The sequence below is a fragment of the Coloeus monedula genome (assembly GCF_965178545.1).
Source record: "Coloeus monedula genome assembly, chromosome: 30".
Classification (NCBI taxonomy): domain Eukaryota; kingdom Metazoa; phylum Chordata; class Aves; order Passeriformes; family Corvidae; genus Coloeus; species Coloeus monedula.
The window spans coordinates 3776610-4045664 of NC_138810.1; the positions used below are offsets into that span (position 1 = coordinate 3776610).

The following is a 269055-nucleotide window of genomic DNA, read 5'->3' on the forward strand; positions in this document are numbered from 1 at the left end:
CCCCAAAGCCGCGATTTGATTCCATTTTCCTTGGAAAAGGAGGAGAAAGCGGCGGGGAAAAAAGGGAATTTCGGGAATCCGCGCCGGGCTGAGCTCCCCCCGCAGCGGAGCCGCGATTTTTCGGGATGTAATTCCCAAATATCCATAAAAACGAGGTTTCCCCTCTCTTTGAGGCGAGGCGCAGCCAAGGGGGTGAAAATCCAGGGAAGCGGCAGCGCTGGAGGAGCCTCCAGGAAAAATTCCTTGGCAAAGCCTTGGGAAGCTCCCAAAAATAATTTAAAAATCCTCTTTTCCCCCCCTTTTTTCCTTTTTTTTGGTTGGTTTTTTTTTTTTTTTGGCCTTTCAAGGCCAAGTTCTTGTGGAACCGGGAAAATCGGAGTTGCACTCACCTCGCTCTGAAGGGAGAGGAATTCCCGCTCCTGAGGGGGGATGTGATCCTTAAAAAATGGTTTGGGGGGAAAAAATAAATGGGGGAACGTTTGTTTGGGAGGGGAAGTAAAGAAGGGAAAAAATAGGGGGGAAAAGGGAAAAATAGGGAAAAGGAAAGGGAATAAACAGGAAAAAAGAAGGGGAAGTAGAAAAAGAAAGGGGAAAACGGGGAAAAGAAAGGAAATAAAAACGGGGAAAAGAAAGGAAATAAATAGAAAAGAGAAAGGGGAAAATAGAAAAAAGGAAGGGAATATTGGGGGGGAAAAAGGAAGGAAAAAATAGGGAAAAAAGGAAATGGAAGAGAAAAAAGGAAAGAAATAGAAAAAAGTGATGAAAAAATAGAAAAGAGAAAGAAAAATAGGAAGGAAAGGAAATAAATAGGAAAAGAAAGGAAATAATAAGATGAGGAAACGAAAAAATAGAAAAAGGGAAGGAAATGAGAGGAAAAAGAAAGGAAATTAAAAGGAAAAAAAGGGAAAAAAAGAAAAATAAAGGAAAAAAAAAGAAAAAAAAAGGAAAAAAAGGGGGGAAAAAAGGAAAAGGAAAATTCATTTTAAAAGAAAGGAAACAAAGTGGGTGGGGGGGGGGAAAGGGAGAAAAACGAAAACAGGAAGGGAAAAATCCGGGAAGGGCCGCGCCGGGGCCGGGCCGGGAAGCGCCGGGAACAAAGGGAAGGAAAAGCGAAAGTTGGGAATTTCCTGCGGGGTTTTACGGCCCCGCCGCTCGCGCCCGCCTGGATCGAGCCGAGCCCGGCTCAGCCGCGGCCCCGCGGCGAAGATCAAGGCTGAGGGGTCCCCCCGGGTCCCCCCCGTCCCCTCCCCCCCCCCCCCGATGATGTCAAGGTCAAGGGTAACTCGCCCGTGACGTCACAGCCCGCTGACGTCATCCGCTGACCATTCCCCATCCCGATTTTCTGCGGCGCCGGTGGGAAAAATGAAGGGGAAACCCCCGAATTTCTTCGATTTGGGGTCAAATCTCGGCGGGTTTTGCTTCGAAACTGGGGTTAAGGAGGGGTCTGCGGCCGACGTTTGGGTTTAAATTCAGTTTTTCTTCCCATTTTTAATTCCGTTTTCCCTCGTCCCTTCGGGCGCCGTCGCGACCCCGAAAAATTCCATTTTTGCCTTTTTTCCCCCTCCTGAATTCCATTTTTTTTCCCAGCGCTCAGCTCGGCCTGGATTGGGGATTTTTATTCCCGACTTCTCCATCCGCGGCCCTGCCAGAAATCCAAATGAAAAATTTAAAAAAACCAAAAAAAAATTAAATTAAAATTTTAAAAAATCAGTGAAAATCTCCTCATCACGAGAATTCCCATTCCCTCCTTCTCCACCCAAGCGCCTCCTTGGAGAGGATTGGAGTTGGAAGGAAAATTCCCAGGAGCTGGGCGTGTAAGTGAAATTTTCCGCCTTTTCTGGGGAAAAAATGAAGGAAAACGCCCCCAAAAATCCTAAATCAGCAGCGGGAGGAAGAATTGATTGAAGAAAATCATTAAAAAATGAAATTAATAAATGAATAAAGGGATTCTTTTTGTCTTTCCATCCCCAAATTCATGTTTTCCCCACCGGGATTAAAGGGCGGAGGAGGAATCCGTGGATTCGTGAGGGATTAAGGGGAAAATTGGGGATTTTTGGGGCCCTGGAGGTTCCAACCCAAGCCTGGAGCTTCGGGAAAAGCTGAATGCCAAAATTCTGAGTGGAAAATCCAACATTTCCTCAGCTCCTGGAGCGCTGGGGGAGGACGGAAGCTCCGGCGTCTGCGGAAAATCAGGAAAAATTCAAATATTTGGGGAAATTCGGGCGGGAAATCGCTCGAAATTCTCTTTTTTCTCCAATTTTCCCCACCAAAATCCCTAAAAAAATCAAACCCTGAAGAGGAATAAATGAAGGAATTCCTTGGTTTTCCTTCTTTTTGGGAGTTTTATCCCATTTTTTGGATTCCTCCAGCACCAAAGAGCGGCCAAGACACGGAAAAAGGAGGAAGAGCCGGAGCTGGCCCCGTCCGAAAAATTTTAACCCAAAAGGGACAAAAATTAACCCGAAATGGCAAAAAATTAACCCAAAAGGGACAAAAATTAACCCAGAATGGTAAAAAATTAACGCAAAAGTGACAAAAATTAACCTGAAAGGGATAAAAATTAACCCGAAAATGACAAAAAATTGACCCAAAAGTCACCAAAAATTAACCCCAAAGTGATAAAAATTAACCCCAAAGTGACCAAAAATGAAGCCCCAAATTAAACCAGAATTTACCAAAAATTGACCCGAAAGTGACAAAAATTAACCCCCAAATGACCAAACCCTCCCCGATTTGGCTGCTCCGAGAAGAATCCGAGCTCCAGGGGAAGAAAATCGGGAATATTTCTCCCTGTTCCCACATTCCCTCCAAACCCTTTCCCAAGGATCCGTTCTTGCCGCTTTTTAGCCCATTTTTAAATTTATTTCTCATTTTTTCTGCCCCCCAGAATTGCGATTTGGGCATTCCCGGAGCTGCTTTTTGTCTCCGCACGCAAAAATTCCCGGTTTTTTTAGGAATCAGAGCCTTTTTTCCCACCCAAATCCCGATTTTTCCCGGCTGGGGAGAATTTGGGAAGGTTTTCCCAAGGACTCCAAGCGCCCATCCAGATAAATTCTGATATTTCCCGGCTGAGCTGCTCCTGAAATGAACGAAAATCGGAAAAATTCTGGGTCCAAATCGCTGAAACTCCCCCCAAAAAAATCCGGGAAAACCCTTGGGATCATCACCTGGAATTTTTGGGGAGAAATCCCCAAAACCCCCAAATTTTTCGCCTTCCCCACCAAAACCTTGGGAGAGGGGCGGGTCCGGCGGCATTCCCGGGATTTGGGGTCGCCTTGGGAAGGATCCCAAATCCATCGGGGGCGATTTCGGGGGAGGGAATGGAATTTTCTGGATCCCTGGAAAAATTCTGGGAGGAAAAACCCAACGCCGAGGGTCCTTTTGGGGTTTTGGGGGGGGAAATTTTGGGGTTGATTTGGGGAATTTGGGTGCGGATTTGGGGGTTTTGGAGTTGATTTGGGGGTTTTGGGGTTGATTTGGGAATTTTAGGTGCGAGTTTGGGGGTTTTTGAGTTGATTTGGGGGAATTTTGGGTTGATTTGGGGATTTTGGGGTTGATTTGGGGGTTTTGGTGTTGATTTGGGGATTTTGGGGTTGATTTGGGGGTTTTGGGGTTGATTTGGGGAATTTGGGTGCGGATTTGGCGGTTTTGGTGTTGATTTGGGGGTTTTGGGGTTGATTTGGGAATTTTAGGTGCGAGTTTGGGGGTTTTTGAGTTGATTTGGGGGAATTTTGGGTTGATTTGGGGATTTTGGGGTTGATTTGGGGGTTTTGGTGTTGATTTGGGGATTTTGGGGTTGATTTGGGGGTTTTGGGGCTGATTTGGGGATGTTGGGGTTGATTTGGGGGATTTGGGTGCGGATTTGGGGGTTTGGGGTGCGGATTTGGGGGTTTTGGAGTTGATTTGGGGATTTTGGGGTTGATTTGGGGGTTTTGGGGTTGATTTGGGGGTTTTGGGTGCGGATTCATCCATCCCCATCCATCCCCACATTCCAGAGGCGCATCCAGGCGCCCATGAACGGGATTTTCATCCCTTTTTGTGTAAAAATATTGGGAATTCGCTTCCAGATATGGCTAAATCCCCACCAATTTCTAGATTTTTATGACGAATTTGTATGAATTCATATCTTTATCGCCTTCGTTTCTAGAAATCCCTCTGTTTATCCCAAATATTTCTATGAATTTCTAGAAAAACACGGATTTTATCCACCTGCCGCTTCCCAAATCAGTGCAGGGCGCTGCATTTCCCCTTCTACATCTAGAAATGTCTGTATTTTATTATCTATTTCCGTAAATTCCTCTATTTTATTATCTATTTCCAATAAATTCTGTATTTACCTCACGTATTTCTACAACTTCCTATAAAATATCGATGGAAATTCAGACCCAGGACAGGATTTGAGGGGGAATCAACCCAAAAATAAAGACCCGGAGCGCCCCAACCCCCGAATTATTGAAATTCCACCCCCCGAATCTGAATATTTATATCCGCAAAATCCACAAAACATTTAAATATCCACCCCAAAATCCTCGAAACAAGCGAATATTCAGGGTTATATCCCCGGGCCTGGGAGAAATACAGAAATAAATATTAAATAGAGATTCAATAGAGATTCAATAGAGATTCAATAGAGATTCAATAGAGATTCAATATCGAGTAAATGAAATATTTTGCCGCCCGCGCGAGCATTTTTGTGGCCTCTAAAATTCACTTTTTTCCCCCTTTAAATTCCCCCTCTCCCCTCAATTTTTGCCCCACTCGGGGCAAATTTAACCCCGCAAAAATCTCGATTTTAAAGCCTTTTTTTGCCCATTTTTCCCTCCCCTCGGGCGGATTTAAGGAGGGGATTAAACGGCGAAATTCTTTCCTCGCCCGGATCTCTCCGCGGGAGTTGCGCGGCTGCGGAGCCCGAGAGGTTTTGGGGAAATTAAAGCGATTTAAAGAGGTTTTTAAAGCGGTTGAGGAGCGGCCCCGCCGCGTTCTCGGGCGGGGGAAGGGAGGGAGATGAGGGAGGAAAAATAAAGGGAGAGAGAGAAGAAATGAAATAAAATTTAAATTAGATAAGAATTAAGTGAAATAAAAATCTCTTGAATAAAATACATGGAGTAAAAATCTGTGGAATAAAAACCTACGGAACAGGAGCGCAGTGAAATGCTGCATTTTGGCAATATTTATCCCCTGGATATACATTATATGTCGACTAAAAATAGATTAAATTAAAACTAAAGCCGGTAAACAATTTTAAATAGAATTCGAGTCAATAAAAATCAAAGAAATAAAAATATACCAAATGAAAATGAAATAAATCAAAAGAAATTCATCAAAAAATCCATTTTAAATCGCTCGCCTCAACCCCCTCGGATTTCTTTTCTCCCCTTCCCATCCTTCAATTTTCCCGCTTTTATCCCAGTTTTCCCGCATTTCTCCTCTTTTTCCCCATTTTTCCCCTGGAATTCCCGCCGGGGGCTGCAAAAAGGTGCACAAAGCACAAAGAGCATTTTTTTTTTTTTTTTTTTTTTTTTTTTTTTTTTTTTTTTGGTCCTCCAGGCAAAACAACGACGAAAAAAAAGCGATTTATTTCTAAGAAATGATACAAGGCGGACACCACGAGCTCTCGACATTTACAGGACAATTAAAATAAAATTAGAATTTAAAATTTAAAAAAAAAAACAAACAAAAAAACAAAAAAAAAACCAAACCCCAAAAATCGCTTTTACTTCTCCAAGGAACACTGCGGATCATGAAGAGAACCCCAAAAACCCCCAAAATCGGGCATTTCCCGGAAGAAAACTCCACTTTTTCCGGCCCGCACAGAGCAAAACCCGCAGGAGAAAATTCCCCCAAATTCCCCAAAATCAAACAAAATCTTGGGGAGCGGCTCCGATCCCGCCCCGCGCCCAAATCCCGGGATTGGGGAGGGCTCGGAGCGAGCCCCGGGAATTCTTTTCTCCGCTCGGGAGCAGCTTCATTCCTGATTTTTCCATCCTTAAAAAACCGGGAAAACGCGGAGCCAACTTTGCCCGAGGGTTTTTTTTTCCCCTCACATTTTTTACACATCGGGATGAGGGCGGAACGAGCCGAGATAAGAGATAAGAGATAAGAGATAACGGAAGGGGGGAAATGGGAATTCCCATCTTTAACTACACTCTCAGCTTAATATTCCATTTTCTCCTCTGCAAAATATCCACGAATTCCCCAAAATCCTGGGAATTTTTTGCCGGGATTTCACAGTCAGAGCTGGCGGGAGGGAAAAACTCAAAGCCGCGCTGGGTGATTTTGAAGGGACGGGGTTGATTTTTTTTTTTAGGATCATTCTCTTTAAATAACCTGGAATCAGCAGGATCCCATCGCAACGAGCAGATAAATATTCATTTTTACGCTTCTCGCTTCCCTTTTTTTTTTTTTTTTCCTCCTCTTTCCACGATTTTCCCAATCCCAAAGTCCCTCAGGTGGCGTGGAGATGCCCTGGCTTGGATTTGCTGACCACTTTCTTCTCCTTGACCCTTCGGTTTTGGAACCAAATGGTCACTTGGCGCTCGGACAGGTTGGTGGTGGCCGAAATCCTCCTCCGCTTCTCTTTGGTGATGAATTTGCTGGCCGCGTATTCCTTTTCCAGCTCTTTCAGCTGGATTTTGGTGTAAGGGACCCTTTTTTTGCGGCCCCGGCGGTAGCTGCTGACTTCGGGTTGCAAGGGGACCACGTCTGGGTGGGGAAAAACGGGATTAAAGTGAGTGAGAATGGGGGGGGGGGGGAGGGAAATGAAAGAATCAGGGTAAAAAGACATGAAAAGCGAAATAAAGCGGAATAAAATAAGGGGAAGGGGGATTGGTGCGTCCTGGGGGTGTGGGATGAGGATTTTGGGGGAGGGAGAGGGGAAACGAGGATAAAAATGGGGGTGAAAAGGGGGGAAAAGAAGGGGAAAAAGGAAAACGAGGGGGGAAAGAGGGGAAAAGAGCGGGGGAAAAGAGGGAGAATAGAGAAGGGAAAAAAGAGAGGGGGGAAAAGGGGCAAAAGAGGGGGGAAAAGAGGAAAAGGCAGCCAGAGGAGGGGGATAATGGATGATAATATTGCGGATAATGGGAATAAAAACACACCAGGGATAATTCCGGGCTGTTTTTCTTGGCCGCGGATGAAGGAGGAGCCTCAGCCCTCAAAGCCTCACACCGAGGGCTGCGGGGGATCAAAGGCACCTCAAAACCACCATTTTTGCGGCAATTTTTAGCGTTTTCCCCTTTTTTCCTTCTTCCTCTTTCTCCTCCCATCCCCTTTTTTTTCCCCCAGCAGAAAATCTGGGACGAGCAGCCCCAAATCCCAGCCCGGTGCGGACCCAGGAGCCCCCCCAGCCCCAAAAATCCCCTCAGAGAGGGCAAAATAACCCAAATTTTGCCCCCCACGCAGCAGCTTTTTGGGGGCGCTGGGGAAGGGGAAACGCTCCGGGCGTGGGGAATGGGATCGGGGGGATCTGGGGACACCTCGCCCCTATTCCGGCCCTACTGGGAGGGGGGCAAAGCTCCCCCCGATATTTTGGGGCATCCCCGAGCCTTTCCCAGAGCCCTCGCAGGGTTTTGGGGTGACCCGAGCCCCGAAATTCGGCGCTCCAAAGGGACAGGAAGATGGAGGCGAGCGCTCCTCGGCCCTAATTATGGCTGTCGGGCGTTAATTGGGGAGGTTTGGGGGGCAGAATTCTCCTTTTTGGGGTCTCAGCAGGGCCATAAAGCGTTCGGGGGTCCCCCCCAAATCCAGCGCCACCCCAAAAATAAAACCCCACACGCAGCCAAGAACGCGCTGCCGAATTCCCTTTCCTGTGGCCCCAAAAATTCCTGGAAAAGCTCCTTTTTGGTCCCGATAAAGGGGGATGAATAAAGGGATGTGTGCGTTCCCCCCAGAATAACGCGACCCCCTCGCTTCTCTCCATCCCAGACATTTTAGGGTCGCGTCCCCCAATTTTTTTGGTTTTTTTTTTTTTGCTGCGGAGAGGCCCCGGGAGCAGCTCCCGCCCCGCGATTTTCGGGCTTCCAGGATGCTCCAAAGGGAGAATTTTGGGCCTTTTCCCTGCCGGGATGCGCCGGCTCTTCCCCACCCCTCTCTGCCTCCTTCTCTTTCCCCAAACAGCTTCATTTGTCACTTGACACCTCTTCCCCTAATTGCGCGTAATTGGGAGATGATTTACTGTGCCCAGCCCCCGACAGCCCCCAGCCCGCCGAGCCATTCCCGGGTTCGTTTTTATTTATTATTATTATTATTATTATTATTATTATTACTATTTTCATTTCCCCCCTTTTTTCGGAGCTCTCCGCCCGCGGGGGGGAGCGGCGGGCAGGGGGGGAGACGAAGCGCCAGCGCCGAGAAACTCTCCCGAGGTGAGGCAAGAGGGAGGAGAAGGAGAAGAAAGGGGAGAATTAAGGAATTAAACGGCGAAGTTTCTTTCCAGAGCGCGGATTTGGAGTCGGCAGGGATTGCTTCACCCTCGCCGTGCATGTCCGTACACATTGCCCCGCACTGAGGCATTCCTGAGCCGGTTCTTTCCCCTTTAATTACGCAGCCAGGCGCTCACGCATCCCTGCGTGCGCGGGCAGATGGAATATACGGAATATGTGGAATACGCGGGCGGAATAGGGGGAATGTGTATGGAATAGATGGATGGGATATATGGAATAAATTTGATATATGGAATACGTGGAATATATGGAATAAATGGAATAAATGGAATACACGGCATAAATTGAATAAATGGAATACGCGGAATAAATGGAATATATGGAATGCATGTGATAAATGGAATGCATGGAATAAATGGAATTAATGGAATAAATGGAATATATGGGATATATGGAATAGATGGAATTGATGGAATATATGGAGTATACGGAATATATGGAATAAATGTAACATACGGAATAAATGGAATAAATGGGATTAATGGAATATCCGTGCGCGCTCATCCCGGGAAGCCGGAGGAGGGGAACGCGGCCATCCCGCCGCTTCCCAGGGAACAGCCTACCTGGGAAAGGTGATTTCCAGAGGTGCGCGGACTGCGATTGCTCTTTGGAGCAGTAAACTTGCCCGTCCCAGCCGTTGGAAAGAGCCCAGTGCTGGTAGCCTTCCATGGGAAGCAAAGCCTCGTGTCTCGGCTCCGGGTGAGCCCCGAGCGCCGGCACCACCGACACGTCCAAATAGCCCGGCACCGCCTGGTAGGAGCCGGGAAAACCGGGATAAAAGGCGAATTCCTTGGCCCTCGCCGGCAGCTCCTCGCCCGCCAGGGGCCCGCCGGCCTCGGGGTATTTTTCGGGCGGGTGGTACGCGCACGGCTTCTGCTGCAGGTTGACGCCGTGGGACAGGCGGCAGCCGTAGTACCCCGCTCCGAAGGGGTACCCGTAGCCCAGAGCCGCGCCCGACGCCGCCCCCGACGGGCACTGCCGGGGGGGCTCCGCGGCCGCCAGCTCCGCGTACGCGGCTCCCTGCGCGGCCGCCGGCGGTGGCGGCGGAGGAGGCGGCGGCGGCGCGGCCAAGCCGGCGTGCGGCATCATCTCCCGGCAGTGTCCCAAGCTCTCCATGCGGGATTTCTCCCGCGGGGCGTCCTCGCAGCGGCAGCCGAGCGCGTCGGGCCAGCGCGGGGGGAGCCCGAGCGGGGCCGTCATGTCATGCCGCGCTGCCGCCGCCTCCTCCCGTCCTTCCTCTCCCTCCTCCTCCTCCTCCTCCTCCTCCTCCTGCTGCTGCTGCTGCTGCTGCTGCTGCTGCTGCTGCTGGCCTCGCCGCCGCCTCCCGGCCGCCTCCTCCCGCTCCGGTGCTGCCGGCGGGGGCAGCTCCGCGCCGCGCCCCGGCGCCCCGGGACCCCCCCAACATATCGGCCCCTCGCGCGCATGCGCCGCGCGCCCGCCGCCGCCGCGCCATTAAGAAATCCGCCGAGGCCACGCCCCCTTCGCCCCGCCAGGCCACGCCCCTCCGGCTCCCGCGCCTTCTGATTGGCCGCGCGCGCCGGCCACGCCCACTCCGCCCCCCCCCCGTGCCACCGCGCCCCCCCCCCTCCCCCCCAAAGGATCCGGGATGCTCAAACCTCCCCCCCCCCCCACCTCCCCTTCCCGTTTTTTCCACGATATTCCAACGGGAGAGGCTGAACCCCTTCGGGGGGAGGATAAAAATCCAACCCCCCCCCCCCCCCGCCTTGATTTTTAATTTTTTTACTTTTTTTTTTTGACCTGCTGAGGGTTTTGTCCTTCTCCAGGTGCTTCCCAAAAATTCATTAAAAATAGGGAAAACCCATCCCAAACGCCCCCAGCCCCATTTTGCTGCCGGATTCCCCAAACAATTGGGGTTTTCCCCCAAATAATTGGATTTTCTTCCCATTCCGCCCTCAAATTTCGGGGATTTCGGCCGCAGGGGTGAAGCGGGAGGGGGCCCCGGGGGGGCTCCTGGTCCGCGCGGGACGGGGGGGGATTCATGGAAAACCGGGAATGAGCTCCGGGCTGGGGAATTGGGGGGGAAATAGGGAAGATTGGGAGGGGCGTGGGGGAGAAAAGGGGGCTGGGGGGGGCTCGCAACCCCCCGGGAGGGGGGGGGGATATGAAGGACGGAGGGGCCCCAGCACCCCAAAAAAATCCGCGGAAATCGAGGAAAAAATGGGAAAAATGGGATTTTTTTTTTTAGGATTTTTCTCCTCAGCTTGTCCCTATTTCAGACCCCCCCCTCCCCCTCTTCGTGTGTCCCCTTAAATCCCAAAATTCCCCCCGATCCTGCTGCTTTGGGGTCACCGCCCTTCCCGGGATTCTTCTGCTCCCGCCTCATTCCAATGGAAAAAAGCTGGAAAAGGGTAAAAACGCCTAAAACCCCCCAAATTCCGGGGGTGCGGCTGCACAGGGAAGCCCCCAAAGGAGAATTCCCGATTTTCCTGCCCGGCTCCCAGCGCTCGGGGAAGGGAATTGGGGAATTTGGGGCATCCCAAGTCCAAGTTCAAGGGGAAAGGAGGCGTGGGGGAAAATTCCCGGGTTTGGGATAAAAGGGTCGGGATGGGCAGGGAAAAGGGGGATGGGGATGATGGGAATGGCGTGGGGTGGGAGGGAATGGGGGAGAATGGGATGAAATGGGGAAAAAATGGGATGAAATGGGAAAAAATGGCAGGGGATGGAATGAAAGGGAAAAAAATGGGATGAAATGGGGAAAAAAAAAGGCGTGGAATGGAATGAATTGGGAAGAAAAAGCCATGGGATGGAATGGAAGGGGAAAAGAATGGAATGAATCGGGGGGAAATGGAATGGAACAGGGGGGGAAAGGCATGGAATGGAAGGAAACGGAATAAAAGAAATGGAAAAACAACATAAAATCCAGCTGGGAACAAAACCCGTCAATAAACGATCTACAAACAATAAAAAAAAAATTAAAATAAATCCCAAGAAAAGCCGGGAATTCGCCTCCTTTGTGCTCCAGCCGTCCAGGAGAAAGATCCCCATCCCCATCCCAAGATCCACATGGAAAAAATTCCCAAATTAAAGCCAAACGCGACCCTCCCCCAGCCCCCGGCGCTTTTTTTTGCCTTTAATTTTTATGAAGTGCTGAACATCGGGCAGCACGTCCGGGATTTAACGTTAAAATTCCCAAGATTTATGGGAAAAGGCTGCGAGGGAGCGGGAAAAGCCGGGAAGGGCTCGGGGTGGGAGCCCTGAGCAGTTGGGAATGATGGCAAAAATAATTTCAAATGAATCCCGAATTTGGATGGTTTGGGAGAGGAAATTTCTGCTTCGCACTCCGGGGAAATACCGCGGATTTGGGAATTTCGGGGGTTTGGGGCCGGCTGTGGCTCGGGGAAGGGGTGAAAAGAGGGGGAAAAGGGAAGAAAACGAGGGGGAAAAAAGAAGAGAAGGAGAGGAAAACGGGAGGAACCAAAAGGGAAATGGAAGGAAAGGAGAGGAAAAGATGGAAAAGGGGAAGAGAGGGGAAAATGGAAGGAAAGGAGGGGGAAAAGCTCTTTTTTGTGGAGGTGAAAGAGGAGGAAAATCGCATTTAGGGCCAGGATTTCCCGGGAAAGGATCGGGAGCGCTGAACAAAGGAGCCTTTGGGTGTGAAAAAACGAGGAATTCCTTGGGAAATCGGCATTTTTATGGAATTTTTGGGCATTTCGGGGCTCTGAGGGCGGCGGGAGGGTCCGTGCTCCAGGGGTGGGAGCGTTCCCCCCCCAAAAAAATTGGGAAAAGGAGACCCCAAAACCACGCGGGGAGAGAAAAATTGGGAATGGGAGCAGATCCCGGGGTTTTAATTCCATCCCTTCCTGCTCCAAAATCCCCCCGCGAGCGCTTTCTGAGGTCCGAGATTCCCGATTTTGGGGAATTCGTGGGATAAAAGCTGCGGATTTACGGAATTAAAGGGAAAAAAGGTCAAATTCCCAGCGTGCCTTTTTAAAATTGAGGAATTATGGAGAAAATTCCTTTTTTTTCTCATCCAGGGCTCGCAGATTCCTCCTGGAAAAGGTTTTTTTTTTTATGGATATTTCTCCTTCCACAACAACTGAGCAGAAAAAAGGGGAATTTCCCTCTCCTGAATCCCAGGATGGCCCCGGCTGCTTCCCTTTTCCCCCTTTTTTCTGAAGGCAGATCCTGGGGAAAATTCCGATTTTTACAATTTCCTTCCTCGATTTTCATTCCTGCCTGGAAAAAAAAAAAAGAGAGAGAGAGAGAGAAAATCGGATTTATCCCAAATCCACGGGGGGAAAAAATTCCAATTTATCCTCCTGGTTTCCCGCTTTTCTCCATAATTTCTCTCCAGCGCTTCAGCTGCCCGGATTTAAGGAATTTTCCCACCCTTTCCCCTTTATTTTAGATTTTTATTCCCAGTTTTTCCTTTTAAAAAACCCCAAAAATTTCAGGATAGAGCCCAATTTTTGCAGGTGAAGGCGACTGCAGGCGGGGATTTGAGGTTGTCCATAAATCCCCTTTGGGAAAAGCCGATTTGACTCCTAAATATTCCAGGGAAAGTGGCCCAAAAAGGAGAATTCTGCCCCAAATCGCGGCCGAGCGCCTCGAGGGCGCATCCCAGGGAGCTCAAATCCAAGGGCGGCTTTTCCAGGCCGAAAATCCCAACCCGGGAAAAGGAATCAGCTGTGGAATTTTATGGGAAAACAGCTTTTTTTATCCTGAGGGGGAAAAAAAACCTAAAAAAGGCTGGATGGGAACAAAGGAAAAAGGGGAAAACTCCATTTAAATAAAGAATTCCCGGAAAATTCCCTGGAAATCGGCGGCACGTGGATCCCTTTCCCCTTTGTTACCCTTTTCCCTCTTCATTTCTGTCCTAAAATGAAGGAAAAACCCCAAAACTCCTCGATCCAACCTTTCCCTGAGGGAAAAATGGGAATTTCTGGCTCTTCCCACCTCCCATTCCAAGGAAAATCGCCAATTTCAGGGAAGGAAAATCGGCTCCAGCTGCTGCCAGAGCCTCGAAAATCCCAACCTAAACCGGGAAAGAAAAAGATTTCCCGTTCTTTTTTTTTGGGATGGACGGAGGGAAACGCAGCCGGAATTTGGAGGTTTTTTGAGCCCTCAGGGAAATGAAAACCCCGGGATGAGAAACTCCGAGCGGATTTTCCCTCTGGAATCGCAATTTAGCGAGGGAGTTTTCCACCCAATCGCAGCTTCCTGCCAGAGGAATCCAAGCCGAGTTTTCCCAGGCTTTGTCGCAAACATTCGGATAAATAAAACCTCCAAACTCGGCTTTTTCCCCCCCAAATTTTCCCGGGCTGGTTTTGATTTTTTTTAGGGGTTAAAAAAAAGCGGCTCCGCCTCCTCCGCGCTGATTTAATTCCTCTGGCCAAGCCTGAGCCTCACTTTTGCCTCAGCGATTCCAGGAAAAACTCGGGAAAAGAAGGTTAAATTCAATTTTTTCCGCCTGGACGCGCCGCATCCCAAAAAAAACCAGGCAAAAACCACTAAAAATTGAAATTTCCCCTCAATTTCTTGCGTTTTCTTCAATCTTTCAGCCCCTTCCCCTTCAAAGAGCGAAGAAAAACCCAAATTCCACACCCGGAGAAGCAAATTTTGAATTTAAAATGATTTGGAAAACCCAAAAAAGGAGGAAAATCCCAGCCCGGGTGGGCTCGGGCCCTTCCAGCCGGGAATATCCAGGATTTTTCCTTCCCAACCTGTCAGATTCCTGCAACCTGTTTGGCTCAGATCCCCCCTCCAGTTGCTTTTTTTCCCCCAGTTTTTTTCCTGATTTTTGGATATTTTTAAATTCCCAGCCCAGTTTAGGGGGAGCGATCCCGAAATTTTGAGCTTTTTTGGGGGGTTTTGCTTGGATTTTCCCGCATTTTTCCCACCCGAAATGCGGAAAATCCATGAAATTAAAGACCTCAATCTAAGGAGTTATTCCCTAAATCCCTGGATTTTATCCATAAAAATACAGATTACACCCAGACAGAGAAATAAAAATACAAATATTCCATTTATCAACAGAAATTAATCAAACTCCGCTGTTCCAGGCAGCTCCAGAGGGGAATTTCCAACCCCAAACCTCCTTTTTTTCCCAATCCCGCGCCTCAATTCCCTCCCCCCCCGAATTTAAACCCCTCCTGAAGCTGCGAAGCTGAAAAATCGGGATAAATACCTCTTTTAGGGCACTTTGCCAGCAATTCCCAAAACCCCGCATCCTTTTCTTCCTCTTCTCCCATCGGCACCGCTTTTTGAGGCAGAAAATGACTTTTTATTCCCTTTTAATTCCCTTTTTCCCCCCTTTTTCCCCCCTTTTCCCCCCTTTTTCTCCCCCTTTTTTACAACCCCAGCTCCTGGCAATTCCCCGCCGCTAATTATTGTTATTATTTCCCGGGATTTTCCTCGGCTCAGCCAAATTCCAGACAAAGAAAATTCCAGCGGCGCTCCGAGGGCCCCCTTGTCTGCTCGGAAGTCCAAGTTCAATTCCAAGTTAAAACCGGAGGAAATCGGGGCCGTTTGGTCGCTCCAAAGGCGCCTCTGGGATCGGGAATTTGGCCCCGGAATTTTCCTTTTCCCGTGGAATTCCCCGCGGGAGCGGCGGGGGAGGCTCGGGGCGGATTCAAATCGCGCTGAGGTTTCCGTTCCCCCCCAAAATTGAATTTATTTCTCGCTTAAATTGAATTTTCCGCCTTTCCCCGCGTGCTCGGAATCCCGATGTCGTTGTTGTTGTCGTGGTTTTTTGGGATGGAGCCACCCCGGGAATGTTTTCTCCTCCTTCTCCCGGTTTAGGGCAGGGATTGAGCTCAGGCCAGAGTCCAAAAATTCCCGGTTTTTCCACCCAAAATTTTATCCAGAGCCGATCATGAGAGATTGGAATATTCCAGGCGGTTTCTCCCGAAAAAAAAATCCCTTTTTTTCTCCACTTGATGCCCAAATATTTCACTCCATGGAGGGATCGAGAGGGATTTTTTCCCAATTTATTCCCATTTTTAGAGGGAAAACACTGAAAAATTGAATTTCCAGAGGCAGGGAAGGAATGGAAATGATCTTTAATTGCCAATTTTGGGGGTTTGTGAAATATTAAATAAATACAAATGATGAATGGGCAGGGCCGACGGGGAAAAGGGCAGCAAAACCTCAATTTCCAAAGGGATTCTTTGGAATTTCCAAGCGTTCCATCCCTGGAGAGATGGAATTTTCCATGGAAAACCTGGAATTTTTGCCGCATTAGCAAGAAAAGAAATTATTAAAAATAACCCCCAACCCAAAACTCGGTGTTTATCCCTCTCCAAAAAAACCACTTTGGGTTAAAGGGAAATATTCCCAAATTTTTCGCTGGGCTGGATTTTTAAGGAATAAAAACCCTGGGAATGATTCCACCTCTGCAAAGAGGCGGAAATTGGGGTTTGGGGGGGTTTGATGGGAATAAACTTGGTTTTCACGCGGGTTTGGGGCTCTGCCTCCACCTCTGGTGTGGTTTTTTTACCATTAATTAATCACTGATGATAAATCCATATAAAAGCTTGTCCGAAATGCCGAAAATCCTGAGGAAATTTCCTTTTCTCCCGATTTCGGGGGGTTCGGAATGGGATAAAACCGAACCCTGCTCTTCCAACCCTCCCCAAACGCATCCAAAACGTCACCGGGATTTTTTGGTTCCTCGTTTGGCTAAAAAAAAAGGTGGGAAAAAGGGATTTTTGCTCCATTATTATCCAAATAAAAGTGATTTTGCTCCTTGTCCTCCAAAGTTCCCGTGTCCCACGAGTGACCGAGGAGCTTTTCCCTCCTCAAAAAGTGGGAAAAGAAATTCCCTCGTGGTTTTGGAGGGGTTTTCACTCCCTGAGGATGTGCCGGGAAACAAAAAAAAAAAAAGGGGAGGGGGAGGGGGGAGAAGCGGAATCTGCGGGGTCATTTTGGGATTTTCCAGCGTTAAGGGAGGAGTTTGGGAAGAGGAGCCGCCCTCGGGGGCAGCGGGAGAGGGAGCGGGGCTGGAGAGGGACGAGGACACAGCGGGGCCACGGGAGGGACACGGGGGGGGGGCCGGGGACCCCCACAGGGACCCACAAGGGACCCAAAAGGGACACACGAGAGACGGGGACACCCCAGGGACACCCCTGGGACCCACAAGGGACAGGGACACCCCCAGGGACCCAAAAGGGACCCAAAAGGGACACACGAGAGACGGGGACACCCCAGGGACACCCCTGGGACACCCCTGGGACCCCCAAGGGACCCACAAGGGACAGGGACACCCCAGGGACACCCCAGGGACCCACAAGGGACAGGGACACCCCAGGGACACCCCAGGGACCCACAAGGGACAGGGACACCCCCAGGGACACCCCAGGGACCCAAAAGGGACAGGGACACCCCCAGGGACACCCCCAGGGACCCACAAGGGACAGGGGCACCCCCAGGGACACCCCCAGGGACACAGGGGGGACACACGAGAGACAGGGACACCCCCAGGGACACCCCTGGGACCCAAAAGGGACAGGGACACCCCCAGGGACACAGCGGGGCCAGGGACCTCCCCAGGGACACCCCCAGGGACCCACAAGGGACCCAAAAGGGACCCACAAGGGACACACGAGAGACGGGGACAGCCCCAGGGACACCCCTGGGACCCCCCTGGGACCCACAAGGGACCCACAAGGGACAGGGACACCCCCAGGGACACACGAGGGACCCACGAGGGACACGGATGGAGCAGGGACAGGGATCCCCGCAGGGAAAGGAACCCCACAGGGACAAGGGATGTGTGAGGGACAGGGACCCCAGAGGGACCCCAGAGGGACCCCACAGGGACAGGGACCCCACAGGGACAGGGATCCCCCACAAGGACGAGGAGGGACAGGGACACACGAGGGACAAGAGAGACAGAGGCCCACGAGAGGCGGGGACACGAGAGGGACACGGGGGGGACAGGGCCACCCCAGGGCCACCCCAGGGCCACCCCAGGGCCACCCCAGGGCCACCCCAAGGCCACCCCAGGGACACCCCCAGGGCCACCCCCAGGGCCACCCCAAGGCCACCCCAGGGCCACCCCAAGGCCACCCCAGGGACACCCCCAGGGCCACCCCAAGGCCACCCCAAGGCCACCCCAAGGCCACCCCAGGGCCCAAGCGGGTCAAGACAAACCAACCCCCCCCGCCCCCTCCAAGGGCCGCTCCCGAAATTTCCTTGGAAAAAGCCCCAAATCCCGGGAATTTCCCCCTCAGAACGGCCGGGAAGCCGCGGCTTTCCCGTGAGGAGCCCTCAGTTGTTCCCGTTAATTATTCCCGTTAATGAGCGCGCGGGCACCGCGGGATCCGCGCGGGTTTTTTGGGATGGAATTCGCCGTTTATTCCCGGGTTTTCCCGGCAGAGCCGAAGCGGCTCCCGGGCATTTAGCCTGGGGTGGAAGCGCTCCGAAACATTCCCAAAGTCAGGAATTCTGGGGAGAAAAGCCGGGAATTTCGAGCTGGGGTTGGGAATTGTCCCAGGACCTTGAATAATGGCATTTTTCTTCTAGAAAAGCACTTCGGGATCTCCTGGAGCGATTTCCAGGGCGAAAACCCCGAAGTTTCCCATCGGGAATCGGTTTAATCCCATTTCCCCCCGTCCTTTCCCTCAGTTCTGGCATCCCGAAAACTGAGGGGAAACCATGGATTTCGGGAAAATCGAATTTTATCCCCGCAAATCAGCAAAATTTGGGGATCTAAAAACATTCCCAGGAAACAGAGATCACGATCCCGAGTGTCCAAATAAAACCGAGCAGAAATTCCATGGATAAAAGAGATTTTCCATGGAAAAAAAAGGGATTTCCACGATAAAAATGGATTTTTTTTTCCCCCTGGGTGCTGCTTTGGCGTCTTTAATTCCTCCCTGAATTAATTCTCCCTGTAATTAATTCCGCCTTCAAATCCCTCTTTTTCCTCCCTTTCCTTGGGAAATCGCAGCCAAAAATTCCGGGAAAAGCAGGTTCCTTGAATATTATTATTTTTAAGTATTTTAAATTAATTTCAATCCCTTTATTATTATTATTTTTGTTAATTGTTAAAATCATTTAACAGCATTCCCGGCTCCCAAATAAATCCTTGAGCACCGGCCTGGATCCGTTCTCCCAACTCCAAGGTTTTCCCGCTAAAATCCCTTTTTTCCCATTAAAAAAATTCCCTTTTTAAAAAAAAATCCTCCCCAAATCCCACCCAAAGAATTCCCGATATTTTCCAGCCCTGCTCGGAGTTTATTGGGAATTTCGAGGTTGTTCCAAAGGGATTTTTCCGCATTTTGGGGAAGATTTAGGGTTTTTAAAGGAAAAAAACCTTGGAAATCTTGGAAATGGAGGGATTTGAGTGGGAATTATTAATGGTTAATTAATAATAATTAAACTAAAATCAGATTTAAGCCCCTGGAGTGAAGATTTTGGAGGATAAACCCGATAATTGCGATTTTCCCGGGAATTATTTCGCCAGCAGGGCTGGATTAAGGCAGGAGAAATTCGGGATAAAAGCGATTTATTCCCAGAAATCCGCGTTGGAGCTTCCCAAGATCCAAACAAATTCCCAAAGATAAAATCAAGAGAAAATCAAGAGAAAAAAGGCGAAAATTTGACCAAAATTGAAGATTTTGGACCCAAATTCCGCCCTGAAATCCCTCGAATCTCCCAGGTCGCTCCTCTTTCCCATCAGGAATTATTTCCATGCTGGGAATGAGGGAATTTCAAGGCGATTTTTTCCTCTTTTCCCGCTTTTCTGTGTCCTGCGGGAGAATTTTGGGATAAAAAGATCTTTTCCCGCATGGATCTGGGGGGAACTTGGCATTTTTGGTCGCGGGTTTTGTCTTTTTTTTCCCCTGGATTTGGGAATTCTGGGGAGGATTTTGAGGGTGGAGGGCAGGGAAGGGGGAAAAAAAGGGATTTTTGTCCTAAAAAATTAGGGAGGGAAAAGGAAAAGGAGGGAGAAGGGGGAAAATGGGAGAAGGGCGGAATTGGGTGTGGGAAGGGACGGGAAAAAAGGGGAAAAGGGGGAAAAACCGCATCCCAAAAATCGGCTGATTCCCGATTCCGAGGCCGAATTCCAGAACCTTGCCAGGAATTGATGCTTCTTCCCCAAAAATCACGAAATATCTCCCCGGGATCAACCCCTGCGCTCGGGAGTTGACCCAAAACCGGTGGAAAATGTGGGGAAATGTGGGGAAATGTGGGAAAATGTGGGAAAATGGGAAAGCAGAGGCGTCCTGGGTGGTTTCCCCTCTCCTGGTGCTTTTCCCGAGGTTTTTTTTTGCTCCAGAATTTCCCAGATCAGTTCCAAATTTCATCCAAAATCACATCAAAAAAGGAGAAAAGCCAAAAAAAATATCCCATTTTTATCCCGGTTTTCCCTTTTCCCTGACAAAAAAAAGAGATGGGAAAATATCGGAAGGAGGCGAAAAAGCCCCAAAAAGAGGAATTCCGCCCCAAAAAATCCTCGGAAAAGCCTGAAAATTGCGGATTTTCCATGAGGACACAAAAAGCTCCAATTTTAGCTCCAAATTCCTCCTTGATTTTCTTTCCCAGGGCGGATTTTCCTCTGGTTTTTTCCCTCGGGAATTCCAATTCGGGATCCAAACTTGGAAATCTCCGCTCCGGAGTGAACTCCCTTAATTCCCAGCTAATTGAAATCCCAATTAATTTAAGGAACTTCTTTCCTCCTCAGCGCCGGGCGCGGAGCAGGGATCGTTTATTCGGGGATAATTGGATTTCCTTCGGGATAATTGGATTCGTTCAGGGATAATTCAATTTCTCGAGGGATAATTTCTTTTCGGGGTAATTTCTTCAGGGATAATTCATTTAAGGAAGGGAATTTTCCCCTCCAGGCTTCGCTTGGATTTTCCATTTCCGTTCCCAGCGTTTTCCTTTCTTTTTCCCACGCTTTTAAAATCGGGTTTTTTTGGGAAGAGCCGATCCCGGAGCCTTCCGGGGCTTTCCGAGGAGGGAAAATCAGGATCGGAATTCAAAAGTAATGGGGAAAAAATGGGGATAAAAAGGCAGGAAAAGGGCGCGGCGCGGGTGGGAAGGGGAAGAGTTTTCCAGGATAATTCCAGTATTTTCACCCGGGGTCCTGCAGCCCCGAAATTCCTCATTTTTCCTGGGAAAAAGCCGCGTTTTGGTTCCTGGGACGCTCCGGGTCCATCCCCGATCCTTGGATCCCACCCTTCCCGGTTTTAGAGCCTCAATTCCCGGTTTTTCTCTTCCCGGTTTTTCTCTCTTCCCTCCCCGCCTTTCACAGGAAAATTCAGGAGTTTTTCTCCCTTAAAAAAAAACCGGGAAAAGCCCAAAGTCCCTTCTGGGATTCCCACTCGGTTTGGGCTTTTTTGCTCTTTCCCGGTTTTCTGGAATTATTTTAACGCCAAAATTTGGTTTGATCCAGGTGCGGCTTTTCCCTGGATTCCCAAAAATTGCGTCCCCTCTTCCCTCGGACCTGGAATTGTCCCTTGGACACGGATTTGTCCCGCCCCCTCCTCCCATTCCCGTGGCGCTTCTGGGCTTCATCCCCAGATATTTTTGGGATAAACGCATTCCCGGGGGATGTTTTGGGATGGATGTTCAGGATTCGTTGGAACGCTGGAATTTCTCTTCAAGGGGCTTTTGGGATCTCGGGTGCTCTTCCCAAAATCCGGAGACTCCGAAGGGAATTGGGAATAAAAAAGGAGAAAAGGGGAGATCCCTCCATCCCCTCGGATAAACGGGATCAGCTCCATCCCGCTCCTGCTTTTCCCACTCCCTGGAATATTTTCCCGGTGTCTTTCCCAGGTTTTTCATTATTTTCCCAGGATTTCTTTCCCTGTCTCAGGAGCTGGGATCTCTCCAGGCTGAGTCTCCCTGGCAGGAGGAGGAGGAGGAGGATGAGGGGATTTTCCAGGGATCCCGAACCATTCCAGGACCTCCTGGAGACTCATCCGGCCTCGATCCCCTCGGACTCCGCTGCCTCCAAGGATTCCATCCCTTTTCCCTTCTCCCTTTCCCTTTTCCCTTCTCCCTTTCCCTTTTCCCCTTTTCCCTTCTCCCTTCTCCCTTTTCCCGTTTCCTTTTTCCTTTTTCCTTCTCCCTTTTCCTTTCTCCCTTTTCCCTTTTCCCTTTTCCCTTTTCCCTTTTCCCTTTTCCCTTCCCTCCCCAGTCCCATCCAGGACCCTCCAGGCCAATCCCCTTTTCCTGCAGGAATTCCAAACTCAGTTTTCCAAGGCTTCCCCCGCCCCCAGCCCCATCCCAGTGGGAATTAATTGGGAGTGGAAGCAGGAAAAGGACATTGGAGGACCTGAATAAAATCCCTCACTCCCAACTTGTTCCCCTCCTGGGAATCGCGATTCCACCCCGGCATTCCAGAGCTGGGGCTTCCTCCAGGAGAACTCGCATTCCCGGGCGTCCCAGGGAATTTGGGATGGATTTGGGATGAGTGGATCCGGCTGAGGACCGGGATCAATCCCTCATTCCCAACACCCGGAGAGGCTCCGGAACCGGTTCGGCGGCTCCCGGGGATTTGGGCCACGCTTGGCTTCGGGATGTCTGGAGACACCCAGGAGCTTCGGGATGCGGCACCTTCGGCTCAGAGGGAGGGGCTGGAATTTTGGGGCGATCGATCCACGGATTTCTTCTTCCCATCTCTCTCCCACAAAGTTTCTCCCCCTTTATCCACACTCGGCACCTTCCCGGGGCCCGGGAAAGGGTGGAAAATGGGATTTCTGGATGGAAAATGGGATTTCTGGGAGCTCAACCCCTCTGGGGAGGCAAAGCTGGAACTGGGGCTGTAAATCCATGGATCCATCCCAGATTTTGGTCAGCCCAAGGAGCCCCGACGGCACGCTGGAATTTTGGGGGAATAAGTAATTTGGGGTAATAAATCCATGGAAAAGGACGGAAAATGGGATTTCTGGGAGCTCAGCGCCTTTGGGGAGGCAAAGCTGGAATTTTGAGGTGATAAATCCATGGAAAAGGACGGAAAAGGGAATTTCTGGGTAGAAAATGGGATTTCTGGGAGCTCAGCACCTTTGGGAAGGCGAACGCAGCTCATCCCGGCTCCGTCATCCCGGGATGAGGCTCCGAGCCGGGAATTTTCCGTCCGGGCGCCGGCGGCACCGCCCTCATTCCATGACTCAGCTCCAGGGATGAGCCATTCCCTGTTCTCCCGCTGCCAGCCCCTGCTGCTCCATCCGCGCCGGTCCCACTGGGATTACTGGGATGACCTTGGGTGTCCACTCCGTGTATTCCAGCCCCAAAAGGGATTCCTTGGATTCCCAGGCCGTCCCTGGGGACAGGGAGCTCCAGGGCCGCGGCAGCTCCCTCATCCCAGCCCAGGCTCCGGCTCGGACACGGGAATTCCGCCAGCACCGGCCCCGCTGGGATAACTGGGATGGGCTTGGGTGTCCTTCCCGTGAATTCCAGCCCCAAAAGGGATCCCTTGGATTCCCAAACCATCCCTGGGGACCGGGCTGGGGTTGGGTGGAATCTCCCCAGGAAAATTCCCGGGAGCGATTCCTGAACCCTGGGATGGAGGGAAGAAACTTCCAGTGCTGAGAAAAGACCCCAAAACTGGGATTTTCCCGCTCTCCAGCGGATCCTGGGCTCTGTGGGAATTTTCTCGCGGGGTTTTGGGCACTGTTGATGGCACAAAATTCCAGAGGTTTTGGGATCACCCGGAGTGGGCCGAGACTGAAATTCCAACCTCGCCTTCACCCGGTGCCATCGGGATTTGAGTTCCCTCGGAGCCCTTCGGGTCAGGACGGAATTAATTTGGCCAAAAGGTCAGAAAAAAAACACGGGAAAATGGGAATTTCTGCCTCGTGGACACCACGGAGCAGCAGGGAAAAATCCTTCACTAAATCCAGACTCATCCCTGGGTTCAGGAGGGATTTTGGGTGTCAAATCCAGGGGAAAAGGGGATGGAGAGCGAGAGGAGACTCCCACATTTGGGAATGACAGCTCAACCCCCCCCACCCCCCAAGCAGCAGCGAATTCCCAAATCCAGCCGGATTTTTCCCCCTTTTCCCAAACCCCCGGGGAGGAGAGGGTGACGTGGCTGGATTTTCCTTATAAAACAGCTTTTCCCTGGCTCTGCAGGATTGCTGGAAAATTCTGCTGGATGCGAATTCCCGTGATTATGGGGTGGGTAATTACAGCCGCAGCTCCGGCGCTTGGAGGGCTTGGGAGGGGGCGGGGGGAAATCCAATTTTTTTGTTTTGTTTTGTTTTGTTTTGTTTTTCCCTAATTTTTGGAGCCTGTCTGGGAGCCAATCTTAAACCTTTCAACACCCGAGGGGCGGGGGAGGGCGGAGGGGGGACTTTGCCGGGCGTAAATCATTCCCGGGGAATCGTAAATCCATCTTTTCCAGCCCCGGAGTGCAGTGAGGGGTGGTGGAGCTGACGCTCGGCAAGGAAAATTATCCCGGAAAAAAAAAAATCGGGAAGGAGTCTGGAGAGCGGTGAAAGCTCCTCATTCAGAGGGGGCCGGAGCCGGGGGGGCCCCGGCAGCTGGAAGTGTTTGGATAGAGGGGGATTCTCGGGATTTGGGGAGGGATTGGAGCTGGGGAGCTGCTCCCGCTCGGGTTTTGGGGGATCCAGGTGGGAGCGTTGTCCCCTCTGCCCACCCCGAGCTCCCATCCCAAATCCAGGCCCTGGGGAGCCTCTGGAGCACCCAAACCCAGCGGATTCGGATTTGGGGAAGATTTCCTGCCCCCCTGAGAGCAGGAGCTCTGGGATTTGCCAGGGGGGTCCCTGAGGGTCCCGCTGAGCCCTCGGCGCTCCGGGTGGGGAATCCATGGATTCATTGGCAGCGTTATTCCCAAGAAAAGCCATTCCGGCCACCCCATCCCTTGATGTTCCCGTTTGGGATTGACCTGGGGAGCCCGGCAGAGGGAATCCCTCATGGACACCCCATTCCAACCGGGATTCTCCCGCTTTGGGGGGAGGCCGAGATCAGCAGCAGCTCCGGGAGGCTTCTAAGGGAAAGTCGGGAATATTTCGGGAAGAATCCTGGCTCCTTCTGCCTCGACCCCATTGCTCACAGAGCAGGGAAGGGCCGTAAATCCGCTCCCCGCTGGAGCCGCCGGGGCTGGGAAGCTCCAGCCGGATTCCCGGTGGGAATCGGGAGGCTCCAGGTGAGGCCGAGCCCCCCCGCAGGTGCCGCCTCCCCCGGGATGTCCCCGCGTCCCCAAGGTCGTCACCCCATGAGCTCACGGCCCCGGGGAGCTGTGACTCAGCCGGGCCCGGAAAGGAGGAAAAATCCGGCTGGAAAATGGGAAAAAAAAAAGGGATCAGGAGGTCCCGGAGCTCGGCTGTGTCATTTGGCGCCATCGGGGCTTTTTTTTCCCGGTGTTCTGATGGGAATCAATCCCGATTTCCAGCCGCGCCTCAGTTTCCCTGGGCCTAAAGCAGCACAATCCTTGCTCAGGGAATTTTCTGGGAATCCTGGAGTGGACAAATGGGATTTGGGGCTATCGACAGATGAGAGGGATCCCAAAAAGCCCCAAAAGGGATCCCAGGGAGCTCAGCCTGGGACCCAACCCCGTCCCTGCATTCCCCGGTCCTAAAACAGCCCAGGGAACTCTCCAGGAAACCTGGAGGGGGAAATGTTGGACAAATGGGATTTGGGGCGGGATACTGGCAGACAAGAGGGGACAGAGCCAGGCTGGAATTCATGGGAAAAGCCCCAAATCCCACAGATCCAGCCCCAAAACCTCTCCCGGGACGGAGCAGGAGGAGCTGCTGGCTCGGGGTGACCCAATTCCTGCGGGGTTAATTTGGGGCTAAGAGGAAGATGAGCGGCTTTCCCGAAATCTGCTCCACTCCCCGTGGCCTATTTTCCAACCGGGATCCGCCAAACCCCGCTGGTGACCCGGATCCGGCGGCACCGGGAGCCCGAGGAGCCCAAACGGCCCCAAGCGAGGCTCGAAGGGTCCCCTCCGAGCGTCCCCTCCTCGCTGATGGGATTCCATTGGGTTTCTTCCCGTTCCCAAGCAATGTTTTCCATGGATTTCCTTGGCTCTTTCACCTCCAAGGACAAAATTTCGGGGGGGGAATCACCTCGTGCTCGTAACCCGGCGGTTTAACACGGGATCTAATCTGAGTTTTTCCCTTTCCCAAACATTTTCCATGGATTTTCCTGGGGTTTGGCAGCTCCGAGGACAAAAGGTTTGGGGGAATCCCCTCCTAACCCGGCCGTGCTCCGGCCTTTCTTTGTTAGGATTTCATTGGAATTCTCCCCTTTCCCAAGCAACATTTTCCACGGATTTGCCTGACTTTTCATCTCCAAGGACAAAACCTTTTAGGGAATCTCCTCCCGCTCCCTCCTGGTGACTCCGACCTCCCTTCCTTGGCAAAGCCACCGCAAAGTTTGGTGGCACCTTGGTGGCGATTTTGGGGGCATGGCAGGGCTCGGAACGCCTTTAATTCCTTAACAATCCCATTTTTTCGGGACAATTCCGGATCGGCTGCTCCCGGGAGCCGCGGAGCCGCATCAAAGGCGCCCAGGAGGACACATGTACCTACAAGAATTCCGGCTGAAGTTTGGATGCTCGTAAAAAGGGGATTAACACCGGCTTGGGATCACCCAACGCCGCGTGCAGGGCCCGGGGACGCCCCCGGGGACGCCCCCACCCCACGGGGACCCCTGGGATTTTTCCAGCCCCTTTTTCCCCCATCCCACCCCCAGCACGCCGGGAGCTGGCAGCGTTAATCCCCCTGCCCGACCCGCCGGGAGCCGGGATTTGGGGATTGTCCCGGGGATTTAATGGAGCCGGGCCCAGGGCATCAATTAGGACGTGTCGGGATAAGAAGGGCCCGGAGCTGATTCAGCCCCTCGCCACCAGCAGGCGCCGGGAGCTGTTCCAGGCTCTTCCCGGGACGCCTTCCCGACCTTTGGGGTGGCTCTGGGGTGCCCCGGGGCCGGGGGAACCGCACGAGCTCTGCTTTGATTTATTTCTTCATTTCGTTATTTCTTAATTCCTTGTGCAAGAGTTTTATCCTGCGGGGTGGGGGCGCCCAGAAAGGGATTTTAGGGAATTTTGGGATGGATTTGGGCTGGATGGGACCTCAGGAGGTGCTGCTGGAGGCAGGGCCAGCTCTGGGGTCACAGCAGGGCTCCGTCATCCTTTTTATCCTCTTTCTCCGCTTCCTGCCTCGTTTCCCAAATTATTTCACCCCATCCTGGTGTTTCCAACACCCCAAATCCTTTCCTGCTGCCTGGACATGAACCTGGATCGTTTTCCTGCCTGATCCATCCCTGTTGGCCGAGCTCGTGCCTTTGGCCAATTCCCTTTTCCTTCACACCCAGGTGGGAGCAAAGCCGGAGCTTCCTCGGCTCCGGGGCTCCCCGCTGCTCCAGGAACATTCCAGCCGGGATCAGAGGGCCTGGAGATGGGTTTGGGATGTGGATGGGTTTGGGAGCTCCTGGAAAACCCCAAGCCCCCGTTCCCAGGTGGGCATCGCCCTTCCCAACGCGCACAAACTCCGGGAGACGCCGTTTTCCTGAAAAATCCCGAATTTCTCCCTGGCACCAGGGCGAGGATTTGCATCCAGGAAAACCAAAAAGTGCTGGAAAAGCCCCGGAGGAAGCCGGCCCAGCTCGGCCGGTGGTTGCTGACCACGGCCGGTGACTCAGTGTGGGTTTGGGCTCTGGTTTCCCAAATTCCTCCGGGAATATTTCCACCACCACCGGGGAATTCTTCTGGCCTGGAGAAGCCTCCCGGAAAACCACGGAGCCTCCGCCGCGGGCGCTTTGTGGGGACGGAGGGACCAAAAATGCCCCCAAAACTCCGGCAGGGCCAGGGTTTTTGGGATGCGGCTGCCTCCCGCTTTTCCCGAGCTCCGAAGGCTCCCAAGCCAAGGATCTGTCAGAGCCTCGGGGTCGCACATTTGTGGTTTTGCCACCCAAGGGCTTTTCCCGCTGCCATCCCGGGATTTCCGAGGGTTTTCTCTCCCTCTTTTTGAGGAATTTGTTGGAGAAGGAAAATTGAAGCCGAGGGTTCCCTGCTCTCCTGGGCCTGCGGCTGCTCCGGGGCCGGGGGTGTGGAGGGGACATTCCCAAGTGGTTGGGATTTTCCATGGAATTTTGGGTACCAGACTTCCAGGGCTCTCCCAACTCCAAAGCAGCCCAGAAAAGCTCCTGGAGAGGCGGAAAACCCATCCAAGCCTCCTGGGGTTTATTTTATTTTATTTTATTTTATTTTATTTTCATTTCATTTCATTTCATTTCATTTCATTTCATTTCATTTCATTTCATTTCATTTCCAAGATAAAGGCCGGGATTCCAAAAACGGAGGCTGAGATTCCCGAGATAAAAGCTGAGATTCCCAAGATAAATTCTGGGATTCCCAAGGAAAAGGCCAAGATTCCCAAGGCTCCGTTAGATTCCCAGGTGGGGCGGGAGGGATTCACCTGCTCCGGGAATGATTCACCCACGATCGGCTCCGAGATAAGGCCGAGGAATCCTCGCCCTGTGTGTTCCCTGCTCCCGGTGCCAGGAACCCGCTGGAGCGGCTGGAATTGTCCCAGGAATTCCCAGGGACACCGGGTGGCACCGGCTGAGGTGGCTTTTCCCGCTGGGGTCCCTCTGTGCCCCCACTGACTCCACTGGAGGAATTTCCGTGGGAATTCTGGCATTCCCTGGATGCGGAGCCAGGGAGCAGAACCCAGATCCAGCTCCTCCCTTTAGGCTTCTGGTTTTATTCCTGATTTTCCTTTGCTTCTTCCCTTTCTTTTCCTTTTTTTCCCCCTTTCTTCCCCCTTTTCCTCTCTTTCCCTGAGTTTTTCCCCTTTCTTCCCCTTTTATTTCCCCTTCCTTTCCCTTTTCCCTTTCCTCTTTTTTTGTGTTGGATCCCAGGCCGTTCCTCAGACACCTTCCGGGATCAGTGGGAGGTGGAGCAGGCCAGGAGAACCTCAGGGATCCCAGCCGGGATCCACGGGATCCATCCCGCGCTCGGGGAGGCTCCGTGAGCAGATCCCGGGAATTTCGGAGTGACTCAGGCGGAGCTGCTGGGACAGGACCTGTCTGAGCACGCGGCCGGGCAGGGCGAGGATCCACAGGGATGAGAATTCCCTGCTCAGCCGGGAATCGCCTCTGGAAGCGGCAGAAGCAGGAGGATGCTCCAAAGGCAGGGATTGTCCCCTCAGGTGCCACCAAGTGTCACCTCAGGCCCCGCTGGCTTGGGGACAAACACAAAGTCCCTGCCCCTCCCTGCTTGTCCCAACCCTCGGAGAGCCCGAAAATATCCCATAAAATCCCAGCTCTGGGATTCCGGGAGCGGCGGCCCGGAGCGAAGGGAGCTCGGGGCTCGCGGGGGTCCCCAGGGGTGGCTCTGGGGGCTCTGGGGCTCGTCCCGCCTCGGGAAGGTTCCTCCCAGGAGCGTTTGGGGTGAACTGGGCTGGGAGGGAGACCTGGAGATTCCTGGGAAAGCTCTCCCTGGATCACCCAGCCCGCCAGGCTCGGGGGAACCTCTCCTGGCCTCCAAACCGGGGCTGGCGATGCCTTCCAGCCCCTTTTGGGAAGGGTTGGCAGAAGCAGAGGGCGGCTTTGGAGAGTCCCACGAAACCTCTCCTCATCCTTTTGGGTCATCCAGGCCGCCGGCTTTGGGGGAAACTCTCCAGGTCTCCGAACTGGGACTGGCCTCTCCCTTCCAGCCCTTTGGGGGAGGACGGAGGGTTGGGAGAAGCTCGGGAGAAGCCGAGGATGGGCTGGCAAAGGCCACCAGAGCCTCTCCAGCCGAGCACCTGAAGCGGTCCCGGGCCGAGAGGAGCCGTCCCAGGCCCGAGCGCTCCCGGCTCCGGAGGGGCCATTCCCGGGCGGAAAAACTCCTGGCGAAGGGCAGGAACCCCGAGCGCCTCTCGGGGCCCTTCCCTCGCTGAGAGCGACGCGCGGGGATCATCAGAAAGGAAAAAGGGGAGGGAAAGGGGGCAGCGAAAACCCCGGGACCACCGCGGGGCTCCGCGAGCTCCTGGCCGGCTGCGGGCTTCTCCTGGCACGGCTGTCGGGCCGAGCCCGCGGCATCACGCAGCCTCCAAGGCTATAATCAGGGAATTTCAGGGCGTGGAGCCGGGCACTGGATGAGTGCGAGATAAGTGTTTGCGTTGTTCACACGCCAGCACTTCCCAAAAAGCCCCAGACGCAGCTCCAGACACGGCCCGAGCCGCGAAATCGCCGAGCCTGGGGCTTTGGGGTGGTTTGGGGTGCCGGGGACCGCGCCAGGATCTGGGATCGGGTTGGTTTTCCCTCGGGGGGATGACGAGGAGGAGGAGGAGGAGGAGGAGGAGGAGGAGGAGGAGGAGGAGGAGGAGGAGGAGGAGGAGGAGGAGGAGGAGGAGGAGGAGGAGGGAGAAAAAAAAAAGAGGAAAAAGAGCCTGGCTCGCCTTGGCCGCCCCTCCCAAAAAATCGCTGGGTGGGAAGCGGCGGCGGCGTCACGCGGAAAGGCGGCGCTGGCACGGATAAACCAGGCCGTGCCCGTAATTATAAGGTGTCCTAAATATCCCTGGAACTGTCAGGGGGAAATAAATGGGGAGTGAGGAGCCTCGGAGCGGGCTGAGGTGGGAAGGAGCCTCGGCTCCGACAAAGGGAAGCTTGTCTGGCGTTATTTGAGGGGGGGATGATGAAAGGTTGGAGTCAAGTCCGTTCTTGCCTGGCAGGAGACACTCGGGAGGCGGTTGGATAACCCCGGTGGTTGTTTTTAAAAGGGAAAATTAGAGGAGAAGAGGTTTGGGAAGAAACAGGGCAGAGGCCACGTCCTGGTGGATGTGGTAGCCAGGACCCCAAATCTGGGTGGGATATCTGGGAACAACCCCAAATCCAGGTGGGGCATCTGGGAATGACCCCAAATCCAAATGGGGCACCTGGGGACGATGCTGATCCCGGAAAATCCCCACGGGCGAATCCAGGAGTGCAGGACTTTCACCTGCAGCTGCTGATACCATCGGGGATTCCGGAGCTCCCCGCTCTGGGTGTTCTGAGGTGACTCTGCTGCCCGCCCCGGGAGTCCGGCTAGGCTTCTCCAAGGAAAAAGTGGCTTTTCCCAGAGGATTTGTCTGGATTTTCCAGCCCTGGGAGCCGGGCCGGGCGCGGTGCAGCTGTGGCTGTGGCAGTGCAGGAGAAGCCGCGGTGGCACCGAGAGGTTTTGCTTTGGTTTTCCTCCACCCCAGCACAACCAGCAGCCCAAAAATCAAATTTGCCCAAAAAGGCTCCATTTTGCCAAAAAATTCTCCATTTTTCCTGCGTTTCCTTTCCTCTCAGAGCTCCTCTCGGTGAATCCAAGCCCTTCCAGCACGTCTGGTCCAAGGCCTGGCTGCTCCCTCTGCAACGACCCCAAAAACCCCGTGGGGACGGTCCCAACGGCCCCGAGGGGACAAGGGCAGGGGCCAAGGAGCCCCGAACAGATCCCGGCTGCTCCAGAACCTCTGGACACTTCCAAAGCGCCGTTTCCAAGGCAGGGAAACTGAGGCACAGGGCCATGACTTGCTCAAGGCCCCGAGTCCGGGGCCGGCCTCACCCCGGCCGCCCCTGCAGTTCACATTCCGCCCTTTCCCCGGCACCCCATGGCCGGGAGCTGCGATCCCGCGGGAGGATCCCGGGATGCTCGGCTCGGGATGCTGCAAGCTCCCACACGCCGGGCCAGGCTCCTCCCGCCGGGCAGGGCGGCTGCGGGGCCGGAAAGTGGGAATTTGGGGGATCCTGAGGGGAGGGGGGGTCTCGGGGGGGTTCTGCGCGGTCCACAGGCCGTGGGTTTGGGGTCAGCAGCGGTGGGGACACGGCGGCCTCGTCCCTGTGCCCATCCCCGAGGCTCGAGGAGGGGGTCACTCGTGGGGTCACTCGTGGGGTCACTTGTGGGGTAACTCGTGGGGTCACTCAGGGGGTCACTCAGGGGGTCACTCGTGGGGTCACTCGTGGGGTCACTCAGGGGTCACTCATGCAGGCAGGGGCAGCACAGTTGTCCTGCAGGGTCTCCGGCCTGTATCCCACCCCATCTTCCCCATTCCCTCTGGGCATTCCCAGTCCATCCCCACCCTGCATTCCCCAACCATTCCCATTCTGCATCCCCCATCCATCCCCATCCCACATCTCCATCTTCATCCCATCCCCATTCCCATTCCCATCCTGCATCCCTGTCCTCATCCCCATCCCATTCCCATCCCATCTGTATTCCCATCCCATCCCATCCCATCCCATCCCATCCCATCCCATCCCATTCCCATCCTGCATCCCTGTCCTCATCCCCATCGCATTCCCGATCCCGCAGCCCCTCAGCCAATCCCCCTCTGCCATCTGTTCTCCCGATCAATCCCGCGCTGCCACCTCACTCCTCTTCCCACCAATCCCACCCCGATCCCCCCCTCTGCATCCCATAAATCCCACCCCGATCCCCCCTCACATCCCACCAATCCCGCACTCCCACCCCTATTCCCAACCCATCCCAAGCTGCCACCTAACTCCGCTTCCCACCAATCCCGTCCCCCTCCCCAATTCCCACCAAACCCGGCCCCTTCCCAGTCTATGACCCCCCGCCCGCCCCCCGCAGCCACTGTTGCTCCCTCATCTTTTTTTGGGGTTAAAAATGGGGTTTTTTGGTCAGCGACCCCCACCCTCCCTGCTCCACACAAATCCCTCGTCCCGATCCATCCCCAAAGCTCATCAGGGCCTGGCGCTAATGAACCTTTCCCGGCACGGGGGGCTCATTAACCCCCACCCGCTGTCGGGGCTCTGCCGATGCCCCCGCAATTAAAACCTGCAATTAAACCAAAGCTCATTTGCATACGAGCTCTTCCCGATCCCTCCCCATCCCGGTTTTTTCCCCCTTTCCATTCCTCCCGCTCCGATCTCTCCCGGACTCTGCCCCGTCCCTTGCCCTGTTGATTTATGGCTTTTATGGCCGCCGATATTTGCATGGGAAGCGCTTCCCGCTGTTCCCTGTCCCCATTCCCAGCCCTCATCCAGCGGGGCTGCCACATTCCCGTTGCCGTGGCAACGCGCCGGGATGCCCCAGAGGAGCGCGCTGCCCTCAGGTGCGGCTGGAGGAACAAAGAGGGGAGGACAGAAAATTCCCAAACTGATGCGGCCGCGCGGCTCCAGGGCCGCGGGATAAATCCCGGCGGGAAGTGCCGGGTTTGAGGGGTCGCTGCCGAGCTGAAGGTGCCCCAAAAGGTCTCCGTTTTTCCTTAAAACGGGCCCGGGGTGATGGGGAGGGGGCTTTGTACCTGCACCCCAAAACACCCCGGGGTTCCCAAGACCCCGGTGGGTTCCTCCAGCCTGGAAAATCCTTGGAATCTCCATCGGGGGGCACCGGGAGCTGCAGCGCCGCTCCCACCCCATTCCCCAGCCCCGCACGCCCCCGTCCTCCCCCAGCCCTGCCCCATTTCCAGCCGGGATGTCTGGAAATCGTTAATCCCAGGAATGCCGCCGGGGCTCTGGGAAGGGGACGGGGTCGCCCTATAAAACCTGAGCAGCCTGGGAGCGGCTCTGGGGCTTTTCCCGAATCCACCCCGACGCTTCCAGATGTTTGGAGCTCCCTGGTTGGACCCACACCCAACCTCAGCCCCTTCTTCCAGCAGAAAAAATCCTTCCTGGGGTGGCCCCATCGGGCCCAAAGCCCCCAAATTCCCCGGGATGAGGGAGAGGAAGGGATGGGACGTGACTCCGCAGGGATCTCCCTGCTCGGCTCCCCGCGGCCTTTCCTTGGATCCGTGTCCCCAACCTCCCTCGGACATCGGGGACTCCACACCCAACGCCCAGGAAAACCTCGGACATCCCCGGGAAAACCTCGGACATCCCCAGGCGTGGAGCGGTTTGGGAAAGGCGAAATCCGCCCCAAATCCAAGCAGCCCCTTTTAACCTTCCCAAAATGGATGCCGGAGCCTTTGGATCGCTGCCTGCATCCCTGATTTTTGGATTCCATCTCCGCCTTTCCCAGCGCCAGCCGCGGGTACCTCCGGCTGGATTTTGATTTTTATTCCCTTCCCGGCCCATTAAAGGGTCGTAACAGGGGCTGCAAATCAATGGGGTCTGGCTGCTCGCCGGGCTCGGGGTGACCCCGGCACAGCGCTGCTCATCGGCTTTTGTTCCAAAGGAAAAAAACCTCATTTTCTGCAGAATCCAACCAATTCCTGCAACAAAGGAGGGAGCGATTGCCGCAAGAAAAAAAAAAACCAACCCCAAAACCCACCCCAAAAGCTGCTGACAGCGAGCAGGGCACGGCCGCGCTGTCTGTTTCTGCTTATTGGGGTATTTGCCATATGTCGGCCCTCCCTCACTGCGGGCTGGGCTGAAACGCTGAATTACGGCTTCAAAACCACCCCCAAACCCGGGGAAAAACAGAGGGGGATCCTGCAAAAAACCCCCCAAAGCGCTGGAGTTGGAAAACCACCCCAAAAACGCCACACGGGGGTGCGGTGGCTGCCCGAACCACCCCGGATTTCCGCGCGGATTTGGGGTTGGAAAGGGGGAAAATCCTAAAAATCCGGGGCTGAGCTTCCCGGTTTGGGTTCCCCCCTTGGAAGCGGCGGTGGAACGCTCGCAATTCCTGCGGTAATCAGGGAGCTGGGAATTAATGAGGGCTGGGACCGGGACCTGCAGCTGCCGAGCGCCGCCGCGCTTCTTCGGGATGGGCTGCGAGGAAAATCTGGAGCTAACAAGGAAATAAATCTTCTCCTCCCCCTCCTCTTCCCCCCAAGGCTGAACTTCGCCGGGAAAAAAAAAATTAAAAAATGAAATAAAGCAAATGGGATCGTGTGCGGAGAAAGGAATTTTAAACAAGCCGGGCCAAATTCGGCCTCGGCTGGGAGCTTTTTGGGGCGGTTTTGCCGGGTTTTAGCACATCCTGAGGCTGGGGGCTGCTCCCCGGGGCGGGTTTGGGGCATTTCCAGCCCATTTTAGGAGTGTGAGGGGGAAACTGGGACAGAGGGGCCTAGGGGAGGCGAAATCCCTCTGGATTGTGGGGCTGAGGAATTTCAGAGGCTGTGGGGACGCCACGGGGGCTGCCCAGGCTGAGGGAGCTCGTCTGGGCTCCAGGAGGCAAAAACCGCAAGGACGAGGCTGGAAAATGGGGGAAAAAAGAGGTTTTTTGGGAGTGGTTTGGAGAAGCATCTGCAGGGAAAGCTGGATCATGGGAAGCATGGTGTGGAGGGATCCAGGCGGGATCCGGGTGGGATCCAGGTGGGATCCAGGTGGGATCCAGGTGGGATCCAGGTGGGATCCACCGGCACAAGGCTCCTCCTGGGAGCAGGAATCTGAATTCCAGGGGAATGTGACCCCCTTGGGGCATTTTCCAACCTCTCCAGGGATTCTTTTCCCCTCCAGATCCATCTTCCGCAGGGCTCCAGCTCTGCCCTGCTCTCTTTCGGGGTTTGCTGGGTTTTTGTAGGGGTTTGCTGGGTTTGTTGAGTTTTTGGGGTTCTTTTTGGGTTTTTTTGGGGGGGATTTTTTTGGGAACGACAGCTGGGGAGTAAAAAAGAAGAACCTGAGACCTTCTGGCCCCCAGAATTCAGCCCAAAACCCCTCTCAACCCCAAGACCAGCTCTGGTTTCCCCCCAGCCTCCCACCCCAGGCTTGAGCACCCCAAATTTTGCCCATTACGGGGATTTTTGGGTCCAGCTGAGCTCTCAGAAAAGGAGCAGGATGGGACCTCACCCACGAGCTCCAGCCCTGGGGCTGCCCAGTCCCAGCCCAGCGACGATTTGCAGCCCGGCCCCGCTCCCCAAAATCGGCGAGGGGGGAATAAAATCCGGAATAAATTCCGTCTGATCCAGCTCAGGTTCTCGCCAGCACTAATTGATTTCTGCCCTCAGCCGGCTCCTGCCCAGCCCCCCCCGGGGCTCAGTTTCCTTCCAAACCTCTGCTGAGTGTCTGAAGTCGTGTGGATTTCTCATTTTTTCCCTTTCCCCCCCTTTCTCCGGCGTTTCTCGGGTTCCCAGCACCGTTCCTCGTCCCTCCCAGCCACCTGCTCGCGGCCCACGGCGAGAAAAGCCTCGCTTTGCCCTTAAACCCGCCCTAATCCCACCCCGCTCCCGCTTTTCTGCGAGGGACGTGGGAAAGGAGCTCCTGGCCGGGCCAGGACCTCAAAGGAACCCTGGAGGGAAGTTCTGGGGGAGGTTTGGGGGCCGGGATCGTGCCCCGCTCTCCAGGACCCATAAAAAGGAACCTCCCAAACAACTTTTCCTCGTGTCCTTCGCCGGGAGCCGCCGGTGCCTCCTCGGGCTGTGACCGAGGGGCTCGGGGAGGGGGCGGCGGCTCCTTCCCTGCGGATCCCATCCCGCTTTTTCCATCGGCGGCGCTGGATTTACGAGCCGGCGGCTCGCGGTCCCGATTCCGGCGGTCGATGCCGGAATGTGATATTTTCCCAAGCGTCCCCGTAGTGCCGTGAAACGCGGTTATAAAGAAAACAAGGACATGTTTTAACGATAAAACCAACGCGCGTGAGCTAATTAAACGGCGCCGTAAAATTAGGGAATAAACGCACCGAGCATGAAAATCCCGGGAATCGAATCGGCGCCTGGGAATGAGCGATGGCTCCTCGGGAAGGATCCCGGCCTCTCCTTTCCCGGGATGGCTCCAGGTTTTGGGGAGGTTGAGGCGTTCCGGGGTTGAGTTTGGGTTTTTCTCCCGGAGCTGGAGGTGGCCGGGAAAGGGGGAAAAGAAGGGAAAGGGGGAAAAGAAGGAATTCTTTGCCTGGTGGATGTTTTTACCTGCTGGAAAAGCTGCTGGGGAATGAATCCATCCCCCGGCAGCCCAGAGTTGGAGCAGGAAGGGATTTTTGGCCTTTTGGGGCAGAAAAGGTGAAAACCCCCCCCAGAGTGAAAAGAGGAGCAAATCCGGCCCATCCTGAAGCTCCTGCGAAGGGCAAACAATTTGGATTTTTCCTTCTCCGTGGGTCCTCCTGGGACAGGGAGAGGAGCGGGGGAAACTGAGGCAAGGGGGGTCAAAATCAGGAGGTTCCCAGAGTGTGGGAGGAAGAGGAGGAGGAAGAGGAAGAGTTTGGCTCAGCTTGGATCCCTCCAGGCCAGGAAAGAGGGAACGAGGCCAAACCCGAAGGCAGAACTGGGCAAAAACACAACCCTGGGGCTGAGGGGGGTCCGACCCTGAAACCTGGCAGCTCCAAGGCTTGGATTTCGCAGGATTTTGGCCGTTTTTCCATTTTTAAGCAGCGAAAATCCCACCTGGAGCTGGCGAAGCTCGGCATTCCCGAGGAGAGAGCCCCAAGATTTTCAATGCCAACCCCCCAGGAGGTTTTCGGGGAGCTCAGATCAACCCTGGGAGTGTTCCCCCCATCGCTCCCCCTCTCCTGGAGAAAATTCCCTTTTTTTTTCCATCCTGGCACCGGAAATTCCCAGGTTTTTTCCAACCTCCATCCTCCATCCATCACCGAGCTTGGCGCTCTCTCCTCCCCAGCCTCGGTCCCCCCACGGTGTTCAATAATTAAAGGTTGTAAAAAAGGGGGGGGGGAAAAAAAGAGGGATTTGACCAACAGCTGTGGAATAAAAACATTTGGCACCGGCGCCGGGATCAGAGCTCACCCTGGCAGGCAGCAGTGCCAGAAATGGGGCAAATCCATAGAATTTCAGGTGGCCCCAGCGCTGGATTTGACTCCCACGGAAGGAAAAACTCCTTGGATTTTGGGGTATTTCAAGGGAATAGGAAAAAAATCGGATTAAAAACAAATTATTGTCTGGGCACCACAGCCAGACCCTGCTGGGGATGGGGCTGGGGGTTTAAAATGGGTCCAAACCCCCAGAATTTGGGGATATTTTGATTTATTTTGCAGTTTTCACCCACTGAAGAACGTTTGTGATTTATCCTTGGATTTGGCCCCCACAGAAGGAAAAGCTCCTTGGACTTGGGGGCTTTTCAAGGGCTGGGGAATAAAAAATAATTAAAAATTAATTATTGCCTGAGACCAGGGGAAAATGTGGGATGGATCCTCCAAATCTTCCGAGTCTGCGGCTGGAGCTGAGGACACAAAATGGGTCCGACCCCCCAGAATTTGGGGGTATTTCCATTTATTTTGCAATTTTCCCTGCAGAAAGTCGGTGATTTATCCCCGGCCCCCCCTTTCCATGCTTGGAGGCCGCGACACGAATTATCATTCAGCACCTTCGTTTACATGGAGCAACCACGGGGTCAATTTATTCCCAAATCCCCTTTTTTTACGGCTCTATTGAACTATTTGCCACATTATTTATACGTTAATGCGCCGAATCCCTGTGGAGATCGCTCTGGCTAATAAATAACGGGACAAATCATTAAGCAGGGTGATAAAATCAAGCCATTTAAAAATACATCAACCTGTGTTGCTTTCGTGTAAAAAAGAAGCTCCAGGGGCCCATCAGGAGGAGAGAGGAGGCGAGAGAAACACATGGAAAAAAAAAATAGGGAAAAACACCTGCTTTTGCTGATTTCCCTGGAAAATGAGGGATGTGAGGGGGATTAATGGGGCTTTTATGGAAGCGGTGAAGGTGGAAAGGGTGAAATTCAGGGGAGGTGGGGGGGGGTGGGGTTGAAGGCCGGAAAAGGGAATTTATCCCGAAATTCCACCAGACGCAAATCCTGAGGTTGGCACAGCCCAGCTCAGAGTCCCGGAAAAGCCCCGGAGGTGACGCCGAGGCCCTCGCAGCTCCCAGATTTTGGCTGAGGGAGAAGATTCCCGGCGGGAGCAAGGTCCTGCAGCCCCAGCCCAGCCTGGCATTTCCCAGAGGAGCCAAATCCCAAATCCTGGGTGCATCCCAAGCGGGACGAGAGGCGGCATCTCCCTCACCGCGAGGTGGGCGGGATGTGGGATTTTTGGGAATCGCATCCAAAATCCTTGCGGGGATGCGGGAGGCGGCGGCGGGTGGGGGGAAGGGTGGCTCCCACCGCCCTGCCCCGAATTCCACCTCTCGCTGTCCCTGCAGCTCCTCCATCCTCCCCGCCGAGCGTCTCCCCCAGCTCCATGAAATCCCCAAAATCCCAAAATTCGGATTGCTGGGCACCGGCTCCCCCCATCCCGAGGGGAAAATCCTGCTCGGAGCCACGGCCGGCCTCTGGCGCTGCCCAGTGACGCAAGCCCAGTTTATTTGTGTGACAACAGAACGGTGATTACAGTAATCAGCATAATTAGCAGCAGCCAATTACCGTAATAACACCGTGCCCGGTTCCAGGGGACTTTGGGAAAAACAGGTTTATTCGGGATTTTGGAGAAACAAATCAAAAATTGCTCAGCCGGACGCGGCCCTGGGGAACAAAGAGCGGCTCCTCCCGGGGCTTTGGGGTCATCGGCATCTCCAAAAAAACCTTTTCCCAAAAACCTTCTCCAGGCTGGCCCGGAGAAAGGGAAAACGTGCGGGATAACCTGGAAAAAGCATTCCAGCAGCATTTCCTGATGGATGCAGGATGCGCCACGGGCAGGTGATGCTCCTCCAGCAGCCCCCGGCCACCGCGGGGAGGAAAACATTCGGAAAACATTCCTGAAAAGCGATTCCTGAACGCATTCCGGAGGGGTCGGCGCTGGGGAAGATGCTGCAGGAAGCTCCGGCAGCGGCGGCGGCGGCAGCCGGGATTTATGGCAGGATAATGACAGCAGTTAAAAATCTGCTTTGTCTCGTTCCCAACCCACGCCCTTCGTGCTCAGGGAAGCTTCTCCGGGCGGCTCGATCGGCTCCGGAGGCTCCTCAAGGCCGAGCAGCTCTGGAAGGGCTCAGCTCCTCCTCCAGGGGCTTCAGGACGGGTTTTAAACCCAAAACTGGTCTGGGAAGAGGCGCTGGTGCTGCCACTTCTCGTCCCCAACAGCCCCGTTTGGGATGAGAACGTCGCTGGCGCTGGGCCTCGTGTCCCTCCATGGAGCTGCAGGTGGAAAACCTTGGAAACGGCCTCGGCCCCCTTCAGCCACCCCAAAAATCCTCCTCTGCTCGTTCTCAGTCCCAACCCCGCGGCTCTGTGGGATCTGCAGGACAACCCCTCACGTTTCCCTAAATCCACAAAATCTCCAGGCCCAGCCCCGATCCGGAGCCTGTTCCCATCCCATCTCCTGGCCTGGAGCACAACCCCAGCTTGGGCCTTGGGATTTTGGAAGGAATCCTTTTATAAACCCACTTTAGGACCATTTTTCCCCCAGGCCTAAGATTTTCAGCTGCGGGGCAGCGTTGAACGCGCCGCAAGCGCGGCCAACCCCGACCCCTTCCAGCCCGCAGCGGCGGCTTCGCCCTGGATTCCCTGGCGAGGACTCTCTGGAAAGGCCCCAGAACGCCTCCATGAAGGATTTTCCCCTTCCCAAGGCTGGCTCAGCCCGGAGTTTATGGGTGGAGAGGGGATAATGAAAATAACGCGAGCTGGCATCGTAAACGGGCGGGAGCCGAGCGCGGCTTGGAAGCAGCTGCAGGATGGGATCCCTGCGATCCCTGCAGTCCTCCCGGCCAGGCAAGTGCCAGGAATTATCCATAAATAATCCCCAGGCCTCCTCGCAGCAGGTTAATCCCCCATAAACACGGAGCGAGCCGGAGGAATAACCTGAGGATGGAAAACGCTCCGGTGGCCAAGCGAGAAGTTCTGGAGCCGTTGCCAATTTTGAGCTGCTGGGTCGTAAACAGTTCCTTGGATCATCCCAGGGCTGCTTGGCCACGGAGAATTCCTGGTTCCATGTGGAACTGGGGCCGCTCAGGGGCACCTGATGGCTCGTGGGGGTCCCAAAATCCCATGGGATGCAGTGGGGAGGGGAAAGGGGAGCCCTGCTGGGAATGTGTGGCCCAGGACTCGTCCAGATGGACCAAAACTCAGGAATTCACCTCCCTCCAGCCCAGATTCCAGCCTGGGATGAGCCTCAGGAGGCACCAAGTTCATCCTTTGATCTCCAGCCCCCCGAATTACCCAGTAATGGTGAAGGGAGAGCAGCGATGGCTCCAAATTCCCATTTTTTGGCAGCTTTGTGATGGAAACCCAGCCCTGGGTGCCCGGAGGTGCCTGAGGCATCCCCAGGATGAGAATTCCGGTCTCTCGTGTCCCACCTCCCGACGGGGTCACCCAGGACGCTCCAGTTCCTCCTCGTGGGAGCTGCCAAAACCCAGAGCGAGGCCTGTGGGGTCGGGATTCCCATCCAGGCCCTCTCGGCCGCTGGTTTCCCTTCGGAAGAGCCGCTGCCGGTGTCAGAGCCGGGCGGGAGCACGGGGAGGGCTCCGGGGGCCCAGGAAAGGCTGGGATGGGCTCTGGAGGGAGGGAGGGGTTGCAGGGTGAGCCCGGAGCGCTCTGCAGATGTTCAGCCGAGGCCTTCGCTCCCCACTTGTTCTCATCCGCTCCATGGGACTCCTTCTTCTTTTTTCCCCCCCTTTTCCCTTCCCAGCTGCTTTTTTCCCCCCTCCTTCCCTCTCTCTCCCCCTTCCCAGGGATAACCCCCGGGAAAGCCCAGCCCCACCCCAGGACCAAATTCCACCTCTAAATGTCGTGGAGGGGTGGAAAAAAATCCAAACCCCAAAGCCACAGCCCCACAAAATCCCCCAGAGGCCCCTCCCAGTTGTTCCTCCCCCATCCCAGTCCCCCCAGTTTGGGTGGGCTGCTCAGGGCAGGGGAGGCAGCACCAAGAGTTGAATTTTTTAAGGGAAACCCCCCCCTGAATTTCTCCCACTCTGGGGCTGCTTTTCTGATCTAAAGCAAAGAAATTTGTAGGGAAAAAGCTCCGGGAAGGGAATAAAGGGTGGAAAAGCTCCATCCTTGGGATCGAGGGGTTCTCCACAGGCAGGGAAGGGATGTGGGGCTGGAAAAGGGGCCTGGGGGCGGCTGGAAGGTGAGGATGACACCTGGGAAGGTCCCCAAAGCTTCAGCTGCAGCGGTGAGAAGGGGCCAGGCCGTTTTTCTCCTAAAACAAATATTGGGATTCAGCCCTGGTGGGGGGAGCCGGGCAGGGGGGGAGCTGAAAAAAAACCATTTTCTGTCCTGACATAATTCCTCCTTGTCAGCCCCACCAGGAGCCGCATTCCAGCACCGCCAGCTGAGGCAAACTTTCCCAAAATATCCCTTTCCAGAGGAATTATGGCTTTGGGGCTTCCTCTCCTGGGGGCAAAAGCCCCATTCCCTCCCCCGCTCCCTCCATCCCGAGCCAGCGGGGGAACGAAATCCGGGATGTTTTGCCCCAGGTTTCTGGAGTTTCAGCCAAGAACAGCCGCGGCTCCGCGGGAGCCGAGCGTGGCCCCGTTCCAGCTCCCATGAATGGGATGTTTGGAAACCAGGCCGGATTTTTTTTTTGAGGGATTCTGGAAGAGCAGCAGGAGGGGCGGGAGGGTTCAGGGATTGGGGTTTGGGGTTTTTTTAAATTATTTTTTACGGGGCGCCTCTGACGTCGTTTATTTTAACAGGAGAAAAAGGGGGGAACAAAGGGCTGGGGAATGGGGTTTTCACACCGGTTTGTTGTGGCGTCACCCCAAAACTTCCAAGCTGGAGGCCTGGGCTAAGGAACGATGCTCAAACCTCCGAAATTCCATGGATTCGGCAGAGAAAAGGGAGGACCCCCGATGCTTCTGTGACCGCAGAGAACCCACACCCCACAACCACCCCGCCGCCACCGGAGCCTCCTCTTCCAGCCGGGATGGTTCTGCCCTTCCCAGAGAGCTCCCTCGGCCCGATCCCGTCGGGATTAGCCCCAAATCTGCCCCATTTTGCGTCATCTAGGGCTGGGGGATGACGGCAGCGCCAATTAGCGCTCACGCGCTCCCAATTAAACGCGGCGGCCGTTGCGAAACCAAACGAAATAAAACCCCAGATATCAAATTATCCGCGCTAATTGGCCGGCGAGAGGGTGTAAGAACGGGGCTTTTAAGCCGGTGTTAATCTCCGCCGCAGACAAAGTGTTTGTTTTGCCCCTTTTTGGGGGGTTTTATGGCTCCTCCCCGCTCCCGGCGGGTCCTGACGGGCAGAGCGAAGGGCGGGGGCCGTAAAACGGCGGCCGGGAATTGTGGAACCCAGCCCCGGCCTCTGGAGCGCCGGCGGCTGAGGCGGCAGGGCCGGGGATTTATTCAATGCTCCAGGGCCAGCCATCCATCCTTATCAGCGATCCTTATCAGCGATCCTTATCAGCGAGCCTTATCAGCGATCCTTATCAGCGAGCCTTCTCACACCCCGGCCGCTCCTGCTCATGCCCAGGCGCTGTTTTAGCCCTTTAGGCCCCGTTTTGTCCCCTAAACCCACGTGAAACGCCCCATTCTCCGAGGTCAGGGATTTTTGGGGCCGTGCCAAAGCCCCATCGATCCCGCTGGGGTGAGGGATGAGGATGAGGAGCCGGCGGAAGGGACGCGCTGGGACAACCCCTGTGGTGTCCCCAGTGCCACCAAATCCGCGGTGGTGGCTCCTGGTCACCCATCTGAGGGGACACCAGCGCTGGGCAGAGCAGCCGGGGGTGACGCGTGGGGCGATGACCGTGGTGCCACCACATCTGTGCCAGCAACGCCCTCGGCGGTGGCAGGGGGGCCACCCAGAACCGCAGCTCGGCCTCCAGAGCCTCTCCAGGGTTGTTTTTTCTGGGAACAAGAATTTAAAAGGGTGCACGGGGGGAGCTGGAGGGATCGGCGGGGTCCTGGGGGTGCTCGGAGCAGCCGGGATGACCCCACAGCTGACCCCAGCAGGTTCCCCCCCGGCCGCCGGGGGAGCCGGGAGCCGGCAGCAGCTGCCAGGAAAATGAAATCCATCGGCTTGGAGCCGCTCCAAGGCCTTGACAGGGCCAGCAGTGACAAGGCCAGATGGGCCCCGGCCAAGCGGCGAGGGCCGGAGCCCCGCGGGGACACCGCTGCCAGCGGCCCCGGGGGCAGCAGGGGAACGGGGGCGCTGGGAAACACCTCCCCCGCAACGGGATTCGGCTTCCGACGTCCCCCAGGAGCAGGGCTGGTGGCCACCAGCGGGGTGGTGGCACCGTGGCCACCACGGGGTGGAGGTGACAGAGAAAGGCCCCCAGAACTGGTCAGTTTGGGGTCATTGGGGAGGTTCGATCCAGGCTGGGCAGGAAGGGAGATTGTCCAAGCTCCAGGCTGGGTGTCACCTCCCTGACCTTCTCCCTGGTTTCTGGGTAGGGACATCCTCCAGCTTGTCCCCCTGCAGGGGTGACATCGAGGCCACCGGAGCCACCCTGAGGGTCCTTGGTGGCCCCAGTCCAGCTCGAGGCTGGCAGCCCTGGGGCGAGGGGACCGTCCCCATCCTCGGCATCCCCATCCTTGAGGTCTTCATGTCCTGGTCACCTCCAGCAGTCCAGAGAGCGCTCGAGGTCCCCTGCAGCTGTCACTGCTGTCCCTGCCACCCCAGCTGAGCCCTGTCCCACTGGGACACTTGAAAGTGTCACCCAACAGCCCAAATTCGTCTCCAGGTGGGCGTGGAGGACCCAGAGGTCCCTTCCCACCTCCAGCTCATCTCCGTTGGCCTTCGAAGCTCCTGAGGCAGAGCCAGAGCGAGGGGAGACCCTCCCCGCTCCTCTGCCGGAGCCCCGTCCGCGTTCCGGAGCTGCCGCTCCCGGCCCCGATTCCCTTTTTATTGCCCTTTTTATGGGAACTCCCGCCCGGGCAGCGAGCGGAGCCTCCCGGCAGCGGCCGCGGCCGCTCCTTCCCCTGCCGAGCCCCTCCTGGGTGCGTGCGGGGTGAAGCTGGGGGGTGCCCCGTTTCTGGGGGGCTCCCGGCTGGGATTCCCGGCTGGAATCGCTGCTGGGAGCGGCTGCGGAGCCGGCGGAGCCGCGGCCAAGCCGTCCTCATCTCCCCATCTAGTGACCGCGCCGCGCGTAGCAGCGCTGCTCCGCTCGGGATGCTCCCGAGCCCTTCCCGGGGTCAATCAACACCGGGCGGGACGGGAAAGAAATCCCCGTCCTAAATCAAAATCCATCAGCGGAGCCGGAGGGCGGCGGCGGCCTCGGCGCTGCCCCCGGGGAGGCCTCGGCGGCCGCTCCGCTTCTCCTCGGCCTCCCCTGCCCGCTGATTTACGGCTCTCGCCACGCGGCCGAGCTCCCGGGAGGGCCCCGCTGCGGCCCCCGGGATCCCGGGGGGAAGCACAAAGGGGATTTTTTGGTGTTTTCTTTAATCCCTTTTTAATTTTTTATTGCTGCTTTTTTTGGCTTGAAAGAGCGAAAAGGGGAAAAAAGCGCAAACCAAACCAAACAAGAAATTTGCTTGGCTTGCGTGGGATTGTTTGGGATTCCTTGGGATTCCTTGGGATCGGTTTGGGATTGCTTCTGGATCTGAAGGGGGCAGCAGGGCCTGGGGATGCCCCCGCCGATCCTGGGCACCCCAAAAACTGGGTGACTCCTGATTTTAGGCTCTTTCACCCCAATTTTTCCCGTTGAGGACGATTTGGGGATTGAGGAACTGTTTTTGTTGTGTGTTGGTCGATCCTAACCCAACCCTCAGGCCCGGCTTCCCCACCCCAAACCACCAGGGCCTCAAAACCCCTTTTTTCCCCCCAAAACCCATCCTGGTCTCTCTTTCCAGCCCAATCCCATCCTCCCAAACCCCATAGGACATTTCCCCTTTTCCCCCCAGGGGCACGAAGGTTCCGCCTCTCTGGATGATTCACAAATCCCGTTTCTCCCGACACTTCCATAACTTTCCCAACCTTTCCAGAGGCCAAACGCAGCCCATTAATTGTTTTCCGTGCAAATTGCAGCCAATTAAAGCTGAGGCAGAGTTTACTGGGAGGTGAGATGGACTTGCTGAGCGAAACCTGTTTGGGATTTCATCAGGGAATTAATTGCAGGCCGATGTGGGGGCGACTGGGGGCTGATTTTTATTGGGATTTCAGGGATTTTTTTCATTTTACTGCCAAAAAAAAGAGCGAATTCCAGCCCTTCTTTCCCTGCCCAGTCCAAGGGGCTCCATCCCAGCTGCCCCAGAGTTCAGGGAGGATCCAGCTTGGGGCAGGCAGGGAAATTTGGCGCCGCTTTTGGCAGGAATTCTGGAAAAGTGGGAGTGAGGAGGGAGCTCCAAGGGAGGCAGAACCTCCCTGGCACATCCCTGAGCTCCACGTGCTGGGAACAAGCTCCGGCAGAGCCTCCCGGTGCCCGGCACGGAGCGCGAGGAGGAGCCTGCCCTTCCCTTCCCACCATCTTCTCCTGCTTTTTTTTGGCATCCTTTTCCTTTTGGCCTCCCGGTGGAGCTCGGGGAGAGGTTGGGGTGAAGGGGACAGGACTGGGGTGAGGTTTGGGGGGGTCCCGCAGGAGCAAATCCCGAGTGGGAATGTCCAGGGGGGTGGGGTTAAAGCCCAGCCTGGGATGTTCCCCCAGTGGGATCGGGATGTCCTGGAGCAAGGCCAGGGATCCCCCAGGGATTTGGGAGTGGCCGGAGCCACAGGAGCAAGGCCAGGGATCCCCCAGGGATTTGGGAATGGCCGGAGCCACAGGAGCAAGGCCAGGGATCCCCCAGGGATTTGGGAATGGCTGGAGCCACAGGAGCAAGGCCAAGCCTGGGATGCTCCAGGGGCGTGGGATGAAAGCCCATCCTGGGATACTCCCCCGAGGCAAAACCCGAGAGGATCCAGGGGCGTTCCTGCGGTGCCGGAGGAATTCCTGGGCATCTCCTGTGGTGCAAAACCAGGAGAGAAAGGAGGACGCGAAACCCCCCGGGCAGAGCGACCCCGGCCCGGCCCGGCCCCGGCGCTGCTCCCTCGCCCTGGAAGGCGCTCCAAGGAGCCCAACCCCGGCCGGCAACGAGCCGGGACTCGCAGGGAGCCCAGGCAGGAGGCGGCCGCCCAAAAAACGCTCCCTGGAGAGGCAAAAGCCTCCCGGAGGGAGCGAATCCCGCAGCTCCCGCTCCCCCGAGCGCCCTCCCCGCCCACCGCCGCTCGTTTTCCTGGGGATCAGCACATAAAATAGAATTAGTTGGGGTTTTTTTCTGCTCCCTTTCCCTTTTTTGTTCCATTTCCACGCTGTCAGCACCGAGCCCGGCAGGGCCATTTCAATCTTTTTCATTTTTATTCCTCTCTCCCCTCCCCCCTCGCCGCCTTTCTCGTCTCTTCTCCGCCCAAAATGGGCGCTGCTGCTCTGCCAGCAGAGCGAGATTTGGGGGCGAGCAGAGGATTTTGTGGGGTTTGGCTCTTCCTGGCAGGATTTTGGCCCTGGGATTGTCCCCCTGGGTGCCAGCGCCTTTTGGGGCCGTTTCTCCCCCAGCGTGGGATCCCTGCGTCCCCATTCCGGGTCCCATTTGACCCCTAACCACCAATTTTCCCTTTAATCGCTTTTTGGACCCCAAAAAAACCCCAGTGCCCGCCCCGCCACTGCCACCACGCGTGGCCGCGAGTCCCCTTTTCCCACCCCCGGCGGGATAATGCCATTTTCCACCACATTATCCCCAAAACCCCCCCGCCCCCCCTCCCAATTTTCCCGCAGGATCCGCGTTTTCCACGCCCCCGTCTCGTTTCCTGCCGGGATTTATTCACCTGCGGCTCCCGGGGCTATTTATAGCCCGGGATATTTATAAACAGCCCGGCAGTGCTGGGAATGGGTCGAAAATCCCATAAAAAGCGGGAGATTTGCGAGCGGGATGCGGGGATAGGGAGGGGAGAGCCCCCCCGAGGTGGGGGAAAGGGGGAGCGGCACCTCCGGCCCTCGGGGATTTGGGGGCTCCGGCTGGAAAATGAGCGGTTCCCACCCAAAAATGCGCCCGAGGGTCGGGGTGGCTCCTGGGGCTGCTGAAAGCGGCGATGTGGCCACCAAAATGCTCCTTCCTGCAGGGGTCCCAGCCCCAAAAGGACGAATTTCCCCCCAAAAAGGACAATTTTCCCCCAAAAGGACACCCCAGTGAGTGGTGGCCGAGCCTACTCTGGGAATGAGCCCAGAAGGGGCACAAAATGGGGCAATTCCAGGGATTTTGGGGATGGATCCAAGGGTTGGATTTGTGCCTTAATTACCCCTCCCCCAATCATATCAGGGGCATAAAATCCCCCGTGGGGGTCACAAAATGGGGCAAAACCCAGGAATTTTGGGGGGGAAAAATGCAGAGCAGTGCAGGGAGCCACTGGGAATTTCAGAGCAGGAAAAAAAGGGGGGAAATCTGATTTTTTCCCCCATTTCTTTTAAATTTTATTCTTTTCCCCCTAAAGCAGCGGATTTCCAGCAGCTCCTCCCGGGAGGAATAAATAAAGCGGGAATGAAACCTGAGGGAAGGAACATTTCCTGACCTTTTCAAAGGCGATTAAAATCCCGCTGGAAACGGGGTTTTTAAGGAGAAGAATCCAGGCTTTGCATGGAAAAAAATGGAGAAAAAAAATCAGATTATTTTTTATTTTTTCCTTTGCCAGCTGCAGCAGCGCCACTTTATGGGGGAATCAATGGGAATTTGGGGGTGTTTGCACCTGCTGGAAATGGGGTTTTTGAGGAGGATAATCCAAGCTGTGCATGGGAAAAACGGAGAAAAAATCAGATTTTTTTTTTTTAATTTTTTTTTTCCTTTTTCCAGCTGCACTTTATGGGGGAATCAATGGGGTTTTGGGGGTGTTTGCACCTGCCGGTGGTAATTGGAGACAGAGTTTTCCCCAGTGGTTTTTTTGAGGCAATAAAGGGGTTTTTTGGGGGGGAGGAAATTCTGCCCGGTGGTTTTTTCTCTCCCATCCCCGCAGCCCTGCTCGGGTTTATGGAGCCTCTCTGCGGTGCTCATTACCAGCTCTGCTTTTGGGCTATTTTAACTTTTATTTTTTATTTTATTGTTGGGTTTTGTGGCTTTTTTTTTTCCCTTTCCTAGGTAATACCTGAAAAAAAAAAAAAAAAAAGGAAAAAACAAGGGGAAAAAAAAGGAAAAAAATCCCATCCCGCAGCCCCCTTTGCCTGAAGGGATCCGATATAAAATCCGGAACAATTTGTCAGTTACAGCAGGAAATAAAAATGATGGATTGGAGGGCCAGGGCCAACCTCGGCAGAGGCTTTGGGAGGTGCTGGAATGGGGAAAAGATGGAGAAAAATCGCATTTTGGGGGGGATATTTGGGGATTTTGGGGGGATTTTGGGGATTTTGGGGGGATTTTTTCGGGGTTCGGGGGCGTAAAGGTGTTTGGGATGGGGATTTTTTAGGATGGGGAGAAGGAGAGGGAACGGAAGGAAGGGAGGGAGGGAGGGAGGAAGGGGGAAAAAAAGAGGGGGAAAAAAGATTTCTCCCTCCTTGGGCATCTCCTTCCTCCCTGGCCTCCCTCTCCCTGTCCCTGTTCCCATCCCCTTCCTCCCCACCGAGGGGGGCCCTAAATACCGGCGCCGCTCCCCCCGCGCCGTCCCGGTGCTCCGCGGGCTCCGCTCCCGCGTGCAAACGGCGCCGTTATCCCGAACGGACCAACCCAGGCGCGGGGGTTGCAGATTTTTTTTTTTTTTATTATTTCCACCCCCCCCCGTTGCCATGGAAACCTTCCCTCGGCTGCTCTTCCCCTTCCCGAGCATCGTTCCCGCCCGCCCGGGGGCTGCAGGGGACGAACGGGACGTGCCCGGCGCTGGGGGACACCTGGGGACAGCCGCGACACCGCGGGGGCCTCGGGGGTGCCTCGGGGGACAGCGGGGATTTGGTGGGATTTTTGGGGACAGGGGGGATTTGGGGGGATTTTTGGGGACAGGGGGGATTTGGGAGGATTTTTGGGGACGGGGGATTTGGGGGGATTTTTGGGGACAGGGGGGATTTGGGGGATTTGGGGGGATTTTTGGGGACGGGGGGATTTGGGGCCGCGGTGATCCTGCAGCGTCCCGGGAGGATGAACTCCCCCCACCCAGGGACCATTCCCGTCGGAAAGTGGGAGACGGCGGCTCCCTGTTTTCCCTGTTTTTACCCCAAAACGAGTCTCCATTTCCCAGCTCGGCTTCCCGCCCTGCATTGCCCCAAATCCCGGTGTTCAGCCCCAAAAAGCGGCCGCGGAGGAGCTGCGCCGTCACCGGGCTCAGGTGGCCCCTCGGCCCCGTGGCCTCGATTTGGGATTTTTAGGAGCCTTTTCCAGCCCCAGATCGCCCCAAACAGCTCCGCTTTCCCCTTTTCCCCCGGAATCTCACCCGGAAAAGCCGGCAGGGAGCGGGGAGGGCCCGCGGGGAAACTGAGGCACGGCGGGGTCACCGCGGGGCAGAGCTGGTGGCTGAATTTGTCCCCTCCGTGTCCCCTCCGCCCCTCCCGCAGCCGCGCTGGTTTAATGGGCTGGAATGAGAATGAAAACGGAGCCGCTTTTATGGGATTCCTTCTCTTTTCCATATTCATTTTCCAGCGCTTTCCCCCCGTGCTTTTGTGGCCGCCGCGGGTGGAACGAATCCCCTTTCCCAGCTGCTTCCAGAGGCGGCTCCGGGGTGGCCCAGGGACCCCCCCCGGCAGCCGCTGAGCCCCCAAAATCCTGCCCTGGAACCCCAAAACCTGCCCCAAAATCCTGCCCTGGCAGGAACCCCAAAACCTCTGCCCTGGATTTGGGATGCCCCAACAGGGTCCTGGAGGTGGCAGGAGCGGGGGCCCGCCCCACTGCACCCCAAATTTCAGCTTTTTCTCCCCATCACGATCCTTTGCTGAGGGCTGAGCCGGCGATCTTTGGGGTTTTTTTGGGGGTTTGGTGGGATTCGGGAGTTTTTGGGACCCCGGGGAGGCAGGGGGTGGTCCCAGGGCCCTGCGCTCCTGGGCCAGCCCTGCGGGTGGAGCAATTGCCCCGAGAATGGGGATGGCCGGATCCGCCTCCCCCGGCCCCCTGTGGGGACAGAGCCAGGGCCGGGGGTGGCCCCTGCTCGCCCCGGGGTGCCCCGGGTCCCCTGGGCCCTGCCACTTCCCTGGGGGACACCCGGGGGTGGCACAGCCGCGTCCCACGGCCCCGCACTGTCCTGGGGATCCCGGTGCCAGCCTGGAATGTCGCTGCCCACCCCATCCCGGCTCTGGCTCTCCCTGTCCCCACCGCATCCCATCCCATCAATCCCATCAATCCCATCCCTTCTCCCATCCCATCCCCCCCCATTCTCTCCCCCCTTTTCCCACCCCCCTCTTCCGGCGGGGGGGATCCAAAGGGAGTCAAAATCCCCCGCGCGGTTTGGGTGAAAACACTGCAGGAACGGGAAAGGCTCAAATCCCGGGAGCCGCGGGCGCTGCCGCGGCCGGAGAACAAAGGAACGGCGGAAAATATTGGGAGAAAAGAGGCGGAATTGGTTCCCCCCTCCCCCCCCGGGGGTCTTTTGTTGCGGGTTCGTGGCTGGGGGGGGCTGTGGCCATAAATCACAGAGGGGGGATCGGGAATTTGGGATTGGGAATTGGGGCTGCAGGATGGGCGGGTGCGGGAATTGGGGGGTCCCGGTGGAGCCCTCCCCGTGCCGGGGGCAGCCTCTGGCTCCTGACCCCACAGAAGGGGGGAAATTGGGGATTTGGGGTCCTGCACGATCGGGGGCGGGGGTGGCAGCAAGGACACCGCGTGTCCCCACGGGGCTCTGCGGGAGCGGGTGACCTTTCCCGCTGTCCCCCCGCCCTCCCCGCCGCGCTCCCAGGTTTTATTCCCATTTTTTTTATGTTTCCCTGCTCGCGCTGCGGGATTGGATTTTCCCGTCGCAGTGCAGGGGAGGGGGAGCGCCGAGCCCCCGCCCCCTGTCCCTTGTCCCCCCCCCGCTCCGCGGGGACCCCCAAACCTCCGCTGTCCCCAAAAATAAGGGGAGCTGCAGCTGGGATGCAATTTTGGGGGGGAAATACTGGGATTTGGGGTTCAGCGGGAGAAGGGATCGGAAACGGTGAGGGCGGCGCTGGGGACGGAGCCGGGGGGTCCTCACACTTCGCGCCGCGTTGGGGACTGTCCCCGTGTGTCCCCAAAGGGGTGGGGACACCAGTGCGGGGCCCCTGCGAGTCGCCAGGGGCGAGGGACTGTCCCCAGGGGTGTGGGATTGTCCCCAAGGCTGAGGGGCCGTCCCCGTTCTGCAGAAATGTCCCTCACCCGCGGTCCCAGGTCCCAGACACCGTCCCAGCTCTGTGACATTGTCCCCAAGCCCCGCCGCCATCCCCGTGTCCCAGTCGCTGTCCCTCGTGCCAGGACGTGTTCCCAGCTCCAGGTCACCCCCAGCCTGCGGGGTCACCCCAAAGCCCCAGACACAGCCCAGAGATTGTCACAGCTGTGGGACATCCGACCCTGCCCCGCGCCTGGCTGTGTCCCCAAACCCCAGGTGCTGTCCCCAGCCGGGAGCTGGATGGCAGCGAGGGGCTGCAGGGTGACCAAAAAATCCCAAAAATCCCATTTTCCACACCAAAACCTCTCCGGAGAGCGGCAGGGGCAGCTCAGCCTCGCATCCGCCACCGGAAAATCCCATGGGATCAGCCAGGATTTTGTCCCCTTCCTGCCTGCCCCACTCAGGGGGACCAAACCAGGCCCTGAATTCCTAAAAATCCGCTGTCCCCTGGCCCTGGCGCGGCCCCGGCGATCCCGGGCGACATCCACAATCCTGCGGTGCTATCGGAGTAAATCTCCCGGCTCCTCCAGCAGCGCCGAGACCCCAATAAATATCTCCATTTCCCCTGTCCTGGAGGGAAGATCTGATCAGCTTTTAAATGTCAAACGTAAAGTAAAGTTTGTCATAAAAGAGCGTGTAAAAAAAAAATGGGAAAAAAAAAACCCAGGGAAAGAAAATCCCGCGCTGAGGCGGCCGGAGCCGAGCGCGGCCACGGCCAAGGGCACTGCGGGGTTCGGGTAACCCCATCACACCCCAAAAAGACTCCACGGAGCCCCCATTCCTGGGGCGAGAGACCCCCCAATAGAGGGGTGAGAGACCCCCCCCTTCCTGGGATAAGAACCCCCCCCTCCTGGGACGATGAATCCCCCATTCCCGGGATAACAGGAACACCGACCCCTTTTTGGGGGCGTTTAAGGGCTTTTCCCCAGCACAGTTTACTGCACTCCCCACGGATAAATCCCACACATCCCCCCCCTTTCTCCCGCCACCAAAACCCCCTAAATTCCCCCCCCCCACCCCCCCCCGATTTTTCCCCCCTCGCCTCCCGGCTTTCCAGCCCTGATTCCCGGCGCTTCCCAGCCTCCCATGACGCCATCCCGGGCTGAATCATGTCGCTCCGTGTCCTGCTGAAGCCGCGAGACACAACAGGGCCGGATTTATGGCCCGTGATTCACGCGTGGCACCGGCTCCGCACCCCCGGGGGGGCTGCGGCACCCACGGGGACCCCGAGGTCCCGGCGGCCGCCCCGGGCTCGCGGTGGCCACGCGGGAATCCGCTCCAGGCTGGAGCTGGGGGTGGGGGGCACCCCAGGGTGGGGTGTGGGGGGCTCGGGGGCTTTGGGGGCTCCGCTGCCACCGTGTCCCGCGGGCTGGTGCCACCCCGGGGCCCGCGGGCGGGTGACAGTCCCTGCACCGCCTGTCACCGGCCCTGCGGGGGCGGGGGATCCCCCCCGAGACCCCCAAAACCTCCCCCGCCCCTCGGGGGGCTCCGGCGGGAGGCGTCCGGCCCCGTCTCCATCCTGTCCCCATCCTGTCCCGTCCCTATCCCTGTCCCCATCCCTGTCCCCATCCCTGGCCCCATCCCTGTCCCCATCCCTGGCCCCTCTCGTCGCCACCTCATTAAGATGCAGCGCGGGCGGCGACTGCGCCAGAGCCGGGACCGGGACTGGGACCGGGGCCGGGGCCGGTGGGGCGGCCCCCCCACCCCGATACCCCCATCCCGGCAGCCCCCATCCCCTTCGTCCCCCCTCAGGCACGCGCGCGCGTCCTCCCACCTTGAATCCCCCCCCAAATCCACCCCCCCCCCAGCCCCTCCGGACCCTCCCACCCCCCAAATTCCCATCAGTCCTCACGGCTCCCCACTCGTGCCTCAGTTTCCCCAACCCCAAGGCTCCAAAAGTGAGGGACCCCCCCTCAAACCCCCCCCCCCAGCCCCCCCAGCCGCCGTCACGCGGCGGCGGCTCCGCCGCTCCCCCCATTAATCGCAAGGTCAAAGCCATTACGGGGACATTAAACCCATCAGCGCGCGCGGGGGGGGCTGGGGGGGCCGGGGGGATCGGGGGGGGCTCCTCGCGACCCCCCCTCCCCTGCCCAGCTCGGGTTTTGATTCGAGCCGCTCAGGGCAGCAAATGGAGCCGCGGCTGAAATGGGGAACAAAACAATAAAACGGGAAAAGGAGGAAAAAAATAGACGGCAAAGGGGGGAGGGGAAGGGGGGAGGAGAGGCTGCAGGTGGGTTTGGGGGGGATCGGGGGGATTTGGAGGGGCTGAGGGATTCGGGGGGGTTTGGAAGATCTTGGGGGGCTGAGGGATTCGGGGGGGCCGGGGGCGCAAGGGGGGGACCGGAGGGGGTGGCGGGGTTAAAAGGGGGATTGGGGGCGCTGGGAAGGGTGCGCGGCCCCCCTGGGCTTGGGGGCTCCCCACCTGCCCTCCCCCCCCCGCCTCTGCTGGAGCCTCCCCCAGTCCCGGCTCCTCGTTATTGATTTCCCGTTAATGGCAGTTAATTATGGCCCTGATTTAATTAATGGCCCTGACGGCTCCCGCAGCAGCGGCGCTGCCCAGAAAGCCGCGGCCGGGGGGGGGGGCAGCACCCGGGGGGGGGACACTGAGCTCACGGGGGACACAGGAACCGGGGGGGGGACAGAGGATCCGGAGGGGGGACACTGCACCTGGGGGTGACACAGGGCCCTGGGAGGGGGGACACTGCACCTGGGGGTGACACAGGGCCCTGGGGGTGGACACTGCACCTGGGGGTGACACAGGGCCCTGGGAGGGGACACTGCACCTGGGGGTGACACAGGGCACGGAGGGGGGACACTGCACCTGGGGGTGACACAGGGCACGGAGGGGGGACACTGCACCTGGGGGTGACACAGGGCCCTGGGGGTGGACACTGCACCTGGGGGTGACACAGGGCCCTGGGGGTGGACACTGCACCTGGGGGTGACACAGGGCCCTGGGGGGGGACACTGCACCTGGGGGTGACACAGGGCCCTGGGGGTGGACACTGCACCTGGGGGTGACACAGGGCACGGAGGGGGGACACTGCACCTGGGGGTGACACAGGGCCCTGGGGGTGGACACTGTGTCCTCCCTGCACCGGTGGGGACACGGTGGGGACACGGGGGCACAGTGGAGCCCCTGAGCTCGCACACAGGTGCACACACGGGAACACGCGTGCACACTGACAGGCACACACGAACACTCACGCACACGCTCACACACACACACGCTCACTCTCACACGCTCACACACATGCTCACTCACTCTCACTCTCATGCTCACACACATGCTCACTCTCACGCTCACGCTCACTCACTCTCACACTCACTCTCACGCTCACATGCTCACACACTCACACTCCCTCACTTTCACTCACGCTCTCTCACTCACTCTCTTGCTCTCTCACTCTCACGCTCTCATGCTCTCACTCTCACACTCCCTGTCTCACTGTCACTCACTCACTCTCACTCTCACTCTCATTCTCTCACTCTCACTCATTCTCTCACTCTCACTCATACTCTCTCTCTCATTCTCTCACTCTCACTCTCAGTCATTCTCTCACTCATTCTCTCACTCTCACTCTCTCTTATTCTCTCACTCTCACTCTCACTCTCACTCTCACTCTCTCTCATTCTCTCACTCTCACTCTCACGCACTCTCACTCTCACTCTCATTCTCTCACTCACTCTCACTCTCTCACTCACTCTCACTCTCTCTTATTCTCTCACTCTCACTCTCACTCTCACACTCTCACTCTCACTCTCACTCTCTCTCTCATTCTCTCACTCTCATTCTCTCACTCTCACTCTCACTCTCACTCTCATTCTCTCACTCACTCTCACTCTCTCTCATTCTCTCACTCTCACTCTCACTCTCACTCTCACACTCTCACTCTCACTCTCACTCTCACTTTCACTCTCACTCACTCTCACTCTCTCTCATTCTCTCACTCTCACTCTCACTTTCACTCTCACTCTCTCTCTCACTCTCACTCACTCTCACTCTCACTCTCACTCTCACACTCTCACTCACTCTCACACTCTCTCTCTCTCACTCTCACTCTCTCACTCTCACTCTCACTTTCACTCTCACTCTCACTCTCACACTCTCTCACTCTCACTCTCACTCTCACTCTCACACTCTCACTCTCACTCTCACTCTCACACTCTCACACACTCTCACTCTCACTCTCACTCTCACTCTCACTCTCACACTCTCACTCTCACTCTCACTCTCACACTCTCACACTCTCTCACTCTCACTCTCACTCTCACTCACTCTCACTCTCACTTTCACTCTCACTCTCACTCTCACACTCTCTCACTCTCACTTTCACTCTCACTCTCACTCTCACTCTCACTCTCACTCTCACTCTCTCACTCTCACTTTCACTCTCACTCTCACTCTCACTCTCACTTTCACTCTCACTCTCACTTTCACTCTCACTCTCACTCTCACTCTCACTCTCACTCACTCTCACTCTCACACTCTCACTCACTCTCACTCTCACTCTCACTCTCACTCTCACTCTCACTCTCACTTTCACTCTCACTCTCACTCTCACTCTCACTCACTCTCACTCTCACACTCTCACTCTCACTCTCACTCACTCTCACACTCTCACTCTCACTCTCACTCACTCTCACTCTCACTCTCACTCTCACTCTCACACTCTCTCTCACTCTCACTTTCACTCTCACTCTCACTCTCACTTTCACTCTCACTCTCTCGCTCCCACGCGCGCGCACCTCCGCTCCCCCTTTTTCCCGCCAGAGGGCGCGCGCGGCTCCGCCCCGCCCCCGCGCTTTTCCGAGTCCTCCCGGCCGACAGGGGGCGCCGCGCGCAGCCCCGCAGCCTCCCCGGCCGCGCTGCCGGCCGCGCCTGCGCACACGGAGCGGCCGCGACCTGCCCGGCGGAGCCCGGTGAGAGGGGGCGGCCGGAGCGGCCTGGGGCGGGACAGAGCCCCGGGGGACACTGAGAGCCCTGGGGGGGGACAGAACCGCGAGAGAGGGCAGCGAGGGGATCCAGAGCCCTTCGGGACGGGAGGCGAGTGGAGCCCCCCGCGCTGTGGGTGGGGACAAGGCTGGTGCCCCCCCCCTCAGAACCCGGCTGGGGGGATCTCCCTCTTTGGGGGGCACGCGGCCTTTTGGGGTTTCCTCCCCAGTCCCCGCGTCCAGGGCTGGGGGTCCCCAGGCCGTGCCCCACCCCAGGCTGTGCCCGAGACCCCCAGGGCCCGTCTCGGACCAGGGGCCTTGGGAGCTCCTGTCCCTCACTGGGGGGTGACACCCCCAGGACTTGCACCAGCCCCTCGATCCCTGACCCCAAAGTGCCACTGCCGGGAGGTGCCGCCTGGGTGACAGCGACACGTCCTGCCCCTCCCGTGTGTCCCCATGTCCCCTGTGTACCCCCAGGCCCGGGGTCACCCCTGGGGCCGGACCCCTCAGCCCTTCACGCCTGGTGCCTGTGTCCCCTCCAGCCGTGTCCCACGGGTGTCCCTCCAGCCGTGTCCCGCACGTGTCCCTCCGTCCTCGCCATGTTCACCTGTGCAAAGTTCGTCTCCGCTCCTGCGCTTGTGAGTAGTGACAGCCCCTCCCCTGCCCCCCCTGTCCCTTGGCGGGACGGGGGTGGGGGTGACGTGTGGCCCCTCGAGGCCACGGGGAGGTCTGGGGACACCTGGGGCGGGTTTGAGCTCCGGAAGGTGAGTGCTGGCCGGGGCTCGGGTGACAAAGCCTTCAGCACCCGCCGGGGTCACCAATCACCTTGAGGGGGACCCAGCGCTGGCAGTGACACCCCCGGGGGCTCACCGGGGTCCCCTGAATCAGGGGATGCCAGCACAGCCCCCTTGTCCAGGTGCTGCTCAGGGGACAGCCCGAGGGGCTCAGCGTGTCCGGGGGGTGGCAGCGGTGGCCCCGGGGGTGCCCCCCAGGCTGAGCTCTGTGTGTGCCCCACAGGTGAGGAGGAGCTCGCGGGTGCTGGGCCAGCCCCTCTCGGCCGCGGCGCTGAGCAGCCCTGAGGCCCGGCCGGAGCAGGTAACGCGCCTGGGCTGGGGGTCAGCGTCCTGGGGAGTGACCGTGCCCCCCAGGGGGAAAACTGAGGCCCAGGAGGGGCTGGGGTGAGGTTAACTCCACCTTCCCCCTGAACGTTTCCCCAGGTGTGGCCGGGAGCCCCGCGGGCCCTACGGACAAGCGCTGCCCACCGGGACATCGACACGGCCGCCAAGTTCATCGGCGCCGGCGCTGCCACCGTGGGGGTGGCCGGGTCTGGGGCCGGCATTGGCACTGTGTTTGGGAGCCTCATCATCGGCTACGCCAGGTCAGGGAGCTCTGGGGGGCACCAGGGGGCTTGGGGTGGGACCAGCAGGCTCTGAGGGGGGGACAGGGACCAGGGCTGGCCGTGCCCCCCTGACCCCAGCCCTGCTCCCCGCAGGAACCCCTCGCTCAAGCAGCAGCTCTTCTCCTACGCCATCCTGGGATTCGCCCTCTCTGAGGCCATGGGGCTCTTCTGCCTCATGGTGGCCTTCCTCATCCTCTTCGCCATGTGACAGAGCGGCTGGCGGTGACAGCGACGGAGCCGTGACCAGGGACGGTGGCCCCGTGCCTGGCCAGGAATGCCGGGGGAGCCTCGGCCCCACCGCGGCCAGGCAGGGAATAAAGACGGTTTGGTGACAGCTCTGAGCTCCTCGTGTCTCCTTGGTGGCCCTGTCCAGTGCCACCTGTCTGCAGCTGGATTTGTCCCCACAGGGTCACCCCGGGGAGGTGGTGGTGTCGCCTCTGAGCTGACCCCGGCTGCCACTCAGAGCTCAGCCGTGTCCCCAAAGGGATGGGGACATCACTGATCCCCGGGAGCACCTGTGGCTGCCGCCCCGGCTGTCACCTCCATCCATCCATCCATCCAAGCATCCCTCCATCCATCCATCCGTCCATCCGTCCATCCAAGCATCCCTCCATCCATCCCTCCATCCATCTATCCCTCCATCCATCCCTGCCGGGACACCTCAGCCGGGAGGGGCTGCCGGGCTGTCCGGGGCCAGGAGCGGCCTTTGGGGTGTCCCAGGGACAGCTCCAGCCGTGTCCAGGTTTGGGGTGATCCAGGGGACCGGGACCGGCCATGTCCGGAGTGCCGCGGTGTACAGGGTGTCCCGGCCATGCCCCGGGGGTCGCGGTGTCCTGGGGGATGCGGGGTGCCCTGGGGGTCGCGGTACCCCGGGGGTCGCGGTGCCCCGGGGGTCGCGGTGCCCCGGGGGATGTGGGCTGTCCCGGTGGATGTGGGGTGTCCCGGGGGTCGCGGGCTGTCCCGGGGGTCGCGGGCTGTCCCGGGGGATGTGGGCTGTCCCGGGGGATGTGGGCTGTCCCGGGGGTCGCGGGCTGTCCCGGGGGATGTGGGGTGCCCCGGGGTTCGCGGGCTGTCCCGGGCTGTCCCGGGGGATGTGGGCTGTCCCGGGGGTCGCGGTGTCCCGGGGTTCGCGGGCTGTCCCGGGGGTCGCGGTGTCCCGGGGTTCGCGGGCTGTCCCGGGGTTCGCGGGCTGTCCCGGGCTGTCCCGGGCTGTCCCGGGGGTCGCGGTGTCCCGGGCTGTCCCGGGGTTCGCGGGCTGTCCCGGGGTTCGCGGGCTGTCCCGGGGGTCGCGGTGCCCCCGCAGCGCGCGGGGCCTCCTGGGCGGGGCCTTTGTTTGGCCACGCCCCGAGGGCGGTGACGGCCACGCCCCTTCAGCGCCGGGACCCCGCCCCTGGAGCGTCCCATTGGCCGCCGCGCCGTTACCTCTCCGCGGGTCTCGCGAGAGCTTCGCGCGCGGGGCGGGGGGGGGCGGCGGGAGCCCCAGCGTGAGCGGCGCCAGCGCGAGGCCCCGGCCCGGCTCCCTCAGGTAACGGCGGCACCGGGGCGGCGGGAGCGGAGCCTCCCCGAGCGCTTCCGCGGCGGGGGAGCCCCGGGGAGCTCCGGGGGCGGTGGGAGCCCGGGTCGGCCCCTCCCCCCACAACTCTCCCCGAGTTTTCGTGAGGCAGCGGCTCCGCCCGCCCCGCCCTCGCGCTGAGTGACAGCGCGTCTCGGCCAATCGCATCGCTCGCAGCCCCTGAGCGGCGGGCGCGGTGGCCAATGGTGGGCGAGGGGGCGCCGCTATGAGGCCAAGCCCCGCCCCCGGGGGCGGGGCCGAGGAGCAGCGAGGGGCCCGGGCGGTGCCGGGGGGCCCCGGGGGGGAGCCCCGGAATGGGGGGCTGGGGGTGCACGGGGGGCTGGAGGGGGTCAGGGCTGAGAGCCCCTGGGGGGAAGCCCGGAATGGGGGCCTGGGGGTGCACGGGGGGCTGGAGGGGGTCAGGGCTGAGAGCACTGGGCGGGAGAACCCCGGAATTTCGGGGGCAGTCAGCGGGATTGGGGGGCCTGGAGGGAGCTTAAGGCTGGGGGGTTCCTGGGGGATATGAGGGGGTGCAAATAGGGGGGCAGTGACCGTGGGGGGTTGCAAATGTGGGGGGAGTTAAAGGGAGAAGGATTCTGGGGGTAAGCCCTGGAGCGGCAGGAGGAGTCCTGAGGGGCTTGGGGGGGAGGCTTTGGAAGGCGAGAGGGAATTTGGGGGTGGGGAGTGTCTTTGGAGGCCGTGGATGGGCGAGACCCTTCAGTGTGCAGGGCATGGGGGGCCCTGAAGAGATGTGGGGTGGCAGATGCGAGACCTCAGAGGTTGGAGGTGCCTTGGGGGGGTCCTGTGCAGAACCCCTGAGGTGCTGAGGAACCCCATTAGTTGGACTCCGTGCTCTGGGATGGGGAGGGGTCTGTGCTCGTGGCTCTGCTGGGGGGTCCGGAGGGGCTGTGGGTGCCCGGGGGGAGCGTTTGGGGAGCTGGGGGTCGGTGACTCTCCTGGTGCTGCGTGAAGGGAGCAGCAGGAAGGTGCACACCTCAGGAACTGGTGCGTTTAAGGAGTTTGTTCTGAAGTCAGGGGTTAATTCCCGCCGGGAATTGAGGGCTCTGACTCTGAACCTGCACCTGCTCACCTCTCCTGGCACAGTGGGATCCGACTGGGAGCCGTTCCCGCTGCCAGGAGCCCCCCAGCCCTGCTGAGGGCAGGGATTGTCTGGCTGAGGTGTGACCACACGAACTCCTTGTTCACACTCAGTTCTCCCCGTTTGGTTCTTCCTGCCCCTTTCTCTGTCACTCTCCCCTCATTCTGCTGTCATCCCTGTGGAGGTGCCACCTCTTTCCCTGCCCAGGTCCCTCTAAGGACAGTATTCCAGTTTGTTAATGGTGAAAGTGGCACCGACTGCAGTGAACTTCCCAGTTTATTCTGCCTGCTGGGACTTTATGCCTCTGGGGATGATCCAGAGGGGTTCTCCAGCTCTTGGCAAAATGCTGCACAAATAATTGTCCCTAAAGCAGCTCTGGAGAGGAATCCAGCAGCAATTCCAGCTTGGTTGGGGGGTTTTTGTTGCGTTGGGGTTTTCTCAGCAGCGACCAAGAATAGCTGCAGTGTGTAAACGTGGGGGAGAAGCCTGTGGGAGGTGGGCTGAGCAGCCAGATTCCCGTTTGGAGAGCAGGGGCAGGGTTAACATCCTCTTTTCCTTGAAGTCAGTGCCACGTTCAGCTCCTGTCGCAGGAGAGGGGTGAGCCCTGCTCCGGTTCCTCTGTGGGCTGGAAAACCTCGCAGAAAAGGGTTTTAATCCTGGTCCTATAAATTGGTTGGGATTTGAGTTGGGAGTCAGTCTCCCCTCGGCCTGTCTGCTTTGAGAAACTGAAACCAGCCTTTTCCTATGGAAAAATTCCTGGGTTTGGGTGCCAGCCCTGGGTGATCCCGAGCTGTGGGACACTGGACACTTCCCCTGGGGTTGTGTCCACCTTCCTGACTGCTCCACGTGCAGTTATTTCCATCTTTTCCCAGGAAATCAGCCCCTCTCCAGCTGTTATCCGTGTTTTCCTGAATCTCTCCCAATCTGCCGACATCCCAGCTCAGGGCTGGACGGGGTTTGCAGCAGAGCCCTGGGGATCGGGAATTCCTTCCCTCTGCTCGGAGCAGGAGGAGGAAAGGGCTTCACACAAACTTCGGGAATGTGTCAAACCTCCCTCTTGAAATTCCTCTTTCACTCTGACTCAGCCCTGCTCTGCCCAGGGCTCCTTTCTGATGTGAATTTCTGCTTTATTTCTGCTTTCTTGGGGTTCCTTATTTCCCGGTCTTCTCCAGTGATTCCCAGCAGGTCCCTGGGGTGCCCTGGGTTTTGTTGGGGTGAGCTGCAGGTGTCAGGGGCACGTGGAGGTGCTGAGCCCACCTGGGCAGTGCAGGAGCTCTTCCTGCTCGGGGCAGTTCGGGAAGTGCCGTGGGACCCGTGGCACAGCTGGGAGCGACATGGCAAAGTAGAAGGATGTGGCTTAAAACCAATTCCAGCTTCTCACTCACGTCTTTATTCCCGTTTCTTCCAAAATCGCTCGGAGCTGGGCCAGAGGATGGATAACGGGGATTTGGGATGGGAATCCCCTCGCTTTGGAAAATGGGGAAGTTGGAGAGGGGAAGCGCCAGCGGGGGTGGGGGACAGCCAGGGCTTCGGGGTGGTGTCCAGATGACCTTTAGTGTCCATCCTGAGGAAGGGAATCCTCCTTCCCTCCTCCTGGGAGCTGCTCTCAGCATCCCAGGGATGAGGCAGCCGGAGGATTGGGAGCTGCTCCGTGCTGGAGCCGAGCTTGGAAGGGCTCCCTGGAACAGGCTTCGTGCCCATGGGGTGGTTTGTGTGTGCTGGGGAAGGATTCTGGCTTGGATTTGGCTTTGGACTCGTTTTCTGCTGCATCCCACGTGATGCTGCTGCGCCTCTGCTTGGATTTATTTATCCTTTGGACTTTCTTGGGGCCTTCTTTTTCTTTTTTTTTCCTTCTTTTTTTTTTTTCCTCCTTTTTTTTTCTATTCCCCTTCCTGGCACTGAGAATCGAGGCCAGATTTCCCAAACTGCTCTTCCCCCCTCATTCAGCACCGAGCTGTGCTGCAGTCAGGGAGGAAATGCTGCCAGAAAAGAACCTTTTGGTGAGAGGCCTTCAGCAGCGGGGACCTGTTGCTTCCTGGAATTCATCAATTATTTTCTCCGCATTCCAAGTGATCTTGGAATTCACAGTTTGGGCTCTCAGGGATTTTAGGATCGTGGGCGAGAAGGGTGGGTTCACCCAGTGGCCTGGGCTGCCGTGGGCAGCCAGAGGTGGTTTCTCGTTGGGCTTGGGGTGTGGGAGAAGCTGCTTGGAGAGACTAAAAATGGATTCAGTCAGCCCTCCCAGCACAGCATTCCCAGCTTTTGTCTGGATTCCTGCTTGGAATCCTCAGTGGATCTCCTGGTTCTCTCAGTCCTTCACAGTCTCCACTTCTTCAAATCTGCTTGGCCCAGACCCAAAAAGTTTTGGCTTAACCCAGGTTTTGTCTGGAGTTTGAGCCTGGCCCTGCTGTGCCTGTGCCCAGGTGAGCCGGGAGAGCTCCAGCGTTCCAGTGAGGAGCTCCAGTGTTCCCAGTGCCCAGCCCTGGAGGTGCCCACAGAGCTTGGTGCTCGCTCACAGGTTTTCCCCCTCCCCAGAGCTGGGATTTACGGCGTCCTTGGCTGCAGTTAGGCTTGGCTCACGGGAGCTTGGCTCAATTCCTTGCTCTGAAGTTCCATTTCCTCCTTTTCCAGGAGCCTCTTTCCCCTCATCTGGGGCAGAGTCGGCCCTGCTGTGGGTTTGGGAAGCTCCCAAACCTTGTTGGGTTTGGAGCCCCGGGAATTCGGGGCCTGCCCCAGCCCCAGCACAGGGGGCTTCACCTGGGCTAAGCCCAGGTTTAAAGTGTGGGGTTTTTGGCTCATCCCCCTTCCCTCCAAGCTCGGCTCCAAGGATTGGGAATGGCCCAGGACGGAGCTGGGCCTGGGGAGCCTGGAGTGCTGATGGCTGTTCCACCCCGGGGGGGGGCAAACAAAGCTCCTGTGCCCATGCCCAGGGTTTCTCTGAGCTCCCTTTGTGGCCTAAAACCTTTAAAGCACCGAGTCCTCTGACTTTTTCCTCCCCTTCTCCCAAAAAAACGACATTTGAGCTCTTTCAGTGGTGCCTGGAGTTGAGGAGAGAGCGCAGCTGGGAAGGAGCGGGGTCTGCGAGGTCCTTCCCAAGCCAAAGCATTCCAGGATTCCGAGGCCGCCCCTTGGGGGGCTCGGGGTGCCCCTGCCAGCAGAGCCCTGCCCAGCCCTGTGCCACTGGAGAGCGTTCCCAGCCCTGCCTGGCAGCTCCCTGGCTCTGCTTGGAACACCAGTCCCGCTCCGAGAGCTGCCCTTGGCACGGGGGGCTCGGCCGTGCCCCTGCCCCTGTGCTGTGTGTGTTTGTGCCCGTGCCCCCACGCTGCCCCAGCCCCTGCAGCCGCGTCCAGAGGGGCCCCAGAGCCCGGCGTGGCTTTGGGTGGCTGCCCAAGCCCTCGCCTTGGTGCGAGGCAGCAGCGGGGCTTTAATCGCTTGTAGCAATTCATGGTGGTAATTAGCGAGAGTCGATTGCTTCTGGAGGTCCGGTTGGTGCTGGAGAGCCTGAAAAGTTTGGGGAATGAGGGTGAACTTCTGCTGTGAGGAGGGAGAGCTTTGCTAATGAATATAATTAATGTGAAGTTTTCTTCTCCCCTGTTGTGGTGGGATCTGCAGTCAGGCTCGGGAGCCCATCCCGCTCTTCCAGCTGTAGGAATATTCCCTTTTTTTTGTCCTGGTGTTGGTAGAACAGAGCTGGGTGAGGAGCAAAGGCAGATTGTCACTGAGGCGACAGCTGGGTGCCAGGATTCCTGCGGTTGATTAATTAATTAATTAATTTTGGGTCTTAAAAATGTGAGGGCAGAGCTGCAGCAGAGCATGGGGGCAGATGGAAAGTGTGGGAGCAGAGCTGGGGAAATTTATCCACAAATTCCATTGGGTTTTGGAGTTTTTCCATGGCAGAGCTCCCAGTCTCCTACCTGGAGTGTCCAGATCTGGGCTCAGACAGGACCAAATGGGGTTTTTGTCGGGAAGATCCCAAGTGTGGCAGTGGTTTAATGAGCAGGACCTTGTCTGGTGGGGGTGGTGAGGAATTCCCAAGGGATGCTCGCCCTCCCTGGGGATGCCTCTCACCTTCCCAGCCCACTTTGCTTTGTTTTCCCATTTTTTTTTTGGCACCTCCCTGTTCCCAAACCCTGCAGGAGCCCCTTTAGGATGCTTGTCCTTCATCCCATAAAGCTTCACCTGAGTTATGTGAAGTCCTGCCTAGGAAATCACGGCTGTGCTCCCCCCCAAAACACAGCTCCACTTGAACAACTCGCTGCAGCGCCTGGGATTTCTCTGGAAATCCTTCTGCTTGGAACATTTCTTGCTCCCCTCTGAGTTTTAGGGCTCGTGCATCAAACAGTAAAAGCACAGGAGCCTCCGAAAGCTGAATAAAGGAAAGTGCCCGGGCGGGATAATAACAGGTGGGACGGAATATTTTTATTTTATGGGGAGAGCAGTGTGGGGTCCCTGTCCCTCCCTGTCCTGCCCTGGCTCCATTATTTCAATTCATGGGCAGGGTTTTTATCTGTAGGTGCTCCTTTCCATCGAGGCTCTCCCACTCCTCGCTCTGGGCAGCCCTGGCTTTGCTCTTCCCTTCAAACCATCCCCACACGTTTGCAGGGAAGATATGTTCCAGCTCAGCTCAGGGCTCTTATGCCTCGTTTGCAGCAGCTTTCATTGAAACAAGGGCTCTGAAGTGGCGAAATAATTTCAGGAAATGGGACTCCAGTTTCTGGGTCACTCAGGCATTTCCGAGGTAAAATACTGCGCTCTCCCCGGCTCGCCGTGGCTGTCTCGTAATTACCCGGGCTGGGTGAGGAGCAGTGGCTCTCAGAGGCTTTTCCTTCCTTCCTTAAAGCTGAATTATTTCCCCGTGCTGCCGTAGATCTCCGGCACAGCCCCAGCTGGATCTCCCCTAACAAAGGGGCTGCTGGGGCCGTGCGAGTCCCCTGCCTGGGCTTTGCTTCACGTTCCACAGCACTCTGGCAGTGCCCCCTGTCCCAGGGCCGCTCTGGGGCCTCCTCTGTCCCTTCCCAGGAGGTTTGACCCTTTTCCCACAGCCCGTGGAATTACTCTGCAGCCCGTTTGCTCCTGGGGGAGCCGAGGAGGAGCTTTGGGAGTCACTTTGTGGAGTCCCTTTAGGGCCAGACACGAGAGGTCCTGACAGGAGCCGTGCCGCTCCAGGGCTGGTTTAAGGCACTTCCAAGCAAGCAGTGAGGGTTTTGCACGTCTGGCACCCCTGAGGCGATGCTGTCCTGGCTTTTTGGGGATCCTCTCCGAGCTTGAACACCCAGAAAGGTCCAGCCCCGACGGAAATGCTTGGACTTGGCTGAGGTTTCGCTGTAAACGACTCGTTAAATACTCTGTGGCTGGGGGGGGATTCATTTCCAGCGAATTCCCTGCCAATATTCCAGTTTACACAGTTGGGTTTGCTTTGCTGTATCAAGCCCACGAAGCGTGAGGGTGTTGTGCCTCCAGAGCAGGTTTTGTAGCCCGGGCTCTCGGCCTCCTTTCCCACACGACAATTTTAAGCTCTTACAGCTTTTGGTTACAAAGCAAACACTCTCCCTCCTTCCCTCACACCCCAAAATAACTTGAAAGTCCGAGTTTAGGCCTCAGAGCCACCTTGGGGGGGGCCTCTCCCTGCAAAACTGAAAGTCTTTCGCAATTTCCATGGGTGGATCCCAGCTGGGAGAGGCAGGGAGAGCTCTGGGCACCAGAGGGGCAGGACGGGCCCTGTGCCCGGTGGCTGCAGGCTCCAGATTCACCCTGAGCTGCGGCAGCAGTGGGAGTGAGGTGCCAAACGGGCTCTACAAAGCAGGTTCGACCCCCATTCCTGCTTTCCTCCTGGCTTTTTTAAGGAAGAGCTTGACCTGTTTGTTTTTCCCTCACTTGAGGGTGGACCTCGGTGCTCCCAGGCTGGCACAGGGAGGGGATACCGAGCCCTGCCGAGGACAGGGCTCTCCCCACGCGTTCTCCGGGTGACCCTGCTGATCCCAGCCCGTCCAGAGCGTGCTGGACATTCATCCCAAGGCTCAGGGAGCTCAGAGCTGGCCACGGCTGCGCTCAGAAAAACAACAAGGAGCCTTTCCTGGCCCGGCCTCAAAGCGCTCTGCTTCCTTCCTCGCATTTTCAGTGGGAAATCTCGGACTATTTTGGAGAGCCTGGGGGCAGCGCCTCGTGCTTCCTCCTCCCGGGCTGGAAATGGCAGCCAGGGCTGCCTCCCCTCCCCTCCTGCTCGCCCAGGAGCAGTTCTGGGTTGGGATTGCCACCGGCCCCTCTCTCCTGCAGAGCCTGCCAGGGTTTGTGTGTTCTTCTGGAAGCCAGAGGGTTCTCCAGCCCCGATCTGCAGCCATCCATAATAATCTCGTTTATTGTGGCTTTCTCTGCTCTCCCCCTGCCCGTCCTGGGGCTGGGCCGGTGCCTCGAGCACCATTTGTGTTTGAATGGGTTTGTTTGTGCTGGGCTGGGGTTTGTGGAGCTGCTCCTGGCGCAGCTCCCGGGGCTCAGCAGAGTTCCCCAGATGGAGCTGGGATGGCCTGGCCTCTTGTTAGGCTCTGGGAATTAATCCCAGGGAGCTCAGGCTCATCAAGACTTTAACTCCTGCCTCGGTTTTACCTTTTGCATTGAACTGGGTGAGGAAAGCAGCGATGGTTCCGTGGAGGAGGAGAGAAGGAGCTCCACGTGCCGGAGGTGCGGTGGAACCTGGGCTGGGATGAAGGCTGCTTGCTTTTTTGGGGGGAATCTTTGCATAAAACCCCATTTCTGCCTTTGCTCCTGCTGTCAGCCGGGTGCTGCAGTTTTCCTACAGAGCCCCAGCCCTCCCTGGATCCTCCCCCCTCCCCGAGGACTCTCTGCCCTGTTTAGTGGCCTGGCAGGGTTTTGGTGCTGCCTCTTGGCACAGGCACCTCACCTCCAGCTGCACCTTTGCTTGGGCTTGTTGCTGCAGGCCTGAGGGCCGCGGGGTTTGTGTCTGGGCTGTTCCTTTCAGGTGAAGCTGTGGGGATCCGTGCCGTGCCTGTCCTGCCAACATTCGGGGCCGTGGCACTGAACCGTCCCATCCCGGGTGCCTCCCTCACCCCGGAGCCCCTGTAGGGCCCTTTTTGGGGTGCTGGGTGGCACCAATTCCAGCACCAGCAGTTGTTTACCCAGTCCTGTGTCTGCCTTTACCCCACTCTGCTGCCGTGGCACCCAGACACTCGGCACCGTTGTCAAACCGATGCTGAAGTGTCTCCAGTTGTCCCTTTTGCTTCATCCAGGCTTTGGAAGCTGCAGGTCTGAGGGGTGAGGGAGCCACGGGAGCCTTGCCTGGGACCTGAACAGCTCCAGGAGCTCCTGCCCAGAGGCTCGATGGTCGCTGCCTCCCCTCCTGCCCCTCTCTGCCCCTTTCCTGGGCACAGCCTGTCCCTTGGTGTCCCTCTCTCCAGCGATTTCCTTCCTCCTGACTCATTTTGCAGCTCATTCCCCACTCGCCGCTGCCCAGACCTCAGCCCAGGGACTCTGTCAGCAGCGTGCTTTTGTGCCTCTTCAGTCTGAGCCTATTTTTAGGAGGTGGCTCTCGCAGCTCTGCTGGTTTTGGTTCAGGGTTGGTGCAGCCCTCAGCTTTAATTTTGTGGTCACATTAATGTAAAGTTTATCCTCATGATTTACGGGTATAACCCAGAAATGTGGCGGTGCTGGTGGAGGAGAGAGGGCTGGAGAGGGATCAGTGCTGGCAAACCCAACCCAGAACAGTGTCTGCATCTCCCCGAGTGTTTTTTGGGATCCGGAGCATTCCTGCCCATCCTGCAAGGCCCAGATGCAAGAGTTGGGCACCAGCATTCCTGCAGCAGCGAGTCACGTGCCAGGACAACAATAGAGCCTTATTTTTAGAGCATTTTTCACCCCAGCTCTATCCCCAGCATTCAGCAGAGTTAAGGACCAGGAGTTTCTTCCAGCTTCACGCTGAGGTTTAAGGAGAAGGTGATTTTTCAGTTGTTCTTTTTGTTTTTCATGGGGATTTGAGGTGATGTAGAAACCCAAGGGGCTTGCAGCAGGCAGCTGGACACAGGAGCGTGGGAGCCCCCAGGGGACGAGGGCCCAGCTGCTCCTGACTTTGGTACATTGGAAGAGACTCAGATTCCCAAATCCCGGCTTGAGACGCTTCCACCCTCAGGTCCTTCTCTAATCCAGCTGGAACAGCTCCATGGGAGCTTCAGCAACACAAAACCCGATCCCAAAACGTGTGAGGGTGGGCCGGGGCTGGGGTGGTTGTGGTGAAGGTGTGGCAGTGGCTGTGGTGACACAGCTGAGGCCAGCCCAGGGTTGGAGTGTGACCCTTCCCATGTCACCAGGCTGTCACCACCCACAACTCCACCTCCGCAAGGCTCAGTTCGGGGGTGTGTGGAGCATCTTGGCGGAAAAGCTCCAGAAGTGCCAAAGGGGCTTTGGGAATGTCATCCTGCTTCTCCTGCCCCTTCTTCCCAGACTGTTTCCGAGGGGAGTTTTTTCAGCTGGCTTCCAGGAGGTGCCAGCGGGGTGTCCTGGGGCCGCCCGTTCGGGAAGGCTGCTCTGGAGCGTTGTCACGGGGCTCATTCCTTCCCGGGGACTCCCAGGTTCCCCCGTGGAATGTCTGGCCCAGGACCAGGGGCTCTGCTTCTCCTGCGGCTTCGTTAACACGGCTGGGCACCACTCGGGCTTCATGGGCCGAGGCACCGTGGGGACAGCGGCAGCTGGGCTGGCAGGATCCAGCTTGGGAAGGAGGGGGAATTTGGGTTATTGAGGTGGGAAGAGCAGCTCAGGGTAAACAGAGGCTCTGGTGGGCAGCAGGGGAGGGGCTCGGAGGGGGAGGGAAGGTTCTGGTTTTCCTTAGATCCTGGGCAGCCTCTCCCCGGCTCCAGCTCCTGCCCCAAGAGCCCTTTTAGGTGGGTAAAACTAAGATTTTGATTTCAGAGAAGCTGCTGCTGTGGGGAGGAGTTAGAGCTGCTGCAGCTGAAGGTGGGAAGGAGATGCGGAGGGGATCAGAAGGTCCCTTGGGCGTCTGAAACCACAGCAGACACACAGCTCCTGCTCTGGGGAAGGGGCTGCAGGAGAGGGGCTCTGAGGGGGCTGGGACACGCTCTGGGTCATTTCCAGCCAGCTCCAGGTGATCTTTGTGGGTCAGGAGAGGGAAGAATCCCCATCCAGGCCTGCTTTGGGTGAAAATTCCCCTCAGCTCCCCCAACCCTGTCAGGGCCGTGTGACCAATCTGTCGGTGCGTTTCCTCCTTCCCCGGCCGTGTCCAATGCGCTAAAACCCATCAAAACAGTGAAATATCATCCCAGGGCTGCCGGAAGAGGGCCGGGAATGTGCTCCCAGCATCCAATCAGCTCCTCACCCGGCCTCTTCTTAAGGGCGGAATTTATGGACGCAATTTATCCTGGCTAAATGTGACATAAATCTGAGCGCCCGTGTGGACGCACCACTCGTACTCTGCAGCCAGCCAGCAGCTGAACCTCGCTTCAAGGGATGAGAGGATCCTCCTGGCGCTCCAGCTCAAGGAAACCGAGCTTTTTGCCCTGTGTTTTGTCCCGGTTCTGGTTTTTGTCCTGTCTGGGAGGCAGCCGAGGTGCCATGGCTTGCAGGATGGTTTTCCTGCTGCTTGAATTCCTCAGAGGGCTTTGGCAAAAGTGTAAATACGAGGCAGGGAGAGCACGGAGTTCTCATGCTGGTGGTGAGGACAGGTCTGTGCCCTGTGTCACTTTTGGGGCTTTTCTGGGGCCGTTCCTGATGTTTGGGTGCCTTTGTTACCCCTGGCCAGGCAGGGGTTCGGCTGCCAGCCCGTGCCACTGGTGACAGGGACGTTTGTCCCCATTCCTGCTGGTGGCAGGGACGTTTATCCCAGTTCCTGCTGGTGACAGGGACGTTTATCCCCATTCCTGTTTGCATGGGCCCCGGGGTTTGACTCCGTAAATCCAGACACAAACCCAGACCCAGCCCAGCGCCAGGGACGTCTCTGCCTCTGTTCCTGTGGGATCACAGCTCCTCTCTCACCACCCTTTGGGTCTTGCTGCTGGGGCTGAGGGGAGGGAATTCACCTCCTGCAGTAGGAAAATAACCAATTTTTCTCATTCTAAGCAGCTAATTGATCCCTTTTCCCTGGCAGCAGGAGGGGCCGCTCCTGCCGCTCCCCCAGCCGCATTCTTGGAGCTCTTTCTCACAGAGCTCCTAAAAATACCAGCCCTTCCTCCCCACCCTCGGGGCTGCCAGTGCAGAACCCTTCTCCTCCCAGACTCCTCGTCCCTTCCTGGCATTCCAGCATCTCCCAGCATCTCCTAACTGGGAGCAGGAGGTGCTGGAAGCCCCACGGAGCAGCCCCGAGTGTGTTCCCACAGCAACCCCCCGACCAGGGAGCATTTGCTTTATTAGAGCTTCTTAAAATCCTGCTGTAAAAGTATCAGTGGGTGGAGGGAGCCGTTATTTCTTGAATTCGAGATTGGAGAGGGAGGGTTTGCTTTATTTACTCTTATTTTTTATTAATAAGAATGGCTTCACTTGTAGCATAATAGGAGTGAGTGTTTTGTTATCCTTGGCTGTAATCCGTGATAAACTGCCCCTGCCATCAGCCTTGTAGTTTACCCACTGGGGAGCCCGATTATTGCCTTGTAAAACGGAGCACCACTCCTATAATCCCTTAATTAATTAAATGACAAATTTTAGTTCTCTCCCATTGAAAATATAACCGGTGCAGAGAGAGGCCGTGGATTTATTTGACGGCGGCTCGCTCGCACTTTGTTTTCCTGCGGATTGCCACTGTCGCTGCTGATTTGTTTGTGCGCGGGGATCCTCGGCCTTGGCCAGGGGCTGGGGTCGATGATCCTCGTGGATCCCAGGATGTTCCCTGATCCTGTAAATACCCCGGGAGGGCAGATCAGGCCGTGCTGGGGGGGTTTTGCTGCCGCTCCTCCTCAGGGGCTGAGCGTTGTGCCCACCTTGCAGGAGGTGACACCGAGCTGCAGAAGCTCCCGTAACCCTCTGGGCTGTGCTGGGAGCCCAGGGAAGCTCCCACACCTTTCCAGGTTCCCTTCCAGCTGTAAAACCCCCCCAGTCCCTCCCAAATCCTAAACTGGGGCTGGAATAATTCCTATCCCAGGGCTGATAAACGATATCCCAGCAGAGGGGCAGCTCCTGCTGGTGCTGGTGGGGATTTTTGGGCTCGCTTAACAATTTCTCTCCCCTTCTCTGCCCTCCAGGCTGCTGTGAAGGATGGGTGACGACAGGCCCTTCGTGTGCGGCGCCCCGGGCTGCGGACAGGTACGATCCCACGGGATTTGGGCCCTTCTGTCCCGGAGCCAGAGCGCTCCAAGGTGCCATTCTGTGGGGTCCCAGGAGGCAGTCAGATCCCGGGATCTGCAGGGTGTAAATCCTGGTTGTGAGCTCTGAGCTCTCAGCAAACCCTGCGTGGTTTGGGGGCTGATTGTTGTGACTCGACCTCCCCTGGGCCTGCTCCGCTAATTCCGCTCCCAGAGGATGGATCCAAACCCCTCCAGGGCAAGGAGGCTTCAGAGTTGCTCCTCTGGAGCAGCTGGGAATGTGACAGGTGATGGGCTGTGGTAAATGGTCCCCAAAACGCTATTTTGGGATGGGGCTTTTTCCGTACCCGTTGTGACTTTCTCCTCCCTGGAGCCGCTGCGGAGTTCTCTGGATGAGGGAGGTGAAGGAGGCACATCCTCCTCCAGTCACTCCTCCCCATCCTGTTTTCCTCTCATTTCCAGGGAAAACGGTGCCAGCCCAAAACTAAGCTCAGGGGCTCTCTGGCCCTTGGTACTGGGAGGAACTGGGGGATCAGGGAATTCCTGCTGATTTAATGGGATCTGCTGGAAGCTGGGGCTGCCCTGGAAGTGCAGCCCTGTGCAGAGCCCAGCAGGATTTGGGGTTGTTCCCAAATCCCTGTTCTGAAGCACTGGGACCTCAAAATGCCTTTTTTGGGGGGAAATTGTGGCTCTGAGTCAGGTGTTGAGTAATGTGCTCACCCTGCTTTCCTGGCTGCAAAACTGGGATTGATTTGGGAACAATAATCAATCCCAAGGCCCCTGTGTGTGTCCAGTTCTTCAGTTTGTTTAATTCCTCCGTGCCTTCTGTGGGGCTTTAACTGAAATTAAAGAGAATTCTGCATCCCCAGGGAGCATTCTGTGAGGGATCCGTGCTGCTCTTTCTTTTCACAGCACAAAAATGAGTCAAAACCTTCATCTGGGAACTCCTGAGGACTTCAAAACCACATATTTAGGGTTTCCCAGCTTTCTGGTTGTTCTGGCAGGAGCCTCACCCAGATCCTTCCCTCCCCTCTTGCAGGTGAACTTCCTCCTTTTGCCTTTTTTTTTCTTTTTTTTTTGGAGGCTGCTTTTTATCTGAAACTTCTTTGCCTGTGAAATTGTGCAGGCCATTTATAAAATGTATTAGCTGTGTTTGAGCACTTAATGGTGTGAGCCCTTCAATCACACGGCCCTAAAACCGGCTTCAAACAAGCAATTAAGGCAAACAACAATGTATTTAAATTTAATCTCCCACAATCTCCCACAAATGACATCTAAAGGTGGCTGCTTCCTCCTCTGGCTGTTCCAGCCTGCTGCTTATGGGTAATTCTGACAATTCTTCATGTTAATATGGAAATGCTGGAATCCTGGTAATTCCGAGCGGGATGATTCATGGGGATCCAGCCTGACCTCGCAGACGCTTTTCCCGGAACGTCCTTCAGGACAGAGCAGGGATGGGACGGGATGATCCAGCCCGGCTCGATGGGAAACTCTCCCAGGGGTGGAGAATCCGCCACAGCCCTGGCTGAGGTGGTTCTGAGGGTGGTTAATGGGTTTTGCTGGTTGGGGGAAAAGTGGGGCCTGATTTCCAGGCTGGGGATGGAGTTTCTGTTTGTTTGTAGGGCAGAGGATGCCCCCCACGGAATTCCAGGTGTTTCCTGGATCAGGTCATCCTTTAAGAACCCACAGAGCTCCCACTGGAAATCCCAGTGTCCCCCCAGTGTTGGCCTTTCTCCCCTGTGCTGCACCTGAGCCCCACCCCGAAGGTTTCAGAGCCTTGCCAAGCCCTGCTCACCCCTCAGACCCCATCCTAAGCTGATCCTGGCTGAGCTGAGCTTCCTGGGTGTTCCCTGTTTTTGAGGGGTTTTGGTGCCACCTGAGCAAACTGGGACGGGCCCCTGGGTGTCCCTTCGGCGGGGACAGCGGGACAAGGTGCCCAGTCGCTTTTTTGCTCCCTGGAATTTGGGATCAGCCTCCTCCGATGCTCGCTGGGATGGGAGGAGGAGAGGGACTGGCAGAACCAAAGAGAGCTCTGTGAAACCAGCACCGATTCCCCCTTTAGTGTAAAGTATAAAATCAAATTATTTTGCTTCCCATTTAATCCTTTGCTGCAGCAGCTGCTTCCATCCCTCTGTATCCGACACCAGCCCCATCTCTGAGGCCTCAAACCCTTTTTCCTCCCTTTTTTCCCTGTTTCCATGCAGGAAAAGCTGCTGAGGGCAGCAAGGAGGGGGAGAGGGCACCCAGAATAGCCGAGCAGATCTGTGTGCGTGAGCCCCGCATGGCCAGGGGTGCAGCGGGCTGTAAACATGTTTGGGGTTGCCAGGGCTGCAGGGGGGGTTATTTTGGGATTCTCCCAGCTATCGCTTCCCAGCAGCCGGGCCGGGCTGGCGCAGCTGACTCGGAACGTGCCGTGGAAAAAGGCTCCGCGGCCAAGGTCGCGTGTCCGGCGCCTTCCCCGCAAGGACAGGTGGTGAAGTTCCCCTTTTGCAGCCCCCTGAGCGGAGGGAGTGGAGCTGTCCCTGCCCCTGGAAGGGCAGGAGGGAGCTGGAGCAGGCCCTGGAGCTGGAATGCCCCGGGAAGGCGCAGAGGGATGCCTGGAGCGAGGATTCCCTTGAATCCGTGTGCTGAAATCGATCCGGGCTGGCGTGTGCTGCTCATCACCCTCCGGACTGCGGCCGCTCCCGGTGCTGAGGGGCAGGGAGGGCTGGGGCTGGGAGTGTTCCCCAGGTTTGGGCACTGGGACAGCCCTACCTCGTTAATTAGGGAATTAAACTTTCAGCTGGCTCATTAGGGCACCCAGAGCACAGCTCTGGAGCCAGAGGGGGCTCCAGCTGCTGCCTCAGGAGCCACAGGGAAGTTTCTCCACTGGCTCCGTCTCCCCTCTTGGAAAACGGCCTCAAACCCTCTTGGGGACCCAGCAGACACCAGCCCTGAAGGCTTTGGGATGCTCCAGGCTCTCCAAAGCACCCTTGTGGAGGAATATCCTCCTTGATGAAACTGTGTGGCCGCTCCTGCTGCCCAAAGTACCGGCAGGACCGGAATATTGGGTATATTTAACAGGGAGCACCGCTTGCCTGGTCCTCCCCTCCCTCCCTGCGCAGCATTTCCCTTTTACAGGGCACACAAATCATCCCTCCGGCCCTCATTCCAGAGCTCCAGTTATCCAGGCCATTTCCTCAGACAATCGTTTGCTGTTTAAAGCCCCTTCATTTACCAGTTCATCCCCCCGGACCCTCGCACGGAGGTGACGCCTTGAGCAGCATCCAGGAAACGCCGAGCCCAGAACTTTGCACTGGGCCAGAAAATGATTTTTTTTTTTTCCCCTTCTCGCAGGTTTATTGTATCCTCTTATCTTGTCATATAATAGAAATAATGTTTATGGCGTCCAGGCCTCAGCATCACTTGGCATTTAACCAACCTCAGAAGCAGTTTATTGCTGTGTGTACGCTGCTGCCACGACCATTATCCCTTAAATCTCCATTGCCCAGTAATGGATGAGGCCCCAAACGCTCCTGCCATTGGCTGAGCTGGGGTTTGGGGCTTGTATAATCCAAACCAATATGGATTATTCCCTGTGTAGGGCATGGAGGGGGGGGAAGCATGGCCTTTCCCCTTCCCAAGCAGCAGGGAGTTCACCCTGTCACCACTCCAGCTGTGGGACAGCACCGTGTCCCCATGGCCTTGGCTGCTCCGGGGTTTCCAGCCTGGGATTTCCAGTTTGGGATTCCCAGCTGTGGCTCCTGAGCTGTGCCTGTACCTAGTCCAGCTTTGTCCCACTGCCAGCAAGGGCCCAGTTCCCCCAGTGCCAGGGGCAATCCTGGCCCTGGGAGCCGATCAGAGCACCCATGAGGGAGGACCCCACGGTGCTCTTGGCTCCGGGACCCCCAGGTGACCCGGACCCCACTCCACCGTGGGCTGGGTGCTCCGTGTCCCCAGGGACCCAAGCCCAGTGCCCATCCCACCTGCAGCCCTGGCAGGTGCCCCAGGCAGTGCCAAACCTCCCCCCACAAGCCCCGAAGTCCCTCCCGAGCCGCGCTGCTGCCCCTCCCTGTGCCAGCCCAATGTTAACTCAAACCCGGTGGAATTTAACGGTGGAGCAGCGATAAAATCCTCCTTTTTTCTGTGCTGGGCCACAGCTCCCCCTCAGCCGTGCTTGGCATGCGGGGACACGTCGCAGCCGCGTCCCTACAGCACCCAGGTGGGTCTGGAGGCTGATCCATAAACCTCCCGCTCCGTTGTTGAAACCCAGGGAAAACCTGGAGCTCTGTGCTCAGGAATTCCTCGCTGCCCACCCCCGGCTCCTTCCCAGCTGCAGCTTTTTATTGGGAGCTGATGGAAAACCCTGCCAAGGACCATCTCGTGTCCAGGTCTCCCGTGATTTCCCAGGAATGCAGGTTTCGGAGTTAATTATTGATGGCAGCCCAAGGCCCAGGCAGCTGCAGGACCTGCACCGAGTGGCAGATGCTGCACGAAGCTCCCGGCCTTGCAGGGCCGGAATGGCTCCGCGCGGGAGCGGGGCTGGCTCTAGGAACTCTTCAGTTGTTGGCAGGAAAAGGAGGGAATTAATTTGAGCCGTAACTCCTGGACTGTCAGCAGAGCCCAATGATCTCTCCCACCTCTCGCCCAAGGTATTTTTGGAGGTGGGGAGGGGGAAGGCTAATTTTGAATAATAATAAGCTTGAGAAGGCATCTGAAACCAGTAAACGTTTATTTTTTACACTCCTATAACTTAAAAACGGCCAAACCAATTTAAACCAAATTGGATAATAAAAAATATTGCTCCTAGGCTGAGCCCCTGTTTGCCAAGTTCCAGCCTAGAATGAATTTTTATGGCCAAATTATAAACCCCCTAGAAATGAAGGTTTAAAATGGAAATGTTGACAGACCTTTAACTACAAAAGCACCGTAATAGAACTTCTTTTTTTCTAAAATGGCTGGTTTAAAATATAATTAAGACTTAAATATTATTTAATAGCAGCATTTCCTGTAAGTTAAAATCTTTATCATTCCTCTGGCTGGGGTTCCTTGGCAGTTCTTGGAACGCCGGCGCTGCTCTGCAGTGGGAGCACGTGTGGGCCACAGACCCTCGTCTGTCACGCGGAGACGGGGCCGGACAGCTTTCCAAATTCCGACCAGGAGCCCGGGTGCCAGAGGAGCCGCTGGCTTCCCACGGATCCTGCGGCTCTGGAAGGCACCAGACCCGGATTTCAGAGCCCATTCCCTGCAGGAAAAGGGGTCTGGTCCCCCCGGGCTGACCCAGCGGCGATGAGGAGCCGTGGGATCGCTGCCCTGGTGTTCCCAGCACTGCCCCAGCCTTCAGGGCTCTTGGGAAACCGGGATGAGCCGGGAACGAGCCGGGATGAGCTGGGATGAGCCGGGAAGCTCCGCGCCGCAGTGTCCTTGCAGGAAAGGCTTTTCTGCTGCAGAGCCCTCGCTGGGCTTCTCCCTGCTCCCTTCCCGAGGGATGCGCGGCTCCGTCCTGACCCCGTGCTGGCCTCCAGGCAGGGCAGGGTGGCCCTGGCCTCAGGGTGTCTCTGCCCTCGGGCTGGCTCTGCCCTCAGGGTGGCTCAGGATCGCGGGAAGGCGCCGGGCCCTTTGCAGAGCTGCTGGGCTGTTGAGCCCTCTGCTGTGCCAGGGGGACGTGCAGACTCGGCAGCCGTAAATAATCTGGGGAGAGGGGCCGGGAGCCAGCACGGGGCTCCAGAGGAGCAGCCAGGGATGTGAGCGTGGGTCTGTGTGGGTGGGGTGCTCCTGGGCACTTCCCGAGGGCAGCAGGAGGAGCATTCCCTGCCCTGGCTGCAGGAGAGCATCCCAGGCGAGCATCCCAACCCTGCACTCATGGCTGTTACTCAGGGCTTTACTCGGGGCTTACTATTCATCCTTGTACCCCTCGAGCTGGGTTTGGAGCTCCTCAGACCCCGCCAGGTTTCAAATGATTTAAATTTCTGATTTATTTGGGGTTTGTATTTTTCTGCTGAGCCTCGCTGTTCCCAGTTAATGGGATGGTCTCCACTTTCCGCAGCAGCAGGGAATGAGGAGAGAGGGTTCCTCTTTTATTTTGGGAACATGATCAGGGCTGCAAAAATCCCTGCAGAAGGAGCTCGGATGTGCCCTCACAGGGGGTGGCTCCTTGTTTGGCTTTTTTGACACCCACGGAGTCTCTGCTGTGAGCGGAGTGAGCTGGGCCCAGCCCTCACCTGGAGCTCCGTGTCCCAGAAATGCAAATTGTGCTGCCAGGAGCTGAGCCAGGCTCGGGCACTTCTGGTGCTCGTGGGCTCGGGGGGGGGGGGGGGGGGAGCAGAAAACTGCTCTGAACCAAAGCTGGAGCCTGAGCATGGCTTGGAGCTGGGCCTGGGCTGGTTTCTGCCAGGGACTGCAGAACCTGTGTGTTATCCCCCCTAAAACCCATGGAAATGGGGCTCTGAGTGGGGAGGACGGGAGGTTGCTGGGGGAGGGAGGGAGGGGTCTTAAAGTGCAACCAAAGCTGCCACCAAAGCTGCCAAATCCTCAGGGTTGGAGCTTTTCCTCCCTCCTCTGAGCTGGGGGTGTTTTCCTGGCAAGTACAATATTTCCCGATGTTAAACGCGGTATTTTGAAGTCAAGGCTGTTTGGTTTTGAAGCCCCGCTCGCTCCCTGCCCGCTGCTCTGAGACAATTGTAAATCCTTTTTATTTTACTGCGAGAACAAATCACTTATTCCTCGGAGCAGCAGCTCTGACAAAGACCTCGTTATCAGCATCATGGATATCCCAGAATCAGCATCGCAGCAGGGATAAGGCTGGGAAGGAAAAGGATTTATCCAGCCCTCAAAAGGTGCCTGGATTTGCAGGATTTTCTGTAAACTTCTTGTGTAAAACCGGCCAAGCTGTCACTTAAGGATTAAAAAAACCCAAGCTGGAGGTGGGGGAATGTGTCTGGGATTTTATCCCCTTCCCCGGTGGTGTCGAGGGGTTCTGTGAGATGGAGAAGGACTCGAAGGTTTCCCTTTGGACCCCGCCCTGTGCCCTGGTTTTATTTCAACACCCAAATAATCGGGGGTTTAAATCCTGAGCCGCTTCCCTGCTCGGTCTCAGCCCAGCCCGGGCTCGGCGCGGCTCTGGCAGCTGAAATCCTCCCTTTTTCTCCAAAGGATGCTTTGTTGGCTGGCGGAGGCCGCTCCGCCCCTCTGCGGCAGCCGCGGGATCCATGCGGCTCTCCCGGCGCTGGCAGCGGGAATACTGGGAACACTGGGAATGCTGGACCACGGGCAAACAGGACACAGCGTGTCCTGAGCACCCGGAGCCCGGAAATGTTGGGAGCAGGGTGGAAAACCACCTTTAATTCCTGTGTTTCTAGAGAAAGATGCGGGATTCCTACTCAGGCGATTTTTTTACACTTCGGGGCGTTCTGGGCTCACATTTCCCCCCTCAGTTTCTCGCTGCTCTGTGCGAGAACCTTCCTCAGGGTCGGGATTCGGGTCGGGCTGTTGAGGGTCGATACAGGGGGCATGGAAGCACCGGGAGCAGCGGGGTGGATGCTCCGGGCTGGCGATGCTCCTCCACAAAGGGCTGGGCATGGAGGGGTCAACAGAGGGAAAAAAGCACCTTTGGGGCTTTTTCTTAAAGAGCAGACCCGGCGCGTCCCGAAGGCGGCGAGCGGGGTCAGCCCCGCGCGGGTTCGGGTTGAATTTTGGCCGAAGCACGTTCGCGGTGAGCGGCAGAAAAGCGAAACGCGGGGCAGGAGAGGCTGAGCTCGGCTCGGGCTCATCCCGCCCCTCTCAAACCTCCCTAAATCTCGGAGCAGCAGCGCGTGTTTAACACCTGCTCAAGCACCGCGGCTTCCGAGCGCTCGGCCCAGCTGTCGAGCTCAAGTGATTTTTTTTTTTTCTTTTTTTATGCCGGATTAAAACAATAAAAACATTAAAGTCCTAAAATTCCCCCTGGGAATAAAGATGCAGACAATAAAGAATTGTGCGAGCAGGGCTGGGCTGGGCTGGGCTGGGCTGGGCTGGGCTGGGCTGTGCTGGGGGAGCTCTGCGGCAGCGCAGGACGAGCTGCGGGCGCATCTCAGCGCTGCCGAACAAAACCCTCGGGCGGGGGACGGGCTGGGATCGCCCCTGGGGCACCGGCAGAGGGTTTTGGCCGCTTCCCTCCGGGATATTTATAAACGGGGAATGTGTGCGTGGCTGCGGTTTGAGGCGGGAGGCGGGGGCGTGGCGGGGGCCGGGGTGGCCGGGGGGGCGTTTATGGTCACCGGAATAATCGTCGGGAATTCAGAGCGTCAGCCCTGGCTGCTCAGACCCCTTCAGCATCGGCTCCGGACGGGGGTGAGCGGTTCCGTCTCCAAAACCCCTCATTTGTGAGAATAAGCACCCAAAGGAGGGCTCTAAGTGATCCAGGCCAGGCTTGAATGGAAGGAGCCGCCGATCCCGTGCCGGCTCTGCCCTTCCCTTGCCTTCCCTTTTGTTGTGAGGCTCCCGCCTGTCCCCGCTGCTGCTGCTGCCGCCCTGGCAGCGGCAGAGTCACCGCGGGAGGGGTTCCCGGTGCCACGGAGCGCCCGGGACTCGGTGTGGGCCCTTCCCGGTGTCCTGGAGTGCCAGGGATTTGGGAATGAGCCCTTCCCAGCTCCCCGCAGTGCCCAGGGCTCGGCTATGAGCTCTCCCTGCCCCGCAGCACCGCTGCAGTTCCCTTCTAACCCTGCTCCTGAGCCAGCCTGCTCATTCCCCACGGGAATGCGCCCCGGCCCGTGGCTCCGTGGCCGGGGGAGGCGATTCCTGCCCGTGGTTTGGTGTTAGAACCTCTGTGCCTCTCTTGTCTCCTTGTCCGAGGCTCGGCTGCCGTTTGCTGCAAACCGCGACGTTCGCAGAGCTCCGGAGGAGAATTTCAATGCGTTTTGCTCCGTGTGAGATTTTATTACCTGCAGCCCGAAACGTGGGCGGGAAAAATGGCTCAGACCCCTTAAGGATGCGATTTTGGTGACCTTGGCTTTGTGTTTCCACATCACTGAATCCTCACCTCGCCCTGGGATGTGGGGGAAGCTGCTGGGAAAGGTTTTCCGGGCACTTGAGGATTTTATCTGCTCGGTTTTGTCGGGGGCTGCAGGGGGAAGGGTTTGGGGTAGCCAGGGGGGGATTTGGGAGCAAAGTGCAGCTGGGAGGCTCCAGCTTTTGTTCGGAATTTTGTCGGGATCATGTCAGTGTTTGCTCCCCGAGCCTCATCCATCACAGGGTCAGCTCAAACCTCCCGGTGTGAGTCCCCTCATGGAAAAAAATGGGATAAAGGCAAACAGCCTCTGCCACAAAAACCTGACCCCACTGGCTGGGAAAACTCAGTCCCTTCTGCAAACCGATTTTGGGGGAAGAAAGAGCAATCCAGGAGCTGCAGGATGGAGTCGGGCATGGGAGTGTGCTGGGAGAAGTCATAAATCTCCAGGGAGAAGAGGGTCACTGAGAACCTCATCAGGGTGGGAGCAGCAGCTCCGCGTTAATGTGCCCATAAATCCCCATTCCGATAAAACAGGTGGCTCTTCCGAGAGGCAAAAAGAGGCAAACGCCGATTTTTTTCTGCTGCTGCTGCTCCTCTCCTTTTTTAAAAGCTTTAATTACCGCAGTGCTGACGGCTCGGCGCAGGCAGGAGTCGGGAATGCGGCTGGATGTGGGAAGCAGGGGCAGGGAAGGAGGGAAGGGAACTGCAGGTTGGCCAAAATCTCCAGGGGGAGGCACGAAAATGAGTTTTCATACACGGATTGAGGATGGCACTGCCAGAAAATTTTTGGTGCTTTGGAAATGAGGAAAATGAAGGGAACTGCTGCAGGGTGGGAAATGGAGCTCTGGGAAAAGGTCTGGGAGCTCCATAAATAGGGCTGGGTGAGGAGGGGTGTGAGGACAGGACTTGTTCAGGGACAGGGACACTTTCCACCATCCCAGGTTGGCCTGGGACACTTCCAGGGATGGGACAGCCACAGCTCCCCTGGGCAGCCCGGAGGGAATCCCCTGGGATTTCTGCAGCTCCTTTCCAGAATATCCCTGTTGTTCCCAAGGACCCACAAATCTCAGTTTGCACCCCCTGATTTGTCCCTCTCCCCTGGTGATCTCCCACCCTTCAGGAATTCCCTCTCCCCGTTTCTGGGCTGTGTTTAAGCCGTGCCCGGGATCCGTGGGTCGGCACTTCCCTGCAGCTTTTCCCTCCATGCCACCGATTAAAGGGGACAAACCCCAAAGCTCTGAGTGACCTGAATTCTCTTTGCATTTGACCTGCTGCCCTTCCCAGGCAGCTGCTGCTGCTGCTGGAGCTTCCCCGGGAGATAAATCCACAAAAACCCCTTTTCCAGGCGATAAAGCCATCAGCGGCGGCTCGTGCTCCGTGAATGGGTGGGCACATTCCCAATATTGCGCTGAATTGAAGGAAATCACCATTCCAGGGCCCTAAAAAGCTGAATGGGGCCGTGGCATCCTCCGTGTGATTGTGGTGGCGTTCCAAGGTCAAGGCTGAGTCACGCTGGCGCTTCCAGCGCGCACGGGCAGAGCCGGATCCCCTTGGAGCCGAGTTTTGTGTTAGGATTTGTTTTAGGGTCGTTTTTCGGGGAGCTCTGAGACAATGGTGAGTGCGGGGGGGTGGTGTGGGGCCTCTTCCGAGGGGAGAGCCACCAGATGGAACCTCCCCTCCACCAGCCCTGGGGAGATGGGGTTGGGAATGGCCGGGAAGGGGCTGGACTGGAGCTGAGGGAGCGGCTGGAGTCCCTTTGCCTGGCGCGGCAGCTCCCACAGCACCACCCAAGCCCCTTGTCCTGTCACACTGCCCTGGGCATCCCAAATCCAGCCTTTGGCTCTGTCCTGCCTCAGTTTCCCTTTTGTCCTTTTCCCTTTCCATGGCTCAGGTGCCCTGTGGGCTGCAGGGCTCTGCCCTCACCCCGAATTCCCACTGAATTCCAGGATGCCAGCCTGGCAGGGAGCAGGGAATTGGAACAGCTCATCTCAGGGTCCCACCCGCTGCCAAAGCCTCTCCCGGCTGTGCCCCCTTTCCAGAGGCGTTTTCCCATCCCTCCGCAGCCTCCTGGGGCACGGAGATGCGGCAAATTCATGGACTCTGGTTCGGATTTAATTATTTTTACACTTCCATTCTTGTTCCTGGGTTGTGCAGGGACAAGAGTTTCCTGGCATTCTTTCGCTCGCACTCTAAATCCCCCCCGTTTGTTTGTTTGCTGAAGGATAAAACTCTGGGAAAAGCTCCCGGATTATTCCTTCAGGAGCTGTCGGGTGTCCAGGACAGGAGGGTGACACTGAATGAGCAGCAGGGGACAGCAGGAAGAGCTGAAGCCTTAGAGGGGGATTTGATTTTATTTTTATTTTTTTCTCTTTTTTCACCCAGTCTTTTGTACCAGGGGCTCACGAGTCTCTCCCCACATGAGCAGCGTCCCCCGAAAACCCACCAGCAGCTGCATAATTCCCGATAATTCCTAATTTTCCTCCTGCAACGCCACGGAACTACTCGGCCCGGCCGCTCTCTTCCCTAGGGCAGGAATTCCGCTCATCCCGCGCCTTCTCCTCGGTCCCTGTGCCCGGAGCCCGCAGGAGAGCGCCGAGCTGCCGTGCCTTGGTCACTGGGCTGGGGTCGCTCCGCTCGCAGCGGCCCGGGAGGACGGAGGCTCCGCGGGGATCGGTGGCTGCCCAAGGTCACAGCGAGAAGCTGCGGCGCTGCGGGGACTCGAGCGGGGCTGCGGTGGGGATTCACATCCAGAGCCGGCGATCCCGAGGGACGCGCCGGGCTCGGGCTCTGGAGCCGCTGACGCTCCCGCGGCCGCTCCACCCCCTCGCTCACCCCGTTAATTACCGCGGGGCCTCTCCCCTTAATTCCTGTGGCAGCGGTAATTAATGCACGGCTTTTAATCACCCGCGCTCGCATCGAAAGGAAAGCGGCGCTTCAGAATGCTCCACCGTGTGGAAAGCGGGGATCGCTGCATTCCCGGGACCCGGCGCTGCTCGGGCTTTGTCCCCGCCGGCTTTTAGGGATCTGCTCCGTGGGATGAGCTCCGTCCCCCCCGAGCGGGGTCGGTGCCGCAGGAAACCCTCCCTGCTCTCACGCAGTGGAGATTTGGGAACCAGTTCGGGTTTGTATCCCTGTGATTCCAGCCCGGAGGCAATTGGGGCTGCAATTCCCGCAGCCCTCCCGGGGCTCCTGGGCTGTGTGCCCAGGACAAAGCACGGCACCGTTCCCGTCCCAGGTGTTCCATAGCCCAACTCCTCCATCTGCTCCTTCCCTCCCTGCGCCCCTCTCCCGAAGCCCAGACCTCGGGAGGCTCCTTGGCTTTGGTGGTGAATGGTGCCCAATAACCCGGGTCAAAGCCCACCGGGATAACCCCGTTCCTGGCATTTCTGTCCCGGCTCTGCTCCGTGGTGTTCGTGTCTGCTCCCACCTGGGAGATTTGACTGAAATCCAAGGGGAAAATAAAAAAAAGGGACGTGGAATCCGGAGTTTCTGGAGGATTCTGCCCCGGACGTCCTTGGCTCCTCACGTACTCAGCCAGATGGTTCCTTCCCCCCCTGCCCAAACACCTGCATTCCAGGAGGGGCGCGTGCCTCAGAAGCCCTTTGGGATAAGCGAAGCCATAGAAATGTAAATGAAATTATTTACCTACTCCCAGTTAAATGCTCTGCCCTTCTGGCCAAGGAGGATTGGTGGGATGGGATGGGAACCAGAACCCGCTTAACTCTTTGTGTAAATTGCAGGGAAGTTTGGGGAGTATCCTACCAAAAAGAAAAAAATTCTGAGCAAACAAGAAAAAAAGGGGGGAAATCCCAGTTTTGGTGCTTTGCACAATGTTCTGTGGGGCTGCTGGGCCGGAGATTCCTCACCCAGGGCTGCCTAGAGTTTCTGATTATTATTCTTATTCCTCCCTTTTTTTTTAACACAAGGAAGGACCGGGAATCAATCACGGGGCAGCAGGGAGCAGGGTTTTAAAGGGAAAGGCAGAGCCACAGGGTCCCTGGAGTCGCCAGAGCCAAAAATAACATTTCAGGGTTTAAATCTCGCTGCAGTTTTAGCTGGGGGCAGCTGCAGGGGGGGAAATGGCACAAAATGCACCGAGGGCTCCCTCCCTGCAGCTGCCTGGAGCCTTCCAGGTTTCACGGAGCCAGAGGGAATTGGCTTTTCCTGCGGCCCGTGGCTCGGGAAAGGCACGGGATGCTCGGGGTTGTGCATCCCGGTGTGGAGCAGGACCCAGCAGAGCTGCCGGGAGTGTGGGGGGTCACCGCTCCCAGCTTTTCCTCTCCTGCAGCTTTTCCCTGGATTGTGAAAAACGACCCCGCTGTGGAGCCCGAGCTCTCCAAGCGCAATTCCCGGTCTGGTTTTCCTTCCTGAGCTGATCCTTCTAAACCTTCCCCCCTCATCCTTCATCCTCCATCAGGACTGGGGATCGGGAGCCTCTTCCCGTCCCTGCTCCAGCTGCTGCCGGCACCTTCCAGAAGCGCTCGGTGACCTCGGCTGCTGCGTGGAAAACAACCACGAGCTTCCCAAGCAGGCTCCGAGCTCCTCTGGAAGCTGCTGGGCACCACCGGGGACCCTCCGGGGGGAGACGGCTCCCAAATCTGCGCCTCTTGTCTCCCGTGCTGGTGGAAACGAGACAATCTGTCCGTGCGTTGTTGAATTCTCTCAAACCACCAAGTCTTTGCCGTGTTCCCTCCTCATCCCGACACCTCCCTTCCCATGGAAATGGGCCTCGGGTAATTGTGATGTTCCCCCCGGCCTTTCCAGCCGTGAATCACTCCTGAATCGGGGCACTTTAGGCACATTAGCGAATTAATCCGCGCAGCCAGGGAGGGAATTATCCCAGCATTGCTCAGCTGGGAGATGGGGGAGATGGAGCCAGCACCGGGGGTCACATCACTCACCCTGGGACAGCCACCCTGGGGTCCCCGGGGCACCCCGGCCCCGCCTGAGCTACCCCGCGCTTGTGCCGAGCGAGCAGGGGGTGTCTGTACAGCCTGGAAAGGGGCAGGGAATGTCTCTGCAGCCTGGAAATCCATGGAGTCTGAGGGATGGGCCGTGGGCAGCGGGCCGGGAGCAGGGAGGACGGGCCGGGATGGGGCCAGGAGGTCCAACCCCCCCAGGGCCATGGCCTTGCCCTCCTCCCGGCCCCGTGGGTGCCCTGCCCCTCGCCCCGGCTGGGCCAGCAGAGCCAGGCAGACCCCAGGACATCCCCAGACTCTCACCCCTGGCTGTGGGGAGCGCAAGGATGGATTTTGGAAGCGAAACCCGGACCCAGAGGGTGGCTGCTTTTAAAGCCGGTGCCTTTGAGCTCAGCTCGTGCATGCACTGCATCATTTCCCTCCCGCTCCGCAGTGCGGGCTGCTGCTGCTCTTTGTGTCCCTGTGGGCACGGTGACCCCAGTGCTGGCTGCCGCTGGTCCCTTTTGTGTCCCCACCGTGTCAGGAGTGTCCCGGTGGGCACGGTGACTCCAGCCCGGTGGGCACGGTGCCTCCAGTGCTGGAGTTAAGCCGGAGCAGCGGCTCAGGCTCCCCGGTGCTGACAGCTCGTTAATTCCGCCCCGTGATGAGCGTGGGGGAGGCAGCGTTGGCTCCTCGCCCTTCCAGCCCTCCAGGCTGTCCGGCAGGGGACGGGGCACGTTTGCGCTGCTGTAGCTACACCCAGGCTGTTTCACAGGGAGCTCTGGCCAGGGGAGGGGCTCGGTGATGGGCTCCGAGCAGCATCAGCAAGGTTAAAAACCAGCTGGAGCTGCCGGGAGAGCTCCTGCTCCAGGATCCCCCATCCTGTGGCAGCTCCGGCGCTCGCCTGACCCCCCCTCTGCACCAAACACAGATTCTCCAAAAATCAGGACGAACCCCGAGCAATCAACCCCTTGTTCCCCACATTGTGCTTGTTAAACTGCTGGAAAAATCCCCTCCTGTCCGCCTGGGGGTCCGGGCCTCAGCCCCGCTGCGCCGGTGGGTCCAGCTGGAAGCGCTGTGTGCCATTAAATGAGGCCTTTGAGCCGAGCACATTTATCCGCGGAGCTGTCACAGCCCGGCGGGTGCCGAGCGCTGAGGGGCCCTTGGCTCCCAGGAGCCGCGGCACCTTCGGGTGCATCCAGCCCGAGCCCCGACCCCCGACGGCCGCGGCGGCTCCGGCTCCGCAGGGCCCTCGCGCTGGGGAGGGAAAATGCCAAATTTAGGGCTGCAGGAGGCAGTTCCAGCCTTTTTCCCGGGTGGAAAACCCCGAGGGCCGGCTGGCAGCGCATTCACCCTGCTCCTGTCCCTCGCCCCAAAGACTTTACAGCCAACATCTTCTTTTTAATTCCGACACCCGCAAAATAGCAGCTGAAATAACCCTGCTGGATGTCAGCTGCTGATGGAAGGAGATTAAATATTAAAGCCAGTGCTGTGGCTTTAACTCATTCCATTTTTTTTCCCTACTCTTCCCCCCCTCGTCTCCCCCCTCTGCTTCCCCTCTCCGTGTAAAATGACATGATTTAGAACCCAAGTGCCAGACTCAGCCTCTGGGTTTCGGCGTTTGGAAATGTGTGGAGAAAGATATATTGTGTCTGTGAGCATTTCTGCGCAGGGAAGGAGAGAGCTCCCGAGCTGTGAGCCCACATAAAGATGTTAAATAGAGCTGTAACGCGCACCCGATGCACCGAAAGTGCCAGGGAAAAAAAAAAAAAAAAAATTAGGGAAAAAAAAAATCCGGCAATGAAGGAAAATGAAAGATTAAAATAAACCCGGCATTGGCGAGGCTGGGCTGGGGCTGCTGGGAGAGACACGACCCCGCTCTGCACCTCTCACTCTTCCCTGCCTGACCTAAAAATGCCGTTTCTTTAACACAAAACGGAGCGGGAGAATTGGGAATTATCATCTTGTTCATTTTTTCCCCCCCTTGTCTCTGGTGTTCAGGATTTCCGACGCCGCCCGCCTGCTAAATATTCATCCCAACCCCGCCGCTCCGCACAAAACCCGGTTTATTTCCCTCGGTTCACCCCATCCCACTGATGTCCCATCGCGGGCAGCCGAATCCTATAAGAAACAGGGATTTTGGGACAAAACCATGGAAAAATGTGGGTGTTCCTTCCCTTCCAGGGCCCTCCGCCGGCACTTTCCAGGGCGATGCGGAACCGGTGCTGCCCATTCTCCCTCGCTCGCTTTCCCTTTGTTCGGGAGCCTTTCGGGGGTCACCGGGATTTGTAAAAGCTCCTTGGAAAAAAAGAGTTTATGGCGAGGCTGGAGCAGAGCGGAGGGATCGGAAGCTGCGGGGAGGAAAAAAGCCCAGATCAGGCAGATTTTGGCTGAACCGTCGAGAAATTTTATTTCAGGTTTATTTAAGGTTTAGTTACGGAGCGGAGCTGGGAAAGATGGAGCTCAGTCTGTGCCTGGAGTTCCACAGGCAAAAACCTCTTGGCTTTTCTCCCACCAGCTCTGATTTCTTTAAATTCGAACCCAAATTATGAGCGGCGGCCAAAGCACCTTGTGAGCAGTGCTTTGAAGGTCACTTTGTGTGCCCCCCTCGTCCTTGAGCCGAGGGGAGGAGGGGCTGGGTGTGGAGGGGCCCCATGGCTTGGTGTCCCCTGCCACCGAGGCATCGTCCCCTGCCTCCGCTCAGCTCGGAAAACGCAGATTTATTTGCTAAAACAACAGAGCCATAAATAAAGCCGGGAAAAGGCCTGAAGTGGGGTGTCACGCTCGAGCAGCCCCACAGGAACAGGTGGCTCTGGGTGGGTTTGGGTTGGGATGCTCGGGAGAGGGAGGGGAGGAAGGGGAAAAGGGCAGGAATGCGCTGCTGCTGCTGCTGCTGCCGCTGCTGCAGCGCTTTTCTAGAAGCAGCCCGGTGCTGCTGGGTGCATAAAAATGCTGCGGTGCCGTGCCCCGGCCGCCGTTTGTCGCAGTCTATTAGGAGAGACGCAATCCATCCTCGGGCTTTATGGGGCTGTGCTTTAACCCCGTCCCTGCCTCGCTCCCCCTCTCCTCAGCCCTCCCTCCCTCCCTCCCTCCCTCCCTCCCTTTGTCTGCCTTTCTCGTCCCCAAAGCCAGCCCCAAAGCTCTCAAGGGGGATTTTTACCCTCCCCAAATCCTCCCTAAAGGCTGGGGTTTACTCTGCGCATCTCCCCGCAGGTGGAATTTTGGGGTGGGGGAGATGCTCCCCCTCCCACGTGGGGTCGGCTCCGTCCTCACTCTGTAAAAATTCCGGAGTAGTGTTGCCAGGCAGGGGCCAGCTCTGCCTCACCCCACACGGGAAAAGTTGCCCCAATTGCACCAAATTCCCCGGCTCCCCAGCCAGCAACAAAGTGGGAATGTTGGAATTTAGAATTCCGAGCGGCGCGGATCCGCACTTCCATCGCTGCCGCCGCCTCGTTCCATCGCTAAAAAACCCGGATCATTAGAAATCCTCGCCCCCCACCCTCCAGAACCCCCACTGAAGGCCTTTCCCTTGGCACCCTGTGCTCCCACCGCCCTTTCGCAGCCGCCCACCCCCTCCAGCCCCGCGGAGCCCTCGCGGCGGTCGCGCTCCAGCCGCGTCTCCCCCCACGCCCAGCGCAGGACGGGCCCCGTAAAACACAAAATGCATTTATTCCCCATTTTCTAAATTGTTTCATTTCAGAGGTTCACAAACGAGGACCACCTGGCGGTTCATAAACACAAGCATGAGATGACATTGAAATTCGGCCCCGCTCGCACCGACTCCGTCATCATCGCAGGTATGTGCCCGGCCAGCGCCCGGCAAGATTGATGCCAGGGACCAGATGCACTGCAAAACCCATAAAACCTCCTGTGATCTGCATTTAATCAGGGCGAAGGAAAGCCAGAGGCTTCCAAGTTTTTTCTGTTTTTATGGTAGTATCAGGTTTTGTGGGGTTTGGGGGTTTTTTAAATTTCTTTTTTTTTTTTTTTTTTAAGCTCTCGCCCTTTTTTATTAAAGGCTGGAGGATTTATGGCCAGAAGGGCTTTCACGTTTCTGCTTTGAGGACGATGAACCAAACCTGACAAAGCAGCTTCCCCTCTCAGCCCAGGTGTCAATTTTCCTGAGCTTTTAGGAAGCTGCAGTTCATAAATTAAAGCCCCACCGAGCTCTGCCTTTGTAAAGCTGGGGGGGAAGCCCAAACCCCACAGATTTTTGTCCGGCAGGTTCCAGAGTCCCTCCTGTCCCTTTTGTGTCGCTGCTGGGTGAGGAGGCTGTTGCTGAGAGCAAGGAGAGGGGAAACGCTTCCTGAAGGGTTTTTAAGGGAAAACAAAGCTGCTGCAGGAGCCTGGCGCCTTTTTCCCAGTTTGTGTCCAGCCCAAAGGCGGCGTTGAAGCAGGGAGTGGGAATGCAGCTGGTTTCTGGAGGGTTTGCAGTGAGCTGTGGCTGTGGGTAGGAAGCTGCTCCCAGGGAAGGGCTCTCACAGAGGGAGAATTCATTCCCAGTGGGATCATTCCCAGTGGGATCATTCCGTGGGAGCGATGGTGAGGAGCTGGAGCAGGAGCTGACAGAAACTCAGATTCCTGAGGGTCACTTTTGTTTGGGTGCAGCCCTTTGCAGACAGGGAGCACAGCGGGAGGGTCAGTGCTGCTGGATCCGTTCGGGGGCACGTGGGGGTGTGGGACAGAAATGGGGCCAAAATCCCCCGTGAGCCCCACAGCTCCCAGAGCCAGAATTCCTCTCCCTGGTGAGGCATGAGGGGATGGAGCACGTCAGGAACACAAGGAACAGGCTCTGGCCCCTCTCCCAGCTCCCCAGGGCTGGTTCTCAAGGGGCTGCTCTGGGGTGAAACACAAAAAACCCCAAACAAAGCCAATTTAACCATGGCCAGTTCAGGACCAGCTAAACCCCCCCAGCCCAGTGCGGGCCCAGCGTGTCTGGCACAGGGAGGGGGGTGTGAGGGCTATAAACCCCTACCGGCTTTGAGCACTGAGATCCGGGCCCGTTATTGCCTGAAATTCCATCTATCCTGGGGTTGCTTTAAGCCACCATTTTGTCTCTGGGATTTCTTGTCCCTCCCCGCTCCCGAGGCCGTGTGGCCGGAGCAGGACCTGGCCACGGCATAAAGAATCCTTCTTCTGGCAGCAGGGAGAGGGATTTTTGTGGGAACGGGCGCTTGTGGGCGAGGCAGGAGCTGCTGCAGTTCCTGGGGTTCGGCTCGGGGAGGGACAGGACCACAGAGGTTCCAGGCTTTGTTTGTGCCGCCGTGGAAATCTGTGCGGCTCGGAAGGGCATTGCTGAGCAGGGAATGATCCCAAACGAGCCCTGAGAGCTGTTAAACCCCTGGAAAAACAACCTCCTGCAGAGAGATTCGGTTGATGAAGTTCCTGGATTTTATGGATTGGGATCTGGGGGGGAAGAGAAGGATGCCCAGAGGGGGATTTTGCTTCAGTGGCAAACGCAGCAGAGGGAGGGTTTGGAGTCTGGCTGCTTCGTGCAGGTCAGGCTGAATCATCCCAGGGATGCTCCTTGTGCTGGAAAATCCCGGTGTTTTTGTGCGGGATGGATCCTTTGGTGGGATTCCCGGCAGAATTCGAGGCTGGCTGGAGCAGGGAGGTTTCCTTGTGCTTTTATGGGCTGGGTGGTGGCCAGAGATATCCTGACTCACCGCGTTAATGTGGTGAACGGTCCTGCGGGGATGGCTGCGGGGGCTGTGAGCATTCCCAGGGAATCTGCCCGGGATTCTGGAATGGGAGCAAGCACGGGGAGGGAAAAGGCTCTGCCTGGCCCGGGGCTGCTCCCGTCAGTTGCTTTCCCCTCTCATCACTCCCCTTTTCTATGATTTCAGGGAGATCAGACTCCCGGTTTTCCGTCCTTGTCCAGCAGAACCCCGGGCTGGGAGGGACGGGAATTCCACATCCTGGAATTCACAGAAATCCTCGTGCTCCAGTGATTATTTCCATAAACGCCAGAGAAACAAAACCAGCAAGAAGTGACTCTCCCCATTCCAAACTGTCACTTGCTGTCCCCAAGATGACACACATGTGTCCCAGGGCTCACAGTGAAGGGCTGGGGTGGGTAAAGCGGGGTTTTTTGGGCTCTCCCTGAGCAATTCTTGGTGTTCCAACCCAAACCAGATCAGACTCCGACCCCGACTCGGTTCCTGAAGAACTGTGAGGAGGTGGGACTCTTCAACGAGCTGGCGAGTTCCTTCGAGCACGAGTTCAAGAAAGCTGCTGAGGATGATGAAAAAAAGGCAAGAGGCCAAGGCCTGGGGCTGTGACAGCATTGGGAGCAAACTGGGAGGACTGGGAGGGACTGGGGGCTGCTCTCGTGAAAGGCACAGCCCTTGGGTAGAGCTTGCCTGCGTGTGTGGGGCTTTATTTTTGTAACTCGGGTGACTTTGGCTGCTTTTCCCACTGGTCCGAGGCCTGCAGAGAGCAGATTCAATAGTTTATTATTCCTCTGGCTTTTCACTTCAAAAAAAAGGGGGAAAAATAGGGAGGAGAATACCCAAAATACCTCACACCTTGGGAAGGAGCCGCGGGACACTGGGAGCGCTCGGGATGGGAGCAAAATCCCCTTTGGAGCCTCCCCGAGGGCCAAGATCCGAAGGGACGGTGCCTTTGAGGGGCAGCCACAGGGAAAGGAGCGGACCTTGGGCATTTCCAGCACGTCTGGAGCGAGGAGTCTCATGGAAAAGAGCAGCTTTTCCTAACAAAGAGCTCTCTCCTCCGCCAGCGCCATCGATCCCGGCTGCCCCCGCAGCCCGGCGAGCGCCAGGGGCTGAAGGACAACGGGATCTCATCAGAAAGCAGCTAATTAAGGACATTTCCAACCCCCGCGCCCCTCCCCGTGCCGTGCCGGGCTCCGAGCAGCAGCAGATGCGTGCTGGGCTCTCAGCCTGGCACACACATTTACTAAATTGATGTATGTCCGTACATACGCTCGCAGTCAGCGGCGCTGCTCGGAAATAAACTGCGGGAGCCGAGCCGCGTAAATCTTCCCGAGATGGGGAACGGAGGAATTCAGAATTAAAACTGAAACCTGGCTTCCCACCCGCGGCCCCCCCTCGCCAATAACAGGCTCTTTAAACCGAAATTGATCTCTCTCATTGGTATGCGGCGGCTGCTCGCCGCTCCTGCCCTTTGTTCTGGAGGCGCAGGGAACGGGGAAGGGGCTGCAAGGAAGGAGCGGCCGCCGGGGGTTTTCAGACGTGGAATTGCCGAGCAGCCCCGGGGAGACCACCCAGCTCCTGGGCCCTCCTAAGCCGCAGCCGCCGCTGCAGCCCCTGGTGTGCTCCTGGGATTGGCTTTAGAATGGTTCAGCCTAAATATTCCTAAATAATATTCCTAAATATTCCTTGCGCGTGCAGCTCGGGGGGTGTCGGCTGTTAGGGAAAGGATTATCCCTCCTCAAACCCCCTGTGCAGGCGAGATCAGCTGCCCGGCCCTGGCCGGAGCTGAGCTTCCAGCATCCAGTTGTGCGTTTGTCCTCCCTTTTCCAAGGGTGGTCTCGCACCAGCGCCGTTAATTAAAAACACCGGCGCAGCGGGAGCTTCCCCGGAGGCGCTTTAAGCGGTTTGAAACTTTCCTGCATGTTAATCCCGGCTCCTTTGTAATTGCCGGAGCAGCGTCCGTGCTTTAAAAGGGCAGGTAAATGGTTATTGCTGCGCCTACCTCGAGCGGAGCGCCCGCGGAAACCGGGGAAGGGCAGAGCGGCTGCGGCTGCAGCCCCCCCTGGAACACCCCAAACTGAGGGGCTGGAACTTCACCCCATTCTAAAACATCCCAAGTGGAGGCCCTGGAGCTTCAGCCCCATAAGAGACCCCAAACTGAGGGGCTGGGGTCTCACTCTGCTCTAAACCATCCACCTTTACCCTTTTACTGCAGTTTTGCTTCCCTGGGAGGACTCCCAGAGCAGCAGGAGGAGGTTTAGGGGCGATGCCAGGACAGAGCGTCCGTGGCCAGGCAGGGAAGAGGAGCACTGGGATGGATGGATGGATGGATGGATGGATGGATGGATGGATGGAGCAGGGATGGATGGATAGAGCAGGGATGGATGGAGAACAGGCTGGACAAGCAGCTGTCAGGGCTGATTTAGGGACAGTTTCTCCTGGACAGGAGGAGGGACCGGGTGATGTGCAGGGTCTGCTGCAGCATCCTTGCTCTGCCACTCTCCCTGCTCTCTCCCTGCTCTTCCTCCCCCCCGGCCTGGGACGGGGACAGACCCCTCAGTTCAGTTGTCCCCTGGCCTTGTCCCCCTGCCCTTTCCCTGTCCCCTGCAGGTTGCTAACTGGTTCCACTGGGGCACGTGGCGCTGCTGGATCCCAGGGTGGTGGCAAGTGGCCAAGTCCAGGCATATGGTTGGGTTTTATTTTAATGGGGCGCTCATAGATATTTAATAACTTGCATGGCTCTTTGTTTGCTTTTGATAATCGGGTAATAAAATAATTCAGGCTGATTTATACAATGTTTTACAGCTCTTCTGTGAATGAAAGTGCCTCCTGTAACTCGCAGGCATTTGGCTTGGGTACCTGTTCTCCTTAGCAGGGCCCTTTTTATACCAAAAAATCACAGTAACAACCCACGGAGAAGTCGTGTGTGTTACTGAGAACCCACAAACTGCTGCCATCTGGGGCTGCCTGTTGTTCCTGGGCCTCCATCTCCGTTTGCCGGGGCTGGAGCAGCCCCACTCTCTGCCTCGGGCTCCCAGATGCTGCTTCAGTACAAATAAATAGTAATAATTTGGCAAGAGCTCGGAGCCGGAGCCTCTTCCTCGGGGGCAGCAGCCGAACATTTCGCGAACAACGCGAGCTGATTGTCCTTTGCATCCGTGCCCGCTTCCCACAGAGCTCTGGAGCCCTGGACATGTCCCTGCCCTCCACTCCGGACATCAAGATCAAGGAGGAGGAGCCGGTGGAGGTGGACTCGTCCCCGCCGGACAGCCCCGCGTCCCGGCCGCGCTCGCCCCAGCACAGGGACAAGGTGGGGCTGTCCTCAGGGGGGTGGTGGAGCCCCTTTGCCGTGTGGGGCCGAGTGTGGGGCCAGCGCCTGAGCTGGGCTTTTTAGGGGTCTGAGTTGGGCTTTTTTTGAGGCCCGAATTGGGCTTTTTTGGGACCTGAGCTGAGCTCTTTGAGGCCTGAGCTGGGCTCTTTGAGGCCTGATTTTCCCCTGGTTTGAGAAAGAAAGACCAAAGCTGGTTGGCCAAAATCCACCTAAAATCTCCTGGAGGGTTTGACTGGTGCCCAAAGCCTTGCTCTTCCTCCTGGGAATGCTGTCCCACACCAGAACATCTCCCAGCCCAGCTCCCCGCGTCCCTGGGGGCCGGGCATTCACAGCAGCTGAGTCCGGGTGACAATTCCAGCACCTGAGTGACATCCCAGCCCGAAATTCAGAGAGGGGAATTATCCAGAGTGGGAACTCCTGTGCCCTGCTCCCTGCACCGACATCGGGGGAATCAGGGAAGGGCAGAGCGGCTGGAGCTTCATCCTGAGCTGAGGGGCTGGAGCTTCACCCCTCCAAAACCGTGTCGCTTGGGTGACGTGCTCCCGTCAGCTTCCGTGACAGAGATGCCGGAATTTTTTCAGGCTCCAGGAGGAAGAGTCATGGCGGTGATGATGAGCTGGTAATTAACAGCCCCATTTTGTGTTCTGCCCCGCAGGAGGGCCCCTCCAAGCCCGTGATCCTTTCCACGCCCACCCCCACCATCGTGCGGCCCGGCTCGCTGCCACTGCACCTGGGCTACGACCCCCTGCACCCCACGCTGCCGTCCCCCACCTCCGTCATCACCCAGGCTCCCCCCTCCAACCGACAGCTGGGGTGAGTACGGGCAGGGAGCATTCCCTGGGGCAGGAATTTGATCCCTGAACAAATTCCCTGAGCGCCAGAAGCCGAGGAGCCGCCGCGGCTGCAGCAGGGGCTGCTCACGGCTCCTCACGCTCCGTCTGCAGCAGCACCGTGGGGTGGGAGTGCAGGAGGCAGGAACTAATTGTCCTGGAGTAAGGAAACGAGGCAGAACTCAGTGAAACGAAGCAAAACTCACCGTGGGGAGAGATGAAAGCGCTCCCTGAGCTCGGCACGGCGCTGGCTGGCGGCGCCTGGCAGAGCCTGGTGAGCGGCGGCGGCAGCAGGGAATTGTCTGGAGCTGGAATGGCTCCGGGATTGTCTGGGGCAGCTGCGTGGTGCCCCTGAAGTGTCACCTCTGAGCCGCTGGCCTTGCCTCGGGGGCTGTTTGCCCTGGCACGGCTCAGGACCTGCTCCTGGTTGCCCATGGGGCTCCGGAGGCTGCGGTTCTGAGCTGCCAGGACCCTGAACAGAAGGGAAGGGGCCTGAGGATGCAGGATCAGGGATCACATCACCCTGAGCCCTCAGGAGGTGCCTGTTGAGCCCTACATGTGTTTGCTGTCAGGCTGCTCCCCCTCCCTCTCCCCTCTGGCCCCCCCCCTCTTCGTACCCTGCTCAGAAATGGGGAAACAAACCCAAATCCACCAACTGGATTCCGTTCCTGGGGCTGCTGGGCCTCCGTAAACCTGGAAGATAACCCAGGCATTGTTTGTTGCTGCAGGTCTCCCACCGGCTCCCTCCCGCTCGTCGTGCAGCTCGCCAACGGCCAGACCATGCCCGTGCTCCCCGGCCCCCCCGTGCAGATGCCTTCTGTCATTTCGGTGAGAGAAGCTTCCAGAGCTCCCAGCGCGTCCCTGCACGGAGCAGGAACGGGCCATGCCCCCGCCAGGCACACACAGGCACTGCCATTCCGTGAACACTCCAATCTCTCCCCCTCCGAGGGAGATAAGGCTGCAGGAGGAGGAGGAGGAGGAGGAGGAGGAGGGAGAGGAGGGGCAGCTCTGGCAGGGCAGCAATAACGTGCGGATCACACCAGAGGGCAATAAGTTTGGAAAAATCCAGCCCTGTGCCCGGACAGATGGCTGGCACCGCCGGTCCGGGGCTGGAGCTGCAGGATCCCCGATTAGCTGCTTCCATTTGGAACAGGCTGCTCCGAAAGCAGCGGAGCTTGCAGGGAACATGTCCGGCTGTGCCGGCCAGGCCACCTCGGCCAGGGGATGTCAGAGCCCAGCCCCGGGCCGGCCACCTCGGCCAGGGGATGTCAGAGCCCAGCCCCGGGCCGGCCACCCTGGCCAGGGGATGTCAGAGCCCAGCCCCGGGCCGGCCACCCCGGCCAGGGGATGTCAGAGCCCAGCCCCGGGCCGGCCACCTCGGCCAGGGGATGTCAGAGCCCAGCCCCGGGCCGGCCCACCGCACACCACACACTGAGGTTTCCGTGGGCAGAGCTGCTGCTGGGTGCTGGGTGCTGGGTGCTGGGTGCTGGGTGCTGGGTGCTGGGTGCTGGGTGTGTGCTCCCAGCTCTGCAGCTCCTGGGAATCCGTCCTATCCTGTCCTGTCCTGTCCTGTCCTTAGGGTTTTGAGGGAGCAGTGGCCAAAAGCCTTTGCCTCAGGCACAGGAGTGCTGGCTCAAAGCACAGCCCTATGGGCGCAGGAACTTTGCACCCCTTCCCTCCCAGTTTGTAGGGTTTTGCCACCTGAGGGGGGTTAAAAACGTCCAAATTCTCCAAATTATAGTTTTCCCTCCCTTTTCTGAGGGAGAAGGCTCAAGAGGGGACACAGTGGCAGCTTTGCCATAGAACCAGAGGGGATTTGGTGCCTTTCCTCTCATCCATGGCTTGGACTGGTGGGGAAGAGGGGAAGGGAAGGGAAGGGAAGGGAAGGGAAGGGAAGGGAAGGGAAGGGAAGGGAAGGGAAGGGAAGGGAAGGGAAGGGAAGGGAAGGGAAGGGAAGGGAAGGGAAGGGAAGGGAAGGGAAGGGAAGGGAAGGGAAGGGAAGGGAAGGGAAGGGAAGGGAAGGGAAGGGAAGGGAAGGGAAGGGAAGGGAAGGGAAGGGAAGGGAAGGGAAGGGAAGGGAAGGGAAGGGAAGGGAAGGGAAGGGAAGGGAAGGGAAGGGAAGGGAAGGGAAGGGAAGGGAAGGAAAGGGAAGGGAAGGGAAGGGAAGGGAAGGGAAGGGAAGGGAAGGGAAGGGAAGGGAAGGGAAGGGAAGGGAAGGGAAGGGAAGGGAAGGGGCTGCCCCTTCCCTGTGCTCCGTGCTGGGCGATTCCAGCACAGCTGCCGTGGCCACCACCGTGGCCGCCGGCCGTGGGCGACAGCAGGAATAACGGATGGCCGCAGTTGAAACATTTGTCAGGATTTACAGAGCTGCTCTGTCAGGGAGTTCCTGCAGAGCTGCTCCGCTTCCCAACCCTCCTGTCCCTCCTCCCCTCGCAGCTGGCCCGGCCGATGTCCATGGTGCCGAACATTCCCGGCATTCCTGGGCCTCCCATCAACAGCAGCGGGTCCATCTCGCCCTCAGGGCTCCCGGTGCACTCCGAAGCCAAAATGGTGAGTGGCAGGGAGGGGGTCATGGCCTCGGGGTTGTCCCTCAGCCTTCAGCACCTCCCGGCTGGAGGCTTTTCCCCCTTCCCAAGGTGCCAGGGCTCCTGCAGAATCCTCCAAGCTGGAGATGCCACCAGGAACGTCAGAGCACCCGAGCTCTGTGCCCAGCCCAGTGTGGGGCTCCGATTCCCTGGGATGGAGCTGGGACTGGGGCAGGCAGAGCCCGGGGAGGAGAGGCTGGGCTGTAATTCAGAGATCCTGGGCCTGGCTCTCCTGTCGAATCCTTTAACTGGGACTTTGCAGGATTTTTTGCCTCGTGGCTCCTCACGGTTCAGGCAGAGGGCGAAGCAGCCCCTGATGGATGTGGCACTCGGGGACACGGCTCAGTGGTGGCCACGGTGGTGCTGGGGGATGGATGGACTCGATGCTCTCAGAGGGCTTTTCCAGCCTCAGCAAGGCTCTGATTCCATGAACTCCCCGTTTTTTTGGTGTTTGCCCCCCCACCTTCCCCGGCAGTGTTGTCCGCACTCCCCTCATGCCCTGGTTTGGGGTCTGCAGGGTTCCTGGGCAGATCAGAGCCTCAGAATGGGGAGAGAAATTGTAAAGTAAGGCCCGAACATCTATTCTGGGTCTGCCTGCTGAGGGAAGGGATTCACCAGGCACCCGTGGCTCCCTCTCCACCCCAGGATCCCTCTGCAGGTGCTCGGGGACACTTGGGCTCTGCAGCCTGCTTGGTCCCTGGAGCTGCCAGCTGGGCAGGGAGTGGCCAGTGCCAGCAGCAGTTCTGGGCTGTGACAGCGGCCTGCTGGGCTGGACACTGCTGTCCCTTTGGCAGCCCAGCTGAGGACGGCTTTGGCTGGACTCGAGTCAGCTGCAGTCCCCGCAGAGCCCACTGCCAGCAGGGTGGCTCCAGGGTGACGGGAGCTGCTGAGAGTCCTGGCAGCTCCCCTGATGTCCCTTTTGCTCCCCTGGCAGAGGCTGAAGGCCAGCCTGACGGCATCATCCTCGCTGAACGGCGGCAGCCTCGTGGTGGGCTCAGCCAGCACCATGGTGACCGCGCGGCCGGAGCAGAGCCAGATCCTCGTCCAGCACCCTGACGCCCCCTCCCCGGCTCAGCCACAGGTCTGCTGCTGCTGCTGCTGCTGCTGCCCCTCCGTGCTGGGCTGGGGTGCTGGGGGTGCTGGGGGTTTCCAGGGCTTGGCAAAGAGGAGGAAAATCTCCCAGCGTCCTTCCTGCTTCGCAGAATGGGTTAAAACCTTGTTTTTCTGGTGCTGCTCCAGCACTGAGGCGCTCCCAGCCCACCAGGCACGAACTCCAGCCCCTCGTTCATCTGCCTGACGAGCTCTGCAGTTTGGAAGGAACATTTTCCCTCTCCTCTCCCCGCTCAGCTACGGGGGTTAAGCACTCCCCTCTCAGGCAATCAGCTCGGCTGGCTCGTGCCAGCCAGCCACACGCCAGCCCTCCATCAGGACGGCCACCTGCTCCGGCACTCGGATGGGCTTCCAGGAGTTTAATCTCCATATGCGGCCCCACAGCCAGAGCTGCCGTGGGGCTGCCGCAGGGCCGGGGCTGCGACCGCCCCTGCAGTTTGTGGGGCCGGGGCTGCCTCGCTCTCAGCCCTTGCTGCTTTTCCTTTGTTCTCCCGAATAAAACTGGGAGGTGTGCGGCCCTACAAAACCTTGTGGTCCCTGTTACCTCCAAGAGCGTGTTTGGCTGAAGGTTTTGAGGGGAAAATTAATTTTTAAAGCAAATTGCCTGCTTAAAATCCGAGGTTTGCTGCGGGAGCTCCTGCCCCGAGAGGTGACGGTGCCTCGTGGTGGCACCGAGCTCTGCTCTGCTCTGCAGTGCCACCGCTGTGTCCTGCCTGTCCCCAGAGCTGCTGCTGAGCCTGTCCCCCCCATCCCCTCCCCAGGTGTCCCCTGCCCAGCCCACGCCCAGCACGGGCGGGCGCCGCAAGCGGGCGGTGGACGAGGACCCGGACGAGCGGCGGCAGCGATTCCTGGAGCGGAACCGCGCGGCCGCCTCGCGCTGCCGCCAGAAACGCAAGCTCTGGGTGTCCTCCCTGGAGAAGAAAGCCGAGGAGCTCACGAGCCAGAACATCCAGCTGAGCGTGAGTATGTAACTGGGGCTGAGCGCAGCCCTTGGCACGGCCCTTGGCCCTTGGCCCGGCGCTGGCAGCGCGGCTGTGCCGGGATCAGCCGCTCCCCGCAGCACCCGCTGCTCCCTGCCCGGGGCTCAGTGCTGCCTTCCCATCCCGAGGGCTCCAGAAGTTTCCATTTGTCTCCGTGCCGCCCCTGGAGAGGCCGTGAACCCCGGGAGTTTTTCCAGAGTGGGATTTCTTCTCCCTGCTCTCCTCCCTTTGCGCTGGGCCTGGCTGGGGGAGCAGGGAGGCTCTGCAGCTGCAGCTCGTGGCCACACTGGTTTTTCCCTGGAGAACTGGGTTTCCCTGACTCTCCAGGCATCCCGAGAGGTGCAGCACACCTGGAAATCCAGATTTCACTCCCAGTTCTCCCATTACTGCTCCTGGCACTAGCCAGGGTGGTGACTCAGTCCCTGGAGCTCTGCTGCAGCTCTGACCGTGGTGTTTTCATTCCCTTCCCAGGGCAGTTACAGAAACTGCTTCCTTGGGCAGTTCTGGGATGCAGCTCTCTGGGTTTCAGCTGCTTCCCCACACATTTCAGAGGGATAATCCAATCAGTTTCTTGGGAAGCAATCCTGGCTCATGGGAGCTCACAGAGCGTGGAAGAGCTGTGATGTCCCCACAGCCTGGGCTGGGCTGGGCTGGCTGGACACTCCCTGTATCCCACCAGAGCCAGCAGCACTCCAGGTGTCCCTGGGGCAGGTGGCACTGGCAGGACAGCTCAGGAAAAGCTCAGTGACCACAGCCAGGCGCTGCTGCCACTTCCCCAAATCCCCCAAACCCAGGAACTTGGCTGGATATTCCTGGGCCAGGGGCTCCTCGGGTCAGGCACCAGAGTGGGAGCTTGCTGGAAGTGTGAGCGTGGGGCTGCTGTGGGTGACGGGCTCGTGTGTTTGTCCCGTCAGAATGAGGTGACGCTGCTGAGGAACGAGGTGGCCCAGCTGAAGCAGCTGCTGCTGGCCCACAAGGACTGTCCGGTCACGGCCCTGCAGAAGAAGACTCAGGGCTACTTGGGTGAGTGAGGGCTCTGCTGCTCCCTGGAGCCTGGGGCCACTCTGGGAGGGAGGGAGGGAGGGAATTGTCGCCTCAGACCGTGTCACCTCCTGGCTGGCGGCAGGGCTGCCACAGATGCAGGGACAGAGCAGGAGTGCACAGCCCCTGGCTTGGGAGGGACCCACAAGGCCCTCTCAGGACACCCCAAAAACCCCACACATCCCCGAGGGCATTTCTGCCCATCCCCTGCTGAGGAGGATCCCCCACATTGTCCTTTTAACCTCAGGGGTGACACTTGCAGTGTGGGCAGCGCCCAGGGCAGAGGGTTTGTGTCCCTCTGCCTCTCCAGGGTGGGATATTGGATGGGGATCCACCTCTCCCTGCTCCCGGCAGCGAGCCAAGCCCTCCCTGATCCCTGTGAAATTCAAAATTTGCTGCTCCACGGCAGAGCCAGAGTCAGGAAAGGCCAGACTCTCTCAGTGACATCACAGACCTCCACAGCTCATCCTCTGCAATTCCCATCGAGCTGCCTCGGCTCGGAAGTAAAAAAGAAAAAAAAAAATCCTCTTTTTTATCTTCTTTTCTTCCCTTCTTTTTTTTTAATGCTCCCGATTTCATTTTAATCAGCCCAGGAGCTGAACTTGATCTGGGTCCTCCTGCCCTCCCTGCAGTACCAATTCCAGGCTGTGCTGAGGCTTTGGGAGGACGCTGGAGTCCTCTAGTGTTCCTTGGAATAATGGGAGGAGAGGCAGGGACAGATGAGCTGTGAGAAGGGAAGGGCAAATAGCAAAAAACAAGGGAGAAAAACAAAAAAAAAATTTAAAAAATGAAAATTCAGCGTCCCTGGGGGGCTGTGCCTTGATCCCATCTCCGGGCCTCTGGAGTTCTGCCCTGCCTGGTCAGGCATAGGGATGTGCCACTGTCACCCCCTGCAGTGACCTGGAGCCTGGGTGAGGAGCTCCTGGCTGTCCCCACGTCCCCGTGTCCCAGCCCCGCAGTGGCTCCCAGGTTTTCCCTGCTCATCCCAAAGTTCACGATTCCTCTCCCTGTTCCCCACACCGGCAGGAATTCACCACGCATCTGAACGCTGGAAATGAGATTTGCCCCCTCCCCTCCGCCCCTTTTTATGGCCAAGATTTGTGGCCGGGCAGGTCCCTGACACAGCCCCAGGGTCCCTGATGGAATTGCAGCAGCCTCCTGGACACTCGGGAGGTTTATTTGCAGCACCTTGTAAATCTCCTGGCTTTGGGCTGCCACAGGAGGATATTGCTCTGCTCGACCTTCTCCAAGCCCAGGCCAAGGTTTTCCCAGGGAAAGGCAGAAGGAAAATGGAGCCTGAGCCCATTTTCCAGTGAGGTGTTAAACCCCAAATCTGATTTTTTTCCCAGTATTAGGGGTTTTATGTGGAAGAAATATCCTAGCTCCTGCTTTATTTTGCTCTTTCAAAGGGAGGTGACCCCGTCCCACCTGGAATTTCCTCCTGGCACCTGTGGGTGCAGAGAGCTCTGGGTGCCCTCACCAGGTGTTTGAGAGCTCCCAAACTGTCCCCTGGGAGAGGAGCTCTGCCTGGACCTCGGGGGTTGTTTGGGGCAGAAAATCCAAAGCTCTGGAAGCCCCTGAACAAAGGGAGGAGGGGCTCTGCCTTCGTTTGCCCCCTTCAAATTCCCAAAAACACGGAGCCAGCAAAGGGTTGTGATGGGCTCTGACTGATTTTAGTATCTTGGGGAGTAATAAAGATCAGAGCAGGTGATTTAGATAAAAAATGCCCCCACAAGCCCAGCCCTGGGGCCTGCTGAGGGGATCCTGCTCCCCCTGGCAGGTGGGGAAGGGGCTGCTCAGGCTCGGGGCTCGATGGCCTGGGGGGAAATTAATTCCAGTTAACGAGGAATGGACGGTCTGGGAATGGAGGGTTGGGATGAAGGTTATGGCAGTGCTGCCCTCCTCGGGAAGCTGTGCTGCTTCCTGCTTGGAATTTGGGAGGATTCCACGGCCTGGAATTCAGGAAGATTCGAGGCTGCTTCTCCACGGGATGGGGCCAGCCAGGGTGTCGTTATCTCCCAGCTTTTAATTAGTTCTGTCCCAGTCCTCGCTCGCCTCTGCCAAAGGGGGAGGGGGGGTCTGATGGGAGCAGTGGGGTTCCATATTCCGTGCCCCAGGCTGGAAAGGTGAGTGTCCAGCCCATTCCTGAGGTGTCCCTGATCCCATCTGGGGCCAGCAGTGTTCCCACCCCAAACCAGCAGCATTCCCACCCCTGCTCTTGCCACCACCCCACACCCTGAGCTGTCCCTAACGCGCTTCTCCTCTCTCCTGTTCCCGGAGCAGAGAGCCCGAAGGAGAGCTCGGAGCCCACGGGCTCGCCCGCGCCGGTCATCCAGCACAGCTCCGCCTCGGCCGCGCCCAACGGGCTCAGCGCGCGCTCGGCCGCCGAGGCCGTGGCCACCTCGGTGCTGGCCCAGATGGCCGGGCAAAGGACAGAGCTGGCCGTGCCCGTGGCCTCCCACGTCATCATGGCCCCACAGTCGCAGTCTGCCGGCAGATGATGGCCCCGGGGCCGAGGAGCGCCCGCTGCGGCCGCACGGACTGACCATGGCCCCGGCGCTGACCGGCGGGGGCCCGCCAGGATTTTTCCTTTCTTTTTTTTGGGTTTTCTTCTTTTTTTTTTTTTGAGTTAAGGGCAGCTCTGGCGCTTCCCCACTGCACAGTCCGTGGAGCTCTTGGGCCCTCGGCCCCCAGAGCCCCTGGAAAAGGCGGGTTCGGGGATCTGTGTGGTTAACACTAAAGCTCCGTGCGTGGGCACTGCTCCAGGCCTGTCCCCCTCGGCAGGAGGCTGTGACGCTCCGTGCTGTCCCCGTGCTGCTCCCAGTGCTCGTCCCCGCTCCCGCCCCTGAATCGTTGCACCTTCACCAGGAGCCTCCCGGAGCTCTGAGGTCACAGGGATCGAGGTCTCCTCCCTCCCCGATCCCAGCGATGGAGTTCAGACACCATGGGAAGCGGGCAGCTCTGGATTTGTGCCCCGGTGGCCGGGACAAGGGGCAGCGTGGGGCTCTGGGGACAGAGTGACCCCGGGGCTGCTCCCGTGCCAGGGGCTGGGAAAGGTACGGCCTGGCCAGGGCTGCTCCCGCCTTCCCGACGGGAAAGGGGCTGCGAGTGGGACCCCGGGATGGGGTGCGGGGCAGGGCCCAGCTGGCAGTGACACCGTGAGTCCCCAAACCCACCCGAGCAAACCTGGGATCACCTCCCGCTCAGGTGACCTCGATGACCTCAACAATGGTGGCCTTAAATCATGGAATTGTTGCCTGTTCCGAGGGGAGGGCACAGGGAATGGGGCCGGTGTTCACCCAGGGTTTTGCCTCTCCCTCACAGCTCTGGCGCTTCCCAGCTGGGGCAAACAAAGGATCCATGGAGCTCCCAGCTCCAGGGTCCGATCCCGTCCTCCTCAGCGAGGAACTCTTGGAATCGGGTCCCTTTTCCTGCTGGGTGGACACTGGGCTCCCCTGTGTCCGTGTGTGCCTGCCCGAGGTGCCACGGTCGGAGCCAGCAGCTGGGAATTGGGAAAGGTTGTGCCTGGTTTTGGGATGGGGAAGGAATCTTGGCCTCCTCCATGGAGCTGCTCCAGCCCCTGGAATCCCTGCCCCTCCCAGGTCCCTCCTCAGCCAAGCCCTCCCCCCTCAGGTCGCACTTTGCCACTTTGGAGCCAGGCTGGTTTGTCCAGGTGATTTTGTTTGGCTTCTCCACGCTTGGAAGGTTCCCAGGGACAGCAAAACCCAAAGCGAAGGCTGAGCAGGAGGCAGGGATCCCGGCATGGACGGGAAAGTCCAGAGATTTGGGGTTTTTCCAGGGATGGGATCCAGCTTCTCCCCTCCCTCTTTAGCAGCTCTTCCTCAAGTGGGATCAGGATCGGGATTGGGATCGGGATTGGGGTGGGTTTGTGTTGCTGCTCCTGCACTCCCCTTTTTCCTCTTGCTCATCTCAGCTCCTCCCCGTGCTCGGGGTCACATCCAGCCTCGGGAACCTCTTGTTGGGATCCCACACGTCCCCCAAATGTCGCTTTTCCTCCCTTTAAGCTGTTCCTGAAGCACAGTCTGTGGGTTCCCAGCTGTTTCCAGCATTCCCTATCCTGACCTGGGCTGTGTTTCTGCTGCAGGACGTGGCCAGGAGGGTCCGGGTGAGGCACAGGGAGGGCTCAGGCTGGTTTGGGGGATCCTGGGAGGGTTTGCAGGAGGTGCAGGATCTTTGCCCTGTCCAGCAGCTCATCCCGTGGTGTGGTGTGAGCCCTGGCGTCTGTCAGAGGCCATCCCAGCGTTCGGCTCTGCGGGAAATCCCGAATCTCCGGGAAAAGTGCCGGTGGGAAGGGGAAGGGAAGGAGGAATTGAGCTCTGGACTGGTTCTCTGTTTGCTGCAGAGTCTGGGGCTGGGAGAACCAGGAGCGAGCGAAGGGTGGAGGGGCGGAAAATCCGGGATAGGTTTGGATTGAGGGCAGCACTTTCCTCAGCCTCTCGTTTTACCCTCGGGGCACTGACAGCGGCTGGGTTTTGTGTGACGGGGTTTTCCTGCCTCACTGCTCTTCCCGGGAATCCTCGTGGCCCCCTCGTCTCTCCGTTCCCATCCCTCCACATCCCGAAGCTCCCCATTCCCACATCCCCATCGCCAGTGCCTTGAAAATCCTGCAAATCCGGGAAAAGACGGTGGGAACGCTGCAGACGTGGGCAGGGACAGGCAGGGGACGAGCTGAGTCCACGTTCGGCTGTACCTGGATCTGTTGTTGCTTCACTCGCAGGGTTGGAGCTTCCCGTGCCCATTCCAGGTGTGTTTTACCCCAAAAGCAGCCACTTCCCACTTCGTGACCACCTTTGGGGCAAAAAACCCTGATTTCTGCTCCGTGGTGATTCCTCTCGCTTTTCCGATGTTTTCTCCCGCTTTTCCGAGGCTCCCGGGGGTGGCAGCCCCTGGCCCCGCTCGGCAGCGCCGGGCACCTGCACTTTGCTCTGCCAGCCCCGGTTCCCGGGATCCCAGCGGGTCCCGAGCCTTCCTCCCGTCCCTTCCTCAGTCCCGTCCGTGCCGGGTTCGGATCGCCGGGATCTCCCTCTCTGGAATCGGGGGAGATACAGGAGCTCCTCACAGGAGCTCTGCGGGCTTGAAGGGGCTCCTTTAGGGTCGGGTTGGGGGAACAGGGAGAGCGGGATCAGCTGGGTTTGGGGTTTATGGATTTTATCCGAACTGTAACTTTGAATAGGAACAAGTGGCTGCAAACCGGCTCCCGGGGAGCCCCGCGGTGGGGGAGCTCCTTCCCTCCTCCTCCTCCCTTTTCAGCCTCCAAACCCCTCAGGATGGGGCGGGCTGGGGAGGGTTGGTGCCGCTTTCCCGCCCCAGACTGCTCTTGTGTCCGGGATTCTTTGGCTCAGGTGGGAAATGTCATGTTGGGACTCGTGGACCCGTTCCTGCTCTGTTCGCCCCAGTCCCGCGCACACGGGGCCCCCAAAACGAGCCCGGGAGGTGCCGGAGGGATGCGGATCCTGGGCGTGCTCCCCACCCCCCCCAGCTGCTTTGTGCCACGAGCTTTGACGATCAATAATGGAAGAAGCCAAAAAAGGACCCCCCCCGAGTACCTGTGTAGTATCTATCAGTCCATATCGACGCCTATACGCACCCATGTATCGTAGATCGGCCGCCGCCGCGGGTCTGCCCCCACCCCCGCAGCCCCCGAGGGACCCCCAGCTCCGCCCGGGCTCCTGTGAGCCGGTCCTCACAGTCCCCGCGGGGGCCCGGGGCCGCGGGGGGACCCGGGGGACACGTCCCAGCCTCCCCCAGCCCCCGGCCGTGTCATACCAAACATGTAACGTGCCTTTATTTATGCTGCAAATATAACATTAAAATATTACCCAGGAGCCGCTGGCTGCTGCCCTCTGCTTTGGGGGGGGCGGGCTGGGGACAACCCCGGTGTCACTTTGTCCCACGGACACCCCTGGGTGTCCCCGGGGGTTCACGGGGTGGGTGGCACCGGATGGAGGGTGGCACCGTCTGGACTCGGGACGGCGTGGGACTGTCACCCCTCCCAGGTGGCGCAGCGGGCGAGCTGCTTGTGGGGACACCGCAGTGGCCCTGGGTCACGCACCCTCGGATGCGTTTTTTGGGGCGATTTCCGCTGGTTTGGGGTCGGGGGGAGCCGCGGCCGCGCCGTCGGTGCTGCAGGAGCGCGGAGCGGCCACCGGGCGGCGGCAGCGAGACGCGGCCGAGTGGGGAGGGGGCGCGGGGGTCCCGGGGGACCGAGGAGGGGTCCCTGGCTCAGGGGGTCCCGGGGAGGGGGGCTGGGGCAGGGAAGGGGTGCGGGGCTCGGGAGGTTCTGGGCAGGTCGGGGGGCGGGGAGGGGTCCCGGTCTCGAGGGGCCCTGGTTTCGGGAGGTCCCGGTGCAGGCCGGGGGTCCCGGGGCCGGGCTGGGGATCCCGCTCCGCAGCGGTGCCGGTTGCGGGGCCCGGGTGGGGCGGGGGATGCGGGGCCTTCCCGTCCATCCGTCCGGCCGTCCCCGGGGGCGGCTGTCGCGGCTGCTAAATGTGTTTCATTAACGGCGGCGGGGCCGGGGCTGATCCCGCCGCCCCCCGCTCCCCCGGGACCCCCGGCCCGGCCCGGCCCGGCTATAAGAGGCGGCAGCGGCGGCGGGGCGGGGGCGATGGCGGGGGCGATGGCAGGGCGCCCGGTGCTGCTCCTGCTGCTGCTGCTGGCGGGGACCCCGCGCTCCGCCCGCGCCTGTCCCGGGACCCCCAGCTCGGCCCCGGTGAGCCCCGGCCCGGCCGCGCCGTCGGAACGGGGGGTTCGGTTTGTGGGGAGATGCTCGGGCTTGGGGTCGGGGGGTCGCACTCCGGTCCTCTCCCGCCGTGACCCCCGGTCCTCTCCCGCCTCAGGCCGCCGCCGCCGCTCCGGGGCCGCCCCCCGCCGCCGCCGCCGCCGCCCTGGGAGCGCTGCTCCGGTCCCTGCAGCGCCCCGGCCGCGCCCCCGGGCCCCCCCTGCAGCCGCAGAGGTGAGCGGGGATGGGGGTCCCGGGTGCTGTGGGGGCATTGAGGGATGGGGTCGGGGGGTTTGGGGACACCAGGGGGACACAGGAGATGGGGCGGGACGGGGGTGGTTTGGGGGTGCCTGAGGGAGTGGTCAGTGGTGGGATGGGATCCCCGTTGTCCGTGCGTGTCCCTCAGCCCATTCCATCCCTCCCTGTCTGTCCATTCCCATCCCATCCCACCCATCCCTGTCCATCTCATCTGTCTCCATCCTGTCCCCGCTGGGGATCAACGCTGCCCTGTCCCCCGGCAGGTCGGGCTGGGGGCCGCAGGGGGGGGCCCAGGCCCGGCTCAGCGCCCGCAGCTGGGACCCCCCGGTGGCCCCGTTCTGGACAATGGCGACTCCGCAGCGCTTTGGCCGCCGCCGCTGAGCGTCCGGCCCCGAGCCCGGCCCGGAGCCCATCCCGAGCCTGTCCGTGTGTCCGTCCGTCCCCCAATAAAGTGGTGCCCCCACCCCCAGCCCTTGCTCTGCTTTTGCTCCTGGGTGGGGGGGGATGTGGGTCCTGCCCCTTTTCTGCTCCCCAGACCCCAAGCAGACGCCGACACGGGGAGTACAAACCCCCCCAGATTTATTCCTGGGGGGCCGATGGCACCTGGGGACTCCCCAGCATGGGGGGGCCAGGCCAGAGGGAGACCCGGGGCCCTGAGGTCTGTCTGTCCATCCACCATCCAGGGCAGCCGTGGGTGGGGGCCGTGTCCAGAGGTCCGAGCATTGGTCAGCGAGTCCTGGGGCGCATCCTGGTGCCCGGGCGGGGGGTCACTTGCCCCCGGCCATGATGCGCAGGTACTGCAGGGCGTTGCGGGCGGCCTGGGCGCGGGCGCCGTCGCGGGACGGGGCAGCCCCGTGGCACACCGTGGTCGGCTGCGTGGACAGCTCCACCAGGCACTGGTGCAGCCCGCTGAGGCTCAGGGCATCTGAGGGGCACAGCGGGGTCACCCCCACGCCCCACCGCACCCTGAGGGCGGGTTGGGGATCTGGGGGGTGCCCGGGGTGGGGCTGAGGGGTGCCCGGCGCTCACCAATGTCGAGGTAGCTGATGGCGAAGCTCTGCTCCTCCGAGAGCTCCTGCAGGAGGGCGCAGGCCCCCCCCGGCGCGGGGGCCCCCCCCCGGCTCCGCAGCTGGCCCAGCTTCTCGCCCGCCGAGTTCCGCAGCGAGTCCCAGGTGCAGCCGGGGGCGCGGCCCCGCAGCCCCTCCAGCCGGGGGCACGTCTGGGGAGGGGGCACGGGGCGCTCGGGGTCCTGCCGAGCCCCTGGGGGACCGTCCCGACCCCCCCGAGGCACGGGAATCCCCCCGGGAATATGGGAACAGCAGGACACCCACGGGGCCACGCTCAGCCACTCACGGCCTCAAACCCAGAGGGGGCCCTCCCTACACCCCTGGAGAGGGGCACTCTGGGGTGACTCCGGGGTGGCTTTGGGGTGCCCGTGTCCGCCCCAGTGTCCCCAGTACCATGTTGAACTGGTCCTCCTCGCCCTCGGCCTCGCTGCCGTCCCGCGGCTCCATGGGGACGTTGTGGATCCGCACGAGCATCTTGGCGGCTGCGTTGCGCTTCGCCAGCTTCTTGGAGGTGCCACTGCCTGCGGAGGGGGCTGGGGGTGAGCCGGGACCCCCCAAAACCCCCCCCAGTAGCCCCCGGGGGTCCCTTCCCCCCTCACCGATCTCCACGAATCTCTCCACGCGGCAGGTCATGGTGAACTCCTTGCGGTGCGCCGGCCCCGACTCCTGCGTCACCGTGTACTCGGGCAGGCGCCAGCCCTTCTGCACCACCAGCTCCTGGGCACGGGGACAGGGCCACCCCCGCGCAGGGACAGCCCCACAACAGCCATCAGCGGCCCCACAAGGGGGGTAACGGGCCACAAAATGGAGATAACTGGCCCAAAATGGGCATAACTGGCCCAAGATGGGGATAACCAGCCCCAAAAGGGCCATAACTGTCCCCAAAATAGTGATAACCAGCCCAAAGCAGGAATAACTGTCCCTTAAATGGGGATAACCGGCCCCAAAAGGGGAATAACTGTCCCTAAATGGGGATATTCAGCCCCAAAACGGGTAACGGGCCTGAAATGGGGATAACCATCCTCAAAATGGAGGTAACTGACCCCAAAAGGAGGCAACTGACCCCAAAACAAGAATAACTGTCCCAAAAAGGAGGAAGAGACCCCATAGGCCATTGTCCCCTCCCCCCCAAATAGGTGAGGTCACCTCCCCAAGGGCCATGTCCCCTCCTGGCCAGGTCATCACCCCAAAATGGGAACGGCTCCCAAACCAGGGGAGGGAGGAGGGTTGGTGTTCCCTTGTGTTCCCTCCCTGGGGTCACCCACCTGCAGAGCCCCCACAGGGTTACACTCGGACTGGGGGGGGGACACCGGCGTCTTCATCTCCAGGGGGGGGCCCCTGCGGGGACACAGGGGTTGGGGACACTCCACGGCCCCCCTTGGGGGGCACAGAGGGGCCGAGGGGGATTTGGGGTGGGGACACGGTGGCCCCCCTTACCTGGGCGAGGTGGGGGGCACGGCGGGGGCTGGGGGGGGCGCGGCGGGACCGGGCTCAGCCGGGGGCTCCGGGGGGAAAGGAGAGCTGGGGGGAGGGGGAGGCGTCAACAGCTGAGCACCCCCTCAGGCCTTACGGGGACCCCAGACCCCCCTGGGCACCCACAGACCCCCCCCTGCTACCTTCACCCACCCTGGGCACCCTCAGACCCGCCCTGGATAGCCCCAGACCCCTTGGGTACCCCCAGCCCCCCCCAGGCACCTCCAAACCCACCTGAGCTCACCAGACCCCCCCCCCCCCGCCAAATCCCACGGGATCACCAAGCCCCCTTTGGGTATCCCCAAACTCCTCTGAATGCCCCCCTCCCCTCCCAAACCTGAGTGTCCCCCACTCCTGGGTACCCCCAGCCCGCCCAGCACCCCCCCAGATGCTCTCGGTGCCCCCCCCCAGCCCCCCACCTGTGCTCCAGGGGCTCCAGCATGGCACCCCCCCCTCTGAGCAGCCGCAGGGCCACCTCGGCCGCCTTGTGCTTCGCCGCCTTCTTGCTGGGACCCTGCCCTGGGGGACACCAGGGGGTCAGGAGACACCCAGGGGACACCCTGGGGACCCCTCCCCACCACCCACCTCCCACAGGCCCCAGGGACCCCCAGCAGCATCCAGGATTTTGGGGATCCCCCTCTGTGCCCCCCTCCTGCAGCATGGGGGGGACCCTTGGGGGTGACAAGGGGTTCCCAGCGTGGGGACGGGGCTTCGGGGTCCCACCGGTGCAGCCGATGTCCCCAAGGGGACACGGGGCACACGGGTGGCCCAGGCTGGTTGTGGGGGTTCCCCAAGGGGACGAGGGGTCCCCGGGGGCTCTGGGGTCCCACCGGTGCAGCTGATGTCCCCGAGGGTGACGCGGAAGGTGAAGTTGGGCTGGTGGGCCTGGCCCTCGGCCTTGAGCAGGTCGTAGCCGGGGGTCCGTCCTAAGCGTGTCCCATACTCCTGCAGGAGGCTGATGGGCGTCTTCCCGGGGCTGGCGGCCACCATCTGCTCCAGGCTGGGGACACGGGGACACGGCTGTCACCAACCCCGGCTCAGAGAGGACATGGCAACAGGGGTGGCACTGCCACGTACTGCAGGGACATGGGGACAGGGCTGCCATCTGCTCCAGGCTGCGGACAGGACTGTCCCCAGGGCTCAGAGGGGACACAGGGACACGGGTGGCAGTGCCACAGGGCATTAGGACAGGAGGATGGAGGTGGCACCACTGGGGACACAGGGACATGGGGACGGGGTGGCACTGCCATGGAGTGTGGGAACACAGGGTGGCATTGGTGTGTAACGTGGTGACACGGGGACAGGGATGGAGTCCCCGCACCGCGTGGGGACAGCGGTGGCAGTGCCACACAGCGTGGGGACCCGGGGACAGCGGTGGCAGTGCCACTTGGGGACACGAGTGGCGCCACCGGGGATACGGACACAGGGATGCCACCGCCGCACCCCACAGGGACACCCCTGTCCCCCCTCCCCCGCCGCCACACGGGGACAACCCCGCGTCCCCCCCGCCCCCTCCCCCGCCCCCCGCGCCGAGGCCCGGCCTAGGCCGCCCCCTCCCCCTGCCCACCGCCGCCGCGGCACGGGGGGGGGGGGGCTGTGGCGGTGCCAGGGGAGCCCCGGGGAGCCCCGGGCGGTGCCGGGGGGTGCCGGGGGGCGCCGGGGGTCCCGGTACCTGGGGAAGGCGCCGCCGCTCCGCCGGGCCCCGCCCGCCCCCTCCTCGCTCATCCCCGCCGCTCCGGCCGCCGCCCGCGCCGCCAGGGGGCGCGCGGCATCACGGGAGCGCCGCGCCGCGCGGCGGGTTCCGGGACGTGTAGTCCGCCGAGCGCCGCCCGCAGCGCGCGCAGCCGCCGTTACGTGCCCCCGGCGGACTACGCTTCCCACAAACCCCCGCGCGGAAGGGGGGGGCGGGAGCGTGGAGGAGGCGGGAAGCGGAGTCACGTGGTGCTGGAGGGGCGAGGGGGGCCCTGCCTCAGTTTCCCCCGATGGAGGGTTAGGGGACAATGGGGACAATGGGGACAATGGGGACAATGGGGACAATGGGGACGGGGCAGAGGTGGCACTGGTCAGAGTGGGAGCGCTGGGATCACACCGGGAGCACTGGGGACAGAGGGACACCTGTACTGGGAGCGCTGGGCTGAGACTGGGAGCGCTGGGATGTATGGGACACCCGCACTGGGATTGCACTGGGATTGCACTGGGAGCACTGCAGACAGCGGGACACCCATACTGGGAGCAGTGGGATCGCACCGGTGCCCCGTGTGCTGCTCGGCCGGGCGGTGCCGGCGGGGTCATGGGGGCACCGGTAGGGCCGGTCCTGGAGGTGCCGGTGCTGGTGCCGGGTGGTCCCGGTCCGGTGCCGATCCGGGAAGGGGTCCCGGTGCTGGTGCCGGAGGGGCTCCGGTGCCTGTGCCGGTCTCTCCAGTACCGGGGGTGGTCCCAGTGCAGGATCGGGATCCCGGTACGGAACCGGGGGGGTCCCGGTGCCTGTGCCGGCCTCTCCCGGTGCCAGAGGGGTCCCGGTGCCGTATCGGGGTCCCGGTGCCGGTGCCGGTCCCTGCCGGTGCCGTGGAGGGGGGGGGGGGGGATCCTGATGCAGTATCGGGGTCCCGGTGCAGTTTCGGGGTCCCGGAGCACTGTCGGGGGGGTTCCGGCTGCCGGTGCCGGTCTCTCCCGGTGCCGAGGAGGGTCCCCATGTAGTATTTGGGTCCCGGTGCTGTTTCGGGGTCCCGGTGCAATTTCAGGGGGGCTCCCGGTGCCGGGGAGGGTCCCCGCACGGTACCGGGGTCCCGGTGCAGTGTCTGGGTTCCGCTGCGGTACCGGGGGGGTCCCGGTGCATTTTCGGGGTCCCGGGGCGCTGTAAGGGGGGGTCCCCGGTGCCGGTCTCTCCCGGTGCCGGGGGAGGGGTTCCGATGCAGTATCTGGGTCCCGGTCCCGGTCTCTCCGGTGCGGGGGTTCTCGGTGCAGTTTCGGGGTCCCGGTGCGGTATCGGGGGGGGGTCCCGGTGCAGTATCGGGGTCCCGGAGCGCTGCCGGGGGGGCTCCCGGTGCCCGTGTCGGTCTCTCCGGTGCGCGGGGCGGGGCCGGGGCGGGGCCGTTCCTGTCGGGCGGGGCCGTTCTCGCCGCTCGCCCCGACCGCGGCCCCGGCCCCGGTACCGGCCCCGCCCGCCGGGCCCAGCCCCACCAGCACCGGCACCGCCGGGACCCCCGGCACCGGAACCCCCCCGGAACCCCCCCGGCATCACCCGCATCCCCGGGCGAGGGCCCCGGAGCCCCGTCAGGTACCGGCACCGGCGCGGGGAGGCCGAGGCGGGGGGGGGGGATGCACCGGGATGGGGATGAGGGCGGGGGCAGGACCGGGGATGCGCCGGGATGGGGAGGGGGTAGCGGGGCTGCGGCGGGGGATGGGGGGGGCTCACGGCCCCCCCCCCCCTCCATCGCCGGGTCCCCCCGAGGCCCGGGGGGCCGCGCCCTCCCCTCCCCCCCCTCGGACGCGGGGTCCCCGCGGGGGGGCGAGGGGGGAGGGGAGGGGACACGAGCGGCCCCTTGAACGCGCGCGGGCACAGCCGTGACCCCCCCGGCCCCCCCCCCGCAGCCGTGCCCGCGCCCCGGGCACGCGCTCGTGACCTCTTGCACACGCGCGTGCAAGCGGCGGCAGGTGCGTGTGGCGTGTCCGTGCGCGTGTCCGTGCGCGTGTCCGTGCGCGTGTCCGTGTGTCCCCCCCCCCCCCCAGTGTGTCCCTGTGTCCCCCCCATGTGTGCGACACCCCCCCCCCCTTTGCACGCGCGCGCCCCTCCCGTGGGTGCGGACCCCCCCCCTTTGCACGCGCGTGTGCCCCCCCCCCCCCCGCGCCTCTGCACCTCCCTCCCCCCGTCACGCAACGTCCCCCGCACCCTCCCTATGTCGCGACAGGGCGCCTTGTCCCGACATGACGCGCCGGCGGGGGCGCTGTGTCGCCCCCGCTCCCCTCCTCCAGCACTGCGCTGTCGCGACATGGGGCCCGCGCTGTCGCATGTCGCAAATGTCACCTCCGTCCCCCCTTTGTCCCAAGCCCCCCCCGGGTCGCTGCTCCCCCGCTCCTGCCTCAGTTTCCCTGGGGGAGGGGAGGGGGGGGGAGTCTCCATCCCTTACCGGGATGACGTCACCGTGTGACGTGATGTCACCACGGGGGGACACACGCGACACCTGGAGGGGCGGGTCGTGCCCCCCTCCCCCGCGGGTCCCTCGGGGTGACGTTAAGCCCCTCCCCCGCCCCCCCCGTGACTCACCCCCCCCAATTTTAGTGATGACATCATCGCCGGGCGCGCTGTTGCCATGGTGACTATCCCCCCCCCCCCGGGGACCCCTCGTGCCTCAGTTTACCCTGACACGTTTGCGCGTGGCCGTGCGGGGCCTGGCACACGCGCAGGAGGGATTTCCACACTCGTGGGCACTCTGGGGGCACCCGGGGGGAGGGGGCGAGGGTGCGGGGGGGGCTCACCCGTGTGCAAAGGGGTCACAGCCGTGTCCGGGGGTGCCCGAGGGTGCTGGGGGTCACCCCCAAGTCCGGGGGTGCCCGAGGGCCCCGCTGACCGCTCGCCCCGCAGAGCTGTGGCCATGGCCTGCCTGCACGAGACCCGCACGCCGTCCCCCTCGCTGGCGCTGCCGTCGGACGGGACCCCCGAGCAGGAGCTGACCCCCACCCAGTGCGTCCTGCGCGATGTCCTGCCCGCCCCCAGCGCCCCCCCCGAGGCCTGGCCCCGCCGGGGGGGGGCCCGGCCCCCAGAGCTCGGCCCCGAGGCCGCGGGGCCGCTGGCAGCCGATGCCGCCCACCTGCGCTGCCAGGCCGGGGGGGGGTTCCTGGAGGGGCTCTTCGGGTGCCTGAAGCCCGTGTGGACCATGATTGGCAAAGCCTACGCGGCCGAGCACAAACATCCCCCCGAGGGTGAGCGGGGGTCGGGGAGAGGGGGAAACAGGGGGCGAGTGGGGCAGAGAATGGGCTGAAGGGGGCAGGGAATGGGGTGAGGGGGTAAAGAAGGGGGTGAAGGGCAAAGGAGGGGGCAAGGGAGCAAAAGGGAGTGAAGGGGGCAAAGGGCGATGCTTGTGGGTTTGTGGGTGTAGCAGGGGTACCATGGGGATGGGGGTGCTGGGGGTGTTCTGGGGGTGCTGGGGTTGCTGGGGGGTGCCGGTGCCATGTCCATGGGTGCCCGCAGACCCCTGGGAGGTGCCGTTCGAGGAGATCCTGGACCTGCAGTGGGTGGGCAGCGGGGCGCAGGGCGCCGTGTTCCTGGGCCGCTTCCACGGCGAGGAGGTGGCCGTGAAGAAGGTGCGGGACCTCAAGGAGACCGACATCAAACACCTGCGCAAGCTCAAGCACCCCAACATCATCACCTTCAAGTGAGCAGGGGGCTGCTGGCACCGGCGGGGGCACAGGGACACCGCGGGCACAGGGACGCCGCGGGCATGGGGCATGGACACGGTGTGGGGCACGGAACATGCTAGAACATGGACATGGCAGGGGGCATGGACGATGCTAGAACATGGATGGGGGCATGGAGCATGCTGGAACATGGACACAGCATGGGCATGGACACAGCATGGGCCTGGCATGGGCACGGACACAGCATGGGCATGGACACGCCACGGGCATGGTGACCCCCAGCATGGCACGGACCAAGGTGGGCAGGACACAGCGAGGACTCCGGGCATGGACACGCCGAGGGCTCGGGGCACCCTGGGGGTGTCCTGGAGGCAGCGATGGCCCCGGCGGGCGCTGAGGTGCCGCTGTGCCCGCAGGGGCGTGTGCACCCAGGCCCCCTGTTACTGCATCATCATGGAGTTCTGCGCCCAGGGGCAGCTCTACGAGGTGCTGCGCGCCGGCCGCAAGGTCACCCCCTCGCTGCTGGTCGACTGGTCCATGGGCATCGCCGGCGGCATGAACTACCTGCACCTGCACAAGATCATCCACCGGGACCTCAAGTCGCCCAAGTGAGCCGGGGACGGGGCTCGGAGCACCCCTTGGTGCCCCCGGGCGTGGGGATGTGCATGGGGTGGGTGCCTGAGCGCGGCGGTGCCGTGCCAGGACGGTGGCGTGTCCTCGGTGGTGCCGTGCCCCTGCCGGTGCTGTGCCCGTGGTGCTGTCTGTGAGTTGTGTGACCGTGGCAGTGCCACACCTGGTGGCTTCATGCCCGTGGCAGTGCCGTGCTCGTGGTGGTGGCCGAGCTGTGCACGTGGTCCCCTCAACAGGACCACACTCATGGCATTGCATGTCCGTGGCAGGGCCATGCCCATGTTGGTGTCCCACGCCGGTGCCGTGTCCATGTCAGTGTTGTCCCCTGCCCTGTGTGGTGTTGTCCCATGTGGGTGACACGTCCGTGTCAGTGCCCTGTCCGTGTGGCTGTTGTCCCCTGCCCTGTCCGTGTCCACGTTGTCCCCACCGGTGCCGTGCTGTGACCCGATGGTGCTCGCAGCAGTTGCATGCCCGTGGCGGTGCCGTGCCCGTGCCGGTGGCGTGTCATTGGCGTGGCGCTGAGCGCGTGTCCCCAGCATGCTCATCACCTACGACGATGTGGTGAAGATCTCGGACTTCGGCACCTCCAAGGAACTCATCGACAAGAGCACCAAGATGTCCTTTGCCGGCACCGTGGCCTGGATGGCCCCCGAGGTCATCCGCAACGAGCCTGTGTCTGAGAAGGTGGACATCTGGTGAGGCCACAGGGACATCGGGGACGTCGGGGACACTGGGCAGCTGTGGTGGCACTGCAGACCCAGCAGCAGCAGGCTATGGGGACAGGAGACGTTGTGGGGACACCAGGGATACTGGGAGTGACATTGGGACTGGGGGACATCAGGGACCACAGGAGCGGGGGACACTGGGGACACCGGAGCGGGGAGGGTGAGGGGACAGCAGGAGGCCACAGGGGTGCCCCGCCGTGGGTGATGGGGGCTGCGGGTGCCCGTAGGTCCTTCGGGGTGGTGCTGTGGGAGCTGCTGACGGGCGAGATCCCCTACAAGGACGTGGACTCGTCGGCCATAATCTGGGGCGTGGGCAGCAACAGCCTCCACCTGCCCGTCCCCTCCAGCTGCCCCGACGGCTTCAAGGTGCTGCTGCGCCAGTGCTGGTGAGTGCCCGCGGGGACACCCCAAGGGACACCTTGGGGACACACTGTGGGCACCCGCGGCACGCGGGACCCCACCATGGAGGGTGCTGTGGGACCAGCACGAGGGACCTCCCCCTGTGGGCAGGGCAGGGGGGACCCCTGGTTGTAGCGGTGCCCCCCGTGTGTCCTGTGCACCCTTCTCTGGCCTGGTCCCCAAAGCCCTCAGGACCCCCCAGCACTCCCAGACCCCTCCAGCACCCCCAGGACTCCCCCAACCCCTCCCAGTTCCCCCCAGCCTGCCCTCAGTGCTGTGTCCTTTCTCCCAGGAACAGCAAACCCCGGAACCGGCCGTCCTTCCGCCAGATCCTGCTGCACCTCGACATCGCCTCGGCCGATGTACTCTCCACCCCCCAGGAGACCTACTTCAAATCCCAGGTACCCAGATCCCAGCACCCCAGGATCCCATTTTTCCAGCACCACAGGGCCCCAGCACCCAGTGCCTGCAGTGGGCAGTAGCCCAGTGCCCAGTACCGCTGGTGCCCTGGATGCCCAGGCTGACCATTGCCTGTGCTGGCCGGAGCCCGGTGGCAGTGACAGCGCTGTCCCTGTGCCGCAGGCCGAGTGGCGAGAGGAGGTGAAGCTGCACTTCGAGAAGATCAAGTCGGAGGGGACGTGTCTGCACCGGCTGGAGGAGGAGCTGATCAACCGCCGGCGCGAGGAGCTGCGGTGGGGCCCTGCTGGGGGGCACTGGGAGCACTGGGAAGGGACAGGGGGAACCAGGGGAGAGGGCACCAGGGGGTGGTGGGGCACAGGGAGGGTCTCTGTCCCTGGTGCGGGGCCGTGGGTGCCTGTCCCTGTTCCTGGCGGGTGCCGTGGGTGTCCCCGGGCTCCGTGTTCGACGCCACGTGTGTCGCCGTCGCCAGGCACGCACTGGACATCCGGGAGCACTACGAGCGGAAGCTGGAGCGCGCCAACAACCTCTACATGGAGCTCAGCGCGCTCATGCTGCAGCTGGAGCTCAAGGAGAAGGAGCTGCTCAGGTGGGTGGGCAGCACCCCCAAGTAACACCCCCAAAAGCACCCAGACGGCACCCCCAGCACCCTGTGTGCCCATCCCATGGCCACCCCTGGCCATGGCCAGCCCTTTGTCCACCCCATGGTCATCCCTTACCCCGTGGCCACTCCCCCCCGGCCATGGGCACCCGCCAGGCCCCGCTTGGCACGGGCAGGGTGCGGGTGCCCACGCGTGGCCCGTGGCAGGCGGGAGCAGGCGCTGGAGAAGCGCTACCCCGGGCTCTTCAAGCCGCGGGTGCCGCGGGGGCTCCTGCACGGCAACGCTGTCGAGACCCTCATCAAGAAACGCAACGTCCCCCAGAAGCTCTCGCCCCATGGCAAGCGGTGAGCGGGGGCTGGGGTCCCTCGGGGGGGTCACCTTGGGGCGTTTGGGGTGGGGCACATGGGGGGAAAATGGGGGTGCTGGTGATTTGGGTTGCGGGGGGGGCACGGATGTGGGGGTCCAGCACGGTGGGGCGGTCTGGGGACCTGAATTTGGGGTCCTTTAGAGCCCTGGGGGCATCTGGGTTCCTGGGGGCGGGGAGAAAATATCTGGGTGTGCAGATGTTTGGGGACCTCGGGGTGGGAGTCCGGGGTCCTTTGTGGGAATTTTGGGGCTGCAGACACCGGTGTCCCTTGGAGGGGGGGGTGGTTCTTTGGGGCCGTGGATATTCCAGGGGTCCCGGTGCCTGGATCCCCACCCACAGCCCTTCCCCGTGTCCCTCCGTGTCCAGCCCCGACATCCTGAAGCCGGAGGTGCTGCTGCCCAAGCTGGACGCGGCCATGGCGCAGGTGGCCCTGCCGGGGTGTCCCAAGGGCCCCCCGTCCCCCGGGCGCAGCCGCCGGGCCAAGGGCCGCCACCGCAAAGCGGGACCCCGGGGGGGCTGCGGGGAGCCGGGACCCGAGGCCGGAACCCCCCGGGGTCCCCCTGCCACCGCCGCCAGCCCCGACATCCTCGGGGGCACCCTGGAGGCCGCGGGTGCCCCCCCGGCCACGGTACCTGATGCGGGACCCGAGGGGGCAACGGGCACCCAAGGGTCCCCCCCGCCGCAGCCCCCCGCTCCCGGGGAGCCTGAACGGGAGAGCGGGGCCGGCCGGGGGGGGAAAGGGGGGGCCGGGCAGCACCTCACCCCCGCGGCTCTGCTGTACCGGGCGGCCGTCACCCGCGGGCAGGTGAGACCCCCAGACCCCCGGCGCCTTTTGGGGGGGGGGTGGCGAGGACACGGGGAGACCCCAGGGCCGCCCAGAAGTGGGAGAGGGGATGGATTCCTTCCGGGGAGGGGTTTGGGGAGGGGGCTCAGGACTCCTGGGTCCCTCGCGGGGTGGGGGGGCGGGTCAGGACCGAGGGTCCCTCGCAAGGGGCATCAGGAGGACCCCAACACCCCCTGCCCTCTACCCCCAGAAACGGGGGGTCTCGTCGGAGGAGGAGGAGGGTGAAGTGGACAGCGAGGTGGAGCTGCCGCTGCGGCAGAGGTGGGTACTGACCCCTCCATGGGTGCCTGGGGACACCTGGGAGGGGTCCAGGTGTGCTCGGACCCCCGTGTCCTCACCCCCTGCCCCCCTTGCCCCCTGCCCAGGTGGCCCCCGGGGATGAGCAAGCGCCAGTCGCTGTCGACCTTCAGCTCGGAGAACTTCTCGGACGGGGACGGCGACGAGGGCCACACGAGCGAGCCGTCGCACAGTGCCACCCCCGACGTGGGCAGCACCAACACGGACGAGCGTCCCGATGACCGCTCCGAGGACCTGCTGTCCCAGGGCTCTGAGATCCCGCTGGACGCGGCCCCGCCCGAGGGGCCCGGCCGCCGGCACGGGGGACTCAGCCCCACCAAGGTGATGCCCCCACCCAGGGGCAGTCACTGCAGGGTGGGGGTCCCCATGTGCCCCCAGCTTGGGCTGGCAAAGGAAAGGGGGTCCCCAAGGATATCCCAGGGATGCTCACGGTGGGGTGGGGGTCTCTGATGGGGTTGGCCAAGGGAAGGGGGTCGCCAGGTCGCCCCAGATTAAGGGTGGCAGGGGATGTTTCACCCCCATTTGTGTTCCCCCCCAGGTCTCCGAGGACTCGGACTGTGACAGTGCAGAGCTCGACCACTCAGGCAGCGGCGAGGGGCCCCCCCGGCCCACAGCCCCCCCGGGCCTGTGACCTGTGTGCCCCCCACACCCCCCCTGCACCCCCTCACTTGTACAGCCCCAAATATTTATATAAATATCTATCGCTCTCTACTGCTGCTGCTGGCTCGGGGCAAGGGGGGAAAGGGGAGGGGGGCAGCGCCCTTCGGGGTTTATGTAGGTCCTACTGAAACCACTCCAGCGGGCAGAAGGGACCTCACCCCCTCATTCAGAGCAGGGGATAATGGGGGGTTGAGGGGCCGAGCCCCCCCTTTACTGGTGGCACTGGGAGGGGGGTGCATCACTCAGGGGCCAGGGAGGGGAACTTCTGTCACCCCCAGATGTCCCAGGGGGATTGTAGGGGGAAAAGGGGGGAAAGCAGAGAGGGAACAGAACCAACAGTGGTTCCATTAAAGACCAGTTTGGAGGCAAATGGGAAAGACCCTCTGAAAATTCATCTGGAGGGTCCAAGTTCCTGCCCCAGGACTGGCTTATCCCATTCCAGTGGGACTCCAAGACCCAACTGGGCCATACTGGGAGCACTGGGTTGGTTCTCCACCCTCTGGAAGGATCCCAAACACCAGCTGAGGGGGTTAATCCCTCTCCAGAACCAAACTGGGTCATACTGGGAGCACTAGGAAGAGCCAGGGGCGGTTCAAATAAAGACTGAGACAGGCAGATCCATTAACCAAAATATCCTGCAGGTTCTATTCACAAGGAAAAGCTCCAGTCCATCTTTTTATTCAGTTTTTTTTTGAAAAATTTCCTGACGTTACAGAACTAAACTGAAATATTTTTTTGTTGTTTTTTTTTGCTTTTTTTTCGTTTTTCTTCCACTCTTACATTTAATGACAAAAACAGAAACTTCATGAGCCGAAAAAACGGGGAGAGGAGGGGAGAAGGTGCTGGGGAGGGTGGGGAGAGGAGAGAGAAGCTTTATAAAACTAAGATTTGGGGTTCAGCAGTTTTAAGAGCTGAACGAAGGAATTAAAATGCTTTTAATTCAAGAGGAGAAAAAAAAAAAAATATAACCCCGAAAAACAGAACAAAAACAAAAAAACCAAAAAAAAAAAAATTGTTTTGAAACAAACTGAACCTGGTGAGTGGCGCGAGGCTGGAGGAACCGAAAATGTACAAACTAGTTTAAAACCTGGGTCGGTGCTAAGGGGCCGCAGATGGATGGCGAGGCGGGGGGGTCCGGGGCCCCCCTAACTGCTGCCCATGCCCCCGGTCTCCGAGGAGAGCCTGCAACGAGAAAAGGGCGTCAGAGGGACCCCCACGGTGGGAAGGGCGGCACAGGGACCCCCCAGCACCGCAACGGGGACGGGGCGCGCCCTCGGAGAGGCGACGGCCCCTTGGGGAGCGGCCCCGCAGGGGACCCCCCTCAGGACGGGTTTGGGGGTTTGCACAAGCAGCCAGGAAAGGGAGGTGCCCTCCCGCCCCAAAACGGCGCTGGAAGGGTCCAGGGGGGGTCTGGGCTGAGCGTGGCGGACGCTGCTCCCAGGGTTTGGGGAGGGGGAGTCCCTGGGGTCTCCCAGGCGGGGCAGGGAGGAGGCAGCAGAGGAAGGGGAGCGCGGGGAAAGGGGGGACCGCAGCAGGGCCCTCCGGGGTGGCAGGGGGTGCAGGGGACACACAGACACTGCACAGGGGCCCTGAGCCAGCAGGGACCCCCCAGGGGCAGCCCACCCTCCAGCCCCGCCGGCCACGCCCGTGGTGGCTCCGGGCTCGTCCCTCACTGCGGGTTTGGGGGCTGTGGGTGGCGGGAGAGACCCCCCTCAGGCAGGGGGACCCCCGGGCCGGGCCCCCGCTGTGGCACAGATCTACCAGATCAGATTCTCACCGTGGCAACTTTATTACAGGTACAGACAGTTAAGAGAGGACAGGTGAGGCCCCCAGGGCACCGGGGATGCAGTTCCCCCTCCCCCCAAAAAAATCAGAGTCCCTTCCCTCCCTCCACCCCCCCATCCCACCCCACAACTGCGCCCCAACTACTCAAAAAAAAAAAATGGGAAAAGGAGGAGAAATGGAAAAAAAAAAAAAAAAAAAGTAACAAGCAACAACTACAGGCAGGCAGAGAAGGAGTTGTGACCATCACAGGACAAAGGGACACAGTCTCTCGGCCGGCAAGAAAAACTCTGCTGCTGCCAGGGCAGCATGAGCTGAGTAAAAAGGAAAACTTAAAAAACCCAAAAAAATAATTAAAAAAAAAAAAAAAAAAAAAAGGAAAAAATAGAGAAAAAAATTGCTGTTCCAAGTCTCCTCTACGGGGTCCCGGTGCTGCCACCCCCTGGAGCAGCCTCAGTACGGGGAAAACCTTTGCTTCTCCGCTTTGAGTTTGTTAGTGACACAGGGCACGGCGGGCGCCGCGGCGCCTTTGGCCGCAGACACGACATTTAGCGCCAGGAGAGGGACAGGTTTCATGCCAAGCAGACTGGAGACACAAGGGGCGGTCGGAAGAGGGTTGGGGAGGCTGGAGGGTGCGTCGGAGGCCCCCGCGGTGGCGAGCGAGGGGGTGGTGGTGGAGGAGGAAGAAGAAGAAGGGGTGGAGGGTTGAGAGAGGTTGATGCTGAGGTGGTCAGGGATCGTGACGGAGGCTGCCTGGGAGGAGGGTTTAGCGCTTTCTAAACTGTAACAGAGGAGAAAAGGAAAACAACAACAAAAAAAAAAAAAAAAAAAAAAAAAGAAAAAAAGGGAAAAAAAAAACACGGGTGTGGGTGGGAGGGAAGGAACAGCACAAAATGCGAAAAAAAAGCACAGGACAAACAGCGAAAAACGGCGCAGGAGCCGAGCTGGGGGAGAAGGAGGAGGGAGGGAGGGAGGGAAGGAGTAGGGAGGGAGGGAGGGAAGGGATGGTGCTGCCAGGCCTGGCCCAGCCACACATGGGACCCCCACACCCCCCAGGAGGAGCCCGGCTTGGCCCCCAAGGTCCCCCCTTGTGCCAGAAGGAGCCAAAATCCAGAGAAAACCATGGGCAGCTGCTGCTCTGCCGAGCAGGGACACAGCCCCAGGACCTCCAGCCCCTCTCAGCCAGGGGATGCACTCCCCGCTGCAGGCAGGGAACAGGGGACACAGGGATACCAACGGGGCAGCCCGAGCCATGCCAGGCCCCCCACGGCCCCAGGGCAGAGTCAGGTGCTGCCAGCAGCACCGGCAGCTCTCTGGGATGGCAGCATCCCACCGGGACAGGGCTGGGCAGCCCCTCCTGCCACCCCTCAGGAGGTTCTGCAGGGCTGGGCTCCCCCCAGCCCCATCCATCACCCTGCAGCGTTCCTGGAGGCGATGGCAGCGGGGACACCGGGACAGCAGGCACGGGGAGGGGACAGGGGACGGGGGACACACGGGGGAGAGGAAACCCCTTCCCCTCATGCAGGGCACGGGGAGGGAGGGGACCCCAGGAGGTCGTCAGCGGGGACTCACCTGACATTAATTAGATACTGGGCCAGGCTGATGCTCGCTGCAGATCCAGTTATGGTCACCTGCCTGTCAGTAGAGCCTTCCACGGGGTTGGCAATCTTGATCTGAGCCCCGGACATCTGGCGGATCTCGTTGATCTTGGCACCCTGACGTCCGATGATGCAGCCAATCAGCTGGGAAGAGACACAAAGGGGTTAACTCGGCCTCATCCCTGCCCTGGCACCTCCCTCAGGGTGGGATATGGGGGGGGGGAAAGGGCTGTGCCAACCCCACAGGCTGCCCAGGGCAGGAGGGGAGGGAGGGCACGTTCTTGGAGGCGTCCAAAATGGTGTGGATGTGGCCCTTGGGGACAGTTCAGTGGGAGGGACAGTTGGACTTGGTGACCTTAAAGGCCTTTCCCAGCCTTAATAGTTCCATGATTGTGGGACTCCTGGGGCTGTGGCATTAAGGAGCTGGAAAAGGGGAGTTTAAGGGATTGAGAAAGGGCTTTTTTTGCCTTGAAGATCACTGGAACAGGGACCAGGGATGTGGCAGCAGCCAGAGCGGCCCCAGGAGGTGGTTTGGGATGCAGCCACGAGCCCAGCACAGCCTTAAAGCCAAGGACAGGCACCCCACAGCCCCTGTGAGAGGGGCAGACCCCAGGGACCCTCAGAGCTGAGGAACAGCCGCCCCCCACCCCCAAACCCCACAGGATACTCACATCATTTGGAATGGTGAGTTCATGGGAGGTGGTTTGGGCAGAGGCATCCAAACCTGCTCGGAGACAGAGAGGGGGCCCAGGTGAGGGCAGGGGCAGGCAGGGGGTGCAGCACCCCAAGTGCTGCCAGGTTCAGGCTGCCTGGGAGGGCTCCGAGCAGGCAGGGAGGGCACAGCAGGCTGGGAGGTTACTCTGAATCCTGCTGCTCCCCACCCCAGCTTCCTTCTCTCCTTGCTCACCCAGGAGTTCTCCTCTCTTTGTCCCCTCCCCGTGTGGATTCTCCATCAAGGTGGGACAATCCCAGAGCAGGGGGCTGCACTGGGGGGCTCCAGCCAGACACTCGGCTCCACTCCCGCTCTGGCTTCCAAAGGCTACATTACCCCAACTCCTCCTCCTCCTCCTCCCTGCAGCCCGGCAGGGCCGTGCTATGCCAGCGGGCGCTGGGAGGCTGCTCACACCCCACACAGGGCTGAGCTCGTGTGCCAGGGGCGTTTTGAACACATTTTTCCACTTTTCCCCCCCTTCCCAGCTCACTCCCTGTGAGAGGGAGCGGCGGCAGCCTCGAGGCCTTGCGCCAGGGCTGTGCAGGGGGACACAGCAGGTGACACCCGGTGCTGTCCCCCCACTCCCGGGGCAGCTCCGGCTCCTGACAGCTCCAGCACCTCCTCAGCTGGGGGTTGCTCCCCTCTGTGTGTTTTTTGGGGTGGGGAGGTTAAAGCTCAGGGCCCACAGCTCGCTGGGACAGCCGAGCCTCCACCCAGACCTGCTGCTCTCCACTATCCAGCTGTGCTCCAGGGCCTGACCAGCCGAGCCAGGCTGCACCTCCAGCCCTTCTGGGGCTCCCCTCGACCCCCTCTCCCCCCCCATCCAGGCAGCATCTATCAGAGAGAACGAGACCCCGGGCAGCATCAATACACAACAGAGTAACTACAGATCGTGTGTTTGGATCATTACCCCAATAGCCTTTCACCTCTGGAGAGCTGGAGTCAATGCCTGTTAAGATACAAGTCACAATGAGTTTGGCTGTCTTAAGTTTAGAGCCCCAAATGGGTAACTTTTTTCTTTTTTTAGGTGGTTTTGTGTTTTTTAGCCATCTTAGCAAATCTACAGCGAATTTGGTACAACTCAGCAGTTGCCTGCTTTAGGCCTGGAGTAGCCAGAGGGGAGAGAGCGGGTGCTGCGGGCCGGGGGTCTCCCAGTGCACTGGCAGAGCTGCGGAGGACGAGGGGCATGAGGGAGGGAGGGAAGCAGCGTGGATGGATGGAGGCCCTACCCCTGCGGCCCCCAGACACATCACAACAGCAGCAGTTACCTGGCCGGGCCCGGGGCAGCGTTTGGGTTTGGGTTTTTGTGAGCACAGCCCCACACAGGAGCCGGGAGCGGCCCGGGCTGGGCTCCGGCCCCACGCGAACGCACACAGAGAGAAGGAGTTTCCATACCACTGAATCCAGTGTTGCCATGAGACATTGGAAAGTGTGACTGTTGCATTGCCAACTGGTGCAGCTTGGTCAGCTAAAGGAGGGAGAAGGGAGAGAGAGGGAGAGAGAAAGAGAGAGGCTGGCGTTAGCCATTTCCCAAGGCCAGGGCCCAGAACTCGCCGCGCGCGCCCACACGGACACGGCCCCGCCGCCCGCCCTGGCCCCTCCGTGCTGCCCTGGCCCGGCTACGGTGAGCTGGGGGCTGTGCCCACCCCCCTCGGTGCAGCAGGGGCTGGAGGAGCGCAGGAACAGAAGCAGAGAGGAGCAGGAGGAGGGAGCAGGTGCCGGTGGCACCATGGGGAGCGCAGGGAACGGGCACGGAGCGCTCGGCTCGGCTCTGCCGTGCCAGCCCGGCTTCCTCAGAGCCCCTGTCCCCCCAGCCTGGTGCGTCAGACTCCCCTCGCTGCCCTACAGGTGCCAGGAGCAGAGATCAGCCCCTACGGGATGAGGATGGGTGCCAGAGGATGGAGGTGTCCGACAGCGCCGGCCGCTGCCGGGATGGTCCCTCCGCTCCCGACCGGCCCCGCCGGGCTGGGCCGGGTCCAACCCCCCACCCCGACTGCCACCTGCGCCTGCTCGCTGGGCCAGCTGTCCCCTGCCCCGGGAGAGCCACCGTGACAGAGCCACCGTGTGCTGGCTGGGGGGGGGGGGGGTTCTCGTGCCGAATTGAGGGAGGAGGAGGAGGGGGGGGCAAAGGAAAAGCCAGAGCTGGTGTGAAATGCCAAGCCAGGGAGAGGTGGGTTTGGAAAAAAAATATAATAAGGAGGAGGGAAGTGTCAGAGAGGAGGTGGGGGAGGATCCAAGGAGAGATCTGAGGCCGGCTGAAGCTGGCTGCAGGAGGGCCAACTGAGGGGGGGCGAGTTTTTTTGGGGGGGGGAGGTGCTGGGGAGCTCAGATCAGATCGAGTATTCAGCCCCAAGCTGAGCCAGCTTGAGTGGAGAAAGCACGGAGAAAATTTTGGAAGGTGGGGGAGGAAAAGGGTGGATTTCAAGACAAGAAGTTGTAAATAAAAACTTACATCTGGCTGTGGAATGGCATACTGTCCTTGAATGGTATAGGCCTACAAAAGGAGGAAAACAGTCCTATTAACAACCATCGGACAGCCACCCAGGGACAGACAGATTTCAACTAGCCAGGAAGTCAGAGAGCCAAGGTGGAGAGTTCTCCGGGGCGAGGGAAGTGGGGCAGGAGAGGCGGGGACGGATAAATGCTGTCACAAGCAGTTTCTAGGCTGGCGGTTACTCGAATTGGCCTGACGTGGCGGGTACGGGGAGGGGGTGGGCAGAATCGGTGCCGTCCCCCCCCCAAAAAAAAGGTGGCAGACAAAAAAAAAAAAAGGAAAAAAAAAAAAAAGAAAAAGTAAAAAACCAAAAAAAAAAAAAAAACCAACAAGAGAACGGCTGGGATCTTGATGAAGATGTTATGGTGTGGTGAGTCCGACAATGCTGCTATCCCTGCGCCCCCGCGCAGGCAGGGAGGATCCAACGCCCCCGCCGGCCCTGCTGCTGCTCCTGGCCCCTCTCTGCCCCGGCCCGGCAGCTCCCCCGCCTCCCCTCCCACCCCCAAAAAAAAAGTTTGCCCCGTTCCGAGTCCTCTCGTCACTCCGCACGCCTAGGACAACGTCGCCGGGCAAGCTACAGGTCAGTGCTGGCGCTGGCTACCACTGCTCGACACGGCCCAGTGCTCGGAGGGGAACGAGGCGAGGGCCTGACCTGCCACAACTCCGTGTCCCCGAGGTTACAAGGGACAGCCACAGACTTCAGATTCCTCCTGAAGCTACCCAGAAAGGGCGAGGCACTGGCTGGGGCCTGGCTGGCTAAGGTTTGGGGAGGTCTGGGGGGGCCGGGCAGGTGGGGTGGGTGGGAGAGGAAGGGGAGAGGGGGGTACACAGCCTCACTTCCAGGTCACCGGAAGAACTGCAGCCCAGGCTGGAATTGGCCCAAGTTCGTTGCCATGCAGTGGCTGCCGGGTGGCCTGCGTGAGGAGAGGTTGGTGGGCTCAGAGTCCAGTTCCCAGTGGACAGGAGTCCACAGCACAAAAAGCCACCGTTGTCGGTTTTGGGGGACGGGGACGGGGATGCCACCCTTGTTGGCAGTCTCAGAGAGGCCAAGGATTGAACGGGCCGTGGAGACTGAACTCCCCTCTCACCTCCTGAGGTGGTCCCTCCAAGTCAGAGTTGAGGCACATGGATGGGGCGGTGTGGGGGTAGCTCGCACTGCCGCTGCTGTACCTGTCCTGTGGATAAATTAGAGGACTTCAGTCTCCAGGGCTGTCAATCCGAAACCTTTCGCTAACACCAAACTCAACATCCACATTAGCTCAGTGCTGATCGAGGGCTCGCCCTGCTCTACGCACGACTCTGAGCTGCGAAGACAGAGAGCGCAAGGCCCACCAGGAGCGGGGCCCGGGCGGCTGCTGCGGGCCTGGGCCAGGGAGAGGGGCGGAAAGAAGGAAGGGGGAGAAGAAGGGCAAGGGGAGGGAAGAGATGCGTGGCTGTGGGCAGCCTGCTCCTCACTGCTCTAACGGGGAAGGCGGCCGGCTCCCGCCTCGGGGGTCCGCACGCTGCGGCCCCACTGCTGGCCAGGGGCGCGGGGGCTCCGCGCCGGCCAGGCCGGGCTCTTCCCCCGGGGTGCAGAGCGGCGGGAGAAGCTGTCGGAGAGGCGGGAGGGGGGGGCTGACCGGGTTCAGGTGGGGAGGAAGAGGCAGGGAGAGGGGCAGGGGTGGGGAGGAAGGGGATGGCGGCAGGTCCGTCCCCAAAACAAGCGTGGCAGGGTTGGGAGGGGGGGGAGAGCAGAGTCAGACCTGGCTCTCGGGGAGGCCGGCGGCAGCTACACCCCTTCCCTGACCCCCTTTCCCTGCCTACCGAGGCCCCCACTGACAAAGCCAGGCCCTGCCCACCCCGAGGGGCTCCCTGGCAGCAGGAAGGCAGCGGATGCGTTGTCGCCGTGGTTTCTCCGAGCGTTGGGGCAGCCCCGGGGGCCGCAGGGTGGGAGCAGCTGACCCGCACCTGGGCCCCGCCAGCCCGGGGGCTCTGGGCGTTACAGCGGACAGAGTCCCATGGGAGACCTGTCCCCTGTAAGGGGGCTCAGGCCAGGGCTCGGGCCACTCCCCAGCTCAGCGCAAGAGGGAGTAAAGCCTGGTCACCTGACACTACTCCTATCTGACACCCTCCCCTCGTGCGAGACGAAGCCTTTGCGCACCCCAACCCTACCCACGGCACAGGCTGAGCCTTTGCACCCCGAGAACCAGTGGCAGAGAACAGAGAACCCCCAACCTCCGGGCCAGTCACCCACAGGAGGTCACAGCGAGTCCTTGGAGCCAGCCTGAGGCAGAGGGGCAGAGCCTGGGTTTGGCAGCTCAGCCCGATTCAAAGCCCTACTGCCGCCACCACGCTGGCAAACATTTTTTGGCTGGTTAATTCCAGAAGTGTTTTCCAGTACCCTCTCCTCCCAAATTGGCCCTTTCCCCTGCTGCCATCCCTCAGCAGGGATGGCTGGAGCTAGCTCTGGGAGGGCGAGGCCCAGCAGAGCTGCTTGAGGCCGAGGGCCCAGTGTGGGTGACGGGCACGTGGAGCGGCCGGGGCGCGCTGGCAGCTTGGTACGACACCCCCCGCCCCTCCCCACCCCACACCCCAGGAGCAGAGGAGAGGCCTTACCTGGCCGCCTGCAAAGATGACGGGAGAGCTGGATGGCTTGGGTCGGTACGGGATGGTGACACCCTTCGGGGGAGACTGGGTGACAGGCAGAGAGGGCAGGTCAGACACTGAGCGCCGCTAGCACCAGGCCCCCTCCCTGCACCCCACACCCCCAGGGCTCTGCTCTGCATGTCCAGCTAGCCCTTTGGGGGACCCAGGGCAGGGCCATTTCTTCCCCATCTCAAGCACAGGGCCGAGGGAGGACACCCAGGAGAATGGCAGGGCCATGGGTGACACCGTGAGCAGCTCTCAAGGCCCCGCATGACCCTGGTTTTAAGCGGCTCCAAGCCTCACCTGGATGAGGCTGTAATCCCCAGCTATCCCTTTGTCCACCAGCAGCTGTGTTTTTTTCTCCCCCCTCAGCATTTCCACCCCTCCAAGGGCAGCGGGATCCCCTGCAGCACCGGCCTCCCCAGGGCACGGGCCCGAGGAGGGGCCCTACCTCAAGCATGACGACGCAGATCTGTTTGACGCACTCGATGATGGACTGTGGGATCCCAGCGATGGTGATGGCTCGCTCAGTCGAGTTGGGCAGCATGTCCCCTGCCACCTGGACCTGTGCCCCCGTGCTCTGCCAAGCCGAGGGTTAAAAATAGCCCATCAGACCCCGGGCAGGGCTGAGACCTCAGCGACGAACCCTGCGCATGGTTATACATAGCCAAAACTGCCCCCCCTCCACTCCTCCTTTCCCCCAAAATAAAGTCCTTTAATCCCAGCTGGATACAATTCGGTCACCAGGAGCCTGAGGCAGCAGAGGGGAACCTGGACTTAGCCTGCCCCTGTAACCCAAGCCAAGCCAGTCCCCATGCCACCAGAGCCGGGCAGAGTTAATCCAACAGCCCCCAGTGCTAAATGACACGGCCGAGGGCAGCGCTGCCAGCGCATCTCCCTCTCCAAAATCTCGGAAAAGGCCGGTGAGGAGGCAGTCAGGAGCCATGGGAAGGGGGGAGCAAGAACCCAGGCATCCAGCTGTGAGGGACAGCACCAGGCAGAGAAGGGTCTGCCCAGAGTCTCAGCCTGCCAAGCACTAAAAATACAGGGAGCTCCAAAAAAATCCCAGTGATGTCACATCCCTGGGGCAGGGACAGCGCAGGGATTTGCCCTTGGGGACACCTGAACCCCACCGTGGGCCCCCCCAGGCTGGGCACCACGCACCTCTCGGATCTCCTTGATCTTGCAGCCTCCTTTGCCAATGAGGGACCCGCACTGGCTGGCGGGGACCACAAGCCGGAGGGTGACCGGGGGCCGGCTGGCAGCTGTGCTGTTGGTCATGGAGCTGCTGATGTCCTGCGAGGAAGAGGAGGTGTTGAGGGCTCGGCCCTGCTGGGACGGCACGCGCTGGGGACGTGCCCGGCACAGGGACGGGGAGGTGACGCTGGCACCAGTGGCCCAGGCCAAGGTGACCTCGGGGCTTTCCCAGTCCCGTTTCCCAGGAGTTCCTCAGCAGCCCAGAAAAAACAGAGCCGTATTTTGGGGAAGCAGCAGCCAAACTCTCTGCCTCACTGGAAATGGGTGTAAGCACTGCCCCCAGGCCGGGTCCCACCTCAGCCAAGCAGGAATCGGTGCTGGAGGGGGACAAGGGACTGAGGGGGGGCCCAGGGACTCCGCAGCTCCAGGGTCAGCACGGAGCCTCCCACTGCACCAGGGATCAAGGCAGCAGCTCTGGGAAAAACAATCCCGGCGCCGATTACAGCGGTCATGTGCTGGCAGGGGGAGGGGAGGCACAAGGCCAGGGCTCAACTGACCTACTAAAAGCAAAGCTTCAGCTCCAAGGCCGGTGCCCAGAGCGCTGCAGAGCCATGCAGCCCTTGAAGGACTCTGGCTCCCAGCACACGGCACTAACAGCTCCAAGCTCTGCAGCCTTTAAGGCTGTGGTGAGAGCAGGGGGATTTGGGGACAGAGCTGCCAGCACAAGATTGTTTTTCCCATGGTAGTGTCCCAAATCCAAAGGGCAACAGGATTTGTACCCCCACAGGTGAGGTGGGGGCCACAGAGCTCTGTCCCATACCAGGTGAGGAACACTCTCAACTCCTGCTCTCTCCAAAGTGGAGCAGGATGAAAATGTCGACATCACAGCCCTGAGGAGGCTCTAACACCTGCAGGACACACGTTATCCAGCAGCAAAATCCCCCCTGGAAGTCCCTGATTTAACAGGACCAGGGACACGAGGCAGCCCCTCCAGCCCCACATGGCTGCACCTCCAGCTCCTCCTTGGCAGGGCTGGGACAGAGCTGAGCCCTGGGCTGTGCTGCGGGAAGTGGCATCAGCACGACCAGAGCCAGGGGGATTCCAAGCCCTGTCCTGTCCCACGCTGTGGGCGGGAAGTCCCTGCGGGGCTCTGGCTCCAGAGCTGCCTGGACCTTGCCCCAGCGCAGGTGCCGGGCAAAGATCGGGGGCCAGGCAGGGAAATGCTGGCTGCCCGTGCGGAACGACAGCCCTGGGCCCCCCGGGGCTCATCCCGGGGTCAGCTCATCCAGAGAGAAGGGATAAACAGAGGCAGTGGCTGCAGGGGGCCGCGGACACACCTCTTCCAGTTTGTCAATGATCATCGCAAAGGCTTTGAAGATGGCGTTGGTGGGTCCCGCGAGGGTGATGATCCGCTCAGGGCAGTTCCCTTCCGAGATGTTGATGCGAGCTCCGCTCTGCGGGGAGGCAAACGCCACCTCAGTGCTCCGGCTGCCTGGAGTTCCTCGGGATTTCTCCGGATCCCCCGCTGCCACCGCCAGGGACAGAGCCCTCCCTCCTCCTCCTCCTCCTCCTCCCCTCCCTCGGCTCGGGCAGCCATCTTCTCCTCCTCGGCTTCCTGCCGCGCCTGCCCACACCTCCCGGCATTCCCCGCGCCGCCGCTCCGGCCGCCGCCGCCGCGCTGCCTGCGGAGCCCTCGCAAGGCCCCACGGAGCCTCCCCCTCCTCCCGCAGCCCCCCAGGACTCACCTCCTCACGCATCTTCTTCACGGACTCCCCTTTCTGTGAGGGAGGAGAGAAGGGAAAGAGGCGTCAGCACGGCTGCGGGAGGCAGGGGGATGAGGGGAGAAGGGGAAGGTAGGGCTAGGGGAGTTTGTTCCTCACTTACCTTCCCAATGATGCTTCCCACCTCCTGGGATGGAAACAAAAGCACCATTAGTCAGCGTTTTAAAAACTCCTGGAGCCCCAAGCCTACACTCGGCTCTTTTCACAGTCAAAACAAGCTTCTGAGTGCTTGAGATCTGCCCCTCAGATAACTGGGGTTTACCCCAGTTGTGCTGGTCTTGCTCCCACCTGAGCTCCTATCAGGTCCTTCCCCCCACCCCATAATTATTTTCTTCGCTAGCTGCACCCCAGGATCTGTCTGGGCACCAGCAGCACATTTCTGACCCCACGGCAGCGCCAGGGGATCCCGCGGCCATGGAAGCACCCAGCCCACCCTGTGCCAGGCCGGGGGTCAGCACAGAGGACTGGGGACACGAACCTTTCCGTGCATGAGTAGCCGGATGGTGAGTGTGACATTGAGACCCCCTTCGATGACTCCGGTGTCCATGGTGGGCAGCGCGGGGTCGGCTCAGGCTGCGGCAGCGCTCGGGCCTCGACTAGGGGCGAGAGGGGCTGGGTGAGTGAGGGGCTCTGCCACCCCCCAGCCCATCCAGGCAGGATTCCAGCCTCCCTGCGCTGCTTCTCCCCTCAAATCACCCCCGGAAGCACTGGGCTGATCCACGGTGGTTTGGTTACTCCTCCTATGAACTTCCAGGGCCGCACTGGCCTGATCCCACCTGGATCCCGCAACTCTTGGGGCCATGAGGGTCCTGCTCAGCCCCTGCCTCCTCCCAGCCCCAATTCTCGCAGGGGCTTCCCTGAGGAACAACTGAGAACTATAGGGTGACCCCCAGGTAGCACTGGGGACACAAACGGTCCCTGGACACAACCAGGGATCCCAAGGGGGCACTGAGAACTAATTGTGGTCCCTACAGGTCCGGGGAACCTGCCTCTCCCTGCGAGCCCCACACTTTCCCCAGCCCAAGTCTTCTCAAAGCTGCCCAATGGGAGCGGGCGCCCCAATCCCAGGGCTTTGACCCACTGGGAAGCCAGGATTAGGGAGAAAATAAAGCCCACCCGCTTCCCTGAGCCCTGTGCCCGCGCGGGGCCTCCCGGAGCAGGTTCCGAGGCGATTCCCTCAGACCCAGATAAGGCCACATGAGCGCACGATCAGGTTTCAAACCACCTGAGTCGGCAGCGGTTGCAAAACAGCCCAGCCGGCCCCAGCCGAACGTTTCATGCGAATCCGGTAAATAAAACTCCCATTTCGGCCAGCGCTTCTGCCCCATCAAAGTTTAACCGCGGCGGGGCAGGGCCGGGGCCGCGCTGCCTCGCTGGCACCGGAGAGTATTGCCGCAGCCTCCATGAGCTCAGGCCGACATCTCCCCCGCATCCAACCCGGTTCGGGGAGCAGAGCTCGGGATCGGAGCCCCGGCAGCGGGGCGAGGGCAGAGCCGGCCCCGAGCCCGCCCGGCCGCGCCTGGGCCCGTCCCGGGGACAAAAGGGGCCAAGGGGCCCCGCCGGGGGTGACGCGGGCCCGGGCCGGGCTCCCGGCGACGCTCTTCGCAGGGAAACTTCCCCCAGCTGCCGCTCGGCCCCGTGCCGGATCCCCCCCGCCTAACGCTGGGGACGCGGCTACCGGGCTTGGGACGTGGCTCCGAATCGAGCCCGTCCCTGAGGCGGGGACGCGGCTCCAGAGCCAGCTCAGCCCCGCGCGGTGGGGGGGGGAACCAGGCCGGGGCCGCGGGAGCGGAGCGGCTGTCACGGAGCGACCCCCGGAGCCGCGATGGAGCCCCCGGATGGGGCCCGATCACAAAGCGGGTGAGGGGGATCCCCGGCCGGCGGCTCCGAACAGGACCCGGAGCCCGGCGAGGGGGGGAACCGGCCGAGTGCTGGGAGAGCGGGGGGGCGCCGCGGGGAAGAAGGGGCCTCTGGATCCCGGACCGGGCGGCACCGGCCCCGGTGCTCCGAGCCCCCCCTGGACCGGGGGGGACGATACCCCCGGGCGGGAATCGCGCCTCCCCTCCGGGCATCCCCGGGTGGGTTCCCGGATCGCCCGGGGGGGGGCGGCGGCTCCGCGCGGGCCCGTCCGTGCCCTCCCTTCCCGCTTCGGCGGGGGGAAAACAACAGCGCGGGATGGCGGAAAAACCGGGCCCGGGCGGGAAAAAAAAAACCTCCTCAAATAAAAAAAAAAAAAACTAAAACAACGACAAAAAAAATTAAAAAATAAACTCCAAGAAAACGGAGTAGAAAGAAAGAAAGAAAAAAAAAAAAATCTCCCCACGCCCCTCGGGGCCCCCCCGCACCCGGCCCGGGCGGGGGGCGGCGGCGCCATGTGACGCACGCGGCGCCCCGAACCCCCCCGGGCCGGTTCCGGGGGGGGGAGGAGCGGGGGGGGGACGGCGGGAGGGGGCAGCGGCGGCCCCCGGTCGCCCCAAGCCCGTTTCTCCCCCCCGGCCGGCGGCGCGGGGCGCGCGGGCCGCACAGGCCGCACAGGCCGCGCAGGCCGCGGGCGCCGTGAGGGCGCGGCCGGCGGGGGGGCGGCGGGGGGGCCGCGCGAGGGCCCGGCCCGGGGGGGGTCGGACCCGGATGGCGGCCGGGGGGGGGGCGCGGGGGGGCCCGCGAGGAGGGCCGGGGGGCGGCGGTGGGGGGGCGATGGGGGGGGGGGGGCGGGGGTCGGGCCTACCTGTGTCGGCGCCGGTAACGGCGTTGGGCGAAGGGCGCTCCGGGCGGAGCGGGAGGAGGGAGGGCGGGAGGGAGGGGGGGGGAGGCGGGGAGGGAGCGCGGCGGGCGGGCGCGCGGGATGGCGGCGGCGGCGGCGCGGGCGCGGCTGCTCCGGCTGCGGCGGCCGCGGGTCTGGGAGGGGGCGGCGGGCGCGGCCCGATTTACACCCGCCCCGACCCGGAAACGCACCGCGCGCGCGGGGCGGGACAGAGCGGCCGCCGCCCTGCAGTGCGCCCCCAGGCGGCGCGGAGGTCCGAGAGGGGAATGGGGGCGGGATGGGGGCGAGGGGCGAAGGGAGAGTGGGGAGAACTGGGGGGGGGGGGGACTGAGAGGAATGGGGGGCATTGGGGGGTAAGGAGGTGTAATGAGGAGTAATGGGGGGCACTGAGGGAGCTCTGGGGGAAATTGGGGGTAAATGGGCGAATGGGGGCAATGGTGTGTAATGGGGGGCACAGCAGGGGCTAATGGGGGCAATGGAGGGGAATGGGGGGTAAATGGGGGGCCCTGGGGGGGAACTGGGGAGTGATTAATGGTGTGGTAGAATTGTGTATGGGGAGCCATGGGGCACTGGGGGCAATAGGGGCACGGGGAGCAGCCCCCTCTCTCAAGGAGCTTTGGGGGTTTGGGTACCCCCCAACCCCAGCCCCCCATCGGCGCGAAGGAGGCGCTGACACACATTGGGGTGTCCCAGGGCTTTATTGGGGGACAGCAGGAGCACTCTTGGGACCCCCCCGGGACCACGGGGACAGGATGGGAGCCTGGCTGCTCCCAGGTGGGTCCTGGTTGTCCTGGGGGGTCCCGAGTGGTCCTGGGGGTCCCAGGGGTTCCAGGAGGTCCTCGGGGGTCCCAGGTGATTCTGGGGGGTCTGGGAGGTCCCAGGAGCCTCAGTCGGAGCTGCTGGAGGAGGACGAGGACGAGGACGACGAAGAGCGCTGGGGGGGGACAGCAGAGCCATGAGCCCCCGAGGGGGGGCTGGGGGTCACCCCCTGTGCCCCCCCCCCCGCGTCCCCCCCACCTTGTGCCTCTTCTGAGCCTTCTTCATCCTCTTCTTCATCTTCTTCGCCGCCTTCTTGTCCAGCCCGGGGGGGAACGAGGGGAGCACCCCCGGCTGGGGGAGCACCCCCGGGTGGGGGGGCTGCGGCAGGGGGGGGCCCAAGGGGGGGCCCAAGGGGGGGCCCAAGGGGGGGACCAGAGGCGGCCCCGGGGGGTACGGGGGAGCGCCAGCGGGGTACGGGGGCTGTCCGGGCCCCACCAGCGGGCTGGGGGGTGCCGCGGGGGGGGGGTACACGGGGTTGGGCGGTGGGACCTGGGGGGGGTACGTGGGGTTCGGGGGGTACGCGGGGTTGGGGGGGGGCGGCTGTCCTGAGGGGGAGAAAAGAGGAGATTGAGGGGGGGGAGGGGCTGACCCCGGGGGTGTCAAGGCAGCCCCCCCAGTCTGGGGTGTCCCCCTGTACCTGCACCAGGATTCCACATGGTGGGAGACTCCAGGACCTGGGGGGGGGGGGGGGGCACAGGGCGTGAACGGGGACCCCCCCCAAACCCCCCCACTGCCGTGGGGATCCCCCCGCTGCACCCAGAGGAAACTGAGTCACGGAAGCTTTGGGGGGTCCCCCCGGGACTGGATCGAGGGAGCAGAGCAATAGGGAGGGTACGGGGGGGCTGTGGGGGAGTCGGAGTGTTTGGGGGTGAAGAGGATTTGGGGTTTGGGGTGCAGAAGAGGCTGCAGGCTGAGTTTGGCGCCCAGGGGGGATTTGGGGGTGCGCGGGGATTGCAGGGGAGCTCTGGGGGTGCGCAGGGGGGTTCTGCGGTGAGGGGGGTGCTGGGGCTCCGCTCCCACCTTCGCTCCGGCCGCGGCCCCTCCGGGCAGGAAGCGGGGCCGGGGCCCCACCCCAGGGGAGGGCCCTGAGCGTGGCCCCTCCCCCGCCCGGTTCCCGTTGTTTCCCCGCCTGCCCCGTGCCTCAGTTTCCCCGCACGCACCTGGCGGGGGGGGGCCCCCGGGCCGGGGTCCCCCGGGGTCGGTGCGGGCCCCGCGGCCAAGCGCTGGAGCCGCTGCAGCGCCCGCTCGGCCGAGAGCCGCGCCTCGGGGTCCGGGTCCCAGCAATCCTCCAGCAGCTCCGGCAGAGCCCCCCCGGGCTGTGGGACCCCCCCCCCCCCCCCGGGCTCAGCGGGAGCCCCCGGGCGGGGGAAACACCCGGGGACACCCCTGAACGGGGACACCCCTGAACGGGGACACCCCTGAATGGGGACACCCCTGAACGGGGACACCTCCCGGTACCCTCAGCGGCATCGCTGGGCAGCTGCGAGGGGACCCCTGGGCAGCGATGCCCCTCCAAACACCCCCGGGCACCCAGGCAGGGACCTCCCCTCGGGCCCCCTGAGTCACCCGGCACCCCCTGAGACCCTCTGGGGACCCCCGGGGTAACACCCCAGAACAGGGACAACCCCCGGGCAAGGGTCAGCATCTTTGGGCAGCTGGGAGGTGACACCGCGGGCACCCCAAACACCCCGGGGCACCCAGGCGGGGATCCCCCCCTCGGACCCCCTGCACCCCCCTGGGACCCCCGCGGGTCACGCCCGGCCACCCTCGGCCCCCCGGTCAGGGGTCCCCGGGGGTCTGACCTGGGGCGCGCAGTGCCAGGCCGGGGGGATGAGCGGCCGCCGCCTCTCGTCCGCAGCCAAGCGCCGGAGCTGAGCCCCGGTGGGGCTGGAGCCCAGCTCGGCCTCGTACGCCAGCCGGAACGGCGGCACCGGGGCTCCTGCAGGGCGGCCGGGGGTCAGCGGGGCCGGGGCGCCGCAGGTAGTGCGGGAGGACCCCCGGGACTCACCGGGGCTCAGGGCCTGGCAGCGGGACAGGATCTCCCAGAGCAGCAGGGCCAGGGCGTAGACGTCGGCCTGGCGCAGGGCCCGGCCCCAGGCCCGCAGGTCCAGGCTCTCGTCCAGAATCTCGGGTGCCAGGTACCGCTGGGTGCCCGCCTGTACCCAGTGGGGTCCTGAGCTCGGGGGACAGGGCCACCAGGGCCACCAGGGCCCTCCGTGCCAGGGATGGGCTCGTGCAGGAGTGAGGGCTCAGCTGGCACCCACAGCCCACACTGCCAGTGGCGTCTGGGGTGCCATCCCCATCCCAGGGCTGTCACCTCTCCTTCCCATGCCATTCCCATTCCTGTCACATCTCACTCCATCCCCATTCCCATTCCCATCCAAATCCCATCCTATCCCCATCCCATTCCATCCTCTCCACTCCCCCATCCCACCTCCTATCCTCTCTCCATCCCAATCCTATCTCCATCCCACTCCACCCCGTCACCTTCCGGATGGTCACAGCGTGCCGGGCGCCGGTGCTGTCCTGGGCGCGGGGTGGCAGCGCCAGCGCCAGCCCGAAGTCGCCGATGGCGCAGGTGCCATCCTCCCGCACCAGCACATTCTGGCTGCTCAGGTCCCGGTGCACCACGCTGGGCTTGTACAGCCCTGGGGGCACCGGGAGTCACGGGGGGACAGGGCAGGGGAGCCCAGGCTAGGGGACAGGGCAAAGGGGACCCCCGGGCAGAGTTCAGGGAGGGGGGGAACAGGGCAGGGGACACTCCAGGGGTGCCACCCTCACCGTCACGCCACAGCTCCTGGTGCAGGAAGGCCAGGCCGCGGGCCAGGGACAGCGCCAGGCGCACGCTGCCCGCCCAGGTCCCCACGTGCTGCCCCAGGAAGTGGCGCAGGGAGCCCTGGGGACACGCAAGGGACACGGGAGGGGATGTGGGGAGCCCAGCCAGTATCTCCCACACATCTCCGCCCCCAGCCCCCCGTCCCCACCCCTGTGCTCCCCGAGTGTCCCACGCACCTCCCGAGCCCCCTTAACCCCCAGTACCCCCTGAGCCCCTGGAGCCTCCCGAGCCCCCCATTGCCCCCCATTGCCCCCCTTACCTCCTGCACACCCTGAGCCCCACAATCCCCCGAGCCCCCCCAGCCCCTCGCACCCCTCGAGCCCCCAGAGCCTTCATGCTCCCCTGTACCCTCCGAGTCCCCCAAGTCCCCCCAGCCCCTGTTACCCCCCAAGCCCCCGTTACCCCCCGGCCCCCCTGAGCCCCCCGAGGTGACCCACGGCCGGGTAGAGCTGCAGGACCAGGAGCCCCCCTCGGGCGCGGGGTCCGGCTGCCCTGGTGTCCAGCAGCCTGGCCACGTTCTCGTGCTCCATCAGCGGCAGCGCGTGCACGGCGCGTTCGGCCGCGAACCGCCGGCCAGCCCCGGCCGCGAACGCCTTGATGGCCACGGGCCGCTGGCGCAGCGTCCCCCGCCACACGGCCGAGAACCGCCCCGACTGCAGCACCTGCCCGCGTGGACAACGGGACACAGCTGGCACCGGGTGTCCCCAGCCCCCGGCACCCCCGCGCACAGGAACCCCCATGGCCGGGCACCTTTGCGGTGTCCCCGGGTAGCGCTGCTGTGCCACCCCTGGACTGATGCCCACTCTGTCGTGGGTGTCCCCTCATCCCCCCCCCCCAGCATCACCTCCTTATCTGCCCTCCCACTTGGGTGCCCCCCGTGGGTGTACCCCCCTTGTGTGCCCCTTGTCCCGCGGGTGCCCCGCACCTGCAGGAAGCGCAGCGCAGGCAGGTCCGGGCTGGGGGGCTCCGGGGGGACCCCGATTCTCCGGCCCCCCCGCGGTGGCTGCCCCGTGTGGGCCCTTGTCCGTCGCAGTGCTGGATGGGGGACACGGGGGACGCCCCCATCCAGGGACCCCCCCCGCAGGAAGCCCCCCAAATCAGGGACACGGGACCTGGGGACACCAGGGACCACCAGCCCCCCCTCACCAAGCAGGGGACATGGGGAATGTGGCAGCCCGGGATCCCCGGGACACTGGGGACACCCCACCCGGGACACCCCACGTGAGGGTCACTAGGACACCAGGGACCCCCCCGCCCCAGGGACAGAGTGACACAACACTTGGGGACTCCCCCCCTCCATTCCGGGAGACCCGCACTCTGGGAACACCAGGAATGTGGCATTTGGGGACACCCAGTGGACATCGGGTTGGGAGTGGCTGTGCCCGCCGGTCCCCCCGACCCCGCCGTGTCCCTGTCCCTACCGAGGATGCCCAGACAGGTGAGGAGGATGAGGAGGAGGGGGCCGGCACCCCACAGCCACAGGGTCCCCGCCCGGCCGGGCACTGGGGACAGAGACTGCGGTGACACGGGGCCCCCTGGCCCTCCAGGTCTCCGGGGTGGTGATGGGGGACCCTTTTGGGGATCCCATGGCTTCCCCAGCCCCCCGTGAGTCCCGGGTCCCCCTCACGGACCCCCCAGTCCCCCACGGGTCCCCTCTGGGTCCCACCCTCCCCACTTGGGGGTCCATCCCCCGTGGGTCCCCTCTGTGTGCCCATCCCCGAGTGTCCCCCAAAACGGGCCCGCCCGGCCCCCCCGTACCTGGGCCCTGGCGGGCCCCCCCCAGCCCCACGGCCGTGCCTGTCCCCGTCGCCGTCGCTGTCCCCGTGGCGTTGCCGTTGCAGAGGTGGCCGTGGCACAGGCACAGGAGCACGGAGCCACCGGGGATCCCCGCGGGGCTGGGGGAGCAGGTGGCCGAGGGGCAGGCGTCCCCCTCGCCTCCCCAGCAGCCTGGGGACAGCGGGACGGTCACCCCGGGGTGCTGGGTGACCGGGAGGGGGCAGCGGGACAGGTGGGGCCCCCCGTGCGGGTCCCCCCCGCAGCTGCTCCTCCCCAGCACTGCCGCAGCCGCTGCTCAAGGCCAAGGTCAAGTGCAGCCGCTGGGAGGGACCAGAACTTCCCCAAACCTCCCCAGACAGGACCAGCCCCCACTCCCTGACCCCCCCGGCCAGGATCAGGCCCCTTTTGCCTCCCCAAGACCCCCCAGGGCAGAACCAACCTCTCCATCCTGCCCCAAACCCCCCCCCGGGGCAGGACCAAACCTCTCCATCCTCCCCCATCCCCTTCTGGCCCTCCAAAATCCTCCCGGGGTAGGCTCAGACCGCAGCCCCCCTTTCCCCCTCCCTAAACCCCCCCGGTCCCGGGGGTCTCACCCTGCACCAGAGCGTGGCTGCGGTTCCAGATGCCGATGCAGCACTGGCCGGGGGGGCAGCGAACGGCGCCTGCCGCCGCCCCCCCCGCGTCCCCAAGCTCGCCCCGCACGCTCGGGTGCTTGTTGGACACGCAGGTCAGGTTGTGGGGGCCTGGGGGGGGGGACACACACACGCACCAGAGGGTGGCTGTTAACCCCCCCAAAATGCCCCCCAAGCCCCGTCTGGGCCCCCCCAGCACCCACCTGGGCGCCCCATGGAAGCCTCCGCGGGGCCGGTGGGAGTGGAGCCGAGCGAGAGCAGGACAAGGAAGAAGAGGAGGAGGAGGAGGAGGAGGAGGAGGAAGGTGCTGCCCCCGCATCAGGGAGGAGAGAGCTGGGGTATCCGGGGGGGCAGCCAGGCCTGGCCCCCTGCCCTGCGTCACCCGGAGGGAGCTCAGTGTCCCCTGTCCCTGCTGGTGCCACTCTGGGACCAACTGCACCCCCCAAAAGCGGCCCGTGAACCCCCAAATGGAGCTCAGTGTCCCCGGGCCCCACTCTGCGACCGACTGCCCCCCTGCCACTCCCCCAAAACCCGTCCGTGCCCCCCTCAAAGGGACCCCCCCGCAGACTTCCAGACAACGCCAGCGACTCGTGTTTATTACAAAAAGAACTCGTCGTTCCCCATTTACAAAGGAGCCCCCCAAAACTAACAGTTTCATCTAAGTCTTTTTGTACAAAAAAATAGCACTTTGGGACCCAAAAAAAAAAAAACCATCCACCCCCTTCCCCCCCAAAAAAATCGCCTTTGGGGGGGGTTTATGACATCAGCCACTGGATTTGTAAAAACCACCCCCCCCTCCCCTCCCCTTCCCCAAATTAAAACAGAACAGAGACAGGACGAGATCAAACAGGGAGAGAATTATTGCCAGTTTGGGGGGACTGGACCCCCCAGGACCCCCCCCGCTGCATAGAGAACTGGCCCCGGCCCCCCCAGAATGAAGGGGTGACAGTGGATTAAAGCTGGGAGGTGGGGGCAGCCTCGGGGACAGCCCCAAGAGCCCCCCCAGACCCTCTGCGGGCTGTGGGGGGCGGGAGGGGAGCAGGGGGGGCTCATGCCCAGCCCGTCACCCCCTTGTCAAGGCACGTTCGTGTTTTGTGTCCCGGGAATGGCTGGGGGGGTTTGGAGTGGGGACCCTGGTGCCAACAGAGCCAAAATGGGGGTGACGGGATCCAGCTGCCCCCCCGGCACTGGGAGCAGCGCTGGTGGTGTGAACCCCCCCAAAATGCTCTGATTTCACCCCAAATCTTCTGTCGTCTCCCCCCCCCCAAAAAAAAAACTGCAGGGGAGCAGCCCAGGCTCTGAACAGGACCCCCCCCGGGGGTCCCCCTCCCTCCTGTCTGCGCTTCCTTAGGAAAGGCAAGCTCCTTCATCCATGGGGACATCCTGGGGAAGAGGACACCGGGGACATCCCAACACCGGATCCGGGATCGGGTTTGGCACTTGATCCCCGCTGGGGATGGAGTTGGGCTTGGGGGGATTCGGGGTGGGGGCAAAATCATCCAATTGACCATTAAATTAAGAAACCTCCTGTTTTTTGTCCCAATCCTTTGTGGGTTTGGGGCTGGGGGGGGTTGGGGGGAGCTCATAGTGCTTCACAGGGTTATTAAAATACAAACGCTTAAAGTTTCCTATATAAAAATATACAAATGCAAAAATAGATATCGAGAGAGAGAGCCGGGGCTTGGGGGGGCCGGGCCCTGCGCCCCCTCCCCGGGGAGCTTCTGACGCCTTTCCTTTTTTTTTTGTGTGTTTTTTACAAAAGAAAACCCCAAATAAAAACAAGATTCCCGCTTCCTGCTGGCTCCCGGAGCTCCCGAGCGTGGAAGAACTCGGGGATGGAGGTGGGGCAGCTGGTTTAGTTCCTCTCCAGAGGCTTTTCCGAGGGGTTTTGGCACCTCCCCAGCGCCTGCCCCGCGGTCTCGGCTCTGCCGGAGCTTCTCCCGGGAAAAAGGGAGCGGGAAAGGCTGGGGGGTCTCCAGACTGGGAAGCACTGGGGGGTGGCGGTGGGGTGGCCGCTCTCCACATGCCCTGGCAGGGAAAACGTCCCATCCATTTGTGGGACCGGCCCAGGGCAGGTGGGATTCGTGGCTCAGCGGCAATCCTGGGGGGCCTCCCCTCTGCACCCCTGGAGAGGGGGGGTCCCGCCCCGACCCCAAAACTGGGAGCAGGTAAGTTCTCGGTCCGCCCCCTCCCTGAGCTCAACTCCTCCTTCCCCTGCTCAGTTCCACACCCTGAGGTCATTGCAGGACCCCACCCCAGTCAGACCCCGCTGGGCTCACCCCGAAGCTGCTGCCTGGGAACAATCCCAGATTTGCCCCTTTTGGGGGGATCCACACCCCACACCCCCGTTTTGGGATGGAAGCAGGGCAGCCCGGATGTGTCTGGGGCAGGAAGAGGAGGGTGTGGGAGGAAGAACGGAAAGGACCGAGCCCTCCCACGGCGGGAAGAGCAGGATCCTGGAAAACCCTTTCTGGGTATTTTTTTCCAAGCTGTCCCTATTTCCAACAAACTTTTTTTTGTCTTTTTCAGGAGCCACCTCCAGAGGTGCCACAACAAAACCCTCGAGTGTTCCTCGTGTCCCTGCGGTGCTTCCCCCTCGCTCCAGGCCGGCTGAGCTCCGCAGATTCTCCTTTTTCCCAATTATTATTATTATTATTATTTCCAACGCTGGCTGTAATAAAAAAAAATCAACTTTTCCCCCCCAAGGAGGCTTCAGTTGTCCCCCCAGGGCTGTGTCCCTCTGTCCATGACCTTCCCACGGAGCAACTCCACTCCCACGGGACAGGGAGCCTTGCCAAGAAAATGGCTGGGAAAAACCAAGATCAAAGGAAAAAAAAAACCAACACCTGCCAAGGTCCAGTGGCAGCAGGGAGGGCAGTGGGAGTCCAAGGGTGAAAATCCAGCGGGATCTTCCCCCAAGAATGCCAAAGGAATTACAGAATCACCTCAAAGCAAAACGTCCGACAGCCCGGGGAGGATGGGGGTTTTTAGGGATTCTGGTGGAAAATGGGATCCAGGAAGGGAGGGAAGAGTTCGGGCATCGTCCGACCCGCCCCAGAGGGGCCGACCTGCTCCGGGATAAGGCATCAAAGGGACCACGCCATGGTCGCAGCAACATCTCTCCTCTCTCAAACGAACACATTTTATATTTTTATATATATAATAATAATATAGAATCTTTCCTCTTTCTTTTTTTTGTGTTTTTTTTCTTTTTTGTTTTTTTGTGTTTGGTTTTTTTTTTTTTTTTGCGTTGTTTTCTTGGTATTTCTGTCGTTGGGGTGTGTTTTGTTTGGTTTTTTTTTTTTTTTTTTTTTTTTTGGTTTTTTGTTGGGCTTTTTTTTCCTAAAAGGACCAAGGCATGATGATGCCGAGGGACCTCGGGCAGGGAGGGAGACGGGAGGGGGGTGGGGGGAGGAAAAAGGGACAGAAAGGGACCAAAAAAAAAAAAAAAAAAAAAAAAAAAGAATCAAGCCGAAATTAAAAAATATATATATATAGCTCTGGCCTTCGAATGGAGGTGGCAGCGGTGCCGGGCTGGGTTAGTGCTGGAGGTGCCGACGCCGCGGCGCCGTCGCCGTCTCCGTGCTGGCCGCGGGCTCAGAAGCCGTTGCCGCTGATGTTGATGGACTGCAGGTCGGCCACCTGCATGACGTTGATGCCGCTGCTGGCCAGGCGGGCGATGCCCTCGGGGCAGATGGCCTCCATGGCCACCATGTTGGTGGCGATGAGCGCTGAGGGCGTGGCGCCGCCGTTGCCCTCGGCCGCGGCCGCCGTGTCCATGGGGACGGCTGAGACGTTCATGGCCACGTTGGTGGCACCTCCCTTCTTGTTCTGGTGGGTCTTGATGTGCTTGGAGAGGTGGTCGCTGCGCATGAAGCGTTTGGGACACTCCGGGCAGGCAAACTTCTTCTCTCCTGGAGGACAGGGAGACGGGCGTGAGGGATGGCGGAACGGGGTGGAGATGGGGAGGTGGGATTGGGGGAAAAGCTTGGGATTTGGGGAAAAGGTTCCTTTGGAGAGGCTCCCCTGGGATGCGGTTTTGGCCCCAAGAGCTCAAGGACAAGGACAATGCTCCAGCGTGTTGGATTTTGGGAAAATGTTCCTCCTCCTGAGAATGATCAGGCTCTGGAGAGGCTCTCAGCCCCAAGAGCTCAAGGCCAACGCTCCAACACGTTGGCACTTCAGACTCGGGGGAATCCCCGGCGCTGCCCTGTGCAGCACCACGAGTCAGACCGGACATCCCCGTGAATTCCCAAACTTCCCGGGATGCCAGGACCCTCATCCCTACCTGTGTGTGTGCGCTTGTGCCGCTGCAGCTCGTCGGAGCGGGTGAAGCGCTTCCCGCACAGCACCCAGGTGCAGATGAAGGGCCTCTCCCCCGTGTGCCACCGCAGGTGCGCCCGCAGGTGCGAGGTCTTCCCGTACACCTTTCCACAGCCTGGCACGTGGCAGATATGCTGCTTTTTTTTCCCTGGATCCCCAGAGCTCCTGCGAGAAGGGAAGGGTTAAACCCCAAGGGAATCTCGGTGTGCAGGTGACGCAGCCCGGGGGGGTGTGGATACGCGGGACTGAGATTGGCTGGACCTGTGGCGTTGGTGGGTTTAGGGTTCGGGGTGAGGTGAGGTTCAGCTAGGCTGAGAGCCAGGTCCTGCCCCTGGGTCACAACACTCCCATGGGACATTCCAGGCACGGGGAACTGGGGCTGGAAAGCTGGGAAAGGACCTAGGGGTACTCAGGTGGCCACGTGGATGTGGCCGCTGGGGACATGGGCAGTGGTGGCCTGGGCAGCACTGGGACTCGATGACCCTCAGAGGGACCCTTTCCAACCCAAATAATCCCATAAAATGAGGCGCTTTGGGGGTGCCAGAGCGTTCCCAGTGCTGGGTCCGTGGGGAGCAGCCTCACCTGCCCTCTCCTTCCTTGCAGTAGGGACAGGTGCAGGCTTCCCTCCGTGTTTTCCGGCCCTGCTGGGGCTGGGGGTCGGGGCTGGTCTCCCCCTCCTCCACGGCCGCACTCTCGTCCCCCAGCCCGTCCCCACTGCCGCTGTGCAGCCCCAGCTGGGCCCCGTGGTCACCTGGAACAGAACACGCAGGTTATGGAAGGTTCCTCACCTGGAGGGGAGGGTCTCTGCTGGATGGAGTTGTGAATCCCACCCTTCTCCCTTGGCTTTCCTGACATTCCCCACCCTGGGGCTCTCCCTGCCCTCCCAGCGATGGGAAGGTCAGCGGGGGTGTCCAGGGGGTGCTGGTCACTCACTGCATCCCCTCTGCCCGGCACTTTGGAAGCTGCACTTTCCGAAGCTGGCATTCCCAAACCCCAGCCCATGATTCTTCTGGGAAGCCCTGCTGGGACCAGCACCTCGGCCAAGCTGGGAAATTTCCTTTGCAATCCCGGTTTTCCGTAGGAGCTCCGAGGCAGGAGCCAGAGGCGGCTGGAGGAGGAGAAATTTCAAATCCCCCAAGAGGTGCCGGCTGGGCTCTCCTGGAGGTGCCAGGAGGGATTTCACAACCCAGGGACGGCATTGGGAATGAGGAAGAATTCCTGGCAGGAACAACCTCCCTGGTCCCTGGCGGTGCCAGTGCCAGCAGGCGTCAGTGGTGCCCGGACAAAGCTGCACCGAGGAGCCAGGCCCATGCTCAGGAGAGACAGGAGCCACCAGGAATGGATCCCTATCACTCAGGAAAGGACAAAAACCACCAGAAAAGTGAAGAAATCTTCCCAAAAATCCAAGCTTAAGCTTCCCAGCACAGCCTGAGGCCGTTTCCCCTGGTCCTGTCACTTGGGACAGCAGTGTCCCTGTCACATGGCGGTACATGGCAGGAGCAGCCAGGATGTCACCTGGGGCTGTCACCTGGCACACAAACACCAGATATCCCTGAGCATGGTCCCTTCATCCAGCCTGGGACCAACCCCCATCGTCCTGGGAGCACGGGAATGTTGTCCCAGCCAGGCCCAGAGGAAATTACCCCCTCCAAAGGTGACACAATTTGAAGCTGGCCCTCGGCTGCCACATTCCCGAGCTCCCTGTGAAATGGAGCGACTTCAGGAGTGTCCCAGTCCCTCCCTGCAGCTCCAGTGACGTGAGCGCAGTCACAGCCCCGCACGGAGAGAGCCAGGGAGGGGTTTTTAAGCTTCCTAAGCCAGCACCGACAGCTTTGTGCTCCAGCCATGGATTAGAGATTTCCCCGGATGGGAAGAGCTGCTGGAAAAAAAAAAGCCAGAAGAAAACACAGCTTCTCTCCCCCCCCCCAAAAAAACCCCAAACCAGGAGGAAACACAAGTTTTCTCCCCAAAAATACTCCAGGGAGGGGGAGAATCCAGCCAGGATGCCTCAGAATGGCTTCAATCCTCCAAGAGGCAAAAGCCCACGCGGCATTCTCCAGCCTTTTGGCACGGGGGGAAACAAACCCAAATCCTGCTGCTGGAGATCTGTGGCTGCCTCTCAGCAAGGTAGAAATCCTGGACCTGCAGGCATCATCTCACCCCAAGCAGGAGCTCTGAAATCCCTGGGATATGACAGGTTCAGGGGAAAAGTGGGCAGAGAAGATAATTCACATTTATTATCCCTGCTAACGCATGTCCCTGCTACGACTAAAACTTCCCTGGAGGCTCCGCACTCGGGTCAGCAAAGCCCTGGAAAAATATATTATTAATAGAGCAAGAGGGGGTTTAATCCTTGGAAAAAGCCTGGGGAGAAAGAGGGATTTGGGGAAAGCAGGGGAGGGGAGCTGCCCCTGGCCCTGCTCCACCAGCAGGGACCTCTGAGACCCCCCAGGAACGGGGCAGTTTCTGGTGTCCCACTAAAAACGCCAAGCCCCAGAATCTTGGCTTGGGAATTCTCTGCAGACAAGGTGCTCCTTGTGCAGGAAGAAGCTTGGGTTTGTTTGCTTTATTTAGCAAACGAACAGGAGGTGAGAAATGCCCGGCAGGGAGGAGAGAGGAGCTCTCACACCCACCCCGGCCGACCTCGGGATGGGGGAACAGACCCCGTGTTCATTTTTAGGGGAAGAGCTGGAAATAAAACCCAAAACAAACAAACCGGGGCTGCTTGTGCAAACTCTGCACCTCTGGCAGCAGAGGGTGAGGGGGGAGAGCTGGCACTAGGCACATGTGGCTTCCAGGCAGAGGAAGTTTTAAAGGTGAAAAGAAAGAAAAGCAAAACCCGGGGACACGCAGCCCCGATCTCTCAAGGTGTGTTCCTGAAAAAACCTCCAAAATCCACATTTTCCAGCTCACAACTCGAGCTCTCCCCATTTCCTGCCCGTTTTTTGGGGTCACTGCCCTGCCCAGAACAAACCCCAGCTGCTCCAGACACACCAAAGCGCTGCACAAAGGGACAAAGTGGCTTTGGAACCACATCCCCTTGGTTTTTTCTGTCTGATTCCCTCCCTGATTTGCAAAATGAGTTAATCTGCACCAGGAGCTCATCCATGTAAATGAGCCAAGCTCTGGCTCAGCAATTCCTTGGGGATCGGGGTGGCAGAGAGGGAACCAGGGGATGGGGCAGGCTGGAGGTCTGCAGCCCAGCGAGTAATTGTGCTTTAATTTGGACCCTGATGGCTCCAGAAGCCACTCCTTGGGCAGCTCCTGTAATTGCTGGAGGTTTCTGTGCGTCAGGATGAGCACAGAAACCTTTGGACAGGGATAAATTGGGATGCAGCTGACGGAATGAGTGAGGTGGGCTGCGATGGGGGACACAGCTGAGGCAGGGAATCACCTCATCATCTGCTCTGCCAGATCCCTGCATCCCCCAGGATTTGCCAAACACCTCAGTCGTGCTGCAGACGGACAGACAGAGCCCCTTTGCCCTGTATATTCCCATCTGGATTGTCACAAAACCGGGATGAAGCCTCCGGTCCTGCCTTGCTTTTGTTGGGGTGAAAGCACCTAGAGCACCTCACCCTGCAGCAAGGCAGGTCCCACCACATCACCCCGTAACATCCAGGCAGAAATCCCTGAGCAAGGGCTGTGGAAGGAGGAAAATGCTTGGATGAGACAGGGAAGGGCAATTCCCAAGGTGGGGAACCCCAGCAGGCATCTCCCACGTCACCCAAACCTCCGTGTGCCTCTTGCCCACCGCAGCCAAGGGTGGCTGCTTTCCCAAGCCACAAATCCCAAGTTTTCAATCCCAGAGGAGGAATTTCTGCCTGTATCACTCCCAGGATCTAACCCAGGCGTCTTGGGATGGGGTGGGAAGGGATGAGGAGCCGTCTGGATGCTACCAGCTGCGCTAAGGTGGGAGCCAATGCTCTGGAAGGGAGCCACGCGGAAACTCCCCCAACCCTGGGAGCTGGGATGTGTCTCCTGTGTGGGGTGATAAGGACGGTGCTGCAGCAGGGCTGGGGCCAGCCCAGATAAAAGGGAGAGGCAGATCAGGGCCAGGCAGACGGGTCTGGAGCCGGGACCTGTCCTGGGAGGAGTCACGGGGTGGGTGCCGCATGCCCGACCCGTCCGACTGGCGCGGCTGCCAACCCACTCCCAGCCCTGCCGAGCCCTGGCCTGGAGCAGCAGCAGGGAGAGGAGAAGGAGGAGGAGCAGGGCTGCCCCACAGAGCCCAGGAGCCACAGGGTTGTGCCCCACAGGGACTCGGTGTGGGCACAATCTCACCCAGACAAAGCTGTGCTCACGCAGGCTCTGCTGGGGTCACTCCCTTTCTTCCCAAGCGAAGCCCAGGGTCTCTAAAGATTTGTGTCAGTCCCCAGCGAAGGGCACAGACAGAGGTCAGCCAAGGAATCCAGAGGGGATGTAAAGTCCAGCCTGGCTGGGGTTCAGAGCAGGAAGTTTCACAATGTGCTGTTTTCTGCCGTGATGTCACGGGCGCAGCGAGACAAACAAGGGCCGCATCACGGGCGGGTCCTGCCGAGGCTGATCCCTGTCCTGCTCTCCCCGCCACACTCAGTGCCGTGGGGATGGCTCATCCAGGCCCTGCTACAAAGCTGCCCTTAAAAACCAGCAAACAGGACACAATCGGGGCTTTGTGCCGCTGCCCCAGCGCCGGGAAGGGCCCTGGAAGGAGAAGTGGGAGCAGGGGGCCAGGAGAGGTTTGCTGAACGCATCTCCAAGGGTTCCTGCACCCACCAGGGGTTTTTTCCTTTCAGGATGGTCCTGAGGTCCCACTGCTCCATTCCCCCTCATCCTCCATCCAAGGAGCTGGAAGGGAGCTCGTACTGCCGAGAAAATCCCAATCCCACCAGTGTTCCCAACAGCTCTATCCAGCCCCGCAATCAAACACCCCAAAACAAGGAGGGGTTTAACTCCAGTGCTGACCTCCCTGCTGGTCACCTGTTTACACAGCACATTCCTCAGCCAGGTAGGGCTGGGACACGGACATGGCGACAGCAGGGCTCTGCCAGGGACAGGGACATGGGGACAGAGCCACTCTAAGGACACCGAGCTCAGAACAGTCCCTCTCCTCCTCCCTACGGCAGAAGAGGAAGAGAAACCCTGATGTCACAAAATCCCTGCCATCACCCCCCTCACACAGGATGTCCCCTCCCTGGGCGGGCTGGGGTGACACCGAGGTGACTCTCAGACCCCACGGAAGTGTCACAGGCCCCACCTGAGCCCCCTGTCCCTCACGTCACAGCCCCGGGAGGGTTTTGGGGCACTGTCAGCTGAGGAAATCCCCCCTCCCTGGCTCTGGGGGTGCCCTCCCCGGGGGCAGAGCTGGCGGCAGGGCCTGTTTGCCCACATGCCACCCCTGGTGGTCACAGACCTGCCCCTGCCTCGGCTCCTTCCCAGCCCGGCTGAGGAGGAGGAGGGAACAGCCTTCGAGCCATCCCATTAACAGAGACACTGAGTTAAACCTGTACATGGCACTAGGCTCTGCCTCACACCCAGCAGCAAAAAAATCCGAGTTTTAAACACCTTTTCAGGCGTTGTTTTCTCCCCAGGGGATTTTTCCCCTGCCAAAAAAAGGGAGAAAACCTCACTGGCAACGGGCCCGAAGGGCAGGAGCCACAGCCCCCTGTCCATGGGGGTCAGGAGGGGACACAGAACCCCCCAGGAGGCCGAGCTGAGCTCTGGAAGGGGCAGGACATGCAGCGCTGTCAGCCCAGGTGGCAGCTGGGGCCACCACACCCCTGGCTGCTAGGCACCTCCTTCTCCTTCCCCACCACGCTGGAACACGCAGCAGGATCCAAGGAAAACCAGCTGCAGTCTCCTCCTCACCAAGGGTTTGTTTTCCATTCACCTCTCTGGGAAGCAGAGGAGCTTTCTCAGCTCCAAAAATCCCTCCCAACTCCTTGCCTGGAGCAGAAAGTTCCAGCACACGTGGAGGCATGGAAAATGCTCAGGGATTTGGGCAGCGTTGGGAACAAACCCCTCCCTCAAATTCCCATCGGAGAGCTCAGATCTGGAGGGACGCAGGTCTGGGGGGGCTCAGCACCCCCTGGAGAGGGGCTGGTGGGGGACAAAGGGACTCATTGCCACGTCTGAGGGACATGGCTGGAGAAAAACTCCTCCAGCCTGGAGTCAAATCCTGACACTGGATCGGTGCCAGGAAGCTCTGTCCTGGCCACAGCTTTCCCCATTTCATCCCAGGAGCCTCCCGGACCATCCCACGGAGCTGGGGCTCCCCAAAAAAGCTGCTCTGAACCCTGCTTTGGCTTTTCAAATGCCACCGTGTCACGGCGACAGTGCCAGCGTCACATCCTGGGGCTGGGGACAGAGTGAGGAGGCCCCGCTGCTGCCGCTGCCACCGCTCGCGGGGAATTCGTCACCGTGAATCAAGGGCTGAGAGCTGCTGAGCTAAAAAAAAGGAGAGGAGGAGGAGAAAGAGGAGGAGGAGGAGGCGGCGGCTTCGCAGCGTGAGCGTGGTGGATGGGTGGGCTCTAGAATGTTCCTCCCTGTCCCACCTCCAAGGGCAGAGCCAGGCATGAATACAGGAACTAGGGCTCGCCCATGCCTTTCTCCAGCGCCTTCAAAACAAGGAACGAGCCAGGGAACACACAGGGAACGAGCCCCGGCCCTGGCGGGAGTGGCCCCAGGCACAGGGATCGCAGCGAGGGGACCCCGCATGTCCCCCCCTCCAGGTGCAAACCCCAGCCTGTGGGAGCCCCTGCGGGTCCCTGTGCTCGGGGAAATCCAAGGATCAGGCTAATCCCGAGGATGGAGTGACCTGTGGCTCGCCTGAGAGCCAAGCTGCTGTAGCAACAGCCCAAAATAATGCTGCAAAACAAGCCCGGGGGAGCGGCCGCCGCCTCTCGCGAGAGGGAAGCTCGGGGTGGATTGAGCAACATTTTCTGCTGCCTCTCAACTGTGACTAAATCCAGCAACAGCCCCTTTTAGCCAGAGCCAGAACACAAAAAAAAAAAAAACAACAAAATAAAAACCACCAAAAAAAGCCCAAAAAACCCCCCGAGGAAAACAGTGGAAAAGCAAGTGCAGAGCATTCCCACAACCGATCCCTTCCGAGGCGGAAGCTGAGCAGGCTCCAGCTCAGCTCCCACATCCACGTATCCCGCTGTTCTCAGGCTGTGGAGACGGCGGGATGGATCCAGGGGAGCTGAGCAGGGTGCCCCATGCCCACGGGACTGTCTGGGCCACGCTGAGGTCACGCTGTCCTGTGCCAGCACCCAGACACTTAATGAGCCCTTTCTTCCGCCCCTGTGAGGAACTCCCCGCGGCTCCGTGACTGTGTTTGTTTTCATGGGGTTTTCAGTTAATCCCTGTGTTTTATGGCTGTGACTCTTTACAGACTCAGCCAAGGAGCTGAGCTGGACTTGGCTCCTCACCCCAGCCCTGACCTGAGACCCCTGGGTGCCCACCAGGGCAGGACAGTGGTACAAAACCAGGTGTCCCCCTTCTTCTCCACTTTCCCCCCACAGTCATCTCCTCCCTTTCTTTCTAAGATTTAAAACCCCCCCAAAAGACTTTTTTGTGTCTTCTGGTGACCAACACAGGTTCCACACTCCCTCCCCAGGGCCAGCACAAGCCCCACCCCACTCGCCAACACCACTTGACACCAACCACGCCCAGCACAGCCCCGGCCCGGCCCTGCAGGGTCCAGCGTTTCTCCTTCCCGCGCCTGGCTACGAAACGGGAACTGGACCCGAGCACTCACCGGGGGCGTTGGCGATGGCCAGGGGCAGCCCCTGCAGCTGGTGCACCTGGATCCCGGACGCTCCCAAGGCACTGAGGTTAATAGTCTGGAGGCCCGGCACGGAGGAGAGCTGGGCAGCGTTGACGGTGACGGTGCCACTGGGCAGGGAGGCGATGGGGGTCAGCGTGGTGCTGGTGCTGCCCGTCTGGCCCAGCGACACGCCCTGCATGGGGGCCAGCGTGATTGTCTGCGCCTGGGGGTTCTGCACCTGCAGGTTCTGCAGCTGGATGGTCTGCCAGCTCACCTGCCCGTTGGGACCCACTGTGGGCGTGCGGATGATGATGGGACCCGAGTTGGGCACGGCTTGGAGCTGCAGGTTCTGCAAGGTGTCTTGGGAGATGGCTTGAGTGGCAAAGGTCTGGCCAGACAGCGGGGTGGTCTGGAGGGCTTGGATCGTCTGCCCTCCTTGGACCAGCTGGGGCTGGATCAGGATCTGCTGCTGCTGCTGCGACTGCTGACTCTGATCCCCCTCCTTCTGCTGCCCCGGCTGCAGGGCCACCCCGGACACTGGGGTCTGCAGAGAGTCCGAGCTGGGGACACTGCTGGCCCTCTGGGGGGTCTGCGCCTGCACGTTGGTGCCCACAGTGGCGCTGGTGGAGAAATTCATGACGCCCACGTTACTGGTGGTGGTGGTGGTGGAGTAGCTGTTGGCATTGGTGAAGAAGGCGCCCGAGCTAGCTTGGGATGTGGCCGTGCTGCCCGAGCTGCTGGCAGCCCCCGAGGTGGCCGGCTGGGAGCTGCTGTCTGGTGAGCCCGAGCTGCTCAGGGTGCCCGTCTGGGATGTGGGGGCCAGGCTGGCAGCCACGCTGTTGACCGGCAGCAGGGTGATGTTGCCGTTCAGGGCCACGGGCACATTGGCCACGTACTGGGTCTGCCCGGAGAGACTGTTGTTGGCCAGTCCCACGCCCTGGATGGGCACAGCCTGCTGCAGCAGGTTGGGCATGGCGATGAGGTTGCTGCCGCCCGCGCGGCTCGTGATGATCTGCTGGTTGGAGCCGGGGATGATCTGCAGCTGCCCTGACGCATCCTGCTGCACGTTCACCTGCGCTGGGGTGGTGGCAAACTGCAGCTGCTGCCCGTCGATGGTCTGGAACTGGGGGATCACCTGGTACTGGATGTTGGGGATGACGCCCGGCAGGCCCGTGAGCACCTGCTGGTTCTGCAGGCCGGACGCTGAGGTGACCACGTAGGGCCCAGCACTGACCGGGCGGCTCTTGGAGGCGTCGCCGCCGTTGCTGCCATTGCTGCCCGGCTCCTTGGAGCCCGTGGGTGTGCTGGAGCCCGCCGAGATGATCTGCCAGCCGTTGGCTGACTGGGTGAGCTGGGCGGCAGCCGCGTTCAGGTCCAGCTCGCCGCTCCCGCCCTGCTGGCCCTGGGAACTGTTGGAGTTCTCATTGGGAGACTCGATGCGACTACAGGTGGCTGCCAGCAGGGCCAGCGGGGACGGCTGTGACTCCTGGGGATGAGAGGAGGAGTTATGGGGTGGGAGGAGACCCGAGGGGCAGGCCCAGAGTGAAAAAAAAACAACGGGGAAACAAAAAAAAACTTAAAAAGAGAAAACAGGGAGGAGCGTACTCGGAAAAGATAAACACTCCTTCCTGAACAAACCCACCCACAGCCGGAAAAATACAACTGCCAGGCACAGGGCTGTCAGACCAGGACAGCCTGAACCCACAGGGAAAAGCCCTTTGGGAGGGAGGAAAGGGGAGGGAGCCTGCCTGGGAAAGCCGAGGGGAGAGGGCTCCTCCACCCCAAAGCCGGGGAATCCCCCTGTGGCACAACGAACCCCCAGGAAGGAGGGTCATTCCTGGGCACCCCGAGCTGGAGAAGGGCCAGTGGGGGCCGTGGTGTCACTGGGAGCAGGGGAACTGCGCATTTCCGAGGAGAGCCGGGGAGGAGGGGAAGCCACAGGCGCTGCTTGGCAGTGCTCACCCTCCTCTTCCTGCCTGGGCTGAAATGCTCGCCTGGGCCCAGCAAACAGCTCGGCCCGGCCCTGGACTTTGCCACGAGTTCCCCGGGGCCAGCGGGGCCGGGTGGGGGCCGATCCTCCCACCACTCACCTGGGCCTCCCCACCGCCGGCGCTGCTGGTGCTGCTGGCGTCGCCTTCGCCCTTGTCGGGCTTCACAGCCGACATCTCCTCGGGGCTCTCCTGGTCTGCGCGGGAGGGAAGCAACAGCCCCGGTTAGGGACATTTTGGGGCAGGACAGCGGCACGAGGCTCGGGAAGGCCGGGCAGGGCCCTAAGGGGACACGGCGGGCTGGCTCCGGGGGGACCATGTGCTCCTGGCGCAGCCGGGAAGGGGCTGGGAAGCGCAGGGAGCTGCCAAAGGGGCGCTGGCAGCGGGACAGGGGGGGAGGACCCGGCCCTGCTCCAGGCTCCAGCTCCTCCCCGCCCGCTCGGGACACTCCCTGGCCCCCGCCGAGGTCCTCCCCGGGCCTCCCCCTTGCCTTGCCCGCCGGTCCGGGCACACACCTCCCGCCCCGGGCCCGCGGATCCACCCCGGGATTCCCCCCCTTGGTCCGGCCCGCGGGATCCCCTGCCCGGGGCTGCCCCACCCGCGACCCCCCCAGCGCGGAGTCCCCGCTCCCACCAAATCCTTCCTCTCCCAGCGCTCGGCAGCCTTCTCATCCTCCGCCGGCCACGGGGCTGCGGCTCCCGGTCCTGCCCTCATCCCCAGCACCCCTCACCAGGGTTCGCATGGGGGTGGGGGGGACGCTGAACACCCCCCCGAGCCCCCCCGGCCGCTCGCACCTTCCCACGGCCCTCCCGCACGGCCCCCCCGCGCTCGGCTCCCGCATCCGCCCCCGCAGGGCGCCTTGCCCGGGAATGGGGGAAAGCCCCCCGGTCCCTGCGCTCGCAGCCGCCCACCCCCACGGCCCCCCCCGCCATCTCCGCGCGCGATCCCCCGGGATCCCTTCCTCCCTCGCCCCCCCCCCCCGCCCCCAGCCCCGATGCCCGGGGCCTCCCCATCATTCCCCGCCGCCCCCTCCTCCGCTCCAGCCCTGCCAAGCGCGGCCGCCGGTCCCTCCCCCGAGGCCTTCCCCCCTCCCCCGGGTCCCTCCCCCGGCAGGTCCCCCCGGCGCGGCGCGGCGAGGCCCGGCCCGGCGGGGCCCGGCCCGGCCCGGCGGGGCGGGGCCGCCTCTGGCCCCTCCGAGCGGGCGGGCGCCACCGCCTCTGCGTGTGCCCGGAGCCCCGCGCGGCGCTCGGCCCCGGCCCCGTCCTTACCGCTCATGGTGCCGGGGCCGGGCCGTGCGCGCGGGGCGGGGCGGGGGCGCGGGCGGGCGAGCGGCCGAACCCGCCGGTGCCGCCGAGGGGCTGCCGAGGGAGGGGCCGCGCGCCGCGGCCGCAGCCCCGCGCCCCGCCCCCGCCGCCCCCGCAGCCAATGGGCGCCGCGCGGGCGGCGGAACGACGGGCGGCGCGGCCAATGGGGAGCGAGGGCGCCGCGGCGCGGGGGGGGAGGAGGGCGGGCGGGCCCCGCCCCCGCCGCCCCGCCCCGTGGGGGAGGGGGAGCGCGGCGGGGCGGCGGCCAATGGGGGCGCGGGGGGGAGGGGGCGGGCGGCGGCACAGCCAATCAGCGCCCGCGCGGGCTCGCAGGGAGACCCCGTATGGGCGCGGCCGCGGCGGCGCGGGCAGCGGAGTGACGGGCGTGCGCCGCGGCCAACGGGGCGCGGGAGGCGGGGCGCGGGGGTAGCTGGCAGCGGGGGCCGCCAACCGGCCCCGCCGGCCGCGCTGCGGGGAGGGCGGGGCGCAGCTATTGACGGGACTGCTGACCAATCCAAAGGCGGAGGCGGCTGCCGCGGCGCGCCGCGGAGCCAGTCAGAGTGCCGGTCGCTCTCAAACGGGCCAATGGGCGCCGCGGAGGGGCGGGGCAAGCGGCCCGGCTGCGCCCTTGGGGGGACGGCGCGGCGAATGGCGGAGCCGGCGCCATGTTGTGTTCGGGCTCGACCGGGCTCCGCTGGCAGCGCCGAGGCCCCCTCCGCCGGCGGTACCGCGGGTTACGTGCGGCTCTTCCCTCCCTGAGTCCCTGTTCCGCGCCACGAGCTTGCTCAGCCCTGTCGCGACAGCCGCCATGGCGCTGCGACACCACGGGCCCGCGGCGCTGTGTGAACACCCCCAGCGCCCTGTCACGACATAGCTCATCCCTGTCCCGACACAGCGGGCGCCACAGCGGGGAGCCCGGGCTGCCCTTGCACTGGGAACGCAGCTTGGGGAGTTTTGGGGGCTTAGGGGTTGTTTATTTTACAGAAAAGCGAGCGGTTTGGTGGCAAAAGGGGCGGGCGGGGCGCGGCGGGAGGAGATCGCAGCCAGCGACACAGCGGCGAGGGGACAACAAGGGACATGGAATGGCTTTGGCTTCGCTTTCCAGTATCAAAACCGCCCTCCGTCCGTGACCTTCCCATTTCCCGGTGTTTTCGGCCCAATTCCCGCCCCGCAGCCCGGGAAGGCCCCGCGGCCTCGCCCCCGCACCCGGTGGGGCTTGGGGACGACCTGTCCCTGCTCCACCCGCCCAGAGCACTGGGGCCGCTCAGTGTCCGCTCCTGGCCCGCAGTGGTGGCACCTGGGGCCAAAAGGTCCCGCCAGGCCCTGCCCCAGTGTTTTGGGGAGGGACACCGGGACTGTCCCCATCCGGACCTGAGCCCCGGGGGGCTGGGGATGGGATGGGCTGGGGGGCTCGAGGGAGCCACGGCAGGACCTGCCCCCGTTACACCCCCCCTTTAATGCCCCTAATTAGCCCCTCATTTCCCCCCATCGAGCCTCCCCCCCAATTAACTCCTCAGTGCCCGCCATTGGGACCCCCCTCAATTAATCCCTCATTGCCCCCCATGAGGACCCCCCTCAATTAATCCCTCATTGCCCCCCATGAGGACCCCCCTCAATTAACCCCTCATTGCCCCCCATGAGGACCCCGCCCGTGTCCCCAGGGCCCCCACGCCCCCTGGTGGTCGCGGCCAGGCGGTGCCACCCCCGAGCCCGAGGCTTTGCTGCCGCCTGGCGGGGGCGCCACAGCGGGACCCGGGCACCGACTGTCACCGACAGTGTCACCGACTGCCACCGACAGTGTCCTGTCACCCGCCACAGCGGGACCCGGCCACCGACTGTCACCGACAGTGTCACCGACTGTCACCGACAGTGTCACCGACAGTGTCACCGACAGTGTCCTGTCACCCGCCACAGCGGGACCCGGGCACCGACTGTCACCGACTGTCACCGACTGTCACCGACAGTGTCACCGACAGTGTCACCGACAGTGTCCTGTCACCCGCCACAGCGGGACCCGGCCACCGACTGTCACCGACAGTGTCACCGACAATGGGGCCAAGAAACAGTGTCACAAACCCTGCCCTGTCACCGACAGTGCCCCCAACCCTGTCCTGTCCCCAGTGGGGTTCTCAAACCAGGGTCCTGTCCTGTCCCCAACCCTGTCACTGTCCCTGCGCTCCCTCTGCTTCTGTCCCCACGCCTGTCCTGTCCCCATCCGTGTCCTTGTCCCCACCTCCCACTGGCCACGTGAGCTCAGGGGACACGGGACGGGGACAGAGGAACCCTCAGTCTTGGACTGGGGGCAAACTGGGAGCACTGGGGCGAGCCGGGGGGGGGCGGCGGGAGCAGCCTGGGGTGCCCCGCCCCCCCCGCCCCCCCCCCGATTGTCCCCCCGGGTCCCCCCCCGCAGGTCGCGGCCGCGGAGGAATCAGGGCGACGCCGGGCGACTCCCAGCAATTTTGGGTTGGGAACCGCAGAAATGCAGCGCGGCGCGAGCCAGGGCAGCCCGGCCCGGGGACAGCGACGGGCGGGGGCGCCGGGGGGGTCACAGGCCCCGGGGCGACCGGGGGGGGGGGGGAAGGATACACCCAGGCCAGTTTGGGGGGCTCAGAAATGGGGAGGGGTCGCTGGCAGCTGGGGGGTCCCTGGGCCAGGGGGGTCCCTGGCAGCTTGGGGGTGGGTATCTTAGGACAACTTGCGGCGGTCCCAGGGCTTGGGGGACACGTAGTGTACCCCAGATTTGCATGGGAGGGTGTCTTTGGCAACTTGGGGGGGACACGGGGCACGGTGGCAGCTTGGGGGGGTCCTCTCGGCAACCTGGGGGGGTCCTTCGGCAGCGGAGGAAGGGTCAGGCCCCCGGTGCCGCCCCCGCGGCTGCTGCCGCCACCGCTCTGATGTGGCTTCGGCACCGCAGTGCGATGGGAACCACATGGCGGGGGGGGGACACACACGGAGAAGGGGGGCACGCTTGGGGTCCCCGCAGCGCTGGGGGCCACCCCTGAACCCCCAGGGGTCACCTCTGTCCCCTCAGGGGCCACTGCTGTCTCCCCGGGGTCTGTCCGGCTGTCCCAGGCTCTGTCTGTCCCTGCCGGGGATCCGTCTCTGCCCCCCCCGGCTCGGTGCCCCCCCCGCGGCCCCCGCAGTTATTTCCAGGGATAATTCCCGGGATAATTGAAGGGTGGGAGGTAACATCGGGGCCGTGGGCACCGCTCAGCCCCGGGGCCGCCCTGCTCCGGCTTCCCTGTGGGTGGGAACCCCCCAGCCCCACTCCGGGTCCCCCTCTGTCCCTGCAGGTCCCTCCTCATCCCCAGTGTCCCCTTGGGTCCCTCCAGATGCTCCCAGGTCCCCCTGGGTTCCCCGATGTCCCCCTGAGCGCCTCATGATCCCATGGAATCCCCCAGCTCCCCCAGGGTCCCATGGGACCCCCAACCTCCTCCATGACCCCCTGCACCTCCCTTCACACTCCCATGTCCCCACATGTCCCGTGGCTCCTCCTGGCCCCCCCACATTCCCCCTACTCTCCTCTTGTCCCCCAGACCCTCCCTGTCCCCCACCTCGCGGGGATCACTGGGATGCCGGCGGGGCTGCGAACACCGGGGTGCCCCCCGTGGCTGGTGCTGGGGGGGGCCCAGCCCCGTTTCGGGCCCTCGGAGCCTCCCCTGGCCCCCCCGGTCCCGCAGGGCCCGTGGGCGGCCGTGGCCGGCGCACCCAGCGCGGGGGCTGTGCTATTTCGGGGCCTCCGACCGCAAGGGAAACATCCGGGGGCCGGAGAGGGCGGACGGGGCCGGGCCGGGCTGGGGGGCACACGGGGGGGCACCGCGCCGGGGGGGGTGGGGGACGCGCGGGTCACCCCCGGTGTCCTCCGGGTGGGGGCAGAACGGAGGGGGGGCTTGGGAACACCGGGGTGGCGGGACACGGCGCTGTGTGTGCGCATTCCCGGTGCCCTCAGTGCCACATTCCCAGTGCCCATTCCCACTCTCTCCCCTCCCAGTGCCCGCAGTGCCCCCCGCACACACATGGAAGTGATTCGGGGCTGGTTCCGCTTCCCCCCGCCCCGGCCCAACCCCCAGCGACACCGAGGGAAGCGGGGGGGGGGACGACACTGCCGGCACCCCCGCACTGGGGAACGGGATGGGGACAGGGACAACCTCTGTCCTGCTGAGAACCCCCAAACTCATCTCAGGGGGCTGAGACCCCCCGAACTCGTGTCATGATGGGGCTGAGACCCCCCACGTTTGGGGCAGGGGGACTGAGCCCCCTCAAACTCGTGTCAGTTCCTGAGCCAAGGCTGATAAGTGGGGGTGAAAGAGGCAGAGGAGGGAAGGAGAGATGGGAAGGAGAGATGGAGAGGAGGAGGGATGGATGGACGGACAGACGGACGGTGGCTGGGTGGCTGGCCGGCTGCCCGGGAACGGAGCCCCCCCCGCTCCGTGTCCCCCCCGCCCCGGCGAGCTCCCGGCGTCCGGCCGGGGTATAAATACCGGGTAATTGCGGGGGCCCGGCGCGGCCGCGGGGCCGTGGGCGGCCGAGCCCGGCGCCGCCCTGTAATCAGCCCCCGCCGCCGCCCCCCCGCGCGGCCGCCGCGCTTTGAAGGGTCCCGGGGCACACGGGGGGGGTCCCCACCGCCCCCGAGCCGGGGAGAGACCCCCACCCCAACTGACACCCCCATTGCAGCCCCGGCCGCTCGGGCAGTGCCGGACCCCTCCCCCAATGAACCAGACCCTGGTGGGCGATGCTGGTGGGAGTGAACCCCCCCAAAAATCCATGAGGTGGCCCCCCCCCCCCCCCATCCCTGGCTGAGGAGGAGGAGGGCTGGAGTGGCCGTCCCAGTTTGCTCCCAGTTTGTGGGCAGTGGAAGCCCCAGCGAGGGGGGGGGCGGTGGTTGTGGCCTTCGGCGGCGCCGACGGCTGCGGAGTGGAAAGCCCTGAGTCAGGGCTGGGAAAGGGCCCCGCTGGCTCCCGACCGGCCCCGCGGGGGAAAACAGGGAAGGGGAGAAGCGAAAAGAAAATGGGAAGGACGGAGGAGTAAAACAATAAAAAAAAAAGAGGAAAAAAGAGCGGTTGGAACAATTCCTCTACGGGGGAAACCGAGGCACAGGGGGGTTCCCAGCCCCATCTCCAGAGGCACGTGTGTCCCTGTCGTCCTGCACATGTCCCCTGTCCTTTTCCCCAGCTCTGTCCCTGACCCCCATCCCCGTTCCCTCCAGCCCTATCTCCTCTCCATCCCCAGCCCATCCCTGACTCCTGTCCCCATCCCCAGACCTCTGACCCCATCCCTGGTACCTGAAGCTCCAACCCAGCTCCCTCTCATCCCCATCCTTTGTCCCTTGCTGTCCCCATCCCTGATCCCATCCCCATCTCTTGTCCACCCATCCCCATTCCTGGTGCAGTTTTATCCCCATCTCTGCTCCATTCCCATCCCTGGTACCTCCAAGTCCATCCTTGGTCCCCATCCCTGCTTGGTCCCCATCCCTGGTCTCTTCCAGCCCCATCCCAGCCCCTCATCCCCCTCCCTGCATCATCCTGGCACCTTTTGGGGTGACAAGCCCCAGGGTGCCCCAGCTGTCCCCTCTTCCTTTGTCCCTTTCTCCCCTTTCCCCTCCCCATCCATCTATTTCTTCTTTCCTTTGCTCCTTTCCAGCACTTTTCCCATTCATCCACTTCCCCTTCCTCCTTTTCCTGCTGTCCACCCCTTTCTCCTCCTCTCCTTCCTTTCCCTCCCCATTTTCCTCCCCTTATTTCCTCTCTCTTCTCCTTTCCTTTTCCCTCCTTTCCCTTCCTTCCCTCTCCCCACTCTTCTCCTTTCCTTCTCCCCACACTGGTCCCCATCTCCCATCTCCCCTCCTTCCTCCAGCTCTCAGCCTCCTCATCTTCCTCCCTTCACAACTTTTTCTGTCTCCTTTCATTTTCCGTCCATTTCCTCATACATTTTTTCTTTATTCTTCCGTCTCATTTTTAATTTCCTTTTTACCTTTTCCTTTCCCTTTTCCTTTCCCCTTTTTTCCTTTTTTCCTCGTCTCTTTTCTTTCTCTCCTTTTCTCCCTAACTTCTTTTCCTCTTTTAATTCCTCGTGCTTTTCCTCTTTCTTCTTTCCCTTCTTTTCCCCTTTCCCTTCTTCCCCCCCCCCCCCCCGCCCTTTCTCTTCTTTTCCCCTCTCTCTTCTTTTCCTTCCTCTTTTCCTCTTCCCCTTCCCCTGCCCCCTTCCCGCGGTCCCCCCGAGCCCCCCCGGCGGGGGCGGTTCGGGGCCGGGCTCCCGCTCCCGGCCCCGGTCCCGGCCCGGCCCAGCCCCGCCGCAGCGGCACAGCGGGGCGGGCGGTGGCCACGGTGCTCCCTCCCTCCCTCTCCCTCCCTCTCCCTCCGTCCCTCCCTCCGCACCGAGCCCCGGCATCCCGGGACACCGGCATCCCGGGACACCGGCACCGCGACACCGCGGGCGGGAGCGGGACCCACCCCTGGCATCCCCGGACCCCAGAGCGCGGTAAGGACCCCCGGGACCAGCACCCTTCGGGACGAGGGACACTGCCCCGGGACAGGGACCCCAGGATAAAGGACTACGGGGTGGGGGGTTCCCTTCTGGGGATGGGGGGTCCCCCCTTGGGGACAGGGACCCCAGGATTTGGGACCCGCGGGGTGGGGGATATGCTCCAGGATGGGGGAGATCCCCGGAATATGGGACCCCCCAGGGACAGGGACCTACGCGGGCCCTGAGCATCCCCCGCAGTCCCTGTGCCGTTGTGTCCCCTGCCCCAGCAGGAGCTGCGCCCAGGGAGGGAACAGGGACGGGAGGACGGTGCCGAGTGCCACTGTCACCCTGAACTGTCCCTCTGGCTGGGGACAGCGCCACTGCACCGGAGGAGCCAGGCCCGGGTGTCCTCCGGTTCAGGGGACAGAGTGTGGCACTGGCAGGGTGGGGGAAACTGAGGCAAGGGCTGTGGGGACACTGGGGGCCAGAGACCGGGAACTGCGGACCAGGGACGGGGATTGGGACTGGGAACAAGGACTCGGTTTAGGGGACCAAGAAACTGTGGATTTAGGGGACCAGGGACTGGGGGATGAGGGGTCAGGGAATGGGGAACTGGAACTGGGGACCAAGGACTGGACACTGGTGATCAAGGGACAAGGGACTAGGAATTCAGGACCGGGAATTTGGGACCGGGGACCCCCAGTCCAGACCCCCGGCTGGACCCCTCCCACACCAGGAGGGGACACAGGAGGGGTCAGGATCCCTGACCCAGCAGGAGCCCCCGAGGGACTGTCACCCCCAGCAGTGGCCACTCGTGCAGCGAGCTCATGCCGTGCTCAGCCCGCAGCTCCCGGGGCTCCTTCCCTGCTCCTTAATTTCCCGGCGCAAGCGGAGCTGATTTATGGGAGTTTGACACTATTTTAAGCGTGCGCCTCCGTTTGCCGCTCGCCCTGGTTTTAATTACCTCGGCTCTCGCGGCAGGGCAGCGTTCCCGGGGCACAGGCCTGGCCCTTGTTATACTTGGAAAACCGGGAGCGCGCTTGTGGCCACGGCCGGGGCCGGCATAAAAATAGGCGCAAAAACCACGAAAAAAAAAAGAAAGGGGAGTGTCGGGGGGGACACCCTAAAAACAAACCAACCAAAAAAAAAAATCCCAACGTGGAAATGCCCCAAAGTGGGTGAAGAGATTAATAAAAAAAAATTAAAATTAAAGGAACGCTGGGGGTGATGGAGGCGAGGGACAACTTGTGACACCCCGGCCCAGCCGGCGCAGCTGAAAGCCATGACGGGCATAAAAGCAGAGGAAGTCGCCCGGGGAGGGGGGAGGCCACAGCATAATTCGATTAAAAGGCCATAAAGGCAGAAGGAGCCGAGATTGGGGGTGGGGGGAAGCCCTGCCACCAGCTCAACCCCACAGCAGCCCCCAGAGAAGCCCCTTGCGGGGGATGCTGGGCTGGGGGTGTGATGGGGTGGCCTCAGCTCTGTGGGGCGAAACTGAGGCAAAAGGGATGGGGAGTGTTGGGGGGTGGGTGGGTGGCACCGTGGGGCTGGGGGTGCTGCTGGGTGCCCCTACAAGGGGTGTCCAGCGGGGCTGACACCCCAATACAGCTGCCCTCAGTGCTGGGGGTTCCCTGGCACTGGGTGACCCCCAGGACCGGTCACCCCGTGGCACACGGTGCCCCTCATGCCCCGTCCCCCTTTTCCACAGGCTGCCGAGTGCCATGGCCGCAAGCCCCCGCTGACATCGCCCCACACCTCGGGGTGCCCCCGCCGCCGCCGCAGCCATGGGTGACTCCTATGCCGCCGCCTTCCCCAGCGCCCCGGGGCTGCTGTCGCCGTCCGCCAGTCCCCAGGCCTCCCCCGGCCCCTACGGCCCCGACTACGGCCCCTTCGGCCACCCATTCCCAGCCCCGTCCGGCGCCCAGGAGGTGCTGGGGGCCCCCGTGGTGGTGGCGGCCAAGGGCCATCCCCCGAGCGAGTGCCTGCCGGGGGTGTACCCCTCGCTGGAGATGCCGCACCCCTACGGCTCCTGGTACAAGGGCGGCATCGGCGGGGGGCTGCCGGGGGGCTCGGGGCCCGCGGCCCCGTCCTGGTGGGATGTGCACCCCAACGGGGGCTGGCTGGGGGGGCCGGCGGGCGCCGAGGGGCTGCAGGGCTCGCTGCAGGGCCAGCCCACCCTCAGCCCCCCTCTGCCCACCTACGGCTCCGATTTCGGCGCTCTGAACCCCCCTCCGTACACCAACACCCCCGCGGCGCCCCCCACCCCGAAACCCACGCCGGGCGAGACCCCGAAGGGTCCCCGCGGCGGCTCCTTGGGGGGACGCCCGGCGTGCGATTGTCCCAACTGCCAGGAGCTGGAGCGGCTCGGGGGCCCGGGCGGGTCGCGGCGGAAGCCGGTGCACAGCTGCCACATCCCGGGCTGCGGGAAGGTGTACGGCAAAGCCTCGCACCTGAAGGCGCACCTGCGCTGGCACACGGGGGAGCGACCCTTCGTGTGCAACTGGCTCTTCTGCGGGAAGCGCTTCACCCGCTCCGACGAGCTGGAGCGCCACGTCCGGACCCACACGCGCGAGAAGAAGTTCACCTGCCTGCTGTGCAGCAAGCGCTTCACCCGCAGCGACCACCTCAGCAAGCACCAGAAGACCCACGCCGACCCCGGTCCCCCCAAGCCGACCCCCGGCTCCGAGCAGCCCCCCGCGTCCCCCCGGCCGCCGCCCGCCTCGCCCGGCAAGGACGGCGGCAGTCCTGAAGCCGGGAGTTTGTTGGAGATTTGAGCCTTTCAAGTCTTCGTCTTCATCCTCCTCCTCCTCCACGCCGCTGGGGATATTTATTACGGGGTGCTGCCCCCCCCCCCCCCCCCCCCAATTCCCCAGCTCCTCGTTAGCCATTCTAATTTATGTCTTAAATTATGGGGGGGGCTCTCCAAGCGCTCTGGGGCTCACAGGGGGGTGTCAAGGTGATACCCCCCCTTTTCTGTCTTCCCCTCCACCCTCTCAAACCTTCTTGCCCCCCAAGCCTCGCCCCCCGCACTCAGGGACAGGGTTTGCCCCCCTCCCCCAGCCTGGTTCATCAGTGCTATTGTAACGTGTGTCCCCCCCCCCCCCTCTTTAGCTGCCTGCCCCTCCTGGAAAAAAAGCAATAAAAGGATTGAGAGTGGAGCTGGGCCCCCCTTCTGCAGCTGAGGCCGGGGGGCTTCATCACAGGGATGGGCTCAGCTTCCCCCTCCCTGCAGGGCTCCGAGGGAAACTGAGGCACAGAGGGAGGACGGACGTGGCCCTGCTCGGGGCTGCTGTGTCCCCCCTCTCTGGGGGTAGTGGGAGCTGAGCGGGGTTGGGGACAAGCTGTGCTGTCCCCTTGTCCTCAACCGCTAGGGCGCCGTATCCCCATGGTCCCCTGTCCCTCTCCCCTTTCCCAGGACCCCAGCCGTGTCCCCAGGACCCTGTAGGGACATGTCCTGTGGTCCCCACAGTCCCACATCTCCCTGTCCCCCATGTCCCCCCGGTCCCATACTGCTCTGTCCCCCATGTCCCCAACCTCAGGGACCCTCAGACCGCTTTTGGGGAGCCCGATGGGACTTGTCCCCCTGCCAGCCTCATCCTGCACATGTGTGTCCCCAACAGCTGCGTCCCCACTCCCAGGGACATCAGACACACATGTGCATGGGAACACGTGTGTGCATGGGAACATGTGTGTGCACAGCCCTGTGCCTCAGTTTCCCCCCGGCCACATCCCAGGGCCCACGTGGCAGCACTGGGCACGCAGCGGGGCCACGTGTCCCCGAGGACACCCCAATTTTGGGCGCTGTGGGCTGGCGGGGACCCCGCTCCGCTCCCCCCGAGCTCCCCCTCCCCATGCCCTGGGCTCCTGCCAGCCCTTTGATGTGCTCAGCCCTGGTTTGGGGCTTTTCCTGAAAAAAAAACCCCAAAAAGCCACGGAAAAAGGCAAAAGGAGGCGGAAACGAGCTCCGGTGCCAGCACGAAGCAGGGGGGCAGCTGCTGGCACCCATGGCCCCGGAGGGGACAGGGATGGCAGAAGGTTCCCGTGCCAGCCCCGCGTGAGTCACCGTGGCCACGACCTGGCTGGGACCTAGCTGTCCCCAGGAAAAGGGGGGGACACAGGGTGGGGAAACTGAGGCACGGAGGCATCAATGGAGTGGCCGGAGCTCAGTGCCACCACACAGAGCGTGGCAGAGCTGTCCCCAGGGTGGCTCCTGGGGGAATTTAGAGTAGCAGTGCCACCATTTCTCGTAGCCCCCAAGCCAGCCACACTCTCCCCGACACGAATTTGCCCGTTTTGGGGGTTTTTCCCCCCAAACAGCCAGCCGTGCTGCCGCTCGCCGTGGGTGGGCCGGTGCCAAGCAGGGCACCGAGCCACGTCCCCGAGCCAAACCCCGGCCCGGCGGCCACCGAGGGCTCGACCGCCCGGAGCCTCCCAAACCACAGAGCCCAGCCCCATCCAGCAACCCCCCCCAACCCCACCGGGGACCCCCCCCTCCGCCACCATCGGCTTTTTTCCTGTCTCGCTGCCCCACCAGGGCCGGGTTTGGGGCGGTCCGGGGGACGCCACGAGGCCACGCCAGCCCTGCGGTGCCTCTGATGTCGGCGCAGTCCCAAATCGTCGTCTCCTATCGAACCCCGCTCGCTCCGTAACGGGCGAGGAATGTGGGGCCCCCCGCCGCAGCTCCCCCCGCCGCCTTTATTTAATATCCTGAGAAAATTAAAATAACTCTTGCGGCCGCTAAGGAAAACACGGAGATAAACACCAGAAAAGCGGGAGCCCCTGGAGAGGGGCTGGGGGCGAGCCAAGGAGGGGGCACACGGCGGGAGCGGCACCCAGGGGACACGGGGAGAAGGGGCACGGGCACCCGCGAGAGGGGACACCGGGGGAGGCAACACTGCGGCCACGGCAGCGCAGGACACCGGGATGCCCCGGGAACCCGCGAGGGGGTGCAGGACCGGGGGTACCCGCAGGACAGCGGGGTGCGGGACACGGGGGGTGCCCGCAGGACCCGGGGGTGTCGCGGGGCTCCCGCTCCCGGTCCCGGAGCAGCCCCGCTCGGCCACCACGTGACCCGCCGGCCGCACGGGCCGCCGCCCCGCCCCTCCAGGGGAGAGGCCCCGCCTTTCTTAAAGGAGCAACGACAGCAAAGTGGCCCTCACTTTTATCAGTCCCCATTACAACCGGAGAGCCACTAAGGCACCGGAGGAGAGCATATTTTCAGGGCACGCTAAGATTCCCTCTCCCCCGCGGAGGAAAATCGCGGAGGGCGGCGCCTTCCCCTAGTGAGGGCCCCGCGCTTTTCCTCCGCGAGCCTCGGCCCTTTTAATTCCCCCCCCCCCCCCCACTCTCCCAAGGCCACGAGGGTGACGCGCGGCGGCGATTGGCGCGAACCGGGAGCGGGTCGGGGTGAGGGGAACCAAGATGGCGGCGCCGGGGGCTCAGGGCGGGGAGCGGGTGAGGGGGAGCCAGGGTCACCGGGGGGATACCGCGGGGCACCGGGGGCTGTGAGCGGGTGAGGGGGAGCCAGGGTCACCGGGGGGATACCGCGGGGCACCGGGGGCTGTGAGCGGGTGAGGGGGAGCCAGGGTCACCGGGGGGATACCGCGGGGCACCGGGGGCTGTGAGCGGGTGAGGGTCGGCGAGGCCAGCGGAGAGGCCGCCGGCCTGGAGCCGGCGCATCCCGAGGACACTGGAGATTTCAGCTGTCGTCCCCCACCGCGGTCTCGCCCCCAGGCTCGGCACCGTCATGTGCTCCTTGGGGCTGTTCCCGCCGCCGCCTCCCCCTGGGGATGTCACTCTGTACGAGTTCAACAACGCCCTGGTCTGCGGCCGCCTCAGCGAGCAGCTCCCGCTGGCCTTCCAGAGCCAGGTGAGACCCCCAGGGCCAGGCGAGCCCCTCCTTCCCATCCATCCCCTCCTCAGAGCCAGCTGAGATCCCCAAGCCAGGGAAGTCCCCTTGCTACCAGAGCCGTGCCAGCCTTGGGGGTGCCACATTTGTCCCCCGCAGCTGTGTCTGGAGCTCGGTCCCCTCTGCCGGGGTCTCTCCTCCTCCAGGCACCCTCAGGCTGTTACTTCGCCCCTCCTTGTGCCCCTTCTTTCCTCCCATCGCCGTTTGCCCCTTGCCCTGGGGCAGGGGTCCCTTTGTCCCTGGGGCTCAGGGGTGCTGTGGGTGCTGCAGGTGCCTGACCTGCCCGTGCTGAGCCTGCCCAAGGAGCCCCTCAAGGCTCACGGCCGCCTGGAGCCCAGCGCCCGCCCGCCATTCATCCACCACCGCGAGTCCCTCTGGAAGCGCTGCCTCAGCGCCTGGTGAGTCCCCCGCTGTCCCCAGATCTGCCCCCAAAACGGGCAGGGGGACAGGAGGTGATCACGCTCTCACCACAGGCGCGATGCCGGGCTCTGTGGGCTGCTCAGGGAGCTCGCCAGTGCCGAGGAGGAGGGTGAGTGTGGGCTGCCTGGAGATCTCCCAGGTCTTGCTGGGGTGCTTTGGCTGTGCTATGCTGTCCCTGCCCGTGTCGCCTGTAGTGCTGGCAGGGACTCTGAGGGTCCTTTGTCCCCCCAGGGCTGCAGTGGCTGCGGACGGGCTCGAGCCACGCGCTGGCCGTGTGCCGCTGGCTGTCCTCGCTGCACGGATCCCTGTTCCCACACCTCTCCGTGAGTCCTTCCAGCCTGATGCCTGCTGCTGGGGGAGGCAGGGGCAAGGGGAGCAGCGTTTTGGGGTGGATGGTGGTCCCTTCCCCACTGAAAACCCTCCCACGATGCTCCTCCTGGTGATGCCCAGCTCCAGATGCTACTCCTTCCTCCACCGGTGGAAAATGGACACTGGGAAGGTGTTTGAGCAGCAAAGTGCTCCAAGAGGGGCCCAAATCCAGGTGGGGGGAGAGGGAAAAAGGGCTGGACACTGGGGATGCTTGCTGCCAGCTCAGTGTTGTCTCCCCTGCAGCTGACCAGTGAGGACATGATCGCAGCCTTCTCCCAGGCCGTGGACTGGTGAGTCCTGGGTGTCCAAAAATCACCGTGCTAGGGTCTGAGACCCCCCCCTGGGGATGGGGGTACAAGGACAGGATGGCCCCATTTGGGTGGGCTCAGCCATTAAAGGCAAATACTTCCCCACTGGCTCTGGCTGCCCTGGTTTGTGTGCCCTGGTCAGAGAGAGATCAGATCCTGGAAAATTCCTTCCAATTCCAGCCCCAGGCTGTGGTCACTATCCCCTCAGCAGAGCCCTGTAAAGAATTCCCAGAAGTGGGGAATTTCTCAAAGAAAATGGTCCTGTCGAGCAGCAAAAAAGAAGTTTTATTTCTCTGGGGACTCTGAGAAGGGTCTTTGCCAGCCCAGGGGGTGCTGGGGGGTCTCACCCTGCCCTGTCCCCCCTCCAGGGCCGGCTGCACCGTCCGGGCCTTCGCCTGGCACCCCCACACCAACAAGTTCGCTGTAGCTCTTCTGGACGATTCCATCCGTGTCTACAACTCCAACAGGTGGGGTTTTGTCCCGGGGTTTGGGTAGCCCGGGGTGGGCACTGCCGTGGTCCTGCTGCCCGTGGCCTCCTGGCACACCTGGGCTCCCGTCCAGCCCTCCCTGCTCCTTCCCCGCTCTCCCCCAAGCATGAAGAGCTTTGCCTTTCCTTTCCCTGCCTACTCTGTAGCTCTGGGGACATCCTGGGGGTCACCCAGCCTTGGGGGTGGTGACAGAGCTGGGGGGACACGGGCTGAGTGTCCTCTCTCCCCCAGGTCTCCCTGCTCCCCCAGGGAATGCCAGTCCCTGCTCAGGAGAAGACTCTGCCGGCTGCTCCTGCAGCCCCCCCAGGTGTCCCCAAGCTGGGATTTCCGGCCAGCCCGGGCCCTGTCCGGGCTGGGGACAGCTCGGCTCAGTCACACCAGGTGTGCCCTGGCTCGCTCCGGTGTCACCTGGCTGGGAATTCCTGTCCCCTCCTTGAGAAGTAGGGCACAGCAGGGCACCCTCCTCCTCACCCTGCTGTCCCCCCTCACTGTGGTCAGAGCTGGCAGGGGACACTGTGGCTGCACCAGGGCTGTCACCCCCACATGTCCCTCTGTGCCACCTGTCCCCTCTCGGCAGTGCCACCGTGCCCTCGCTGAAGCACCGCCTGCAGAGGAATGTGGCCGCCATGGCCTGGAAGCCGCTCTGTGCCTCCATCCTGGCTGTGGCCTGCCAGAGCTGCGTCCTCGTGTGGCACCTGGACCCCACCTCCCTCTCCACAAGGTGACAGCCCCCCACCACCCCTTCCTGGCTGTTGTCACCTCGCCAGGTGGCTTTGGGACACCACCACCCATCCTGCCAGCAAATCCCAAATCCTGGTGGCTTCTCCCTCTTTTCCAGACCCTCCTCTGGCTGTGCCCAGGTGCTGTCCTACCCCGGGCACAGCCCTGTCACCAGCCTGGCCTGGGCGCCCAGCGGGGAGCGGCTGCTCTCGGCATCACCGGTGGACACGGCCATGCTGGTAAGGGCTCTCCTGGGGACACCAAGGGACACTCGGGCTGGACGTCAGTGGTGTTCCCCAGAGGCAGCTCTGGGATTTCACCTGGACCTGAAATCATCACACTGTGTTCCCTAATCCCTGTGTCACCACTGTCCTCCTTGTTCCCTCTTCCAGGTGTGGGATGTGTCCACCGAGAGCTGTGTCCAGCTGCAGTGGTTTGGGGGTGGTGGTGTCACCTACTTGGCCTGGTCCCCCGATGGCAGCAAGGTGCTGGCAGCCACCCCCTCAGCTGTGTTCCGGTGAGCTTCTCATCCTCACTCCAAAAAATCTGGATCGGGATCCCAAATCTCCTCCCTGCTCCCGTTCCTGTTGTGGGGACAGAGCGGGGAGTTGGGTGGGTGATGGGGTTGGACATCGTGGATTCCCAGAGCAGCAGGATTGGAGCAAGTTCCCAGGAATTCTGCTCCCTAAATCCCGTCTCCTGCAGGGTGTGGGAGGCCCAGATGTGGACGTGTGAGCGCTGGCCCACGATCAGGGGACGCTGCCAGGTAGGATGGGATGTTCCCCACCCAGGGAATCGTTTAGGCTGGAAAAGCCCTCTGGGACCACCCAGTCCAACCCCTGGCCCTGCCAAGGCCTCCACTGACCTGTGTCCCCAAGTGCCACATCCTCGTGGCTTTTAAATCCCTCCAGGAGCGGGGACTCCACTTCAGCCCAAGGAAATTGTGGAAATTTTCCCTAATTATGTGGAAATCTTCCCAATATCCAACCTGAACCTCACTGTGCAGAGCAGATGTCACCTCCTGGGGACACCTTGGGGTCTTTATTAAAATCCTCCATTCCCAGCTGGTTCCAGGAGATGGCATGGCAGCTGTGCCCTCCCTGGGCTGGCTGTGGGGGCTGGGCTGACAGGGGTGACACTGTCCCACAGACTGGGTGCTGGAGCCCCGATGGCAGCCGGCTGCTCTTCACTGTGCTGGGCGAGTCCGTCATCTACTCCTTGTCCTTCTCCGAGTACCGGGGTGAGTTTGTCCACCTGGAGCTTCCCAAGGGCTGGGAGGGGGTTCCCAAATGACCCCACAGCTCTGGGGTGAGGAGTTGGGACAGTGGCAGAGAGCTGGGACACGGTGGGGGTGTTTTGGGGGTCTCCAAGCATGGGATCTGGAATTCAGGTTTTTTTACTCCTCATGTTGCTCCTCACTCTCAGTCACAGTTGTGGGGTCTTGAAGGGATTTCAGGGAGACTCCACTGGGTCCAGGGCCAGCTTGGGGGTCTCGGTGCTTGCTGTCCCTTGTCCTCCATCCCAGCCACTCCTGGGACACCAGCACAGCTGCTCTGAGGAATGGATAAATTAACGACAACCTGGGAAATCCAGTGGGATTTATGGAGTGTGGATTTATCCCTTTCAGGGGAGATGCAGGGCCAAGTGGGAGGCTCCAAAACGGCCTCAATCGTGGCAGACCTGTCCGAGACCACCTTCGAGACCCTCTACGGGGAGGAGAGGTGGGTCTGGCTGGGGCACCCGGGGGGCACAGGGGGGTCCCTGCACCTCCTGGCAGCTGCCCCTTGCTGCTGGGGACACCCTGGGGGTCTCTGCCCCCTGATTTTGGGGACATGTGCTGTTCCAGGATTGGAGGAGAGGTCCATTCCATGGTGTGGGACCCCACTGGGGAGAGGCTGGCAGTGATCATCAGAGGTCAGTCCTGCCCCATTCCCGGGTTGTGCCTGGGAATCCTGCTGCCAGCAGGGAAAAGGGACACAGGAACAAGGGAGAGCCTCCCTGCTGCTGTCCCCCCCACAGGACACCCCGAGGGTCCAGGCAGCCAGACGGCCATCGCCGTGTTCCGCACCCGCAACAGCCCCGTCTTCGAGCTCCTGCCCTGGTGCGCTGGGTGGGGCTCGGGGTGGGTTTGGGTTCATTGCAGGGGGTTTTGGGCGGGTTTTGGTTCAGTGCAGGGGGGGTTGGGTTCATTGCGATGTATTTGGGGTGGGTTTGGGGCTCACTGCAGCAGATCTGGGATAGGTTTGGGTTCACTGAATCCCAGTAACCCCCAGGATGTGATGGGGAGCAGCTCTTCCGCCTTGCTCCTCCTTCAGTCCCAGTCACTGCTTCACCCCCAAATGTGCTTTGGCCACACTGTCCCCTCCCCGCCTCACCCCCTTGGCTTTGGGTTCTCCTTTCCCAGTGCATCCTATTAGATCCCAAACATCCCCAGTTCCCTGGGAATGTGGTGTTTTCCCATCCATAACCCCGGCTGTTCCCTCACCCCACAGCGGCTTCGTGCGGGGCGAGCGCGGTGCCCGGCCCCAACTCATCTCCTTCCACCCCTGCTTCCCTCGGGGCGCCCTCCTGACTGTGGTGAGTCCCTCCCAGTCCCGGGGGACACTGGTGGCACTGGGAAGGGGCTGGGATCGGGGTGAGCCATGGGAGGGTTCCAAGGATTGGGTCCCGACTTTGGGAACAACAACCCCCTGCAGCACCCCAGGGTGGGGACAGAGGGGCTGAACAGTGGCCAGGCAGAAAGGGACCTGGAGGGACTGAGGGACAGCAGCTGGACATGAGCCAGGAGTGCCCAGGTGGCCAAGAAGTCCAGTAGGATCCTGGCCTGGCTTAGGGATGGTGTGGTCAGTAGGACAGGAGATTGTTTCTCTCCCTCACCACACCTCGAGTGCTGTGTCCAGGTCTGGATCCCCCAATTTAGGAAGGATTTTGGGATCTAGGGCATGTCCAGGGAAAGGAACAGAACTGGGGAAGGGTCTGGAGCTCAGGGGGGCTGAGGGAGCTGGGGAAGGGGCTCAGCCTGGGGAAAAGGAGCCTCAGGAGCTCCCTGACAGGAGGGAGCAGCCTGGGGAGGTCTCTGCTCCCAGTAGCAGGACAAGGGGACACAGCCAGGGGAGGTTTGGGGCGGGTTTATAGGAAGAATTTCTTCCCAGAAAGGGGGACTGGACATTGCAATGGGCTGGCAGGGGAGTCCCCATCGCTGGGGGCATTAAAGCAGAGCCTGGACGTGGCAGCACTTGGTGACAAGGCCTGGGTGACTCGATCCCAAAGGATTTTTCCCATTTCTGTGCTGTTTGGACACTCACCCCTGCCCTGCCCTCTCTCCCCTGCAGTGCTGGTCCTCGGGGAGGATCTCCCACATCCCCTTTTTCTTCGTCAGCGCCCTGGAGCCCCATGGCAGCCCCCGCCGCAGCCCCGTGCCCGTGGTGGGCAGTGTGAGGGAGCAGCCACTCTTCTCTGAGCTCTGACCCCGGCCTGGGGCCTCCTCTCCCTCCAGGAGCCCCCACATCTGCTCGGGGTCTCATGGTGCTGCTCCTGCCCTGATTAAAGGTGAATTTTCCCTCTGTCTCCTCTCCTCGCCCCAATGGGGCTGGAAGATTTTTGGGGGTGAATTCAGGAAGTCCTGTGGGTCTGGGGGGGCTCCAGAGTTGGTTTTTGGGGTCACAAACAGGTCAGAGTGAACTCGCAGAACCTATTGGTGTGATCCCAACTGCAGCCCATGGGCCAGGGCTACTCTTTTGGGGTCAAAGAGCCCTGTTTTGGGGAATGGTGTTGGCTGAAGGGGTTGGGGGGGTTTTTGGCCACACATCCAATTCCCACGCTTTGCCCTGAGGCTGGACAAAAGCAAACTAAAACTCCCCAAAGTGAACCAAACCCTCTGTGGGTCCCCAAACCCCCAGCCCTGGGGGCCCCGGGGTGCTTGTGCTGCCCCACGTGAGCCCCCCCCAGCCCCGCAGGGTGGGGGCAGCAGCCGGTCCCCCCCGAGAGAGGATTAATGGGAATGCTGGGGTGGCAGCACATAAATCCTGGGATTACACACCCTTAATCCCAGGATTACGCTGTTCTGGCAGGGAGGATGGGCAATGTGTGGGGTCGCTGCTCCCCCCCACCCCAACAGCCCCAGGACCCCCAAAATCCTCCCCTGAGCAAGGGGGAGACCCTCCCCTCCCCCAGCAGCGTCTAGCCCCTCCCTGGGGCCGGGCAGGATCCCGGAGTGACCCTGGGGAAATCCAGGGGGGTCCAGGGTGACTCAGGGGGATCCAGGGACGATCCAGGGGTCCCGCGGGTTCCAAACCCACCGCAGCTGCTGGGGCATGCCTGGGGGGCTTCACCCCTCGGGCCGGCCCGGTTGGCTCCCGGTGCCACCTCCGGGGCCGCTGCTGAGCGGCTCCTCCTCCTCCTCCTCGTGTCGCCGTTCCCCGGGGCGGGGCAGTGCCCGCAGGTACCGCAGGTGCAGCCGCGTCTCCTCCCGGCTCCGCCGCACGAAGCGGCGCACGCAGAGAAGAAGAGCCCCCAGCCACCCCCCCACGGCCACCAGCACGGCCACGTCGGGGGCCCGCGCGGTCCCCACGCCCCTCCCCAGCGTCTCGTTGCGGCCGCCGGGGGGGGCCGGCGCCGGCAGAGCCTCCCCGGGGCACCGGGAACCCCCCCGGAGGTGCTGGGGCAGCCCCAGCAGCAGCAGGAGCAGCCCGGCCGCCCGCATGGCCCCGGGAATAACGGGAGTGGGAGGGGACGCGCCGTGACCCTCCCTCGGTGCTGGTGACAAGAGGGATCATGGTGGTGGCAGCGGGGAGGTGGCACTGCTGCTGTCCCCGTGCTGCGGGGGGGGGGGGGGGTCGCGGCTGTCCCTGACTCACAGCAACCCCTCAGTGTCACATGCAGACCCCCCCGGGACCCCCCTGAATCCCCCCAACAGCGAATCCACTGGGCACGCACTGGATTTTACTGGTGCTGGCAGCGCCTCGGCGCAGGGATGTGACAGAACGGGGAGAAACTCCCGAGAAACAGAGCCAAAAAGTCTCTGGCTGGGCTGGCACCTGCTCAGCACGGGCAGTGGGGGCTCTGAGACCCCCGGGAGGGGCTGCTCCCCCCCACCAGCACAGCAGATCCCTCGGACAGTCCGGGATCCAAGTGGGAATGGTCCCTGCAGCATCCCTGGGACCCCATACTGGGCCAGGAGGTCCCTTTCGGGGTGACCCCACTGGGGAGGGGGCTCATGTGCTCTCTGTGCCCCCCCCAAGCTCCAGTGCCCTCCGGGCCATCTCCAAGGCCCCCTCCCGGGTGCAGTTCCCCCCGATGAAGCCACTGGCATGGACAAAGACGCAGCCGGGAATTCCGGCCAGCTCGGACAGCGCCTTGTCCCGGAGTCCCCGCCAGGCCTCGGGCAAGGGGAGCCTGTGGGGGAACAGGGCGGGTTGAGAGTGACCCCAGCCCCACGGGGGGCAGTGGCAGGGTCAGGGGAGGAGTCTCACCGGCTCTGGAAGCTGTGGGGGGCTGTGGGGACACTCTGCACCCGCCACTGCCCGCCCCGGTCAAGGAACAGCACGAGCTGGAGTGGCCTGGGCAGCGCCAGCTCCCGCTCCAGCTGGAAGAGGTGCTCCTTCCAGGGACAGCCACCCTGGGACAGCTCCAGGATCTGCCCGCTGGCGTCCACCTGTGGGGGGGGACACGCTGGGGACATGGGGGGTGACTCCCAAAACCACCCTGGACTCGGTGTCCCCAAAAGCTCAGAGTCCCCTCCTGTGGGGACACAGGGGCCACGCAGGGTATGGGGTGCAAAGGCCCCCCGGGAGGTTTCCACCGCGGGGATTTGGCCTCCCCACACCCCAATTTCCCCCAAAATTCCAGACTCCCCCCGGACTGGCTCAGCATTACCTCAAAGCGGCGACAGATGGCCTCTTCCACCAGTGCCCGTGCAGGCAGCCAGGCCTGGTGGTAGAAGTCCAGCCGCTCCAGGAACTCACTGCCCACCAGCTCCATGGCTCGCCTGAACCCTGCCTGGGGACACTGGGGGTCAGCGCTGTCCCTGAGTGGGGTGTTCCCAAGCTGGGTGTCCCCAGGGGCCGCAGGGGCTGTACCCACCTCGGTGTCCTGGTCGGGGTCATTCCAGCGGGGGTTCAGGTGCCCCACGCGCACGCTCAGGGTGGTGCTCAGGGCGTAGCGCGGCTCCCCCGCTGCCGGCGCGATCCCGTTGTCTATGGCATCAATCTCCTCCACGAAGTTCTCGTATAGCTGGGGACAACAGTGACAGTGAGGGGACAGCAGAGCTCAGCCTGGCTGAAAGCCCAACTGCTCCAGCATCTACCACAAACTGTCCCCTTTCCCCACCGAGGACAAGCTCTGGGCAGAGCTGTGACCCTGGCAGGGTGACAGACCCGCTGTCACCTTGTCATAGAGCGCCGTGACCACGGGCCCGTCCTCGGGCTGCCCCAGGAGCCCCGCGAGGATCTGCGACCCGAAGTGACAATAGACGAGCCCGGCGCTGCTCAGCTTCGTGCTCCAGGGCTTGTCCGGCCGCAGGCTCCGCATGGACTCTGTGAAGGACCTGCGGGGGTCACGCCGTCACCCCAGGGACCCCCAGGGACGCCGCTGTCCTCGGGGGGGGGGGCTCACCTCTGATGGTGGTCATAGCGGTGCCGCCCCGGGTCGTACTCGCCCCCCACGTCCACCACCACGTCACAGCGGGCCAGGAGCTGCGGGTCCCGCGTCCGCACGATCTCCGCGTCCTGCGGGGGACAGCGGGGTGAAGGTCCCCAGAGCCACCGGGGACCCGCCGGGAGCGGCTCCTGGTGACGAGGGACCCCGAGGAGGGGGTGGGGAAGATAAGGGTGACCCCCCCCAGGTGGGACCCCGAGAGGGGACTGAGGACAGAACAGTGACCCCGAGATGGGACCGGGGACAGAAGGGCGGCCGCTGGGTGGGCTCGAGTGTCCCCAGATGGCTCCGGGGTCTCAAAGGTGGCCCCATGTGGGACAGTGCCCCTGTCCCGTCCATGCCCCAGGCGGGATCCCGAGCCGGGCGCACTCCCGGTGCCGCCGCACGCGGGGCGCGGCGGAGCCGTACCCGGTAGCGGGGCAGGAGGCGCAGCAGGAAGCACGCCAGCGCCTCGTCGCAGTGGAAGGTGCCGTCGTGGGTGCCGATGCGGGCGGCGGGCTCGGGGTGCGGCCGCTTGTGCCCGGTCCCTGTCCCGGTTCCTGTCCCGGTCCCGGTAGCGGCCATGGCCACGAGCCGGGCGGCGCGCGCCGCACTGCGCATGGCGGCGGGGAGGCCACGCCCCCACGGGGCCACGCCCACGTCAGCCCACGCCCTTCCCGCCAAGTTCTTCCCGCGCTTGCCCGGATTCGGCCCCGCCCCCCGCGGTTGGGTGTGGCGAACGCCCCCTGGCGGCCGGGACCGGGACAGCGGGACGGGGACACGGACACACGGACACACGGACACACGGACACACGGACACACGGACACACGGACACACGGACACACGGACACACGGACACCTCCCCCCACCTCTGGGACAGACACACACGGGCTTGCACAGCCCCCCTGGGGCGCGATGGATGGACAGAGACACAGGGATGGGCACACGGATGGACGGACACATGAGTCTGCGGCTGAGTTGATTTGCCCAAGCAGGAGTTTATTAGCCAGAGCCAGGGACCTTCTGGACACTGATGATGGCCCGGGGGGTCTGTGACGGTTCTTCCCGGGGGTCCGGAGCCCCCCAGCTCTCAACTCCCCCTTCCCAGGGTTTTCTCCGGGTGGGGACAGGGGCCTGGAGCTGCCTCCAGAACACGGCAGGAGGAGGAAGCCAAGCTGGAATTGGGGTCCCTGCCCCAGCCCAGGGGTCATCACCCCATCCCTCAGAGGGGTCCAGCTCCAAAGTGGGGGTGCCTCCTGGAGATCCCCCTGCTCCCCAGGGAATGCAAACAAAGTTTGTCCTGCTCTTCCCTTTGAGGTTCGAGGACAAAATTTCCCCTTTTGGGGCTTTCTCGGCTGCCTCTGGCTCATCCCAGTCCAGCAGCAGCAGCACCCGGGACGTGTTGGAGCTGTGGGGACACTGTCCGTGGCAGCTCCTGGCTGGGATTTGGGGTGTCCAAGCCCATGGGCCCTGTGGCGATTCAGGGGGAGCAGAACACGGCACCCACAGCAGCGCCCTGAGTTCATCTCGTGCTGCTTCCCCTTCCCAGCGTTCGAAGAAAGAAGGGATTTGAGGCAGCCTGGCCCCAAACCATCCACAGAGAGATCAACCAGCTCACAGGGAAGCGGGGAAGTTGCTCCTGGAAGGGGAAGAACCCGAGCAGCGATGCCAAAACCCAACCCCTGCTCGGGCTCAGTCCCCTCCTCGTCCTGCCACAACCAAGGCTGGCTTCTCCCTTTTTCCCGAGGCACGCAGGGCGGATTTTCCCCTTTCCCAGGCCGTCAGGAGATCTCGTTGCCGAACACCTCGAGCACCAGCGGCGTGAGCTGCATGCTGTGCTCGGGCTGGAAGGAGAGGCAGCGGTACTGCCGCGAGTGCTCCTCGTTGAGGCTGCGCAGGTCCGCGAGCTTCTGGATCATCTTGGCATAGAGCAGGCGGCTCCCGGGCGCGGCGTGCCGGGCACGGATGTAGCTCTGCAGCACCTCCGAGAGCCGCTCCTGCAGGGCCTCCACCCGCGCCGGCTCCCGCACGCCCGGCCGGTCTGGGGAAGAGACGGCACTGAGGGGATCCCCTGCTTTTGGGGCTTTTTAGGGCTTGGGGTGATTCACTCCCTTTTCTCCCAATCCCTCCCTTTTTGTCCCTTTTTAGGGCCAGCCGTGCTCGGGGGTTTTTTCCCTCCCTTTTGTGGGATTTCAGGGCTCACGGTTTCTTCCCTCGCTTCTGTGGGTTTTTAGGGTTCAGGGTGGGTTTGTCCCTACCTGGGGACAGGATACAGATGGCCATGAGCAGCACGTGCTCCTCCTCATGCAGGTTCAGCTTCTTCAGCCCCACCTGGAATTTCACCAGCGGCTCCAGCAGGTCCATGCTGTGCCCAGCTGCGGAGAGAACAGAACCTTAGAAGGCTCTGGAAAAGGATCTTTTCCTCTGGGAGGGGATTTTTTTCCTGTGGGAGAGGCTTTATTCCTCTGGAAGACGATTTTTTCCCGAGATACTGAGGTGGCACTGGAGACATTGAAGGACCACTTGTTGCCCCCAAGCCCCCCAAACTCGGAGCAGAACCCACTCCCTTTCCCAGCACAAAACCGGGCACAGAGGGAAGCCACAACAGTGGGAAAACCCACGGAATTTCTGGATTTGGGGCTGGGATTCCCTTACCTTGAGTGACATCGCTGACCCTGTACTTGAAGTCGCTGCTGCCGCAGGTCCAGGACATGTCCTCGAGGGTGAAGGACTGGTTGGAGCGCAGCATGATCACCTCGATGGCGCTGCACTTGAGCAGAACGATCTGGTCCTCGGCCGACAGGTCCCTGCAAGAGGAATTTCCCTCAGGAGGGGATCAGGATGCTCAGGGGACAGAGGGGATGTGGGACAGGGCCAGGAGGAGCAGCCACCCTCCAGGGTGGTCACCAGGCCCTCAGCTGGGGCTCCCTCCCCAGAAATTCCCATTCCAGGTTTTTTTTCAGGTGGGTTTTTGCCCCAAATCTGGAGTGAACAGGGCCTGAGGCCCCTCACGAACCCCTCGAGTGCTGCAGCAGCTCCAGGTGTTTCCCTGATGGAATTTGGGTGCATTTTCCAAGGTTTTGGGAAAAGAGGAGAACCCCAGGAAGGGGGAAGAGACAGAAAAATGGAGTTGGGAAGGGAACAGAGCCAAGGGACACCTGGGAAGAGGAAACAGGGAAGGCTGTGAAGGGCAGGATGGGATTCCTGGGAGTGGGAGATGCTGGATTTGGGATCCAAGGCCTCACCTGAATCCCGGGATCATCTTGGCAAAGCCGATCACCTTCTGGATGCTGTAGCTGACCAGGTCAGCCAGGTGTGGGAGCATGGAGAGCTGCGAGAACTCCAGGTTCATGGAGGAGCTCTCGTCCTGCTCCTCCGACAGCACCAGGCTGGAAAACGGCGGCGGCTCCACGGAATCTGTGCAGAGGGAAATGCTCTGAGGGGACCCCAGAGGGGTTTGCACCTGGATGAGTCCCCACAGGGAGTAATAAAAAGGTCTGGGATGGCAAATTCGGGTGAAACTGCTGCAATTCTGTCCCTGTCTCCTCTGGAGGGGTGAGAGAAGGGAACTGGGAAGGTTTTGAGGCCCTGTTTTCCCATGGGATCCAGGGCCAGTTTGGGATTCAGGCCTGGGGATGGGGATGAAGAGGAGGAGGAGAAACAGGGCTCTGGTGGTGGGGTTAATCTGGGCTCTGGCCAGCCCCAGAATTTGGGGTTTGGGGTGGTTTGAGGCATCACCTCCAGCCCAAACGGAGCCCTGGGGTCCCTCCCCACGCTCCCAATCCTGTTTTAGGGCCGGGAGGAGCCAGGGCACACCTGGGAATGTGCTGAAGGCCTCAGAGCTGAAGAGATCCGAGGAATCCTCGGACGACAGGTCCTGGGTGAGGAGGGACGAGGATTTTGCGGCCCCTCTGCTGCTGGGCTGGCTCCTCACGGGGGGCTGGAGAAGACAGAGAAAACTCCCTGAGGAGCCTGGCCGGCAGAGGGATTTGGGGGTTTTGCAGGGGGAATTTGAGGGATAAAAGGGATTTTTTGGGGTTGTACCCGGAATTTGGTGAAGTCAGCATAGGTGGGGTCGTAGGTTTTGCGATGGGCCTCGAGCAGGACATCGATGACTTTTTGCTGCTCCTCCGAGAGTTTGGGTTTGAGGCTTTCCCTGAGCGCTTCCTCCTCCTTCCTCTTCAGGATCATCTCCCGCTTCCTCTGCACCTCCTCGTCCGTCAGGATGACTGGGAAAAGGAAAAGGGGAGGAATTAGGGATTGAAATGACCCCTGGGTGCCACGCCCAGCACCTGAAAAATCACTTTTTCCACCTGCAACCCCTTGGCCCCGGTTTCCTGCTGTGCCCAGGAGGTTTCTGGTGCTTTTAGGGAAGGATTTGGGGGCACCGAGGCCATGGCAGCCATGCCCCGTGCCCACTCTGCTCCCTCCCTGTTTGCTCTGTGCTCCCAAATCCCAATTCTGAAACCCTCGGGGCCGCCAGGTTCACCCAGCTCCAGCTCCTCTCGGCTCCCAGCTGCCACCCAGGGGTGTCCAGCACTGCTTCAGGGCACTCTTAATCTGATTTTTAAGGTCAAGGCACAGCTGAGCCTCCCCCGCCCGCAGGGTTGGGGATTTATGACTTTTATTGGGGTGGCGGTGCTCGGCAGCGGCCAAAGGTCGGGCTCCACGCAAGGCTGGGCCTGTTTATTTAGGGAAAAGGAGCAGCCAGGGGCAATTTGGGCTCAAATCGTCACTTTTTTATCAAGAACTCCAAGCCCTAAGTAGCCTTAGAGGGGCTGGAAGAGAAGAAAAAGCTATTTTTTTGCAACCAGGGAGCTGCACAAATCTCTGGGGATCACAGTTCCCGAGAGCGCCAGGTGGGACAGATCCCCCCCAAAAGCAGGAATTCCCTTCCTCAGCCTTTTCTCCAGGGATTGGAGACCCTCCCCCTCGCCCCCAAGGGTTGTTTTTAAATTCCTTGGGTGCAGAGATTGGGTTCTGGGAGAGTCAAGGTGGAATTTAGGGCGAGAGGTCAGCAGGAGGAGCTCAAGGTGAGGAGCCCTCGGCCTCCCCCGCTCCTTTGGCCAAGGGCGATTTTCCATTTTCCATTCTCCATTTTCCAGCCTTGCACAATCTCAGAGGGGCCTGGCAGAGCTCTGAAGGTTTGGTTGGGGCTGAAAACTCACTCCTGCCTCCCCCATTGGCAGCTCCATGGCTGCCAGAGCCCAAATTACCCCCGGCACGAGGGTCTGCCCTGCTCATCTTCCTCCTCCTCGTGCCCATCCCACACTCCCAGACCTGAATCCCAAACTGGCCCTGGATCCCAACACCTTGTGGAAAACAGGGCCTCAAAACCTCCCAGATTCCCTTTTTCCACCTAAAAATAACCCCAACCCCTGGTTCTCCCTCATTTTTCCAGTGGCAAAGTCCATTTTTAGCTATTTTTAGCCTCTCTGGGTCAGTTTTGGTTAATCCAGGCAGGAGTTGCTAACGGGGCTGTTTACATGTTAACTCCTGTGGGGAAAACATGGAGAAAACCTGGAGAAAACCCCCTGGAATTGCTGCCCAGGAACTTCCCAGCCTTTCCTGCGTAATTAATTGGCTGCTGGTGCAAATTAAAGCATTTCCCTCATTAGGGGCTCCCCAAAAAACAGGGACAGCCCCCAAAATCTGGGGACAGCCAGTGTGGGGTGTGGCCTTTTCTGCCCTCACCAAGCTGCCAATCCCAAAGAATAAAATCCAGGGATTTCCATCAGGATCGTTGAAAATCTGAGCATTTTTTTTTCCCACAAACACCTCCAAATTTTGATTTTACGGAAGCCCCGGGGTGACATCAGGCTCTGTTTGCTCCCTGTGCAGCACATCAGGGAAAGGGCCTTGCTTCCATATCCCAAGTTTCCAGCTCCATGGACACCCTGGCCACAATCTCCCAGCAGAAAATGTTTGGTTGGAGCTCTCCAGGAGGCCTTGCACACCTCAAACACATTTATTTTTAAAAGCCACTTATCTCTAAATACACCTGGAGAAAACAAACATTTGGGCCACATTTGTGTGTTTGGACTGGGCTTAAAAACTGCTTTAATTCCCTCTGCTGTTGACTTAAGTCCCAGCTTTATCCCACATGGAAAAAAGGCTCGGAAAAAAAAAATCCCAGAAGGAGAGGAGGAAAACCCAACCCAGCTCCACAGGGATGGGAAAGCTCCTCCAGCTCTCCCTGTAGAGCATGGAAAATACTGGAAAAGAGGATTTTCAGAGCTGCTGGGAGCCATGGAGCTGATTTTCACAAAAAACCCAGGAAAATCCATGCGAAAACAACTCCAGAGTGGGAAGGAATCATTAAACCAGCTCCTCTCAATCATTACCCGCTGCTTCCCCTGCCCTTTGCATCCCCCTGGGATGTTCCAAATCCCAGCCCTGGCACGAGGCACATGGAAAAGGGACCGGACACGGCCCCTGGAGCATTCCCAGGGGTCATTCCCGGGAGCTGGACACTCACATTCCTTCATCATCCCGATGTCCACGCAGCGCTTGAGCCGGCAGGCCTGGCAGTGCCGCCGGTTGTCCTTGGTGATGTGGCAGTCCCCGCTGAAGGGACAGGTGAACATGGCCTTCCTCTTCATGCTCCTCCTGGAAAAAAGCAGGAAAAGGGGAAAAACCCACCTTTTTGGGCTGAATTCCCACTGGTTTGGCTGACACTGTAAACATCAGTTGAGTTGGGAGCTGCAGGCACTGCTGGAAAAAGGAAATTTCCCCCAGGGAAACCTCCGAGGGGTTCAGCCATGGGTTAATCCTAAAATGATTTGGGGGAAAATGACCTTAAACCTGGCTTGAGCTCCTTCCACTAAACCAGGCTGCTCTAAGCCCAGCCCAACCTGCTGGGTTTAAGCAGATTTTTGGGTCTTAAACCAAAAGGGTTTAGGATTAGGGATTTTTAAGGCCAGGAGGGTGGAAGGGTGGAAGGATTGCAGAGAAACCCCTCCGGCAGCAAATAAACCCGAGCTGGGGCCGTGTGGTTTAAACTGAGCTGCCCTAAGCCCGGCTTTGCTGGCAGAACTGGCCTGAGCACATTTTGGGTGTGCAGGGAGAGGAATTCTCGCTGCAGGACATGAGAGGAAGGAGCCCGAAATGACAGCCCTGAGCTGCAGCGAAACCACAGCCGGAACGGGAACGCGGAGCCTCGGGACAAAGCTGGCCAAGGGTAAAGGGTCAGAGCCAGACTCGTCCAAAGGAAAAGGGTCTGAGCCAGAATATTCCAAGGCTAAAGGGGTTGGATGGGATTTTGGGAAGGAATTGCTCCCTGTGAGGCCCTGGAATGGAATTCCCAGGGAAGCTGTGGCTAAAAATACGGGTAAAAAAAAAATCTCCAGTATGGATAAAAATCCCCAATATTTCCTCAGGCTGCAGCCCCAGGAATCAAAAGCTGGTTTTAGGAATGGAGATATCAACAAAGCAGCTTCACTCTGCCCTTACTTGCCAGGAATTTGGGATTTTTTGGGAATTCATCCTGGAAAAATGGATGGCAGGGTCCTGTTTTCCCCCATTCCTCCAAAACCTTTGGAATTTTGCTGTCCCCAATGGGGACAAACAATCCCAGCACTCGGAATTCAGCCATGGACACCCCAAAATTCACAATTTTGGTGCACAAAAAGCTCCTTGTTTCCCAAAAAAACCCAGGGAAAGGCTGGGAATGTGCAAACAACGGAGCCTTGGAGCAGGGAAAAACACTCCGGGGGCTCGGGGCAGGCCAAAATTCCAGGTTGGGAATGAAAATTGCAGCTTGGGTGGCTCCAGAGGCTCCCAGGGTGACACTGGAGCCGAGCTTGGCTGGAATTCCATGGAAACCTTCCCAAGTCGCCCATTCCCAGGAGGATTTGGGATCCCAGGGGCTAAAAATAGTGGATTCCAGGCCTCATTCCTGGCCTGGAATGCGGGAATTGGGTTGGGAGGTTGGGAGGGCTCCAGGTGAAAGTGGGAATGGGGCAGGATTCCCAAGGGACAGAATTCCCAAGGGGGGTCGGCAGAATTCCCTGGAAACACCGGATTTTGGGAAGAGCCGCTCCAGGGGATCCCCTGCCCATCCACATCCCCCAATCCCAGAGTTTTTGAGGAGATTTTAGGACTTTTTGGCTTGGGAAAAACCCCAATTCGTGACACCAGAGTTTTCCCACACTCCCCCCTTTCCCTGGAGCTCTGCAAGGCTCCCAGCTCCATGAAAAACCCTGGAAAAACAGGGAAAAACCCATCCCAAGGTTCCAAAACCACCAAAAAACCGAAACATTTCCCCCCCTTAAACCCTGGGAACGCAGAATCGCCTGGAATTCCAGGCCTGTTCCGGGATCCCATTGGATTCCCATTGGGAATCCCAAGTTTTTTCTGGGATGGGGACATTCCTGAGGATCCAGGCCCACCTGAAGAAGCCCTTGCAGCCCTCGCAGGTCATGGCGTTGAAGTGGAAGCCGGTGGCTCTGTCCCCGCAGACCCCGCAGATCCTGGGAATGTTCCGCTCGGAGTCTCCAGCGGGATCGGGCAGGGAGGTGCTGGAAGCGCCCGGATCCATGGCTGGGAGGGGGAAAAAGCTGGGATTTGTCACAAAAATTCGGGATTTTTCTTTTAATTCCCTCTGATTTGGGGCAAAACCAGGTGTTTATTCCTAAAATTATTTCTAAAATTTAGGATTTTTCCTTGGATTCCCACTGATTTGGGCAAGGAATTTTTATTCCCATTGGCTCTGGGCATTAAAACCTCCCAAAAAAATCCAATTTTTGGGATTCTGGAATGCCGGGAAAGCTCTGGGAGAGGCTCAATTAACGCCTCACTAATGAGGCAAAACAACCCCGAGGCTCCTTAAAAATTCCCGGTGCCTCTGGCAAGGAATTTGCCTTTTTTCCATTCCAAACCCACCCGTTCCCAAATTCCAGCGGCAGCAAGTGCTGGAATCCTTTAAATCCATTCAAATCCCATTAAATCCCAATTCAATAATATCCTCTGCTTTGGGACTGTTTTCCAGGGATTCCTGAGGGGGATTTTGAGAGGGAGTTTTGGGATTCCTGAGGGAGATTTTGGGTCAAGAGCCAGATTTTGGGGCTTTCCCTGGAATTCCCTGGGACAGCATTCCCAGCTCTCCTCTCCCGCCATTCCCAACCAAAGCCTGGAGTTTCACCTTCATTCCTTTAATTCCTTCAGAATTTTGCTTTCATTTGGATTTTCCCAGCCGGGCCTTGGGGGTGGGGGTGGGGTGAAAGATCCCTGGGGATCCCTTCCTGTATTTTGTGAAGGTCCCATGGAATCCTCTCCCAAAACCGATCCCAAACAAAGAACTCCCGAAATCCCACAGGAGCTGCTCCATGAGGACGTTCCAGATAAACAAAATCCCGAGGAAAACCGGGACAGGGAAGGGGTGAAAGTTTCCCAACGGAATCGGAGCAAAGAGCAGGGGCAGATGCAACGCCCCGGGAATTCCAGCTGGGAAAAACGAGCCTGGCAACTCCAGAGCTCCTGGCCCTGACACGGGAGGGAACTCTGGGATCCATAGATCCCAGTTTTCTCTGTATCCCATAAAAAATTTGGAATATTCCACTTTCACAGGTTCCCCCTGGAGCTGGCACTTCTGGTCCCATAAAAATGTGGGAATGAATATTCCAGGTTAAACCCTCGGAGTGACATTCCCTGTGTCCCAAATGCATCCCACTGCTCCTTTTAAGTGGGAAAATCCAGGGAAGACTGTCAGGGAGAAGCTGCTCCTGCTTGTGGCAAATTCCAAAACTCCTCCAGAGCTTCTCCCTGGATTTCGAAATATTCCCAAACAGGTTCTGGCTCCGTCACCCTCCAGAGGGAGAAAACCACCCTGGTAAAATGCAATTCCCAGGAATTTTCATCTGGGATTCTTTTTTTTTTATAATTTCCAGCCTCCCTTGGGCTTTTTTTTTTTTTTTTTTTTTTTTTTGCTCCAGAGGGAGGGAAAATTCCAGCAAAATGCTCCTGAAATCTGCCCCAAAAACAGGGACTGGGGAGAGGAGCTGGAATTTGGGGAATTCCAGCCTTAATTCCCTGGATTGGAGCAAAGATTGTCTGATCTTCCTGGTACAGGAACCCTGGGAATGGCCAGGGGAGGTTTAGGGTGGATATTAGGGAAAATTCATCATCCAGAGGGTGGTCAAGCACTGGAAAAATCTTCTCAGGGAAAGGGCACGGCCCTGAGGCTGCCAGAGCCCAAGGAATTTTTGGAAAATACTCTTGGATATTTGGGATTTTTGCGTCCAGTGCAGGGCCAGGAGTGGGACTGGATGATCCCAAGTTGGAATTTTCCAGGATTCCAGCTCCTTCCTGCAAAGGAGAGTCAGGAACCCGCGGCCTTGGGATCCCACGTGGGATCGGGCCCTGCCCCACAGGAAACTCATTTCCCAACTTTCCCAGTGGGTAAAGGCCAATACCCAACCCCATTCCCAGCAGGAGAAACCCCATGGATTTGGCTGAGGGGGATTTTTGGTGTGGGATGTCCAAAATCCACCCCAAATCCACCTCAAACCCTCTCTTTCCAGAGGCCCAACAACTCCTAAATCACCGAAATCCCTGCACCTGCTCCACTTCCGACTTTTCCAGCTGCTTCAATTGCTAATTAATGGATTATTTAATCCATGAAGGTGGGGAAATACCCATGTGGAGAAAGGAGCAGCAGGAAGAGGGAGAAGGGGACAAGGACGAGCTGGATCCCAAATCCTGGCTTTTCCCACCTGTCTGGACAAGCCAGGAAGAAAATTCCAACTGATCCCAGCACGTGACAAGGCCAGGCCCTGCCCTGCTCCTTCCCTGGCAATTTTCCTGCTGCTGGAGTTGCTCAGAAATTGAGAGGGAATTCCGCTTTTCCCCTTCCTGAGAGGAGCTGCAGCATTCCCAGTCCAGCTGCAGTGGGAATTGCTCTTCCCAGCTGTTCCTGGGCTGCAAAAAGACCCTAAAATGACATTTTTTTGTGCTGGAAAAGGACCCTAAAATGACATTTTTTTGTGCTGTGAGCAAAGCCCTGCCCTGGACCTGCTCCCCCTCCTTCAAGGATCTCAAATCCCCCTTGGATTTGGGAATCAGATCCCACCTCAGCCTTTTCCCTGCCAGCTTTGGGACATAGCCATTCCCAGACATTTTGTCCCCAACTCCCCTGGTTGGAATTGTCACCCCTGGGGAGCAGCAGGAAGAGTTTCTGGGAGTGGGAATTTCTCACAAATGAAACAGCCCCAAAATCCCAATTTTTGGGTAGGGCAGGGGCCACCCTGGGCAGCAGCAGGACACAAATCCAGGTTTTTCCCATGGAATTCTTGGAGTGTCCCAGCCCCTCAGGAAGGGATTGTGGAGCTCAGGACTCCTCCAGACACAGGAATTGCACCACAAGGCCAGGAGAAAATGGGGGGAAAAGCAAAATTCCAGGAAAACTGTGCTGGGAAGGGCTCTCCGTACGGAAAAATTCCCAAAGCAGAAGTGGAAGGGCAGCACCAGCCCTGTGCTGTGGAATAAAATCTCCTTTTGTGCTGGAAACAGCCCCAGAAGAGCCCCGGGAAGGTGTGGAGGGACACAAGTGGTTCCCAGCTGTGGCGATTCCCAGGAAATCTGGGATTTGCTGTCCCCTCCCAGGTGAGCCAGGGGACACATCCTGGTCTTACAATAGAGCTGGGCCTTGTCAGACTCTGGAGCAGGGGATTTATGGAGCTGGGAGGGATTTTTTGGGAGGAGGGGTCGTTTTTAGGGAGCTCTCTGGGGCAGCAGGGACAGGAGACCCCAAATTCCTGTCCCTCCCCTGGGATATGCCTGGAGGAAAAGGGAATTCTCACTGCAGCTTCTCCTCCTTACAGCTGGGAGCCTTTAGAGACCCCAAAATCCTGTCTTTTCCCCGGATAAAGGTGGAACCAGGATGTGCCTGGACGGCCGGATTCCTGTCCCTTCCCTGGGATGTGCCTGAGGGAAAAGGGAATTTTCACTTCGGGAGACCCCCAAATCTCTGTCCATTCCCTGTACCTGGGATATGCCAGGTGAAAAAGGGAATTCTCATTCCCCAGAGCCTCATCTTGCCCAAGGAAAGAGGAGGAGGAGTGGGAATGATGAAGCAGCCGGAGCTGTTGCAGCCTGGAATTGGGAAATTGGAGCAGCAGCCACGCCTGGGGCATGGAGAAGGTGGGAAAACCCTCAGGAAGCGGCTCAAACTTTTCCAGAGAAAAATCAGGAAGGCCTCATGTGCCAAAAATCTCCTTTTCCAGCCCACTTGCCTCCAGCAAAACTCTCTGGGAGTTACAAAACCGCTCAGGAATCGCTCCAGGAAAGGAGAATCCCTCCCCAGCATTGCTGTTCCATTGCCCAGGAGAACCTGGAGCAGCTCCCTGGGATTCCCGGGAATGAGGAAACGCCTTTGGATGCCCGGATAAAGATTCCAGGTATTGTTTTCCACCCTTTTCCCATTTATTAGCGGCAGAAAAGGGCGAGGGTTGAGCTGATAAGAGCCGAGATAAGAGAAATGGGCCCGAGGAGGAGCTGAATCAGCAGCGGCTGGAGATGAAGTGGCACCACCGGGGGTGGCACCGGGGACATCCGGGCAGTGCCACCCCAGGCCCTGGCACGAGGAGGAGGAGGAGGCGCCGTCCCCATCAGCTCCCTCCGTTTCAGAGCCTCGGAGAGTCCTGGACCTTCCTCGGCCTTTCCCGGGATTTTTGTTCCATTCTCACCTCGGTTCAATCGTCATTTCCCTGGATTTTTGCTGCCCTGGTTTCCCTGGATTTTTGCCCCCCTCACTTTCCCCATCATCTCCCTGATTTATTTTTAATTCCCAGAACCGTTCCCCTTCCCATTTCTCTCCTTTTTAGGTTCCTATTTCCATCCCAGCCCACCTTGAACTGGGATTTTCCCTGTGTGAATCCCTGACAATTCCAGAATTTCCCCTCTGAGAGCTCGGGCCAGGCTGGCTCTGCTTTGGCTCGGCCACAGGAGGTTAAAAATTATTCCTGGTGCAGGGTTAGCCATTAAATGGGGAAAAAAACCCCTGGATTTTCTATTTATTCCATTTATTTCTCCCTAAACACAGCAGGATTCAGGGAAACAACCCCCAGCAACGACCCCAGGGGTATTTCCAGCGTGGGAAAATTCTGATTTTGGGGATTTTTGTTATTGCTGGGACATCTCAGCTCTGATCTGGTCACGCCCTGGAGATCTGGGGCAGACATCTCCCATCATCATCATCGTCGTCATATCCCAGACTTTCCTTGCTCCAGGATTCCAGAGAGAACCCAACCTCACCCTGGCATTTTCCCCCCTTTATTTCACCCCATTTCCACCAGATCCAGCCCGATCCCGGGGCTTTTTAAACTTTATTTAACTTCATTTATGCCATTTTTAGTCCCCTTGGTTTCAATCTTCAGTTCCCTGGATTTTTGATGCCCTCGAGAATTGGTTTAACCCCAATTTCCCTCGATTTTGGCTCCCCTCATTTCCCTGGAGTTTTGCTCCATTCACACCTTGGTTTAATCTTAATTTCCCTGGATTTTTCTCCCCTCACCCCGGCTTGAATCTTAATTTCCGTGGATTTTTGCTGCCCTCACTCCTGGGTTTAACCCAAACTTCCCCGGATTTAATCCCAGTCTCCCGGGATTTTCGCTCCCCCCGCGTGTCCCGCCGCGGCCGCGGCTCCTTCCCCGAGCCGGAGGAAGATGAGTCACGGGCTGCTCCGGGGGAGGAGGAGACGCCGCAAAAACGTCGCTTCTCCCGAAAACCTCTTTCCGAGAAAAAAAAAAAAAAAACCACCCCAACTTTTCTCAAAGCTCCAGCCTTGAAAACGAGAGGAAGGAGCGGCTCAGCCGCCTCTGCCGGCCCCAAACCACCCCAAAAACGTTTAGAGTGCCATGGGGAGGATCCCCCAATTGTGGTGCAGAAAATCCCCCCCGTACCTTTATTTTCCTGGTCCTGGCACGGCTCGGGATCGCTCCAAAATATAGGAAGGCGCTGGGGAATTCAAAAGGAGGGGGATTAATGCCGTGCCGGGGGCTCAGCTCCCGAAAAACCCCGCTTTGGGACCTTGAACGTGGGTTTGAATCGGACGCTGAATCAAGAGAGCAGACAGAAACCCTAAAATCAGCTTACAGGAAACCCTAAAATCACATCAATACCCCCAACAGCACCCAGGTACCCCAAAATAACATTACAAGAGAGCCTAAAATCTCATGAACACCCCCACAGCCCCCAGAAATTCTCCGGTTTCGAAGTCCCCCCCAGAAAGGGGGAACCCCAGAGAGAGGGGAGGGACAGCGGTGCCTTTCCGGGATGTGGGGACTCCCCGGAGCACCCCAAAACTCCGGGGTGAACTCAAATTTCTGGGGGTAGTCAGGGCTGAGACTGGGTAGTCCATGACCACCCCAAAACCAGGAGCCACCCCCAGAGAGGCTGAGAGGGACCGGGACACCCCCAACCCTAAGGGGGATCCTAATTTTCGCAGGGAAAGCTCCGAGAGCCTCCAGCTGAGGGGGGACGCGGGGGTGAGGGGGTCTCACCGGGGACCCCCAAGCGCTCCCAGGGCACCGGGGGGTTCAAACTCACACGGGAAAGAAACCCAAACCAGAACGGGAACACCGCGAGCCCAAACCAGGAAGCACCGGGAGCACCGGGCAGCCTCCACGCCCTCCTCCCCGTGCCCCTCCTGCCGGCGGGGACATCCTGGGAGTACCCCGTGCCCGCGTCCCTTCACCCCCACGGTACCCCACGGCCCCCGCACCCCCCGGTGCCCACGGGAACGGCCGTCCCCGGTTTGCCGCAGCGGGCACCCCCTGTATCCCGAGGAGCGCCAGAGCCCCGGCGAGCACTAAGAGGGTGTTGACCTGGTCCCGCTGTCCCCAGCCCGGTATCCCGGTGCTCGCCGTGTTCCGGTACCTGCGCTCCGACCCCGCCACCCCCCCCCGCCCCGGCCGCTGCCGCCTTTTGACGGGAACCGGCGCCCCCGGCCCCGCCCCCTCGGCTCGGACCACGCCCCCCGCAGGCTCCACCCGCCAATGCCAGCGCGGCACCGCCTCGGACCCGCCCACCCGCGCCATATAAGGGCAGCTGTGGGCGTGTCCACGCCCACGGGGGCGTGGCGGGAAAATCGCACGTGGTTCCCCCCGGTAGCGCGGGGGCTCCCCCGAGGGTCTCCGGCCCGCCCGGTGCCCACCGGACCTCTGCTGCCCACCCGGTTCCCGCTGCCCGCCCGGTGCCCACCGGTTCTCTGCTGCCTGCACGGCCTTCGCTGCCCACCCTCTCTTTGCTGCTCACTCGATCCCGCTGCCCAGTCGGGAGCACCCAGGTGGGCAGGGGACTCTTGGGGTGCCAGAGCCCAGCGCTTCGTGGGCTGCCACCCCTCCAGAAAGCCCAGTGGGTTCGGGCAGCCGATCCAGCTCCCAGTGAGTGCCCAGTGCTGTACTGAGACAGGAAAAACGCCACCAGCGCCAGAGTGCCACCCCCAGCACCCCTGGCTCTTTGCAAACTACAGCTGCTCCCCACAGAGCCCCGGCCTCCACATCAGGAGCCTGAACCGAGCCCGGGGAACCGCAGGACACCTGGATTTGGCTGCTCCTAAAGCATCTGATGGTGTTTGGGACAAAGCAAGAACCAACCCTGACCACCCAAAATCCCATTATTGGGGTCTTGGAATGTGGGGATTTCGGCAGAGCCAGTTCAGCCCAGTCTGGGCACGCTGCACCCCAGTCTAAAAAAATCGGCATATTCGGCAATTTTCCACTTTCCAAATTTCCATCCTCATCCTTTTCTCGCCCTCCCCCCGCCCCCCCCCCCTCGCCTCCGGAATGCAGCCACCCGCAACACCGAACAGAGCAGCGAGAAAGGCTCCCAGAAAACCGCTCCTGCTGCTCCCAGGGTTTATTGGATGTCCCCTAAACCCAAAATCCCGAGAGCAAACGAGCCCGCGGTGCAGAGGAGCCCCCGCAGCCGCGGGCACCGGGTTCAGCCGCCGCGATTTGCGTGGGGAAAACGCTTCGAAATCGCCTTTAAATTGATTTAATGAGACTGTTGAGGGGAAAACAACGTCTGGGAAGAAATGGGAGCTCATCAGAGGCAATTTCGTGGCGCGGAAGGATTTCGGGAGGGTGCGGAGTGGTGGAAGCTGCTCATCCCCATCCCGGCGTTTCTGGGATCGCAGCTCTTTCCATGCCCAAAAAATGTCCCAAAATCTCCCAAGGCTTTTCCCCACTGACCCGGCCGCGCCCAGAGCAGCGTGACACCTTTTCCATAAGAATTTGCCGCCATTCCCACCTCTGTCCCACCGGGAATTTGTGCCCCCCGAGCTCTGGGGAAAGTTTGTGGCCGATGAAGGTTTGAATTCCCTGCCTTTCTCCCGATTTCCTGCTGCTCTTCCACCCTCAATCCAAAGGAAGGGTTTGGCCAAATCCCGGCTCTGTTCCGCATCCCTGGGACAGCCAGGGATGTGCAGGGATTCGGGAGGATTTAATTCCTGCACGGAAATTCCGAGAGCTGTGAGCCGGAGCCGCAGTTTTTGTGCTGCTCCAGCCTGGAAAAAGGGATCGGCGGGGCTGGGAGAGGAGGATGAGGGCTCAGGGATGTGGAGCGGCAGGAATTGGGAATTACGAGACCTCCCCAGATCATCGTGGAATGGTTTGGGGTGGGAAGGGACCTTAAGGATCGTCATTCTCACCCCTGGAATTGTCCCTGGACGGGGCTTGGAGCCACCCGGGAGAGCGGCAGGTGTGGGACAAACGGGGCTGGATGAGCTCGAAAGTCCCTCCCAAAAAGTCCCGCGATTCCATGATCCCGTTCCAGGGCTCAGAAATCCCTGAGGGATGCACGGAAAAGCGGGGAAAAAAGTCCAAATCCGATATTTCGCGTGTAGCAGTGATCTCTCATCCCGGAGCCCCTCCCAGGACGGATTCGGACTCCCCCCATCCCAGGGGAGCGGAGATTTCCCGAGAAATGCTTTCACAATCCCACCTGGCGGCTGCAAAAGGGGCTTTCCCCCCCTTTCCGCCCATTTCACCTGGATTTGGGGGCAGAAAAAACTGGGGGAAAAAAATGGGATTAAACCCAAGACGCGACAGGAGCCGAGTGGAGGCTGGGGGGGAATTTTGGGTTCTCTCCCTGCTGTGGGAATTCTCTGCAGGGTTGAGCTCATCCCAAGGGATTGGCAGGGATTCTCCCTTTCCCAATCCCTCTCCATGCTCCTTTTCCCGGGATGCCACAACCCCCGGGAAGGCGCAGGAATGAGCCAGGGGAAGGAAAGAGAGCCAGGAATTCTCCTCCCCGCCTGGAATTTCGCTCCTGGGAAGGAGAGGAGAAATGATCCATAAAATTTCCTTGGGATACAGCTCCCGCGGCCGGGCAGGAGGTGCCTCTGGAGCTCACAAATAGTTTAATGTTTTTCCGTGAATTTTATTTTGATGGTTTGGGTTTTGATGATGGGGAGAGGGAGGAATTTAATTTTCCATCGGTTTTCCCGTCGGAAAAAATCTCACGGGAGCGAATTTATTGAAGGAAAATGGGCCCGGGAGCGGGAGAGGAAGGAAAGGCTGAGGGGGGGGGATTTTTCCCAAAAAATTGAGAGGTGCTGGCGGTGATGCTGGGCTGAACCGGGACGGGTGGGACTAGTCCTTACTGGGACAGACGCCTTCAAACTGGTGTGGGACTGCTCCTTACTGGGAGTGGAGCCCTCAGACTGGTGTGGGACCGCTCCGTACTGGGAGGGCTCTCACCAGTCTGTGCTGCTGTGAGGGGATCCCTACTGGGACACGGCTCTCCAAACTGGGGGGTGTGGGCTCCGTACTGGTCCCACCCCACCCCCCACGCATGCGCGCTCCGGCCGGGGCGCCCCCTCTGTGCGCACGCGCGATTGCGTCACGCCGCGCCCTGCCACGCCCTGCCACGCCCACCGGAAACAACGCGTGGGTTCTACGCGTGCGCGGCTCTGACCACGCCCATCACATGCAAATGAAGGGCGTGGTCACCCGCTCCACCCCCGGGGATTGGCGCGTGCGCTTTAGGAGAACGACGGGGCGTGGCTCACCGACCCCGCCCACCCTTATGACGTAACACCGCATAAGGGAGGCGTGGTCTGGGTAACCACGCCCACCGCCGCTGAGGGCCATTGGGCGGGGCGATGGCGAGGCCACGCCCACCTCCAGCTGGCGCCGTTGCTACGGCGACGGCGGCTGCGCGCGGGATCGGGGGGCGGGGCTGCGGCCGTGCCGAGCCCGGGGCGCGCGCTCGTGGCGGGAACGTGGCGCCCCCTGCCGGAGGGCGCTGAGGGAAGGGATCCTTGCGGCAAGGGGTCCGTGGGGGCGGGGGGGGGTCTCCAAAGGAGGAGGTTTGTGAGGAAGGGGGTCTGTGAGGGATGGGGTCTCTGAGGGAGGGAGTTTCTGAGGGGAGGGGGTCTTAAAAGGGGGTTTCTTGAGGGGAGAGGGTCGCTGAGGATGAGGGGGCGTCTCTGAGGTGGGGGTCTGGGGGGTCCATAGCGGGGCCTATTCCTCTCGTGGGGTCTCAGGGGCTTTGGGGGTGGTTCTGAGGGGTTGTGGACAAGCCTGGGACCTGTTTTTTGGGGTGGAGGCCGCCTGAGGAGATGCTGCTCTCAGTGGAGGGGAGGGGCTGGAGACGAACCCCATCAAGGCGTCCCTTTCTCCAGGGAAGCCCCTTGGGGATGGGGACACTTTGTGGTGGGTTTGGGACCCCTGAGAGGGGCCCGGAGCTTAGAAATGGCTCCAAAACCCCTTTAACTCCCCTGAGCTGCTCGTGCCACCTCTCGCAGGTGACAGAACTGTCCCCATCAGCCGCCACCATGGGCTCTGTGCTGTCCCTGTCTGCTGCCAGCGCTGCCTCGAGCCAGAGGAAGGCTGAGGATGAGGAGGATGAGGATTTATCGGACAGCCAGGAGCCCGTGGAGGACGTGGCCAAGATTCCCTACATGGAATTCACGGGCCAGGACAGTGTCACCTGTCCCACCTGCCAAGGCACTGGCCGCATCCCCACAGGTGGCTGCTCCTCTGGGGCCTAAACATCCCAAAAACCAGCTTTAAACAGCAAAAAAAGGTCACTTTTTTTTATGTGTTGTTCCCATTTTGCCTCCCAGAGCAGGTGAACGAGTTGGTGGCTCTGATCCCCTACAGTGACCAACGGCTTCGTCCTCAGAGAACGTAAGAGAGGAGCTCTTAAATCACTTATTGCTGCATTTAGGGGTTGTTTTCACCCCAAAAAACAGGATTTAAAGCATGATTTTAAATATTTCCACTGTGGGCACAACGATCCCACTCCCACCTTCCATCCCCATGCTGGAGTTTTGGGAGCAACTCCAAAAAAACCCCAAAATGCTGCTTTGGTTGCTCATTACCCAACTCCAAATGTGTAAAAAGGGAGGATTTTGAGCATTTCTGATGTTAAAAATGTGAGAGCAGCTCTTGGGTGCCTCTTCCAATGAAACCAAATATGAGGTGGGATTTTTTAGGTTTTTTAGGATCCGAATCTTGCAGAGGAGGTCAAGAATTCCCTGTTTTTTTCCCAGGAAACTCTATGTCCTGCTCTCAGTGCTGCTCTGCCTGCTGCTGTCTGGCCTGGGCGTTTTCTTCCTCTTCCCCCACTCAGTCCTGGTGGATGATGATGGCATTAAGGTGGTCCAGGTGTGGTTTGACAGGAAAAACTCTGCTGTCCTCCTGGCCATCACGGTAAATTTTCCATGGATTTGGGAAAATAAATCAGCAGGGGAATGAGCCAGCAAGGTCAGGGTTGTTTTTGTCCCCTCCAGGCCACCCTGAGGATCAGGAATTCCAACTTCTACTCGGTGGCAGTGAGCAGCCTGAGCAGCCAGGTGCAGTACATGAACACTGTGGTGGGCAGCCAGCAGCTCACCAACGTCTCCAGCATCCAGCCCCTGAGGGACAAACTGGTACTGACTGGGAGTTCTGGGAGCTGCACCTTGGGATTTCAGTGTCCGGTGGCCACAGCAGCTTTTGCTCTGTCCACTCCTTCCAAAAATGGGGTTGAAGGGTGATCAAATTGCACTGAAATCTGGTTTTTTTTGCTCTGTTCCAGGTGAATTTCACTGTGAAGGCAGAGCTGGGTGGATCCCTGTCCTATGTGTAGTAAGGATTTACTGCTCCTTGTAGATACCTGGGGGGCAGAGAGGGTTGAAGCCACTTTGATTAAAATTTGGGAAATTAATCTGGAAATCACTCACTTTTCCTGCTCAATTACTTTGCCAGGAATTTTCTTGAGCTGCTGTGAGATGGTTTTGTTAACACCAAAGTGAAAAATACCAGCAGGAGCTGCCAAAAAACCCCAAATTCCTCAAGTTTTCCCCCCTGCTGACTGATTTCCTTGATCTTTTCCAGTTTTTTCTGCACTTTGCCCAAGGTGAAGGTCCACAACATCGTGATCCTCATGAGGTAGGTGCTGCTCCTGCTTTGGGTTCTTGGGCCTCTTTTCCCACCTCAAAGATTCTGTTCTGGGGTTCCTGAATCCCAAGGGAATTGCAGCCACGGGTTTGGGCTCCAGGGAGAAAATCCTGCTTGGATTTCCCCCAAATTCACCCCAAATCCTCCTCAGGGCCAGGTTTTAATCCAGCCCAGGAGTGTGAAACATGGGCTAGAGCACACAACTCCCTCCAGGTGCTGCAATTCCCACTTTTTCACCAAAACCCTCAGGAATTTGGGGGGTTTCTTTTGGGAAAAGAGGAATTGTGTGATGAATACCGACCTGCTGGGTTGTTCCTTTGTCCTGCCAGGACCTCGGTGAAGCTCTCCTACATTGGCCACAGCACCCAGAGCTCTCTGGAGACCTTCCACTACCTGGACTGCAGCTCCAACTCCACGGCCCCGCTGCTCCCCCTGGCACGAGGGGCACCCTGACGGCGCCCGGGGGCACAGAGGGGCCTGAAGCCACCTCAGACTGGCAGCAGAGGGACCGTGAGTGGCTCTGCAGGGACAAACCTGGCAGCTCTGGGGCCTTTTGGAGCCCTGCTGGGGGTTGTTCCTTCCCTTCCTTTTTGGGAAGGAGTCTGGAGCTTTCCCTCCTGAATTAGGGGCTGAAATCCCGAAGGTTTCCAGTGGTTTGCACCTGTTTTGGAAGCTGGGCACTGTCAGGGTGTTTTGGGGGAAATGAATTTATTTTTTTTTTCAGGGTAAATAAATTTATTTTCTTGTTCTTGAGTGGTGGCAGCACCTCAGGACCTCAAAAAGGGACAATTCCCACTGGGAATGTGCCTCTGTCACACCCTGGAAGGAGGCAGAGGAACCCAAATCTTCGGAATGAGCTTTTTCCTCCTTTTCTCCCGTGGCTCTGACCCGTCTGGCATCCAGAGGCTCTTCCCTGGGGTTTGAGATCTGGGAATTGGCTGCTTTTTGTGCTCCACTTCCCAAATCAGCAGGGATTTGAGGGGGTTCTGTGGGAGGCTGGGATTCCAAGGCCTCCCTGCCGGGAGCTGGACATTCCTGCCGGCTGCTATCCTGAGGAAAATCCAGCTGGCAGCTCGGCCCCCGCAGCCCTTTGGCATTTTGCCCCTTTTTGGGAGGTTTCTGCTGGAATTTCAGCCCTCGTTTCCCATGGGATTCGAGAGCCAGGCACAGCCACAGGTGAGGGAATCCTTCCTCAGTGGAAAAATCCCCTGATTTTTGGGTGACAGTGACATAAAATCCACACTTTGCTCCCTTTTCCAATGAGAGATTCCTGCCCCAGGAATCAGCGTTTTTAGGGCTGAATTATTCATTAAACCTGATTTGGATCTTTCAGTGTGCTGTCCCTCGTTTCTTTTTAAGGAAAAGCTCTGGATTTGTCCTAAATCCAATGCTCTGTTGGGGTTGTTCCTTTGGTGGTTTTTTTCCCAAAAATCCTTGTTTTGCTGATGGGTTTCCGTGGAATCCCAGAATGGGTTGGGAGGGACCCTAAAGCTCATCCCATTTCACCTCTCACCATCCCAGGGATGGGGAATCCTCTGGGAATTCCATCCCGGGGCCTCCCCGCCCTCACAGGGAGGAATTCCTTCCCAAAATCCCACCTAAACCTCCAAATTCCAGTGGGAAGCCACTCCCTGTGTCCTGTCCCTTGTCCCAAATCCATTCCCAGCTCTCCTGAAAGGTCTTCCCTTCTCCAGGCTGAAAAATCCCAATTTTCACAGCTTTTCCCAGGATTTCTGGGGGAAAAAAACTCAACCAGGTGCCCATTCCCAGCTGGGACCAGTGCCCAGAATCCCAATCCCAACCTCCTTCCCTGGTGACCCCAAACTTCTCCCACAAATCCCCCAATTCCCGCTGAGTTTTCCTTTCATTTTTTTAAGGAAAAAGAAGAAATCCCAAACTTAGCTTTTCCTCCATTTTCTTCCCCTCCTGGCTGGGTTCAATCCTGATTTTTTGTGGCTCTCCCCACATTCCCTTTCCCCCTCTTTACCCCCAGCCCTATCCCACTTTTCCAAGAATCCTGGAGGATTTTTTTTGGGGGGGAAGGGGGGCTGCCCACAGCAGGGACCCCCAAATTTGCTGCTTGGCTGAGCCAGGAGGGGAAAGGTTTGACCCGAAATCCTTTGTGCAGAGCCCTCATCATTAGGAGAGCCTTTTAAAGGGCACTTTTAGGTGGAAAATCCTCTTTAATCCCCCAATCCTCCTTAATTAATGTCCCCTGCCAGTGTTTTGGTGCTTGGCCACAGTTGGCAGCTGCTGTGCTCAAGGCTGGGGAAGGTTTAAAACATAAATTGTGCCCCAAAATGGCTTTTTAAAAGTTGTTTCTTAAAATCTTTTCCAGTTATAATTTCTCCAAGCAAAGTTTTGCCATCCTCAGAGGCAAAAAGAGGAGATTTGACCCAAAAGAATTGGGATGAAACTCAGGAATTCCTCACTTAGGAGCTGCCTGGGGCCTCCTGCATGTGAAATCCAAGCAGGTTTGGGGCTCTTCGGGGTCACTGGGCTGATTTTCTTCAAGATCATTAAAAAAAATCCCATTTCTGAGCTTTTCCCCTCTAATGAACAGTCTGGGGAGGAGAGGAATTTCCATACGGGATTTTTTATGGCAGGACAAGAGGTGAGGGCCACGGAGTCTCCCACTTCCAGTGCTGCAAAACAGCCCAAAATTGAGCTTTTGCAGGTAAAAAATAGGATAAAATCCGTGGGGAGGAGGGGACAGCCACCCCCTGCCCTGGTGACATCAGGATTGTCCCCATCCTAATTATGGGACAAGAGTTCCACAATTAAACCTCTTGCTTTTCCAAGATTTTCCACTTCAAAATTTTCACTTTCAAAATTTTCCCTTCTTTGGCTTTTTTGGAATTTATTTCTTCCCCTTTTCCCCCTTAGTTTGAAGTATCTCAACCAAAAAAATTTGCAGTTTTAACCCAAACTGAGGATTTAAAAGGGATTTTTTCCTAACCTAAGCAATTTTACAATAGTTGAAATGGGGGGGAAAGATTTTAATTGCTGCAAACACACCCGAAAAGAAAAACCAACTCAACTTTTACTTTCCACCAAAAGTTTTTTTTTTAGATTTTTTTTCCTTTTATACCAACGGATGTTAAAAAATACAGACTTGTTTTACAAGAATAGCACCATTTTTTGAATTTTTTTGTGTGTTTTTTAAACTCATATTATACATGAACACTCCTGCTTGGGGGAAGGGGAAAATTTGGGACAGGGAGGGGATTTTTGATACCTGGACTGGCGAAATCCCATTTTTTTCCAGGAAAAAGGGATCACTGACATTCCCACCTCCACCTGACCTCAAAAACAGGTCTTCCAGGAAGAGAATAAATAAATATTAATGGGTTTTTCCTTCTATTCTGGTGTTGGCACGAGGTGGTTGCTCCCTGATTCGGGGTGAGCCCTTTCAGTGCAGAACTTCTCAGCTCCTTTTTGGGGTGGATCCCATTTCTTGTGGTTTTTTTTTTTTAAGGAATCAGGCTGGGCTTTTTAAAAAAAAAACAAAAACCAAACCAACAACAAACAAAAACCACGACAACCAAAACCAAACAACCACACCAAAAAAATCCTTTTTTTTTACAAGAAGCAGACGGGGCCGAGGTCGACCCCAAACTCCTGCTCGGGTCCCCCAATGTCCATAGGTGCAATGTCCACGATGGGCAGGCGCGAGGTCTTCTGCGAGCGGTACTCGATGACTGTCTTGCCCCACTTCCCGGTGTGTTTCTGAGGGAAAAACGGGCAAAAACGGTGTTATTTAACTTTCTAAAACCTTCTAAATCTCAATTTGAACCCCAATTTATTGTCAAGCACAGAGGGGCCCCACTTCCCGGTGTGTTTCTGACGGGAAAAACATCGGAAAATGGGGTTTGGAGTCACGATCCCTGGCATGCCATCGCCAGCTGGGGGGTGTTTAAGCAAAGCCTGGAGTGGTAGCACTTGGTGACAAGGTGGCATCGGCTCACAAACTGCCCTTGCTGACCTCAGAGGTCTCTTCCAACCTCGTTAATCCCACGATTTAAGGATTCTGCCCCAATTTCCTCCCTCCTGCCCCGGCACGCACCGTGCAGCCGTCCTCCAGCACGCTGTAGGTGAACCTGCTGTTGCCCTCGGCGCGGATCTCAACGTCGTTGGAGCCCTGGATGAGCAGGGCCTTCCTCAGGCTGCCCGACTCCTCGTCCAGGTAGGCCACGCTGTTGCGGCAGTGGTAGGTGACGTTCTGGGAGCCCTCGGTGGACAGCAGCCTCAGGAAGGTCATCTGGATGTTGGCCGTGTTGGGCGCCAGGTCCTCGGCACCGTAGCTGAACTGCAAGGGGGAAGGGAGGCTTTCAGCCAGCTTTTTTTTGGGGAATTTTGGGGGGATTCCCAGAGTTTGCTTTCCCAGAGGGGTGTAGGTGTCACGGCCTGATGCCAAGATTTCCATAAAAGCCTATAAATCAACCAGTTCTGATCCGACGGCCACCAATTCCACCCCAAGGACGGACATCAACTCCAAGATTTCCATATAATCCTCAAGATCACCCACTATCTGAGAGAACCACCAAAAATTTCACCCCAAAGAAGGACGTAACTCCAAACTTTACATAAAATCCTCAAGATCACCCAATAGCTGATCCAACCACCACCAATTCCACCCCAAGGAAGGACATCAACCCCAAACTTCCAATATAAACTTCTAAATCAACCAGTTCTGATCCAACAACCATGAATTTGACCCTAAGGAAGGTCATAACTCCAAGTTTTCCCATAAAATTCTCTGGACCAACCAGTTCTGGTACAAAACCCATCAAGCCCACCCCAAAGAAGGACATCAACTCCAAACTTTCTATAAAATCTCTAAATCAGCCAATATGTGATCCAAAACCCATCAATTCCACCCCAAGGATGGACATCAACTCCAAGATTTCCTTAAAATCCTCAAATCACCCAGTATCTGATAGAACAGCCAAAAATTTCACCCCAAAGAAGGACATAACTCCAACTTTTCCATAAAACTCCACCGCCAGCCCTCTCCCTGACCCCATCTCGGCTGGACACCCACGTGGAAGCCACCATTGATGGTGTCGGCGAACCAGACGTGCTTCTTCTCCTTGGCCTTGCTGCTCCACCAGTTCTTCCTGGGGATGCTGCCGGGGCTGGGGTACACGCACGTCTCCCCCGTGGCCATGTTGCAGAAGACCTTGATGGCGTCCAGGGTGCAGCCCTGGTTGGGGTCGATCCAGTAATCGCCTGCGGCCGGAGGGCACCGAGTGAGTGACCGCCAGGTGGTGGGGGTCAGTGAGAAGGTCAGCACCGTCCTGGGTGTCCACTTGGGTGGTGGAGGGGAGGAGGAGGAAGGGGTGGAGGCGGGGATAGAGGTAGGGATGGACACGGACGGCCAAAGGGGTGGACACAAGGATGGAGGAGGGATGGAGACAGGGGTGGACAGAGGGACGGAGGCAGGGATTGGCCGCAGGGATGGACACAGGGCCGGAGCCTCTCTCTCACCACTCTTCCAGTCGGGGTGGCAGAGTTTGATGTCGCGGCAGGTCCTGGCTGGGTTCTTGCGGGAGCCCTCGGGGCTGCGGATGCTCTCGATCTGGTTGTTGAGGGCCTTGAGGGTGGCGTCCACCTCAGCGTCGTGCGGCCGCAGCCCTGGCGCCGCCTCGTCCGCCCGCATGTAGCGCCCGGGGTCGGGGCCCTTCTCGGGCTGCCCCAGCCCCGCGAACGCCGACATGTCGATGCCAGTGCCGGGGGGCCCGGGGGGGCCGGGCGGGCCGGGGTTCCCGGGGGGGCCCTGCGGGAGGGAGGGGGTGAGGTCATGGCAGGGAGGGCTGGGGGTTGGATCCCTTTGTCCAGCTGGATCCCCCTGCCCAGCTGGATCCCCCTGCCCCTAATCCTGACCATAACCCGCTGCCCTGCTGGATCCCTTTGTTCTCTGGATCCCCCTATCCTACTGGATCCCTCTGCCCCGCTGGATCCCCTGCCCCTAATTCTAACCCTAATCCCCTCTCCTCGTGGATCCCCCTGCTCTTCTGGATCCCTTCATCCTTCTGGATCCTTCTCCTCTGCTGGATCCCTTCGTTCTGCTGGATCCCCCTCCCCTCATCCTAACCCTGACCCCTTGGCCACCTGGATCTGCCTCCTCTGCTGGATCACCCTGCCCTACCGGATCCCTGCCCCGCTGGATCCGCTCCCGCGCGGTTCCCCACTCACCGCTGGGCCGGGCTCGCCGCTCCTCCCGCGGGGCCCGGGGGGGCCGATGGGCCCGGGCATCCCATTGGAGCCATCCTTGCCCGAGGGGCCCACAGGGCCGGGGGGACCCTGAAAAACACCAAAAGGGGCTCGGGGTGTGTCAGGGACGGAGCTGCCTCCCCTGGGCGTGGCACCGAGCCAGGGGGTGCCGCCTTTTCCGCTTTTCCCCAAAATTCCAGGATTTACCCTGCACCCGGGGGGGCTTAGAGGTGCCCCTTTTTCTGCTTTTCCCTCCTTTTCTGTTTTCCCCCCAAAATTCCAGGATTTACCCTGGGCCCAAGCGGGGCTCAGAGGTGGCTCCTTTTATGTTTTCCCCCACTTTTTTCTGTTTTTCCCCCAAAATCCCAGGATTTACCCTGGGCCCAAGCGGGGCTCAGAGGTGGCTCCTTTTATGTTTTCCCCCACTTTTTTCTGTTTTTCCCCCAAAATCCCAGGACTTACCCTGGGCCCGGAGGGACCCGCAGGCCCGGCAGCGCCTTGGTCTCCAGAAGGACCCTGGGAAGGACGGGAAGGTGGAAGGTTTTGGATCCCATGGGAGATGTGGGATTTGGGGTGTGGGAATGTAGGATTTGGGATGTGAGATTCAGGATTTGGGGTGCTGGGATGTGAGATGTGGGGTTTGGGGTGTAGAATGGGGGATTTGGGGTGTGGAATGGGGGATTTGGGATCCATGGGAGGCTGTGATCCCAAATCCTGGGACTTACGGGGGGCCCGGGCAGCCCCTGGAGCCCGGTGAAGCCCCGGTGCCCCTTCAGGCCACGCTCACCGGCCTCGCCCGCCTCGCCTTTATCACCGCGCGGGCCCTGGGGACCCTGCAAGGGGGACACAGCGGCTCAGGAGCAGGGCCGATCCCAAACTGGGACCCCAAACCGGCATCCCAAGTGGGAATTCCGGGCGGGATGTGCGGGAATCACTCACCGGCATCCCCCGAGCGCCAGCGGGGCCGGAGGGACCCATGGGACCCTGAGCACCCTGTGGGAGAAAGGAGCAGAGTTCTCTCTGGGATTCCCAGGCACTGCAGATATTCCCAGATTTAATTCCTGGGATTCCCGGCTCATTCACAGTTTTATCTCCTGGGATTCCCAGGCACTGCAGATATTCCAATTTCCAACTCCTGGAGCTCCCAGTTCATTCCAAGTTTTATCTCCTGGAGCTCCCAGGCAGATCCCAAACCAGGATCCCGGGAATCCTCGGGAATCCTCAGGAGCTGTTCCCGGTGCCATTCCCGGATGATCTCGAACGGCTCCATGCCCTGGATTCGGGATGATTCCCGATAATTCCCTCTCCCCCGATCCCGTCATGTCCCGCTCACCGTCTCTCCTCTGTCTCCCTGTTTTCCAGTGGGTCCCACGGGGCCGGGAGCTCCTGGAGCGCCGGGAGCGCCGGGAGCACCCACGGGGCCGGTCTCGCCACGATCGCCCTGGGAACAGGGAATGGGATCAGGAATCCCGGGAATCCCGGCTCTGGGATTGGGGAACACACGGATAACGGGAGAGATCCGGGACCAGGGTCAGGAATCCCGGGAATTCGGGCTCTTGAGAAATCGGGGATGAGCTCACCTTCACTCCGGCCGCCCCATCCCTGCCCGGGGGTCCGTCAGAGCCGGGACTTCCCTGGGAAAAGGGGAGAAATTCAGCTTTTGCCTTTGGGATGGGGGAAAACTGTTTTTTCCAAGCAAAATCCCACGGCAAAAACGCGCCGGCAATTTCCGGGAGCACCCTTAGGGCTGTCCCCGCCCCAGGATCAGCCAGGGATCCATCCTGGATATTCCAGACATTCCCGATTTTCCTACCTCCCGTCCGGGCTCTCCGGCCGGCCCGGTCAGCCCGGGGGGTCCCACAGGGCCGGGGGGTCCGCGGTCTCCAGCAGATCCAGGCGCTCCCTGTTTTCCAGGCTCTCCCTAAAAATAACCGGGAAAACCCCCGCGGGAATGAGTCCGGGATGAGAGATCACTGCTCAAGGGGCTGGGAAATATCGGATTTGGACTTTTATTCCGCTTTTCCGTGCATCCCTCAGGGATTTCTGAGCCCTGGAACGGGATCATGGAATCGCGGGACTTTTTGGGAGGGACTTTCGAGCTCATCCAGCCCCGTTTATCCCACACCTGCCGCTCTCCCGGGTGGCTCCAAGCCCCGTCCAGGGACAATTCCAGGGGTGAGAATGACGATCCTTAAGGTCCCTTCCCACCCCAAACCATTCCACGATGATCTGGGGAGGTCTCGTAATTCCCAATTCCTGCCGCTCCACATCCCTGAGCCCTCATCCTCCTCTCCCAGCCCCGCCGATCCCTTTTTCCAGGCTGGAGCAGCACAAAAACTGCGGCTCCGGCTCACAGCTCTCGGAATTTCCGTGCAGGAATTAAATCCTCCCGAATCCCTGCACATCCCTGGCTGTCCCAGGGATGCGGAACAGAGCCGGGATTTGGCCAAACCCTTCCTTTGGACTGAGGGTGGAAGAGCAGCAGGAAATCGGGAGAAAGGCAGGGAATTCAAACCTTCATCGGCCACAAACTTTCCCCAGAGCTCGGGGGGCACAAATTCCCGGTGGGACAGAGGTGGGAATGGCGGCAAATTCTTATGGAAAAGGTGTCACGCTGCTCTGGGCGCGGCCGGGTCAGTGGGGAAAAGCCTTGGGAGATTTTGGGACATTTTTTGGGCATGGAAAGAGCTGCGATCCCAGAAACGCCGGGATGGGGATGAGCAGCTTCCACCACTCCGCACCCTCCCGAAATCCTTCCGCGCCACGAAATTGCCTCTGATGAGCTCCCATTTCTTCCTGGACTGTGGGGTTTTTTGGGGTTCCGCTCACCGAGGGCCCGGGCAGCCCCGGGAATCCACGCTCGCCACGCTGCCCCGGCAGCCCCACGATGCCGCGCTGTCCTGCCAGCCCTTGGGGACCGGGGGGGCCGTCCGGACCCTGCGAGGACACAGAGAGGGGTCAGCGCCACTCGGGGGGGTGGCAGAGGGTCCGGGAGGGTGTCCCCAAATCCCAAATACCGCGGGGCCGTCCTCGCCGGGCTCGCCCTTCTCGCCGGGGGGGCCAGCGGGGCCCTGCAGCCCCGGGTCCCCCGCCCGGCCCGGGGGTCCTGCGTCGCCCCGTGCGCCCTTGGGGCCCTCCTTGCCCGCGGAGCCGGGGGGGCCAGGGGGGCCGGGGTTACCCTGGGGGGAGAGATCAGGGTTAGAGCGAACACAGGAGAGGTTTCCATGTTCCTGATCCATCCCTGAGACATTCCTGATCCCAGTCCTGATCCATCCCTGAGACATTCCTGATCCCAGTCCTGGCGCTGCCCAGGGGTTGGAGAGCGCTGGGAACGTCCCTTTGGAAGGTGGGTGGCACCCGGGGGTGGCTTTGGTTCGGGGACATGGTGGGGAGTGGCGGCTGCCCAGCCCCAGAGCTGGGGGTCGGCGATCCCGGCTGATCCCAACTGTCCCGAGTGATCCCAGAGCTTCCTGAGGGATCCTGGCTGCCCCCAGATGATCCCAACTGTCCCCAAATGAGCTGTTCCCAAACGATCCCAGTTTCCCCCCAGTGATCCCAACTGTCCTGAGTGATCCCAGATCTTCCCAAGCGATCTTGGCTGCTTCGAGTGATCCCAGCTTCCCCTCAGTGATCCCAGTTTCCCCCACACTCACATTAGGGCCAGGGGGTCCAACGCGTCCGGCAGCTCCGGGGAATCCGGTGGCTCCCTGGGGATGGAGGCGAGAGCGGCTCAGATCCCGCCCATCCCCCATCCCCTAATTCCCACCCCCATCCCCTCCCCCATCCCCCCACACTCACCGGGGGTCCCTGAGCGCCCCGGGCTCCTTTGGGGCCAGTGACACCAGTGGGACCCTGGGAAGAAGCAGAAAAAGGATGAGGACAGTCAGGATGCGGCGATTCCTGGAACTCCTGGGATGAGGGACCCCCGGAAGGGCTCAGCCCCAATTTGAGGGGTCCCAGCTGGACCCACCTGCGGGCCTGGAGCCCCGGAGGGACCCTGGGGCCCGGGGGCGCCAGCGTCGCCCTTCTGGCCGGGCTCCCCCTGCTCGCCCTTGGCTCCGGGTTGTCCATCAGCACCCTGGGAAAGGGTCAGCAGTCAGCAGCTGGAGCCAGACTGAGGTCACAGGGATGGACCGGGGACACGGACAGAGCGGGGACAGAACTCACCGGGGGTCCGGCGAATCCAGCGGGGCCAGGGGCCCCGGGCTCTCCACGCTCTCCCTGTGGGGGTAATGGGGGGAAAATTGAGGGAATGGGGCAAATGTTGCACTGTCAGCACCGGAGTGGGGACAGGTGGCACCGGCAGCACCGGGGGGGGAGACAGGTGGCACTTACAGGGGCACCGCGGGCACCCGCGGCTCCAGATGGGCCGGGGGGGCCGGACTCGCCCTGGAAAAGAAGGAGGGATAGTTGTGGGGTCAGGGCGGGATCTGCCCCAGGGATCTGGTGGGGTCTATCCAGGCGGGAGCAGCGTGGGGCTACCCCGGTCTCACCTTCTCGCCGTTGGGGCCAGCAGGGCCGGGGGGGCCGATGGGACCGGTCAGACCCTGTGGGGACAGGGGGGATGGTGATGCCACCGGGAAGGGCCCTGGGTGGCCACCATGAGGATGAGGCCACTAAGAGTGTTCCTCACTGGCCACCATGAACATCCCTGACTGGCCACCATGAGTGTCCCAGGCTGGCCACCATGAGTGTCCCTGCCCGGCCCCCTCCTCCCTCTGTCCCCGTCTCACTCACGCGAGCTCCGTCCTTTCCGGGGGCTCCCTCAGGTCCCTTCTCTCCGACGTCTCCCTGCGGGGCACAACAGGGCCAGCGTGAGCCCAGCTGAGCCCTGGTGGCCCTGGTGACACCTTGTGACCCCCATGTCACCTTCACTCACCCTGTCCCCCTTGGGACCGGCGATTCCGGCTGCTCCTCTCTCCCCGGGCATCCCCTGCAGCCCTGGGGGTCCCTGGGCGCCGTTGGGGCCGGCGGGGCCAGTGGCGCCCTAAAGCAGCAAAGGGACATTATTGGGGTGCCACCCCCACCGTGCTGGCACTGAGCCCCCTGGCGCTGCCCCATCGGTTCACCCACCTTGGGTCCGTCGGTGCCGGGGGTGCCGGGGAGGCCGCGGGGCCCCTGCAGGCCCTGGGCGCCGGGAGAGCCGCGCTCACCGGGGAAGCCGCGCTCGCCCTGGGGACAGCGGGGACAGCTCAGGAGGGGACACCGGGATGGGTGGCACCGGGGGGTGGGATGGGGACAGAACCAGCATGGAGCTGGTGGCCCTGGGTGGGGACAACCATGCCCTGGGACCCCCCTGCACCCCTCACAGGTGACACTGTGGGACCCCTGCAGCCCTCACTTACCCTGGGACCCACGAGCCCGGGGGCTCCAGCTTCTCCAGGAACACCCTGTGGGAAGGGGACAAACGGGTTTGGGGTCAGGCCTGGGAGATTTGGGGGTCCCGACCCCACCTGGAGGGGGAAAGGGGGGGGGTCTCACCTGATCTCCAGGTTTGCCGCTCTCGCCGGGGGGACCTGGTGGCCCTGGCAGCCCCTGGGAGGGGACAGGAGCCACGTGAAGGCAGTGACAGTGAGACTCCGGGGTTGGGGTGGCACCACCCCCACCCCAAACCCCAAATAATCCTGAATCCCAAACCCCAAATACCAAATCCCAGTGCTCACCTGGAAGCCAGAGGGGCCGGGGGCTCCTTGCTCTCCCCTCTCCCCTGCGGGGCCCTGTGGGATGGATGCTGCTCAAGGACCCCAAAAACCTTTTCAGGCTTCTCCCACCCCAAAGTTTTGGGGACTCCAAAATCCACAAGAGACAGAGCTCAAGGACCACCAAACCTTTGGGATTTCAGGCTTCCCACCTTCCCCCTACCCCCAGGATTTTGGGGATCCCAAAAGCCCCAGGACCATGTGGGCCGGGGATTTGTGGGTTTTGGGATCCCCCAGCAGATCTGGGGGGTGTTTAGCCCAAATTTGGGATTTTTAGCCCCAATCCCGCGCTTGCCCTGTTTCACTCACAGCAGGTCCTGGGGGTCCAGCAGCTCCAGTCTCTCCGTCCTTGCCAGGAAGTCCCTACAGAGAAGGGAAACCCTGCTGAGCCCCAAATCCCATAAATCCCATTTCCCCCCTTCCCACACCTCAGTTTCCCCCTCGGGGGCTTTTAGGGTGGAGCAGCACCAAAATGGGACTTTTTGGGGTTTGTGGGGACAGAAAACCTCACCCTCAGCCCCGGCGCTCCAGGAAGTCCTTTTTCCCCGGCTTTTCCAGGCTCACCCTAAAAAAGGATGGAGGATTTGGGGTTCCAGGCGCCGGGGAGAATTCCAGGGTTTTTTTTTTTAGGGGTAAAAAAGGGCCCATACTCACGTTGGCACCTTTGGGACCGGGGAACCCCATAACGCCAGGCTGGCCCCGAGCCCCCTGCGGGCCGGGGGGTCCGGGGCGCCCATCCTCACCGGGGGCACCCTGTGGGGACAACAGGGTCAGGACCCCACCCCAAACCCCAAAAAACCTCAAACAACCCCAAACCCCTTATGGGGTGTCACTCACCGTGGGGCCGACTTTGCCTTGGGGTCCGGCATCCCCAGGGCGGCCAGTGAGACCCTGTGGGGACAAAAAGGGTTTGGGGACATCCCTTGGTGTGGGGGGCCTGACCCCATGGCCATGGGGTGACCCCAAAGGGCAGCTGTGCTCTGCACAAGGAGTGGGGAATCCCAGAGGGGATTTTTGGAAACTCCAAATACACCTTGGGAATCCCAAGGAGCGTTGGAATTAGCAGAGAGCGTCTTAAATAACCGCAAATGGTCTTAATTAATGCCAAAGAGCACCAGAAGAAACCCCAAAAAAGGTCTTGATGCCAAAGGGTGTCTTGGTTACCCCCAAAAGGACCTTAGTGACCCAAAAGTACCTTATCGACCCCAAAATCACCTTTACCAACCTCAAAATCACCTTAAACCAACCCCAAAATCGCTTTATTGACCTGAAAAACACCCTAACCAACCCCAAAACCCCCTCACCGACCCCAAAACCCCCTCATTGACCCCAAAGTCACATTTAGCCCCCCCAAAACCACCTTACCAACCTCAAGCCCCCTCACCCACCCTCCAGACCCCACAGGTGCCACCCCGTCCCTGTTTGTGGGGTCACTGCTGTCCCTCACCCTGGCTCCGGGCAGGCCGGGCTCTCCGGGGCGTCCGGGGTCGCCGGTGGCTCCTTTGGGGCCGGCCAGGCCAGCGGGGCCACGCTCACCTGGGGCCCCCTGCGGGATGGGGGGATTTGGGGTCAGTCTGGGGGGATTTGGGGGCATTTGGGGTGGATTCGGGGTTGTCACCCCCGGGACACCCCTGGTGTCCCCAAAGTCCCACCTTGGGGCCGGCCAGCCCGTCCTGCCCGGGGAAGCCGCGGTTGCCGGGAGCACCCTGTGGGGGAAGATGAGGATTTGTGGGGTCAAGGGAGTTGTTTTGGGATCTGCGGAATATTTTTGGGATCCGGGGTTGGTTTTTGGGGTCTGGGAAGGTTTTTTGGGGTTGCCAGGAGTGCCCTGAGGAGGAAGAGGAGGGTTTTGGTGTCAGGGGAGTTTTTTTGGGATTGGGGTCAGTTTTTGGGGATCGGGGTCCATGTTTTGGGATCAGGACGACCACAGACCCTCTCTCCAGGTGGCCCCAAAGGTCCGGCAGCTCCGGGCTCTCCGCGGGCTCCTCTCTTCCCTTCCTCCCCGGCCGGTCCAGGGGCACCTTGGGGTCCTGCGGGGCCCTGAGGACAAGGAGGAAAACGGGTCACGAGGAGCCTTCGTCCCCTCCCCAACCCCTCCGGGGACAAATCCCATAAACCCGAGTCCCCCTCCTGTCCCCCCTCATGTCCCTGCTGGCGCCGGGCTCGGCGGGGCCCCATTGAGGGTGGTTAATGAGGCGAGGGGAAAATGTCCCCAAGGCGGAGGGATGTCCCCAAGGGGGGACACTCGAACACTGCGGCCATTGTCCTGTCACCCCCCCGCCACTGTCCCCCCGCGGGGAGGGGGACGCTGCCCCTCGAGGGGCCTCGTTAGGGGAATGAGCTCATTAGGGCCGAGGCGGTGACGGTGGGGACAGAGGGGCTGAGGATGGACACGGGGCTGAGGATGGACACTGGGATGGGGAGTGAGGGGTCAGGGATGGACACTCGAGTGGGCAATGAGGGGCTGGACCTCCGGGTGGGCAGCGAGGGGTCAGGGATGGACCTCGGGTGGGGGCTGGACCCTTGGATGAGCAGTGATGGGGCTGGGACTGGACACTCGGGTGGTCAGTGAGGGGTCAGGGCTGGACCCTGGCCGGGGGCTCTGGGTGCCCCCCCCACACTCACCGTCTCTCCCTTGGGTCCCTGCTCGCCTTTGAAGCCCGCGATGCCGGGTTCGCCCTGGGGAGGGGGACAACAAAGTCACAGCGTCCCTAGGGCTGTCCCCACCCCACCCCTGGCCTGGCCTGGCCTCCAGGTCCTCGTCCCCATTCCCATCCCATCCATGTCCCCACTCCTGATCCCATTCCTGTCCCCATTCCCACGCCTTCCCCCCGCCCCCCCCCCCCCCCCAGTGTCCCCTCAGGGGTCAGGGCCGGGTGCCCGGGGAGTGACCCGGGAGTGACCCTGGAGTGACCCGGGTGTGACTTTGGGGAGCGGACACCCAAAAGGGGAAGGTGTTAAGGGGGCGTGGCCTGGGGCAGAAGGGGCGTGCTCATCCCCTGGCTGGGGTGTGGTCAATGGGCGTGGCGTGGGCGGTGCCCGGGGCGCGGTCACTGGGCGTGGTCAGTGTCCGGGGTGCGGTCAGCGGGCGTGCTCGGGTCCCCGAGGGCCATCGGGGGTCTCTCACCGTCTGTCCCTTAGGGCCCAGCGGGCCGGTGGCTCCCTGAGGTCCGGGCGGGCCGCGGGGGCCGGGGAATCCTGGAGCGCCAGCGATGCCCGGGGCGCCCTGCGGACACCGGGGGACATCAGGGACCCAGAACCGTCCCCATGCTCCCCTCAGTGTCCCCAGTGTCCCCCCCTCCGCCAGCAGCTCCTGTCCCCCAGCAGCTCAAATCCCACCTTGTCCCTGCAGCCCCAGTGTCCCCCAGCGTCCCACTGGTGTCTCCGCACATTTCCATGTCACCCAGTGTCCCCACTGTCCCCTTGGTGTCCCCCAGCGTCCCCCCAATATGCCCCCTCATCTCCGTGTCCCCCAGTGTCCCTCAGCACTCTCAGTGTCCCCCAATACTCCCCAGTGTCCCCCATCCCCCATCCCTCAGTGCCCCCCCAGGGGACTCAAATGTCTCCAAATCCCAGCGCAGCTGCTCCTCACCCTGGGCCAGTCCCCTCCCAGTCCCAGGGACTCGCTGGGACACCCCATCCCTGTCTCTGTCCCTGTCCCCATCCCCGTCCTCATCCCCGTCCCCATTCCCATCCCTGTTCCCAGCCCCATTCCCACGCCTGTCCCCATCCCTGTCCCCGTCCCTGCTCACCGCCGATCCCTTCGCTCCGGGGATGCCATCGGTACCTGGGTTCCCCTACGAGCAGACCCCGCTGAGCTCCGTGCCTCAGTTTCCCCGGATCCGGCCCCGTCCCCGCCTCTCCCAGCTCAGGGGACAACACGGCGGGGACAGAGCCACCAGGGCGAGGGGACACAGGGACTTACGGGGGCGCCGGCGGGGCCGGGCGAGCCGGGGGTCCCGGATTCTCCGCGGGGCCCCTGGGCACCCTCGGGTCCCCGCGCTCCTGTGGGACCTGCTTCACCCTAGGGGGAGGCGACAAAGAGGGTCAGGGTGACACCGCGACCCTCTTGTCCCCACCGGGATCGTCCCTCTCCCCTCACCTTGGAGCCAGGGGCACCGGGGAAGCCGGGGGCTCCTGCTGGGCCGACGGGACCCTGGGGGCGAGAGGAGCGTGAGGGTCCCCCCGGGCTCGGGGGTGTCCTGGGGGACCCCGCTGTCTCCTCGTGGGGGTGACGCAAGGTCTGGGGATGTGCCAACCCCCCCTGGACTTACGGGGGGTCCGGCTGGGCCAGGGAGGCCGTCGTTGCCACGAGCGCCCTGCAGGGAGAGGGTGACAGCGGTCACAGGGGGTCCCCACGGGGGGGAACAGGTCCCCCCTGCCACCCCCAGGTGCCACCAGGGCCGCGGGTGACACCGCACTTACCGCAGCGCCCGAGGGGCCGGGGCGTCCTCGCTCTCCAGGCAGCCCTCGGGGACCCTGCGGGGACAGAGGGTGACAGGTGAGGCCCGGGGGTGCTGCCCCTTCCCGAGCACTCCCCGGGCGTGCCTCAGTTTCCCTCTCCCAGCGCCGGACTCACCATGGGGCCGGGGGAGCCGTTCTCACCCGGGGAGCCGGACTCGCCCTGCGGGGAGGAGCAGCGGTGAGCGCGGCACGGGGACGGTCCCCTGGTGTCACTGGGACGGTCACCAGAGCCAGGGGACGGTCACTGGGTGTCACAGGGATGCTCACCGGGCCATGGGGACGGTCACCAGAGCCGGGGAATTGTCCCCAGCCCCAGGAACTGTCACCCCTTCTCACCTTGGCTCCAGGCGCTCCCGCCTCTCCTTTGGCACCGTCCAGGCCCGGGTAGCCCTGGGGACAGGGACACAGCAGGGGTGGGACAGTGACAGAGCCACTCCGGGGGTGACACGGGGGACACAGGGAGGGGACACGCACTCACCCGGTGGCCTTTGACTCCAGGCAGGCCGGGGGTCCCGGGGAAGCCACGAGCGCCCTGCGGGCAGGAGAGGGGCGAGTTGGGCACAGGGAGAGGACAGCGAGGGGACAGCGGTGGCTTTGTCGCAGGGCCACCGGTGCCACGCTCACCTGGGGGCCGGGGGGGCCGCGCTCGCCGGATTTCCCGGGTTTGCCGGTCTCACCCTGCGGGAAAATGGGATTTGTGAGGGTTGGGGACACAAAAATGTCACTTTTTGTCCCTTCTCAGCTCAGCTTCGGCAGCTGCCACCACAGCTGAATGTCACAAATGTCACTCACGTCGTCACCGGGTTTTCCAGGAGGTCCTGGAGGTCCCCGGGGACCCATCGGACCCTAAAGGGGACAGAGAGGTGGCGATGAGTGGCGCTGAGGGGTGGCAGTGCCCTGATTTGAGGGGTTTTGGGGACATTTGGGGACACTCACAGCAGCGCCAGGCTCGCCGGGTTCGCCGGGGTTGCCTTGGAATCCTTGGGGACCCTGTGGGGACAAGGTGACATCAGTGGGGGTGGCACCAGCCAGCCTGGACGCCCCAAAATTTGGGGGGGGTGGGCAATACTCACAGGGGAGCCGGAGGGCCCGGGGGGGCCGCGGGGTCCCATGGGGCCCTGGGAGGACACAGCGATGTCACACGGGGGGGACACCCCCAAAGCCACCAAAATTGGGGAGACCCCCCCAAAACTGGGGATCCTGGAGTGGGGTCCCGAATGGGATCAGTCTGCACAGGGGTGGGGAGGGGTTTGGAGGGGGATTTGGGGGCAATTGAGGGGAATTTGGGGAGGTTTTGTGGGGATTTGGGGGGGATTGAGGGGGTCTGGGGGGATTTTGAGGGGAGTTGGGGGAAATTGAGGGGGATTTTGGGGGGATGTTACCATGGGTCCCTGCATGACGCCCATCTGAGCCCCTCCGGCCTTCTCGTCGAAGCCCCCGGCCATCTGAGCCGCAAAGTTCTGCCACGGAAAGGGGGCTCAGCACCCCAGACACCCCCAAAAAACCCCTGAATTCCCCTCAAAGAAACCCAATTACCATCAAAACCTCCGCAACTGCGCTCAAAACCCACCCGAATTCCCTCAAAACCACACCAAATTCCCTCAAGTCCCCCAAATCCCCCTCAAAACTCTTCAAAATCCCCCCAATACGCCTCAAATCATCCCAAAACCCCCCTCAGAACCTCCCTAGGTCTCCTCAATCCCCCCCAAATCATCTCAAAACCTCCCAAAACCCCCTCAAGTTTCCCCAAATTTCCATGAAACACCCTCAAATTCCCCTCAACCCCCCCCAATTCCCCCCCCCCAATCCCATCTACCCCCCAACCTAACCCCTCCCACAAATACTCACCCCCCCCAGGCCAGGAGGTCCCGGGGGTCCGGGGGGGCCGGGGGGGCCGGGATTTCCTGGAGTTCCGGGTTCCCCATCCCTGCCCCGGGGACCGGGGGCACCCTGGGGTGGGGGGCACAAAAAAAAAGGGATTTTTGGGTATTTTGGGTGGGACAAAAGAAGGGATTTTTTTGGATTTTGGGGAGGTCACAGGGAGTTTTGAGGTGTTCCCAGCGGATTTTTAGGGATTTTTGGGGGGTCGCAGAGGATTTTTGGGGGTTTCACAGAGGATTTTTAGGGATTTGGGGGGAGTCCCTCTCACCTTCTCCCCCTTCTCGCCGCGGTCTCCTCGCTGTCCCTGCTCACCTGCGGGGCCCTGCAGGGGGAGGGGAGGAGCAGGATGGGAGGGGGGGTCAGGAATCCCCTCCCCCCCCCCCCCGCCCCAGATCCCCCCTCCCCCAAAAATTCCAGAAATTTCCCGGCCCGGAGCCACTCCCACCTGCGGGCCCGGGGGTCCTCGGGGTCCTACGACCTGTGGGGACACAAAGCGGGGACGACATCAGGGCTGGGAGGGTCCCAGCCCCTTTTTGGGATGTCTCAACCCCGCCCCCCCCCGGCCCAGCCCTTTTTTGGGGTGTCCCCCCCACTCACATCTTTGATGTCACCGGGTTCACCTTTTTGTCCCTGCGGGGCAAAGCAAAGGGTGAGACCCCAAAACCGCCCCAAAATTCCTTTCTCTGACCCCTCCCCCCCCCAAGGCCCCAAAACTGTCCCAAAATTCCTTTCTCTGACCCCCCCTCCCCCCCAAGGCCCCAAAACCACCCCAAAATTCCTCTTGCTGACTCCCCCAGGAATGAACCCAGAGACGCCAAAACCGCCCCAAAATTCTCCCCGAAACCCCGCAAAGCCCCAAAATCACCCACCCCAAAATTCAGGACAAACCCCCCCCAAAATTTGCTCACCTTGGGGCCGGGCTGCCCTGCAGGGTACCCCAAAGAAATGAAAAACAAAGAGAAATTAATGAGGGGAGGAGACACGAATTTGGGGCAGGGGCGACACAAGGTGGCTCCATCCTGGGGGGCTGTGGGGCCAAACTGGGGGGCACCGGGGGCTCCCCCAAAGCGGGGCCAGCAGCGAGGGGGCTTTTTTGGGGTGGTTTGGAGGCTTTTGGGGGGTGCTCAACCCTTTAATCTCCCCCTGGCTGGGGCAGGGAAGGGTTTAAAAAAGGCAACTTTCGGGGTTTTGGAGGAAGTGGGGTAGGGGTTTTCCTTCATTCTGGGGTGAAATCCCACAATTTCAGGGGATTTCCACCAAACCCCTTTGCCGGGGGTGTAAATCCCCTCCTGCCTCTCCCCCATTTTTTCTGTCTAAAATCCCCAAACCCTCCATATTCTCAACCAGGGCTAAAAACCTCAATGATTTTTTTCCCCGGGGGCCGATTTTTTCAGTTTTTTGGGGGGTGAAGTTTCCTTTTCCACGTGTTGCCGCATGGATGCTGCCATCCATGTCTAGGTAATTAATTAAGGAATTAAGGGGAAATAAATAAATTACAACTACCGGGCTGCCCCCGGGGCCGATTTCCCCCCATTTTTTCTATCTAAAAAACCTCAAAACCTTCAAATTTTCAACCCCACCTTCTCCAGGGGGTAAAAACTGATTTTTTTCCCCCTGGGGACGATTTTCCCCCAGTTTTTTTGGGTGAAGTTGCCTTTTCCCTGGGTTGCCGCATGGATGCCGCCATCCATGGCCGCGTAATTTATTTATTAATTAACTAATTAGGGGGAATAAATAAATTACAACCGCTGGGCTGCTCGCTGGGGCAAATGGGGCAGCACTCTCCGAAGGGGATCTCGGGGCTGGGGCAGTCCCGCAGCTCCTCGCAGGTGATTTCGTCGCACAGAACTGTCCCCGTGTCGCACACGCAGATCCGGCACGGCTCCGGCTTCCACACGTCCTTGTCGCTGTAGCGATGCCCGTCCTGCAGGCAGCTGCCAGCCTCGGCTGCGGGGACAGCGCGGGGACAGCGCGGGGACAGCGCGGGGTAAGGGGGGTGGCAGTGCCAGCCCCGTCCTGCGGGCAGCTGCCAGCCTCGGCTGCGGGGACAGCGCGGGGACAGCCAGGAGGGGGGTGGTGGCAGTGCCAGCCCTGCCTGAGCACGGGGAGCAGGAGGAAGGGGACGCCAGTGGGGCCCCAAGCCTCGGTGAGTGGGACAGCGCGGGCACAGCGCGGGCACAGCGCGGGCACAGCCAGGAGGGAGGTGGTGGCAGTGCCAGCCCCGTCCTGCAGGCAGCTGCCAGCCTCGGCTGCGGGGACAGCGCGGGGACAGCGCGGGGACAGCGCGGGGACAGCCAGCAGGGGGGTGGTGGCAGTGCCAGCCCCGCTCTGAGCCCCCGAGGAGGCCCCGAAGCAGCGAAGGGGACGCAGCCTCGAGCAGCAGCCACCCCCCCCGCCCCTTCCCCGGGTCCCCCCGGGTGTCCCCGAGGTCCCCGCGGCTCTGGTGGCACACGGGCCGTGGCACCGGTGTCCCCACAGGTTCGGGGACAAGGGGGGTTGATGTCCCCAGGCTGAACTCACAGGTGGCCCAGAGGTACCCGGGTACTCCTGGGGGGTCGCCAGGAGGTGCCTTGGTGTTCCCAGGCTGCACACCGGGGTCCCCAGGTGTCCCCAGGGTCTGTGGAATGTCCCCCAGGTGTCCCCGGGTATCCAAAGGGTCCCCGGAGTGCCCCTCAGGGTCCCTGGGATGTGTCCCAGTGTCCCCGGAGGTGCCCCAGGGTCCCCAGGTGTCCCCTGGGACCCCAGGTTGTACCTCAGTGTCCCACGGGATGTCCCCAGGACACAGCCTAGGGCTGACCCTCAGTGCACCCCCTGTCCCAGCCGGACCCTGTGACCCCAACCAGACCCTGCTGTCCCCAGGCTGTCCCCCCACTATCCCAGGGAGTCCCCCATGCCCCCAGCCTGTCCCCCACTGTCTTTGCCAATCCCCCTGCCCCAGCTCATCTCCTACACCCCTGGCTGTCCCTCTGTCCCCTCACTGTCACCTGCTGTCCTCATGTCCCACCTGTGCCCCCCCGGCCATCCCAGGCTGTCCCTGTCCCTCCCCACCGTCCCTAAACTCCATCCACGCCACACACCTGGATCCCAGACAGTCCCCCAGCGTTCCCACGGTGTCCTCACCTGCCTTGTGCCATCCTCCAGTGTCCCACTCTGTCTGTCCCTCCCTGCCCCACCTTGTCCTCCCACTGTCCCCCAGGCTGTCCCTCCCTGTTCCACTTCATTTCCCATTGTCCCCAACTCTCCTCGTGCTGTCCCCCCGTGTCCCTCCCTGTCCCCCACTGCCCCCCCGCGCCCACAGTCCCCTGGCACTTTCCCCGATGTCCCCACAGTGTCCCCCACTCTCCTCCCGCTGTCCCCTGGTGTCCCCACGCTCCGAGCTGTCCTCCCCTGCCACTCTGAAACTCTCCCCGTCCATCCCACACCGTCCTATGCTGTCCCACGATATCCCCATGGTGTCCCCCGCTGTCCCCCGTCCCCTTTCCGCTCCCTGTCCCCTCTGTCCCCATTGTTCCCCGGTGTCCCCGCGCTGTCCCCCTCTCCCCTCCTCCAGCTTTCCCTCAACGTGTCCCCCTCGCCCCCCCCGGCGCTGCCCCAAAACTTTCTCCTGTTCACCCCTTTCTGTCCCCGCTCCGTCCCCTCCCTGTCCCCATCCCCGGCCACTCACGGAGGTCCCGGTCCTGCGCGGCGGCGGCGGCGGCGAGGCAGAGGAGGAGGAGGAGCAGGAGGGGCGGCCGGGGGGCGGCCCCGGTGGCTGCGGGGACCCGGCCGGTGGCGACGGGCTCCGAGCGGCGGCCGCCTGGGGCCGGGCGGTGTCCGGGCATGGCGAGGCGGCTGCGCCCGATCCGCGCCCGGGGCCGGCAGTGCCCGCTCGGCCCCGCGGCCCCGTTTAAGTCCCGGCCCCGCCGCCCCCCGGGCGCTGTAACCCGAGCCGGGACGGCCCTCCCCGCGAGCCCCCCGAGCCCTCCCCCGGGCCCCCCGGACCCTCCCCCGGCCCCTCCGGACCCTCCCCCGGTGGCCCCGAGCCCTCCCCCGTCCACTCCGGACCCCCCCGCCCGGCCGCCACCGGGGCCAGCGCGGGCGGAGGGACCGGGCCGGGCCCCCGCGGGGACACCCCCGGTACGGTCCCGCAGCGGAGGGGGGGATGCAGGGTTTGGGGCATGCAGGGTTTGGGGGATGCAGGGTTTGGGGGATGCAGGGTTTGGGGCATGCAGGGTTTGGGGGATGCGAGGGGTGAGGCGGCGCAGCCCAGCCCATTCTAGCCCACCCCATTCTTCACCACATCCCACCCCATCCCACTCCATTTTTACCCCATCCCACCCATCCTACCCCATTTTTACCCCATCCTACCCCATTCCCATTCCCATTCCCATTCCCATTCCCATTCCCATTCCCATCCCATCCCATCCCATCCCATCCCATCCCATCCCCATCACCATCACCATCCCCACCCCGGCTCCTGGCAACATCGGAATACCCCCGACACCCCCCCTCCCCTCCCCCCGCGGTGTGAGACGCCCCAAATCCATGCTGGGGCGTCCTGGAAAAACTGGGATATCCCCGGGATGAGACACTTCCCCCCCCCCCAAATCCATCCCGGGGGTCACTCTGTCCTCCCCCCTGTGCTGTCCCCAAATCCCCGCCCCCCTCTGGGGCCCCCTGGGGCCCAGCCCGACCCCTCCCCCCTTTCGTTGTCCCCATTCCCGGCGGAATTCCCGGCAGGAATTGTGGGATCAGGGCGGGGGACACGGGGAGCATCCCCCCCGACCCCAAACCCAGCGCAGTCCCCTCCCCAAATTGCCCTGCCTGGATCGGGGCCCGGGACCACCCCCTCCCCAACCCTCCCCCCCCCAAATTCCCCCAAATGCCCTCAAAACTCCCCCGAATTTGTGGGAGTTTGGAGGGGTTTTGGGGAGGATTCGAGGGAATTTTGCGGGGGATTTGAAGGGGGATTTAAGGGGGTTTGGGGGGATTTGATGGCTTTTTTTGGGAGGGATCTGGGTGAGTTTTTGGGGGATTTAGGGGGTTTTGAGGGGAATTTGGGGGGATTTAAGGGTGATTTGAGGGAGTTTTTGGGGGCATTTTGGAGGCGATTTGGGGGGATTTTTTGGGGGGATTTTGAGGGGTTTGCGGGGAGTCTTGGGGGTGATTTGAGCGTGATTTGGGGGATTTCAGGGTTCCCACCCCCAGCAGGTGGAAGAGCGCTCGGCGTGGCCGGATCTAGCTGGGATCGGGGCCAGGCCTTGGCTACGGCTGCCGCTTTCCGATGGAACAGAAAATTTGGGAATAAATCAAACGGCCAAGCAGGCGCTGCCCGACCCTTCCCCAGTTTTTGGGGGGCTCCGCCGCTGTCCCCGGGGTGACAGAGCCGGGACGGGGACTGCTCAAATCCCCCTCAAATCCTCCACAAATCCCCCTAAAAACTCCTCTCAAATTCACCCCAAATCTCCAGCAAAGCCCCTCAATTCCCCTCAAAAACTCCCTCAAAGCCAAGGTGGGGACAACCGAGAGCTGGAGGGGACAGCGGGTGGGGACAGCCCGGCCACGGGGTGGGGACATCGCTCCCCGTTCTCCGCGGAGCGCGGACAGGCAGGTGGCACCGGTGCCACTGGTGCCAGTGATGGCAGATACTGGTGCCACTGGTGGCACCGGTGCCACTGGTGCCAGTGATGGCAGATACTGGTGCCACTGGTGGCATCGGTGCCAGTGATGACAGATACTGGTGCCACTGGTGCCAGTGATGGCAGATACTGGTGCCACTGGTGGCATCGGTGCCAGTGATGGCAGATACTGGTGCCACTGGTGGCACCGGTGCCACTGGTGCCAGTGATGGCAGATACTGGTGCCACTGGTGCCACTGGTGCCACTGGTGCCAGTGATGGCAGATACTGGTGCCACTGGTGCCACTGGTGCCAGTGATGACAGATACTGGTGCCACTGGTGCCACTGGTGCCACTGGTGGCAGTGATGGCAGATACTGGTGCCACTGGTGCCAGTGATGGCAGATACTGGTGCCACTGGTGGCACCGGTGCCACTGGTGCCAGTGATGGCAGATACTGGTGCCACTGGTGGCATCGGTGCCAGTGATGGCAGATACTGGTGCCACTGGTGGCACCGGTGCCACTGGTGCCAGTGATGGCAGATACTGGTGCCACTGGTGGCATCGGTGCCACTGGTGCCAGTGATGACAGATACTGGTGCCACTGGTGCCAGTGATGACAGATACTGGTGCCACTGGTGCCACTGGTGCCAGTGGCGATGACAGAGTTTAGGCCGGGCCCCCCCGGTTCTGTCCCTTGGCCCCGCTCCCTGATGGCCTCTCCAGAGCCCGGGGACAGGAGGGGACAGGGAGGGGGTGGCACGGCCGGGAGGTTGGGATTGAACAAACCCAGTTTGGGGTCAAATCATCCCAAAAGGGGCCGGTTCCATCCCGACCTGGGACGGGGACAGCGAAGGGACGCCGGGATGGGGGAGGGGGCGTGGTTTGGGATCGAACCGCCCCAGTGGGTGGGACCAGCCCTTCGGGGTCCCCGCGGCATCTTGGCTGTCCCGGCCCCATGGCTTTGGGACCAAATTTTCCCACCCCAAATCTCCCAGTTTAGGCTCAAAACTGCTCTGAAAGCAGAGAGGGAATTCAGTTTTTCTCATTTCCCCCATTTTCCCCCCATTCTCCCCCCCATTTTTGTCCTATTTTTATCCCATTGTCCCCATTTTTTCCTCATTTTTATCCCATTTTTGCCCCATTCTTACTCCAATTTCGCCCGATTTTTGTCCCATTTTTGCTCCATTTTTCCTCCGTTTCTGCTCAAATTTTGCCTCCGTTTTCACCCAATTTAAGCCTCATTCGTGCCCCATTTTTAACCCAATTTGCCGTATTTTAATCCCATTTTTCCCCATTTCTGCTCCATCTCTGCCCCATTCCCCCCATTTTTACCCAAATTTCACCCAATTTTAACCCCCTTCCCTCCCCACTTTTACCCCAATTTTTCCCCCATTTCAGCACCATTATTCCTCCACTTCTGCCCTATTTTTACTCAAATTTTTCCTCATTTCCCCCCAATTTCCCTCGATTTCCCCCCCATTTTTTTCCCATTTCTCCACATTTTCCCCCATTTTTTTCCCATTTTCCCCCTTCCCTCCCAATTTTTCCCACTCTCCCAAACCCCCCAATCCCACAAAAATCCCCAAATCCCATAAAACTCCCAAACCCAGAGAGGGAATTCCTCACTGGGGGGGAGCCAGGAGTTTGTTTTTCCCTTCAAAAAGGGCTTTTTTTCAACCCAAACACTCCCCAGATTCCGTTTTTTCCCTCTGGCACCTCTCAATAACCTCAGATCTGGCCCCAAATATTTCCCGGGATCCTTTTGGGATTGTGGAGCACAAAAAGGATCTTTGCTCCCCCCCCCCCCAGTTTTTACTTTTTCCTCCTCATTTTGCAGCCACTTCGCTCCATATTTTTAATTATCCCATAAAATTTCGTATTAAAAATTAATATTTAATAATATAAAAACGAAATTATTTTTTGAGCCCCAAACTGATTATTTTAGGGGACGAAAAACTCCAATAATCCCCAATTTTGGGGCGAATTCATGTGAAAAAAGCGAATTCGAAGGCCCCAAACCCCACAGAAATCCCAATTTTGAGGCGAATTTACCCCCTAAAAATTTTAGGGACGTAAAATCTGCTTCTAATCCCTATAAAAATCCCAAACTCCCAAATCCAGGACCTAAATCCCATTTTTCCATTTAGGATTTTTCCTTCTCCTCCTTTTCCTGGTGGGGAAAATCCCCCAAATTCCCGGTTTTTCCCCATTTTTGGGGGGTTTGGTGGCACAGAGCCCCTTTGTCCCTTTTTCCCCCCTGGAAAGGTGGGAAGGGGCCCGAAATGGGGAAAAAAACCGGGAATTTTTGCGGGATGAGGTCAAACCCTTCCCCTCCCCGAGCGCGGCCTCTTCCTCCTCCTCCTCCTTACCCTCCTCCCCCTTTTTTGGGATGAAAAGGCGATTTTTAGGGAAAGGTACAAAGGGATCCTTTCAGGCAGCAGGGGGGGAGCTCAGGGCCCTGCCGGCGAATTTTTTGGGGCTTTTATTTTGATTTATTTTGATTTCTTTTAAAATTGTTTATGGTTTATTTTTATTTTTTTGACTTTTTGGATATTTTTTAGATATTTTTTGTTGTTTTCTCTCTATTTTTGGGGTATTTTTTTGCATGATTTTAATTTTTGGGGGGGTTGTATTTTTTTAATGTTTTAGGGGTACATTTTTTGTCTTTTTAATTTTTTTGGGGGTATTTTTAATATATTTTTCGTGTATTCTTTTATATTTTTGTGTATCTTTTAATTTAAAAAAAAATTTAATATTTTTTGGAGGCAAGACCATGGGAATTTGAGGTGAAACCCCAGGAATTTGGGGAGAAATTCTGGGATTTTGGGGTGAAATGTTGGGAATTCAGTGAATGGGTTTGGGGGATTCTTTGGGATTTTTTTGGGTCTTTTTAGGGATTTTTCCCCTGGAATTCCCGAATTTTTTCCCCCAGGGTCGCTCTGAGCAGGGCGGAGTTGCTTCACCCTTTAATTTTTTAGGATCCTTCCCCAAAATTTGGGATTTTTTGCCTGAAATTCAGGATTTTCATCCGGCTCCAAACCCTAAAAGTTCCTTTATTTTTTTTCCCCGGCTGGAGTGAGGAAGAGGTGAAAAAAAAAGGGATTTAGGATCCTTTGATGGCGAATTCTCCCATCCCCCCATCCCAAAAAAAAACCTATTTGGGGTGGCACTGAGCCAGGGCCCCAAAAGCCACGGGGACAAAGCCACCCCTGTGTCCCAGAACCGGAAAAATCCCAAAAAATAAATAAATCCAGGGAAAAAAAATAAAAAAAAATCAAAACCACCAAAAATCCCAAAAAACCCTTGACCCTAGAAGGGATTTTTTGATGGGGGCTGGGCTGAGGGTCCCAAGGTTTGAAGGGAGATTGGGTTCAGGGATTTTTTTAAAATTATTTTTGGGGTTTTTTGGGCTTTTTTTTTTGGGAAAAAGCAGAAAAAAGCCCAGCGGGGCTGCAGGTTAATTAATTAATTAATGAAGGCTCAGGCCTGCAGGGGATTAATGGGGTCAGGGGGAGTCATTAGGAGCAATTAGGATCAGGAGGCTCCTGGAGTGTGAGGACCCTGCCCCTGCTTGGGGTTAAAAATGACCCCAAATGACCCCAAAATAGGGGTTTTGAGGAGCAGCCCCGACCTGGAGGGTTTGGGGTTAAAAATGACCCAAAATTACCTGAAAGTTCCCCCAAAATGACCCCAAAGTTACTCCAACGAGTTAAAAAGGACCCAAAATTACCCCAAAATTGGGCTTTGGATGGTTAAAAATGACCCCAAAATGACCCAAATTGAGGTTTGGAGGGGTAGCTCTGCCCCAAGCCTGGTTTGGGGTTAAAATTGACCCAGAATTACCCAAAACTATGCCAAAAATTACCCCAAACTGGGGGTTTGAAGGGGCAGCTCTGAATTTTGGGGTGTCCCAGCTCAGAATTTGGGCTCCCAACCCTGAATTTCAGGGAATCTGATTTTTTGGGGGCATCTTTCCAGGTTTTGATGCACCTCTCCCAGATTTTGGGGCATCTTTCCGGGATTTGGGGCATCTTTGTCTGATTTTGGGGAAGGTATCCCTGGGTTTGGGGCATCTTTTTGTCTTCTGGGGCACTTTCCTGCTTTTCAGGCAGCACAAGGGGCTCCGTGGCCCGGATTTTTTGGGATCTTGAGGATTCCCAGGAGAGCTGGAGTTTACCTGACGTGGCCGCTGCCAAGCCCAGCTGCAGCCCCACAAAGGGCTCCTTCATCCCAAATCCTGGCTTTTTCTGGGAATTTTTGTAAAAATAGCAACGGATCCGGAGGGGGGAGAGGACAAGAAGGGACTTTTGTCACCTGGTGGGGGGGGGGAAGAGGGAATACCTGCCAGGATTTTGGGGATTCCTGTGGAATTTGGGCTCATTTGCTGATGGAATTTGGGGCATCTTCTTGGGTTTTGGGGCATTTTTCCCGGGTTTCGGGACATCTTGCCTGGATTTTGGGGTGTTTTTCCCGGATTTTGGGCATCATTCCCAGGTTTTGGGGCATTTTTCCCAAGTTCCCCCCATCCCGGGTGATTCCTGCCTTCCCAAAAATGCCCAGGAGCGGCTGAAGGGGGCACTGAGAGCCAGGAGGTTTTTAAGGAGTTCCAGAGACTTTTTTGGGACAAACCGGGCCAAAATCCAGGAATGAGGATCCGGAAAAGAGGAAAAAAAGCCAAGGTGACCTGAAAATCCCTGGAATAGGGCGACTGATCCCAAAAATTGGGTGGCAATAAATGATCCCTGGAATTTTCTGGTGGCCACGGAGCCACTTGCCAGGATTTTGGGGCATTTTTCCTGAATTTTGAGTCACTTTTTCTGGATTTTGGAGCATTCTTCTGAAATGTTGGGGCACTTTCCCTGATTTCTCTGGCTGAGGATGAACGACCCCAACCCCTTTTCCCGGGATTCCCACCCAAGGAGAACAAAAAGCAGGAAAATTCCACAATTCTAGGGTTTTTTTTCCCAGAGCTTTAATTCCAATAAAAGATAAAAAAAGTAGGAAACGAATCCGGTATAAAACGGGAGGGAATTTAGGATCTGTCCTGGTTTGAGACAAAGGGACACAAAGGGCCAGGAAAAACCAGGAAAAAGGGCTCCAAAAATTTGGGAATTCAGTACAAAACTTCGGCTCCCAGCTTGGGAAAAATAGAAAAAATTCCCTGCTCCCATGGGAGAGGGAAAATACAAAAATTTGGGATTTTTTCCCACTTTTCTTCTTAAAAATCTTCTTTTCCACCAGGAACAGCAGATCCAGAGGCTTGGGAAGCTCCAAAAAAAAATCAGGAATAAATTAATCCAGGGAAAGGCCTCAAAATCCCCTTTTTTTTTTTTTTGGAAAAGCTCCCCAGATAAATCCTGGTTTTTGGGGGAAAAATTGAAGGAATTCCCAGGATTTTGGAGCTTTTCCTGTCGTTGCTGCAGTTCCTGGGATTTGGGAGGGTTTTTTTCCAGGAAAAAGTGGGAAAAGCAGCTGGAAAAAGCAACGGGAGCTGTGGGGATGAAGCAGCTCCAAAGGGAGGCGAAAATTCTCAAAAATTCCCCAAAAATCCAGGATTTAGCTCAGGTTTTGGGGTTTATCCCTTGGAAATGCGAAGTTTGGGAATTCCGGCATTCCGGAGCTTCATCCCAGAAAAAACTGTGCTGAAAAGAGGGAATTTGGGAAGAAAAATTGGGAAAAAATGGGATTTAAGCAGGACTTATTCCCAGGGTTCCCAATCCAGGTTTTCCCATGGATAAAATCCCCAAACTTTGGGAATGAGGTGGAAAAAAATGGGAATGATTTCCAGAAGTTCCCTTCAGAACCAAAGCCTTCCCTCGCTTTTCCCAAATCTGGATTTTCCCAACCCAAATCCACGGAAGCGCCTCCCTTTTCCCAAAAATCCAGCTCCAAAAAGCCCAAAATTCCCAAATCTCCCCCATCCCAGCAGCCAGAAAGGTGGGAAAATCCATCCTGGAATCGCAAAAAAGAGGGAAAAAACCTCCAAAAAATCCCAACTGTGCTTCCAAACTTTTCTATTCCCCCCAAACCCAGGGGGTTTTTTTGGGAAGAGCAGGACCCGGAGTTCCTTGGCTGCGTCCCGAGGAGAATCCCGGGATTTTTCTGATCCAAATCCGTGGAATTTCAGGATTTTTCCAGCATCAGAGGAGCTTCCTGTGCAGGATTTCCCAGGCCATCCTCTTCCGGAAGTAGGGCATGTGTTGCTTCGGGAATTTGGGGAGGAAAAATGGGAATTTCAGTCAGGGTTTGCTCAGCTAGGGACAGATTCCTGCTCTTTTTCCATGGAAAACTGGGGAAAATGGGGGGAATTTGGGGCTTAGGGGTTGTGAGAATGGGGGGAAAAAGTGGGAATTTCTTGGGATTCAGGTAAAACATGGTGGAATGTATCCCAGATTTTGCTGGGATTTTAGGGTTTTCCTGGCCCTGGGGGGTGGGAGTGGAGGGAATTTGGGAATGTTGGGATCTGGGAATGCTGTCCCACAATCAGGAGCCATTTGGGATCTTCCTGGGGGAAAGACCACAGGAAATGGGGGAGAAATTTCAGATTTCCCCGAAATCTTGCTGGAATTTCAGGGGTTTGGGGGATTTTCCTGGCGCTGGGGGGGGGCCTGGGAGCAGCGGGAATTTGGGGCTGTGGGAAGGGGCAGCCCCTGGAATGCGGTACCTGGGTGAAGTTGATGGGTTTGTCCTTGGAGATGCACTCGGCGTATCTGCAGGCGAACATCCCGCAGTCGCTGCCGTTCATCTGCTGCGGGATCTCCTGCGGGCAACGGGACTCAGCATTCCCAAATTCCCACAGCGCCCCGGCTGCCAGGCCCCCAGGGCTGGGAGAATCCCCATAATCCCCGAAATTCCAGCGGAATCTGGGGAAAACTCAGCCAAATTTATCCCATTTCTCTCCCCCCTCCCCCTCCCCAAGGAATTCCCGCTTTTTTTCGGATTCCCAGCCTCCAGGAATAACCTCGATTATGGGACAGCATTCCCAACATTCCCAACATTCCCAAGTTCTTGCAGCTCCCAAACCCCCAGGGCCAGGGCAATCCCAAAAATCCCTGAAATTCCAGTGAAATCTGAGGGAAATTCCAGTGGAATCTCCTGCTGGAAAAACTGGAAAGGTCCCAGAATTCCAGGATTTTTTGTGTTCCAACCTTCCCCAAATCCCACCTAAACCCTTCCTTCCCCTTGATCCCATCCCTGTGGAAAATACCCTCTCCCAAGATTTGGGATTTGCTGCCTCCTTTTCTCCCCAGGAATCCCTGAATTAAAAAGGGCCCAGAAAGGGTGGGGAATCCAAGGAAATCCCACGTTTTTTTGGGAATTTTGGGGTGTCCAAACCTGGCTCTTCTTGCTTAGCAGGGCCCATCCATTGGTGTCGAATTCCTTCCTTTTCTTATCCAAACTTTCCTGTTTCAGGTACTGCCTGCAGGAAAGGGAGCAGGAAAAGCTGGAATTCATGGAAAACCAGGAATTCTGAGGTTTTTTCTCTGTCTGGCCCATTCCCAAAGATTCCGGGTTGGGATTTACAGATTAATCCCCAAAGAATCTGAAATTGTATCAGGAGAGGCCAAATCTCATGGAAAAAAAAAAAAAAAAGGGAGAGAATTCCTGGGATTTGTGGGTCAGAATTCCAGGGAAGAGCAGGAATTTTCCAGGTCCTGGAAGGGGAGAATGAGCCTGAAAAAGGGAGCAAAAATGGCCCTAAAAGGGGCCAAAAATGACCCCAATGGGAGCCAAAGCTGGGCCCAGTGGTTCCTTCCAAGGCCAGGGAAGCAGGACTGGGATTTTCTCTGGGAACAGCCCCGAGGGGAGGATTCCACTCACAGCAGGATCCTGCAGGCCTCGCTGTTGATCCCCCCCATGGAATCGTAGTAGGTGATGGTTTTTTTCCTGAAGTCCACCACCTGCACAGAGAAAAACTCCTGAAAAAGGGCAAAAAAATTTCCAGAGTTCTCCCTGCCAGCAAAAAAAAATTCAGATAATTTCCCACCAGAGGATTTCCCCCCAAAAATCCCCGTTTCCTGCTGTGTTTTTTACCCCCTCAATGTCTCAATCAGCCTCCAATATTATTTTTCTGTTATTTATAGTTATTATTATCCATTAAGTACTATTTTTTTCACAAAGTTTTGCCCACCTCTGAAGGCCCCAAACCTGGGTGGTTTTTGGTGTTTTCCTTCCCCATTCCCACCCCATTTCTGGTGGGAATTAACTCTTTTCCATGGAACTCACTAATAATTTCAGCAGCAATTCATAAAGCGAGGAGGTTTTTGCTAAAGGAGCTGAAAATCCCCGCAGGATCCCAGGAGCCAGGGGGAGGGGAGGGGACAAAGGAGGGGGGAAAAGTGAAATATCTGTGGCCTAAATCTTTTTAAAAAGATCCTGTGGCAGCAGGAGTTGGTGGGAACGGGGAAATCAGATCTTCCCAAGGGAATCAATTCCCTAAAATGACCTTCAAGCTGAATTTAAGGTCTAAAAGCCCCACACAAAACTGCTCCCACCTTTGTATTTCACTTCAGGGCTTTGATTTGAGCCACAAGTTCAAATTTTTCCCCTCAGCATCCCTCAAAACCAAGAAATTTTGGGCCTCAAATCCCGAAGCGAGGATTTTCAGGGATAATCCAAGCACTCACGGCCAGGCACCAGTGCACTCCCAGGTGGATGGGCACCAGGAGAAGATCCACGGAGAAGATATCCACTTTTTTTGTCCATCTTTTCACAGCCTGGTACCCTGCAGTCTTTAATTTGGTGAAGAAAAAGGTGTTGAAGGCGTGGACTGCAGGCAAATCCTTCTCCTTGCTCCTCTCCATCAGCAAATTCATGTAGAAATTGATGATCTGGGACAAAAAAAGGGAAAAACAGCCAGGATTTTAAATTTTTTCTAGATATTTTTGAATTTTTTTTATGGGAAGTTGGGATTTGTGGCCCTGTGTAAAATTAGGGAATAAACCCCCCAAAAAAGGGGGATTTGCAGTAAAACCTTCAAAAATTTCAGCTCTAAGGCATTAAAACCTTCCAAAAATCCAAGGATTTTTAGGAATCTGCCTTTGTTTAAGTCTGCATTTAAGATTCACTTGTTGTTTTCCCTGCTCACATCAATCCCATCCTCCCACCAGCATTCATTCCCCACAGAAATATCAATTCTTTACATTTTTCAGAGCTTTCCCCTCTGAAATGGAGTTTTTGCTCCGGGGTGGGAATACCAACCCACAAATCCACTCCCAGCACCAAACCCATCCATTTTCCTGCTCCAAGCTGCCGGAAATGGGTGGAAAATGGGAATTTTGGGGGTTTTTACCTCATCGTTGAGCCAGTTGAGGTTGTTGAGGGTCTGGATGTCCTTCCTGGTGATGGTGAGCCGGAAAGCCTCGCTCAGCACCTCGTCCTGGTTCCCTCCTCGGAAAAGGCTCTTGATTTCCTTCTCCATTTCCTGCCCGAAGGGGAAGGAAAATTCCTGCTTTTCCTGACCCCAAATCCCCAAGGGTTTAACCCCCAAATTCATCCTTTCCTCCTTAAAAATCAACTCCCTACAAAAGGATAGGACAGGTTGATCCTTTGCCCCTTGAAGGATAAATTCCCAACAAAAATTGAATGGGAAGAGGGAGCGGAGCTCGATTTCCTTCTCCACTTCCTGCAGGAAGGGCAAAGAAAATTCCTGCTCTTCCTCATCCCCAAATCCCCCAAGGATGTAACCCCAAATCCCCAAGGATGTAACCCCAAATCCCTCAGGATGTAACCCCCAAATCCCCAAGGATGTAACCCCCAAATCCCTAAGGATGTAACCCCAAATCCCCAAGGATGTAACCCCCAAATCCCTAAGGATGTAACCCCAAATTCCTCAGGATGTAACCCCCAAATCCCTAAGGATGTAACCCCAAATCCCTCAGGATGTAACCCCAAATCCCCAAGGATGTAACCCCAAATTCCTCAGGATGTAACCCCAAATCCCCAAGGATGTAACCCCAAATCCCCAAGGATGTAACCCCCAAATCCCTCAGGATGTAACCCCAAATTCCTCAGGATGTAACCCCCAAATCCCCAAGGACGTAACCCCAAATCCCTCAGGATGTAACCCCCAAATCCCTCAGGATGTAACCCCCAAATCCCTAAGGATGTAACCCCAAATCCCCAAGGATGTAACCCCCAAATCCCCAAGGATGTAACCCCAAATTCCTCAGGATGTAACCCCCAAATCCCTCAGGATGTAACCCCAAATCCCCAAGGATGTAACCCCAAATTCCCTTTTTGCCCCTTGCACCATGAATTCCCTACAAGAACCCAGTGGGAAGAAGGAGCACAGCCCTGCTCCCACGCCCCGACCCCAGGAATTCCCGGAACGCTCCGGTTTCTCCGGGATCCCAGCCCCACCTCGGTGATCTCCGGGAATTCCTCGTCGCCCTCGGGCTCCCGGCCGCGCTCGGGCCCCTGCGGCGCCGCCGTCACCGGGATCTCCTTCTCCAGGGGCACCCGCAGCTGCAGCTCCACCAGCTCCTGCCCCGAGCGCTGCCGCTCCTGGAGGCGCTGGGGGACAGCACATTTGGGATTGGGGATTGGGATCAGAGCCCAGCCATCCTCCTCACAGGCTCATTTCGGATCGGGGGAAAAAAAAGCATTTAGGAGCAATAGGGTTTTTGGGGTTCTGGCAGGTTTGGAGACTTGAGCAGGTCTTTGGGGATTTTCTGGGGTTTGGGCAGGGATTTGGGGAGATGTTTGCAGGGATTTGGGAAGAGCTTCTGGAGAGTTTCTGGGGGTTTGGGATTTGTACAGGGATTTGGGGATTCTTTGGGACTCGGGGATTGTTTTGGGACGTTCTGGACTCACAGGTGGAAGGGGAGCAGGGGGGAGGGTTTGGAGCTGGAGAATCTCTTCCCGGTCACCATCTCCAGGATCAGCTAATTAATCCTTCCAGAGCCACGTGACCCTGTCCCCAAGGGCCACATCCCCCTTTTTTCCCCATTTCCATGGATTCTGAGCCCTTTTCCAAGCCCTCACCACCCTCCCGGTGCCAAGATTTTCCATCATTTCCAATCTGGAACATTTCCTCCCTTTCCTGGTTGCTTATCCCAAGAAATTTCCATGGAATTCCCACCTGGCTCTGGAGCTGCAGGGCCAGAGCTTTCTGCTCCTCGATTTGCCTCCACCTCTCCCTGGCTCGGGAATCGTAGACGCTGGTCCTGGGAAAAGCCAGAATTTTTATGGGAAAAAATCGATTAAAAAAAAATAAAGATTTTCATTTTTCCACCCCCAAAATTCCCAGGAAAAGGCAGCAGGGAATATTGACTCACAGCTCTTTGATCCATAGCTCAGCCTGGAAAAAGGGGAGGCTGGAAAAAGGGGAGAAAGGAGGGTTGGAAGCGACCAAAAATCCCAGAATTTCCCCAGAATTCCCTCACGTCCCAAATTCTCACCCCATCCTTCTCCATTGTCACCTCCCCAAAAATCTGCAAAATCCCCAAATTCCCGCCAAAATCCCCCCATTTCCTGCCCCTCACCTCGGGGCTGGAGTCCTGGAATCCTTGACCTTGAGCAAAATGACGGAATCCGACCCTAAAAGTGGGAAAAATTCCTGGAATTTTGTCCCCCTCGATTCCCACCCCAAATCCTGCCCGATCCCGAATAAAAACCTTGGATTGGCTGTGAAATTTAAATCCCTTTCCCAAAGGTTTGGGTTATTTGGGATTTGTTTTTTTTCTCTTTGGGATTTGGGGGATCTTTGGGGGGTTTTATTTGGGATTTTGGGAATTTTGGGGGTTTTTGGGGACTTTCTGGGATTTTTCTGGTGGTGTGGGAATTTTTACCTTCAGTGTGTGCACTGGATGCCGCCTGCTCCTCCTGCTGCTCTTGGACTGTGGAATTTTGGGGCTGGAACCCCCCGGGATACCCCGGAGAGGGGCCCAGGGGGGGATTTTGGGAATTCCGGGGTGGCTCTGGGGGACGTGGGAGTGGACCTGAAATTTTGGGAATTTCCAGCGCCTCGGGATCATCCCTGGGAGCCTCCTGGGGCAAGGAGGGGCCGGAACGGGGACAGCGGGAGCTGCAAAACAAAAACCCAGTCAGGGAAATTCCTGAGGAAAAAAATGGGAGATTTGGGGAGAGGTTTTGGGGGACTGGGAAGGGTTTTTGGGATTAGGGAGGAGTTTTTGGGATTTGGGCAGGGGGTTTTAGGAGTTTTTAGGATTTGGGAAGGGTTTCTGGGGTTCTGGCAGGGATTTGGGGATTTGGGGAGATGTTTGCAGGGATCTGGGAAGAGCTTCTGGAGAGTTTCTGGGGGTTTGGGCAGGGATTTTGGGATTTGTACAGGGATTTGGGGATTCTTTGGGACTTGGGGATTGTTTTGGGACGTTCTGGACTCACAGGTGGAAGGGGAGCAGGGGGGAGGGTTTGGAGCTGGAGAATCTCTTGCCGGTCACCATCTGCAGCAGCTGCCGGTAAATCTCCCGCTCCTCTTCCCGCACCGTCTGGGGGGAAAAAACCATGGAAAAAACTCCACTCAAAACCTTGGAATTTGCTGATCCCGAGGGATTTCCCCCAAATTCAGGGATCTGGTGGGACCCCACGAAGGCAACGCTGAGAAAAATCGCAAAAAAATCGGGATTTAGGGGTGGGAAAGGCCTGGAATTTTGAGTTTAACCCCACCCGAGCACCCAGAGCTGCCTCAATCTCTCCTGTTCCCAAAAAATTAGGATTTAGGCCTGTAGAAACCCAGGAATTTTCAGTTTAACCCCAGCAAGATCCCAAATATTTGGGATCTAAGGGTGAAAATCGGGATTTAGGGCTGGAAAATGCCAGGAATTTCCCGTTTAACCCCAGCAGTGCCCCCAGCTCCGCCTCCCCCCGCCCCCATCCCACAAATCCCTGGGGTTTTCCCGGATTTTCCCGGATTCTCCCCATTCTCAGCCCTGTCACCTCCTCGGCTGCGCTCAGGAAGCGCCGCGGGGCCTTCTTGGGGCTGCGGCGGCTCCAGGAGGGGCTTGGGGCCGGTTTGAGGGGAAAAGAGGCTCCATGGAGGGCAGATTTTCCCACAAAAGTGCCGGAATTCCCGCTGAAAGGAGGGAGAAACACCTCAGATTTGTTGTAAATCTTGAAAATCGGCTTCAAATCCCAAATGAAATCACAAAAAACTGCAAAAGGAGAGATGAAATGCCCAAAATTCCAACTAAAACCCCCCAAAGCTCCCAAATAAATCCCCAAAAAAAGAAAAATAATCCCCAAGAATCCCAGCCCCCCCCCCGAAAAATATCCAAAATCCTCGCCAAAGAAACCAAAATCCCAAATAAAACCCAAAAACCCCACCAAACTCTCCAAAAAATCCCAAAGTAAAACCCCCCAAAAATCCCCAAATCCCAAAGAAAACCCCAAAATCCCAAATACGCCCCCCCCCCAATCCCCCAAATCCCCCAAAATATAAAATAAAACATGGAAATTTGGGCATCTGCCACACGCACCTGGAAGTTTTCCGGGTTTCCAGGAAGGAGGCTCGGCTCCCCCGGGGCTTGGAGCTCCTCCACTGCCCGTTGGCTCCTGGGAATCTCTCACCAGGAGTTTCTGAGGGGAAACCACCGGGAATTCCCAAAAAACCCCAGATTTTCCCTCTCCAGGGGTTGTTTTTAGGGAAAACAGCCCCAAATCCCAAATTCCAAAGGGAAAACTCACCTGGGGCGTAGCTGAGAGAGCAGGAGGAGTTCCCAGCCGGGCAGGAGAAGCTGCTGAGTTTGGGGGGGAAAAACTGGGGAAAAAAGATGGGAAAAATTCTCATTTTTCGGTTGGAAGTGGGAAAATGTCATGGAGGAATCCAGGAAAATTACTGGGAAAAGGGGAGGGTGCTCCCAGGGTTGGGTTGGGAATGGTGGCAGGAATTCACAATTCCTAAAGTTCATACTTCCCAAAATTCACAATTCCTAAAATTAATAATTCCCCAAATTCCCAGCTCCCTAAAACTCACCGTTCCCGAAGTTCATCATTTCTAAAATTCACAATTCCCAAAATTCACAATTCCCAAAGTTTACAGCTCCCTAAGGTCACAATTCCTGAAACTCATAACTCCCAAATCCGCAATTGCTGAAGTTCACAACTCCCAGAACTCACAACTCCCAAATTTTACGGAAGGAATTAATGGAGCAGGAAGAACCCAAAAACCGTTGGGCAAATCCTGAATTTCCCAGCTCTGCCGGCAGCTCCGGGCCCGGGCTGGATCCTCCACTTGGGCTCCCCATTCCCGGCAAATTCCAGGCGCAATTCCCACGCCAGAAACCGGGAAAGCTCAAAAACGGGTTTAGGATTTGACTTTTGGGGTCTTCAGGCTGAGTTTTCCCAGAGAAACCGCGGCTGCGAGTGTCCGAGGAGCGCCCTGGGGCGGGCAATCGTCCCAGACACTCCGAAAATATTCTCGCCCAAAACCTCCTTCTGCAATTCCGTGAGGAAAGGAGCCGAGGCAGCTCCAGCCCCGCTGGAAAAGGGAGCAGGGAGCCCCCGGAGCCCCCAGCCCCAGAACCGCTCCGCACCTTGCTCGGGAAGGCCGGGCCGGGCCGGGCCCGCGCCGCCTCCCGGGCCTCCATCCTCATCGGGGGCTTCGCCTCCGGGCACCGGCACGACCGGCGGCAATGGGCACCGGGAAAGGCCCGGCGGCGGCGGGGTCCGGCGGGAGGGCAACGGGAAGGAGAGGAGCAGGGTCCGGGAGCGGAGCAGGGTCCGGGAGCCTTTCAGGCCCCGGAGCCGCCGCCGCTGCCCTCAGCCGGCCCCGGGCTCGGTCCAGGTCCCGGAGCCGCCGCCGCCGCTTCGCTCCCCTCAGCCGGCCCCGGCTGCCCCACCGGAAGCGGAAGTGGGGCCGGAAGCGTCCCGAGCGCGCGCCGTTTTCCCGGCCTCGGCGGCGGCAGCGAAAAAGAGACGCCGGAAGCGGAAATGAGCGGCTGGGGTGAGGCGCCGCCGGAAGTGGAGCAGAGACCAGGGGAGGAAGAAAAGCGTTCCGGGAGAAGAGAGTGCCCCCTAGCGGGGAGGAGGTCCACGGTGGCCGCGCAGAGAGGAGGGGTCACCGTGGACGGGGGTGTGACCCTACAGGGGGTCACCCTGTGTGTGGGGTCACCCTTTGGGAGGGTGCCACCCCAGAGGGCATCACCCTGTGAGGATGTCATCCTGTAGGGCGTCACTCTGTGTGTGTGTATCCCATTACAGCGGATCCCACTACAGCCGATCCCATTCCAGTTTATCCCATCATGGTTTATCCCTATAGTCGATCCCATTCCAGTTTCTCCTTATAGTCAGTCCTGTTATAGCTGGTCCCTACATCCAATCCCATTACAGCCGATCCCATAATACCTGATCCTATTAGAGCCGATCCCGTTACAGTCGATCCCATAATAGCCGGACCCTACAGCCGATCCTATTACCCCGATCCCATTACAGTCAATTCCATCAGAGCCGATCCCGTAATAGCTGATCCCATAATAGCCGGTCCCTGCCGCCGATCCCATTACCCCGATCCCATTACACCGCTCCCCGCGGCCAATCCCGGCTCCCAGCCCGTGTCCCGGAGCGGTCCCGGAGCGGTCCCGGAGCGGTCCCGGCGCTGTCCCCGCGCCATCCCCGGGCCATGGCGGCGGTGCCGGTGCCGGGACTGTCCCGGTTCCTGGCCTCGGCCGCGCTCTCCTTGGCCGCGCTCCTCCTCCTCCTCTTGTCCTTCCTTCCCCCCGCTCCGAGCCGGGGGCGCCCCGCAGGTCAGTGCTCCCAGCGGGCAGTGGGGACTGGCACCAGTAACGGCCCCGCACTGGCACCAGTAACGGCCCCGCAGCGGGGCCGGCGCTGAACTGGAGCCGGGAGCGGCACCGGCAGGGAACGGGAACTGGGACCAGTAAGGAAAGCAGAGCAGATCCCTCTGGGAACAGCGACCGGGACCAGTAACGGCCCCGGACTGGCACCAGTAACTCCCCCGCACCGGGACCGGCGATGTACTGGAACCGGTCAGGGAGAGGTACTGGAATCAGCAGGGAACAGACTGGGACCAGCAAGGAAAGCAGAGCAGATCCCACTGGGAACACAGACTGGGACCAGTAAGGAGGGCAGAGCAAGTCCCACAGGGAATGGGGACTGGGACTAATAAGGAAAGCAGACTGGGACCAGTAATGCCCCCGTACCGGGGGCGGCAGCCAGCCGGAACCGGGAGAGGCACCGGCAGGGAATGGGGATGGGGACCAGTAAGGAAAGGAGACTGGAACCAGTGAGGAGTGCAGAGCAGATCCCACAGGGAACAGCGACTGGGACTGGTAAGGACGGACTGGGACCAGTAAGGAGGATAAACTGGCACCAGTAAGGCACGCAGACCAGTAACCACAGGGAATGCAGACTGGGACCAGTAAGGACGGACTGGGACCAGAAAGGAGGACAGAGCAGCTCCCACTGGGAACAGGGGACTGAGACCAGAGAGGACAGACTGGCCTTACAGACCAGTAAGGACACAAAACTGGCACCAGTAAGGAGAGCAGAGTAGCTCGCACAGGGAGAACAAACTGGGACCGGTAGGGACAGACTGGAACCTGTAAGGACAGATGGCACCAGTAGGGAATAGAGACCGGCACCAGTAAAGAGAACAAACGGGCCCCAGTAAGGAGCCCCCGGGGGGGAGTGTCCCGGCGGTGGCAGCGGGGCTGTCCCGGTATCCCCGTGTCTCTGTCCCTGTCCCTCCCCCAGCGGTGCCACTCTGCGCTGGCAGCGCCGCCCGGGGGGACAGAGCCGTCTTTCCGCCCTTCCCGCCTTGGGATCTGCCCGAATTTCCCGTTTTTCCCGATTTTTTCCAGGCAGGAAAATGCCCCAGAGCCCCGCGGGACCCCGGCACCCCGAGACCCTGGGGGTCGGCAAAGCCATCGCCGTCCTCACCTCTGGGGGGGACGCGCAGGGTAAGGGACCCCAAAACCCCAAACCCCGGGATCCCAAAGCCCACGACCCCAAGACCTCCGGAATCCAAAGCCACGCCCCAAATTCCCCCAAATTCCTAAAAATCCCCCCAAGTCCCCTGCAAATTCCCCCCAAAACTCCCCAAATCCCCCGGGATCCCAAAACCCCCGCCACCCCAAATCCCCCCAAATCCCTAAAAATCCCCCTTCAAATCCCCTCAAAACTCCCCAAATCCCCCAGGATCCCAAATCCCCTGCCATACCAAAACCCCGCGGACCACAAAATTTGGGGGCGGGTGAGAGGCGGGAGGCTTCTCTTGGGGTAAAAATCGGGATTCTGATCCCACAACCATCGAGGTTTTCCCTGGATTGGGGTTTTGGGAATGACCTTGGGGGGATTTTGGGGTCGGGCGCAGCTCGGGGGGAGTTTTAGGGTGCCGGGGGGGGGGGGGGGGGAACGACGGTGATAAAATTTGGGGAGGGGACTCCAAGGGGACACCGGTGGCGCTTTGGCACAGAGGCAAAAAAATCGGGATTGCCCAAAATTCCAAGGATTCATCCCAAAATTTGGGGTTTTCCCGGGGGTCCCATGGGTGGGGGGGCGGGGGGGGGGACAGACATGGGGGGGGTGCCACGCCAGGGGGGCCCCCCCGGAGTGTCCCCTCCCCCCCGTGTTTGTCAGCCGGGCGCTGCCACCAAAGGTCACCGGGGCAAAAATAACCCGGGGGATGGCAGCTGCGAGGGGGGGAGCCGGGGGGGGGCGGGGGGGGACGGATTTGGGGTGTCCCCAAGGGAGGGGCAGCTGGGGGGGTCGGTGACAGGAGGTGACAGCTTTGGGGGTGTCTGGGGGGTGCCAGGTGTCGGGGGGGGGGTGGCAGAGTGCCTGTGGCGTCCCGCAGGGATGAACGCGGCTGTGCGCGCTGTGGTGCGTGTGGGCATCTACACTGGGGCCAAGGTGTTCTTTGTGTATGAGGTCAGTGCCATCCCCAGTCCCAAAATCCCACATTCTCACCCCAAAATGTGGGAAAAGGTGTCATTTAACCATTGTCCCCTCTGCCCCCCAGGGCTACCAGGGGCTGGTGGATGGTGGTGACCACATCAAGGAGGCCACGTGGGAGAGCGTGTCCATGATGCTGCAGCTGGTGAGGGACACGGACAGGGACAGGGGGACACTGGGGGTCCCCTCCTGGCCTCATCCCAGTTTGTCCCTTACTGGTCCCAGTCTGAGCTGAGACTCAGTTGAAAATGACCCAAAACCAGAGCTGGGATGGGGGGGGGGAGGGAAGGAGGGAGGGAAGGGTGGACGGAGGGATGGACGGAGGGACGGACGGAGGGACGGACGGAGGGGTGGACGGACAGAGGGGTGGATGGACGGGACCAAGGCCACCCGCTCCCTTTGTCCCCAGGGCGGCACGGTGATCGGCAGCGCGCGCTGCCAGGATTTCCGCACGCGCGAGGGGCGGCTCCGCGCCGCGCGGAACTTGGCCAAGCACGGCATCACCAACCTGTGCGTGATCGGCGGCGACGGCAGCCTCACCGGCGCTGACACCTTCCGGGCTGAGTGGAGCGGGCTCGTGGCAGAGCTGGTCAAAACTGGTACGGGGGAACACCGGGGGAGCCGTGAAATCACCTGGGGTGGGGGAGAGGGTGGGGGGCAAGAGGGAAAGGGTTGGGCTCGAAAGCACACAAAAATTTGGGGTTTTGGCACACAAAAACGTAAGTTTTTTCCCTAATACGGGAGGCTTGGGGCACTGTTGGAGATGGCTTAAGGGGGCACACAGAGGGAAAAGGGGGTGTGGTTCGAAAAATCACGGTGTGGCCACCCAAAAATTCCGGGTTTTCCCCCAAAACGGAGCTTTGGGGAACCTCTGCTGCCAAAGGGGACATTTCGGGGGGGGGGCCTGACATTGGGAACAGGGGGTCTGTAAAGGTTTGATTCCAAAAGAGAAAGGTTTGGTTCCAAAATCCAGGCGTCCTACACAAAATGTGGGGTTTTGTCACCCACAACCGCGCTTTTGATCACCCAAAGCCATGTCTTTTCCCCCCTAACAACCTCTGTGACACCTCTACCCCCAAGTGACCACTGGGGGTGATGTGCCCCTCCTGCCCACCGTTCCCCAGGTGGCATCACGGCAGAGGAGGCGCAGCGCTCGAGCCACCTGAATATTGTGGGCATGGTGGGTTCCATCGACAACGACTTCTGCGGCACCGACATGACCATCGGCACCGACTCGGCGCTGCACCGCATCATGGAGATCGTGGATGCCATCACCACCACGGCCCAGAGGTGACGGGGTGGAGACCCTAAACCTTACCCTAATACTAACCCTAAATTGCCACCACCACCAGAGTGCAGAGCTGACAAGGAGGTGACCCTAAATCCTAAACCTAACCCTGACCCTGACCCTAACCCTAACACTGACCATTACTCTGACCCTGACCCTAACCCAAACACAAACCCTAACAGAGATTGTGGGCACCATCACCACCACGGCACAGAGGTGGCAGGGACACGCTCGTTGTCCCCAAGCCCCTGGTGTCCCCATTTTGGGTGGGTGATGCTTTCTTGTCCCCACAGCCACCAGAGGACTTTCGTGCTGGAGGTGATGGGGCGGCACTGCGGGTACGTCCTGGTGGCACCTGGGGGGCTTTTGTCACCCCAAAAATTGGGGGAAGTGGCTCAAAAGGTGTTTTTGGCCCCGTTTCAGGTACCTGGCGCTGATCACGGCCCTGGCCTCCGGTGCCGATTGGGTTTTCATCCCCGAGTCACCCCCTGAGGACGACTGGGAGGAGCACCTGTGCAGGAGGCTGGCCGAGGTGGGACGGAGGGATGGACATGGGGTGGACACAGGGATGCACAGTGGACACAGGGAGGGATGGAGGGATGGCTGCAGGGATGTCCCCCGGTGCCCATCCCCGTTGTCACCCCAGACCCGTGACGGCGGCTCCAGGCTCAACATCATCATCGTGGCCGAGGGTGCAATCGACAAGCACGGCAAGGCCATCACCTCGGACAACATCAAGGATGTGAGTGGGAAGGGGGGGCACAGGGGACAGGAGGGACACAGGGGACAATCCCCTTCTCCCCCCTTTTGGGGCCGGTCACAGGGCTCTCCTGGTGTCCCCACAGCTGGTGGTGAAACGTCTGGGGTACGACACCAGAGTGACCATCCTGGGCCACGTCCAGCGCGGGGGGACCCCCTCGGCCTTCGACCGCATCCTGGTGGGCACCTCCTTCCTCACCCCGACCCCAAACGAGGGGACCCCAGAGGTGACACCCCTCCTTCCATATCCCCTCAGGGCAGCAGGATGGGCGTGGAAGCCGTGATGGCGCTGCTGGAGGGGACGCCAGACACGCCTGCCTGTGTGGTCAGTCTGTCCGGCAACCAGGCTGTGCGCCTGCCCCTCATGGAGTGCGTGCAGGTGGTGAGTGCGGACGGGGGGACACCGGGAGTGGCCCCAGACCCAGCCCAGGGATGGATCCCATACCAGGACACCCCAATCTCACCCGAGGGACAGATCCCACCTCATTCCACCCCGATCCCACCCTAATCCCACCCAGGACACCCTGATCCCACCCCAGGACACCCCAATCCCACCCCAACCCCCCTCTGTGCCCCTAGACGAAGGACGTCACCACGGCCATGAATGAGGGACGTTTCGAGGACGCGCTGAAGCTGCGGGGCCGGTGGGTGGCACCTCCCTGTCCCCATCCCTGCACCCCAATGTCCCCAAAATGTCCCCAAACCCTAATTTCCCCAATTTTTAGGAGCTTCCAGAACAACTGGGACGTCTACAAGCTGCTGGCTCACATCCGCCCGCCCGCCACCAAAGTAGGGGACACTGGGGAGGGCACGGGGAGGGGCCCAACCAGGGACACCCTGATCCCACCCCAATCCCAGGACACCCCAGTTCCATCCCAGGACACCCCAGGGACAGATCCCAGCCCAGGACACCCCAATCTCAGCCAGGGATGCATCCCACTCCCATCCCATCCCATCCCAATCCAAACCCAATCCCTCCCCAGGACACCCCAATCCCACCGAGGACACCCCAATCCTGCCACTGTCCCCAAGGCCACCTCAGCTGTGTCTGCTGTCCCCGCAGAGCGGTCACACCGTTGTCCCCAAAGTCACTCCAGGCCACCCCAATCCCATCACTGTCCCTGAGGCCACCTGACCTGTGTCCGCAATCCCCAAGGCCACCCAAGACACGTCCCCTGTCCCCAGGGCCCCCTGTCCCCAACCCTGTCCCTGTCCCCAGAGCGGGTACACGTTGGCCGTGCTGAACGTGGGCGCTCCGGCCGCGGGGATGAACGCGGCCGTTCGGGCAACCGTCCGGATCGGCCTCATCCACGGCCACCGCGTGCTCGCCGTGCACGACGGCTTCGAGGGGCTGGCATTCGGCATGGTGAGGGTCTGCAGGGGAATGGGGGTGGGATGCAGTTTGGGATGGATTCGAGGGGCTGGTGTTTGGCATGGTGAGGGTCCAGAGGAGAACGGGGTGGGAAAAGGGTGGGGAAAGTGTTTGGGATGGTGAGATTCCTATAGGGAATGGGGTTTGGGATGGGTTTGAGGGGCTGGCATTTGGGATGGTGAGAATCCTATGGGAGAGAGGGGTTGGGATGAGGAGATCCCTGTGGGATAAAGGAGTGCCCAGGGCATTTGGAGGGTTTGATTTTGGGGAGAGGGAGATACCTATACAGAAAAGGGGTGGGAAAAGGGGGTGGTAAGTGCTGGATGGGTTTGAGGGGTTGGAGATGGATTTGAAGGGTTGGGTTTTTGAATGGGAAGATCCCAGCGGGAAAATAGGGTGGGTAAAGAGTTTGGGAAGTGCAGGATGGATTTGAGGGGTTGGATTTTGGGATGGGGAGATCCCTGTGGGAAAAGGGTGTGAGAAAAAGGCCTAGAACAAGCAGCTGTGCCCTGCAGGGATGGGGATGCCTCGGGAATTCCTCAGGATGGGGGTGTTTAACCCCTGTCCAAACCCCAGCCCCACTGTGGGTCTGATCTGCTGCTGTCCCCATGCCAGGGGACATCATGTAACCCCCCTGAGAGGGCTGAGGGGACATTTTGTGACCCCAAACCCTTCTCCCACCCCATTAACCCCTTGTTTCTCTTCCCCCCCCCCCCCCCCCAGGTGGAGGAGATCAGCTGGAACGCCGTGGGCAGCTGGACGGGGCTGGGAGGATCCAAACTGGGCACCAAGAGGTGACTCCCCCCCCCGTGTGGGGTCATTTGGAGTCCCCACCCTGGCCGGGCTCATCCAGGGGGGTTTTCCCTTCCCAGGACTCTGCCCAAGAAATATTTCGAGGAGATCAGCGCCAACATCAGCAAATTCGGGATCCACGCGCTCATTATCATCGGCGGCTTCGAGGTCAGTGGGGCGTGGTCAGGGCGTGGTCAGGATGTGGCCGGGGGTGTGGTCAGGGCGTGGTCAGTGTCCCCTGCTGTCCCCCAGGCGTTCACGGGCGGGCTGGAGCTGGTGGAGGGCCGTGCACGCTTTGAGGAGCTCTGCATCCCCCTGTGCATCATCCCCGCCACCGTCTCCAACAACGTCCCTGGCTCCGACTTCAGCATTGGCGCCGACACCGCCCTCAACACCATCACCACGGTCAGACCCCGATCCTATAGCCCAATCCCACATCCCCAACACCATCACCATGGTCAGACCCCGATCCTATAGCCCAATCCCACATCCCCAACACCATCACCATGGTCAGACCCCGATCCTATAGCCCAATCCCACATCCCCAACACCATCACCATGGTCAGACCCCGATCCTATAGCCCAATCCCACATCCCCAACACCATCACCATGGTCAGACCCTGATCCTATAGCCCAATCCCACATCCCCAACACCATCACCATGGTCAGACCCCGATCCTATAGCCCAATCCCACATCCCCAACACCATCACCATGGTCAGACCCCGATCCTATAGCCCAATCCCACATCCCCAACACCATCACCATGGTCAGACCCCGATCCTATAGCCCAATCCCACATCCCCAACACCATCACCATGGTCAGACCCTGATCCTATAGCCCAATCCCACATCCCCAACACCATCACCATGGTCAGACCCTGATCCTATAGCCCAATACCACATCCCCAACACCATCACCATGGTCAGACCCTGATCCTATAGCCCAATCCCACATCCCCAACACCATCACCACGGTCAGACCCCGATCCTATAGCCCAATCCCACATCCCCAGCACCATCACCATGGTCAGACCCCGATCCTATAGCCCAATCCCACATCCCCAGCACCATCACCATGGTCAGACCCCGATCCTATAGCCCAATCCCACATCCCCAACACCATCACCATGGTCAGACCCTGATCCTATAGCCCAATCCCACATCCCCAACACCATCACCATGGTCAGACCCCGATCCTATAGCCCAATCCCACATCCCAAACACCATCACCACGGTCAGACCCTGATCCTATAGCCCAATCCCACATCCCCAACACCATCACCATGGTCAGACCCCAAACCCTGCCCCATTCCAGACTTGTGACCTGATCAAATGGTTGGGGTGGGCACCCCAAATCCCCTGACCCCAAACCCTGCCCCATTCCAGACTTGTGACCTGATCAAGCAGTCGGCCGCAGGCACCAAGCGCCGTGTGTTCATCATTGAGACCATGGGCGGCTTCTGTGGCTACCTGGCCACCATGGCCGGGCTGGCGGCCGGCGCTGATGCCGCCTATATCTACGAGGAGCCCTTCAGCAGCCGCGACCTGCAGGTGGGGACAGCCCTGTCCCTGGTGCCACCAGGGTGGTATGGGATGAGTGGGTTCCATTCCCGACCCCATTCCCAACTCCACTCCTCACCCCACTCCCACCCCCATTCCCAAACCTGTTCCAGCCTCCATTCCTACTCCATTCGTGACCCCATTCCCCACCCCACTCCCGACCCTGCAGGCCAACGTGGATCACCTGATCGAGAAGATGAAGACCACGGTGAAGAGGGGGCTCGTGCTCAGGTGGGCCCTGGTTAGGGGTGGGGATACCTGGGGGGGACCTCATGTCACTCCCGTGGGGGTTGGGTTTGGGATCAGGGGAATTGGGGTGTTTGGGGTCAGCGGAACCGGGGGTCTCACTGTGGTGATGGGGTTGGGAAAAGGGTTTTGGGATCAGGGAAATGGGGAACTCCCATCGGGGTCTCACTACAGTGATGTGGTTTGGGATCTGAGGAGTTGCATTTGGGGTTGGGAGAACTGTGTTTGGGATCTAGGGAACTGGAGGATTTGGGGTCTCACCATGGTGACTGCGTTTGGGATCAGGGAATTTTTTGGGATGGGGTGAATTGTGGGATTTGGCCCCGATCCCACCCCCGCTGTAGGAACGAGCGCTGCAATGAGAACTACACCACGGATTTCATCTACAACCTCTACTCCGAGGAGGGCAAAGGGGTCTTCGACTGCCGGAAGAACATCCTGGGGCACATGCAGCAGGTTGGAATTCCCTGGGAATGGGGTGAGGGTTTGGGAATTCCCCCGGGGGCGGGATTGGGGTTTGGGAGATTTCCCTGGGAATGGGATCGGGGTTTGGGGGATCCCCCTGGAAACGGGATCAGGTTCAGGGGATGTCCCCAGCTCATCTCAGACTCTCCTGGCACAGGGAGGCAGCCCCACCCCCTTCGACCGGAATTTCGGCACCAAGATGGGCGCCAAGGCCGTGGCCTGGATCACTGGGAAGATCAAGGAGTGCTCCCGGCACGGTGGGTGCTGCCGGAGGGGGGATTCCCAAAGGGATACCAGAGTGACCCCACATTCCCAAACGTTCCCAAAAGGGCCCTCACGCAGATTTTGGCAGGAGTTCCCCGCTTTTGGAAGGTCCCAAACATCCTCCACCTCCCTTCCTGCGGGTTTTCCCCTCCTGGAGGACCCTAAACATTCCCAACTTCCCCTCTCACGTCCCTGAAGGTTCCCCAAACATTCCTAACTCGCCTCCAGGAGGTTCCCAAACATTCCAACCCCCTCCCAGGGCGGATCTTCGCCAACACGGCTGACTCGGCGTGCCTGCTGGGGATGCGCAAGCGCAGCCTGGTGTTCCAGCCCATCACCGAGCTGCGGCAGCAGACGGATTTCGAGTGCGTGCCCCTCCCTTCCCTCCCTTTCTCACCAAAAGTGGGAAAGTGGGACCAAGCCTGGGATCCTCCCTGGAGATGTCCCCAGCTGTCCCTGTCCCCATGTCCCCTCAGGCACCGCATCCCCAAGGAGCAGTGGTGGCTGAGGCTGCGGCCCATCCTCAAAATCCTGGCCAAGTACAACATCGAGCTGGACACGTCGGAGACGGCGCACCTGGAGCACCTGACCCGCAAGGTCCTGGTCCCCGAGGCCACCCTGTGACAGGGACAGCAGCCACCCCCAGGGAACCCCAAAAACCCTCTTCTCCTGCAGGCTTTTGGGGCTGGTTTGGCAATTTTAGGGGATTTTGAGAGGCGATGTTGTCATGAGTTGAGGGTGGGTGGTGGAGGTTGAGGGTTTTAGGGTTAAAAGTCACAAAATGGAGATGTTTGAATAAATTCAGCATTCATCCAAGTGCTCCAGGTCTCTGTGAATCCGTGGAAAGGCAAACCTGGATCCCACTGACCCCAAATCCCTCCTGATCCTCAGGATTCCACTGCCCAGCACAACAGGGAGGGATAAAAGAGGCAAAATTTGAGTTTTCATCCCCACGTTCCTTGCAGAAAACAATGGTGGTTTTTAGCTGCTTGGTTTCACCTTGGAGAGCTGCTCTTCCACTGCATCCTGGAACAGATTCCAAAAAAAACCCCAAGACCAACACCAAAGAGTGAATTCCTGGTGGGAAACCTCAGGAAGAGCTTGGGGAGATGGGAGGGAAGCCCTCAGCTCCACATGGAGCTCTCTGGGAATTTCCTTGGCCTACAAGAAATCCAGCCCTGCAAAACTTTGGTTTTTGAGGTGGTTTCACCTTTGATGCAGCATAAAAATTATGGATAAACAGGGAAAACTTCACTCTCCATGCTGGAGAAACACCTGGACCTTTTGATTTCCAGCCAATACTTCCCACAGGATTTCTCTGCATCCCAGCCCTTCATTTCCTGCCTCAGGCCCTTCCTAAAAGGTGAATTTTCCTCAAAATCCTTCCTTTCTCAAGGCAAAAAAAAAACCCTAAAAAAGGGGAAAGACCAGATTAATCCAACAGCTGGGATATAATTTACCATCAGAGGGTGATTGTTCATTGCAGGAGGGTGAATGGGGGGGAGAGGGGAAGGAATGGAGAGGACAAAATGGACGGGATGGGAGAGAAAGGGAGGGGACAGGGAGAAAGTGGAGGGAGCGTGAGGGGACAGGGGAAAGAAGTGGAGGGGACAGAGGCAGGAAATGGAGGGAACAGAGAGGAAAAAATGGAGGCAGCGTGAGGGGCCAGCAGGGTCCCAAGTGGCCAAGGAGAACAAAAACCACAGAGAGGAACCCGGCGGGTCCCGAAGTGAGTGGGGAACCTCTCCCAGGAGCGAGAAGCGATCTGGGGAAGGGCTCCCTCCCTCAGGTGAGCAGCAGCAGGTACTCCTTGAGGCAGGCGGGCAGCGGCAGCTGCTGCACGGCCTGGGGCAGGAAGCGCAGGCCGAGCGAGCGGCGCACGGCGTAGCGCGACAGCGCCTGCAGCGTGCCCGGCGCCGAGCACAGCCGCGTCAGCCGCTGGCACAGCTGCGGGTCCCGGGCCACCTCCCAGGGCAGGCTCCCGTTCTTGCGCAGCTCGAAGTGTCCCGTGGCCCTGTGCAGCAGATCCAAGCAGGAATCCTCGCGCTCCGTGCCCAGGCCTCGCACCAGCAACGCCACCAGGCGCGAGATGGGGCTCTGGCCCTTCAGGTTGACCACGCGCACCTCGGCGCCGAAGTCCAGCAGGACGCTGACGCTCTCCAGGTTGCCCTTCATGGCCGCCCAGCTCAGGGGGGTGTCGTTGTTGTAGTCCAGGGCGTTGACCAGGGCGCCGTTGGCCAGCAGGGCCCGCACGCACTCGGCGTTGTTCTTGAAGGCCGCCCAGTGCAGCGGCGTGTCCTTGTTGCCGTCCAGGGCATTGGGGTTGGCTCCGTACTCCAATAAAATCTCAACGCACGTTTCGTCCTTTTCTGCTGCGTAGTGAAGGGCTGTGCGGTTGTAGCCGTCCAGGGCGTTCACCTGGGGGGAAAAATAAAGATTTCGGGGTCAGGGAGCTGCCCCAGCTCAGCCTGGCAACAAGGGAAGAGCCACAGGTCCCAAATCCCAAATTTAGGGGAAAATGAGGGGTTTGGGGTGGGAGCTGCCCAGCAGCCAGAGGAAAGTGGGGAAAAAACCCCAGCAAATTTAGGGTCTAATTCTTGCTTCCCATCCTCCAAAATTTTAGCATGAAAATTTAGTTTCAATCCTTCCTCCACTCCCAAAATCTCAGCCGAAAAATTCCCTCCCTGCTGGGACAATGAACTTTCCCCTGGTGCCACTTTGTGAACGGACACAAACCCACGGAGTATCCTGAGCTGGAAAACATCCACAAAAGTCATCCAATCCAAGCCCTGGCCCTGCACAGAACACTCAAAAATCCTGCCCTGTGCTGGGAGCGTTGTCCAAACCCCAATCCCTGGGGCTTGTGCCCCGTGACCCTCTGGAGGAAGAACTTTTTCCCAAAATCCAACTTAAACCCATCAGCTCAAACCCCAGCTGTTTATCAGCTCCTCCCTACTTCTCAGCCCCTTTTCTCGGCGTTTTTCACCGGTTTTTGCTTTTTCCAAAGCTTTACCTCGGCTCCTTTTTGCAGCAGCAGCTCCACGCAGTCGGCATCAGCCACCATGCAGGCGCAGTGCAGGGGTTTGAGGGTGCCGTGCAGGCAGTTCACATCGGCGCCCTGGGGAGCACAGGAACCCCCCCGGGGTTAGAAATTCACCCCTCCCATCCCTTCAGAAAGGGTCAATCCACACAAATCCCGGCGGTTTGTTTGCAGAAACTGCCGAGGGCAGGAACCGCATCGGGGTCAGGAATTCCCCCTTCCCATCCCTTCAGAAAGGGTTAATTCAGAGAAATCCCGGGGATTCGTTCGCAGGAACGCTCCCGATCTCAGTCCCACCTCCCGGCTGCGTTTCACCAATTCATTCTCACCAAACGGTGCCCGCAGACCCCCGAAGACCGCCCCCCCCCCAGTCCCAGGGGTCCGGAGGGGAGAAGGAAAAGCCTGGAGTCCCTAAACCAACCGGAGGTGCCCCAATCTTCCCGTATCGGGACCCAGAACTCCTCCAGGGAATCCTCACGGAGGATCCGCAGGGACCGGAGCACCCGGGAGCAGCTCGGCAGTGCCCGTCAGAGGGACCCGCAGCCCTTGGGGGAGTTAAGCGGCACGGCCCGGCCGCGGAACGTGTTCGGCGTCCCGACCCCGGGGCTCACCCGGCCGATCAGATCCTCTACGTTGTCCCGGGGGAAAGAGCGGATGGCGGCGATGGTGCGGATGAGGCGCTCGGACAGCGAGTACTTGCTCTGGATGCTCTGCATGATGTACCACATGGCGCGGGCCGCGCCGCGGCATCCCCGGCCGGCCCCGGGGCGGGGCGGGGAGCGGCCCGGGCCGGGCCGAGGCGCAGGAGAGTCCGCGGGTGGAGCCGCGGCGGTTCCGGAGGAATCCGGAGCGGTTGCGGAGCGGTTCCGAGGCGCCTCTGGGGGTCCCGGGCCGCTCCCGGAGCGTTCCTGGAACCGCAGCGCCCGCGGGCCCGGCGCGACGCGGAAATGGCGCTACCGGAATGACGTCATTGCCAGTGACGCCGCGTCCGCACCAATCCGGGTCCGGCGCCCCCGCTGGTCCCGACCCCTCCGTTCCTTCCGTCCAATCGCCAGCGCCGGCCGCCCTTGAGCCACGCCCCCGGGCGGATTCCCGCCAATCCGCGCTCTCCCGAATCACGAAGCCCCTCCTCCATAGACTCTCCCGTGACCCCACCCCCTCTTTTTCCCCAATTTCCCCCCTTTTCCCCCAATTTCCCCCATTTTTCCCCAATTTTCCCCACTTCCCTCCCTTTCCTCCCACACCCCGCCTTCCCCTCGGGCCACGCCCCCACCGCCCCACCAACCAATAGGAACGCAGCACCGCAACACGGGGCGGGGCTACGCGGGAGAGGCCACGCCCCCGCCCCAGAAACGGACTCCAAATGGCCCCAAAATTGGCATTTTTTTTACTAATTTTAAACTTCTCCTCCCCCCGGCCATCTCCAGGGCCAGTGGGAAGCCCCGGAGCTCCTGTCCGGGAGCCGCGGGTCCCTTCTTTTGTCATTTATGGCCGTGGGTTGGGATCCCACTGGGAGCGCTCGCCCCTCGCCGGCCGCAGAGCAGAGCCCTAAATAAAGGAAAATGGTCCCTGGCTACCGAATTTTGGGGGTGGCTACCGAATTTGGGGGTCTTGTCTTGATTTAGGGAGAAAAGAGGCGGGATAAGGGAGGGGGTGGAGCTGGGGTCCTCCCAGTGCTCCCAGTAACCCCAACCTTCCCTCCCAGTAACCCACCCCCCTTCCAGTCTCTCCCAGTAACCCCCTCCCAGTGCCCCCAAGTCCCTCCTAGGGCTCCCCATATCCCCTCCCAGTCCCTCCCAGTTTATCCCAGTCCCCCCAAATCCCCCTCTCTGCGTCTCCCAGTTTATCCCAAAGCCCCCAGTCCCCTCCCAATCCCTCCCAGTTTATCCCAGTCCCCCCAAATCCCCCTCTCCGCATCTCCCAGTTTATCCCAAAGCCCCCAGTCCCCTCCCAATCCCTCCCAGTTTATCCCAGTCCCCCCAAATCCCCCTCTCCGCATCTCCCAGTTTATCCCAAAGCCCCCAGTCCCCTCCCTGTCACCTCCCAGTGTCCCCAGTACCTGCCCCTCTCTTCTCCCAGCCAGGGGGGGCACTAAGGGGAGAAAGGGGCGTTAGGGGGAGTTTGGGGTCACCCCATAGATGGCGGTCAGCTCTGAGGGGCTTCTTGGGGGGGGGGCTTGGGGTGCTGCGGGAGGTTAGGGGGGCTCTGGGCTCCTTCCGCGGGGCTTGGGGTTCGTATAGGGGGAGATCGGGGGTTGGGAATCCCACCCTGGGGCTTTGGGGTCGCTGTGAGGAGAGATCAGTGGTTTGGGGTCCCTATAGGGACAGATCAGGAGTTTGGGGTCCCACCGGGGGGTTTTGGGGTTCCTATAGGGAGGGATCAGGGGTTTTGGGGTCACACCGTGGTCCTGTATGAGCTTTCGGGGTGCCTCCTTGGAGGTAAAGAAAGGGGGTGGGGCTTGGGGCAGTATTTTGGGGTAAATCCTGTAGGATTTGGGTCACTCACCCACGCTGGAGGCCAGAGGGGTCCCTGCATCCCTGTAGGCTACACCCACCTGTGTGGGGGGGAAAAGCATTACAGGAAACACTCCCAAGTTTTGGGGTGCCCCCAATTTCGGGAGAGGTCTCACCTGCCATCTTGGGGTGCTGCGAGACCGGGGGGCCTCCAGTGGGGCAGAGCGGCTGCAAAAAGAGGGGTGGGAGGTTTTGGGGCCCCCCCCTGTGCAATTGGGGGACCCCCACCCCAAATTTAGGGCACCCACCCCTTACCTGACCACTTGGCTGCTGAGCTGCTGGCGGGGCTGGGGGGTGACTGGAAGGGAGAGGGGAAAATTTGGGGGGACCCCATGAGCAAGGAGGGGATGGGGAGGGGCTTTAAGGTTTGGAAGACCCCCCCTAATAATTTGGGGGAGCCCTTACCTGACTGTGTGGGGGAGGGACGGGGAGTGCTGCTGTGGCTGCTCCAGCGCCAGCCCGGGGAGAGCTGTGGGGAGATTTGGGGGGCAGTTTTGGGGCTTGGGAGGGCAGTTTGGGGGTGAGGGAAGGGGAAGAGGGCTTTGGGGGTCACCTGAATGCGGCGCAGCTCCGCGTTCTCCTGACGAAGTGACTCCAGCTCCCTGGGAAGGGAGAGGATTTTATGGGGGGTGGGAATTCCCCCCTTTTGGAGTGGGGGTCCCCCAAAAGGGCAGCTGAGGGGGCCAGAGCAAAGGGGTGGAAGCTCACCAAGATGGCAGCGAATGGCAGAACATGCTGTCACCAACCTGGCAGCCAAGGGGGGGTAAGACCCTCCCAAGAAAGTGGCCAGAAAGACGAGGATTCTCACCAAGATGTTGCCCAAGGATGTGCTGCCTCACCCACATGCCCAGAGGAGCCCAAGAGGGAGGAGCGAACCCCCTCCCATGGCATCCCCCTCACCTCCTCCTCTCCCCCAGCTCCTCTCTGGCCTTCTCCAGCTCCGCCTGCGCCCACCGAGCTCGGTCCCGGTGCGAGTCCAGCAGCAGCTGCGCCTGTGCCAGCTGGAACCGCCACACCTGGAAGACATGGGTCACCCCCTTGTCCCTCTCACCTGCACGTGGGGCCGGGGCCAGCGGTGGAACCTCATCCCCTGTCACCTGCGTCCTCCTCACCTGCGTGATGTGGGCAAGGTGCTTGAGGGCGATGGCCACCGGGCTCTTGAAGAAAACCTTCTCCTGCGGGCGCATCTGTTGGGGACGGGGGCTTCAAAATGATGGGAAGAGGGTTGGGAAGTGGGAGAGGAAAAGGGTGGGAAGGGGTGAGGGTGAGGGGACACAGGGCACAACATGGCGGGCACTGGCCTGCTGGGATAGGGGCAGGTAGCGGCAGGCGGTGGCACAGACGGGGCAGGGACCTGTGGGAGGGGGAGAAAAAAGTGAGAAAAGTGAGAGAAAAAGATGTCCAAAAGTCCCAAAAATGGTGTTCCTTGAGGGAAATGGACCATTTCCCCTCATTTTAGGGTTTCAAATTGAGGCAGGGTCCTCCATTTTCACCATTGTAAGAGGGAAAATCCTCCTTTTTCCATCATTTGAGAGAGAAAAATTGAGGGGAAACCCTCTTTTCCCGATATTTTAGGGGTTTAAATAGAGGGCAGAGCCCATTTTATTTGCTTAAGTTGAGGTGACCCCTCCTTTTCCCCTCATTTTAAGGGGTTAAATTGAAGGAAATTCTCCCTTTCTCAGCATTTTAAAAGGGCTTAAACTGGGGGTTTGCCTCAATTTTACCTGTGCCCCCGCAGCCCTCGCACAGGATGTGGCCGCAGTCGGTGATGGCGAACCGGGCGCCATCCTGGCGGAAGCAGCGGCTGCAGTGGAACCAGTCCATGGCGGGGGTGAGGAGCCGCCTACGATGCCTCCACACGCGAGGGCCTGGCAGAGAACGAGGGGGAAAGGTGAGAGGAAAAGGGTGGGAAAAGGTGAGGGGGGAAAAAAGGGAGGGAAATGTGAGGGGGAAAGGGCCGGCAATGCGAGAGAAGCAGGGCTGGGAGCGTGAGGTGAAAAAGGGCGGGAAAGTTGAAGGGGGGGAAAAAGGGCGGTAAAAGAGAGAAAAAAGGCGGGAAATGTGAGGGGAAAAGGGTGGGAAAAGGGAGGGGAAAAAGGGAGGGAAATGTGAGGGGGAAAGGGTGGGAAAAGGGAGGGGAAAAAGGGAGGGAAATGTGAGGGGGAAAGGGTGGGAAAAGGGAGGGGAAAAAGGGAGGGAAATGTGAGGGGGAAAGGGTGGGAAAAGGGAGGGGAAAAAGGGAGGGAAATGTGAGGGGGACAGGGTGGGAAAAGGGAGGGGAAAAAGGACCACATGGATGGGGACAGGGAAACCAGAATGGGGACACCAGAATGGGGACAGCAACACCTGGGCCTGTGGGGACTCTTATGAGGATGGGGAAATTGGGATGGGACACCAAAATGGAGATGCCATGAGGGGACAGGGCCACCAGGATGGGTACGTTTGGGGTGGGGACACTGATGGGGACACTGTGATGGGGATGGGGACATTGGGATGAACATGCTGGGATAGGGACCCCAGGGTGGGGACAGGAACTCCAGGACAGAGATGGGGAGCCCAGGATGGGAACCCTGGGAGTTGGGCACACAATCTGCCGATGCCATCAATAAAAGGTCCCCGAGCAGTGTCATCCCACCATGCGGATTTGGGGACACCACCCGGGGGGGTGACAACGACATTGTCCCACTGTGAGACTTTGGGGTCACCCCCAGTGATCCCAGTGTGGCCACAGGGAGCTTTTCCCATCCTCCAGGATCCAGTGCCTGGGGTGGCAGAAGGAGATGGGGACCCCCCACTCTGACCCCAGCACCCCCAAACCCTCCGGGGGGATCTGGAGGTGTGGGGTGCAGGAGGAGCACCCCAAAACCCCAATCCCGCAATCCCAAAATCTCGCGATCCTCTGGCCTCGTTGTGTAACTCCAACCATTTTTAATTCTTGGGGGGGGGGGGGGGGTCAGGAAAAGCACCCCCAGAACACTGGGGGAGATCAGACATTTGAGGGGGTCCAGGGGGAGACCCCAAAACCCTGATCCTGCTATTCCATGCTCCCAGACTCCCAAAATCCCGCTAAATCTTTGGCCTGGTTGCATAATTCCAACAGTTTTTAATTTGTGGGGGGCAGGAAAAGCACCCCTAGAATATCGGATGAGGGGCTCAGGGTTTGGAGGGTGCAAGAGGCACCCCAAAACCTCAATCCTACTATTACCTGATCCCAAAATTCCTCGATCCCACTGTTGAACCCCCCGGCCTCATTGTGTAATTCCGACTACTTGTAATTCTCGGGGTGGGGGAAAGCAGGAAACGCCCCAATAAAACCCTAAGCGGGGAAACTCAGTGAGGTGGGGGGTACAGGGGGCACCCCAACCCCACAATCCCGGAATCCGTGATCTCTCGTTGTGCAATTCCAGCCATTTTTAATTCGGGGGGCGGGGGCAGAAATGCACTCCCACACCGTCGTGAGGGGGAATCTGGGGGGGCACGGGGGCCACCCCAAAACCCCGATCCCGCTACCCACCGATCCCGCTATCCCGGGATCCCGTGATCCCTCACTGTGTAATTCCAACCATTTTTAATCCCTGGGGGCGGGGGGCAGGAAACGCCCCAATAAATCCCTCTGGGGGGGGGGCCAATAAGGGATTTGGAGGGGACGCAGGGGACACCCCGAAGCCCGCCCGGATTCCGCCTTTCCCGGAATCCCTGGATGCCGCTGCCGAACCCTCCGCCCTCGTTGCGTAATTCCAACCATTTTTAATTCCCGGGGGGGGCAGGAAACGCGTCGCTGCCGTTACACAAAGCAGGAAGGGGGGGAGGACTTTGGGGGGGGCCCCTGTCTTTAATCTCCCCAAACCCACCCTGTCCAACCCCCCCCCCCCCCCCCCCCAAATCCATTTCCCGCTTGGAAAACACCCCCCTTCCCAAAATAATAAAAAACCCCAACAATTCGGGCAATTCTCACAATTCCCCCCCACTCAAAATCGGGCGCTTCGGGGGTGTCCCTGCCGGGACCCTCCCTTTTTTTACCCCCAAGGTGTTCCCCCCGCCCAAATTCCCGTTTTCCCAAGGGTTTCCCCCCGCTTTTCCCAGCGTTTTTTCCCCGCTTTTTTCCCAGTGGCGCATCCGGCGGGGAATGGGATGACGGGACCTTCCTGTTCCCGGCCCCGCGCCCGCCTCGCGCCCGGGGGACGCCCCCGCCACGACCCCCCCGCACCCCCGAGCCCGACGGGACTCCCGGAGCCACCCCCGGCCCCCCCCGGAACCCCCCCGGTCCCCCCCGCGCCGCGGAGCCGCCGTGGTGAGTCGGGGGGCGCGGGGGGAGGGGAGGGAAACGCCGTTTTGGGGGGGGGGGGATGGGACTGGGGAGAGCGGGGACCCCCCCTAAAGAAATTGGGAGACTCTCCCCCCAATTTGGGATATCCCCGGTCTTGGATTTGGGATGGGGGAGGAGATGACGGCGATGGATTGGGGGGGAGTCGGCGGCTTTGGGGGGGGAGGGGCGAGGAGAGAGCGGGGACCCCCCCAAAAAAAATTTGGGAGGCTCCCCCCCCCAGTTTGGGATACCCTCGGGTTTGGGTTTGGGATGGGAGGGGCGATGGCGGGGGGACGCCGATGGATTGAGGAGGGGGGAAGCGCCGTTTTGGGGGCTGGAAAAGAGGGAAAAAGGAGAGTGGGAACCCTCCCACAAAAAATTTGGGAGACCCCCCCGCAGTTTGGGATACCCCCGGGTTTGGATTTGGTATGGGGGAGGCGATGGCGGATGGGTGGCAAAAGGTTTGGGGTGGGGGGGATGTGGATGAATGGCGGGTTTTGGGGGTGGAAAGGGGAGGGAAGAGAGCGGGAACCCCCCCACCCCCCAGAAGAAATTTGGGAGACCCCCCTACAACTGGGGATACCCCCGATGCTGGATTTGGGATGGAGGGGAACGATGGATTCCCCCTGTGCCGGGGAGGCAGACGGGAACGAGGCGCCGTTTTGAGGATTGGAAAAGATGGAAAAAGGAGAGTGGGGACCACCCCCCAAATTTGGGAGACCCCTCCCCGACTGGGGATACCCCCAGTCTTGGATTTGGGATGGGGAGATGGCGGGGGGAGCAGCTATGGATTTGGGGGCGGGGGCGGATTTTTCCAACCGTTTTTGGGTTTGGAAAGGAGAGGGAAGAGAGCGGCGACCCCTCCCGAAAAACTGGGACACCCTGCCTCCCCCCTGCTTGGGAATAACCCTGATCTTGGATTTGGGATGGGGGCGGCTGTGGATTGGGGCCGGGGCGGGGGTGAGGCACCGTTTTTAGGGTTGGAAGAGGGGGAAAAAGAGAGCGGGACCCCCCCCCCCCCCCCGCAGCTGGGGATAAGTGCGGTCTTGGATTTGGGATGGGGGGTGGGAGGGACCAGGCGCTGGTTTTGAGGGCAGAAAGGGGGGGAATGAGAGGTACACCCCCCAAAAAATTTGGGAGAACCCCCTCCCAAAAAAATTTGGGATACTCCTCTGTTGGATTTGGAGGGGGGGATGTGGATGAACCATTCTTGGGGAGGGGGGACAGGAGAGTGGGGACCCCTCAAGAAAACCTGGGAGCCCTCCCCAGTGTTGGATCTGGCTTGGGGGGTGAATTTTGGGGGGGGTCCCTGGGGCTCCATCGTTCTTTTGTATCCCCTCCCCAAAATTAAATGGGGGGACTGGGGGTAATTGGGGGGGACCCTGGGTGATTTGGAGGGCCCCAGGTAATTTTGGGGGGGCACTGGGTGACCCCCTCCTTTGTGACTCCCTGTCCATGTCGCTCCATTTACCCCCCTCCCAGATTTTGGGGGCTGAGTCCGGAGCAGCTGCGCGACCCCCCGAGATCCCCCCGAGAGCAGGTGGGGGGGAATTGGGGGGCACAGGGGGATTTGACAGGGCACAAAGGGATTTGGGGCAGAACAGGAAAATTTGGGGGGCACAGAGAGATTTGAGGTCACATGGGGGAGTTTGGGGTTACACTGAGGGATTGGGGGGGGACACAAAGGAATTTTGGGAGGAACATGGATTGGGGGGCACAGAGGTTTCTGGAAGGATGAGACTTAGGGGGGCATGAGGGGATTTGGGGTTGTACTGAGGGGTTTGGGTGGGTAACACAGAAGGATTTGGGGGGTACAGGGAAATTGAGGGGGGCACAAAGGGATTTGGGGTCACACAGAGGGATTTGGGGTCAGAGGGAGGATTTTGGAGTCACGGAGGATTTTAGGGTCACACTGAGAAATTGGAGGGGCACAGCAGGAACCAGGATGCAACTGGAATTTGGAGGGGGGCTGGTTCTGTGGGCTGGGGGGGCCCTGGGGGGGGGGGGGTTGGGGTGCTCAGGGCTCCCTCTGACTCCACAGTCCCCCTGGGAGCCCCCATGGAGCAGGAGGAGCCGGACGTGGTGGAGCTGCAGGACTCGGACGAGGGGGATGTGGTCCGGAGGGTCTTCATTGGTGAGGGGAACCCTAAAACTGGGGGGGGAGGGAGGGGTGGCCTTGGTAACCCAGGTAACTCCAGGTAAGCCAAAAAGGGGATAAAAAAGGAAATTTGGAGGGGGGTGTCAGGCAAATTTCAGGGGCTCCAGACACCCCAAGAAGGGGATACAGGCAATTTGGGGGTGCTCCAGACACACCAAGAAGGGGATAGAGGTGTTTGGGGAGGGTTCAGGGTACTTTTGGGAGTCTCCAGACACCACTGGAGCGGGGTAGAGGCATTTGGGGGGTCTCAAAACACTTTTGAGGGGGTTCCAGACACCCCAAGAAGGGCCCAGCCCCTTTTCAAGGTACAACAAACATTTGGGTCGGGGGTCCAGCCCCTTCTGTGCCCTCACCCCCCTCCTCGTGTCCCCCCCAGCTGACGACGGCATCGTGAGCGATGGCGAGGCCGAGGTGCTGCCGCACGAGATCATCCGCACGGTGATCCCGCACAGCCCCCTGCGGCCGCCGCCGCCCCGCAGCACCCCCGGCCCGGCCCCGGGGGGCTCTGAGGAGGGTGGGGGGCGGCGGGGTGGGGGCCGCCAGCGCCCCTTCATCTGCAACGAGTGCGGCAAGAGCTTCAGCCACTGGTCGAAGCTGCTGCGGCACCAGCGCACGCACACAGGCGAGCGGCCCAGCACCTGCGGCGAGTGCGGCAAGAGCTTCTCGCAGAACTCGCACCTGGTGCAGCACCGCCGCACGCACACGGGGGAGAAGCCGTACCGCTGTGGCCACTGCGGCAAGAGCTTCTCCTGGAGCTCCAACCTCATCCAACACCAGCGCATCCACACCGGGGAGCGCCCGTACGGCTGCGCCGAGTGCGGCAAGAGCTTCACGCAGAGCAAGAACCTCATCAAGCACCAGCGCACCCACGCCGGGCCAGGGGCAGCGCGGCCGCGGCGCTGTGCCCACCCCACGGGCGCCCCGAGGGCGCTGAAGGGGCCGCGGGCCGAGGGCGAGGGGCCCGCAGGGGGCGAGGGCCGCGGACAGGAGCCTCTGATCTGCGTGGAGTGCGGGGAGAGCTTCGCGAGGAGTGCCGCACTCAGGAGACACCGCCGGGGGCACCGCCCGCTCTTCGTGCCGTGAGGGGACGGTGTGGGGACAATGGCACTGGGGCACAGGGACCGTGACAATGCCCTGGCACCATCCGGGGCACTGCCCACTCTTCATACCCTGAGGAGACAATGGCACCGTGATGTGGAGAGACAGTGGGAAGATGCCCCAGCACCACCTGCTCTTCCTGCCCTGAGGGGACATGGGGACACTGCAGAGAGGGCACGGGGACAGTGGGACAATGCCCTGGCACCGGTGGGGACAGTGCCTGCTCTTTGTGCCCTGAGGGGACATGGGGACAGTGGCACCGGGATGTGGGGACAGTGGGACAACGCCCTGGCACCACCTGCTCTTCATGGCCTGAGAGGACAATGCGGGGACACTGTGGAGGGACACATGGACAGTGGGACGCTGCCATGGCACCGCCCAGGACACCACCTGCTCTTCGTGCTCTCAGGGGATCTGGGGACACCCGCGGAGGGGACACACAGACCATGGGACAATGCCCTGGCACCGGCAGGGATTCCGCTCTCGCTCTTCGTGCCCTGATGGGTTGCGGGGACTGTGACACAGGGACAGCATTGTGAAGGAACAGCGGGACACTGCCCACTCTTCATGCCCTGAGGGGACATGGGGACACTGTGGAGGGGACAAACTGGCAGCGGGACACTGCCCCGGCATTGCCTGCTCTTTGTGCCCTGAGAGGACATGGGGACAGCGGGACAATGCCCTGGCACCAGAGGGGGCACAACCCTGCTCTTTGTGCCCTCAGGGGATGTGGGTACACTGTCATGGGGACATTGTGGAGGGACACGCGGGCTCTACATGCCCTGAGGGGACATGGGGACATTGCAAAGGGTCACTGGGGAGAGCAGGACAATGCCCTGGCACCATCCGCTCTTTGTGCCCTGAAGGGATGTGGGGACAATGTCATGGGGACACACAGGCAGTGGGACACTGCCTTGGCACTGCCCGCTCTTGATGCCTTGAGGGGACACACAGACAGTGGGACACTGCCCTGGCACCACCCACTCTTCAGGCCCTGAGGGGACGCAGGGGATCGTGCTGTGGGCGGGGGACACATGGGGACACATGGACACTGTCCTGGCACCAGTGGGGACACCGCCCACTCTTCATGCCCTGACGGGACATGGGGACACATGGATAGTGGGACACCCCAGTGGGGGACACATGGGACAGGGGGCATGGTGCCACCATGCCAGGGGACACAGGGAGCGTGCCATAGGCAGGACATGGTAATAGAGATGGGGACACATGAGTTGTGCCACGGGTGAAGGGACATGGTGACACCAAGCTGGGAGACAGTGGGGGACACCTGGACTGGGACAGGGGCAGGACACATGGACAGGACAGAGTGACACAGAGCTGATGTCCCCAAGCCCTCCCCTCCCTCTGCCCCATGTCACCCTTGGTGCCCCTCACTGTCCGCATCGGTGCCACATCCCAGAGCTGTAAATAGGGGACGGGGTGAGGTGAAACCGGGAGCCCTGTGGGGGGAGGGAGGTAACACTGGGACCCCCCTGTGGGGTGGGGAGGGGGCGGGGCTGGGGCTGGGCTGTGAATAAAGTTGTGTTTTGGGGGACCTGGGGGTTGTTTTTGGGGGGTGACAAAAATTTGGGGGGGCAAAAGTGCCCCAAGAAGGGGTAGGGATAACCCCGGGGGGGGGGGATTGAGAACTCCTGGGGGAGGGGGGAAAAGCCCCCGGGTGGGAATTTGGGGGGTTCAGGGGGTCCCAGCTCAGTCCCTGCAAAGCCCAAAAGGGGGGGGGGGGGAGGTGACAGAGGGGTTTTGAGGGGCAAAAAATGGATCTCAAAACTGGGCCCAAAAACCAGGCAGGAGTCAAGGGAAACATGGGGGTTAGGGGGCCCCAAAGGGGGTGGGCACCCCGAAACATGGGAGGGGTTGGGGGGTGGGGCAAAACAGGGTCAGGGGGTCTGCAACGTAGGGAAGAGTCAGGGGAGAGCAGGGATACGTGGGGGCTCAGAGGGGAGCCCCCTAAAATTGCGAACGGCACGGGATTTCTCCCAGACCAAAGCTGCCAGCAACTGGCTGCCCTTGGAGTGCCAAACGCCACCTCCAAACTGACAGCAAGAACCTGGGGGGCTGAGTTTTGTTTCCCATGGAAAAGGGCCAGCGTTCGCCTCCAGGGGAAATCCCTTGGGGATTTGCTACTGGGACCAACGATCCATTTTCTGAAGGCAGTCCTTGAAACAGAGCTGTGAGAAATGAGGATGCTGCAGCTAGAACAATGGGAATGGAGAGTCCGTAGTGAATGTCATCTGCTGAGTCTCTTGATATCTCCGATCTAATGCTGTGCTGTCACCAAGTGACCTCATTCTCATTTAAACTGTCCCAGTATGCTGAAAGCACACACTGAAGTACAAAATGCCCGTGGGAACCTTCATGCTCCCAAGGGATTGGTTTAGGGATGTGCAGCTTCTGAACTACACAAATAATTCAGACTACCACAGAAACCTGCTGGGCCGTGGTTCTGGGCCAGGAGTATCAGGAAAGCGGCATCTTCACTGCCAGCTCAATAGTTCTTTTCCTTGGAGCTATCAAGATCAGAACAAAATCGTGTTCATGCCCCACTTGCAAGCCACAGAGTAGGATAAATGGTGTATCAGTGTGGTTTTTTCCTGCTCTCTGCACTCTCTCAAGGATGCCCTGAAGTGCTCTGGCTCACGGCAATATAATCTGTGTGTAACAGCTTCCCGTGCCTGTCTGTGCAATGTCTTAGGAGACGGTGAGTAGCGGAATTGTTGGGTTGTGGCTGACATGCCACTAAGTTCACGTACTGATGTTTGGTTTTCTTTGTTGTAGCCGACTAGGAGATGGCAGGAACTTCCCGGACAGCGAGGCAGCCTTGTTTTGCACCCGAGGTGGATTCCCATCCCGGACGTCCGAGAGATAAGTTGAGGGTTATGACCCACAGAGGGGATGAAAGCAGGGTGCCGGGTCGGGCCTCGCCGGGAGGGATTTTTGAGTCAGCTTTGAAGGCGGGAATGTCCAAGAAGGGGCCCCTTAGCCCACATAAAGGGCAAGTCTCACTTTTGACCACAATGCCGAAGTGGGCAGAGCAGTCCCGGTGTGTCGTGTCACCTGTCTATTGTATGTTCTGTGTCTTTTGGGCATCTTGTGTCTTAGGTCTTTTTCCTTCGCCCTTCGAGGGGCCAGCTTATCGGAAATGCCGGGCATCATCCTTAGCATCCTTGGCCGGGTGCCGATACCGTCAGACCTTTGACCGACGAGCTTGGATGCACATCAGAATCGCATCTCCTCGTTTGTCATTTCCTGTGTCACAGGTGCCTACATGGGTTTGGCCCGGAGCTGCTCTGCCCTGCTGCGTAGTCTGGTGTATGGGTGTGGTAGGACAAGTCCCAAGGCCTTGAAATCTCTAATGTAGGGTGTAGTTTGGCCTCTAGCTGGTGTTCCTAGATTGACACAGGATGCCTGGAGCTGTTAAGTTCTCATGCAGGACTCTGACTTTTGTCATCGCTTTCTTTCGTGTTAAACCAGGTTTCTTTAAAAGCAGTTTTGAGTAAGTGAAATTCAGGCACTTGAATTACTTTGGGAAATGGTCCATTTAGGGTAGATCCACACTGACAGAAGCTGTTTATCTGAGGTCAGTACATGCTTTGATCAGTGCAGGGCCTTCCCCTCAAGAAATGCATGAGCCAAGCCCAGCAAGGTAGAGGAAAAGACACAAGTTCAGCTTAGAGAGCTGCACAGGTGAAATCCCATGGATGTGCCTGGAGCATGGCCCTCCCCAGCAGCTTTTCTTACAGTTAAATTTTTAAAAAAGCTAAAAGCTGATGCTCAGGACTTTGGGATCTGGCTCAAAACTGTGGAGAGGATAAACTGCCTTACTGGAACTCAGGTGGTGGAGTGCTCACAAGCCAGCAGCCAGATTGCTTCTTGTTCAGCTTCAATTCAACGTTGGCTTTTTGTTGTTGTTTTGGTTGGTTGGCTGGTTTTAAAGTATTCTTAGAGATGCTACAAGTGGAAGAAGAGAACAGAAATAGAGTGGAGCACCACTGGCACAGTAACTGATATTTTACTGTTCCTCTTTTTCTTTTAAAAATTTATGTAGATAACATGAACTTTTAAACTCTGTGATTTGGGAGAAACACTCTTTTTTCTCCCTCTCTTTGGAAGAGATATGCAAGTCCTGAGCCGTTGGGCCAATGCTTGCTGCATTTTGTTTACGTTTTTACAATCAAACAAGGGGCTGGTAAGATTGACAAGGAAGATACAACTCAGGAGCTCACTAGGCAGCAGCCTCCAAACTCTTTGGGTGATGCAGTAGAGTATGAAGACTGTTTTCCAGTGTGAGATTAATCCATAATAGCATGCTCACTGACATAAAAGTCACTTCTTTTAAGCCACTTCTTATTCCCTGAAGTGCAGGAGCTGAGGTGTTTGACAAAGCCTTGGCAGAATGATGAAGTATATCCCTGTCAAATTTCTCCTTCTCGTGCTAGCAAGAGCAATCCATCTTCTTTAAGGGTTTTGTTCCTTTGGGATTGTGTGTAGTTTAGAGGGAGAACAGTACCCAGAAGCATTAATTATTTAATCTGCACTGCTTTTTTCCTCGACGTGTGAGGTCTGAGTATTGTGCTGGGAAGTGGGGCCAATAAAATTTCTGGGAGTCAGACTTGGAGCTTGAAAGTTTTAGAATTAACACTGGAGACTCAGCTCCCTCTATGGTCAGAAGAGGGGGAGACACCTTCCTTCAGGATGTCTCTCCAGGGAATGCTTTTGCAAAGTTTTCTCTCGTAACGGCTGAAGTCTTGCCTCTCCCTGAAATTGCGGTGTAGATCCCACTGGAGGCAATAAATCTCTCAAATGTATGAGCTTGGGCCTACACACCTGCTAAGGTGTGACTAGAGGTGTGAGAGCTTTTGCAAATGAATTTGGAATAATGAGAATCACAGAACCACTGAGGTTGGAAAAGCCCTCTGAGGTCATCGAGTCCAACGTGTGCCCAATCCCTACCTTGTCACCCAGCCCAGAGCACTGAGTGCCATGTCCAGGTGTTCCTCGGACACCTCCAGGAACGGGGACTCCAAACCTCCCTGGGCAGCCCCTGTCAAGGCCTGACCACACTTTCCAGGAAGAAAGTCCTCTTGATGTCCAACCCTGGTGCGGCTTGAGGCCATTTCCTCTTGTCCTGTTCCTGGTTGCCTGGGAGAAGCAGCCAATCCTCACCTGGCTACACCCTCCTGTCAGGGAGTTGTAGAGAGCAAGGTCTTCTCTGGGCCTGTTCTTCTTAGGACTGGTATGGAATCACTATTTTGCATTAAAGGACAATAAGCAGATGTTTTGAAAAAATACTTTGAAATGTTTTTGCATTGCCCTGGAAATCTGCCAAGAAATGGAGTTGCTTACCAGGTTAGGTGTTCTTGCCTGCAGCTTCCCAGGGGCTGCTGGAGGTGGGATGAGGCTATTGCAGAGGAATTACAAGTACGTGGTTTCTCACTCAGGAGACTCTGGGTTTACTGTAGTTATGGGACTGGTTTTCCAGAGTAGAGGAACCCCTTAAAGGACTGCAGAGGGAGGTGGAGATGGGATTTGGGGTTTGCATCCCCACCTCCTGAGCACACATGGGGTTAGATGCCCCTTGGCAGAGCTGTAAGGTGTAATGTGGGCAGCAGCTCCTCCTCTCTTTGGGAGCCTAAATTGAAACGCTCAGGAGCCAAAGCACCTCTGAGCTGCTCTGTTGTGAGCAGGAGAGGAAGGGACACCTCCAAAGGCCACACAGCTCACTCATAGTCAGAAAAATCCTACTGCTGAACCTGGAACCCCCCCAAGGACGCCCGGGACCCCCCGGGCCCCTCTGTGATCCTCGACAATGCACCCCCCCATCATCAGACCATGCAGTGTCCCCCAGTGTTCTGCCAGTGGGAGCACTGGAAGAGATACTGGGAACACTGGGAGGGAACTGGGAGGAAACTTCCCACCACTCTCCAACGTGCAGCAGCCCCAAGTGCGACCAGTGAGGCGGAGGAAGTGCTCCCAGTGCCCCGCCCTCTCCCCCCCCCAAAAAAGGGGGGGGGGGTTACAAGAAGAAAAAGGATTTAAATGGAGGGGAAAACACTCAGTTTCTGTAATTGTGTTTGAACTTAGGAGGATCCCACTTCATCTACGATTTAGAGAGTCTCAGTTGAAGGAACACACAACGTTTTCATGATTTTGTATCTCAGTTGGCAGGGAATCACCGTTTTCCATTATTTTTGTATCTAAATGGAAGAAGAAAGCCTTTATGGTGCTGTTTGATGGATTTGAATTGAGGGAAACCGACCCATTTTCATCATCTTAAGGTTAAAATTGAGGGCAAAACACCACCGTCCCTGGTTTTAAAGGGCTTCCCTTGAGAAGAACCTCTTTATGTGCCATTATAAGAGTTCCATCGAGGGGGGACCCTCATTTGAAGGGACCTTCAGAGAGGAAAAATGTGTCCAAAAGCCCCCAAAATGGTGTTTCTTGAGGGAAAATGAAGAGGGAGCTGCATTTCCCCTCATTTTAGGAGGCTAAATTGAGCAAAACTCCCCCTTGATTAACTTTTTATTTGGGTTTAAATTTAGGGGAGACCCTCCTTATGCATCAATTACGGGTCTAAATTGAGAGGGAACCTCCGTTTTCCCCTTGATTCAAGGCTTTGAAATGGTGACTAAAGGGAGTTTTCCCTTAATTCATTAAGAAATTGAAAAAGAACAATAAAGATGAGCTGGCGCTGCCGGTTTGGACTCAATTTATCTGTCGGGATTGCAAACTCCGACAGACACCGAGCGCCGACGGACGCCCAGCAGTGACTGTGTCACGCCCCGACAGATCAAACAGGGGCTGGAAGCTCCATGGAGCAGCTCAGCGCCTGCTCCGCTCTTGCCCCCCAAAGCCCGGCATGGGACCGGCGGGTCTGGACACATCCCCATTGAGGAGGGGCAGAGCCGCTGCTCGGGGGCCCCGGGGGATCCTTTATCCCCCTCGTGCAGCTGCGAGCTGCCGAGGAAAAGGTCCTCGTTCCTAGGCTTGAACCCCTGCAGGTTTACCTCTCAGTCTCTTGCTCTGATTTGTTTGACAAGAAATTCAATTTATTCCCCCCAGTCGTGTCTCTTACTCCAGTGACCCGTGAGCGATCTCTCTGTGCCCTTTCCCCAATCCTCAAGTCTTTCCTGATGTGTTCTGTTCCCTGCCCAGGGTGAGGAGGAGAGGGACAGAGCGGTTTCGCTGGCACCAGGCACCTGACCAGGCCCAGCCCACCCCAATAATCCCTGCGATAATTCACGCCACCATTACCCAGGCGCGCGGCGGGTCCGGCTCCGCGGGCAGGCGGCTACAGTAGTTCAAAGTGGGCAAACTGGGACGGAGTGAGAGGAAGCAGGTGGTGCCGGTGGGTGAAATGTCTCTGCTGCGACCTGCCTGGGAAAGGAGGAGGGAGAACCTGGTGCAAAGTAAAGGGGAGAGAAAGAGGGACAAGGCTGGAGCTGTGGAAGGAAGCGGAGATGGCCAAGGGGCAGCTGAGCATTTTGCTTTCCAACTCTGTGGGGGGAAAGAAAGCGCTGTCAAATCCATCCAGGAAAACAGAGGAGAAATAGCAGGTGGTGGAAATCGCCGGCAATTTGGATTCAATATGTCTGTCTGAACTGCAAACGCCGACAGACACCGAGCACCGCTGGACGCCGGCTGGCGTTGCCGTGTGTCCTGCTCCGGCGGCAGCCCGCCTGGCGAGCCCCCCAGCAGCAGCTGCCCGGGGGCTGCGGATCGCGCAGCAGCCAATCGGAAGCGTCGCAGCGTCCGGCAGCCAATAGGAGCCCTGGCCACTCCGGCAGCCAATGGAAAGCGCCGTTACCTGAGGGACCAGGCACAGCTCGAAGCCCCTCACAGCTGCTTCGTTTTTTGGGACATTTGTGGAAAGCTCGGAGTTCTTTTTTTTTTTTTTTTTTTTTTTAGCTTACCTTTTCCAGGACAGGAGGGATTCCGGCACGGGGGATATCCCGCCTCGGGCGCTTCTGGGCGGTTTTGAGGCGGGGGGAGCCCACCGCGGCAGTGGCGGGAAAAGGGGGTGCGGAGTATAAAAGGGGGCGCCGGCGTCGCGGCCCCTCAGTCGGGGGGCGGCGGCGGCGGCGGCAGGAGCTCCGCGGGCTGGCCCGGATGCGGGGACGCCGCCCTGTGCGGCCGAAGGCGCCGGCCCTGAGGCGCGGAGAGAGCGGCGTGGCAGCCGCGCATCGGCTCCGTCATCGGCAGCGCCGCTTCGTGCCGGTAGGGAGCGGGAGAACGCGGCGGCGGGCGGCGGGTGGTGAGTGCCGTCGGCGAGACGGGGCTTGGGCCGCCTGCGGTGTGCGATCTCCCGAGAGCAGCGGGGAGGCCCCCGGGGAGCGGCGGCGGGCGGGGCGCTGTGGGAGCCGGCGCATGTCCCCGAATGAGGCGCCCGGCGCAACGCGCGAGGTGCCAATGAAATAAAATAGAAAACGGTAAAGTGCTATAGAGGAGCCGCACCTAGAGGGCTCTCGGCCCCTGCCCCGTGTCACTAAGGGAGCTGCACCGCGGGACCCACGGCGGGGCGGCGCTGGTAAAAAGAGTCACGGGAACACCTGGGCAAGTGTGAGCGGAATAAAATGTTGACAATGGTCGAAGAAATATTGTAAAAGTACTGCTGCAGGAGTGGCCCCTGCCCCGTGTCACTAAAAGA

At 59.9% G+C, this 269055-nt stretch overlaps 19 protein-coding genes across 28 annotated transcripts; 8 read left to right on the top strand and 11 right to left on the bottom strand.

The window, feature by feature from the left end:
- Window positions 1–6445: 6445 nt before the first annotated feature.
- On the bottom strand, window positions 6446–9638 carry HOXC13 (homeobox C13; the record flags this gene model as incomplete). Its single annotated transcript, XM_082299251.1, has 2 exons — window positions 6446–6702; window positions 9002–9638. 2 exons carry the CDS (start codon window positions 9636–9638, stop codon window positions 6446–6448), a joined length of 894 nt encoding a protein of 297 aa, XP_082155377.1.
- Window positions 9639–56104: 46466 nt separating this feature from the next.
- On the top strand, window positions 56105–57901 carry ATP5MC2 (ATP synthase membrane subunit c locus 2). 2 transcript variants are annotated; one of them, XM_082298957.1, is made up of 5 exons: window positions 56105–56156; window positions 56711–56806; window positions 57186–57263; window positions 57386–57546; window positions 57661–57901. In XM_082298957.1, exons 2-5 carry the CDS (start codon window positions 56768–56770, stop codon window positions 57773–57775), a joined length of 393 nt encoding a protein of 130 aa, XP_082155083.1. In that variant the 5' UTR covers window positions 56105–56156; window positions 56711–56767; the 3' UTR covers window positions 57776–57901. The 2 variants fall into 2 exon arrangements, with proteins under 2 accessions (XP_082155083.1, XP_082155084.1); XM_082298958.1 differs by having other exon boundaries at window positions 56142–56280.
- A 1102-nt stretch (window positions 57902–59003) lies between these two features.
- LOC309583302 (cyclic AMP-dependent transcription factor ATF-7) lies at window positions 59004–106723 on the top strand. Its single transcript, XM_082298931.1, has 12 exons — window positions 59004–59092; window positions 71411–71471; window positions 89034–89130; window positions 91469–91587; window positions 94184–94318; window positions 94995–95152; window positions 95898–95997; window positions 97606–97719; window positions 98689–98835; window positions 99626–99823; window positions 100759–100867; window positions 103169–106723. The coding sequence occupies exons 2-12, from the start codon at window positions 71424–71426 to the stop codon at window positions 103384–103386; spliced, it is 1443 nt and encodes a 480-aa protein (XP_082155057.1). The 5' UTR covers window positions 59004–59092; window positions 71411–71423; the 3' UTR covers window positions 103387–106723.
- Window positions 106724–108512: 1789 nt separating this feature from the next.
- Window positions 108513–112165, bottom strand: TARBP2 (TARBP2 subunit of RISC loading complex). Its single transcript, XM_082299140.1, has 9 exons — window positions 112095–112165; window positions 111253–111422; window positions 110842–110941; window positions 110387–110470; window positions 110215–110287; window positions 109549–109666; window positions 109343–109470; window positions 108912–109101; window positions 108513–108807 (listed from the first exon to the last, which is right to left on the bottom strand). The coding sequence occupies exons 1-9, from the start codon at window positions 112145–112147 to the stop codon at window positions 108650–108652; spliced, it is 1074 nt and encodes a 357-aa protein (XP_082155266.1). The 5' UTR covers window positions 112148–112165; the 3' UTR covers window positions 108513–108649.
- Window positions 112166–115014: 2849 nt separating this feature from the next.
- Window positions 115015–120689, top strand: MAP3K12 (mitogen-activated protein kinase kinase kinase 12; the record flags this gene model as incomplete). The annotated part of the gene is made up of 13 exons (XM_082299079.1): window positions 115015–115342; window positions 115611–115794; window positions 116194–116385; window positions 116944–117102; window positions 117360–117518; window positions 117824–117932; window positions 118114–118223; window positions 118421–118537; window positions 118757–118894; window positions 119284–119722; window positions 119952–120022; window positions 120127–120379; window positions 120597–120689. The coding sequence occupies 13 exons, from the start codon at window positions 115015–115017 to the stop codon at window positions 120687–120689; spliced, it is 2352 nt and encodes a 783-aa protein (XP_082155205.1).
- Window positions 120690–121335: 646 nt separating this feature from the next.
- Window positions 121336–135793, bottom strand: PCBP2 (poly(rC) binding protein 2). Of its 4 annotated transcripts, XM_082299031.1 has the most exons (15): window positions 135633–135793; window positions 133386–133503; window positions 133011–133034; window positions 132872–132904; window positions 132464–132580; window positions 131094–131225; window positions 130381–130509; window positions 129900–129974; window positions 128393–128479; window positions 127263–127304; window positions 126206–126278; window positions 125721–125759; window positions 124770–124822; window positions 124073–124242; window positions 121336–121900 (listed from the first exon to the last, which is right to left on the bottom strand). In XM_082299031.1, the coding sequence occupies exons 2-15, from the start codon at window positions 133452–133454 to the stop codon at window positions 121864–121866; spliced, it is 1080 nt and encodes a 359-aa protein (XP_082155157.1). In that variant the 5' UTR covers window positions 133455–133503; window positions 135633–135793; the 3' UTR covers window positions 121336–121863. The 4 variants fall into 4 exon arrangements, with proteins under 4 accessions (XP_082155157.1, XP_082155159.1, XP_082155158.1 ...); XM_082299033.1 differs by lacking the exon at window positions 128393–128479; XM_082299032.1 differs by lacking the exon at window positions 125721–125759.
- Window positions 134708–141947, bottom strand: AMHR2 (anti-Mullerian hormone receptor type 2; the record flags this gene model as incomplete). Its single annotated transcript, XM_082299068.1, is given in 17 exon segments — window positions 134708–134838; window positions 135441–135632; window positions 136309–136602; window positions 136686–137027; window positions 137125–137161; window positions 137648–137803; window positions 138290–138643; window positions 138975–139135; window positions 139269–139383; window positions 139761–139985; window positions 140249–140363; window positions 140365–140417; window positions 140419–140435; window positions 140745–140808; window positions 141113–141270; window positions 141693–141842; window positions 141935–141947. Coding segments are annotated over 17 exon segments (2577 nt in total).
- Window positions 141948–145197: 3250 nt separating this feature from the next.
- Window positions 145198–157134, bottom strand: SP1 (Sp1 transcription factor). 2 transcript variants are annotated; one of them, XM_082299028.1, is made up of 6 exons: window positions 157061–157134; window positions 155895–155989; window positions 153796–155290; window positions 146637–146805; window positions 146020–146219; window positions 145198–145645 (listed from the first exon to the last, which is right to left on the bottom strand). In XM_082299028.1, exons 1-6 carry the CDS (start codon window positions 157065–157067, stop codon window positions 145329–145331), a joined length of 2283 nt encoding a protein of 760 aa, XP_082155154.1. In that variant the 5' UTR covers window positions 157068–157134; the 3' UTR covers window positions 145198–145328. The 2 variants fall into 2 exon arrangements, with proteins under 2 accessions (XP_082155154.1, XP_082155155.1); XM_082299029.1 differs by lacking the exon at window positions 157061–157134 and adding an exon at window positions 156426–156600.
- Window positions 157135–163464: 6330 nt separating this feature from the next.
- On the top strand, window positions 163465–166332 carry SP7 (Sp7 transcription factor; the record flags this gene model as incomplete). The annotated part of the gene is made up of 2 exons (XM_082298997.1): window positions 163465–163573; window positions 165267–166332. The coding sequence occupies exon 2, from the start codon at window positions 165343–165345 to the stop codon at window positions 166330–166332; it is 990 nt and encodes a 329-aa protein (XP_082155123.1). The 5' UTR covers window positions 163465–163573; window positions 165267–165342.
- A 2567-nt stretch (window positions 166333–168899) lies between these two features.
- Window positions 168900–175726, top strand: AAAS (aladin WD repeat nucleoporin). 4 transcript variants are annotated; one of them, XM_082299224.1, is made up of 17 exons: window positions 168900–168964; window positions 169292–169427; window positions 169737–169864; window positions 169940–169995; window positions 170118–170209; window positions 170499–170545; window positions 170932–171030; window positions 171629–171772; window positions 171890–172010; window positions 172164–172288; window positions 172477–172537; window positions 172921–173011; window positions 173399–173492; window positions 173618–173685; window positions 173791–173872; window positions 174264–174348; window positions 175104–175726. In XM_082299224.1, exons 2-17 carry the CDS (start codon window positions 169305–169307, stop codon window positions 175236–175238), a joined length of 1551 nt encoding a protein of 516 aa, XP_082155350.1. In that variant the 5' UTR covers window positions 168900–168964; window positions 169292–169304; the 3' UTR covers window positions 175239–175726. The 4 variants fall into 4 exon arrangements, with proteins under 4 accessions (XP_082155350.1, XP_082155348.1, XP_082155351.1 ...); XM_082299222.1 differs by having other exon boundaries at window positions 173618–173872; XM_082299223.1 differs by lacking the exon at window positions 168900–168964 and adding an exon at window positions 168977–169012 and having other exon boundaries at window positions 173618–173872.
- A 758-nt stretch (window positions 175727–176484) lies between these two features.
- On the bottom strand, window positions 176485–179017 carry MYG1 (MYG1 exonuclease). Its single transcript, XM_082299036.1, has 7 exons — window positions 178834–179017; window positions 178384–178496; window positions 178156–178315; window positions 177853–178002; window positions 177646–177768; window positions 177243–177424; window positions 176485–177165 (listed from the first exon to the last, which is right to left on the bottom strand). Exons 1-7 carry the CDS (start codon window positions 178987–178989, stop codon window positions 176985–176987), a joined length of 1065 nt encoding a protein of 354 aa, XP_082155162.1. The 5' UTR covers window positions 178990–179017; the 3' UTR covers window positions 176485–176984.
- Window positions 179018–180186: 1169 nt separating this feature from the next.
- On the bottom strand, window positions 180187–193295 carry VDR (vitamin D receptor; the record flags this gene model as incomplete). Its single annotated transcript, XM_082299219.1, has 9 exons — window positions 193228–193295; window positions 192304–192455; window positions 186796–186946; window positions 184884–185014; window positions 182357–182634; window positions 181651–181868; window positions 181061–181212; window positions 180664–180780; window positions 180187–180446 (listed from the first exon to the last, which is right to left on the bottom strand). Exons 3-9 carry the CDS (start codon window positions 186942–186944, stop codon window positions 180187–180189), a joined length of 1305 nt encoding a protein of 434 aa, XP_082155345.1. The 5' UTR covers window positions 186945–186946; window positions 192304–192455; window positions 193228–193295.
- A 3888-nt stretch (window positions 193296–197183) lies between these two features.
- Window positions 197184–199245, top strand: TMEM106C (transmembrane protein 106C; the record flags this gene model as incomplete). The annotated part of the gene is made up of 7 exons (XM_082299081.1): window positions 197184–197376; window positions 197475–197538; window positions 197904–198063; window positions 198144–198284; window positions 198431–198480; window positions 198730–198783; window positions 199122–199245. The coding sequence occupies 7 exons, from the start codon at window positions 197184–197186 to the stop codon at window positions 199243–199245; spliced, it is 786 nt and encodes a 261-aa protein (XP_082155207.1).
- Window positions 199246–202374: 3129 nt separating this feature from the next.
- Window positions 202375–223125, bottom strand: COL2A1 (collagen type II alpha 1 chain; the record flags this gene model as incomplete). The annotated part of the gene is made up of 54 exons (XM_082299069.1): window positions 202375–202521; window positions 202859–203101; window positions 203837–204024; window positions 204283–204571; window positions 204991–205098; window positions 205471–205524; window positions 205734–205841; window positions 205948–206001; window positions 206342–206449; window positions 206589–206642; window positions 206822–206929; window positions 207838–207945; window positions 208026–208187; window positions 208662–208715; window positions 208807–208860; window positions 208979–209086; window positions 209176–209229; window positions 209344–209397; window positions 209502–209555; window positions 209746–209799; window positions 209888–209995; window positions 210082–210180; window positions 210354–210398; window positions 210490–210543; window positions 210672–210725; window positions 211017–211070; window positions 211219–211272; window positions 211362–211460; window positions 211545–211598; window positions 212155–212253; window positions 212360–212413; window positions 212640–212747; window positions 213333–213386; window positions 213835–213933; window positions 214460–214504; window positions 214633–214731; window positions 214810–214863; window positions 214982–215026; window positions 215133–215186; window positions 215287–215331; window positions 215508–215561; window positions 215650–215703; window positions 215796–215849; window positions 215964–216017; window positions 216108–216161; window positions 216245–216289; window positions 216554–216631; window positions 217020–217121; window positions 217321–217374; window positions 217498–217530; window positions 217650–217682; window positions 217961–217977; window positions 218796–218999; window positions 222681–223125. 54 exons carry the CDS (start codon window positions 223123–223125, stop codon window positions 202375–202377), a joined length of 4821 nt encoding a protein of 1606 aa, XP_082155195.1.
- A 4497-nt stretch (window positions 223126–227622) lies between these two features.
- Window positions 227623–237505, bottom strand: SENP1 (SUMO specific peptidase 1). 2 transcript variants are annotated; one of them, XM_082298968.1, is made up of 16 exons: window positions 237148–237505; window positions 236300–236372; window positions 236092–236191; window positions 235553–235688; window positions 235001–235104; window positions 234445–234680; window positions 234139–234193; window positions 233932–233970; window positions 233736–233820; window positions 233015–233167; window positions 231945–232076; window positions 231280–231483; window positions 230474–230553; window positions 229988–230072; window positions 229317–229409; window positions 227623–228855 (listed from the first exon to the last, which is right to left on the bottom strand). In XM_082298968.1, exons 1-16 carry the CDS (start codon window positions 237205–237207, stop codon window positions 228793–228795), a joined length of 1698 nt encoding a protein of 565 aa, XP_082155094.1. In that variant the 5' UTR covers window positions 237208–237505; the 3' UTR covers window positions 227623–228792. The 2 variants fall into 2 exon arrangements, with proteins under 2 accessions (XP_082155094.1, XP_082155093.1); XM_082298967.1 differs by having other exon boundaries at window positions 229317–229412.
- Window positions 237506–238203: 698 nt separating this feature from the next.
- Window positions 238204–248091, top strand: PFKM (phosphofructokinase, muscle). The gene is made up of 23 exons (XM_082298941.1): window positions 238204–238356; window positions 239434–239532; window positions 240429–240502; window positions 240594–240671; window positions 240936–241125; window positions 241651–241816; window positions 242108–242152; window positions 242238–242346; window positions 242461–242556; window positions 242660–242752; window positions 242830–242955; window positions 243153–243217; window positions 243299–243362; window positions 243793–243939; window positions 244669–244739; window positions 244818–244905; window positions 244990–245142; window positions 246127–246291; window positions 246470–246531; window positions 246891–247002; window positions 247169–247268; window positions 247535–247640; window positions 247752–248091. The coding sequence occupies exons 1-23, from the start codon at window positions 238233–238235 to the stop codon at window positions 247897–247899; spliced, it is 2481 nt and encodes an 826-aa protein (XP_082155067.1). The 5' UTR covers window positions 238204–238232; the 3' UTR covers window positions 247900–248091.
- Window positions 248092–248233: 142 nt separating this feature from the next.
- ASB8 (ankyrin repeat and SOCS box containing 8) lies at window positions 248234–251262 on the bottom strand. Its single transcript, XM_082298942.1, has 3 exons — window positions 250927–251262; window positions 250289–250393; window positions 248234–249693 (listed from the first exon to the last, which is right to left on the bottom strand). The coding sequence occupies exons 1-3, from the start codon at window positions 251041–251043 to the stop codon at window positions 249061–249063; spliced, it is 855 nt and encodes a 284-aa protein (XP_082155068.1). The 5' UTR covers window positions 251044–251262; the 3' UTR covers window positions 248234–249060.
- A 1550-nt stretch (window positions 251263–252812) lies between these two features.
- Window positions 252813–254652, bottom strand: RNF212B (ring finger protein 212B; the record flags this gene model as incomplete). Its single annotated transcript, XM_082299070.1, has 9 exons — window positions 252813–252869; window positions 252945–252996; window positions 253084–253126; window positions 253234–253297; window positions 253382–253430; window positions 253729–253844; window positions 253941–254015; window positions 254130–254182; window positions 254553–254652. 9 exons carry the CDS (start codon window positions 254650–254652, stop codon window positions 252813–252815), a joined length of 609 nt encoding a protein of 202 aa, XP_082155196.1.
- Window positions 254653–257024: 2372 nt separating this feature from the next.
- Window positions 257025–261840, top strand: LOC309583345 (uncharacterized protein). Its single transcript, XM_082298986.1, has 4 exons — window positions 257025–257119; window positions 258617–258674; window positions 259176–259268; window positions 259669–261840. The coding sequence occupies exons 3-4, from the start codon at window positions 259193–259195 to the stop codon at window positions 260373–260375; spliced, it is 783 nt and encodes a 260-aa protein (XP_082155112.1). The 5' UTR covers window positions 257025–257119; window positions 258617–258674; window positions 259176–259192; the 3' UTR covers window positions 260376–261840.
- Window positions 261841–269055: the final 7215 nt, after the last annotated feature.

Excerpts from the sequence above, each read along its gene's own strand:
- ATP5MC2 (XM_082298957.1), top strand. The coding sequence starts at position 56,768 with ATGTTCACCTGTGCAAAGTTCGTCTCCGCTCCTGCGCTT. Across the intron at positions 56,807-57,185 it reads TCGTCTCCGCTCCTGCGCTT|GTGAGGAGGAGCTCGCGGGT; the intron begins GTGAGTAGTGAC and ends TGTGCCCCACAG. Across the intron at positions 57,264-57,385 it reads CTGAGGCCCGGCCGGAGCAG|GTGTGGCCGGGAGCCCCGCG; the intron begins GTAACGCGCCTG and ends ACGTTTCCCCAG.
- LOC309583302 (XM_082298931.1), top strand. The coding sequence starts at position 71,424 with ATGGGTGACGACAGGCCCTTCGTGTGCGGCGCCCCGGGCTGCGGACAG. Across the intron at positions 89,131-91,468 it reads CGACTCCGTCATCATCGCAG|ATCAGACTCCGACCCCGACT; the intron begins GTATGTGCCCGG and ends AACCCAAACCAG. Across the intron at positions 100,868-103,168 it reads GAAGACTCAGGGCTACTTGG|AGAGCCCGAAGGAGAGCTCG; the intron begins GTGAGTGAGGGC and ends TTCCCGGAGCAG.
- TARBP2 (XM_082299140.1), bottom strand. The coding sequence starts at position 112,147 with ATGAGCGAGGAGGGGGCGGGCGGGGCCCGGCGGAGCGGCGGCGCCTTC. Across the intron at positions 111,423-112,094 it reads AGCGGCGGCGCCTTCCCCAG|CCTGGAGCAGATGGTGGCCG; the intron begins GTACCGGGACCC and ends CCGTGTCCCCAG. Across the intron at positions 109,471-109,548 it reads GGAGAGATTCGTGGAGATCG|GCAGTGGCACCTCCAAGAAG; the intron begins GTGAGGGGGGAA and ends CCCCCTCCGCAG.
- PCBP2 (XM_082299031.1), bottom strand. The coding sequence starts at position 133,454 with ATGGACACCGGAGTCATCGAAGGGGGTCTCAATGTCACACTCACCATC. Across the intron at positions 132,905-133,010 it reads TGGGAAGCATCATTGGGAAG|AAAGGGGAGTCCGTGAAGAA; the intron begins GTAAGTGAGGAA and ends CCTCCCTCACAG. Across the intron at positions 132,581-132,871 it reads TGAAGAAGATGCGTGAGGAG|AGCGGAGCTCGCATCAACAT; the intron begins GTGAGTCCTGGG and ends GCCTCCCCGCAG.
- SP1 (XM_082299028.1), bottom strand. Across the intron at positions 146,220-146,636 it reads TGCAAGGAAGGAGAGGGCAG|GAGCTCTGGGGATCCAGGGA; the intron begins GTGAGGCTGCTC and ends CCCTTCTCGCAG. Across the intron at positions 145,646-146,019 it reads GCACAAGCGCACACACACAG|GAGAGAAGAAGTTTGCCTGC; the intron begins GTAGGGATGAGG and ends CCTGTCCTCCAG.
- AAAS (XM_082299222.1), top strand. The coding sequence starts at position 169,305 with ATGTGCTCCTTGGGGCTGTTCCCGCCGCCGCCTCCCCCTGGGGATGTC. Across the intron at positions 170,210-170,498 it reads CCCTGTTCCCACACCTCTCC|CTGACCAGTGAGGACATGAT; the intron begins GTGAGTCCTTCC and ends TCTCCCCTGCAG. Across the intron at positions 171,031-171,628 it reads CGTGTCTACAACTCCAACAG|TGCCACCGTGCCCTCGCTGA; the intron begins GTGGGGTTTTGT and ends CCCTCTCGGCAG.
- MYG1 (XM_082299036.1), bottom strand. The coding sequence starts at position 178,989 with ATGGCCGCTACCGGGACCGGGACAGGAACCGGGACAGGGACCGGGCAC. Across the intron at positions 178,497-178,833 it reads GCCTCCTGCCCCGCTACCGG|GACGCGGAGATCGTGCGGAC; the intron begins GTACGGCTCCGC and ends TGTCCCCCGCAG. Across the intron at positions 177,166-177,242 it reads CCCCACAGCTTCCAGAGCCG|GCTCCCCTTGCCCGAGGCCT; the intron begins GTGAGACTCCTC and ends GTTCCCCCACAG.
- SENP1 (XM_082298967.1), bottom strand. The coding sequence starts at position 237,207 with ATGAGGATGGAGGCCCGGGAGGCGGCGCGGGCCCGGCCCGGCCCGGCC. Across the intron at positions 235,689-236,091 it reads GAAACCCGGAAAACTTCCAG|CGGGAATTCCGGCACTTTTG; the intron begins GTGCGTGTGGCA and ends CCCTCCTTTCAG. Across the intron at positions 229,413-229,987 it reads TGCTAAGCAAGAAGAGCCAG|GAGATCCCGCAGCAGATGAA; the intron begins GTTTGGACACCC and ends CGTTGCCCGCAG.
- PFKM (XM_082298941.1), top strand. The coding sequence starts at position 238,233 with ATGGCGGCGGTGCCGGTGCCGGGACTGTCCCGGTTCCTGGCCTCGGCC. Across the intron at positions 242,753-242,829 it reads CGGCCTTCGACCGCATCCTG|GGCAGCAGGATGGGCGTGGA; the intron begins GTGGGCACCTCC and ends ATATCCCCTCAG. Across the intron at positions 247,641-247,751 it reads CGGCAGCAGACGGATTTCGA|GCACCGCATCCCCAAGGAGC; the intron begins GTGCGTGCCCCT and ends ATGTCCCCTCAG.
- ASB8 (XM_082298942.1), bottom strand. The coding sequence starts at position 251,043 with ATGTGGTACATCATGCAGAGCATCCAGAGCAAGTACTCGCTGTCCGAG. Across the intron at positions 250,394-250,926 it reads TAGAGGATCTGATCGGCCGG|GGCGCCGATGTGAACTGCCT; the intron begins GTGAGCCCCGGG and ends TGTGCTCCCCAG. Across the intron at positions 249,694-250,288 it reads TGCTGCAAAAAGGAGCCGAG|GTGAACGCCCTGGACGGCTA; the intron begins GTAAAGCTTTGG and ends TTTTCCCCCCAG.
- LOC309583345 (XM_082298986.1), top strand. The coding sequence starts at position 259,193 with ATGGAGCAGGAGGAGCCGGACGTGGTGGAGCTGCAGGACTCGGACGAG. Across the intron at positions 259,269-259,668 it reads GGTCCGGAGGGTCTTCATTG|CTGACGACGGCATCGTGAGC; the intron begins GTGAGGGGAACC and ends TGTCCCCCCCAG.